Genomic DNA, 251,109 nt, shown 5'->3' on the forward strand with positions numbered 1-251,109 from the left:
TGATTATCAGCTGTTGTCAAATACACGTGGGTGTAAAAAAATGATTCTCTTCCTCAATCGTGTGCAGCGAATTCTACTAGATGACAAGCCAAAACTAGTATGACATCCTGTCATTTAAAGCATACTACATTTCCGAAATGTCACATACTATATAACTTTCTAGTTTTGCATACCCAAAAATCATACTATTTAGTACAGGTATTCGGACACGGTCATTCTTTCCTTCCTAAAAGGGTAGATTCATTAATCAGTAGTATGTACAGTGCCTTCACAAAGTATTCACACCCCTAGACTTTTTCCACATTTTGTTGTGTTACTGTCTGAATTTAAAATTGATTAAATTGAGTATTTTTTTTGTCACTGGCCTACACAGAAATAACCCATAATGTCAAAGTGGAATTATGTTTTTCGACATTTTTACAAATTAATTAAAAATGAAAAGTCTATAAGTAATAAACCCCTTTTTTAAGGCAAGTGTACATAAGTTCAGGAGTAAATATTAAGTCATACACACTCACTCTCTGTGCATTAATAATGTCTAACATGATTTTTGAATGACTACCTCATCTCTGTACCCAACACATACAATTATCTGTAAGGTCCCTCAGTTGAGAAGTGAAAAAGACTAGGGAGGTTTTCCAATGCATCGCTAAGAAGGGCACCTGTTGGTAGATGGGTAAAACTATAAAAGCAGACATTGAATATCCCTTTGAGCATTGTGAAGTTATTAATTACACTGAATGGTGTATCAATACACGCAGTCATAACAAAAATGCAGGCGTCCTTCATTACTCAGTTTCCGAGAGGAAGGAAACCGCTCAGGGATTTCACCATGAGGCCAATGGTGACTAAAAAACAGGTACAGAGTTTGATGGCTGCGATAGAAGAAAATTGAGGATTGATCAACAACATTGTAGTTACTCCACAACACTAACCTAATTGAAAGAGTGAAAAGAAGCAGGCCTGTAGAATTAACTTTTTGTCCTGAATACAAAGTGCTATGCTTGGGGCAAATCCAACAAAACACATTACTAAGTACCACACTTCATATTTTCACGCATAGTTTTGGGGAGTTTTCAGGATAAAAAAGAAACGGAATGGAGCTAAGCACAGGCAAAATCCTAGAGGAAAACCTGGTTCAGTCTGTTTTCCACCAGACACTGGGAGATGAATTCATCTTTCAGAAAGGACAATAACCTTAAACACAAGGCCACATTTACACTGGAGTTGCTTACCAAGAAGACAGTGAATATTTGACTTACATCTACTTGAAAATCAAGCAAGGATCAACAAGCAATTTGACAGAGCTTGAAGAATTTTGAAAAAGATAATGGCAAATGTTGCACAATCAAGTTGTTGAAAGCTTTTAGAGACTTACCCAGATAGACTCACACATGTAATCGCTGCGAAAGGTGCTTCTACAAAGTATTGACTCAGGGGTGTAAATACTTGTGTAACCTAGATATTTCTGCACTTCATTTTTATACATTTGCAAAAATGTATTAAAACATATGTTCACTTGTCATAATGGGGTATTGTGTGTAGATGGGTGAGAATTTTTATTTTTTTAATCAATTTTGAATTCAGGCTGTAACATAACAAAATGTGGAATATGATAAGGGGTATGCATACTTTCTGAATTCACTATACATGCAGTTCATGATACAATACAACTGTCCTGGTTGTGGTACCATAGCACCATAGCACGCTAATCATTAATGGTGATGAGGATGTTTAACCTTCTCAAAGAAAAAGATACGGAATGAGAACCTACTCGCTACTCCTCCTCCTCCTCCTCCTCCTCCTCCTCCTCCTCCTCCTCCTCCTCCTCCTCCTCCACTGTCCCCATGTGTCAGAGGCAGAAATGGGACTCTGTCTTTATCACACAGATAATTACCACAGTTCATTAGGGAGGTTTAAGTAATCACACTCTATGCTGCTACTGTTGTCTCTCTAGGTCTCTTTCTCTCCCTCTCTCTCTCTTCTATTGAATCAACAACATCACCCTCTCTCTTTCCTACTCTTTCTTTATTGTTAGTGTGCGTGTGTGTTTGTGTGTGTATCTTTCCCGTTGCTGTATAAACGACCCAAACAAGTTAAATGAGCGCCAACTGCCCCCAGAGGCCTGGAAGCTACAACTGCTATGAAAATGCCTTTCCTTTCATTTCCCCTGATCCACAACCTCACAACAAACAAACAAACAAACAAACAAAACAAACACACACACACACCATCGTCCCTATTTGTTTCACAGTCTGACCTCTGAACTATGACATCAGAGGTCATTACGTCAGGGGGTGCTTGGAATGGGTACATTGCGAATAAGTACAGTAGGCAGGTTCACTAGGCAACTTTGTGGGTGACCCGACCAAATTCATACAGTAATGTGAGTTGTAGATCTGTCATTCTCATCGGAGGCAAGTCTGATAAGCGGTAGGTCTGGCTATGGGTGCAATTTCTATTCTTTGCAGTCGTTATGTTTCACTTTTTCATATTTTTACTGTTGGTTTTGTACATCAGCTTCAAACAGAGGAAAATACTATATTTTTGGTTATTGAAATTTCAGAGCGGTTTAGATTGTACAGTGATTTAGCAAACAGGAAATGGCAGAGCCATTGTACCTTTAAGTGTTTATCATCATAAGGAACACATCTGCCTCAAGGACCTGCCATATTGGATTTTACTTCATTTTGGAAGATTTAAAAAAATCTTTATAAACCTTATTTTCACCCTGAGTTTGTGAAAAGCTAAGACTTTCATTAAAAGATGATCAAGAAAATGTAATTTTATTTTTTATTTGTTTTAAAGTACAGTTAAACATGGATTTTTGCAGTGACAAGGTGTATTGATACACCATCCAAAGTATAATTAATAACTTCAACATTCTCAAAGGGATATTCAGTGTCTGCTTCTTTTTTTTTGACCCGTCTACCAATAGGTGCCCTTCTTTGTGAGGCATTGGAAAACCTCTCTGGTCTTCATGGTTGAATCTGTATTTGAAAATCACTGCTCGACTGAGGGATCTCCAATTGGGAAGAGGTCAGAGACCTGGCAGTGTGGTGCCAGGATAACAACCTCTCCCTCAACGTGATCAAGACAAAGGAGATGATTGTGGACTACAGGAAAAGATGGACCGAGCACGCCCCCATTCTCATTGACGGGGATGTAGTGGAGCAGGTTGAGAGCTTCAAGTTCCTTGGTGTCCACATCACCAACAAACTATCATGGTCCAAACACACCAAGACAGTTGTGAAAAAGGCACGACAAAGAATATTCCCACTCAGGAGACTGAAAAGATTTGGCATGGGGCCTCAGATCCACAAAAAGTTATACAGCTGCACCATCGAGAGCGTCCTAACTGGTTGCATCACCGCCTGGTATGGCAACTGCTCGGCCTCCGACCGCAAGGCTCTACAGAGGGTAATGCGTACGGCCCAGTACATCACTGGGGCCAAGCTTCCTGCCATCCAGGACCTCTATACCAGGCGGTGTCAGAGGAAGGCCCTAAAAATTCCCAAAGACTACAGCCACCCTAGGTTATAGACTGTTCTCTCTGCCACCACACGGCAAGCGGTATCGGAGAGCCAAGTCTAATGTCAAAAAGGCTTCTTAACAGCTTCTACCCCCAAGCCAGAAGATTCCTGAATAGCTAATCAAATGGCTACCCGGACTATTTGCATTGCCCCACACCCCATTTTTGCGCTGCTGCTACTCTCTGTTTATCATCTATGCATAGTCACTTTACCTCTACCTACATGTACATATTATCTCAACTAACCTGTGCCCGTGCACATTGACTCTGTACCGGTACCCCCTGTATATAGCCATGCTACTGTTATTTTATTGTTGCTCCTTTATTATTTGTTATTTTTCGTCTTTATTTATATATCTTTTTTTATATATAATTTTTTTACTTCAGTTTATTTTAGTAAATACTTTCTTAACACTTATTTTTCTTAAAAATGCATTATTGGTTAAGGTCTTCACCGGTTGTATTCGGCGCATGTGACATATACAATTTGATTTGATTTGAAATATCATGAAGGCCTATTGTTATCCAAATGCTGACGAAGGCTATCGCCAAAACACGTACGTTTGCTTTGACCTCTACTGACATTAATTTTTTTTACTTAAATAATATTTCAGTGAGCGCAGGTTTTTCATTTTCTCTGGAATAATCTGAATAGCCAGATCTAATTTCATGGTTGTACTGGTGTATAGATGTGTGAGCAAGGTGAAAAGTAGCCTCTTTTAACCACATGGGGGCAGAAAGGAGCATAATAGGTAGCAACAGGGAATACAAAACAGAAGTGTGTGTGTGTGTGGTAGCAGATGGGTAGAAGCATCAATCTTATCTTTTATGTTAAGGGCCAGATGCCTACTCCTGGATTACAAGTAGCTTTATACTACCATTTTGTTTGCATCAACTGTTTGTTATCCTCCATCACATGTTAATCAGAATCAATTGATTCTTCTGGGAGGGGAGACAGTACAGAGAGCTCCACATTTCACTTTAAAACCCTGTCAACATTATTTACTGTATTTTAAGGTGTCTTAAATCATCATGTGACCATTGCCAAGAATGTCCACATTTGGTTTCTCTATTCTATTCTATTCTATTCTGTTAACATTGTCTGACGTCAGATAGTGCGACAAACCATCTGCAATTGTCAGTTGAGGGATGAGTGTTGAGTAGGCGTGACGCCACCTGTTGGAAGACATTGTTCTGTTGCTGTACAGTAAGTTAATCTTTACAAAAGGAGTTAATGTAGGAAGAGCTTTCAATGTCATCCTGCACAACATTGGAAAAAGTGAAGTTTGCATGACTGATACACCAGCCACATTTGACAAAGTGCTAACACTTTACATTAAGGTAGCTTTTATAACGTATTGGTCAAAATAGTGTGATAGCTGTTCAGTACTTGCCAAATAGTAAGCCAAATTTTACCTGCAGTTATTAACACTTTATAAAATGAACTTACACATGGTTATAACCTTTATCTGTCATCATGCAACCATAAAAAGGCTGGAAATGTCATTATTTTCAGTGTTCTATTCCTGAATTCCACAAGTCAGCTCTGAGTTGGCTGCCAATTGTGGAGTCATCAGCTAGAACATAAAGGGAGGAAGGAGGGAAAGGTGTAAACTACATGTGATTTCACATTAATTTGCATGAAAAGGAAACAACACTATATAACAGAAATTGGAAAATAAAAACTATTTTGAAAGAGTGATTCCTGAAGGCCGTTAGACATAGTATATAAAGGGTTATGTGTTGTGTAACACCAGTGGGCTAGGCATGGCCTAGAGCCAGCAGTAATACTAGCTCAGCACTTTAGCCTGGCCATTAAACCAGCAGGCCTGTAGTCTACTGGACCAGTCTGACCACAGCCTGAGACTAACCTTGCCACTCTGTTGGAGAGACAGACACAGACACAGGTCACGCTCACGCACGCACGCATGCTCGCTCGCACACACACACACACACACACACACACACACACACACACACACACACACACACACACACACACACACACACACACACACACACACACACACACACACACACACACACACACACACACACACACACACACACACACACACACACACACACACACACACACATACACACACACAGATGCCCGCTAGGCCTGCCTAATGCTTCTTAGGCAGCTTCAGCTGGAAATCTGCGGCTGTTCCAAAACACCACTCAGGAAACGACATTTCCCTACATTTAACAGGGGAAGGAGAGAGAGAGAGAGCGAGAATGAGAAAGAAAGAACTGAGGGGAGTTTCTAAGTGAGAACAGAGCATGTACTGTTTCTTATTACACACACATTTTGGGAACGGAGAAAGAAAATGAGAGAGAAGAGACAAAAAGAGAGAAAAGTAGAGTAGGCTAGATGGTGGCCTGGGCTCTGGAGGATGGTGTAACTACTGGAGAGTTGTTATGTGGCTGTGTCTAGATGTATAGCTACATCTTGTTGTATTGCGTCGTTTATTGTATAGGTGCAGTGTGCGTTTATGGATTGGTTGACTGTGGAAATGAACTTCTCCTATGTAATGTATGTTCTCTTGACTAGAGCTCTCATAGCAGGTAAGGTGCTCTATTTACATACTACTACTGTATTCACATACTGTATTACCTCTGCACTAACATACTACTACTCTGTACTTACTTGCTGTTAATTTATCTCTGTATAAGTAGGGATACATAAATAAATACTTTTGCACATTCTTGAGTTTGAATTGTCAGGATACTCTTAACTCTCAACCATGTGAACTTATACAGTACTTTGTCCGGCCACTGTTTTATATGTTATCCCATACAAACATTCTGACATTAACAAAACAGAACCCTATACAGACGCCTTGGATCGCCTTCACATGTTATTGTGTTACAAAGGGGATAAAAAAATAATAATGTATTAATAGAAATTAAATACCTAAAATATGGCTCCATGCATCAAATATATTTTAGAATCACCTATGGCATTGATTGCAGCTATGAGTCTTCTTGGGTAAGTCTATACTTGCTTTGCACACCTGGATTGTGAAATATTTTCCCATTATTCTTTTCAAAATTCTTCAAGCTCTGTCAAGATGTTGGGGATCAAGTCTTGCCATAGACTTTCAAGCAGATTTAAGTCAATACTGTAACTTGCCCGCTCAGGAACATTCACTGTCTTCTTGGTAAGCAACTCCAGTTTAGATTTCGCCTTGTGTTGGAGGTTATTGTCCTGCTTAAAGGGGAATTATTCTCTCAATTTCTGGTGTAAAGCAGACTAAAGCAGACTGTGCTTAGCGCCATCCCGTTTCTTTTAATCCTAAAAACCGCCCAGTATTTGCCGATGTAAAGCATACCTATACCATGACGCAGCCACCATGTTAGAAAATAAGGAGGCAGTTACTCAGTGATGTGTTGTGTTTGCCCCAAACACAAGGCTTTGCAATTAGGCCAAAAAGTGTATTCCTTTACCATGTTTTTTTTTGCAGTATTACTTTAGTGCCTTGTTGCATTCAAGATGCATGTTTTGGCATATTTTGTATGTCACGATCGTCTTGAGGATAAGGAGTGGACCAAGGCGCAGCATGTGAAAAATACATTCTCTTTTTATTAGAGACGAGTGAAACACGAAACGAACACTTAAAACAAAACTAAACAAAACAACAAACGACCGTAAAGCTACAAACGTAAGTGCAATACCAAACGCTACAAACGTTCTACATAGACAATTACCCACAAAACCCAATGCCTATGGCTGCCTTAAATATGGCTCTCAATCAGAGACAATGAACCACAGCTGCCTCTAATTGAGAACCAATCTAGGCAGCCATAGACATACAAACACCTAGACAAGACACTGATCCATTTAACATACAAACCCCTAGACAATCCAAAAACACATACATTCCCCATGTCACACCCTGACCTAACTATAATAATAAAGAAAACAAAGAATACTAAGGCCAGGGCGTGACAGCACCCCCCCCCCCCCCCCCCCCAAAGGTGCGGACTCCGGCCGCAAAACCTAACACAGAAGGGGAGGGTCCGGGGTGGGCCTTCCTATGGCGGCGGCTCGGGTGCGGGACGTGACCCCCACTCCACCATTATCAATACCAGCTTTGGTGTCTCTGGTAGATCCTGGCTGGCTGGCGGCTCTGGCAGATCCTGGCTGGCGGTAGGCTCTGGCTGCTCATGGCTGGCTGGCGACTCTGGCTGCTCATGGCTGGCTGGCGACTCTGGCTGCTCATGGCTGGCTGGCGACTCTGGCTGCTCATGGCTGGCTGGCGACTCTGGCTGCTCATGGCTGGCTGGCGACTCTGGCTGCTCATGGCTGGCTGGCGACTCTGGCTGCTCATGGCTGGCTGGCGACTCTCGCTGCTCAGACGGCGCTGGGCAGACGAGCAGTGCAGGCGGCGTTGGGCAGACGGCCGACTCTGACCTGCTGAGGCGCATAGTAGGCCTGGTGCGTGGTGCCGGAACTGGTGGTACCGGACTGGAGAAACGCACCTCAAGGCTAGTGCGGGGAGCAGGAACAGGGCACACTGAATTCTCGAGGCGCACTATAGGCCTGGTGCGTGGTACCGGAACTGGTGGTACCGGGCTGAGGGCACGCACCTCAGGGCGAGTGCGGGGAGAAGGAACAGTGCGTACAGGGCTCCGGAGACGCACAGGAGGCTTGGTGCGTGGTACCGGAACTGGAGGTACCGGGCTGGGGACACGCACCTGAAGGCTAGTGCGGGGAGAAGGAACAGGGCATACTGGACCCTGGAGACGCACATTAGGCCTAGTGCGTGGTGCCGGAACTGGTGGTACCGGGCTGGGGACACGCCTCTCAGGGCTAGTGCGGGGAGAAGGAACAGGGCATACTGGACCCTGGAGACGCACATTAGGCCTAGTGCGTGGTGCCGGCACTGGTGGTACCGGGCTGGGGACACGCATCTCAGGGCTAGTGCGGGGAGCAGCAACAGGACGCACAGGACTCTGGAGACGCACAGGAGGCTTGGTGCGTGGTGCCGGAACTGGTGGTACCGGGCTGGAGACACGCACCATAGGGCGAGTGCTTGGAGGAGGAACAGGGCTCTGGAGACACACTGGAAGCCTGGTGCGTGGTGTAGGCACTGGTGGTACTGGGCTGGGGCGGGGAGGTGGCGCCGGAAATACCGGACCGTGCAGGCGTACTGGCTCCCTTGAGCACTGAGCCTGCCCAACCTTACCTGGTTGTATGCTCCCCGTAGCCCGACCAATGCGGGGAGGTGGAATAACCCGCACTGGGCTGTGTAGGCGAACAGGGGACACCATGCGTAAGGCTGGTGCCATGTATGCTGGCCCGAGGAGACGCACTGGAGGCCAGATGCGTTGGACCGGCTTCATGACATCCGGCTCAATACTCAATCTAGCCCTGCCAGTGCGGGGAGGTGGAATAACCCGCACCGGGCTATGCACACGTACAGGAGACACCGTGCGCTCTACCGCATAACACGGTGTCTGCCCGTACTTTCGCGCTCCACGGTAAGCTCGGGGAGTTGGCGCAGGTCTCCTACCTGACTTCGCCACACTCCCTTATAGGCCCCCCCCCCCAATAATTTTTTGGGGCTGACTCACAGGCTTCCTACCGCGTCGTCGTGCTGCCTCCATTCGCCGGTATCCCTCCTCGCACTGTTCCAGAGAATCCCAGGCGGGCTCCGGCATTCGCCCTTGGTCGATCGCCCACCTGTCGATCTCCTCCCACGTAGTATAGTCCAGATCCTGCTCCCATTGCCATAAATCCTGTGTATGTTCCTGCTGCCGCTTGACACGCTGCTTGGTCCCGTTCTGGTGGGTAATTCTGTCACGATCGTCTTGAGGATAAGGAGTGGACCAAGGCGCAGCGTGTGAAAAATACATTATCTTTTTATTAGAGACGAGTGAAACACGAAACGAACACTTAAAACAAAACTAAACAAAACAACAAACGACCGTAAAGCTACAAACGTAAGTGCAATACCAAAAGCTACAAACGTTCTACATAGACAATTACCCACAAAACCCAATGCCTATGGCTGCCTTAAATATGGCTCTCAATCAGTTGACCTTACAGATGTTGGATGTATGGGGGACAGAGGAACGTTTAGTCATTCAAAAATCCTGTCAACCCCTATTATTTCACACAGAGTGACTCCATGTAACTTATTATGTCATTTGTTAAGCCACGTGTTACTCCTGAACTCATTTAGGCTTGCCTAAACAAAGGGTCTGAATACTTATGCAATGACTCTATTTTAGTTATGAACTTTCACTTTGACATTACAGAGTATTTTGTGTAGATTGTTGACGAAGAAAAATCAAAGTTCAATTCATTTTAATCCCACTTTGTTATACTTTTGCAAGGCACTGTATCTACCATCTGTCAGCAACAGCAGATAAGCAGTCACTAACTCCTCATATATCAGTTTTGAAGTTCAGAGTGCAAGCATCTCAAAATCAACCACATATCGAAAGTATATAAGCTAGGTATATATATATATATATAGTATATTCCATTAAGCAGATGCTTTTATCCAAAGTGACTTACAGTCATTTGTGCATACATGTTTTACATATAGGTGGAACCCACTATCCTGGCGTTCCAAGCGCCATGCTCTACCAACTGAGCTACAGAGATGTGCGTGCGTGTGTATTTGTGTGTGTGTGTGCGTGGACTGGTTTTGTAAACAAAGAAACAGCGCAGACATAGCTGTGGTTTGGTTGAATTCAGCCCTTGTTCTGACTTCACTGTGTCACTCTGTCTTTGTCCCAAATTGCACCCTATTCCGAATAGTGCACTACTTTTGACCAGAGCCCATGTATGATGACCTGTGGGCTTTTGTCTCTATGGCGTGGTTATGGACAACATATGAACATGGTTATGACATAAAGATATTCCGTACATACACTGCAAAATAAATCTAGTTGTTTCAACTAATTATTCTTAAGTAACTGGTTCCACAGCCATTTTGTTGTTAATTCAACTTTTCGTTCCAAGTGTTACCTGAACTAAAAAAAAACATTAGTTTGCCAAGACTTAGCTCCAACTTGAGAAAACTTAGACAAAAATGCAGTACATTTTAAATTATATGTTTTCTCAATTTGTCTGTTCATTCAATTATAAATTATTATCTGAGCATCTTAACTAAAAAAGGCTAATGTAGCTAGTTACACACACAGTGCTTTTAACATACAAAGCTTTCAACTTACATGATTACATTGTGCATGTTAATTTATACAGTAATTACTATTCAACATTTCCTCACCTTGGATTTGAACTCACAATCTCTTGGCTCATGGCATTCTGATATTGCTGCTACACCACTACGTCTGTGTTCATTTTCTGTTAATCTTACTATTCTCTCATCATTGACTTATTTCAGGAATTGTATTTTCTTCCTGTATAGTTGTCTAATGTTGGTGGGGCACATTATTCAGTTTTAATGTTACTCCTTAATCACTATGATCAATAAAATCATTTTTCTTGAGTGTACTTTTAACAGAGCTGAGATTTACTTTGAACTGCTAAGTGTAGCAACACAGGTGAAATCAGTCATTGACACAGACATGGTTGTGTAGCAGGAAGATTGGAATGCTGTGAATCGAGAGGTTGTGAGTTCAACTCCCAGGTGAAGACATGTTGAATATTAATTACTGGTTAAATGAGCATGTGCAATATAGTAATGTGCTGTGTGTCAAATATGTAAATTGAAAACATTGTATGTTAAAAGCACTGTGTGTGTAACTAATTCCACAGACATTTTTAGGTATGATGCACAAATAATAATTCATACTTGAATGAATAGACAAGTTAAACAAACATATACTTTTTAATATACTTTTTTTTGCAGATAAGACCAAATTCATATTTACAGTGAAAATACATCATATAGCCTTTAGTGGTTATGACGTAAACATATGTGCATGATGCGCAGCGCTAGTTCATACAGGAAACCAGAGTTTCACTCCTCGTTAATATGGCAGTCTATTTAGTCCACCAGGTTCTGCACACACTTCTCTGATGGCTGCCATGCGCAAACTATGCACTGGTGTTCTCGGTGACATGCTATTGCAGGAACATGCGTTACTCGCATGCATGTCTGTTACTTGCTTTCCCACCACTCAACCCAGCCTCCACCTTTTTGGTTTGGTGTTTCCTTCCTGCAATGGTATAGCATGCTCTATGCCTGTAATTATTATTATCTTAACAATATGCATGCTCTGGCAGTGAGCTACTCTGAATTAGCAGAGCCTACCGCCAAGACTAACATATTGCATGTATTGTAATCTTTCTTATAAATGGTTAATTTAGTACGTGGCATTTCCTGTCTGAAATGTGTAACATATGAACTCTCAGGCCATGGACAGACTGTAGGGTTACTAGGGGTAGGAAATATTAACAAGACTAAAGCTCTATAGTAAACTCTCTCTCTCTCTCTCTCTCTCTCTCTCTCTCTCTCTCTCTCTCTCTCTCTCTCTCTCTCTCTCTCTCTCTCTCTCTCTCTCTCTCTCTCTCTCTCTCTCTACCCCCTACCTCTCTCTCTCTCTCTCTCTCTCTCTCTCTACCCCCTACCTCTCTCTCTCTCTCTCTCTCTACCCCCTACCTCTCTCTCTCTCTCTCTCTCTCTACCCCCTACCTCTCTCTCTCTCTCTCTCTCTCTCTCTCTCTCTCTCTCTCTCTCTCTCTCTCTCTCACACACACACACACAAACACTATTTACGGAACACAGATGGTCCTTGTTATCCTGTTGTATTTCTCTCTCTTCCCCCTTTCTCTCAGTGTACAGTAGATACATGTGTTCCACCTGTAGCTGTTCTGTCTCCTCTGGCAAATTGTCCATATTGTTTCCAGACAGACTGACTCCCCTGAACAAACCTGACCCAGCTGGTAGCACTGGGCATCAACACACAACCCCCCTTTAGAAAGTGTACAGTCTGTAAACAAGTCAAACTCTATGGACCTCTCTTAAACCTCTCCAGACCCTGTCTGGACGTCTATTTATCTATAAATGTACTGATGATCCAGTATGAATGTTACAGTTGTTATTCAAGAGGTGATAATGTATTTAGAATCGCAGATAGAGTAGATTTGAGCAATAGTGTCAGTACAATCTCTGAGTAGGTGTGTGTGTGGGCGTGTATGCGTGCATGTGTGTGTGTGTGTGTGTGTGTGTGTGTGTGTGTGTGTGTGTGTGTGTGTGTGTGTGTGTGTGTGTGTGTGTGTGTGTGTGTGTGTGTGTGTGTGTGTGTATGTGTATGTTTGTCCCCACAGGTGTGTGTGAGGCCCTGAACGTGACCGTGACCCCTGGGCCAGTTGTCATGGTTAGGGAGGGTGAGAACCTGACCCTGTCCTGCCTCGTCTCCCAGAAGAAGAGGAGCAACAGCTTCCTTGTCCTCCGATGGCTCTTCTCTCCTCCTCCTCCCTCTTTTGCTCCTCTCCCTCCATCCCCCTCTCCTCCTCTTCCTGAACAGCTGATTGTGAAGTTGACCATGAAGAAGATACAGATCTATGGGAACTACAGTTTCCGGTTCTCCCAGCCCAAGTTCCATCTGTATGAGGAGAGAGAGGGGAGAGAGGGAAGGACAGAGGAGGGAGAGGTGTATGGACTGCTGGTTCTGAATGTGACTCGAAGGGACCGAGGGTTCTACACCTGCAGGGTCCAGGAGATACGCAGACACAGAAACAGCTGGAAGGCTTCGTCTAATGGCACCTCTGCAGCCCAGCTCACTGGTAAGAGAATGTGAGTTGTGTGTGTGTGTTTTTTCATGTGTACCTATGGGTGTGTTCATGTGCTTGTGTGTGTGTGTTACTGCCCAGGACTGCTCTATGGCTATGTAAAGAAGGATGGTCTCAAGGTCAGTTACACAGCTGTTTCCTTCAGCTCAAAATCAGAGCGAGGTTACCTCTAGTCAGTCACAGCTCTCAGAATAGAGCTTTCCTGGCCCTGGTTGTTATGCCACAGATAACTGACTGCCAGTAAAACGATCTACTTGTGTATACACACACAATCATTTCCACCCTACAAGATTATCCTGCCAACGTACAGTTAACAGGCCTGGAGGCTAACAATATGAAGCATGGGGAGACCTGGGACCAATGTATTGAGATAGATTTATATCAAAATGTTAAAAATATATGAGTAGTGAGTCACAAACAAAAGATGTCTTGTGCAAATTAAGAATGACATTTTAAATAAAAATCTGAGTCTTTAAATATACCCATATAGTTTCACAAACAAATGCCATAATCCAAAAGCAAAATTGGTCAAAAACAAATGCTGATTACCTAAAAAATGCAAGACGGATTTTTTTCTGATTAACACAGCACATTACTACTGTAGTATATTTCTTACCTTGCAAACACAATGTGAATATGAAAACATTTGTGACAGGTTACAGGATCTGAGGCGTTTGACGCCAGTTCCTACTTCACAGTAGGGCTGTTTTGCAGAAAAATGCCTTCTTGAACTTTCATGTCGCTTACTTACAAACTTGAATAGGATACGAAAATATGTATACAAATGTTAAATGATGAGCCTAATTTAGCTCAGTAGAAAGCACTGCGCTATACAGCGAGAAAGAAAGGATCCTTCCTGGCTGAAATAGTGGAGTGGTTGGACATGCCGAGATATGAGTGCTGATTGGTCTGTCATGTCACAGGCTTCCTTAGTCAGTATATACAGTGCCTGCAGAAAGTATTGACTTTCTGTTGACTTTCTCCACATTTTGTTGGTTTACAGACTGAATTTAAAATTGATTAAATTGTCACTGGCCTATAGACAGTAAATACCCCATAATGTCAAAGTTAAATTATGTTTTGGGATTTTTTATTTATTTTTACAAATGAATTAAAAGTGAAATGGTGAAATGTCTTGAGTCAATAAGTATTTAACCCCTTTGTTATGGCAAGCCTAAATAAGTTCAGGAGTAAAGATTTGCTTAACAAGTCACATTATAAGTTTCATGGACTCACTTTGTGTGGAATAATAGTGTTTAGCATGAGTTTTGAATGACTATCTCATCTCTGTACCCCACACATAGAATTATCTGTAAGGTCCCTAAGTCAAGCAGTGCATTTCAAACACAGATTCAACCACAAAGACCAGGGAGGTTTTCCAATGCCTCACAAAGAAGGGCACCCGTTGGTAGATGGGTAAACATTTAAAAAGCAGACATTGAATATCCCTTTGAGCATGGTGAAGTTATTAATTACACTTTGAATGATGTATCAATACATCCATGTCACTACAAAGATACAGGCGTCCTTCCTAACTCAGTTGCCGGTAAAGAAGGAAACCGCTCAGTGGTTTCACCATGAGCCCAATGGTGACTTTAAAACAGTTAAAGAGTATAAAGGCTGTGATAGGAGAAAACTGAGGATGGATCAACAACATTGTAATTACTCCACAATACTAACCTAATTGACAGAATGAAAAGAAGGAAGCCTGTACAGAATTTAAAAATTGCAACAAGGCACTACAATACCAATGTCTGAATACAAATAATTATGTTTGGGTCAAATCCAATACAACACACTGAGTACCACTCCATATTTTCAAGCATGGTGATAGCTGCATCATGTTATGGGTATGCTTGTAATCATTTATGACTGGGTAGTTTTTCAGGATAAAAAATACATGTAATAGAGTTAAGGACTGGGCAGTTTTTCAGGATAAAAAATGAACAGAATGGACTTCCTAGAGGAAAACCTGGTTCAGTCTGCTTTCCATCAAACACTGGGAGATGATTTCACCTTTCAGCAGAAAAATTACCTAAAACACAAGGCCAAATATACACTGAAGACCGTGAATGTTCCTGAGTGTCCGAGTTATATATATATATATATTTTTTTTTTATCTGCTTGAAAAAAAGGCTTGAAATTCTATAGCAAGACCTGAAAATGGTTGACTAGCAATGATCAACCACCAATATGACGGACTTTGACAAATTTTGAAAAGAATAATGGCAAATGTTGCATAATCCAGGTGTGGAAAGCTCTTAGAGACTCAGAAAGACTCAGTGTCCCGATCATCTTCGGGAGAAAGAGAGGAGGACCAAGGCGCAGCATGATAAGAATACATTCTTCTATTTATTTAACAAAACGAAGAACACTTAAACAAACTATGCAAAACAACAAACGAACGTGAAGCTATATATTAAACAAGTGCAGACACAGGCAACTTACATAGACAATAACCCACAAAATCCCTAAAGAATATGGCTGCCTAAATATGGTTCCCAATCAGGGACAATGATAAACAGCTGCCTCTAATTGAGAACCAATCTAGGCAACCATAGACATAAAAACACCTAGACAAGATCACACCTCATAAACATACAAAACCCTTAGACTAGACAAAATACATAAATGTCACACCCTGACCTAACCAAAATAATAAAGAAAACAAAGATAACTAAGGCCAGGGCGTGACACACAGCTTTAATTGCTGCCAGATAACACTTTCTGGAAGACAATGTCATGCTGACTCATGTGTTTACATGTGTGGGTGGGGTGCGGCTAAGTCTTAAGAGGAACGAAAAAACTTTACGCACTTTTAAAGGTCCAATGCAGCCATTTTTACCTCAAAATCATATCATTTCTGGATAACAATTAAGTACCTTACTGTGATTGTTATAAATAAAAATGGTCAAAAAGAAACAAAAAGTTATTCTTAGCAAATAGCAATTTCTCAAGCATGAATTTTGCTAGGAGTATCGGGGAGTGGGAAGGGGGAAAACTGAAAACTAACTGTTATTGGCAGAGAGGTTTGGAAACCTCTTTTTTATTGGTATATTAGTAAGGGATAATCAATGAGGGGCTATGCCTTATATGGAAAATAATGAATGACGTGGAATGTTTTCCATGGCGTGTCAACGGAGTGGAACTCACCTTCCACGGAGTTGCATTATTTTTCCCAGAACGTATAGAGCCCCTCTAGAAATGTGTTAATTTGCTGGTAGAAATGTGTTCAACATCCACTGAAGTAGCTAGCAAGTTGTGTGATAGCTACAGTAGTTGCCTTGGTAAGCTTAACTAACCAAACTATCAGTCCTTGTTGCTATTATGAAAAGAGAATTCAACAATGCCAATAATGTCTTCAATTATGCTTTGAAAAGCAGCTTAAATATACTGTAAGAATGAACTTCATAGCCATTGAACGATACCGTGCATTATAGGGAAATAATGCACACTCTAGAATGGCCTTCAAGCTAATCAGAAATTATACTGTGTACAAGTATGTAAGTTGGCTCACTTATTTGTGAGTTGCGTTTTACAGATCAGTTTGCGCAGATTAATGGTACGGCATCCATACTAGGACATCCTCAGTTCTCAAACCAAACTTCCTCAGTTCCTCCTTCTACACAACTTCTACAGTCCTACAACTAAGACTACTACTATTGCAATGTGACTTTGGGTATTCTATACTACTACTACTGCTACTATTACAGTGACTCAGTGGCAAAGTGGTAGAGTGTCCACCCTAAGATTGGAAGGGTGGGGCTTCGATCTCTGGTTGAGTCATACTAAAGACTAAATAAATGTGACCTGATGCCTCTTTGCTTGGCACTCAGCATTAAGGAGATGGATTGGGGGTAAGGCCATATGACAGACTAGTGTCGTTGGTGTCTCAGTGTAGCCTACCATCAGTTAGCAAATGGGACAAAATTAAACAAAAATAGAACTGTTTGGCCATAATGACCATCGTTATGTTTGGAGGAAAAAGGGTAGGCTTGCAAGCCGAAGAACACCATCCCAAACGTGACGCACGGGGGTGGCAGCATCATGTTGTGGGGGTGCTTGCTGCAGGAGGGTCTGGCGCATTTCACAAAATAGATGGCATCATGAGGTAGGAAAATTATGTGGATATATTGAAGCAACATTTCAAGACATCAGTCAAGAGGTTAAAGCTTGGTCGCAAATGGGTCTTCCAAATGGACAATGACCCCAAGCATACTTCCAAAGTTGTGGCAAAATGGCTTAAGGACAACAAAGTCAAGGTATTGGAGTGGCCATCACCAAGCCATCACCTCAATTCTATAGAAAATTTGTGGGCAGAACTGAAATAGCGTGTACGAGCAAGGAGGCCTACAAACCTGACTCAGTTACACCAGCTCTGTCAGGAGGAATGGGCCAAAATTCACCCAATTTATTGTGGGAAGCTTTTGGAAGGCTACCTGAAACGTTTGACCCAAGTTAAACAATTTAAAGGCAATGCTACCAAATACTAATTGAGTGTATGTAAACTTCTGACCCACTGGGAATGTGATGAAAGAAATCAAAGATGAAATAAATAATTCTCTCTACTATTATTCTGACATTCCACATTCTAAAAATAAAGTGGTAATCCTAACTGACCAAAGACAGGGAAATTTTACTAGGATTAAAAGTCAGCAATTGTGAAAAACTGAGTTTAAATGTATTTGGCTAAGGTGTATGTAAACTTCCGACTTCAACTGTATATTTATGCACTACCGGTCAAAATTTTAAGAACACCTACTCATTCAAGCGTTTTTCTTTATTTTACAATTGTGTACATTGTAGAATAATAGTGAAGACATCAAAACTATGAAATAACACAAATGGATTCATGTAGTAACCAAAAAAGTGTTAAACAAATGTCAAAATATATTTTATATTTGAGATTCTTCAGATAGCCACCCTTTGCCTCGATGACAGCTTTGTACATTAAATATGTATATATATGAGGAATTGGAAATGATGCAGACATTTACATTGATGGAAGCTACAATCTATCTGCAGTATAAAAGTTGATCTACCTCTTTTAAAAAAAAATGTCAATACCTGTTTGTGTACCCACTGTTGCGTTAGTTAGTTTGTATTTACTGGTCAAAATCATAAGTTCCACCGTCTTTCCCACCTACCCCACCGGCTACTGTTGTTTTTCTCTTGAGTTGCTCTATGCAACAACCTGCAACTGCGCACTCTTGCTGCATGACAGATGTTATTCCGCTGAAACTAGGTTATGTGTGCGGCACGCATTTGAATATCAACTCAGCAAAAAAAGAAATGTCCTCTCACTGTCAACTGCGTTTATTTTCAGCAAACTTAACATGTGGAAATATTTGTGTGAACATAACAAGATTCAACAACTGAGACATAAACTGAACAAGTTCCACAGACATATGACTAACAGAAATGGAATAATGTGTCCCTGAACAAAGGGGGATCAAAATCAAAAGTAACAGTCAGTATCTGGTGTGGCCACCAGCTGCATTAAGTACTGCAGTGCATCTCCTCCTCATGGACTCCACCAGATTTGCCAGTTCTTGCTGTGAGATGTTACCCCACTCTTCCACCAAGGCACCTGCAAGTTCCCGTACATTTCTGGGGGAATGGCCCTAGCCCTCACCCTCCGATCCAACAGGTCCTAGACGTGCTCAATGGGATTGAGATCCGGGCTCTTTGCTGGCCATGGCAGAACACTGACATTCCTGTCTTGCAGGAAATCACGCACAGAACGAGCAGTATGGCTGGTGGCATTCTCATGCTGGAGGGTCATGTCAGGATGAGCCTGCAGAAAGGGTAACAAATGAGGGAGGAGGATGTCTTCCCTGTAACGCACAGCGTTGATTGCCTGCAATGACAACAAGCTCAGTCCGATGATGCTGTGACACACCGCACCAGACCATGAAGGACCTTTCACCTCCAAATCGATCCCGCTCCAGATTACAGGCCTCGGTGTAACACTCATTCCTTCAACGATAAACGCGAATCCGACCATCACCCCCGGTGAGACAAAACCGCGACTTGTCAGTGAAGAGCACTTTTTGCCAGTCCTCTCTGGTCCAGCGATGGTGGGTTTGTGCCCATAGACGACGTTGTTGCAGATGATGTCTGGTGAGGACCTGCCTTACAACAGGCCTAGAAGCCCTCAGTCCATCCTCTCTCAGCCTATTGCGGACAGTCTGAGCACTGATGGAGGGATTGTGCGTTCCTGGTGTAACTCGGGCAGTTGTTGCCATTCTGTACCTGTCGCGCAGGTGTGATGTTCGGATATACCGATCCTGTGCAGGTGTTGATACACGTGGTCTGCCACTGCGAGAACAATCAGCTGTCTGTCCTGTTTCCCTGTAGCGTTGTCTTAGGCGTCTCACAGTACGGACATTGCAATTTATTGCCCTGGCCACATCTGCAGTCCTCATGCCTCCTTGCAGCATGCCTAAGGTACATTCACACAGATGAGCAGGGACCCTGGGCATCTTTCTTTTGGTGTTTTTCAGTTAGTAGAAAGGCCTCTTTAGTGTCCTACGTTTTCATAACTTTGACCTTAATTGCCTACCGTCTGTAAGCTGTTAGTGTCTTAACGACCGTTCCACAGGTGCATGTTCATTCATTGTTTATGGTTCATTGAACAAGCAAAGGAAACAGTGTTTCATCCCTTTACAATGAAGATTTGTAAAGTTATTTGGATTTTTACAAATTATCTTTGAAAGACAGGGTCCTGAAAAAGGGTTGTTTCTTTTTTTGCTGAGATTATTTCACATACTTTGCAATTGTTTAGACTACTTTGTGCATGATTTTCTATTGTACTACATAATTGATACGGCATATACCTCCACTACACTACTTTGATACGCATAAGTGGGACCTGCGTATATCGCCCACTACACTACTGCACTCAAGAGGATCTCATAGCGTGTGTGACATTGTAGTGTTTTACTTACCGGGAGTGTCCAAAGATGGGCTGACTGAAAATGACTTCTTCCAGGTGGAGAACTGCAGTACATCAAGTCGTGCCTCTTCTGGTGGTTGCGTCATATTTCTTTCCATACTTTCCGTTGAAGCTTGCATCGCTGCATGCTTCAAAATAAGTACACATTCGAGAAGTGCCCTCCGTGCTCCGTTTTGCATACTTTGATTTGGACTCATACTCTGACCCTCCCATGCTCCACTTTTTGTGCTCGGAGCACGGTAGTATACATTTTGAGAAAGACCCTGTGTGAATAGTTAATAAGTACAAATCATGGACAATGTAAAATGCATCAACACATCTTATACTTATACCTAAAACTAAATATTCCATATGTTCATAAAAAAAAAAAAAATTGCCTTAAAGGAATGATGAGAACTGAGGAAGTCCTAATATGCATGCCATGTTTTTGATATGCACAGCAACTCAGAAATATGTGAGCCAAATCGTAAATATGGGAGGGCAGTCACAAATGTAATGCAAATACATAAAATACATAAATATATACACAAATACATAAAATGCAAATCATAAAAGTAATCTGTTGAGTCACAAATGTTGTCACATTCGCGAAAACATATTTGACAACTGTTGTGTTCGCAAAATAACAAACATAGTATGTTTGTAAAGTGTTCCGTGTTATTCAGAAAAAAATGTCTTGCATTTATTTGCGAATCATCATTTGTTGACTCATTTGCTTTTTGATCATGACATATTTTTTTTAAACTATATGGGAATATTTACAGACTGTGATTTTTATGTAAAAGTTGCATTTTATATTTGCACAACACATCTTTTCTTTCTGACTCACTACGTGTATATTGTTTTCTATATACAGTATATATATAAATCTCCATACCGACGCCACACACACACACACACACACACACACACACACACACACACACACACACACACACACACACACACACACACACACACACACACACACACACACACACACACACACACACACACACACACACACACACACACACACACTGTGTGAACTTATTGTTTTGACATGGAAGCATACTGGGGTTAGCTAGACTCACAGAGAGACACACTAATTTCTTCCATCCATTCAGTGTTTCCTTGTGAATTACAGGGAATTCCTGGGTTTCCATCAAATTCAAAAAGTCTATAATTTAGCTTTCACTTGTCTTTAGCAAATACATTCTACCTGACGTCAGCTAACTAGCTTGTTTTTGTACTTGGGTCCAGGATCCCCAGGCAACCTCATTTAGACTGGGGTTATATTCATTACGGCAAACCTTATTATTATTATTATTGCTAAATACTGCATAATTTAAACACTTGTCCCCTAATCCCCCGTCCCCAAAACATGTGTAAATATTGGACTATAACTTCTGCCTTCCTGTATTATACTTATGCTAAAATGTCTATTCTATTTTACTGAGCCATTTACTTTATGTTCTTATTCCTATATTTTATTATTTCTAATTGCTGTTGCATTGTCGAGTAGGAACCTGCAAGTAAGCATTTAGCTGGACCGTGTATACCATGTGCAGGGATACGACTAATAAAACTATTTTGCAATGGAAAATGATTCTTATTGGAGGAACACTTCAGGTAGTCCCTCCCTGTTTCAATAAGGTTGTTTTTCTCTGCTTAGAGAGTAGTTGTTGTTGTTAGTTGTTTTTCTCTGCTTTTTCTCTGCTTTCTCTGCTTTCATGCCCAATGAATACGACCCCGGATTCTCAACACAGCAGGATGAGTGGGTCGTGGCATGAAAAAATGCCCCGGGCCCAGTTTCCCGATAGTGATGGAACAATAATGATAGAGTAGGATTGAAAGCTTTCTCCATTCAAATCTTTCCTTAACATTATAATTATTTCACAATACTGACAACGGATCAGCTCCTACAGAGATATTACTACCTACGGCTGCAAATATTGAGGCTGCTTATTATAATGCTTACCCTATGAAAATGCACAAAATCACAGATTTGGAACATCGTTGCGCACATGTTAGGTTACACATCATAAAATATATGGAGGCAAATACAGACAGTAGCCTACAAATAGCGAAATATAACTAAATTGATTAAAATAGTCTACTTTTTTAATGCGGTCATTTCTGTTTTCATTTTAAGCATATTTCTGTGTCGCTTGTTTACATCAATTGCAAATACATTGGCAACTTTGTGTAAACCTTTGGCATCTCAGAAATGTACTTACTGCAGAAAAACAGACGCAAAACAGTTTGAAGGAAGATCGAGAGAGAGAGAGAGAGAGAGAGAGAGAGAGAGATGAAGTGTAGTTGACTGTTCAACTCAGTCCCTTTCAGTCAGAAAACAAAGACTACACCCTGCTGAGACAGCCCACTCACTCACCTCGGAACATATATGCTATAACAGATAGCCAACTCTTGCCCACACACTTAACCCTAACCCAGACCAGTCAGAGCGGAGATGCTGTAGCAAGCAGAGAGATGGCCAACTCTCGCCCACACACTCACCCCAGACCACTGTCTGCAGCCAAATGCTGACTTCTGCTCTTTTTAACTACGTTGCGGAGAACAGTCAGTGCTGTTCATATAAATGAACATAATCTTTAATTCAGTATGTTTATATGACATCATTGGTGCTTTTACATACACTCGCTCAACTGCCTTTTGACTAGAGCAAACAGTATAAAAGGTTGAACATCTGGCCTCAGAAATGCTTTTATATTCTCAATGCACATCTGTCTGATGTAGAAGCTATAGGACTAGTAGAAACAGATGAAACCATGGCTGTGTCCAAATATCCGTACTTGTGTTCTAAATAGTACACTGATTGGATATGCTAAAATAGAACGTTTTTATGGTAGCCCATGTGATATTTTGAAAATTTAGTATGATTTAAATGCCAGGATGTCATACTCATTTCGGCGTTTCATCTTGTAGAATTCGCTGCACGCTATTGATGAAGAGAATCATCTTTTCAGATCCATGTGTGTTTGACAACCGCTGATTATCAGCTGATAATCAGATGAGGGTATGCACAGTACCAAAATGTACAAATGGCGGTAAACAATGCATTTGCATATTAGATAATGCATCCTCAGTATAGGTGAGCCTAGTATTTTGATATTTGTTCCTTACTACATACAGCTTTACTAAACAGTACGTTATAAATAGTGTGTAGTATGATAAGTACACAGTAAGCAGTTTTAGTATGTAGTAGGTGAGACAGATTTCGGACACGGCCCATGTCAATCAATCAATAAATGTATTTATAAAGCTCTTTTAACATCAGTAGATGTCACAAAGTGCTTTTACAGAAACCCAGCCTAAAACCCCAAAGAGCAAGCAATGCAGATGTAGAGGCACGGTGGCTAGGAAAAACTCCCTAGAAAGGTAGGAACCTAGGAAGAAACCTAGAGAGGAACCTGGCTCTGAGGGGTGGTCAGTCCTCTTCTGGCTATGCTGGGTGGAAATTATAAGAGTACATGGCCATTAAGGCCAGATCGTTCTTCAAGATGTTCAAACATAAATATTTAGTACTGTGTGTTTGTGTGTCTGTGTGAGCCCCTCACTAACAAGCCTCATCTTTCTTGGAACGCCAGCCCTCCGCATCATTTCAGTTATCAGCAAGGTTAGCCTCTGTTCAGACAAATACAGCTGTATGCGCTCTATCTCTACAGTATATCACTAACTATTACTGAGATACTGTACAAGTCAATATTTAGGTAAAAATGTAAACATGACAGCATTATCTCAATGTACCTGGAGCAGATATGCTATATGGGTGGTAAGAATAGAAAGCCATCTCAGGTTAACTGAAGTGAGTCAGTATTAATGTTGTATCACTCCCTCTTTTAAAGAGGCATATTAAAATCCCATTTACAGGTTCAGAGGCTAAGTATGTAGAACACCTCTCATCTCTCCTCTCCTTTGTCTATCCTCCATCTCTCCTCAATCTCACTCCTCTCCTCTGTTCTCCTAAATGCCCTTGGTTCATACTGAAAGCCTTATCTGGCACACTCATTTCCACACACATTCATACTCAAATCCACAAACGTTCATATTCATGCACACACTCATTCATAATCATGCACACTCATATGTGCACGCCCGCACAAGCTCACTAGACTTGTAGATGGGGGAACCCCCTCACTCTCCAGCCAGCCCTGTCTGTGGGGTTGTGTGGGTTTGGCATGCCCTGCAGTCATCTCTCTCTGCCTCAGTCTGGGTCTGGGTCTGGGTGTATTTCAGTGTATTTCTGTAAACCACTGAGGGAGTCTGTCTGCTGCAATGGGTGAATGCACACAAAGAATGTACCATTTCACTAACATACATATTTCAGTTTTCCTCTGTCTTCAGCAAACACTCTAGTCTACTGTTTTCATTGAGTTTCTTAGACTACATTAGATGAAATGCTAATGTTCAGACCTGGGTCAAATACATACAGTACACAAAATAGTATGACAAATACTTGAGGTGCACTTGATTTAGCACTTGAGGTGCACTTGATGAGGTGCAGTCTAAAAAAGTGCTAACTCTGCCCACCCTGCACACAGGTGAGTAAAATGAAGCACTTGACATTTATATTTGATTTTTCACTTACTGTATCCAATGTTCTCTTTTTATGTCAGTATACATCCCACTGGACAGGAGCGATGAGGGAGTGTGGCGTCTATTTGGAGGTAGAGTTTTCTCATATGTCTTTACTCAGCCCATCATTGTCCTGTACTGACAACATTAGCGCTAGTGTTACACTTCTTTCTAATCAGAAACAAACCCAACCTGGAATCAAAACATGACATTCCTGTGCCTGTCTTACTCTTCCAGATGTGTTATAGATGTGTCCCCACTTTGATAGTAAAACATGTATGTGTGTTCCAGATGTCTACTTGTGTGCAGTGCTCCTCTGCTCCTTGGGACTGCTCTCCATCTTCCTGTTCACGCTGGTCCTCACCTGCCAGTATCTGCACACACGTCATACACTCAAAAAAGGTACACACACACTCAAAGGTTACAATTTATCTTCCCCGTCACTTGTGTTTCGTAGCCTTGTGTGCCTGGCTTACAGAAAGAAACAGTGTTTCACTAATTCTGTACCATCATTGTTTTTTTTTTAACCTTTATTTAACTAGGCAAGTCATTTAAGAACAAACATTTTTTTCAATGACAGCCTAGGAACAGTGGGTTAGGAACAGCGCCTTGTTCAAGGGCAGAACGACATATTTTTACCTTGTCAGCTCGGGGATTCAATCTATCAACCTTTCGGTTACTGGTCCAACGCTCTAACCACTAGGCTACCTGCCGCCCCCTGTTAGCCCCTAACTCTGACTTCTCTTCTCTACAGCCAGTTATTACCTGGTCAAGTGTCCAGAGAGCTGGTAAGTCTTTACCATTAATTCATAATCTCCATGATCAATAGCTAAAGCTCACATTAATACTGTACACAACTTGGAAGATCATAGATTAATACAATTTAGACAACTTCCAAAGTTACGTCTTTCTAAAATAACTTATATCTTATAAGGGTGATTGACGGTCGTTGCTGCTTAAACACCCATTAATGTTAACCCCTGCTGTTCCTGAGTAACCCCAGCTCTGGAGAGATGGTGACCAGTTCAGTGAGCTCCTCCAGACTGTCTCCTGGAAACCACAGGAAGGAGAAGAGACACAAAGCATGCAGGAGAGACACACCCAGAGAACCAGAGGAGACACCACCACACATACCAGAGAAAGGTACAATACATCTATGTACTCAAGAATGACCTCAAAACAGTAGCATTCAAATATAATGACTAGAACGGGGAAACCCCTTTAGATCATGGCACTTTGACAATACATTCATGGCTATGTCCAAATTGGCCGCCGGTCCGCAACCAGCACAGAACGTTGACCAGAATGGGAATGTCCATTCTAGTATATCTATGAGAATAGATAGATAATCCTAGATAAACAATAATTTAGAATACCTATTACAGTTTTGACCTAGTAGAAATCAATCATGTTATTCTGTTCCAGTGCCTGTAGCTGCAGAGAGACAGAGTCCCAGGAAGCCTCTACGCTTAAAGAGCCAGCCCAGGAGGCCGGTTAGGGTAAGAGCTCCTCTTATTGTTCACCCACACCCTCAGCCCATTACAACACATTAATAATGTTATATTATTACATTACAGAATTTATGCCTTCTGAGTCATATCCTTATATTAATAATTTTCTGAGTTTAATCTTTTTGTTACAAATTGTATAAGGTTTACATTTAAAAGCACATTTTCCTATATTTTTCAATTGAGTTATTGGGCATAGAAGCTAAGAAGGGAGCTGGTCTCAGAGGGCTGTTGTGTGTGTTCTCTACTGTTATTATTGCTGTTCTGTTCTCCTGTTATGAGCCTGCTAATTCTAGTCAATTTTATTGCTTCCCCAACACAATTATTTATTCAGTCATAAAAATATTGACCACAACAAAAAAATCTAAGAATCACCAATCATTTTTCAATCTGTCGGTAGCAAAGGGTTGCTCTAATTGGTTGTAATTCACCTAGTCTGAATTTGATTGGCCAGGAAGGACCTGAATGAGTCGCTTGCCACAGATTGCTGATTGGATTAGTGTGACTAGAAAGGGATCTGAGGACATGGGATAGAGGTCCTTTTATACCGAATCATCTATCACTACACACAATTCCCCCTCCCTAGATCCCTGTCCAGTTTTTCCACTACACAATGTTCTCCTGTTATACTAAATGTTATCCTGTTATAAACAAATACCTTCAATGACTGCAAATGATAGGGAGAGAGGTTTTAACTATGTCAACCTTTAACTCTCCTTTTCCACTCCTCTCCTCTCTTCCAGTCGAGCGTCTATGAGGAGGACAGCCTGACGTATGCAGAGTTGGAGCTAGTACGACCCAGGCCTGAAACCCCCTCCTCCACCTCTCCGTCTTCTCTCTCCATCCCCGAGCCTCTAGCCTCCAGCCCTTCCAGCTCTGACACTGTCTACGCCCAGATCCTATTCCGGGAGAAACCGCTGTAGATGTCTTATTTAACCAGGAAAGAATTTTGAGTTTGAAAACATATTTTTGTGTAGGCGACCTGGCAAGATAAAGTACATAGACTCATCGGATCTTTGGCACTGCCTTTTGGCCATTGATGTGCGCCAATAGACTGTGTTAGCCTGCTGAGCCAAAGTTTTGGCACAAGCTACGAACCTTCAAGGTTTCAGACAGAGCATAGTTCACTGAACCACATCCATTAAACAAACACATTATTATTTCAAAGGACTCAACGAGATAAATGAGAAAAACCTGCTTCACACTTTGACTCTATTGATTAAATATCTATGTGGTTTTGTATGTTGTTTGTGTGCATCGCTGGTGGTTTTGTCTAGGTGCCAGATTTTCTGTGTTAGAGATAATAATTGTTTCTGCATTCAACAATGCTAGCTACATGCCAGCTACTGTATATCATTACCTTGCAAACATATTGGCAAAACAACAAGTTGGCTCAGGCAGAAAGCATTGGAACTCTGTTTAATGTTGAAATGTGTAAATAGGCTACTAATGTATCTAACGATTGTGGAGATGTTTCATATATAAATTGCTGTATACATCATTTTAGAACTGAATTTAACCTGAAATACATATGATATGGTCCTTCTTTTCATATTTGTTTCCCGTTTCAATAAACTGTTTGAGTTCGTAAACAACTGTCCATGACCTTTAGACTCTCTTGAGCATATAGACCCACATCTACATCAGGGTAATCAGGAAAATATATGGCAGAAAATCTAAGGCTAAACACTAGAAATAGCTTATAGACACAGAGATCTCACGGGACAGAAAGACAGACATCTTACTTAAGCACAGCAGCACTCCTCATTTTCAGTCTATGTTCTAGATTTTCAACAACACACCCCAGTCATAAACACCACAGACATAAACACGTGACTCATCCCAGAGGTAGGAGGTTCCATGCTCTACTGCCCACCAGGGGTGAAGGAGGAGGCCATTTTGTGAAGGTCAGATTGTGAAGGATGGATGGAGTGATGGGATGGATGGAGAGAATGAGAGAGAGAAAGTGGGGGCAGAGAGCGAGAAGAGAGATATGAAGGAGGAGGAGGTGGAGTCAGTGACTGGGATGAACCCTCTAATGGGAACATTTATTCAAATTAAACGAATTGTAATCACGCTTAATAATTAGCTTTACAGTGCACTATAATTGGGTTAAACTACAAGATGGTTCTGCCTAGGTGCTATAATTTATTTGATTTAATTATTCTGAGGAACCCAACGGTGTGGCATTTAATATCATAAAGCCAGTGGAGGAGAGAGAACGGCCGTGGACTGTTGTCTCTGAGAAGGTCATAGCTGGCTCTATGGGAGAGTTATGGGACTATTTTCCAGTCTATTAAGCCACTCCACTTAGCACAATTAGCATCACGCTCAAAGGTTAAAGACAGAGCCCAGCAAACCAAAATGAGTTCTGTAAAAGTTCCCAGAACATTCGCTAGGTTGAGGCAAATGTTCTCATAACAGTAGTGTTTGTATAAAACATTCACCTGACGTTGTAAGAACTTTCCCATTACACAATTTAGTCTGTTCTTTAAAAGGTTCCCAGAATGTTTCATTAGGTTGTGGGAACATTGTGGTGACATCACAAAATATATTTTCGCCAAAACACCAAAACTGTCCAGTTGTGTGGTTAATTATACAATGTTTCTTTTAGGGTGAAAAAAACATTCACCTGATGTTACAAGAACGCTCCCAGAATATTGTTTTTAATGGTCTTTAATAGTTCCTAACATATTTATTTAGGTTGTGGAAACATTGTGGGGGCATGACAAGAGATATGTTGCCAAAACACAAACACTGCCCAGTTGTGCTGATGATTACAATGTTGTTATTACGTTGAAAAAACATTTGCCTGATGTTGCAAGAACTTTCCCAGAACACATTTTTTATGTTCTTTCAAATTTCCTAAAACATTTATTTAGGTTTTGGGAACATTGTGGGGATATGCCAAGATATTTGTTCCTATAACACTAAAACTGTCCAGTTGTGTTGACATTCAGATATTTGTTTCACGGTGCACAAAACATTCCTTTGATGTTGCAATTATGTTAACAGAACAGCCGTTCTGAGTACTTCAAGGTTTCCCAGAATATTTAATTAGGATGTGGGAACAGTGGGTACATGACATAGGTTCCCAAAATCTGTCCAGTTGTGATGACATTCTTACAATGTTCGTTCAGGGTGCACAAAACATTCCCTCAATGTTTATAGAATGTTCCCAGAATGATACAAATCTAGTTGTCCCCAGTCCATGTGTTCATGTTCATATGTTATCTTACTGTTGAGGAAGTTAGTTGTACAACAATCTATGCACACACACGAATGGCAATTATTTGGAATCACATGACAATTTATCTGAAATGTTATTGTACAAACATAGTTTTACCATATTTTGTTGACCGACCCCAGGAGCATTGGAGTGTTATCCCTGGAATCAATCCACTGAGCCACTGGGACTAACACAAATATAAAGCTGTTTACACCTTTACTCTGACTTCCAGGTTGTGGTCTTTGTCTTTGCAAAAGTGAAGATGACTAAATGTAGAAAAATAAGTATTGTCTATTATTTCCTACTCTACTCATCTTCTTTATATACTGTAAAGTTGGATGTTTTTGATTTTATTTCTCCTACAAACTTGATTTTCCCGAAATCATGTCAAATTATTGCCTGGCAGTTTGTGGTGAGGTTTACATAGATGTGCATATGTACTAAGACATATAGCCATAGTTTGGATTATGATTTAAGGATTTCAGTACAAAGGGAAATCCACTAGAAACATTAGGATCCTGGTGGCGAAGCCGACTAAGTAGCCTGCAGATCGAAGGTTCAAATCTGTCTTTAAAAAAGATATAGCTATGTTTGGACAATACTCTAATAACATATAATGATGTAAGAAGACTGAAATGCCATGTTTAAAAGTTTGGAAACTTCATTTAATAATGTTACATTACACATCAATATTAGCAGAACATTGCTGCAATGTTATACAGTAGGTGTCTCGTATGTCATCTCCATTAATGTTAGCGGGATGTTCCAGTAATGTCAGAACTAATTTAATGGAATCCAGACATGATTTCTGAAGAATGTTGAGGGAACGTTATTGGAACAATCATGTCATGACGTCACACTATAACTTCATGAGAGCATTGTGGGAATATTCCCTGCTTCTTGTTATGGGTGATTTTAATCTCCATCAACATTAGCAGAATGTTCCAGTAATGTTTTCTCAGAACCATTTCTATTGCGTTCACATTTTGTTGCAGCAGTATGTTGTAAAATTATTACTGGTACATTGTGTTATTACATTACAGTACCTGGAAACCTAATGAGAACGTTTGGGGAATGTTCTGTGGTTACAAATGTTGTGCACAACATTTTAGTGAACATTAGGAGAATATCAAGGATTTTTCATTTAAAACATTTTCTGAAGAAAAAAACTATTTGTTATGAAAAACATTCTATTGAATGTTTTTGGGATGTTACTGTATCATCATCATGTTAGATAAAATCCTAACTAGAACTTAATGGGAATGTTAGGTAATGTTCTGGGAATGTTCCCAGTTTGCTGGGAGCCCTCCTCTATGGGCGGCCATGGAGCATAGTGATGGAGGGAGAGATGGGGAGAGGGGAAAAGACGGAGAGAGAGCTGTGTTTGGGATTTTCCCTCTTAACATGCATCTCTCCCCCTCTCTGTCTAGAGAATGCTGGGTTAGAAATCTGGGTCTGAAGCATACCATACTGCTTATAAACAGGCCACTCAACAGGAAATGTTGTCAGTGCATGTTTAGTGGGAAAAAAAATCCAAGCTCAGCTTTTTGGTTCTCTGCATACTTCCACATGTAAACAACAGTCTGAGATCGTACGACCACAGTTTTTTCTAAATGTAATTCTGTTTTGTTTATTGGTTCCACTTTCTATGTAATTGGCTGAAATAAACAATGTCGTATCGACATTGAACTTCCTGTTTTGACGCTCAGTGTGTGTGTGTTTGTGTGTCCAAAGCAACTCCAAATAAAGGATCCAGGACACCACAATAACAGCAAACAGAGTTATTCGGAAAGTATTCAGACCCGTTCACTTTTTCCACATTTTGTTACATTACAGCCTTATTCTAAAATGGATTACATCGTTTTTTCCCCCCTCCTCAATCTACACACAATACCCCATAATGACAAAGCAAACACAGTTTTTTCGATTTTTTTGCAAATGTATTAAACATAAAAAATGGAACTATCACATTTACATAGGTATTCAGACCCTTTACTCAGTACTTTGTCGAAGCACTTCAGCAGCCTGGAGTCTTCTTGGGTATGATGCTACAAGCTTGGCACACCTGTATTTGGGGAGTTTCTCCCCATTCTTCTCTGCAGATCCTCTCAAGCTCTGTCAGGTTGGATGGGGAGCTTTGTTGCACAGCTATTTTCTCTGGTCTCTCCAGAGACGTTCAATCGGGTTCAAGTCCGGGCTCTAGCTGGGCCACTCAAGGACAATCAAAGATGAGTCCCGAAGCCACTCCTGCATTGTCTTTGCTGTCTGCTTAGGGTTGTTGTTCTGTTGGAAGGTGAACCTTCTCCCCAGTATGAGGTCCTGAGTGCTCTGGAGCAGGTTTTCATCAAGGATCTCTGTACTGTGCTCCGTTCATCTTTCCCTCGATCCTGACTAGTCTCTTCTGACCAGTTTCCCAGTCCATACCACTGAAAAACATCCCCACAGCATGATGCTGCCACCACCATGCATCACTGTAGGGATGGTGCCAGGTTTCCTCCAGACATGACGCTTGGCATTCAGGCCAAATATTTCCATCTTAATCTTATCAGACCAGACCATGTTTCTCATGGTCAGAGTCTTTTAGGGGCCTTTTGGCAAACTCCAAGCGGGCTGTCATGTGCCTATTACTGAGGAGTGGCTTCCGTCTGGCCACTCCACCATAAAGGCCTGATCGGTGGAGTGCTACAGAGATGGTTGTCCTTCTGGAAGGTTCTCCCATCTCCCACAGAGGAACTCTGGAGCTCTGTCAGAGTGACCATCGGGTTCTTGGTCACCTCCCTGACCAAGGCCGTTCTCCCCCAATTGCTCTCTGGACGGGAAGCCAGCTCTAGGAAGAATCTTGGTGGTTCCAAACTTCTTCCATTTAAGAATGATGGAGGCCACAGTGTTCTTGGGGACCTTTAATGCTGCAGGCATTTTTTGGTACACTTCCCCAGATCTGTGCCTCGAGACAATCCTGTCTCGGAGCTCTACGGACAATTCCTTTGACCTCATGGCTTGGTTTTTGCTCTGACATGCATGAATTTACCACAGGTGGACCCAATCAAGTTGTAGAAACATCTCAAGGATGATCAATGGTAACAGGACGAACCTGAGCTCAATTTTGAGTGTCATAGCTAAGGGTCTGAATGCTTATGTAAATACATAAATAATACATTTGCACAAATTTCTAAAAACCGGTTTTCGCTTTGTTCTTATGGGGTATTTTGTGCAGATTCATGAGACTTTTGTTATTTAATCCATTTTAGAATAAGTGAAGGGGTCGGTATACTTTCCGAATGCATTGTAAACAGATACATTCCCAATTAAATAATCGGGCTTCATCAACAAAAGACTTAAACGTTAGTACTATAAAGTACATTGAAATGTACGATCTGTATATAGGTTGAAACCACATGATTCATTGATCTGTTCCTTCCATGTCATGTGTTAATCTTGTAATAAGGTCCAGTGTAAATAGTTTGTAAACACTCAAAAAGAAAATCCTGATCCTCCCTCTCTCCATTTTTTCCCTGTGCCTGGAGACTGAGAGAGAGAACATCTCTCTACGATTGGAGTGTGGTGGTCGGTCTGGAGGTGAGGCAGGGGCTGGTGAAAGAGTGCACATGTGCAGTGCAATAAGAGGTTCCTGAAGTGCAGGCTGGGGAATGGTGTATTGTTGGTTGTATGGAACTCACGCACACCACGCATGCACCCACCCATGCACGCACATGCACACACACCACACCCACGCATGCACGCACGCACACACAAACAGACACACTCAACTGCTCCTTCCCCATCACTCACAGGTCCAGGTGAAGACTCTACCCCAGCCATCTCCAACCAGCAGAGTAGCATGGGTCCTGTAAACACAGAGGCATACATTGAATGGTTTATCATAGCTGTGCGTGCATCAAGGCCATGCACAGACCTTTTGGAGGGCATTATGCTCAAACTAAAAAAGGGACACCCCCCCAAAAACAATCCCGCAACCGGGTTCACAGAGTCGTTGAGCAATTATTACAAGAATAGGGGACAGCAGCACAATCTGAGGAGTTAAGTATTTTCCAAAACTATTTTGAGCTGGAATAAATGCTGCATTTATTTACAATGACCAACACAAATCCAGTCAAAAATTAAGATTATAAGAAATGCTGTAGGCTACCATTACTATATTCAATCCAACTCCATTTGTTGCCACTATCCTTTATCCCAGTGGTTTTCAAACCTTTTGACCTGTGACCCCTAAAAAGGAGTGGTACAAAACGCACGCACATGAACGTACAGTGGCTTGCGAAAGTATTCACCCCCCTTGGCATTTTTCCAATTTTATTGCCTTACAACCTGGAATTAGAATTGATTTTTTGGGGGTTTGTATCATTGGATTTACACAACATGCCTACCACTTTGAAGATGCAAAATGTTTTTTATTGCGAAACAAACAAGAAATAAGACAAAAAAAACAGAACTTGAGCGTGCATAACTACTCACCCCCCCCAAAGTCAATACTTTGTAGAGCTACCTTTTGCACCAATTACAGCTGCAAGTCTCTTGGGGTATGTCTCTATAAACTTGGCACATCTAGTCACTGGGATTTTTGCCCATTCTTCAAGGGAAAACTGCTCCATCTCCTTCAAGTTGGACAGGTTCTGCTGGTGTACAGCAATTCTCAATTGGATTGAGGTCTGGGCTTTGACTAGGTCATTCCAAGACATTTAAATGTTTCCCCTTAATGGTGCCCCTTGCTTAATGGTGTTGCAGACTCTGGGGCCTTTCAGAACAGGTATATATACTGAGATCATATGACACTCAGATTGCACACAGGTGGACTTTATTTAACTCATTATGTGACTTCCGAAGGTAATTGGTTGCACCAGATCTTATTTAGGGGCTTCATAGCAAAGGGGGTGAATACTGTACATATGAATGCACCACTTTTCCATTTACATTTTTTTTTTTAAATTCTTTTAAACAAGTTATTATTTTCATTTCACTTCATCAATTTGGACTATTTTGTGTATGTCCATTACATGAAATCCAAATAAAAATCTATTTAAATTACAGGTTGTAATGCAACAAAATAGGAAAAACGCCAAGGGGATGAATACTTTTGCAAGGCACTGTATGCACACCAAACTTACTTGCACAATCGCTGCACAAATATAATCTGTCATTACATCCAGAAACGGTGATGAATTTTCAAAACGCAAGATAGGCTACAAAAATAAACTGTGTTTTACACCTGTATTTGGAGCTGAAAATCGTTAATGTTAGCAGCCAATATCAACTGGGGATATATCATGTCACTTCTCTGGTCCAGAGCAAGAATTTGGACTACTTGTAACAGCGGTAGCAGGATCTGATGGAAAGCATGTTCTTTCTGCACCGCGCCATCAGTTTGGAGGGCAGCCTGCCTGACGAGTGTTCGTTGCCAGCCGGGTAGCCCTGTTCTTCCTCACAAATATAGTAATAAATTCACCAAAATATGTTACATCTTCATCTCATAATATTGAAGGCAGTGCGATGTTACAGCTGCTTATAATTAGACATATAGCCAGCAACCACCCAAACTAGGCCTATCCGAAATAGGAAAATTATCAATCTGGCAAAGATGAGTCAGTAGTATATTGTATTTTATATGGATGATATAAACGTAGGCCTCATCTGTTTTTGCCAGGCAGTTATTTGGTCACTAAACTGGATATGCGCGCCCGCCTTTGCTCTCCAATGCTGATGATTGGTCAATGCTCAACAATCAAGATGCGTTCTGAACCATGAGAATAGACGACTTGCTGGCAGTGGGTTCAGAACAATTTTTTATTATTTTTTTTAAGTATAATTTTTCTGGAAATTATGCCACCACCGAAAAGGGAGACTGAAAGGTGTAAGGGGAATGTGCTTTGCACAGGTAGAGCCCTATCTGTACACGTGCCGGACATGCGTGCGTGTGTGCGTGCGTGTGTGCATGCAGTACCTGGACATGGCTAGAGCAGTGACTGCAGGGTTGTTTTTGTAGCGCCGTCTGGACACTGCTTCACTCCTGTTTAGCGGCCGACACAACACCAGGTGTCTCTCCCAGCTCTGACTCGGAATCGACATTCCTACACAGCAATTAACAATATTACAACAGTATAAAATCAGTCCTGCACTAATAGACCTACAGTACAAGGGATCTCCTGTTATACTGTATAACAACAACACAAGAGGTCTCTCTCAGACCTGACCTGCTAGACCTATAGTACAGGATACAACAAAAATATAACATAACAACACAGACAACAGGGTCTCCACGCTTTCACCCATCTAATCATGTCAGAGTTATTCGAGGAGGGAAGGATATCTTTTTAAAGTAGTCAATCAGGGTCTTTTTCAACCTCTGACCCTGACAAACTTTAAAGAAGATCAAATGTTTCATATGAGGCAACAGTACAGAATGTCACATTGTATTTGAGGGTATATTTAAACATATCTGATTTACCGTTTTAAAATGAAAGCACTTTATGTAAAAGTAACAGAATTATGTAATAACCAAAAATGTATTAAACAAATCAAAATATATGATATATTTGAGATTCTTCAAAGTAGCCACCCTTTGCCTTGATGACACCTTTGCACACTCTTGGTATTCTCTCAACCAGCTTCATGAGGTAGTCACCTGGAATGCATTTCAATTATCAGGTGCGCCTTGTTAAAAATGTATTTGTGGAATTTCTTTCCCTCTTAATGCGTTTGAGCCAATCAGTTGTGTTTTGACAATTTAAGGGTGGGTATACAGAAGATTTGGTAAAAGTGAAAGACTAAGTCCATATTATGGCAAGAACAGCTCAAATAGTGGATATGCATGCCTGCGCATAGTCCAAATTGGTGAAGTGAAATTCAAATAATAACTTGTTTAAAAAATTTCAAAAAAACTAAAAACGGAAAAGTGGTGCATGCATATGTATTCCCCCCTTTACTATGAAGTCCCTAAAAAAGATCTGATGCAACCAATTACCTTCAGAAGTCACATAATTAGTTAAATGAAGTCCACCTGTGTGCAATCTAAGTGTCACATGATCTGTCACATGATCTCAATATATATACACCTATTCTGAAAGGCCGCAAAGTCTGCAACACCACAAACAGGTCAGGGACAAAGTTGTGGAGAAGTATAGATCAAGGTTGGGTTATAAAAAAATATCCGGAACTTTGAACATCCCACGAAGCACCATTAAATCTGTTAAAAAAATGAAAGAATATGGCACCACAACAAACCTGCCAAAAGAGGGCCGCCCACCAAAACTCATGGCCCAGGCAAGGAGGACATTATTCAGAGATGCAATAAAGAGACCAAAGATAACCCTGAAGAAGCTGCAAAGCTCCATAGCGGAGATTAGAGTATCTGTCCATAGGACTACTTAAAGCCGTACGCTCCACAGAGCTGGGCTTTACGGAAGAGTGGCCAGAGAAAAAAGATATTGCTTAAAGAAAAAAATATGCAAACACATTTGGTGTTCGCCAAAGGCATGTGGGAGACTCCCCAAACATATGGAAGAAGGTAATCTGGTCTGATGAAACTAAAAGGAGCTTTTTGGCCATCAAGGAAAACGCTATGTCTGGTGCAAACCCCCGAGAAGACCACAGTGAAGCACGGTGGCGCACGGTGGTGGCAGCATCATGCTGTGGGGATGTTTTTCCATCGGCAGGGACTGGGAAACTGGTCAGAATTGAAGAAATGATGGATGGCGCTAAATACAGGGAAAATCTGGAGGGAAACCTGTTTTAGTCTTCCAGAGATTTGAGACTGGGATGGAGGTTCACCTTCCAGCAGTATAATGACCCTAAGCATACTGCTAAAGCAACACTCGAGTGGTTTAAGGGGAAACATTTAAATGTATTGGAATGGCCTAGTCAAAGCCCAGACCTCAATCCAATTGAGAATCTGTGGTATTCGCCTATCGAATACACAGTGGGATATGGGTCATTTTGCATGTCCTACGGCTTCCACTAGATGTCAACAGTCTTTAGAACCTTGTCTGATGCTTCTACTGTGAAGGGGTGCCGAATGAGAGGGGATTGAGTAAGGTCTACCATGACCTGAACATGCGCTGACCATGCACGTGTGAGAGTGAGCTCTGTTCCATCGCACTTCTGAAGACAAAGGAATTCTCCGGTTGGAACATTATTGAAGATTTATGTTAAAAACATCCTAAAGATTGATTCAATACATCGTTTGAAATGTTTCTACTGACTGTTACGGAACTTTTTGACATTTCGTCTGCTTTTAGTGAATGCGCTTCGTGACTTTGGATGTGTTTACCAAACGCGCTAACAAAAGTAGCTATTTGGACATAAATGATGGACATTACCGAACAAATCAAACATTTATTGTGGAACTGGGATTCCTGGGAGTGCATTCTGATGAAGATCATCAAAGGTAAGTGAATATTTATAATGTTATTTCTGGTTTCTGTTGACTCCAACATGGCGGCTAATTTGACTCTTGTTCTGAGCTCCGTCTCAGATTATTGCATGATTTGCTTTTTCCGTAAAGTTTTTTTGAAATCTGACACAGCGGTTGCATTAAGGAGAGGTATATCTATAATTCCATGTGTATAACTTGTATTATCATCTACATTTATGATGAGTATTTCTGTTGAAACGATGTGGCTATGCACTATCACTGGATGTTTTTGGAACTAGTGAATGTAACGCGCTAATGTAAACTCAGATTTGTTTTATATAAATATGAACTTTATCAAACAAAACATGCATGTATTGTGTAACATGAAGTCCTATGAGTGTCATGTGATGAAGATCATCAAAGGTTAGTGATTAATTTTAGCTATATTTCTGCTTTTTGTGACTGCCATCTTTCGCTGGAAAAATGGCTGTGCTTATTGTGGTTTGGTGTGACCTAACATAATTGTTTGTAGTGCTTTCGCTGAAAAGCATATTTGAAATCGGACACTTTGGTGGGATTAACAACAAGATTACCTTTAAAATGGTATAATAAACATGTATGTCTGAGTAATTTTAATTATGAGATTTCTGTTGTTTTGAATTTGGCGCCCTGCACTTTCACTGGCTGTTGTCATATCATTCCGTTACCAGGATTGCAGCCATAAGAAGTTAAGGAAATCATTTCCACAAATTCACTTTTAACACATCACGCCTGTTAATTGAAAGGCATTCCAGGTGACTACCTCATGAAGCTGGTTGAGAGAATGCCAAGTGTGCAAAGCTGTCATCAAGGCAAAGGGAGGCTACTTTGAAGAATTTAAATATAAAATCTATTTAGATTTTTTTCAACTTTTTTTGGTTACTACATGATTCCATATATGTTATTTCATAGGTTTGATGTCCTCACTATTATTCTACAATGTAGCAAAAGGCAAAAATAAAGAAAAACCTGGAATGACGCAAAGAATACACTGCTTCCTCGGGAACAGGCCCTGATCCCTGTGATCTGAGTGAAGAGGCGGAGAAAGAGGGGACGAAGGTCCGGCTGCCTTCTGAGAATTCGCAGGCAGCCGAATAAACCCACACTTCCCTCCATTCTGCTAGCCAACTTGCAATCTTTGGACAATAAAATCGACGAGTTATGTGGAAGATTAAACTACCAACAGGACATTAAAAACTGTAACACCTTATGCTTCAAGGGGTCATGGCTGAACAACGACAACATCAACATACAGCTAGCTGGCTGGCTAAACAATGTACCGGCAGGATAGAACAGCGGCGTCTGGTAAGACAAGGAGCGGCGATCTATGTATTTTGTAAACAACAGCTGGTGCACGATATCTAAGGAAGTCTCGAGCTATTGCTCGCCTGAGGTAGAGTTTCTCATGATAAGCTGTAGACCACACTACCTCCCGAGAGAGTTTTCATCTGTATTCTTTGTAGCTGTTTACATACCACCACAGTCAGAGGCTGGCACTTAGACAGCACTGAATGAGCTGTATTCCGCCATAAGCAAACAAGAAAACGCACACCCAGAGTAGGAAGCACCAGTGACTAGATCAATAAAAAAGTGGTCAGATGAAGCAGATGCTAAGCTACAGGACGGTTTTGCTAGCACAGACTGGAATATGTTCCGCGATTCCTCCAATGGCATTGAGGAGTACACCACATCAGTCATTGGCTTCATCAATAAGTGCATCAATGACGTCATCCCCACAGTGACCGCACGTACATACCCCAACCAGAAGCCATGGATTATAGGCAGCATCCGCACTGAGCTAAAGGCTAGAGCTACCGCTTTCAAGGAGCGGGACTCTAACCCGAAAGCTTATAAGAAATCCAACAATCCCCTCCAACGAACCATCAAACAGGCAAAGCTTCAATACAGGACTGAGATCGAATGGTACTACACTGGCTCTGACACTCGTCGGATGTGGCAGGGCTTGCAAACCATTACAGACTACAAAGGGAAGCACAGCTGAGAGCTTCCATCAGACACAAGCCTACCAGACAAGCTAAACTACTCTGATGCTCGCATCGAGGCAAATAACACTGAAACATACAGTACATGAGAGCACCAGCTGTTCCGGAAGACTGTGTGATCACGCTCTCCACAGCCGAGTAAGACCTCTAAACAGGTCAACATTCACAAGGCCGCAGGGCCAGACGGATTACCAGGACGTGTACTGCGAGCATGCACTGACCAACTGGCAAGTGTCTTCACTGACATTTTCAACCTCTCCCTTTCCGAGTCTGTAATACCAACATGTTTTAAGCAGACCACCATAGTCCTTGTGCCCAAAAACACTAAGGTAACCTGCCTAAACGACTACCGACCCGTAGCACTCACATCTGTAGCCATGAAGTGCCTTGAAAGGCTGGTCATGGCTCACATTAACACCATCATCCCAGAAACCCTAGACCCACTCCAATTTGCCTACCCCCCCCAACAGATCCACAGATTATGCAATGACCATTACACTCCACACTGCCCTTTCCCACCTGGACGAACAAACACCTATGTGAGAATGCCATTCATTGACTACAGCGTTCAACACCATAGTGTTCTCAAAGCTCATCAATAAGCTAAGGACCCTGGGACTAAACACCTCCCTCTGCAACTGGATTCTGGACTTCTTGACGGGCCGCCCCCGGGTGGTAAGGGTAGGTAAACAACACATCCACCACGCTGATCCTTAACACAGGAGCCCCCCAGGGGTGCATGCTCAGTCCCCTCCTGTACTCCCTGTTACCTCATGACTGCACTGCCAGGCACGACTCCAACCCATCATTAAATTTGCCGATGAAACAACAGTGGCAGGCCTGATCACCGACAACGATGAGACAGCCTATAGGGAGGAGGTCAGAGACCTGGCCGTGTGGTGCCAGGATAACAACCTCTCCCTCAACTTGATCAAGACAAAGTAGATGATTGTGGACTACAGGAAAAAGAGGACTGAGCACGCCCCCATTCTCATCGACGGGGCTGCAGTGGAGCAGGTTGAGAGCTTCAAGTTCCTTGGTGTCCACATCAACAACAAACTAACATGGTACAAGCACACCAAGTCAGTCGTGAAGAGGGCACGACAACACCTATTCCCCCTCAGGAGACTGAAAAGATTTGGCATGGGTCCTCAAATCCTCAAAAGATTCTACAGCTGCACCATTGAGAGCATCCTGACTGGTTGCATCACTGCCTGGTATGGCAACTGCTCTTTCTCCAACCGCAAGGCACTTCAGAGGGTGGTTAGGCCGGCCCAGTACATAATTGTGGCCAAGCTTCCTGCCATCCAGGACCTCTATACCAGGCGGTGTCAAAGACTCTAGCCACCCTAGTCATAGACTGTTCTCTCTGCTATTGCACGGCAAGCGGTCCCGGAGCGCCAAGTCTAGGTCCAAGAGGCTTCTAAACAGCTTCTACCTCCAAGCCACAAGACTCCTGAACATCTAGTCAAATTGCTATCCAGACTATTTGCAGTCCACATTGTTGTAATTGCTTCAATATGGAAATCCATTGTTAAACATAGGCTATAGCGTTCATACTGATATAGGGGCTAGGCCGACTGTACATTGCAGTCTGAACATAGGACGAGGCAAACATAGTCAATAAGCAAGATTAAATTCACTAGGCTATCGATAAGGCCTAAAAAGACATGTATAATTCAAATAAAATTCTGATAAAAATGAAACAACAACTTCTTTGAAATAGGTATGTCTAAAAACAGTTACAGGCACCATAATTGCTCCCTGTGGGCATATAATACAGACAAGGCAATTTAGACTATGGAGGGTTTAATGCACGTCCAAACGTTACACAGGAGCTGGATAAAGATCCAATATAAAGAGAAAATGGGAATGTCCACTCATCGCAAATGTAATGTTTTATAAACATCACGGAACCATCTTACAGATCTTATTTGCACTTCTCCAGAAATACCAGACATTGCATTCAAGCCATGTACGTTCTCACCATAAACCCATGGATGGTGAATCTTTCTAATAAGTTTGGTTTTTAATTAAATTAAACAAAAAACAATCCATCTGTTTTTTTAAACAACAATATTTCTAAATAGGAAGGGGTTCAAGAAGCATGATATTATAAATCACTTCCCTTGTTCCATGGCACTGTGTGCACACGTAGGCCTAAATGCCTTTATGCATAAAATTCAAACGTCTTTACAAAATACTAGGCTCCTGTCAATTGCATCGTTGCTGATGTGCAAGGCAGATTCTCAAAAAAAATGGCATCATAGGAGGACTGAATAGTTTGGAATGGTAATCGGACGAGGGGCGCTCTTTGAAAATGTAGCCTACGTGAACAAGCGAAATACAGGTATGTGAATTGTAAATAATGAAAAAGCATGAGGGCAAAAACCTCTCAGTAGACCATTTAAACAGCACCCTCAGTAGACCATTTTAAACCTCTTTATTCTTAGTCTACTTTTGGTTTATGGCAAGGATAAAATAGACGCACCTATGCAATGCTGCTAAACCAGCCTTGATTAGCCTATGCTTTGTTTTTACTCAAATTAAACAAAATGGGGGAAACCAAGAGATTCACGAGATTCACTGGCACAAAGGGCACATCTCTCCTTCCATGAGCACTGTGGATAGGGTTAGGCTGGATAGGCTGCACTTCCGCTCTCAAAATCCATGCCATTATAAACTGCGATACCGTTAAGACCTGCTTTTTGTGTGTCTTAAAACTTCCCATTAGCGCTACATGAAATTGTCACTTTTGCACTTGTTTTAAAGGACACACTTCAAATAGTGCCACCCCTCCCACCTCAGCGCAAGCGAGCTGTGTTAGACAGGTATATTGCCAAACATAGCGTTAGGGCTGAAAAATGGCAGTGCGCCAGTTTCTACATGACGAAATGCAAACTAACGTGTGTTTGACACTAGTACCACCCAAAAATAGAGCCCTTTAAGTGAGTTGTCCAAATTCTTATGACACCTTCAAATGGGGGTACTAGATACATAAAGTGCTTTAATTTAAAAACGCTAAAACAAATATGTATAAAAATAACCTCAAATAAAATGTGACATTCTGTTCTGTCGCCTCATATGAAACATTTGATCTCAAATCCAAAATTCTGAAGTATAGAGCCAAATTAAAAGTTTTAGCTTCACTGTCCAAATGAATATGTGGGGGAGTATAAAAGCACTTATTTGATTATGAACCAGAAGTGTTAAAAAAAAAAATCTTATTCTTCTCATTTGAGGAATATTTATGTCTTGTTGTTATTAGCATGAAATTAGCATTAGCATTACCGTCTATGGTCATTGCTGGCTGATCCTGTCCTGGGGACGTGGGCTGCTGTGGAGGATCAGGTGATGTTCTAGTGTACTCCGTCCTCCAGATCTGTTACACACAAACAATTCAACATAACTGAACGCATTAAGCACAGACACACATGCACATAGGCACGTACATACACACACACAAACCTCCCACAACACCCTGATGCACATGCACACACACAAATAATCAGGCTGTGTCCGAATACTCGTACTTGTGTTCTAAGTAGTAGGCTGATTAGCTGTGCGATAATATAAGGTTTTATATTATATGAAATCTCAAAATTCGATATGATTTAAATGCCAGGATGTCAAATACATCTCTGCCTTTCATTTAGTAGATTACGCTGCACACTAGTGAGAAAATAAAGTATTTTCAAACCCACGTGTGTTTGACAAAAGCTGATAATTAACTGATAATCATATAAGGGGACGCATTGTACAAAATGAACGAATGGTAGGAAACAATGCAATTTTGCATTATATGACGCATTCTCATTATGGGTTAGCCTAGGATGTTGATATTTGATGCTTACTGCATACATTTCTACTAAACACTAAGTTCTAAATAGTATTTAGTATGATTGGTACACATTAGGTAGTTTTAGTAAGTAGTAGGCAAGACACACATACACAGCTGTCGAATAAGAACTAGCAAACACACACTCTCACTCTCTTACCCTCACTATCCCGTCAGCACAGCCAGTTACTATAACGTTTCGTGGATCCCACTCGTGTCTCTGAGTGAAGCAGACAGACAGGATGTCCCCATCTGAGCTGCAGGAAGTGACATCAGAGCCACAGGATGTGTCGAGCCAGGTGAGTAACTGACCCTTCATACTCCACAGGTACAGGACCGGCCCTGCACACGATGCTATCTCACCCTGAAGGAGAGAGGAGAGGGTTAACATACACACATACACAGGTAAAAGGCGTTGGCCACGCAACAAATCCCCAAGTGCAGAACAGACTATGGGAGGCACACCGTACTACATAGAGCCATGACTACATGGGACTCTATTACACATCAAGTAACTGTTGCAAGCAGTAAAATTAGATATAAAAAACAGATTAAAAAAACACCTTATGGAACAGCGGGACTGTGAAGCAACACAAACATTGGCACAGACACATGCGCACACACACACACACACGGTTTTGGCAGCAGCTAACGGGAATCCATAATAAATACAAATACAAACAATTGAGGGAATGAACGGAAACGTGTCTCTATCAGTGACCACACACATGGTAGGCCTATGAGCACCGAGCATAGTAGAGGATGTGTGTGCAGCCAGAAAAGGGAATCCTCCCTTCCTCATTCTGAGTTCCAGGAATGCTCGTGCAATAGACTAGCTAAACGACGATGGTCCCTATGTACTTGTGTTGTACTTTTTTTTTTACATGTTTATCAGTCAGCAGGCAGGGTCCAACAGGATCCCACTAAAGAGAGAAATAGAAAGTGGAAAGAAAAGCGATAGACGGATACAAAAGGAGGTATAGAAAGAGGTCAACTCTCAGATGTTGTTGATAGTTAGCACATGGATTCTGGCCTTGTGGGGGGAGAAAAAGAGGAAAAAAGAGAGAGAGAGAGGGAGAGATAATGATGTGAAAGAGGTAAAAGAGAGTGTAGACTCACCGTGAGGTCATTGATAGCAAGTGCTGTGATGCTAGCCTTGTGTCCAGGTAGCTGAGTGATGTAGTTGAGTTCCTCAAGGTCCCACAGTATACAGGTGAGGTCACGAGAACCGCTGACTATCACTCCATGAACCTCAGACACCGCCAGACACGTTACTGCATCGGTATGACCATACAGCGCCTGGGAGACCAATATGAGATTCACTTTATCAAACACACACACATTTTACTGTGTATTGGGCTAGATACATACTCACACCACATCACTCTCACACCACATCACACACACCTGTCTGAGTTTCATGTGAGTGAGTTTGTCCTTGCTGATGGAAACATCCCAAACACACACCACTGAGCTGGTCCCAGCAGTGACTATGGTAGTTTGGTTGGGACACGCTGCACACAGCATCTCCCCCCAGTCACACACACTCTCGCATACAGCAAAGGTCTAGGAAAGGGAAATAGAAATACACACACAAATGTTAGCCATTGTCTATGTTGGAAATGGTTTGGCCAACGTTAAAGCTTCATGTCATGTTGCTACCTCATGATGGATGGATGGCAATCTAATTGAACCTTTGTTAGTGTGAGTAAGTGAATAAAAGGCCTCCATAGTGTACATACTTTCTCAGTGGTGTAGTGTCCGAAGGAGCAGGAGTTATCAGGGAAGCCCCAGGAGAAGTAGACATTCCACAGAGGAGGGATCAGTAGTCTGTTCTTCTCTACGACCAAAACCTCTTTGTCCACACAAACCACCTGGCCTACTGGACCACGAAGGAGCTCTGAAGGGGAGGAAGAGGAGAGAGGGAAAGGGTGAGGAGAAGAAGAGATCGAGATATGAATAGAAGGAGGTAAAAGAAGTCCAGATCCTCTTTATCCACACAAACCACCTGGCCTAATGCACCACGAAGGAGTTCTGGGGGGGAGGAAGAGACGAGAGGGAAAGGATGAGGAGAGGAAAAGATGGAGAGAATAGAGGGACATAGGAGAAGTTTGTTGTTCTCTGGGATAAGAACCTCTCTGTCCACAAAAACTATCTGGCCTACTGATTAAAAGGGGGGGTATGATGTTCTGTGTGTACGAGTTACAATGTGTCTCTTGTGCTGTTTGACCAGCACCTTTTCACACCTGGTTCATACCCTTATCTCATAGTTAGGAAATCACCAGAGGCAACCTGAGTGGATACACCTGTAGCCACTAATCGCCACTGCAAGTTAGCTACCAATCCAACAGAACCAGCGACGAAGCAAGCACAGATGAGAAGTAGACTCTGGGAAACTAATAATAACGTCCGCTAGGGAGCCAGCCAGCTAACGTTAGCTAGTTAAACAACAATGAACAAAGTGCCAACAATGCCTAACATTAGGCTCTAACTAGAAAAGCAAACAGAGGCTTCCGGTACGACGCAGAGCTGATCAGTCACATCCTTTTTAGCTCCGCTACAAATTTGAAATAAATCCTGAAATAAGTTTACCCTTAACCCTCCTGCTGTGTTCCGGTCGAATTGGACCGATTTACAAGTTTTCTCTCTGAAAAATGTAGTTAATTTAATCTGATTGTCATAAGGTTCCATGACTTTGTTCACACAGGGCATCTGAACACACAAAATAAATTTTGATGATTTTCAGAAAATGTTGGGTGTTTAATGTAACTTTTGTACACCTGTGACCGGTCATTAGAAATTAATGGGTGAGACTACAATTCGTTTTTTTTTTTATTGTTCAGGTACATGCCCATTCATCAGATGGACACTCTTCCTCTCCTAGACCCCCACATGCATGTGTTTTTGAGCACACACACACACCTCACTCCTGTACACACACCTGCACCTGTACACAGCCCATCTGTAAATAGCCCACCCAACTACCTCATCCCCATATTGTTATTTATTTTTTTGCTCCTTTGCACCCCAGTATCTCTACTTGCACATTCATCTTCTGCACATCTATCACTTCAGTGTTTAATTGCTAAATTGTAATTATTTCGCCACTATGGCCTATTTATGGCCTTACCTCCCTAATCTTACTACATTTGCACACACTGTATATTGATTTTTATATTGTGTTATTGACTGTACGTTTGTTTATCCCATGTGTAACTCTGTGTTCTTTGTGTCGCACTGCTTTACTTTAACTTGTCCAGGTCGCAGTTGTAAATGAGAACTTGTTCTCAACTGGCTTACCTGGTTAAATAAAGGTGAAATACATTTATTTTTTTAAATCCCCTTTTTGGCTTCCATGGCAACCTCCACGGGAACCTTTCCCCAATAGAATCCTTGCCCCATGGGAACCACACCTGTTGGCATTCTCACAAACAATCGCAACATTGTTTCAATAATATATATAACTTTTCTTGCAGCTCTGGTATATAAAGCTTTTTTGAGGCCTTGCTCACAATGACCAAACGATATACTGTATGTGAGGCTCTTGATCATATCTTTGATCATGACACTGGTAAGGAGGAGAAAGACCTTGTTAAACTTTGACACAAAGTAGTCTGTGATAAATAGCACAATAGGTTTCATCTGAGTATTTGTTATAGTCAAAATAATCCATACATTATGCTATTTTTACTCAAAAACGAGTTGTATGAGCTCAGGTCAATGAGGCTTACAGGCCATGAATAGCAAATAGAAATTCAAAACGTGTAATGTTCACAAGAACTTAAGTTGATAAAAAGATCTAACAAAACATTAGGCGATAATATATGTATTATTGTGGATTTATAATCACCTATAACGGGGCGGTCATTTTGGACCGGGAACACAGTGTTCCCGGTCCAAAATGACCGCCCCATTATAGGTGATTATAAATTAACACAACAGGAGGTTTAAGCTTAATGTACCAGGAAAGGCAGTAATAGATTATTAGCTTCCAAAACCCACAATGCCAACAAGGAAAAGTCACACCTAAAAGCCAGACTTTAACGAGTGAAAGTTTAGTGGGTCTGAGGACGAAGACGCCGTGCTAGCTTCATGTGCTAGTGGTGGAAGCAGGACTGAGGCGATGAACACGTGCAGTTAGCTCCGAAATCCTCAAAGCCATCAAAGATATTAATGTATAATTCTATATCAAATTTGAAAATGTACTGTCTGCAGTGGACAACGTTAACATTGAAGTCAAAGAATGTGCTGGGCAAATCTCTCAGGCTAAGGTACGCATCTCTGGAACCGAAAAGAACGTTATAGCCCACACGTGCAGTAAGCTCCGAAATCCTCAAGGCCATCATCTTGTGGAAAAGGTTGAATCGCTTACCTGTAAACTAGTTGATTTGGAGGGCCGCAGCAGGAGATCGAACTTGAGACTAGTACATCTCCCTGAAGGCGCTGAGGGGAGCGATGCTTGCTCATTCCTAGAGCGGTGGCTTCCCGAGGCTCTGGAGATGGAGCCACTCCGCTCTACTTTTATCATTGAGAGAGCTCATCGGAATTCTGGCCCATGATACGACCCCAAGGGCTCTGATAATGAAGTTCTTAAACTATAAAGATACGATGCGCGTGGTGAATGCAGCCAGGGCGAAAGGGAGAGTACTCTACAAGAATCGGCAAGTTATGTTCTTCCCAGATCTCTCCATGGAAGTCATTCCACAAGCAGCTGAAATGCTTCGACAGTGTCAAGCAGTGGCTAATGGGCTAAGGCTATCCGGTATGGAATCATCTTTCCAGCGCGCCTAGGGGTCTCCCACGGCGATCGTTCCTACATTTTTGAAACACCAGCCGAGGCGGAGAAGTTTCTTGAGAAGCTAGGCAGGTTGGTGGAAGCGGAGCAACGCTGAAGAAGTGGTAATAGCAATGTAAAGTTAAACTTTTACCTATTTTTCGGAAATTTTTCAAACTGTTGCTTTCGGTTTTGTCTAAACAGGTATTTAAAGTTTGAGCCAGTCAACCGAATCATCTGCGCAAAAACGGAACTCTTGGAAGGAAGATATTTGTGAGGACATAGTCTTGGACGAATGGAGTAGTATATATGTACTCAGGCTCAGACACAGACTGTGAATACTCGGCTAAAACTATTGCAATACAATTGGTTGAATCGAACATATGTAAGTCCTGCTAAGTTAAATAAGTTAAATAGTACAGTTCCAGATATATGCTACAAGTGCAATCACTCTAAAGCAACTCTGTATCATTGTCTGTGGGACTGTGAGAAAATTCAAGATTTTTGGAAGGAGGTATCACATATTATATCCCAAATAGTATCAGTAAAATTGCCTCTCCAGCCCAAAGTGTTTATCCTGGGGTTGTACCGAATCAATCCTCATCTAAAGAACCAAGTACAAACATTTATAGATATGTGCTTGTTGCAAGCAAAACGCTTGATAGCTCTTGCCTGGAAAAATGTGAACAGGCCTATTATTGCCCAATGGCTAATGTCGTCTTGCCTAACAATGGAAAATATAACATTTACGGTTAAGGGTAAACGAAACACTTTTGAAAAGGTTTGGGGACAATTTTTGGATTTTGTTGAGCAGAGTGATTGGGTGGGTAAAATATTGGCTAATGAAGGGAACTCTGGGTAGTGTACTATGCTTTGTGTGGATATGGGGTGGTGGTGAGATATTCGATTGGCTTGTGGCGCTGTGCTTCAACTGAAATTTGTCCCAAATATGTTCTATCCTATTGGATCAGACCACTTTAAAATGTACTTTTGGTGGTTTTGGTGGTTTTTGCTGTTATTTTTTAAATGTAATATTTCTGCTTATATGGGTCTTGTTAAAGAAGAAAAATCTACAAACATATTGTTAAAAAAAAGAAATAAAACCAAACAGGTAAACAACGTTTAAGTTCACACACGTCATGTAACGTTAGCCAACGAGCCAGCTAACGAGCCAAACAACAATGAATAATGTGCCAACAATGCCACAGTGCTGGGAGCTAACCAACCAGGCCCATTGTTATCTAGCTAACGTTAATTTGTCCTATTTAGCTAGCTTGCTTTTGCTAGCTAATTTGTCCTGGGACATAAACATTGAGTTGTTATTTTACCTGAAATGCACAAGGACCTCTACTCCGACAATTAATACACACATAAAACGGCCAACCGAATCGTTTCTAGTCATCTCTCCTCCTTCCAGGCTTTTTCATCTTTGAACTTATATGGTGATCGCATCTAAACTTTCATAGTATTACCACGACAACCGGCAACAAAGTTTGTCTTTCAATCACCCACGTGGGTATAACCAATGAAGAGATGGCACGTGGGTACCTGCTTCTATAAACCAATGAGGAGATGGGGGAGGCAGGACTTGCAGCGCGATCTGCGTCAGAAATAGAAAGGAGTTCTATTTTAGCCCTTGGCATCGCAGACGCTCGTTGGCGCGTGCGAGCAGTGCGAGCAGTGCAATAGTTGAATAACATGAATTTAAAAATTTATTTTGAGACGCTCGCGCACGCGACGTGGCCGGTCTGGTCAGCATGTAACTAGAAAAACAAACATCTCTGGGAAACAGATAATAACGTCAGCTAGGGAGCCACCCAGCTAACGTTAGTTAGCTAGCTAACACTACACTTTAGCTTGAAATGAAACCACTTTCTGTCAAAATTAGAAATGTGTAATACCTGAAAATGTAGCTAGCTAGCGTTAGACTATCTTACCTGTATATATCAACATGCATCATGGACGCATCTCCGTTTCAGGATTGCAATACCACAGTTAACCTTAGTTTGAAGATGTAATCCGGAGACAAGTGTTTTCTCCATCTCTTTAGCTATCATGTTAATCAGGCCCAGAAGCCAGGATATGTACAGTATATAATTGGTAGCATTGGATAGAAAAAACTTTGAAGTTTCTATAAATGTTAAAATAATATCTGAGACTACAACACAATTGATATGGTAGGCAAAAGTCCAAAGAAAAACCAACTGGATTTTGTTTGTTTGAGCTCCCAGGCTCTTATAATGGAAAGCTATGTGTTCTATGTAATTCCAGCTCCCAGATAGCGGGACGCCTATCCCAAATACGTTTTTAACCAACAAGTCTCATAATTTACGGATGTCATATACGTTTGTTAATAAAGCACATGAAAGTTCACATGTTCGAAAAGGCATCTCTGCCAAAAAAACGCATTTTGATAAATTAAAATGTGTTTATGTTCAAACGGCTCTCCTGTGAAGTCATGACTTGCGACATACGCCTAGTTTCCTGAATCGAGTCACATATATAATTTCGATATCTCATTATGGGGATTCACTCTATCCGATTCTCTAACTAAGGTACCAATCACAGCGTCTGTTGGAGACAGACAGGTCGAATAGCAAATTAGTTGAGCCCCTCTCCTCTTCATAAGACGCGACTCTGGTCATTCTCGCCTCTCTTCCTTGCAAAGAGTTCTCGAATGCTCCTGAAGCTCTCCTCAGAATGATTCCTGTCTCCTACTGAACTGTTCTCTGGCAAACCGCGAGGTTGACACTACCGAATGTGGTCGGTACTGACCAAAAGGAATGTTTTGCTTCGAGTATAATTAATTTTCAGTCTCTGGTGGTGCCGAGAGTCACAGGCTAGCTATCGAGACTTGGTTAGCCCTCACCGAACTAACTTGCCTAGCTAGCTGGAAAGCTAACTAACAACACCAGCATTTCTACCTGCAACACGATACTATTGCTTCCTCCCTTTTCTCATCTAATTTTCACCTACATTTACTTGTTTGTGTTATTTATACCAACTTGTTGCCTAACGGCTCTACGTAATGGGAGTATATCTACACGAAAGAGAACTTCCCCTACAAGGTTCCCTTCGGCTAGCACTGTACTAGCTACAGCACACCTTGGCCACAAGGTAACTGCTAGCTAGCTAACACATTACTAGCCTCGTGGCTTAGCGTTCAGACGGTGCTAACCCTAGCAAGGCTTGTAACTAGCTAGCTCACACCTAATAGGTGTCTTCATATCTGCAAGCCCTGCCCTGTACAATGGTTACTGCTGCCCCATCCCAGGGTGAACGTAGCAAGGCACTTGAAACCCCACATTCTTGAGCTTGCGGTTCTATGATTGCTGGGAAGGATTTTCCCCTTCTATGCATCGATTGCCTGGGACGGGAACATGATCAGGCAGCATTCGACGTCCCGAGTCCTGCAAGCATTGTAAAGTAATGACTAGAGCGGGTTTGAGAAGGAGGCTCAAATGCTACACTTTCTCTAACCCCTTCATCGCTTCTAAGCCTCCGGCTGAGGTGGAGTCTCAGTCTCACACAGCCAAGCCCAGTTGGGGCGAGGTTATGGATAGCCTTGATTCCACCCCCTCACTGTCTGATGACTTGGTGCCAAGGGATGGCGAGCTAGGGGATGACAAGGACAATGATGGGATTAATCTTGTGGGTATCCTCAACTTTGAAACTGAGATGGTGGGTGAAAACACCTCTCTTTCACCACCTCTAATCCCTGCCCCCAGGACAGAGGAGTTTTGCCCTCCTGGAATTTAGTCTCTTTGATGTTTTCAAGTGAGCCACAGCCGGCATCGAGTGGCCGGCTGCCTTGTGGTACCAGAATTGCTTAAGGAATCTGTACAATGGGAAGAGACTTCCATTCGCTTCGGCCCCTGTCATGCAACTGCTTCCCAAGATACCAGCTTGTCTCAGGGAGGCCAAGAGCTCATGGTACAAGGCCCTCTCCAGCAAGATCCAGGTAAGGGTCCGGTGGAGCCATCTCTGCCTGACCACCTCATCCCAACACGGATGAGATCCATATGATTACAGACCTTAACCGCCGTGCCTCTCGTAGCGCCATCCAAGGCTTTGGTCGAACCATGAGCCTGGTGGTAGTGGGAGAGAGGGCACTTCGGTTAACCTCTCTAGGATGAGAGTGGCGCTAGCGGCACTCCCCCCCCACCCCCACTGAAAAACCAGTGCCGCGAAATTCAAAAAAAATATTTTTTTTAAATATTTAACTTTCACACATTAAAGTCCAATACAGCTAATGAAAGACACAGATCTTGTGAATCCAGTCAACATGTCCGATTTTTAAAATGTTTTACAGGGAAGACACAATATGTAAAGATGTACATCTATTACCTAAAAACACATTAGCATAATCCACCATCTTTTATTTGTCCACCAACACCAGTAGCTATCACCAATTCGGCTAAACTAAGATATTTATAGCCCCTAACCAATAAAAAAACTCATCAGATGACAGTCTGATAACATATTTATGGTATGGGATAGGTTTTGTTAGAAAAAAGTGCATATTTCAGGTAGATGGCATAGGTTACAATTGCACCCACCGTCACAAATGGAATAGAAAAACTACTTAGAGCAACGTGTTTACCTACTTACTAATCATCAAACATTTCGTAAAAATACACAGCATACACGAATCGAAAGACACAGATCCTGTGAATACAGACAATATTTCAGATTTTCTAAGTGTCTTACAGCGAAAACACAATAAATCGTTATATAAATCGTTATATTAGCATAGCACATAGCACATAGCAGCCCAGCATTGATTCTAGCCAAAGTGAGCGATAAAAGTAAACATCGCCAAAATATATAAATTTTTTCACTAACCTTCTCAGAATTCTTCAGATGACACTCCTGTAACATCATATTACACAATCCATATAGAGTTTGATCGAAAATGTTTATATTTAGCCACCAAAATCATGGTTAGACAATGTGAAATGTAGCTCAGCTGGTCAGAAAAAGTCTGTGCGCCACTTAGACAGTGATCTACTCTTATACATAAATACTCATAAACGTGACTAAAAAATATAGGGTGGACAGGGATTGATAGACAATTTAATTCTTAATACAATCGCGGAATTACATTTTTTAAATTATCCTTACTTTTCAATACAGCTTGCGCCAAGCGAAGCTACGTCAAAAAACATGGCGTCCGAAGCCACTAACACTTTTCGACAGAAACACGATTTATCATAATAAAAATGTCCTACTTTGAGCTGTTCTTCCATCGGTATCTTGGGCAAAGGATCCTTTCTTGGGTCCAATCGTCTTTTGGTGGAAAGCTGTCCTCTTGCCATGTGGAAATGCCAACTGCGTTCGGGATGAACTGGAAGCGTGCCCAGCAATTCACAGCGTTTCAGAAATAAATGTCCCAAAATCGCACTAAACGGATATAAATTGCTATAAAACGCTTTAAATTAACTACCTTATGATGTTTTTAACTCCCATAACGAGTAGAAACATGACCCGAGTAATATTACTCCCTCCACTAATGCTTGGAACAGGTGCGGGTCGGTGCCCTCTATGCGCATGACGCAGCTCCAAAAGAGTGACTAGCCTCAGGGTTTTTTAATTTATAGTGCCTGTGAACGCGCAATCGACCCGATTCAAATCGTCATCACGTAAAGACATCCAGGGGAAGACGTAAGCAGTGTCCGTATAGTCATAGCAATAACAGTGCCCTTTTAACTGACTCCAGAACAGTGGCCAAAATTTCTGGAATCTGACTCCATGTCAGGGAAATTGCTGTAGAATGGGCTCTGTTCCACTTAGAGACAAAATTTCAACTCCTATAGAAACTATAGACTGTTTTCTATCCAATAATAATAATAATATGCATATTGTACGATCAAGAACTTTGTGGGAAGCCGTTTCAAAAAATTACACGATTAGCATAAATAGCCACAACAGCGCCCTCATCCCCAACAGGTTTTAAGCCTGTATAGCCCCTGGATGCCCCTGTGACACCCAAGGAGTTGTCCGGGCACTCTGTCGTTGCCATGCGGCAGAAGTGTGACATGCGTAAGAAAGAAGGTGAAGTGGGTGTGTTGGAAGATGGGATGGCTGTGTGTTTTGAGTAAGGAAAATGGTTGCAAATGCCAGAACCCATGTGTGTCTGCGAGCAGGAGTTGTGACAGAGCGAGAGTCTTCACTTTTGTGCTGATATGGAACATACATTTTCAAATTAAAATACAACTGTACAGTTTGTTTATTTTTGTCCTATCATATCCTAGACACCCACCTGGGTGACCCAACCACTAAGGAGAAGTCTTTATCTGTTTTATAGGGCTATGCAGCCATGACAGAAAGGTTAATGCAGAGACCCACTAAAGCAACACCGCCCCCTCAAGAGTCTGAGCCTGCCTGGCAGGGTAGGTCCAAAAACCAAAGCCCTCTGATGGCTGAGCATAATATTCAAGGATTTTCTCAAAGCTGCTAATGAGAACCTTGATGACCTTGTACCTAGCCGGTGGGAATTCCAGTGGAGTACCCCCACCCAGGTAGTGGCAGTGCTGGCAACACTGCCTGCAGAAACCCATGGGGAGGGAGTCACACTCGGACAATAAGAGATTGGGCATATTATTGGAGAGTGGAGAGTGATGGAGTGATGCATCAGATGACCTGCCCTCCACAATCACCCAACCTCAACCCAATTGCTTTGGTGAAGGAGTGAAGGAAAAGCAGCCAACAAGTGCTCAGCATATGTGGGAACTCCTTCAAGACTGTTGGAAAAGTGTTCCAGGTAAAGCTACTTTGAAGAATCTCATATAAAATATATTTTGATTTGTTTAACACTTTTTTGGTTACTACATGATTCCATATGTGTTATTTCATAGTTTTGATGTCTTCACTATTATTCTACAATGTAGAAAAACCCTTGAATGAGAAGGCGTGTCCAAACTTTTGACTGGTACTGTATATTGCTGCAAAGAGACAGAATTATTACATCACTTGTTTTGGTACTGCCCATATGTAGCTTGTTTTTGGTCGCAGGTTCGGGAATGGCTGAAAAACAGTTACTTGAAGCTGACTGCAAATAGCATTGCTGGGTGATTTACAATCTGTAGAAACTATGAGAATAGAAAGCTTCAGCACAGCACAGTGGAAAAATATATGGCAGCTAGAAATTAAAACTGGATGTTCTTCAGAAATAAATGGGATGGGTTGAGGGTAGCTGAACGCTTGGACTAAAAACAAACAAAAGATATCTAATGTAAAATATACTGTGTCCGTAAAATGTATATAGTATAAATAAGCTAGAAATAGAAGCTTAAGTATTGTTGTACATTAGTTTACTCCAATTAGGATATGGGTGGTAGGGTTAGGTGAAAATAACAAAGGAAATATATATTTAAAATAATATATATATATATTTCCAAAATAATATATATGGGGGATTGGAAATGATGCAGACAATTACATTGATAGAAGTCACAATCTATCTGCAAAATTATAACTGATCTACCCCCTGCATACCTAAGGACCTATCATGGTCCAAACACACCAACACAGTCATGAAGTGGGCACACCTATGCCTCTTCTCCCTCTCCCTGAAAAAGTGGCATGGGCCCTTTAGATCCTCAAAAAGTTATAGAGCTGCACCATTGAGAGCATCTTGACTGGCTTCATCACCACTTGGTATGGCAGCTGCTCGTCATCCGACCGCAAGGCAAAGGGCAGTGTGCACGGCCCAGTACATCACTGGGGCCGAACTCCCTGCCGTCCAGGACCTCTATACCAGATGGTGTCAGAGGAAGGCCCTAAACATTTTCAAAGACTTCAGCCACCCATGTCCTAGACTGTTCTTTTTGCTACCGTATAGTAAACGGTACCGGAGCGCTAAGTCAGGGACCAAAAGGCTTCTGAACAGATTATATCCCCAAGCCATAAGACTGCTAAATATACTGAACAAAATATAAACAGTACATGTAAAGGGTTGGTCCCATGTTTCATGAGCTGAAATAAAAGATCCCAGAAATGTCCATTATTTCTCTCACATTTTGTGCACAAATTTGTTTATATCCCTGTTAGTGAGTATTTCTCGTTTGCCGAGAAAATCCATCCACCTGACAGGTGTGGCATATTAAGAAGCTAATTAAACAGCATGATCATTACACAGGTGCTCCTGGACATTAAAAGGCCACTCTAAAATGTGCAGTTTTGTCACACAACACAATGCCACATACAGTCGGAAGTTTACATACACTTAGGTAGGAGTCATTAAAACTCGTTTTTCAACCACTCCACAAATTTCTTGTTAACGAACTATAGTTTTGGCAAGTCAGTTAGGACATCTACTTTGTGTATGACACAATACATTTTTCCAACAATTGTTTACAGACAGATTATTTGACTTATAATTCACTGTATCACAATTCCAGTGGGTCAGAAGTTTACATACACTAAGTTGACTGTGCCTTTAAACAGCTTGGAAAATTCCAGAAAATAATGTCATGGCTTTAGAAGCTTCTGATAGGCTAATTGACATAATTTGAGTCAATTGGAGGTGTACCTGTGGATGTATTTCAAGGCCTACCTTCAAACTCAGTGCCTCTTCACTTAACATCATAGGAAACTCAAAAGAAATCAGCCAAGACCTCAGAAAAAAAAATGTAGACCTCCACAAGTCTCGTTTATCCTTGGGAGCAATTTCCAAATGCCTGCAGGTACCACATTCATCTTTACAAATAATAGTACGCAAGTATAAACACCATGGGACCACGCAGCCGCCATACCGCTCAGGAAGGAGACGCGTTCTGTCTCCTAGAGAATAACGTACTTTGGTGTGAAAAGTGCAAATCAATCCCAGAACAACAGCAAAGGACCTTGTGAAGATGCTGGAGGAAACAGGTACAGAAGTATCTATGTCCACAGTAAAACGAGTCCTATATCGACATAACCTGAAAGGCCGCTCAGCAAGGAAGAAGCCACTGCTCCAAAACCTCCATGAAAAAGCCAGACTACGGTTTGCAACTGAACATGGGGACAAAGATCGTACTTTTTGGAGAAATGTCCTCTGGTCTAAAGAAACAAAAATTGAACTGTTTGACCATAATGACCATTGTTATGTTTGGAGGAAAAAGGGGGAGGCTTTCAAGCCGAAGAACACCATTCCAACCGTGAAGCATGGGGTTGGCAGCATCATGTTGTGGGGGTGCTTTGCTGCAGGGGGGACTGGTGCACTTCACAAAATAGATGGCATCATGAGGTACGAAAAGTATGTGGATATATTGAAGCAACATCTCAAGACATCAGTCAGGAAGTTAAAGCTTGATCGCAAATGGGTCTTCCAAATGGACAATGACGCCAAGCATACTTCCAAAGTTGTGGCAAAATGGCTTAAGGACAACAAAGTCAAGGTATTGGCCATCACAAAGCCCTGACCTCAAACCTATAGAAAAATTGTGGGCAGAACTGAAAAAAGCGTGTGCGAGCAAGGAGGCCTACAAACCTGACTCAGTTACACCAGCTCTGTCAGGAGGAATGGGACAAAATTCTCCCAACTTATTGTGGGAAGCTTGTGGAAGTTACCCGAAACGTTTGACCCAAGTTAAACAATTTAAAGGCAAGGTTACCAAATACTAATTGAGTGTATGTAAACTTCTGACCCACTGGGAACGTGATGAATAAAATAAAAGCTGAAGTAAATCATTCTCTCTACTATTATTCTGACATTTCACATTCTTAAAATAAAGCGGTGACCCTAACTGATCTAAGACAGGATTTTTACTAGGATTTAATGTCAGGAATTATGAAAAACTGACTTTAAATGTATTTGGCTAAGGTGTATGTAAACTTCCGACTTCAACTGTATCTCTCAAGTTTTGAGGGAGCGTGCAATTGGCATGTTTACTACAGTGGGATAGTCTGAGACCAGCCACCCGGATAGCTGATGAAACTGAGTCTTTCTCTCTGTCATAAAGCCCTTTTGTGGGGGAAAATTTATTCTGATTGGCTCCCTTGTGTGTGAGACTGGCTGGGAGCCAGACGTTGGAGCCAGACCTTTGGAGGCATCTTATGGTAGAGAAATTAACATTCTCAGGTAACAGCTCTGGGGGTTATTCCAGCAGTCAGCATGCAAATTGCATGCTCCTTCAAAACTTGAGACATCTGTGACGTTACGTTGTGTGACAAAACTGCACATTTTGAGTGGCCTTTTATTGTCCCCAGCAAATAAAATAAACATAAAAACGCATTTGTCACATGCACCGAATGCAGGTGTAGTACTGTGAAAGACTTACTTCGTCCTTAACCAACAATGCAGTTCAAGAAATAGAGTTCAGAAAATATTAACAAAATAAACTAAAGTAAAACATTTTATAAAAAGTAACACAATAAAATAACAATAATGAGGCTATATAAAGTACCAAGTCAATGTGCGGGTGTACAGGTTAGTTCATGTAATTTGTACATGTAGGTAGCGGTAAAGTGACTATGCATAGATAATAAACCCTGAGTAGCAGCAGTGTAAATTCAAGGGGGGGGTAAATAGTCCGAGTGGCCATTTTATAAATTTTTCAGCAATCTTATGGCTTTAGGGTGGAAGCTGTTAAGGAGCCTTTTGGACCTAGACTTGATGCTCTGGTACCACTTGCCGTGCGGTAGCAGAGAGAACAGTCTATGACTTGGGTGACTGGAGTCTTTGACAATTTTTTGGGCATTCCTCTGACAGAGCCTAGTATATAGGTCCTGACTGGCAAGAAGCTTGGAACCAGTGATGTACTGGGCAATACGCACTAAACTCTGTATTGCCATCCATCTGGCCCCACGGCCTTGTGAAATTTGACCTGTTTAAAGATCTTGCTCACATTGGCTACGGAGAGCGTGATCACACACAATCGTCCGGAACAGCTGGTGCTTGTCTATTCCCATTTTATTCTGTAATTGTTTGCAAGCCCTGCAACATCCGATGAGCTTCAGAGCCGGTGTAGTACGATTCAATCTCAGTCCTGTATTGACGCTTTGCCTGTTTGATGGTTAGTCTCAGGGCATAGCAGGATTTCTTATAAGCGTCCAGATTAGTGTCCCACTCCTTGAAAGTAGCAGCTCTAGCCTTTAGCTCAGTACAGATGTTGCCTGTAATCCATGGCTTCTGGTTGGGATATGTACATACAGTCACTGTGGGGACGACGTCGTCCATGCAGTTATTGATGAAGCCGGTGACTGAGGTGACATACTCCTCAATGCCATTGGATGAATCCCGGAACATATTCCAGTCTATGCTAGCAAAACAGTCCTGTGGCGTAGCATCCGCATCATATGACCACTTCCGTATTGAGCGCGTCACTGGTACTTCCTGCTTTAGTTTTTGCTTGTAAGCAGGAATCAGGAGGATATAATTATGGTCAGATTTACCAAATGGAGGGCGAGGGAGAGCTTTGTATGCGTCTCTGTGTGTGGAGTGAAGGTGGTCTAGAGTTTTGTTTCCTCTGGTTGCACATGTGACGTGCTGGTAGAAATGAGCTAAAACAGATTTAAGTTTGCCTACATTAATGTCCCCGGCCACTAGGAGCGCCTCTTCTGGATGAGCTTTTTCTTGTTTGCTTATGGCCTTATACAGCTCGTTGAGTGTGGTCTTAGCGCCAGCATCGGTTTGTGGTGGTAAATATACTGCGATGAAAAATACAGATGAAAACTCTCCTGGTAAATAGTATGGTCATCGCGCACCAGTCTGTGTTGACGAAAACATTTGCACAATAAGCACTTGTTATCTCTCAAATACATCGTTACAGTTGTTGGTTAGCTAGCTAGCGAATTTTAGCCATATTAGCATTGACATGAAATCACTCAGAACAAGACATGATATCAATAACAAGATGAAACAAGCTGAAATGAGCAACTTACGATTCCCCACATGGTAGGTTCTCGTCATTCTTGCTAGCAATCTGGCCATCCAGAATGACAATAACATGCTCACTTCTGTTGCACATCGTTTTTGTGACGTTGCAACTAACCAGCCATCTATACAGATTGACTCCACAGTCTGTTAGAACCGACTACTCTATGAGGGTTGTAAACAAACACCTTCATGGTAGCAGAGTGAGGTAACAGGCTTATCCCTCATCTTCAAGCCCCCTCGGTGATGGAGATGGTTGGTGGATATCACTCTCTTGCTTACAACCATCCCTGGCGGTTGCCATTACGCAAGGATCGTCAGTCCCATGCACACAGAAAAATGTACCACCCTCACCTAGCACTATGACCTTCTGAGTGTGGCCCATGAGAGGTAAAGACTGAATGCGACAAACCTGCCACTTGAGATCATCAAAGCGCCACTCTTTACACTCACTGTGGAAATTAGTAATGCTCTTCTGAGAAGTGACATGACCTGAACAGATCATTTCTGCCAAAGTCCGTTTAAACCACCATCTTGGCCTGTCATGCAGGCTCTGATAGTTACACAGTATGGTTATATCAAATCAAATCAAATTGTATTGGTACAATATATTTGTACCAATACAATATGGTACACATATTTAGCAGATGTTACTGCAGGTGTAGTGAGATGCTTGTGTTCCTAGCTTCAATAGTGCAGTAATATCTAACAATTCACAACAATACACACAAGTCTAAAGGTAAAGAACGGAGTTAAGAAATATATAAATATTAGGACGAGCAATGTCGATGTGGCATTGACTAAAATACAGTAGAATAGAATACAGTATATACATTAGTAAAGCAGTATGTAAACATTATTAAAGTGACTAGTGTTCCATTTATAAAGTGACCAGTGATTCCATGTCAATGTATATAGGGCAGGAGCCTCTAAGGTGCAGGCTAGTGATGGCTATTTAACAGTCTGATGGCCTTGTGATAGAAGCTGTTTTTTAGTCTCTTGGTCCCAGCTTTAATTCATCTGTACTGACCTCGCCTTCTGGATGGTAGGGGGATGAACAGGCCGTGGCTCGGGTGGTTTATGTCCTTGATGATATTTTTGGTTGTCCTGTGACATCGGGTGCTGTAGGTGTCCTGGAGGGCAGGCAGTGTGCCCCCGGTGATGTGTTGGGGAGACCGCACCACCCTCTGGAGAGCCCTGCGGTTGTGGGCAGTGCTGTTGCCGTACCAGGCGGCGATACAACTCGACAGGATGCTCTCAATTGTGCATCTGTAAAAGTTTGTGAGGATCTTAGGGGCCAAGCCGAATTTCTTCAGCCTCCTGAGGTTGAAGAGATGCTGTTGCGCCTTCTTCACCACACTGTCTGTGTGCAGAGGAACTTGAAGCTTTTCACCTTCTCCACTGCGCTCTCTGCTGTTTCCTGAAGTCCACGATCAGCTCTTTCATTTTGTTGACGTTGAGGGAGAGGTTATTTTCCTGGCACCACTCCGCCAGGGTCCTCACCTCCTCCCTATAGTCTTTCCCATCATTGTTGATAATCAGGCCTACAACTGTTGTGTCGTCTGCAAACGTAATGATTGAAATGGAGGCATGCGTGGCCACGCAGTCATGGGTGAGCAAGGAGTACAGGAGGGGGCTGAGCACGCACCCTTGTGGGGTCCCTGTGTTGAGGATCAGCGAAGTGGGGGTGTTGTTTCCTACCTTCACCACCTGGGGCTGGCCCGTCAGGAAGTCCAGGACCCAGTTGCACAGGGCAGGGTTCAGACCCAGGGCCCCAAGCTTAATGATGAGCTTGGAGGGTACTATGGTATTGAAGGCTGAGCTATAGTCAATGACAAGCATTCTTACATAGGTATTCCTCTTGTCCAGATGGGATAGGGCAGTGTGCAGTATGGGGACAATTGCATCGTATGTGGACCTATTAGGGCTGTATGCAAATTAAAGTGGGTCTAGGGTATCAGGTAAGGTAGAGGTGATATGATCCTTAACTAGCCTCTCAAAGCACTTTATGATGACAGAAGTGAGTGCTAAAGGCCGATAGTCATTTAGTTCAGTTACCTTTGCTTTCATGGGTACAGGAACAATGGTGGACATCTTGAATCATGTGGGGACAGAAGACTGGGATAGGGAGAGATTGAACACTCCAGCCAGCTGGTCTGCGCATGTCGTTGATAGAGTATGCGCATCGCTTGCGCCTAGTCTCCAGCCCTTTAGCCCAGACTTGGGACTTTTCTATTGCGCTTGAGGCTTCCTGACAGCCGTTGGAAAGTGCGGAGAGGTAACACCTCTCCTTCTGTGCTGCTTTACCGTCTGCAAGCGAGTGAGCTGCACGACATATCAGTCCACAATTCGTGCCTACAGTTGCCCCGGGTTCTCCTAGGTTACCTTGTTACCCTACCCCACCTTTTATGCACAAGGTTAGCAACAACTATGCTTTTTTTGCCTTAAGAGCTTGTGGTTTCCCACAAGGCGCTCTTCCTGTTTAAAAGGAACAGGAGCGTCTCCTCTGTTTGTGTCTAGTATGTGCTTTTACTTGGATGGAGCGAGAGTATTGGAGAAGAGCTAGAACTACCTCTTTGTTTCTTGGGCACCTACCTGCAAGGGGAGGCCTCTCTCTCACTTTCCTTTTGGGTAAAGGAGGATGTTATGTTGGAAAGAATGACAGCAAGGGTTGCGGCCCGGAAGGGCTCATTCCATCAGAAGTATGACCACTTCTTGGGCACTATTCGAAACCCTAGAGGTTGGTGGCACCTTAATTGGGGAGGACAGGCTCATGGTAATGCCTGCAGCGGAATTAGTGGAATGGTATCAAATACAACAAACACATGCTTTCCATGTGCTGATGCCATTCCATTAATTCTGTTCCATTATTATGAGCCGTCCTCACCTCAGCAGCCTCCGCTGGTCCAAAAGCATCTCCTTCAACAATAGATTTTCACTATGGCTATTTGAACCACACCTGATACATTTATGAGGTTTTTACCTGCTGGATGTCACTGCACTTTTGTTGGTGCATACTTCCTTAGTGTCAGAGCTTCTGAAGGGTGATAGTGTTGGAAATAGTCTGGCTTTGGAGAGCATGTCTCGATACGGGGGTAGTCTATATCCCCATAGTGAGATATCAAAACAATATATTTCAAATAGAATTTAGCTTTACTTGCATAACCATGGTTTTATGATAATATGAGTGAGATATTTCACTGTGTTTCCTTGCTCTGCTAGAGCGCAATGAAGATAGGCATGATAGAGAATGATCAGTCTGTCTGTCTCCAACAGACTGTGATTGGTACTTCAGTTATAGAATCCACTAAAGCAAATCCCCATAGTGAGATATCTCACACATATTATCAGAACCAGGGTTACGCAAATAACAGTACAGTTTAAATTTAGCTATTGATTTGAATTGTTTTTTCTTTAGTATTTGGCACCATTTTGATTTGAGTAGGTTTAGTCCTTGAGCCGATTGAATTGCTGTTATTCCTGACGATATAATATAGACTGATAGACCGAGTTATTCAGTGATTCAGACAATCATACTGTCACCCGTTTTCTTTGTCTTGCAGTTATGTGGATGTTATGGGTGGCCTTTATACGACTCCCCTAAAACTCGTTTCAGGCAGCAGGTAACCTATTGGTTAGAGGTTGGACTAAAAATATGTCGTTCTGCCCCTGAACAAGGCAGTTAACCCACTGTTCCTAGGCAGCCGTCATTGAAAATAAGAATTTGTTCTTAATAAATAAAGCTAATTTTTTTTTAACTCCATAGAATCTCCTCAAGTTATTTCAGTCTCAGCCTCCAGTCTGTGTGAACCAGGTTGCAAGCTCCCACCAGATTGTTTGTATCTGTGCTATATTTTTATGGAAAGATTTCCTTCGTAAACTTAGGTGGCGTAGTATCGGCTACACTTATTCTCTGCCACCTACCACCAAGTACATGGATCAAATTACCTGGGAAAATAATAATAACAGTCCTACTTCAAAACCATCACATTAAAGAGTTCCCCAACTTCTGCTGAATTTCATTAAATTAAATTAATATCCCATATTGCATTGCAGACCATACACTGCCAACCTGCCCTAGGGGATACACATACACTTTCATAAGGATCAGGATGTTTGTGTATCTGGCTTCCTGTAATTGTGCCTTTAATTGATCTGCTCCAACCTGGATGGGAAAAATATTTATTTTCCTATCGCCACCTTTACCTTCCAAATCCCCTGGAAGCAGAAAGAGCCTGGAGAATGTTTCAGCATTACCCTTAATAATATCCTTGAATATCACCTTCTCTCTATTCATCTCTACATGCTACTTGATCAGACAACACTCTGAGATGTAATATGCAGGAAGGTATGCATCGCCTCAACATACACACACATTCATCTCATCTCCTTTAGAATGGCTATTTCAATTATTATGCAAGGCTTCACTGGTGGGTCCATCTCCATACTGTAGGTCCTTAGTAGCAGATCTGTGTGTGTGTGTGTGTGTGTGCTGTTTCTAAGTCCGTCTGGGTAAATTACCCTATGAAGAGTGTCTAGCCAGCCTCTTCCTATTGCTCCCTATGGACCTGGCCCATCTAGTATATAAAATAATTGAGGAACGCTGTTAGATAAAATAATTGAGGTACAAAAACGTTATTTTGAAATAATAAGGTGAATGAAAATGATTAAATACAGGAGTCTTTCTTGCGTACACACACTGCTTACGCTCGCGCTTCTGTATACAAGTCTAGTTCTTTGTAACGCCTTTTAAATATTAACAACAGGAGATTGGTGGCACCTTAATTGGGGAGGACGGGCTCATAGCAATGGCTGGAACTGAATTTTTGGGATGGTGATCGAACTCATCAAGCACATGGTTTCCATGGGTTTGATACCATTCCATTCATTATTATGAGACGTCCTCCTCTCAGCAGCCTTCTGTGATTTCCACATAGTACTGCAAACTATTTTTCCCCACAGGGACAATAAAGTCAGAAAAGTAAAGCACAGCACTTCTGATTCTACTGTTTTGGGGTATTGTTAGGGAAGTGCTTGGATACGGTTTGTGTGGGATTGAATAGTGCTAGACAGTGTTGAGAGTGGTACAGAGGGTTTGAGTAATGTTATGATAGTGTTATAGTTGGAACTTTACCTTTGAATGGTTGAATGGAGGGTTTGAGCTTGTCCAGTCTGAAGAAAAAAGGGGTTGGCTGGGCGGGTGCTGATCCCTCCTTTTTGGAGCCGGCACGAGGAGGGTGGGGCTTGTTGAACAGCTGAGGGTCAAAGGGTAGATGTCATTCATAGAGACAACCCTCACTTTGGCCATCACTGGCTAAATCTGGCACAAACCAAGAGCCAACTGAAATATACCCAATTTCTACAACCAGTAACTCCAAGATATGTGTAATGGTAGATTGTCAAGGCTTCTATCCTTCCTACCTGTTTGGGAACCTGTCCAAAGTTATTGACGTATCCCTGGATGGTGCTCTTGATAAGGGGGTCTCTGAGTGCATCCTGCCCCCCTGTCCTTTTCCCTCTCTGTGCGTAGAAGTAGGGGTGGAATGTGTTGAGGGACTCTACAGCGGCTGCTCCCTGCTGGCAGTGCCCAAAGATCAGGTCGATCCACAGGTGGAGGTGGGAGCTAACATATTCACTCTCCAGAGCCTGGGGGACAGAGCAAAATAGTAAGATACAACACAAACGCACATGCATTTACATTTTACATTTAAGTCATTTAGCAGACGCTCTTATCCAGAGCGACTTACAAATTGCACCCATGCACCCACGTACAGTGGTTCTTCCTGTAAAATTTGTGTCATACTGCAACACACCTTGCGGGCTGCCGCAGAATTCTATGGCACGTTATTTAATTGTCAGCCATTGTTGCCATTAATGCTAGTTAGTGCTAGTTTGACCACGAGAGGGCATCTTTGAGAAGCATGACTTTTTGTAATATTGGCTGTACTAGAGAATTTAAAAACTTTTTTGTAAGAACATAGTATATGGGATTGATTTGAAATTTAACTTAAAAAGTTTGATTAACATTATAGTGTTTCTATTCCAAGAAAAATGAAAAACGAAACCCTGGCACTGTACAACATGACCGTTTCCACACCGTAATTGTAGGCTAACCAATACCCAAACAGCGATTCAGTGAAAATAAAAATCTCATTGATTTATCAAGACAAGTCCCATGCTTGTCTCAGAGCAGCGTGAAACGGTGCTAAAACAGTTACCCGGTAGGCTATTGCTTCAAATCCTATTATAACAATTGGATGATGGCGGGCCAGAACATAATAAGTATATAATATTAGCACAATTATTTGGCCTACCCTACAAATGTAGCATGTTCAACACATATGATTAGTGCATAATAAATTCAGTGACAATAAGTTAATAATTTTGATCCGATTACGCTCATAAAATCACTGTCTCTATTCAATTATTATTATTTCTCTGTGCATTGATTGGTGGGGAAAAACAGGTCTACGTAGACTACTGTAGGCTACACAATTTTTTTAACGTCCACATTTGTTCAGAACAATTTGCTTGATAGCAAGATAAAATGTTGCTCTCAAAAAGTATCAAGAAGAAAGGGGGATAATGAAAATCTAAGTTCCAGAGAAGAATGTACGCATTCATCTCTCCATCTTTTCCCAATGCCAAGCCAGTGTGTCTTATTTCTAATGAAAATATTGCTTTTTGCAAATAATTCAATCAGACGAATTATGAATCTAAGCATAGAACTTTCAGTGGTCTTTCCAACCCATATAGAGGCCCGACGCAGAAACATTGAAATGTTAACCGCAAGCTGCACACACAGCTTTTTTTGCGGATATATTCTGTAACTTAAACGGGTTAAATCTGCAGCTACAAGGAAGAGGGAAACAGTCGTGGACATGGTGGAGAAATTTGAGGCCTTTACTAAGAAGCTTGAGTTGTTCGATTTGGACTCGTCATCTGGAAGGCTACTGCACTTCAGCACACTGAAGAAACGACAGGAAGAGGGACCAGGCCGCAGCATTGTCACAGAGGTGATGGAAGATTTCATCAAGCAGCTGAGGGACAACTTATAGCAATATTTTGTTATGTTTAGGCCTATTTACATAGGCCTAAACATAACTAAATATTTATATTTATATTATTGTACCTAATGTTGGCTGTTAGGCTAAATTAATTTTTTTCTTCTCCAAATGCAGACAATGACCCAAAACACACTGCCGCCCGGGTTTGCATTGCAAATGAGGGCATAAACTAGCTCAAGACGCCAGCAGAGTAAGTAGACCTTTATGTTGTAAAATATAAATAAATAAAAGACCTACAACACCTACGGTAGGCCTACAGTATATCTCAAAATATGTATTTCATCTCTACATGTGTAGGTCTCCTGATTTAAATCAAATCAGCATCAGCTGATTCAGCATCAGCTGAAAACATGAGTCCGTAACTCTGCCAAGCCTACAGTACAAGCAAAGATGAACTGGTTTTATTTTATATTTATTTAACTAGGCAAGTCAGTTAAGAACAAATCCGTATTTACAATGACAGCCTACGAACAGTGGGTTACCTGCCTTGTTCAGGGGCAGAATGACAGATGTTTACCTTGTCAGCTTGGGGATTTGATCTAGCAACTTTTTGGTTACTGGCCCAATGCTCTAACCACTAGGGTACCTGCCACCCCAACTGGTGAAGACCATCAAGATGTTTTGGCTTGAGAAATTGCCGATACAACAATGCAACAAATACATTGATCATCTCAGCAAGGTTTGACCTGTGGTCGTGAAACTGGGGGGAAGTGCAACTAAAATGTAGTTTGAATAAACATCTGCTTTTTGAATGTATTTTTTCTCTTTAGTTTATTAATGAAAGCATAAAGATGTTGATGAAGAACTGTTGGGGGATTTTCGCACCTACAGCAGCTGGGCTATGAAGAGTTGTGTGTCAATTCATAAACCATGTGAGTTGGAATCTCTTCCCATCTATTTTGCAATCTATATGGTTCTCCGATATTTTGCGGTTGCATGAGGTCTTGAGTTAGAAATGTAACACTTTAGAGTACTTAACCATCGAATACATTGCAAATTGGGGGATTTTCACACCTACAGTAGCCGGGCTATGAAGAGTCTATTGTCCTGCTTATAGGAAACATTGCTTGTATGATGGGCTACACTTGCTACAGTACTACAGTACATGTGAAAAACAGGCGTTCGGAAACCTGTTTTCAAAATGCCTCCAGCTGTCCATCACTACTGTAAATAAAAACACAGCATCTTGTTTACATTCTTTATTGTAACCACAATGTCACAAATAATTTGCATCTACCTTTCCAATTACTTTTAGAGTTTGGGGTTTACAAATGTGCACTGTGAGAATATCTAATAATAATAATCGCTTTGTAAATAAGGATGCATTATGAAAAAGGAAAATGACATGCGCAAGAGACGGTGGTAATATTTTTCCTTTTAGAGACTATAATACTGTACATGGCGTCCAGGTCATTTTCGTTTCTCTTAGAATTAAAACCTTAGTGTTACAACAGTTTTAGTAAGTAATATGCTACAATCCAGTAACAGCTTGTTCTGATCAAGTAGGGTGGAAAAACTAGGTGTCTTTTTTTGGGTGTGCGTGCAAGACAGAGGACAAGGAATTCTTACACTATTGTTCAGGGGGAACGGAAAATGTTGTGTCAATTCATAAAACGTGCCATTGAAAATCTCTTCCCAATTATTTTGCAATCTATATGGTTCTCAGCCTTGGGACCCAAAAGCATAATCAGTGCTCTAACTCCCCCTTGCGGTGGTCTGGAGCATTGAAGCAGTGACGCAGGGTATTGTACTAAACCACAAATTACCTCTATGTCCCGCAGCATAATCTCAAAAGTTTTAGTTGAGCAACCACTGTATGAACATACGGATGGATGGACGGACGGACAGACACACAAGCGCACACACACACAGTAATATAAATGCACTCAAGAAACATCCAATTCTTTGTTGACTGGCATTTACAGTATAGTTGGATATATGAAAATGTACGAGGAGGACCTTCTAGCCACATACAAACCAGGAGCAACTCAGATAGGAGAGTTAACCCTGAAACCATCATTCATCTGCAACAGTATGAGACACAAACAAATCTAAGCCTTTTACAACCTCTGAATTATAACTCAGTGTGAAAAAGGAAACAGAAACTCGTTAGAAAGCCCAGTATCTATCAGATTACTCAGGTGTGATTTCCTACATAAATCCATTTAAAAGTGAGGAGCAGGAGAATGTTGTGAGCTAATACTCTCATCACGACCGAATCACAGAATTACAGAATCATTTGCCTTGAATTAGCTTGAATTAGAGACATGTTTTGAACATTAGAAATAGTGGACATTATGACCAGAAGTCTCCGTTAAGGAGACCTTAATAACAACAGATCTCAGTCTCATAACTGCTTTCTATTGTTCATATTGTTCCATATGGAGTTCATTTGCATATCAGGAAGGAAAAAACATGCAGCTAAAACAGCTAATTTGGTGGGAATTGGAGGCAATATGAGATTTTATGAGATTACAGACTGATAAAGACCATACAGGCCTGGAGTGGAGGGGAGGGGGAGGAAATATAGCGAGAGAAAAAGAGAGAGAAAAATAGAGAGAGAGAATGAGAGAGAGAGAGAGAGAGAGAGAGAGAGAGAGAGAGAGAGAGAGAGCAGGCATTCATCCCGAGTGTCAGGCAGTAGTAACAGAGTTATGAGAGAGTGTATTGTGCGTGTTCTTAATGGCTCTGAAAAGCCTGTTATCCTGTAATGCCAGTGGTTTTAAACACAGTAAAACAAGCCTTTAACCTATTTATAATAGGCATTTCTTGATTAGCACAACAAGAGCTGATTATCTATTTCAGTGCAGAAAATAATTCCACTCTTTCTGGTTCAACCCCGGGCCCAACTTAAGGGGACAGCATGAATGTTTACCCCTTTCTTTAACATTGTTAAGAAGTGACTGGGCCTAAAGAATAAGGGATGTCTCCACTAAGATGGATAACAGCTAAAACACTAGCACACTGAGAGCAGTCAGTCCTAAAAATATAGAATTAGAATGACAAGAACCGACATCCCCCATCCCTGTGCTATCTCCAGCCATTGTGCTCTCAAGAAAGGGACTTAACCCCTAAACTTCTCCAGGGGTGATGCACTGTGGGTGTTTGTGGGAATGTTTCTCAGGTGAAAAATACAAAAAATATAAATGTAACAGTAAATGTTTCATCTTACTGTACTTCTTGTATTCATGGCAACTTTACATGGTCGGCAGACTATCAGATATGTTTGGTGTACAACTAACAGCATGCGTGAAAGCCAACTGACCTCTCGGTGAACTCTGATGAACTCCCGGGGGTCTCCCTTAGCCCAGGGAGGGAGGACAACGTCCCCTAGAGTGGTACCATCCTGCATACAGCCTGGAGACACACACACAACCATCTTCAGAATACATATTCACCGTCAAAATACACACACACACACACACTACACACCTAGTTTGAAGTGGTTTGTGTTAACCAGGAAGTCAGGTAGGTAGTAGAACTCTGGGATCAGCTCTCTGACATCACTCATGTTGTCTCTGGAGGCAGAGTCCCAGTCCTTCTTCACGCTATGGAACATCCTCTCTGCTATGTCATACCCTCCCTGAGAGAAAGAGAGACAGGGAGAGAGACAGAGAGAGAGACACAGAGAGAGAGAAAGACATCAACTTTAGCTGTCTACTCAGTCACTCACACAGGCATGTCATTGTTACTTAAGCTACCTGTACCTTTGTGTGGCTGGATTGACATAAGAAGTGGGTAAGAATGTACAGTATGTCCGCGTGCTCTTGCGTGCACACATGCGTGCACATGTGTGCGTAATGGCAGAAGATGCAGCGTTTTTCATTGCAAACCAAACTTTGGAATAGAAACATTTAATAAAGTAACCTAAACCATATTAAACACGTTTCATTTTATTACTTTGGAGAGAGGAAATATCTGCCAGACGCTGACTGAAGATTTTAATTTTTCCATAAAATCCTCTAACCTCCTGATAGAGATGCCATGAGGAGGAATGTAATTTACTGCAAAACAATTACCTTCATTCAATGAGAATAACACCCATACTGGCTAAACTCTGTTAGGGACATAAATCAAGTTATAGATATTACTGCAACTGCACATACTAGTCTGGGGTTGGAAGGAAAAAGTGAGCACTGTGTTTTCAACAAGCTAATATCTTGATTGTTTTATTGTTTGATGATGACTATCAAATATGCAGACCTTCTCATTATCATCAATTGGATTCCTAGACTGGAAATCAGCAGCTTTTACAACCAAATGGGATTCTTCTTTTGTTTTGTAATGCTACCACATTTATTAGCTTAATATACACTGAACAAATATATAAACACAACATATAAAGTGTTGGTCCCATGTTTAATGAGCTGAAAAAAAAGATCCCAGAAAAGTTCCATAGGCACAAAAATATTATTTCTCTCACATTTTGTCCACAAATGTGTTTACATCCCTGTTAGCGAGCATTTCTCCTTTGCCAAGATAATCCATCCACCTGACAGGTGTGGCATATCAAGAAGGTGATTAAACATATCAAGGCATATCAAGAAGCTGATTAAACAGCACCTTGTGCTGGGGACAATAAAAGGCCACTCTGAAATGTGCCGTTTTGTCACACCACACAATGCCACAGATGTCTCAAGTTTTGAGGGCATGCTGACTGCAGGAATGTTAACCAGAGCTTTTTGCAGATAATTTAATGTTAATTTCTCTACCTTAAGCCGACTCCAAAGTCGCTTTAGAGAATTTGGCAGTACGTCCAACCGGCGCCGTGTGTGCGAGCAGTTTGCTGATGTCAACATTGTGAATAGAGTGCCCCATGGTGGAGGTTGGGTTATGGTTGGGCAGGCATAAGCTACGGACAATGAACACAATTGCATTTTATCAATGGCAATTTCCTGTGGCCCGTTGTTGTGCCATTCATCCGCTGTCATCACCTCATGTTTAAGCATGATAATGCACGGCCCCATGTCGCAAGGATCTGTACACAAATCCTGAAAGCTGAAAATGTCCCAGTTCTTCCATGGCCTACATACTCACCAGACATGTCACCCATTGAGCACGTTTGGGATGCTCTGGATTGACATGTACGACAGTGTGTGTCAGTTCTGGCCAATATCCAGCAACTTCGCACAGCCATTGAAAAGGAGTGGGAGAACATTCCACAATCAACAGCCTGATCAACTCTATGAAAAGTGTGGTGGTCACACCAGATACTGACCAACAGATGCATATCTGTATTCCCAGTCATGTGAAATCCATCGGGTTTAATGGGTCTGATTTATTTATTTCAATGGACTGATTTCCTTATACGAACTGTAACTCAGTAAAATCGTTGAAATTGTTGCATATTTTTGCTCAGTATTTATTGAAATCTCAATTTCAATAAAATCTCAGTTTCTAAATTAAAAAGTTGATATGGAATCCAGCGAGTCCAAAATAAGGAGGCAGTCATTAAAGACATGCTCCGCAACTTTGGTAGTTCATACATGCATAATCTATGAGCAGAATTATTGTTTTACCTCAATTAGCCACAAAATCTCTAGTTTAAAAGCGACTGTTTTTCTGGAAGCTGTGCTGCACCATTTTCCCTACATTTTCCCCAACATGGGCCAGCCCCCTTGCAATTCCAGTTCTAGCCAATGAGCTTCAGCGCCTTGCCATTTGAGTGACAGCTAACAAGATGTACATACAGCAGAGCGAAAGAGAGAGAGAGCAATGACGTGGTGCACATATGTGACGTAGTACGCAATTTTCAGGAACCACTTTTTGCTTGTGAGCGCTACTTTCAGAACTACTGGCTAAAAAGTATACAAAAGTACCGGAGAATCTTTTTTAGAAGGATTATTCGTTTTATGACATCTACAGGAAAGCCAGAAATACTATTTCGACATTTTCTGGTAAAATATTTGTTATATTTAATGTACTGTTCTTGCTATTTAGCTCAGCATACACCAATAAAACAGTACTATGGAAAAAAGAGCTACAGTATGTACAGGCCTCTGTTCCAGCCTAGCACGAATACAACTTCAACTGACCAACTGGCTGAATCAGGTGTGTTAGGGTTGGTCTGGAAAAAAAGCCTGCACACCCTGTAGCTCTCCAGGACCTTGGTTGAAAAACACTGGCCAGTGGGGGCACATGCCAAGATGTAATGAGCCAATCAGAGCAGCTGACCCTTGACCTCTCACCTGTAGGGTCAGAAAGGTGTGTGAGAAGGGTTCCATCCGAACGAGGAAGGACGACACGATGATGGCCGAAGAATAGTGGGTACAGTAGTGACACCTCACTGCCAGGTCACCTAGAATAGCCAAAATACTCAGCCATGAATCACCAATACAACACAAAATGCATCCTGTAATGAACTATGAGAAAATCATGTGATTTGACACTGTATTGCTTCAGATTGTAGGCCTCGCATGTTAAATATCAGTGATGTTAGAACTGTGGGCAGTGTAATGTGAAATTAAAGTGTTGAGTTGTTGCAGTAGGGGTATGTATTAGTACAACATCAGCACATGGTATGGTACACTACCGTCACTATTTTCCACTTCATTAAATCTCTGAATAAACATGTCTCTCCTCTTCTCTGTCTGGGCTCCCATTGGTTTCGAGAGGTCACGAAATGTCGCCGGTTTGTTCAGATCCAGGGTCTATCAATAAATAGTACATGACATGTAAATATGCAATCAATAATATAACAATTCACCCTTCGCTAAGCCCTGTCCCCTTGGTTACTGCTGCAACCTCGATCAAAGTTTTCCCAGGAAGCCCAATAGCCGTTTCAAACCACTGGAGAAAACCCCTCACAATGATAGTAAACTATGTTTTTAATACACAATGAAATTAAACAGACTACCCCTTGCTAATCAGGAGCCTCTCGAGCATGTTGTGGTGGACTGTCATTATAATTGCTTCACATGAACCTGGTAAAATAAAGTTTGTAGGGCGGTGAGCCACTGGATGGCTCTGAATGCACGGTCAGCTGACCACTTTTGGAGCCAACTCAAATCGTATCCTCCTGATGTCGACAGCATAACTACCATAAAGAGCCGGGTCATTCCACGAATAGAGAGCCTATCATGTCCTTCAAACATTATTTGTGTAAATACTGATAAAACACTTGGATCACATACATCTATGCTCTAACTAAACCATGTTAGAAATTCCAATAGCAGTGTGTTTTCATTTTAAAAAATCCCATTATTGGCATGTCCCACATCCTGTTTGTCCAACTTCTAGAAAGATTTTAAATCCGTTAACCCCAAGATTTTCCCTACATTTTCCCCATCATTGTAAAGCCCTAGTTATTTACTTATTTAAAGATACACTATATAGAAATCGCTCTGCCATTTCCTGGTTGCTAAAATTTGAATATTTAGCCTAATTTCAGTTTGTGACAAAACAAGCAAGTATAATGCAGAGAATCATTGTACCATCTAAACCGCTGGGAAATATATTTTCCATAACCCAAAATATTATATTTTAAGCTGTTTGAAGCTGGTGTACAAAACTGAAAGTAAAAGTTGCACAAACAAAACTTAAGAATGGGAAGCATAGAAATAGTACAAATAGAACAGTTCTACCACTTCTTAGACTTTCTTTCAATGAGAGTGATAGATTTATAACAAAAATTTCTATGTGAATTTGGTTGGGTCGCCCAAAAAGTTAGATATTGCAGCTTTAATGTGAATAGTGATTAATTTACATTTGTCCCTCAGGTTTAAGGTCATCCCTGTAAAGTGAACTGAACTCTTGTTTCAATTTGGTAAAACTTGAATTTTGTACACTATTTGGCCATTTTCTGGTGTTTTATGTTGGAAAACTGAGTGCGTCGGAGCATAACACTATTACATATAGATAGATAGGCTAGGAATGTTTTAACAAGTTCATATTTTTGGTTAAACTTGCATTCAATTGCCCCTCCCTGATGCACACGCTTCCATATAGTCCTTTTTCTTAATTTAAGTTCTTGAGATTGGAAATCATGCTTGTTATTAAGTTGAACATGTGCTCTTTATGACAAAATTAGGTTAAATAAGTAGTTACACAGCCAGTATTATTACAGATATGAGACATACAGAGACAGAGATGGACACAGAGAGAAAGACAGACAGACAGGCAGTATTACTCCTCACCTCCGACTTGTAGTCAGCTAGGACCCAGGGGAAGACGGGGTACTGCATGAGGTCACTATAGGTTCTACCAGCCAGAGTGTTCAAATGCATCAGGTACTCAAAATTACTAATGTCCCCACGCTGTCAGAGTAAAAGAACACAGACAAACACAATCTGTATTTAGATAATACTGCGCTGTCAGAGAGAACACACACATGCATGATATATCATGTTGATAATACTAGAAGATATTGAGAATATCAAAATATGATGTGTTTGCCACAATGTTCACAATAAATACAAAAGTTCTGTCAGTCATAGAAAAACAACTGAAGTTCTCAGTAGATCACTATCAATGATGTCAAACAGTACAGTACCTGCCATTTCACCTGAGTAGTCTTCTCCATCACTGGAGTCTTCCTGAACAACACAACAACAACAGAACATCAGAATATCAACTGTCAACTGCATTAAGCCACATCCACCAGTTTACATAGGCTACTCGACATGCTCATGTTAGTCATGACCTACAGTACCATTCAAAAGTTTGGACACACCTACTCATTCCAAGGTCTTTCTTTATTTGTACTATTTTCTACATTGTAGAATAATAGTGAAGACATCACAACTATGAAATAACACATATGGTATCATGTAGTAACCGACAAAGTGTTAAACAAATCAACAAATATTTTATATTAGAGATTCTTCAAAGTAGCCACCCTTCCCTTGATGACAGCTTTGCACACTCTTGGCATTCTCTCAACCAGCTTCACCTGGAATGCTTTTCCAACAGTCTTGAAGGAGTTCCCACATATTCTGTGAACTTGTTGACTGATTTTCCTTCATTCTGCGGTCCAACTCATCCCAAACCATCTCAATAGGGTTGAGGTCTTGTGATTGTGGAGGCCAAGTAATCTGGTGCAGCACTCCATCATTCTCATTCTTGGTCAAATAGCCCTTACATAGCCTGGAGGTGTGTTGGGTCATTGTCATGTTGAAAAACAAATGATAGTCCCACTAAGTGCAAAGCAGATGGAATGGAGTATCGCTGCAGAATGCTGTGGTAGCCATGCTGGTTAAATGTGCCTTGAATTCTAAATAAATCACAAACAGTGTCACCAGCAAAGCACCTCCACACCTCCTCCTCCATGCTTCACGGTGGGAACCACACGTGGAAATCATAAGTTCACCTACTCTGCGTCTCACAAATACACGGCAGTTGGAACCAAAAATCTAAAATTTGGACTCATCAGACCAAAGGACAGATTTCCACCGGTCTAATGTCCATTGCTTGTGTTTCTTGGCCCAAGCAAGTCTCTTCTTATTATTGGTGTCCTTTCGTAGTGGTTTCTTTGCAGCAATTCGACCACAAAGGCCGGATTCACGCAGTCTCCTCTGAACAGTTCATGTTGAGACGTATCTGTTACTTTAACTCTCTGAAGAATTTATTTGGGCTGCAATTTCCGAGGATGTTAACTCTAATGAACCTATCCTCTGCAGCAGAGGTAACTCTGGGTCTTCCATTCCTGTGGCGGTCCTCATGAGAGCCAGTTTCATCATACCGCTTGATGGTTTTTGCGACTGCACTTGAAGAAACTTTTAAAGTTCTTGAAATTTTCAGGATTGACTGACCATCATGTCTTAAAGTAATGATGTACTGTCATTGGACTTGGTCTTATACCAAATAGGGCTATCTTCTGTTTACCACCCATACCTTGTCACAACAACTGATTGGCCCAAACACATTTAAAGTAAGAATTTAACTAGGATTAATTTAAAACTATATTTAAACCAGTTTAAGAGTTAATCCATGTTGGTGCAACCCACCCTGAGAGTTAAACTTCAAACTTCAGAGCAGAGCAGTGGTGAGTGGGGAGAGGAGAGTTTGTGTGTGAGAGATAGTGTGTGTAAGAGAGTGTGTGTTACTGTATGTTAAAAAAAAAAAAAAAAAGGAGACCCAGCTGTAAGCATCTTTTAGGGTGTGTTAGGTGAGTTCTCAGAGTAGTGTATGTATCACGTTTCAGGTATGATCCAGATGCAGACCGTGTCGAAGAAACAAAAGTTTATTTCTAATGCGGAGCAGGCAAACGACAGGTCAAAGGCAAGCGGGGGTCAGTAATCCAGAGAGGGTGCAAAGGGTCCAGAACGCCAGGCGGTCTCAGGGTCAGGGCAGCCAGGGGTCAATAATCCAGTGAGGTGGGACAAGGTATAGAACGGCAGGCAAGCTCAGGGTCACGGCAGGCAGAAAGGTCAAAACAGGACCAAGAAACAGACAGGAGCAGGGGAATAAACGCTGGTAGGTTTCACGAAGAAAACAAACTGGCGACAGACAAACAGAGAAGACAGGTATAAATACACAGTGGATAATGGGGAAGATGGGCGACACCCGGAGGCGGGTGGAGACAAGCGCCAAGACATGTGAAACAGATCAGGGTGTGACAGAATGGTGTAGTGTAGTGGAGTAGTGTATTGTGCCATCTATGGGTTTACAGGGAATTTGTTTTTTTTGTACCCCAAGAATACACAAATCTTACATAGAATATGATCAGATCATAGAAGTTTCCTCTCCCACTGTTTTCTAATTCAACTGTAATATCATGATCATTAAGCCAGCGTTTAAAAGAGGGGGGGAGACCTGTCAACTACTGAGCACTACTCACACTAAATATCTCATTTTAACAACGAAAGCCTGAAATATAATCATTGTGATTAAGCTACACTGTGTCTATGGCAATCTGATTTGGGAGAACATTACATTTGAACTGTTGCTGAAATTTCCCTGCTGTAACACACGTGTCTGTCTCTGTCTCTGTCTCTGTCTCTGTCTCTGTCTCTGTCTCTGTCTCTGTCTCTGTCTCTGTCTCTGTCTCTGGGGCAGTAACATGGCTATAAAGTCAGTTGCTTAGTAACATCATTAAACAAGAGAAACCTTTTCCTGCCCTCCTCTGTAGAGGGATGGTGCGACTGGGGCGTTGAGAGAGACAGTGTGCATATTTCAGGACTTGACTCTACTCTAAATCTATTTATCCGCATACAAAAGGTGTTTTCAGGTTTGATACTACTATAAACTATACTCTGATGTAGGACACAAAGCATAACAACAGTAGGCCTACAGTGATTTGCAATTGCAAGATGCAGTGCAAGATGCATTTTCTAGGATTGTTAGGAACAGAAAGGGGAATGTTTTAAAAGGTGGAGATTGAGGCTGTGGCAGTCACAAATTTTAGTCAGCCTGTGATTGTCAAGCAAATAACTGGTAATTGACCATTAATTAACATAAACACATTTAGCATCTCCTGGCTTCCACACATTGCCTACAAGCCACTGATGAATCCATGTAATATAGCCTACACCTTCACAATAAATTCATTACTTATTTTAGACAGGTCTAAAGAAAAATTATATGAAGAAAATGTAGTCTATTTCAGGACTCTGAGTTGTCCTTATGTTAGGTCCTGGCCTGGCTATGCCATAAAGCTGTGGGCAACACTAGTTAATTTAGCAGACAAGATTTGCTTAGAATTCCTTGGCATTATTTTATATTATTTTATAGTATGAAGAATACAACTGAACAAATCTGAAAAAAATAGAAAGTATATTTTCTCCAAACGATTTGAGAGAGTGTGCACATGCGGCTATTCTGTGTTGAGCGGTTAACAAATAATTAGGTACTCCTATATGCTTAATTTAGAGTTATTAATGTAACTTTAGTTGTTCTACAAATGTTGGGCTACATGTTTTGATTTTTAATACATTGTAAGTCGCTGCCTGATGCAGACTCTAATGATGATTTGAAAAAAGTAGCTTGAAAGGCATAAACAGGCTTTACACACTTCATCAGTCTATCATTCACAATTTGACAACCACTTGATAATGCCTCACATTTCCCGGCGGAATCCCCTGCGTGTGCCCGTAATGCACCCTAAAAAAATCCATGCCTCTCCCTGAGTGCTGCGTAATCCAAAGTACCTCTCACTCACATAGCACTCCATCACGTGATCAGGTCTCTCTCATAAGCTATAAGTGAATACAGACACATCCGGGACACAACTACGCGCATCGTATTCCAACTCCGAGGTGCATATTGACAATTTTGGAAGAACTGTCCACATTTCCTTTTCGTCAGCCAACAAGATGAGTAGGCTTAACGAACACTAGCCTATGCCAATCTACTATCCCCCGTATTACAAAAGTTGACCTATTCTATTCTGTGCGAGAAATAAATATTCCAAACATAGTCTGGGACAGTTGTGGGGTGCAATAGATCCCAAGTTAATACAACCACTCGCATCAATGTTCCAAGATGGCGTAGCAGTGCAGACGAGGTTTGTCGTTCTCTCGTGTACTTTTTTGTATTTTTCTTCTTTTTTTGTATATATTTCTATTTATTTTCAATCTCTTTTCCATTTTTAAATTAAATATACCTTCCGGTAACCCGCCTCACCCAACGTGATACGGATCCTCTATTTTTTTTAGACCTTATAGTCAGAACCGCCATCAGAAGCTAACCAGCTAATTAGCTATTTAGTCATTGTCAGCCACTGCTAGCGGCCTTTACCTTCAACACAGACACCAGCCGTTTTTTAGCCTGGATAATACTTGCCAGCCTGCCAGTATCGGACTGTTTTCTCCACTACAACGCCGGATTCCTGCAGTAAGCCCTGGACCATTACTCCTGATCATCACAGCTAGCTAGCTGCCACCGAGTGACCCAGCCCCGAAGCTAGCTCTGAGCCAGGCCCACCTCCCGGCCTACTCAGTGATTACTCAGCTACACAGCTGTTGCCTCCCGGACTCTACCCCAACATGGCTAGAATCCACTACTCCACCAGATCCTTGCCATACGCTCTGGACCTTAACATCGGATCATCGCTGCTAGCTAGCTGCTACCGAGTGGCTATAGTGGCTAATGCCCCTGCCCCGAAGCTAGCACCAGTTAGCCACGAGACAGGCGCATCTCCCGGCTAGCAAACAAAATTACTACAACTACAATACCTCTTTCGCCATCGGACCTGGACCCTTTGTCGACACGGCGCCCTGCCGTACCACCACGACTGGTCTGCCGACGGAACTCCATCCACTGTGCCCTCAACCGGCCTTTGCCGGACGTCGGAGCAGATGCTTCTCCTAGCCCCGGCCTGCTAACTTTAAACGCTGTGTCTCCCGTGTGCTAGTGTAGTAACGACTACTGTTCCATCTATTGCTGTTCACTGGACCCTATGATCACTTGGCTACGTAGCTGATGCCTGCTGGACTGTTCATTAATCACGGTACTCCATGTTGTCTATTTTTTTGTTTATCTGTTGGCCCCAGCCTCGAACTCAGGCCCTGTGTATAGTTAACCGACCCTCTCTGCCCATTCATCACCATTTTACCTGTTGTTGTCTTAGCTGATTTGCTGTTGTTGTCTTACCCGTTGTTGTCTTAGCTAGCTCTCCCAATCAACACCTGTGATTGCTTTATGCCTCGCTTTATGTCTCTCTCAAATGTCAATATGCCTTGTATACTGTTGTTTAGGATAGTTATCATTGTTTTAGTTTACTGCGGTGCCCCTAGTCCCACTCAACATGCCTCAGATACCTCCTTTGCCCCACATCCCACACATGCGGTGTCCTCACCCAGCATAACTAGCGTGTCCAGAGATGCAACCTCTCTTATCATCACTCGGTGCCTGGGTTTACCTCCACTGTACCCGCACCCCACCATAACCCTGTCTGTATATTATGCCCTGAATCTATTCCACCATGTCCAGAAATCTGCTCCTTTTATTCTCTGTCCCCAACGCACTAGACGACCAGTTTTGATAGCCTTTAGCCGTACCCTCAACCTACTCCTCCTCTGTTCCTCGAGTGATGTGGAGGTTAACCCAGGCTCTGCATGTCCCCAGGCACCCTCATTTGTTGACTTCTGTAAAAGCCTTGGTTCCATGCATGTTAACATCAGAAGCCTACTCCCTAAGTTTGTTTTACTCACTGATTTAGCACAATCCGCCAAACCTAATGTCCTTGCCGTGTCTGAATCCTGGCTTAAGAAGGCCACCAAAAATTTGGAGATTTCCATACCCAACTACAACATTTTCCATCAAGAGAGAACTGCCAAAGGGGGAGGAGTTGCAATCTACTGCAGAGATAGCCTGCAAAGTTCTGTCATACTTTCCAGGTCTATGCCCAAACAGTTTGAGCTTCTACTTTTAAAAATGAATCTCTCCAGAAATAAGTCTCTCTTTGTTGCCGCCTGTTATAGACCCCCCTCAGCTCCCAGCTGTGCCCTGGACACCATATGTGAATTGATTGCCCCCCATCTATCTTCACAGTTCGTTCTGTTAGGTGACCTAAACTGGGATATGCTTAACACCCCGACAGTCCTACAATCTAAGCTAGATTACCTCAATTTCACACAAATTATCAAGGAACCCACCATGTACAACCCTAAATCCGTAAACTTGGGCACCCTCATAGATATCATCCTGACCAACTTACCCTCCAAATACACCTCTGCTGTTTTCAATCAGGATCTCAGCGATCACTGCCTCATTGCCTGCATCCGCTTTGGGTCCGCGATCAAACGACCACCCTTCATCACTGTCAAACGCTTCCTAAAACACTTCTGCAAGCAGGCCTTTCTAATCGACCTGGCCCAAGTATCCTGGAAGGATATTGACTTCATCCCGTAAGTCGAGGATGCCTGGTCGTTCTTTAAAAGTAATTTCCTCACCATCTTAAATACGCATGCCCCTTTCAAAAAATGTAGAACTAAGAACAGATATAGTCCTTGGTTCACTCCAGACCTGACTGCCCTCAACCAGCACAAAAACATCCTGTGGTGGACGCACTAGCATCGAATAGTCCCCGCAGGAAAGCAAAGACTAGCTTTTTCAAACAGAAATTTGCATCCTGTAGCACTAACTCCAAAACGTTTTGGGACACTGTAAAGTCCATGGAGAATAAGAGCACCTCCTCCCTGCTGCCCACTGCACTGGGGCTAGGTAACACTGTCACCACCAATAAATCCACTATAATTGAGAATTTCAATAAGCATTTCTCTACGGCTGGCCATGCTTTCCTCCTGGCTACCCCAACCCCGGCCAACAGCTCCGCACCCGCCGCAGCTACTTGCCCAAGCCTCCCCAGCTTCTCCTTCACCCAAATCCAGATAGCAGATGTTCTGAAAGAGCTGCAAAACCTGGACCCGTACAAATCAGCTGGACTAGACAATCTGGACCCTCTCGTTCTAAAATTATCCACTGCCGTTGTTGCAACCCCTATTACCAATCTGTTCAACCTCTCGTATCGTCCGAGATCCCTAAAGATTGGAAAGCTGCCGATGTCATCCCCCTCTTCAAAGGGGGTGACACTCTAGACCCAAACTGTTATAGACCTATATCCATCCTGCCCTGCCTTTCTAAAGTCTTCGAAAGCCAAGTTAATAAACAGATCACTGACCATTTCGAATCTCACTGTACCTTCTCCGCTGTGCAATCCGGTTTCCGAGCTGGTCACGGGTGCACCTCAGCCACGCTCAAAGTACTAAACGATATCATAACCGGCATCGATAAAAGACAGTATTGTGCAGCCGTCTTCATCGACCTGGCCAAGGCTTTCGACTCTGTCAATCACCGTATTCGTATCGGCAGACTCAACAGACTTGGTTTCTCAAATGAATGCCTCACCTGGTTCACCAACTACTTCTCAGACAGAGCAGTGTGTCAAATTGGAGGGCCTGTTGTCCGGACCTCTGGCAGTCTATATGGGGTACCACAGGGTTCAATTCTCGGGCCGACTCTTTTCTCTGTATATATCAACGATGTCGCTCTTGCTGCTGGGGATTCCCTGATCCACCTCTACGCAGAAGACACCATTCTGTATACATCTGGCCCTTGTTTGGACACTGTGTTAACTAACCTCCAAACGACCTTCAATGCCATACAACTCTGCTTCCGTGGCCTCCAACTGCTCTTAAACGCTAGTAAAACCAAATGCATGCTATTCAACCGTTCGCTGCCTACACCCCCCGCACGACTAGCACCACTATTCTGGACGGTTCTGACTTAGAATATGTGGACAACTACAAATACCTAGGTGTCTGGCTAGACTGTAAACTCTCCTTCCAGACTCATATTAAACATCTCCAATCCAAAATGAAATCTAGAATCGGCTTCCTATTTCGCAACAAAGCCTCCTTCACTCACGCCACCAAACATACCCTTGTAAAACTGACCACCCTACCGATCCTCAACTTCGGCGATGTCATTTACAAAATAGCTTCCAATACTCTACTCAGCAAACTGGATGCAGTCTATCACAGTGCCATCCGTTTGTCACCAAAGCCCCTTATACCACCTACCACTGCGACCTGTATGCTCTCGTCGCCAGACCCACTGGCTCCATGTCATCTATAAGTCTATGCTAGGTAAAGCTCTGCCTTATCTCAGCTCACTGGTCACGATAACAACACCCACCCGTAGCACGCGCTCCAGCAGGTATATCTCACTGGTCATCCCCAAAGCCAACACCTTCCTTTGGCCGCCTTTCCTTCCAGTTCTCTGCTGCCAATGACTGGAATGAATTGCAAACATCGCTGAAGCTGGATACTTATATTTCCCTCACTAACTTTAAACATCAGCTATCTGAGCAGCTAACCAGTCGCTGCAGCTGTACATAGCCCACCCAATCTACCTACCTCATCCCCATATTGTTTTTATTTACTTCTCTGCTCTTTTGCACACCAGTATTTCTACTTGCACATCATCATCTGCTCATCTATCACTCCAGTGTTAATTTACTAAATTGTAATTACTCTGCTACTATGGCCTACTTATTGCCTTACCTCCTCATGCCATTTGCACACACTGTATATAGACTTTCTTTTTTTCTATTGTGTTATTGACTGTACACTTGTTTATTCCATATGTAACTCTGTGTTGTTGTTTGTGTCGCACTGCTTTGCTTTATCTTGGCCATGTCGCAGTTGTAAATGAGAACTTGTTCTCAACTAGCCTACCTGGTTAAATAAAGGTGAAATAAAAAAATAAAAAACTATTTTTACGCAATGAGGCTGACACAACAGATCAGAATGTTTAGCTTAACATGTTGATAAAATATTAGACTATGTCTTAACATTATAAGCGCAGCAATGCGCACACAGCAGTAGGCTATAAGCGCGAATGTTCCATTAGCTGGACAACACCATTATCAAAAGTGACCGCAAATGCAATTGTGCATGTAATCTTTAATTATTAAGGTGTATTTTTATGGTGAAAATTATCTTCCCAAAAACTCAGGTGCTGCTTATGTATGCCAGTTAGGCTCTACACCCCTTGTAAAGCAGATTAAGGTGCTTAATTTTAAGAAGTTATTTGGCTACTTTATAGGCTACATGAGGTGTGCGACCAGAATTAGAAAAAGTTGCAAAAAAGGCTTTGTTTCTTGCCTTATGCTGGGCATCATACACAAGTGATAACATTTATTTTACAAGTGATAGGCTAATATTGTCACCCATCAGACTATTCCTGATTTAATATTGTCTTTACATATACAAATAAAATATATGTGTGAAATTTGTTTTGATTTAGAATGGACCATTATCGTGCATGCACCTGTCTCGAAACAGGGGAAGGGGAAAAAATAAATGTTATCTATGCACTTAAATAGCAAATTGAGGACACTTTTCCTATGGTTCATGCCAGCCAGGTAGGCTATACTCCTGTTGTAAAGACAAGCAATGTGCTTAATATTAGGAAAGTTGAGAAGTACTGTAAATATAGTTGGCCTAGCTTATAGAAAGCGGATGAGATCCTACTTTTTTAAATAGAGGCCATCACTCTGTTTTCTCATGCAATTGCACAGCCTATAGAAATGTTGCACAACATGATTAGATTTTCGTTGACATTTGCATTAATGTCAGAGTGATTAGAGGGACAATAGAGAGCTGAGTACCAGGCAGTTAGCACGTTTGGTAGGCTACTAATGACCATCAGCAGTATCAGAGCTTGGAGTAGCCTAAATACCGTGACTAAACGGTTGCTAGATCAAATCCCCAAGCTGACAAGGTAATAATCTGTTGTTCTGCCCCTGAACAAGCAGTTAACCCACTGTTCCTAGGCCGTCATTGTAAATAAGAATTTGTTCTTAACTGACTTGCCTAGTTAAATAAAGGTTACATTTTTTTTTAAATGACTCGTGACCAACGGTCACCACAACAGCCCTAGTGGAGATGAGTGTGTGTAATATGTACCCAGCAAAAAAGAAATTGGTTCTGTGCAAGTTCCCAGAACATTTGTTCGAACACGGCAAATGTTCTCATAGAATGTTTGTATAAAACATTTGCCTGATGTTGCAAGAACGTTCCTAGAACACATTTAATCTGTTCTATAAAGGTTCCAAGAATGTTTCATTAGGTTGTGGGAACAGTCTGGTGAGAACAATGTGGGGACATCAAAGATATGTTCCCAAAATACAAAAACTGTGGATGATCTACAATGTTTCTTTTAGTATGCAAAAAACATTCACCTGATGTTGCAAGAACCTTCCCAGAACATATTTCGGAATCATATCGGGTGCGTTTTTTAAAGTTGAACAGTCCATTTTTACACAATGTTTATTTTATATTTTTCAGTTAGTCTAAATTCTGCATTTGACTGGATTTATACATTTAGACTAAATAAAGATTTACTCTCTTTTAGTAGAGTATACCTGAGCCTCAATTTTCCTTTTTTTATCAAAAGAAACACGTTTAAAGAACATGTGGAATTGAACCTGCAGATCTGCAGCCAGATCATTATTCCTCTATGCCAGTGGTTCCCAAACTTTTTATAGTCCCGTACCCCTTCAAACATTCAACCTCCAGCTACGTATCCCCTTTAGCACCAGGGTCTGCGCACTCTCAAATGTTATTTTTTGATATCATTGTAAGCCTGTCACACACACACACTATACGATACATTTATTAAACATAAGAATGAGTGTAAGTTTTTGTCACAACCCGGCTTGTGGGAAGTGACAAAGAGCTCTTTTAGGACCAGGGCACATATAAAAATAATAATCAATCATTTTGCTCTTTATTTAACCATCTTACATATAAAACCTTATTTGTTCATCGAAAATTGTGAAAAACTCACCAAAGTTTAATGAGAAGGGTGTGCTTGAAAGGATGCACATAACTCTGCAATGTTGGGTTGTATTGGAGAGAGTCTCAGTCTTAAAACATTTTCCAAAAACAGTCTGTGCCTGTATTTAGGTTTCATGCTAGTGAGGGCCGAGAATCGACTCTCACATAGGTACGTGGTTGCAAAGGGCATCAGTGTCTAAACAGCACGATTCGCCAAGTCAGGATACTCTGAGCGCAGCCCAATCCAGAAATCTGGCAGTGGCTTCTGATTAAATACAATTTTCACAGAACCGCTTGTTGCAACTTCGATGAGGCTCTCTTGTTCAGATATTGGTAAGTGGACTGGAGGCAGGGCATGAAAGGATAATGATTCCAGTTGTTTGTGTCATCCATTTCGGGAACCCAACTCACTCAGGTGCTTCGCTATATCACATTTGACATTGTCCGTAAGCTTGAGTTCATTTGCACACAAAAGATCATACAATGATGGAAAGACCTGTGTGTTATCCTTGTTAATGCAGACAGAGTAGGCTCCAACTTTTTAATCATAGCCTCAATTTTGTCCCGCACATTGAATATAGTTGCGGAGAGTCCCTGTAATCCTAGATTCAGATCATTCAGGCAGAAAAAACATCACCCAGCCGGTTTGCTGGGTAGTTAATACTGTGTGTTTGTGTGTGTGAACCAATGGAAGAGCTCTCAGGTGGTATGGAATGGCCAGTTAACTGGAGCTGCTGACAGACTACACTGCTACCTAACTTTGCAGGCCATATCAACTGGTTGAACCTCTTCACTCTACTGTAAATAGAAAACGGTAAGTACTTATCGTCATATATTACTACAGTACATAACTGTTTTGTACATAACAGTACAAACTATGCAGACTTGGTTTCCACGACTATGGTTGATGTGTATGTAAACAGGCGGGCTCAGTGCAGCTTGCTTTGACTCAGCTTGCTTCAGCTCAGTCGTGTGAAAAGCCCCCAAATTACATCTAATAATGGACATGGGCTTAATCCGGACAGGTTGCTTAACTAAGCTCAGAAACAGCAGTAATATTGAGTTATTTCTCACTCATAAGGCCCAGAAATAAAGTCGAAACAGCAGACTTGTAGTAAATGTTCTCGTTCCAATTTACAGAAATATCTCTGGGTTATATGATACTCATACAAAATCATACACTTGATTTCACAAATCAAGAGCCATCTGAAGTATATCCAATTTCTATCCCCAGTAACTCCTTACCACATTATTTTGTAGAAAGCAGCCTAAATCAATCATTGCATTTGTCCCGCTGTACAATATAGTATAATTGCTGGTAGTAATTGCAAGCAATAATTTCCTATAGGAGGTTGTAGTGGAAACAAGCGATGGTGAATCACTTCTCTGTTCTCTGTGATCCTCAATATGATTAATGAGGTGATAGTGGGCCTTAGGGCTTTAATACAGACACACTCTGCTCTCTGAGAGCACAGGCACACGCACACGCACACAAACACACACACACACACTCTGCTCTCTGTGAGAGGAGCAGAGCCCTAACTGTAATTTTTCAAAGTCCTGATTTGACTCAGTCTCTTTTCATACAAGCACACACACTCCCCACCTGGGAGAGGCTTCCCAGTTCAACAAGCTGGATCTTGTGGGCCTCCCGAGTGGCGCAGTGGTCTAAGGCACTGCATCACGGTGCTAGCTGTGCCACTAGAGATCCTGGTTGGAGTCCAGTCTCTGTCACAGCTGGCCGTGACCGGGAGACCCATGGGGTGGCACACAATTGGCCCAGCGTCGTCCGGGGTAGGGGAGGATTTGGCTGGCAGGGATGTTCTTGTCCCATTGCGCACTAGTGACTCCTGTGGCGGGCCAGGCACAATGCATGCTGACACAGTCGCCAGGTGTACGGTGTTTCATCTGACACATTGGTGCGGCTGACTTCTGGGATAAAACTTCTTCATGCTAGGGTCTATTTTTCTCCACTTCCTGTCTGACTGACGTGCCCAAATTAAACTGCCTGTTACTCAGGCCCAGAAGCCAGGATATGCATATAATTGGTACCATTGAAAACACTTTGAATTTTGTAGAAATGTTAAAATAATGTATGAGACTATAACACAATTGATATGGTAGAAGAAAATCAAAAAGAAAACAACAGGAAAATGTTCTTTTTTGAGAGCCTATGCTCTTCCAATGGAACGTATAGGGTCATATCCAAATCCAGCTCCCAGATTACAATTCATATGGCTTCCAGTAGATGTCAACCGTCTTTGTTCAAGGTTTCAGGCTTGTTTCTTCCCAAACAAGGACGAATTTTGAGTCTTTGTACTGGGAGTCAGAGTTGGAAATCAGTCTGTGCGAGCGCGACCAAGAGGACGCGCACTTGCTAATTTTGCTTTTCTATTGAACATACTTCTTTCCGTATGAAATATTATAGTTTAATTACATTTTAGGGTACCTGAGGATTAAATAGAAATGTATTTTGACTTGTTTTTTTTCTCTGCATGTTGAACGAGTGGATTACTCGAATCGATGGCGCCAACTAAACTGACTTTTTGGGATATAAAGAAAGATTTTATCTAACAAAACGATCATGCATGTTGTAGTTGAGATCCTTTGGATTGCAAATCAGAGGAAGATTTTCAAAAAGTAAGTGAATATTTCATCGCTATTTGTGATTTTATGAAGCCTGTGTTGGTTGAAAAATATTTTGATGTGGGGCGTCGTCCTCAAACAATCGCATGGCATGCTTTCGCTGTAAAGCATATTGTAAATTGGACAATGCAGTTATGAACAAGACTTTAAGCATTTAACCGATATAAGACACTTGTATGTACCTAAATGTTTAATATCCATAAATCTTATGAATATTTATTTGAATTGCCCGCCCTCCAATTTCACCGGAAGTTGTCGACAGGTGTCCCGCTGGCTCCCGCCTAGCCCTAAGAAGTTTTTAAGCGGGCGTTGTGTCAAGAAGCAGTGCGGCTTGGCTGGGTTGTGTTTTGGAGGACGCACGGCTCTCGACCTTCACCTCTCCCAAGTCTGTACGGGAGTTGCAGCGATGGGACAGGACTGTAACTACCAATTGGGGAGAAAAAGGGGTAAAAATAAATAAATACCACTCATTTGTTTGCCAGTATTATCTTATGTATAAGTGTCTGTTCTGCCAGCTCTCTTCTGTTTTTCCCTTGCATTAGCCTTAATTAGAGAAGCATGCCCAGGCTGCAATGAGTGAAGAGGCATATATATATACAGTGGGGAGAACAAGTATTTGATACACTGCCGATTTTGCAGGTTTTCCTACTTACAAAGCATGTAGAGGTCTGTCATTTTTATCATAGGTACACTTCAACTGTGAGAGACGGAATCTAAAACAAAAATCCAGAAAATCACATTGTATGATTTTTAAGTAATTAATTTGCATTTTATTGCATGACATAAGTATTTGATCACCTACCAACCAGTAAGAATTCCGGCTCTCACAGACCTGTTAGTTTTTCTTTAAGAAGCCCTCCTGTTCTCCACTCATTACGTGTATTAACTGCACCTGTTTGAACTCGTTACCTGTATAAAAGACACCTGTCCACACACTCAATCAAACAGACTCCAACCTCTCCACAATGGCCAAGACCAGAGAGCTGTGTAAGGACATCAGGGATAAATTGTAGACCTGTACAAGGCTGGGATGGGCTACAGGACAATAGCCAAGCAGCTTGGTGAGAAGGCAACAACTGTTGGCACAATTATTAGAAAATGGAAGAAGTTCAAGATGACGGTCAATCACCCTCGGTCTGGGGCTCCATGCAAGATCTCACCTCGTGGGGCATCAATGATCATGAGGAATGTGAGGGATCAGCCCAGAACTACACGGCAGGACCTGGTCAATGACCTGAAGAGAGCTGGGACCACAGTCTCAAAGAAAACCATTAGTAACACACTACGCCGTCATGGATTAAAATCCTGCAGCGCACGCAAGGTCCCCCTGCTCAAGCCAGCGCATGTCCAGGCCCGTCTGAAGTTTGCCAATGACCATCTGGATGATCCAGAGGAGGAATGGGAGAAGGTCATGTGGTCTGATGAGACAAAAATAGAGATTTTTGCTCTAAACTCCACTCGCCGTGTTTGGAGGAATAGAAGGATGAGTACAACCCCAAGAACACCATCCCAACCGTGAAGCATGGAGGTGGAAACATCATTCTTTGGGGATGCTTTTCTGCAAAGGGGACAGGACGACTGCACCGTATTGAGGGGAGGATGGATGGGGCCATGTATCGCGAGATCTTGACCAACAACCTCCTTCCCTCAGTAAGAGCATTGAAGATGGGTCGTGGCTGGGTCTTCCAGCATGACAACGACCCGAAACACACAGCCAGGGCAACTAAGGAGTGGCTCCGTAAGAAGCATCTCAAGGTCCTGGAGTGGCCTAGCCAGTCTCCAGACCTGAACCCAATAGAAAATCTTTGGAGGGAGCCGAAAGTCCGTATTGCCCAGCGACAGCCCCGAAACCTGAAGGATCTGGAGAAGGTCTGTATGGAGGAGTGGGCCAAAATCCCTGCTGCAGTGTGTGCAAACCTGGTCAAGAACTACAGGAAACGTATGATCTCTGTAATTGCAAACTAAGGTTTCTGTACCAAATATTCAGTTCTGCTTTTCTGATGTATCAAATACTTACAGTGGGGAGAACAAGTATTTGATACACTGCCGATTTTGCAGGTTTTCCTACTTACAAAGCATGTAGAGGTCTGTAATTTTTATCATAGGTACACTTCAACTGTGAGAGACGGAATCTAAAACAAAAATCCAGAAAATCACATTGTATGATTTTTAAGTAATTAATTTGCATTTTATTGCATGACATAAGTATTTGATACATCAGAAAAGCAGAACTTAATATTTGGTACAGAAACCTTTGTTTGCAATTACAGAGATCATACGTTTCCTGTAGTTCTTGACCAGGTTTGCACACACTGCAGCAGGGATTTTGGCCCACTCCTCCATACAGACCTTCTCCAGATCCTTCAGGTTTCGGGGCTGTCGCTGGGCAATACGGACTTTCAGCTCCCTCCAAAGATTTTCTATTGGGTTCAGGTCTGGAGACTGGCTAGGCCACTCCAGGACCTTGAGATGCTTCTTATGGAGCCACTCCTTAGTTGCCCTGGCTGTGTGTTTCGGGTCGTTGTCATGCTGGAAGACCCAGCCACGACCCATCTTCAATGCTCTTACTGAGGGAAGGAGGTTGTTGGCCAAGATCTCGCGATACATGGCCCCATCCATCCTCCCCTCAATACGGTGCAGTCGTCCTGTCCCCTTTACAGAAAAGCATCCCCAAAGAATGATGTTTCCACCTCCATGCTTCACGGTTGGGATGGTGATCTTGGGGTTGTACTCATCCTTCTTCTTCCTCCAAACACGGCGAGTGGAGTTTAGACCAAAAAGCTCAATTTTTGTCTCAACAGACCACATGACCTTCTCCCATTCCTCCTCTGGATCATCCAGATGGTCATTGGCAAACTTCAGACGGGCCTGGACATGCGCTGGCTTGAGCAGGGGGACCTTGCGTGCGCTGCAGGATTTTAATCCATGACGGCGTAGTGTGTTACTAATGGTTTTCTTTGAGACTGTGGTCCCAGCTCTCTTCAGGTCATTGACCAGGTCCTGCCGTGTAGTTCTGGCTGATCCCTCACCTTCCTCATGATCATTGATGCCCCACGAGGTGAGATCTTGCATGGAGCCCCAGACCGAGGGTGATTGACCATCATCTTGAACTTCTTCCATTTTCTAATAATTGCGCCAACAGTTGTTGCCTTCTCACCAAGCTGCTTGCCTATTGTCCTGTAGCCCATCCCAGCCTTGTGCAGGTCTACAATTTAACCCTGATATCCTTACACAGCTCTCTGGTCTTGGCCATTGTGGAGAGGTTGGAGTCTGTTTGATTGAGGTTGTGGACAGGTGTCTTTTATACAGGTAACGAGTTCAAACAGGTGCAGTTAATACAGGTAATGAGTGGAGAACAGGAGGGCTTCTTAATAATTAAAGAAAAACTAACAGGTCTGTGAGAGCCGGAATTCTTACTGGTTGGTAGGTGATCAAATACTTATGTCATGCAATAAAATGCAAATTAATTACTTAAAAATCATACAATGTGATTTTCTGGATTTTTGTTTTAGATTCCTTCTCTCACAGTTGAAGTGTACCTATGATAAAAATTACAGACCTCTACATGCTTTGTAAGTAGGAAAACCTGCAAAATTGTCAGTGTATCAAATACTTGTTCTCCCCACTGTATATACAGTGAGGGAAAAAAGTATTTGATCCCCTGCTGATTTTGTACGTTTGCCCACTGACAAAGAAATGATCAGTCTATCATTTTAATGGTAGGTTTATTTGAACAGTGAGAGACAGAATATCAACAAAAAAATCCAGAAAAACGCATGTCAAAAATGTTATGAATTGATTTGCATTTTAATGAGGGAAATAAGTATTTGACCCCTCTGCAAAACATGACTTAGTACTTGGTGGCAAAACCCTTGTTGGCAATCACAGAGGTCAGACGTTTCTTGTAGTTGGCCACCAGGTTTGCACACATCTCAGGAGGGATTTTTTCCCACTCCTCTTTGCAGATCTTCTTCAAGTCATTAAGGTTTCGAGGCTGACGTTTGGCAACTCGAACCTTCAGCTCCCTCCACAGATTTTCTATGGGATTAAGGTCTGGAGACTGGCTAGGCCACTCCAGGACCTTAATGTGCTTCTTCTTGAGCCACTCCTTTGTTGCCTTGGCCGTGTGTTTTGGGTCATTGTCATGCTGGAATACCCATCCACGACCCATTTTCAATACCCTGGCTGAGGGAAGGAGGTTTTCACCCAAGATTTGACCGTACATGGCCCCGTCCATCGTCCCTTTGATGCGGTGAAGTTGTCCTGTCCCTTTAGCAGAAAAACACCCCCAAAGCATAATGTTTCCACCTCCATGTTTGACGGTGGGGATGGTTTCTTGGGGTCATAGGCAGCATTCCTCCTCCTCCAAACATGGCAAGTTGGGTTGATGCCAAAGAACTCCATTTTGGTCTCATCTGACCACAACACGTTCACCCAGTTGTCCTCTGAATCATTCAGATGTTCATTGGCAAACTTCAGACGGGCATGTATATGTACTTTCTTGAGCAGGGGGACCTTGCGGGCGCTGCAGGATTTCAGTCCTTCACGGCATAGTGTGTTACCAATTGTTTTCTTGATGACTATGGTCCCAGCTGCCTTGAGATCATTGACAAGATCCTCCTGTGTAGTTCTGGGCTGATTCCTCACCGTTCTCATGATCATTGCAACTCCACGAGGTGAGATCTTGCATGGAGCCCCAGGCTGAGGGAGATTGACAGTTCTTTTGTGTTTCTTCCATCTGCGAATAATCACAAAAACTGTTGTCACCTTCTCACCAAGCTGCTTGGCGATGGTCTTGTAGCCCATTCCAGCCTTGTGTAGGTCTACAATCTTGTCCCTGACATCCTTGGAGAGCTCTTTGGTCTTGGCCATGGTGGAGAGTTTGGAATCTGATTGATTGATTGCTTCTGTGGACAGGTATCTTTTATACAGGTAAGAAACTGAGATTAGGAGCACTCCCTTAAAGAGTGTGCTCCTAGTCTCCGTTCGTTACCTGTATGAAAGACACCTGGGAGCCAGAAATCTTTTTGATTGAGAAGGGGTCAAATACTTATTTCCCTCATTAAAATGCAAATCAATTTATAACATTTTTGACATGCATTTTTCTGGATATTTTTGTTGTTATTCTGCCTCTCACTGTTCAAACAAACCTACCATTAAAATTATAGACTGATAATTTCTTTGTCAGTGGGCAAACGCACAAAATCAGCAGGGGATCAAATACTTTTTTCCCTCACTGTATACACACACACACACACGCACACGCACACGCACACACACACACAGGTCTACATTTCTCTCATTCTACAGAGAGCATGGATCCCTCACTCCCCCCCCCAGGCCAGACATGAGCCCCTGGTGTTCCTGTGTAAATAACATCAGCCCTCTCGTTTTACTCTCACTCTTCTCACTCACGCTCACTCACGCACACACGTACGCACACAAACACAAACAGCTCAATATGGTTTGGTACTCAGTTACTTTGTGGGGAGGATTTACACGACACACGCACGCCCCAGCTGGGCACCTTTGGTACTGAAACAAGCTACTCAGTCTTGGATGCCGTTGACCGCTGTATGATCAATGATAAATGTGATTGATTGTTTTTACCGTGTCTCCCTGCAGTACCAATAGTAAAGTCGTAAAAAAGGGAGGAGGTGCTAAGAGGAAGAAAGTGACTCTGAAGATGGCCAAGAACGCTGTGCGTGTGACCGCTGAAGGCTGCCGTAGACTGGACCTCAGTAATATGGGCATCGCCATCTTCCCCAAGTGTCTCCTCAAAACTACCAGTCCTCGAAGAGCTGTACCTCAGCCACAACCAACTCAAGTAGCTACCAGACTTAATCTGCATTTATTTACTTTATTTTGTTCGCTTGACATCAGACTAGCACAATAATATCATAATACACAGTGGAGGGAAAGAATTCAAATAAAGGTGAAATAAAAATAAAAAATTACAAAAATCGGCAAATAATTGGTGCATTCTTGAGGCATCGTTCAACACCATAGTGCCATCAAAGCTCAACACTAAGCTAAGGATCCTGGGACTAAACACCTCCCTCTGCAACTGGATCCTGGACTTCCTGACGGGCCGCCCCCAGGTGGTAAGGGTAGGTAACAACACATCTGCCATGCTGATCCTCAACATGGAGGCTCCTGAGGGGTGCATGCTCAGTCCCCTACTGTACTCCCTGTTCACCCATGACTGCATGGCAAAGCATGACTCCAACACCATCATTAAGTTTGCCGACGACACAACAGACACTACCACTTTGTGTCGTCGGCAAACTTAATGATGGTGTTGGAGTCGTGCTTGGCCTGATCACCGACAATGATGAGACAGCCTATAGGGAGGAGGTCAGAGACCTGGCAGTGTGGTGTCAAGATAACAACCTCTCCCTAAACGTGATCAAGACAAAGGAGAAGATTGTGGACTACAGCAAATGGAGGACAGATCACGCGATCACGCCCCATTCTCATCGACGGGGGTGTAGTGGAGCAGGATGAGAGCTTCAAGTTCCTTGGTGTCCACATCACCAACAAACTATCATGGTCTAAACACACCAAGACAGTCGTGCAGAGGGCATGACAATGCATATTCTTCCTCAGGAGACTGAAAATATTTGGTATGGGTCCTCAGATCCTCAAAAAGTTCTACAGCTGCATCATCGAGAGCAACCTGACTGGTTGCATCACCACCTGGTATGACAACTACTCAGCCTCTGACCACAAGGCACTACAGAGGGTACTGAGTACGGCCCAGTACATCACTGGGGCCAAGTGTCCTGCTATCCAGGACCTCTATACCAGGTGATGTCAAAGGAAGGCCCTAAAAATTGCCAAAGACTCCAGCCACCCTAGTCATAGACTGTTCTCTCTGCTACCGCACGGCAAGCGGTACTGGAGCGCCGAGTCTAGGTCCAAAAAGCTTCTTAACAGCTTCTACTCTCAAGCCATAAGACTCCTGAACGGCTAATCAAATGGATGGCTACCCAGACTATTTGCATTGTTGCCCTCCCCCCTCCTGCATATGTACATATTACCTCAATTACCTCAACAAACCTGTGCCTCCGCACATTGACTCTGTACCGGTACCCCCTGTATATAGCCACGCTACTGTTATTTTATTGTTGCTCCTTAATTATTTGTTATTTTTTTTCTGTATTTTTATTTATAATTTTTTTACCTCAGTTCATTTTAGTAAATACCTTCTTAACACTTATTTTTCTTAACTGCATTGTTGGTTAAGGGCTTGTAAGTAAGCATTTCACTGTAAGGTCTACCTACAGTATTCGGTGCATGTGACAAATAAAACATGTATTTGATTGGAAGGAGCCAATCGTACCAGTCCTGGCAGATTTAGATTCTGTTGTTGTTGATGTCTGTCACCCCGCTGTGTATGATTACCATATTGCTGAGTCTACCTTTTTTTAAAAAGGACCAAGCACATGCCTACATGTAACAATCGAGTATGCCACAATTAAGTAAAATCTATTCCCTTTGTGGTCGTCCGGGTGACCTGGTACCGCTCTGCTGGCGGAATATCCTTAGCAACCAGTGTTGCTCCTAGACGTTTCGACTTCAACAGTACAACACTTATAATAGACCGGGGAAATTCTAGCAGGGCAGAAATTTGACAAACTGACTTGTTGGAAAGATGGCATTTTATGACGGTGCCATGTTGAAAGTTACTGAGCACTTCCGTATGGCCATTCTACTGCCAATGTTTGTCTATGGAGATTGCATGACTGTGTGCTCGATTTTATACACCTGACAGCAGCGGGTGTGGCTGAAATAGCAGAGTCCACTAATTTGAAGGGGTGTCCACCTACTTTTGGCCATGTAGTGTATCTACAGGTGAAGTCGGAAGTTTACATACACTAACACGGAACCCAAACCGGCTGCGCGAGTGCGACATCGTGCATACATTTATTTTGTTCCCCTACACCAAAAGCGATCACGACACGCAGGTTAAAATATCAAAACAAACTCTGAACCAATGATATTAATTTGGGGACAGGTCGAAAAGCATTAAACATGTATGGCAATTTAGCTAGTTAGCTTGCTGTTGCTAGCTAATTTGTCCTGGGATATAAACAGTGAGTTGTTATTTTACCTGAACTGCACAAGGTTCTCTACTCCGACAAATTAATCCACACATAAAACGGCCAACCGAATCGTTTCTAGTCATCTCTCCTCCTTCCAGGCTTTTTCATCTTTGAACTTATATGGTGATCGCATCTAAACTTTCATAGTATTACCACGACAACCGGCAAAACAGTCAGTCTTTCAATCACCCGCGTGGGTATAACCAATGAGGAAATGGCACGTGGGTACCTGCTTCCATAAACCAATGAGGAGATGGGAGAGGCAGGACTTTCAGCGCGATCTGCGTCAGAAATAGGAATGATTTCTATTTTAGCCCTTGGCAACGCAGACACTCGTTGGCGCGCGCGAGCAGTGTGGGTGCAATAATTGAATAACATGGATTTCTACATTTATTTTGCGATGCTCGCGCACGTGACGTGTCCGGTCTGGTCAGCATGTTAGGTTGGAGTCATTAAAACTCGTTTTTCAACCACTCCACAAATTTCTTGTTAACAAACTATAGTTTTGGCAAGTCGTTTAGGACATCTACTTTGTGCATGACACAAGTCATTTTTCCAACAATTGTTTACAGACAGATTATTTCCCTTATAATGCACTGTATCACAATTCCAGTGGGTCAGAAGTTTACATACACTAAGTTGACTGTGCCCTGAAACAGCTTGGAAAATTCCAGAAAATGATGTCATGGCTTTAGAAGCTTCTGATAGGCTAATTGATATAATTTGAGTCAATTGGAGGTGTACCTGTGGATGTATTTCAAGGCCTACCTTCATTCTGGTCTGATGAAACAAAAATATAACTGTTTTGCCATAAAGACCATCGTTATGTTTGGAGGAAAAAGGGGGAGGCTTGCAGGCCAAAGAACAGCATCCCAACCGTGAAGCACGGGGGTGGCAGCATCATGTTGTGGGGGTGCTTTGCTGCAGGAGGGTCTGGTGTACTTCACAAAATAGATGGTGTCATGAGGAAGGAAAAGTATGTGGATATATTGAAAGCAACATCTCAAGACATCAGTCAGGAAGTTAAAGCTTGGTCGCAAATGGGTCTGACCCCAAGCATACTTCCAAAGTTGTGGCAAAATGGCTTAAGGACAACAAAGTCAAGGTATTGGAGTGGCCATCACAAAGCCCTGACCTCCATCCTATAGAACATTTGTGGGCAGAACTGAAGAAGTGTGTGCGAGCAAGGAAGCCTGCTAACCTTACTCAGTTACGCCAGCTCTGCCAGGAGTAATGGGCCAAAATTCACCCAACTTATTGTGGGAAGCTTGTGGAAGGCTACCCAAAACGTTTGACCCAAATTAAACAATTTAAAGGAAATGCTACCAAATACAAATTGAGAGTATGTAAACTTCTGACCCACTATGAATTTGATGAAAGAAATAAAAGCTGAAATAAATCATTCTCTCTACTATTATTCTGACATGTCACATTCTTAAAATAAAGTGGTGATCCTAACTGACCCAAGACGGGGAATTTTTACTTGGATTAAATGTCAGGAATTGTGAAAAACTGAGTTTAAATGTATTTGGCTAAGGTGTATGTAAACTTCCAATTTCAACTGTACCTGTTGTGTACGTGTCCACACTCACCTGGCCTTAGTTATGACCTCAGCAACCCCTCTACCTATCAATGCTGGCACCACTGAACACAGCCTATAGAAAGTAGTAAGAATGGAAAACAGAGAGATCGAGAGAAAGAAAAAGTAAATCAAACCTGTCCCATAAAGCCACACTCTCCATCTCTCTCTCCATGTTTTTCTATCTCTCTCCATCTCTTACCTTTTAAAAGCAAACACATGGTCTTTGTTGAAGAAAACCAGGAAAGTAGAGTATCCGTTCTGCATAAAGATCTCCAGCGCATTTTCCTGAGGTGTCAGAAAACGGGAAACGTTTCTTCAACATTGCAACAACTTTCTAATAGACACATGAAACACACCAACATGCAGACGGAGAAATATATAAGTTTTAACATTTTACTCCAAAAAGTAGACTATATAGGGAATTAGGTGCCGTGTAAGTTCACCTCTAGAAGGAAACGCATAAAGCGGACATCTCTTATGTCCTGGTAGGGCCATCGTTTGCAGCTGGGGCTGGATGAAGATATGTCTTTAGTCAACATACTGGAAACGAACGCGTCACGCACACTGGGGGAAAGAGAGACACGGGGTGTGAACAACAGTTCATCATGATTCATATTCAATAGTATAGTATGTAACCTCCCTATATGTAAGTACACACAGACATTGTCCAACTCATCTCTCTCTCTCACAAACACAGCCACACGTACGGACGCACGCACACACAGTACCCAGTGGGGTGGTGTTTTCTGCAGCAGACGTCTCCTGCGGGGGTTAGGGTGAAGCCCTCACACATGTACAGGCTGTCTGTCCCAAACAACAGAAGCCCCTCTGTTACAGACAGCCCACTGACCACCACCACACACACCTTCGCTTTAACCTTGGGGGAGAGCGGACACAACAGATCATAATTGTAAATGAAAAGTCAAGGTTATATTGTTAAATAAAGGTTATATTCACAATCAGTGTTACATCATGATAGTTCTGAAGTGTCTGTCCTATATCTGAAAGATACAAGAAAGATCAGGAAACTTCTATATATTTTTTTACATGTATTTAACCCTTTATTTTTGGCACTAAACATGTATATACAGTACTTCCATTCATTTTTTCAACTGGTACCAGGGGACCTTCAGACAAGTCTTGTGAGGCCTGTGGGTGTCCTAGAACAAAACAACTGACATGTATGTGTTCATGAGAGTCGTATTAGTGTATAGCCCAAACTGTATGTACGTCCCAAGACGCTTGTGGGGGTCATAGAGCAAAATGGAGAACAACATTGTGTTCGTGAGAGTCTCATCTTTCCATAGAGGGGTAATAGTTTGTCAAAACATTTGGATGCTACAGATGATTTTGTGAGAAGACCGATTTTCGGGATGTCTAATGGTCTGACAAACATTGCTCTAGCTCTGTCACCTTTCACCGCAGATGCGGAAGTGTGACCTAGGAGGATGTGGTTGATTGAGACGCATCCAATGCAAAATAGATATCTCTAGCTTAAACTGACATTTTTATGGGGATTTTTTTTGTTATGCTAATTAGATTTCCATGGGGGCGCAGACATCGACCTTAGGGGGTTAATAGACAAGCACAGCACAAGGACAGAACTACATCAATTTAATACGCTTTCATACATTTATGCCTTAGCATTCCATGCCTCAGGTACTCATTATAACGGCAACACTACAGCCATTAATTTTTCCATTATTGCGATCCTTTGCTCTACTGTTACAATTGCTTTGACCAAGCAGGTCCTGATATCCTAAATCGCATAGCACCAGTCGATCTGTGAACATCAGAGAGAATCTCACAACATCCCAAACCATCCGTGTCCTTGTTTGTTCTATTTGACGTCAATACTATGCATAATTATGTGATTCATAGACGAATGTAGCAACCTTGTTTCTCTAAATTCTCCTGACGTAAATAAAGCAACCCTGTTTTGCTAAATTCCCCTGACGTGAATAAAGCTACCTTGTTTCGCTACATTTCCCCGAGATTAATAAAGCTACATGGTCATCTACAGTTATCGGCCTTAATAGGTAACATGGGGTAAAATATAGACTTTTTACAGTACCACCCGCCATGGATTTCATTAGGTAAGATTCATACCTTGAATCGTGTGGAGTTTACTCCCACTAGAGTTTCAACTTAATCGTTTATTGACTGAGAGGCTAATGTCATACCATTGATTTCTCCCCAGAAACATTACCATCATAATCACACTATCGGCGGTGGAAGTCTAATCATGCTAAACATTGTGTGTGGGGGGGGGGGGTGATGTGCTCCTGGATTAATAAGCGTGTAAATGCCTGTGTATCTGACAACAGCTCAGCAGGACACACACACGCCAACTAGCTAGGAGACAGTTGATACAACCTTCTACTGTTTTTTTTAAATTAATTTAATAACATTATTAAAACACTCTGCTGGTTGACTTTGCTTTAACATGACCTGTTGATATGGTTTCCACCTCAGCAACTTGTCTTACATTTCCATTGTAATTCCCCTATATCACATTCACACCCAGCAGCATCCACCAGTCACAAACATACACACATATCAGTACATATCACAAGAGGTTGGTAGCACCTTAATTGGGGAGAATGGGCTTATGTTAATGACTGGAGTGGAATTAGTGGAATGGTATAAATTATATCCAACACATTGTTTGATGCCATTCCATTTGCTCTGTTTCAGCCATTATTATGAGCCATCATCCCATCAGCAGCCTCCACTGGTACATACACTTAGGTTTACAAGTTATTTAGGTCAGTTAGAGGAGAGGTGTATGCATTAAGTAACCAGAGATGTTCCATTGTAAAGTTTCAAAAAGTAATGTGTAAACCATGAAACCCAGCCCATGTCTACCCTTATGCTCCCATGGGACGTAAAGACATCATCACCACTCCAGGCTGCACATGATTGATCATTTTAATCACACGTCTTCATCGTGATTAAAACGACACAGTCACCACTTCATTATTCAGATTATTAACATTGATTGATGGATAAGAGAGAAACTGTCCCCCTTTTCACCAAGATGGCGGTGCTCCAGCTAGACTCAGAGCCTGAATGGACCCTGATGCTTGTATTATGTGTGACTCTGAAGACAGTCACTGCTACGAGTGTGATTATGTGTGACTAATTCTATTGTCTCCCCTCATTTACCACTGTGCGTGTGTGTGTGCATGCATGTGTGTGTGCACCTGCCCCTCCCTGTCTCTCTCCCTCTCTCGGCCCCAAGGGACCCACCACCCAAAAACCATATGGGGCAACAACGCACCCACAGGCCTCTCAGAATTAATACTAATCAAATCACACACACTGGGAGAGGGGCCTAGTGATTATTAGGGAAATTAATCACTGCCACACACACAATAGGAAACCTGCTAAGTGATCAGAGCCTCTCGTCTGAACACACTGAACAAACGCACGCACACACACCACACACACGCTCACACAGTGTAATTGATGTAGAAAAAAACTTATATTTATTGCCAACAGAAAAACACCCCACAATAATATGCCTACAACCTACAGAGACCCTAACTAAAGTGACAATGAATTATCAAGCTGATGTGATTCAACTAATGGAGGGAGAGGAGGAAAAAGGGAAGAAAAGAGGAGGACATCAGGTGAACTGAGGAAAGGATGAGTGGAAAATAGAAGGGAAGAGAAGGAGAGGTGGATGAGTGGAGGAGAGAGAGAGAGAGCAGTGGAGGAGTGAAGTGGAGGATAGGAGGGTTCTTATTGATTGAGATGCTAATGTCACTCACACCATTGATTTCTCCCAAGAAACATTACCATCATAATCACACTATCGGCAGTGGCAGTCTAATCATGCCAAAGATTGTGTGTGTGTGTGGGAGGGGGGTGGCTCTAAGAATAGTGCTCCTGGATTAATAAGCGTGTAAACGCCTGTGTATCTGACAACAGCTCATCAGGAAACACAGCCACATCAGCCAGCTAGCTGAGAGACAGTTGATACAACCTCCAACCTCCTTTCTGTTAATTCTTCTGTCAGAAACATTAGTAAAACACTCTGCTCGTTGTCTGAGCTTTAAACGGCCCTGGGTTACCACAGGGTTAACACTGACTAACACAAACACACACACTAAACTAACTATAACAGATGAGATTCTGATAGCAGAATAGCAGATAGTCTATGGGATTCCAATACCTCTGCTATCTGGATGACAAAAAATATAGATCTCTCTCAAAGTGTGGGACTTTTCTGGTTGAGAAGACGTCATACTGGATTACAACCAACTGGTCTTTGTTACAACATGTTAAAGACGTCTTTTTTATGACAAGATCAAGACCTCATGGGAACGACGTCACATTTTGGTTGATATCTGGTCAAATCTGATTAAAACATGATAAATATGTATTTTTCTGGTTGCTAAAAATACATTATTTAACCAGTATACAACCTGACACACACAAACACACACACACTCACCTCTTCCTCAGGCTCCAGCTCCTGTAGTACGATGTGTGTGTGGCTGCAGGTGTGTGTATGTGAGCAGGGCTCAGGGGTGGTGGACGCTGGTGCGAAGGGCTCAGTGAGAGGTGCAGTAGTCTCAGTCAGGACAGGGAAAAAGGTTAGGCGGTTACAGTCCTCTCCAACATCCTCCTCTTCCTCTGTCCCTGGCTCAAACAGGATCCTTGACTCTGGAACACACACAGAGACACATGAGTGTGGGCACAGGTGCTAAGTTGGTAGAGCACGGCGCTTGCAATGCCCAGATTGTTGGTTCGATTTCCACTAGGGCCACCCATACGAAAAATGGATGCACGCATGACTAAGTTGCTTTGGATAAAATTGTCTGCTAAATGACATATTATATTATGTCAGGTGTGTGTCTGTGGTCTTACCTGAGTCAGTCTCTGTCCTTCCTTTGCTCTCCTCTGGCAGACCATTTCTCACACACATATCTGCCAACTACACAGCAAAACAGAGAGGACAGATGAAGCAATCACGATGGCGCCGTAGGGGAGGGCTGCCGTCTTATCGGCTCTCAACCAACCATGCTATTTTGTTTATTTTTTCGCGTTGTTCGTAACTTGTTTTGTACATAATGTTGCTGCTACCGTCTCTTATGACCGAAAAAAGCTTCTGGACATCAAACTGCGATTGCTCACCTCAAACTGGATGAAGATATATTATTCAATGAGTCGGAAGGGAGGGATATACTACTACAGACACCTGACCAGGCCCAGATCCCCGTGATTCGCTGGATAAGGAAACTGAGATTTTGTGGGAAAAGATCTGGGTGCCTTGTGAGGATCGGGCGACGAGTGGCTAATCTGCCCTTGCCTTCCGTCCCGCTAGCTAATGTTCAATCGCTGGAAAATAAATGGGGACGAGCTGAAAGCATGTATATTCTACCAACGAGTCGTGGCTGAACGACGACATTAAGAACACACAGCTGGTGGGTTATACACTCCATCGGCAGGACAGAACAGCAGCCTCTGGTAAGACACGGGGTGGGGGCCTATGCATATATGTGAACAACAGCTGGTGCACGATATCTAAGAAAGTTTCAAGGTTTTGCTCACCTGAGGTAGAGTATCTCATGACAAGCTGTAGACCGAACTATCTACCTAGAGAGTTTTCATCTGTATTTTTAGTAGCTGTCTACATACCACCACAGTCCGCTGCTGGCACTAAAACTGTGTTCAATGAGCTATAAACCGCCATTAGCAAATAGGAAAACGCGCTCCTAGTGGCCGGGAACTTTAATGCAGGGAAATTTAAATCACCTTTACCTAATTTCTATCAGCATGTTAAAAGTGCAACCAGAGGAACCAAAAATTCTAGACCACCTTTACTCCACACACAGAGACGCGTACAAAGCTCTCCCTCCATTTGGCATATCTGACCATAATTCTATCCTCCTGATTCCTGCTTACAAGCAAAAATAAAAGCAGGAAGCACCAGTGACTCGGTCTATAAAAAGGTGGTCAGATGAAGCAGATGCTAAACTACAGGACTGCTTTGCTAGCACAGACTGGAATATGTTCCGGGATTCTTCCGATGGCATTAAGGAGTACACCACATCCGTCACTGGCTTTATCAATAAGTGCATCAAGGACGTCATCCCCACAGTGACTGTACGTACATTTAACAAATATATATTTCACCTTTATTTAACCAGGTAGGCCAGTTAATAAGTACAAGTTCTCATTTACAACTGCGACCTGGCCAAGATAAAGCAACGCATTGCGACAAAAACAACAACACAGAGTTACACATAAACAAACGTACAGTCAATAACACAACAGAAAGATCGATGTACATTGTGTGCAAATGTAGAAGAGAATGGAGGTAAGGCAATAAATAGGCCATAGAGGCAAAATAATGACAATTTAACATTAACACTGGAGTGATAGATGTGCAGATGATGTGCAAGTAGAGACTCTGGGGTGCAAATGAGCAACAGGATAAGTAACAATATGGGGATGAGGTAGTTGGATGGGCTATTTACAGATTGGCTGTGTACAGGTACAGTGATCGGTAAGCTGCTCTGACAGCTGATGCTCAAAGTTAGAGAGGGAGATATAAGGCTTCAGTGATGTTTGCAATTCATTCCAGTCATTGGCAGCAGAGAACTGGAAGGAAAGGCGGCCAAAGGAAGAGTTGGCTATGGGGATGACCAGTGAAATATACCTGTTGGCGCGAGTGCTAGGGGTGGGTGTTGCTATGGTGACCAGTGAGCTGAGATAAAGCTGGGCTTTACCTAGCAAAGACTTATAGATGACCTGGAGCCAGTGGGTCTGGCGATGAATATGTAGTGAGGGCCAGCCAACGAGAGCAAACAGGTCACAGTGGTGGGTAGTATATGGGGCTTTGGTGCCAAAACGGATGGCACTGTGATAGACCACATCCAGTTTGGTGAGTAGAGTGTTGGAGGCTATTTTGTAAATGACATCGCCCAAGTCAAGGATTGGCAGGATAGTCAGTTTTACGAGGGTATGTTTGGCAGCATGAGTGAAGGAGGCTTTGTTGCAAAATAGGAAGCCAACTCTTGATTTAATTTTGGATTGGAGATGCTTAACGTGAGTCTGGAAGGAGAGTTTACAGTCTAACCAGACACCTAGGTATTTGTAGTTGTCCACATATTCAGTCAGAACCGTCCACACAAGTCAGAACCGTCCAGAGTAGTGATGCTAGTCGGGCGGGGGGGTGCAGGCAGCAATCAATTGAAGAGCATGCACTTAGTTTTACTAGCATTTAAAAGCAGTTGGAGGCCACGGAAGGAGTGTTGTATGGCGTTGAAGCTCGTTTGGAGGTTTGTTAGCACCGTGTTCAAAGAAGGGCCAGAAGTATACAGAATGGTGTCGTCTGCGAAGAGGTGGATCAGAGAATCACCAGCAGCAAGAGCGACATCATTGAGATATACAGAGAAAAGAGTCGGCCCGATAATTGAACCCTGTGGCACCCCCATAGAGAGACCGCCAGAGGTCCGGACAACAGACACTCCAATTTGACACACTGAACTCTATCTGAGAAGTAGTTAGCCTGAACCAGGCGAGGCAGTCATTTGAGAAGCCAAGGCTATTGAGTCTGCCAATAAGAATGTGGTGATTGACGAAAGCCTTGGCCAGGTTGATGAAGACGGCTGCACAATACTGTCTTTTATTGATGGTGGTTATGATATCGTTTAGGAGCTTGAGCGTGGCTAAGGTGCACCCATGACCAGCTCGGAAACCAGATTGCATAGTGGAGAAGGTACGGTGGGATTCGAAATGGTCGGTGATCTGTTTGTTAACTTGGCTTTCAAAGATTTTAGAAAGGCAGAGCAGGATGGATATAGGTCTATAACAGTTTGGTTCTAGATTGTCTCCCCCTTGAAGAGGGGGACCACGGCAGCTTTCCAATCTTTAGGGATCTCAGACGATACGAAAGAGGTACAATAGGCTACAATTTTGGCGGATAATTTTAGAAAGAGAGGGTCCAGATTGTCTAGCCCAGCTGATTTGTAGAGATCCAGATTTTGCAGCTCTTTCAGAACATCAGCTGTCTGGATTTGGGTGAAGGAGAAGCGGGGTGGGGGAGGGGGCTTGGGCAAGTTGCTGCAGGGGGTGCTGAGCTGTTGGCCGGGGTAGGGGTAGCCAGGTGGAAAGCATGGCCAGCCATGGAAAAATGCTTATTGAAATGATTGATTATCGTAGATTTATCGGTGGTGGCAGAGTTTCCTATCCTTAGTGCAGTGGGCAGCTGGGAGGAGGTGCTCTTATTCTCCATGGACTTTACAGTGTTCCAAAACTTTTTGAATTAGTTCTACAGGATGCAAATTATTGTTTGAAAAATCTAGCCTTAGCTTTCCTAACTGACTGAGTATATTGGTTCCTGACTTCCCTGAAAAGTTTCATATCGCGGGGGCTATTTGATGCAATTGCAGAACGCCACAGGATGTTTTTATGCTAGTCAAGAGCAGTCAAGTCTGGGGTGAACCAAGGGCTATATCTGTTCTAAGTTCTACATTTTTTGAATGGGGCATGCTTATTTAAGATGGTGAGAAAATCACTCTTGAAAAGCAAGCAGGCATCCTCTACTGACGGGATGAGGTCAATATCCTTCCAGGATACCCAGGCCAGGTCGATTAAAAAGGCCTGCACGCTGAAGTGTTTTAAGGAGCGTTTGACCTTGATGAGGAGTGGTCGTTTGACCGCGGACCCATTATGGATGCAGGCAATGAGGCAGTGTTCGCTGAGATCCTGGTTGAAGACAGCAGAGGTGTATTTAGAGGGCAAGTTGGTCAGGATGATATCTAAGAGGATGCCCATGGTTACGGATTTAGGGTTGTACCTGGTAGGTTCCTTGATAATATGTGTGAGATTGAGGGCATCTAGTTTAGATTGTAGGATGGCCGCGATGTTAAGCATTTCCCAGTTTAGGTCACCTAACCGTACGAACTCTGAAGATAGATGGGGGCGATCAATTCACATATGGTGTCCAAGGCACAGCTGGGGGCTGAAGGGGGTCTATAACAATCGACAACGGTGAGACTTGTTTCTGGAAAGGTGGATTTTTAAAAGTAGAAGCTAAAATTGTTTGGGCACAGACCTGGATAGTATGACAGATCTCTGCAGGCTATCTCTGCTGTAGATTGCAGCTCCGCCCCCATTGGCAGTTCTATCTTGTCGGAAAATGTTGTAGTTAGGGATGGACATTTCAGGATTTTTAGTGACCTTCCTAAGCCAGGAATCAGATACGTCTAGGACATCCGGGTTGGCGGAGAGTGTTAAAGCAGTGAATAAAACAAAGTTAGGGAGGAGGCTTCTAATGTTAACATGCATGAATCCAAGGCTATTACGGTTACAGAAGTCAACAAATGAGAGCGCCTGGGGAATGGGAGTGATGCTGGGGGCTGCAGAGCTTGGGTTAACCTCCACATCACCAGAGGAACAGAGGAGGAGTAGGATAAGGGAACGGCTAAAGGCAATAAAAACTGGTCGTCTAGTGTGTTCGGAACAAAGAGTAAAAGGAGCATATTTCTCGGCGCGGAAGAATAGATTCAAGGCATAATGTACAGACAAGGGTATGGTTGGATGTGAGTACAGTGGAGGTAAACCTAGGCATTGAGTGACGATGAGAGGTTTTGTCTCTAGAGGCACCATTTAAACCAGGTGAAGTCATGTGTGGGGGGTGGAAGAAAAGGACAAGCTAAGGCATATTAAGCAGGGCTGGAGGCTCTACAGTGAAATAAGACAATAATCACTAACCAAAACAGCAATAGACAAGGCATATTGCCATTAGGGATAGGCATGTGTAGCCAACCTGGCCGGGTGGTTCTAGGATAACAACCTATCCCTCAACGTAACCAAGACTAAGGAGATGATTGTGGACTACATGAAAAGGATCACCGAGCACGTCCCCATTCTCATCGACGGGGCTGTAGTGGAGCAGGTTGAGAGCTTCAAATTCCTTGTCATCCACATCAACAACAAACAAGAATGGTCCACACACACCAAGACAGTCATGACGAGGGCACGACAAAGCCTATTCCCCCTCATGAAACTAAAAATATTTGGCATGGGTCCTGAGATCCTCAAAAGGTTCTACAGCTGCAACATCGAGAGCATCCTGACCGGTTGCATCACTGCCTGGTACGGCAATTGCTCGGCCTCTGACCGCAAGGCACTTCAGAGGGTAGTGCGTACGGCCCAATACATCACCGGGGCAAAGCTGCCTGCCATCCAGGACCTCTACACCAGACGGTGTCAGAGGAAGGCCCTAAAAATTGTCAAAGACCCCAGCCACCCCAGTCATAGACTGTTCTCTCTACTACCGCATGGCAAGCGGTACCGGAGTGCCAAGTCTAGGACAAAAAGGCTTCTCAACAGTTTTTACCCCCAAGCCATAAGACTTCTGAACAGGTAACCAAAGGTTACCCAGACTATTTACATTGTGTGCCCCCCCCCAACCCCTCTTTTACGCTACTGCTACTCTCTGTTCATCATATATGCATAGACACTTTAACCATACCTACATGTACATACTACCTCAATAAGCCTGACTAATCGTTGTCTGTATATAGCCTGGCTACTCTTATTTTCAAATGTATTTTTACTGTTGTTTTATTTCTTTACTTACCTACACACACACATATACCTTTTTTTCCGCACTATTGGTTAGAGCCTGTAAGTAAGCATTTCACTGTAAGGTTGTATTCGGCGCACGTGACAAATAAACTTTGATTTGATTTGATCATAGGGTCCAGTGAGTAGCTAGGCGAACTGGAGACACGGCGAATTCAGACAGGTAGCAGGCCAGGGCTAGCAGGCTAGCAGATAGACCTCCGGGGGACGTCGCAACAGAAGAGCCTGTTGAAACCCCCTCGGACGGTTACGTCGGCAGACCAGTCGTGATGGATCGGCGGGGCTCTGTGTCGGCAGTAAAGGGTCCAGGCCAATTGGCAAAAGAGGTATTGTAGCCCAGGAATTGGCTGATGGATCTCTTCCGCTAGCCGGAAGATGGGCTAGCTCCAGGCTAGCTCCAGGCTAACTGGTGCTTGCTTCGGGACAGAGACATTAGCCAGGAGTAGCCACTCGGATAGCAGCTAGTTAGCTCTGATGATCCGGTGTAAAGGTTCAGAACTTGCGGTAGGAATCCGGAAATGTGGTAGAGAAAAAGCAGTCCGATATGCTCTGGGTTGATATTGCGCTGTGCAGACTGGCAGGAATTGACCGGGCTGAGATTGGCTGATGTCCGAGTTAACGGTGATGACCGCTAGCAGTGGCTAACTGACTACTAGCTAGTAGCTAGGTAGCTGGCTAGCTTCTGATGGGGGTTCCGGGTTCTAAAGAATAAAACAATAGCAGATCCGTACCACATTGGGTGAGGCGGGTTGCAGGACAGTATGTTCAGTCCGTAGATGGAAATTGAGAATATATATATTTTTTTTATATATGAAATATATGCGAAGAAAACGATATATACAAGGGACGGGACAAGCAAAACAGATGTCCGACAGCTACGCCATCTTGGAACGGGAGTGCATACCCCAACCAGAACCCAAGGATTACATGTAACATTCGCACTGAGCTAAAGGGTAGAGCTTCCGCTTCCAGGAGCGGGACTCTAACCCGGAAGCTTATAAGAAATCCCGCTCTGCCCTCCAATGAACCATCAAACAGGCAATGCGTCAATACAGGACTAAGATCAAATCGTATTACACCGGCTCCGATGCTCATCGGATGTGGCAGGGCTTGCAAACTATTACAGACTACAAAGGAAAGCACAGCCGAGAGCTGCCCAGTGACACAAGCCAACCAGATGAGCTAAATAACTTATATGCTCACTTTGAAGCAAGTAACACTGAAACATGCATGAGAGCATCAGCTGGTCCGGACGACTGTGTGATCACACTCTCCGCAGCCGATGTGATTAAGAATATCAAAAAGGTCAACAATCACAAAGCCGCAGGGCCAGACGGATTACCAGGACGTGTACTCCACAGATGATGCAATCTCTATTGCACTCCACACTGCCCTTTCATACCTGGACAAAAAGAACACCTATGTGAGAATGCTATTGATTGACTACAGCTCAGCGTTCAACACCATAGTGCCCTCAAAGCATGCACTGACCAACTGGCAAGTGTCTTCACTGACATTTTCAACTTTCCGAGTCTGTAATACCAACATGTTTTAAAAACACCACCATAGTCCTGTGCCCAAAACCACTAAGGTAACCTGCCTAAACGACTACCGACCCATAGCACTCACATCTGTAGCCATGAAGTGCCTTGAAAGGCTGGTCATGGCTCACATTAACACCATCATCCCAGAAACCCTAGACCCACTCCAATTTGCATACCTCCCCAACAGATCCACAGATGATGCAATCGCCATTGCAATCCACACTGCCCTTTCCCACCTGGACGAAGGAACACCTATGTGAGAATGCCATTCATTGACTACAGCTCAGCATTCAACACCATAGTGCCCTCAAAGCTCATTCAATAAGCTAAGGACCCTGGGACTAAACACCTCCCTCTGCAACTGGATTCTGGACTTCCTGACGGGCCTCCCCCAGGTGGTAATGGTAGGTAACAACACATCCATGACGCTGATCCTCAACACGGGGGCCCCTCAGGGGTGCGTGCCCAGCCCCCTCCTGTACTCCCTGTTCACTCATGACTGCACAACTCCAGATCCTCAAAAAGTTCTACAGCTGCATCATCAAGAGCATCCTGACGGGTTGCGTCACTGCCTGGTATGGCAACTGCTCGGCCTCCGACCGCAAGGCACTACAGAGGGTACTGAGTACGGCCCAGTAGATCAGGACCTCTATCCCAGGCGGTGTCAGAGGAATGCCCTAAAAATTGTCAAAGACTCCAGCCACCCTAGTCATAGACTGTTGCCTCTGCTACCGCACAGCAAGCGGTACCGGAGCGCCAAGTCAAGGTCCAAGAGGTTCCTAAATAGATTCTCCCCCCCCCGGAACGCTGCTGCTACTCTGTTATTATCTATGCATAGTCACTTTAATAACTCTACCTACATGTACATATTACCTCAATTACCTCGACACCGGTGCCCCCGCATATTGACTCTGTACCGGTACCCCCTGTATATAGCTGTCACGATCGTCAATGGGAGAGAGAGAGGACCAAGGCGCAGCGTGTGGAAAATACATCTTCTCTTTATTAGAAGAAGGACAACGAAACAAAACAACAAACAGACGAACGTGAAGCTATCAAAGACTAAGTACAAACATGCAACATAGACACAGACAATTACCCACAAAACCCCAATGCCTATGACTGCCTTAAATATGGCTCTCAATCAGAGACAATGAACCACAGCTGCCTCTAATTGAGAACCAATCTAGGCAGCCATAGACATAACTACACAACTACACTAGACACTACAAAAACACATACATTCCCCATGTCACACCCTGACCTAACTAAAAAACATAAAGAAAACAAAGAATACTAAGGCCAGGGCGTGACAATAGCCCCGCTATTGTTATTTACTGCTGCTCTTTAATTATCTCTTACTTTTTTTGTATATTTTCTTAAAACTGTATTGTTAGTTATTAAGGGCTTAAGGGCTGGTAAATAAGCATTTCACTGTATGGTCTACACCTGTTGTATTCGGCGCATGTGACAAATACAGTTTTATTTGATTTGTTACACACTACTCAAAGAACAGCCATTACACTTATAAAACAACTGGTTTCAACTGGGCATTAGTTCATTCATGAGCCAATGATTTGTGATGGTGATTTCAAAGGCAAAACTGATCTTAGATCAGCAATTCTACTTTGAGATGTTGCTTTATGAATACGTTCCCCAGTGTCCACATGCCAGGAGGACTTCACATAATCAAATATTGGTACTAATTCAAGTAGAAATGTCTTAGACTAATCATTGTAACTGTGTTCATTAATGACGTAACGATGTAATACCTCATGGAGAGAGACAGAAAGAGAGAGAAAGCTATAGACTCGTAGAGAGAGAGGCTGACAAAGAGGGAATAGAGAGAGATACAGTTGAGTGTGAGACAGCTATGGTATACAGTAATGGCCAGTACCCGTTTGGAGCGTCGCTGGGCTCTCCTGCGGATGCGAGGCCTGGTGCGGTTGGGGCCTTCAGCTGCATCCTGGACCCAGCCTCGTGTCAGCACCACCCCCGGCCCCGGGCCGAACACACCCCTCTCCCTTAGCAGCTCCTCCTCCACACACAGCCACATAGTCCCCAACCGCTCCGACTCATAAACACACAGCTGCAGGAGAGAGAGGGAAAGGAATGTAAAAATGAACGTTGGGGGAGATAAGAAGAGCGTGAAAATGACATATGGGGAACATTAGAGGCATGTCAGAATTATGTTGGGGAACCATAAGAGGAATGTAAAATTATGCTCGGGGAACGTAATAGGAATACTGTAGGAATGTAAAAATGCTCTACAAAAGACTGTTCAGTCACATTCTACATGGGCACAAAAGATCTCGCAGTACCTGTGTGTGGTTCTTCATCAGCTTCTCAAACATCTCCTGACCTCTCTTCAAATGAGCCTCCATACAAGACAGGAACTCCTAGAAAGGAGGAGAGAGACAGAGAGACAAATCAAATCAAATTGTATTGGTCACACACGTTTAGCCGATGTTATTGCGGGTGTAATTATTGTTTCTAGCTCCGACAGTGCAGTAATATCTAACAAGTAATATCTAACAATTTCACAACATATACCCAACACACACATCTAAGTAAAGGAATGGAATTAGGAATATATAAATGAACAATGTCAGAGCTCCGGCCAAACGCTATGCCACTTGTAGTTTCTTCTCCGTAATGAGTCTGGATCTGAGTATCGCCTCGACAATTTCTAGAACGCAAACACATTCTAACTGTTCTGATTGGTCCCAGAAACTGAAGGGTTGGGCCAGAGCCAGAACACACGTGGTTAAAGCGGCGTTTAGAAAATGTGTCATTAGCCTCCCAAGTGGCACAGTGGTTTAAGGCACTGCATCGCAGTGCGAGTTCTGCCACTAAAGATCCTGGTTCGAGTCCAGGCTCTGTCGCAGCCGGCCGTGACCGGGAGACCCATGAGGCGGAACACAATTGGCCCAGCGTTGTCCGGGTTAGGGGAGGGTTTGGCCGGCAGGGATGTTCTTGTCCCATCGCTCACTAGTGAATCCTGAGGTGGGCCGGGCACAATGCAGGCTGACATGGTCGCCTGGTGGACAGGCACATTGGTGCAGCTGGCTTCTGGGTTAGGCGGGCCTTGTGTCAAGAAGCAGTGCAGCTTGGCTGGGTTGTTTAGGATGACGCACGGCTCTCAACCTTCGCCTCCCCCGAGTCCATACGAGAGTTGCAGCGTTGGGACAAGACTGTAACTACCAATTGGATACCAGGAAATAGGGCTAAAAAAATTATAATCAAATAAAGACAATGTGTCATTGGCTTTGATACTCTGGTTAGAGATGATCCAATCGCGGATTACTTTTTTGTACAACAGACCTCATTTTGACGTTACCACAAATGACTTCAACAATGGCAGTCTAAACTGAACTACACCTTTCTGACACCTTTCTGACACCTTTCTACCCTGCTAGAGCTGCCCCGGTCAACTGTAAGTTATGTTATTGTGAAGTGGAAACGTCTAGGAGCAACAACTGCTCAGCCGAGAAGTAGCGCGGGAAAAAAATTGCCTGTCCTTGGTTGCAACACTCACTAACAAGTTCCAAACTGCCTCTGGAAGAACGTCAGCACAAGAACTGTTGGTTTCCATGGCCGAGCAGCCGCACACGAGCCACACGAGCCTAAGATCAACATGCGCAATGCCAAACGTCGGCTGGCGTGGTGTAAACCTCGCCGTCATTAGACTCTGGAGCAGTGGAAAAGCGTTCTCTGGAGTGATGAATCACACTTCACCATCTGGCAGTCCGATGGACAAATCTGGGTTTACCTGTCCCAATGCAGCTCTGGGTTTACCAAGTACCAACTGTAAAGTTTGGTGGAGGAGGAATGGTTGGGCTAGGCCCCTTAGTTCCAGTGAAGGGAAATCTTAACTCTACAGCATACAATGAAATTCTAGACAATTCTGTGCTTCCAACTTTATGACAACAGTTTAGGGAAGGCCATTTCCTGTTTCAGCATCATGCCCCTGTGCAGAAAGCGAGGTCAATACAGAAATGGTTTGTCGAGATCGGTGTTAAAGAACTTGACTGGCCTACAAAGAGCCCTGACTTCAACCCCATCGAACACCTTTGGGATGAATTGAACCGCCGACCACTAGCGAGGCCTAATTGCCCAACATCAGTGCCCAACATCAATAATGCTCTTGTGGCTGAAAGCAAGTCCCAGCTGAAAGCAAGTCCCAGCAGCAATGTTCCTAAATCTAGTGGAAAGAAGAGTGTTAAAGCAGCAAAGAAGAAACCAACTCCATATTAATGCCCATGATTTTGGAATGAGATGTTCGACGAGCAGGTGTCCACATACTTTTGGTCATATAGTGTATGTAGCGAACATAAAGAAGCGAAAGGATTCAGTTTGAGTCGTCAGGCAACACTACTATGACTATCCCTCAAAGTGTGTTACATCATAAAACAAATATCTTACAAATCACTGAACAAACTGAAAATTATAATCAATGTTCAGTGATCATTTAGACCAGTTCTACAGTACTGTGTGTGTAAAAACAACACACCTCAATAATTCTGTATGAAAAACAATGTCCCATCTTTTCCTTATGACCTTTCTGTAGCCTAAAACAGCCACTTCCCATACTGCGTATTCATATTAGTATTGTTTGTTTCATCATGAAATTACCATACACTCATATAATTACAGCTCATATAAATTGCATTCAGTGGGTGAAATAAGCTAGTGGCTACACAGCTTTCCAATAATACTGTCTATGGATCTAAACCCTTGGTGTCTGTGATCTAATTAGCTTAAACATTAATATCTCAGTGGTACGCTGCGGCAGTGGGCAGGGTGCAGGGGTGTGTCTGTGTGCGTCCTTGTGTGTGTCTTTGTGTGTGTGCATGTCCTTCTACTACATTAGCGCTAGCTAGTGACACTTAGGACTCACATTGGCACGGCTCACAGAATCATTAAGACAATCATCACAACATAGAGAGGGTGAAACAACACATCTCCTGCCATAACGTGTGACCAAGAACGCACATTTCTGTCGGTTACAGACAGAACATATGCTGCAGACTTGAGCTTCAGTCATGGTCGTGCATGGCTAACTCGATTTCTTTGTGGTATTGGTAATCATATTTCTATGCTCTACTGCCTCCACCTGGGGAAATAAATGCATAGTTTAATAAATACTTGTTTTTTTGTAAAAAAAAAGAAACAGAATTTAAAATCCTCGTGCATCAATCTAAGTAACATAATCACAAAATCCCCATCAAAATGTGTCAGTTTAAGATAGAGTTACCAGTATACTACGTATACTATGTTGGCCTTACGCATCTGGGGTGAAAGATGGCCGAGCTACAGCAGTGTTTGACTGACCATGAGACATTCTGAAAATCTGTCATCTCACGAAAACGTCTAAAGAGTCCAAACGGGTTGGCCTACAAACTATTTCTCCGGTTTGCTCTACAACCCCCACAACTGTCACGGGACTAGCCTGAAGGAAACCCATACAAACGAGTGGAAGTATGGAGGTAGTTTTGTGCCAACAAAAATAAAAGGATAAATATGTGTAAAAGAAAAACGAAAATATTACCTGAGCTTTCTAGATATAGGACAGACACTTCAAAACATCATTCCTTATGATTCGTTTTTTTACTGTCTTTTTTTGCCATTTATGAATGTGTTATTCAATGCGTTTCTATGGGCTATAGTAGTAAAGGCCGAATTCAATATTTTATCAAATGTATTTTTTTATACATAATTCTTATACCTAAAGGGGTACTAAAATTCAAAATCAAACAGCTGAATGATCCATGCTAAGACCATATTAAAACAATTCCATATGTTAGCTTAGTACACCCCCGCCCCCAACCCCCAAGAGCTTGAACTCTCATCCCTGATACAGATTGAAACCCTAGTAACTTTATATGGCATTCCAAAAGCTGGCAAAAATGTGACAATACAGTATAGAAGACAAAAACAAATGAAGGAAGAATTGGAAGCGAAATTGAAGAAATATTAAAGAGAGAGAAGAAATGGGCCGCATAAAGTTGATCAAATAAAGCCACATTTTAAAAGATAAACACACCGTCGCTGCCATCACCACCATCTATAATTTCATTTCTTCATTTGGACAAACATAATATATAGCATTAATTACCCTAATTAGCAGATAGCAACCTCATTGGCTCTTTAAACACTGCATTAAATAACATAACTAATCTCTTCCCCTATGCAATTAACACCACAACATCACACACTCTCATTTCCATTTTAATGACTTCCCAACAACGCACCAACTCTGATGATTGTGTGTGTGGGGGGTATAATGTGTGTGTGTAATGTCAACTTCTCTGTGTGCTGGCAGTGACTGGTGAGGAACTTAACGTGATTATTAGTCCTATTAATTATCTTTATATTGTGAAGGCACAGATAGAATTATAGAACGCTGCTGAATCCCTGAAAGCATTTGACTGCTCCCAGTCTGTCTGTCAGTCTCTTCATGCAGTATGCTGCTGATATCTGTAACCATTTATCATGGGCACCTTGTCTCAGGCACCAATGATAAGCATTTACAATCCTACACTCACCTGTAGTTATCTTCACACACTAGGACAGAAAGAGGAAGAAAGTGGCCCGAAACAGAGTGGAACCGGGAGGTACTGTACAGTACTATCTAAATTCTTTAGCGTCTAAGACGTTGGGGGGGTGAGGGGGAATATTTTAAGATGGTCATGCTATGGATCATTTAGTTTTTCACAATTCCTGACATTTAATCCTAGATAAAAAAATCCCTGTCTTAGGTCAGTTAGGATCACCACTATATTTTTATTTTAAGAATGTGAAATGTCAGAATAAAAGTAGAGAGAATTATTTATTTCAGCTTTTATTTATTTAATCGCATTCCCAGTGGGTCAAAAGTTTACATACACTCAATTTGCAGTTGGCAGCATTGCCTTTAAATTGTTTAACTTGGGTCAAACGCTTCGGGTAGCCTTCCACAAGCTTCCCACAATAAGTTGGGTGAAATTTGGCCCATTCCTCCTGACAGAGCTGGTGTAACTGAGTCAGGTTTGTAGGCCACCTTGCTCGCACACACTTTTTCAGTTCTGTCCACAAATTTTCTATGGGATTGAGGTCAGGGCTTTGTGATGGCCACTCCAATACCTTGACTTTGTTGTCCTTAAGCCATTTTGCCACAACTTTGGAAGTATGCTTTGGGTCATTGTCCATTTGGAAGACCCATTTGCGACCAAGCTTCAACTTCCTGACTGATGTCTTGAGATGTTGCTTCAATATATCCACATACTTTTCCTTCCTCATGAAGCCATCTATTTTGTAAAGTGCACCAGTCCCTCCTGCAGCAAAGCACCCCAACAACATGATGCTGCCACCTCCGTGCTTCACGGTTGTGATTCTTCTTCGGCTTGCAAGCCTCCCCCTTTTTCCTCCAAACATAACGATGGTCATTATGGCAGAACAGTTCTATTTTTGTTTCATCAGACCAGAGGACATTTATCCAAAAAGTACGATATTTATCCCCATGTGCAGTTGCAAACCGTAGTCCGGCTTTTTTTTGGTGGTTTTGGAGCAGTGGCATCTTCCTTGCTGAGCGGCCTTTCAGGTTACGTCGATATAGGACAAATTTTACTGTGGATATAGATACTTTTGTACCTGTTTCCTCCAGCATCTTCACAAGGTCCTTTGCTGTTGTTCTGGGATTGATTTGCACTTTTCGCATCAAAGTACGTTCATCTCTAGGAGACAGGACGCGTCTCCTTCCTGAGCGGAATGACGGCAGCGTCCTCCCATGGTGTTTATACTTGCATACTATTGTTTGTACAGATGAACGTGGTACCTTCAGGCATTTGGAAATTGCTCCCAAGGATGAACCAGACTTGTGGAGGTCTACACATTTTTCTTCTGAGGTCTTGGCTGATTTTTGGGGGATTTTCCCATGATGTCAAGCAAAGAGGCACCCGAGTTTGAAGGTAGGCCTTGAAATACATCCACAGGTACACCTCCAATTGACTCAAATGATGTCAATTAGCCTATCAGAAGCTTCTAAAGCCATCACATACTTTTCTGGAATTTTCCAAGCTGTTTAAAGGCACAGTCAACTTAGTGTATGTAAACGTGTGACCCACTGAAATTGTGATACAGTGAATTATAAGTGAAATAATCTGTCTCTAAACAATTGTTGGAAAAATTGTGTCATGCACAAAGTAGATGTCCTAACCGACATGCCAAAACTATACTTTGTTAACAAGAAATTTGTGGAGTGGTTGAAAAATGAGTTTTAATGACTCCAACCTAACTGAATGTAAAATTCCGACTTCAACTGTATTTGATTTTGAATTTCAGGACCTTTAGGATATGAAAATATATATATAAAAAAATTGGATAACATATAGATGTTGTCCTTTACTACTAAAGCCCATAGAAACGCATTAAATAACACATTCATAATAAGCTAAAATAAATCATAAGAAAAAAGGTTTTGAAATGTCTGTCCTAAATCTAAGAGATATAAAAAAACTCTGGAAATATATACAGTGCCTTCAGAAAGTAATTGAGGTAATATGTACATGTAGGTAGAGTTAAAGTGGCTATGCATAGATAATAAACAGAGAATACCAGCAGAGTAAAAGAGGAGGGGGGGACAATGCAAATAGTCAGGGTAGACAATTTATTAGCTGTTCATGGGTCTTATGGCTTTGGGGTAGAAGCTATTAAGAAGTATTTTGGTCCAAGACTTGGTGCTCTGGTACCACTTCCCATGCGGTAGCAGACAGAACAGTCTGTGACTAGGGTGGAGTCTTTGACAATTTTTAGGGCCTTCCTCTGACACCGCCTGGTATAGAGGTCCTGGATGGCAGGAAGCTTGGCCCCAGTGATGTACTGGGCTGTACACACTACCCTCTGTAGCACCTTGCGGTCAGAGGCTGAGCAGCTATCATACCAGGCAGTGATGCAACCAGTCAGGATGCTCTCGATGTTGCAGCTGTAGAACCTTTTGAGGATATGAGGACCCATGCCAATTTTTTTCTGTTTCCTGAGGGGGAATAGGCTTTGTCGTGCCCTCTTCACGACTGTCTTAGTGTGTTTGGACCATGACAATTTGTTGGTGATGTGGACACCAAGGAACTTGAAGCTCTCAACCTGCTCCACTACAGTTGTCCTGGCACCACACGGCCAGGTCTCTGACCTCCTCCCTATAGGCTGTCTCATTGTTGTCTGTGATCAGGCCTACCACTGGAGTTGTGCCTGGCCATGCAGTCATGAGTGAACAGGGAGTATAGGAGGGGACTGAGCACGCACCCCTGAGGGGCCCCCCTGTTGAGGATCAGCGTGGCGGATGTGTTGTTACCTACCCTTACCACCTGGGGAAGACCTGTCAGGACGTCCAGGATCCAGTTGCAGAGGGAGGTGTTCAGTCTCATGGTCCTTAGCTTGGTAATGAGCTTTGAGGGCACTATGGTGTTGAACACTGAGCTGTAGTCACTGAATAGCATTCTCACATAGGTGTTCCTTTTGTCCAGGTGGGAAAGGTCAGTGTGGAGTGCAATAGACATTGCATCATCTGTGGATCTGTTGGGGCGGTATGCACATTGGAGTTAGGGTTTCTGGTATAATGGTGTTGACGTGAGCCATGACCAGCCTTTCAAAGCACTTCATAGCTACAGACGTGAGTGCTACGGGTTGGTAGTCATTTAGGCAGGTTACCTTAGTGTTACCTTAGTGTTCTTGGGCACATTCGGAGACTTGTCCGAAACCCACTCCTGCATTGTCTTGGCTGTGTGTTTAGGGTCAGTGAAGGTGAACCTTCACCCCCTGTCTGAGATCCTGAGAGCTCTAGAGCAGGTGCACTTCAGTCGAGTCTCCTGACACATAGTGTTTGTGAGTCTCCCCGTTCCATAAAGTGGTCATAATAGTGTTGTAGGTCAAACCGTTCAGGCGCTACAGACTATTAAGACCGATTTTCTGGATGTCTCATGGTCTGACGAACACCGCTTGTTGCGGGGCCAATGTGATGAAAAATATATTCTGTTAAATCCTATTTCCTGACTGCTCTGCCTTTCAGAAGGTAGAGACCATTCATCAAGCAGTCGATGGTCTGTCAGCAGATGATATGATAAAGAAGAACATAAGATGAATCATGTTTTCATCAGATTTGTACCGCTAAAATTACCAACCCCTGTTTAGGTGGTTCGAGAGACACATACACACATACACACACACAGGAAGGGAGAGACATGCACAGACACACACACACACAAACAAACACAGTTTCAGGCAAGACTGAAAGACAGACAGACGCTGTAATTTCATGCCTGTGCGCATGGGTAATACGTCTCCACGTCCTGATCCAGATGGTGCAACGTCTTCATCTGCAGGAGGAAATAATGATGTGTGCAGCGTGTTTCGGGAGGAAAACAACAAAAAGCGCGTCTTTAACCTTCAACAGCAGCATGAGCGTGTGTGTGTGTGTGTGTCTGTGTATTACTACAGATACAACTAACAGATATCAATTACTGGGCCCACTGAGGGGTGGTCAGATGGGACAATCCAGATCCATTTACAGAAATAATCAAAACAAACCCACAGGGCTGGACAGACCAACGCACACAGCACAGTGACATTGGTGTGTGTGTGGTGCTTTAGTTGCATGTGGACATGTTTGACTATACTTGTGGGGACTAGACGTCCCCAGAAGAATAGTAAACAAACAGTTGACCAACTGGGGACGTTTTGTTTGTCCCCTCAAGGTCAAATACTATTTCTAGTGGATTAAGGTTAAAATTAGCATTAGAATTAGGTTTAGCGTTAGGGTTAGGAGCTAGGAGCTAGGGTTCGTTTTAGGGTTAGGAGTTAGGGTTAGGTTTAGGGTTAGTGTTAAGGTTAGGTTAGGTTTTGGGGTTAAGGTAAAAAAAGATTTTGAATGGGACTGAATTGTGTGTCCCCACAAGGTTAGCTATACAAGACAGTGTGTGTGTGTGTGTGTGTGTGTGTGTGTGTGTGTGTGTGTGTGTGTGTGTGTGTGTGTGTGTGTGTGTGTGTGTGTGTGTGTGTGTGTGTGTGTGTGTGTGTGTGTGTGTGTGTGTGTGTGAGTGTGAGTGTGTGTCTGCATGTGTGATGGTGTTTAGGGGAATGTGTGTGACAAAGAGGTCATGTAGCTAATGAACCCACATTCCCTAAGGACACACACACTCAAGGTCCTCAAAAGTATAGTAATACCAACAAACACATACCCACACTATGCTTACGCTACTTGTCCAGTGTAGTTTGGCTTTCCTTCATACCTCCCATACTATCATACCCATTTTGATAGGTGAAACGTTGACTCCATCTCATGCACCTTCTCCTGTGATGATGATGATTCATGATGAGTGTGTGTGTGTGTGTGTGTGTGTGTGTGTGTGTGTGTGTGTGTGTGTGTGTGTGTGTGTGTGTGTGTGTGTGTGTGTGTGTGTGTGTGTGTGTGTGTGTGTGTGTGTGTGTGTGTGTGTGTGTGTGTGTGTGTGTGTGTGTGTGTGTGTGAGTACGTGAGTACGTGCGTTACCTCCACAGTGCCAGTTTCTCTCCCCAGTCGTTTGTGGACAGAGCGAATAGCAGAGCTGATTACACCATCTTTCCTCTGGATGGTGCTAGTCAGCTTCCTCTTCACATTGCCTGACGGGACAAAAACCATCAATCCTTCAGTCAGACATACAAGTGCAAATACAAGTACAAATACAAGTGGAGGCCTGAGCATATTACAAGATCAGCAGATCATACTGATGTGGTTCACTTTTTCAGGCATAAAGATCTGATATTCTGTGCAGGCCTGCGTCTCACCTGTGTGTATACCTGAGTGATGTGTATGTACGTCAATTAATGTGTGTGGTTTCACCTGTTTGTATACCCGAGTGATGTCTGTCTATGTCCATGCCTGTGAGTGGTCTCACCTGTGTATAACTGCCACACCTTGAGTGCTGTCTCCTCCCACAGCGGGCTGATGTCACTCATGCTGACAGGTCCCATCCTCTGTGTCTGATTAGCTGAGAGCTCAATCTTATAGGTGTCTTCTAGAATGGTGCGTCTCTCAGTCAGGATCTTTGACCACACAAACTCTACTAGGGACATCAGCTCTGTAACACACACACACATTCAGCTCAATCTCATGGGTTATGGATGCAGGCCTTGACCAGGGACATCAGCTCAGCTGTCACTACTGTCACACATGCACACACAGTCCTACCTGTGTCAGAATCAGGTACTTGGCTGAGTGTGGTAGTGTGGCTGGTCTTGAGAGGGAACAGATGAGACAGGATTCTCCGCTGGTGTTTCTTGTGCCTTTCAAACCCAAAGCCTTCTGGGTAGCTGTAGGGCACACAAACAATATCCCATAGCATAAACCTACAATTAATACAAAGCCAGTGGCGACGCGTCATTAAGGGCAGGTGGGGCTGAGCCCCTGAGATAAAATAATAATAATAACAATAATAATACATTTATATATATATATATATATAATACACATAATTTTAGTTAAAATTATTTTAAATTATTTTGGCATGAATACATGTCACAAATCAGTTTGCAATTATTATTTTTTGAAATCCTTGAGTTAATACAAAAATGGTCTCTTTTTTTGCTTTCTTGATTAAGGCAGCTCCAAAATACAGGTGTTTCAGCCTAGCTCAGTGGTTTCTGTGGTGGTGGGGCAGCCAGCAGAAAATAGTGGTTGGTAATTTTCTCTAGTTGCGCTGTGATTGACTCAGTGTTCTGTCACTCATGGGGACACTACGTCACCGCTAAATCTACAGGGAGAGTTTGAAAATTCAAGCCCCTTGAGTGCTGCCATAGATTTACCTTAGAAATACACATCCTAGAAGGCTGAGGGTCAATGGTCACAGATAAAATTACATCAAATCACGTGGCTTTACCGTAGCTTTGATTGGACTGATCATGTCAACATCATACTTTCAAAATCTTAGCTAGCAAGCTAGACAAGTAGTCATCATCATGAATCAAGTTGACAATCTACTGGCAAATCCATTATAGATAAAATAAATTATAGATAAAACGTATCAGTGCTCATCAGGCATTGGACATAAATATTACACAACAAGTAGGAAATCGCATATTCAACAATGAGTGGTTTGGAAGGAATCAGGGGCTAACTGCAAGCTTTGCAAAGCAATCACTAGCCTGCTATTCAGTGGAGATTGTGGTCCAAGTCTGGGTTTAAGGGTCTCTTTTCCAAGCTCAAAAGGATACATTTTCTCATGCAACACCATGGGCCAGAAAAGGTTGAATACATTGGCCATGCTGTCAATCCAGCATGACTTCTGTCGCATTCAAAACAACTGGAAACTCGGAACTGGGAAATCTCAGACTTCAGTGAGTTCAAGACAACTGGTCAACTGCTCCGACGGGGAAGATATGTTTAGAACGGTATTCCAACTCGGAATTCCAAGTCGGGAACTCAGGCCTCTTTCTAAAGGTCCGACCTGAAAATCACTGATGTCATGATTTAAATCATATTTTTTCAGTTCCCAGTTGTCTTGAAAGCACCATAAATCCAGAGAATGCCAAACTTTGATGACTAAATTTGCCCACAAGAAGGACCGCTGTGCCACCTTCATGTTCAAATGAGCACAGCACAACAAGGTGAGTCAAAAAATGCATTGTATGCTGTTGCATAAATTATGTAATATGCCAGGGAGATATATATATACTGTAGCTAAGAAAGTAATGCTAAGTGTATGTTGTGTAGTAAGCTGATAGTTGCCCATGTGCCTCACCCTAATAATTTGGTACCTGCGGGGACAGGGTTTGGGATTTAAAATATATATATATATATTCAACCTCTCTTTCGTGTCGTCTGAGAATCCCAAATTCCCCTCTTCAAAGGGGGGGACACTCTTGACCCAAACTGCTACAGACCTATATCTATCCTACCCTGCCTTTCTAAGGTCTTCGAAAGCCAAGTCAACAAACAGATTACCGACCATTTAGAATCCCACCATACCTTCTCCGCTATGCAATCTGGTTTCAGAGCTGGTCATGGGTGCACCTCAGCCACGCTCAAGGTCCTAAACGATATCTTAACCGCCATCGATAAGAAACAATACTGTGCAGCCGTATTCATTGACCTAGCCAAGGCTTTCGACTCTGTCAATCACCACATCCTCATCGGCAGACTCGACAGCCTTGGTTTCTCAAATGATTGCCTTGCCTGGTTCAGCAACTACTTCTCTGATAGAGTTCAGTGTGTCAAATCGGAGGGTCTGTTGTCCGGGCCTCTGGCAGTTTCTATGGGGGTGCCACAGGGTTAAATTCTTGGACCGACTCTCTTCTCTGTATACATCAATGATGTCGTTCTTGCTGCTGGTGAGTCTCTGATCCACCTCTACGCAGACGACACCATTCTGTATACTTCTGGCCCTTCTTTGGACACTGTGTTAACAACCCTCCAGGCGAACTTCAATGCCATACAACTCTCCTTCCGTGGCCTCCAATTGCTCTTAAATACAAGTAAAACTAAATGCATGCTCTTCAACCGATCGCTGCCTGCACCTGCCCGCCTGTCCAACATAACTGCTCCCTCTTAGAATATGTGGACAATTACAAATACCTAGGTGTCTGGTTAGACTGTAAACTCTCCTTCCAAACTCACATTAAGCATCTCCAATCCAAAGTTAAATCTAGAATTGGCTTCCTATTCCGCAACAAAGCATCCTTCACTCATGCTGCCAAACATACCCTTGTAAAACTGACCATCCTACCAATCCTCGACTTCAGCGATGTCATTTACAAAATAGCCTCCAATACCCTTCTCAATAAATTGGATGCAGTCTATCACAGTGCCATCCGTTTTGTCACCAAAGCCCCATATACTCCCCACCACTGCGACTTGTACGCTCTCGTTGGCTGGCCCTCGCTTCATACTCGTCGCCAAACCCACTGGCTCCAGGTCATCTACAAGACCCTGCTAGGTAAAGTCCCCCCTTATCTCAGCTCGCTGGTGACCATAGCAGCACCCACCTGTAGCACGCGCTCCAGCAGGTATATCTCTCTGGTCACCCCCAAAACCAATTCTTCCTTTGGCCGCCTCTCCTTCCAGTTCTCTGCTGCCAATGACTGGAACGAACTACAAAAATCTCTGAAACTGGAAACACTTATCTCCCTCACTAGCTTTAAGCACCAGCTGTCAGAGCAGCTCACAGATTACTGCACCTGTACATAGCCCATCTATAATTTAGCCCAAACAACTACCTCTTTGCCTACTGTATTTATTTATTTATTTATTTTGCTCCTTTGCACCCCAATATTTCTATCTCTACTTTGCACATTCTTCCACTGCAAATCTACCATTCCAGTGTTTTACTTGCTATATTGTATTTACTTCGCCACCATGGCCTTTTTTTTGCCTTCACCTCCCTTATCTCACCTCACTTGCTCACATTGTATATAGACTTATTTTTCTACTGTATTATTGACTGTATGTTTGTTTTACTCCATGTGTAACTCTGTGTTGTTGTATGTGTCGAACTGCTTTGCTTTATCTTGGCCAGGTCGCAATTGTAAATGAGAACTTGTTCTCAACTTGCCTACCTGGTTAAATAAAGGTGAAATTTAAAAAATATATATATATATAGGACAAAACACACATCACGACAAGAGAGACACCACAACATTACATAAAGAGAAACCTAAGACAACAACATAGCCTGGCAGCAACACATGACAACACAGCATGGTAGCAACACAACATGGTAGAAACACAACATGGTAGCAGCACAAAACATGGTACAAACATTATTAGGCACAGACAAACTCACAAAGATAGAGACATCAATACATCACGCAAAGCAGCCACAACTGTCAGTAAGAGTTATCCGCTCATCGTTCCCTTATGCCAGAGTTTGCCCCACCAAGATTTACATGCTAAAATCGCCACTGTACAAAGAATCCATGATCATAAAGCCAATCATAGGTCTGACTTTTTAACACCCTGTGTACGTTTGTGTGTGTATGAGTGTGCGTACACACGTGTGTGTGTGGACGTATGTGTGTAACCTACCTGCCAGATCGTATCAACAGTAGACAGTGCAGCAGGCAGGCAATGAAGTTCACGTTGGCATTGTAGGTTGCCAGGACTACGTCCCAGCGCGCCATGACCACCCGCAGCGTCCTGATGACAGCTTCCTGTTCGGCCTGTGTGTGTTGTGGGCGGGACAGGAAGTAGAGCAGGGCTCGGTTGGTGCTGGTGTAGAGGGAGGAAACTGTGTTCTCTTTCTGTGATAGGCCCTTCTCCAGCACCTGACAGGAAACAGCAGGTGAAAACATTCAGACGGTTGCAGATAAACAGAAAGCCTGTGTAACATTGTAGTCGCGCTGTGTGGAATTGTGGTTGCAGTTGCAGTTGCATGCCATGTCACCGACTTGGAAGTCGGACATCAGACTGCTAATTTGTTATCCATGCGTTGTGAGATAGGGCAGGCGACTGCAACGTAGTCAGCCTGGAACGCTACCAAAAATGTTATGAATATAGCTGAATATAGCTGACAAATCTTGACTTACTCAATAAATGAAGAACAATCATGTTTGTGTTTCACATTACATTTTTATCTGAACATTCTTTAACATTACTTTCACCCATGGGAGCACATAGCCTTCAGAGTGTTTCTCACCACCACTATCTGGTCAGCTAGGAAGGTGAGCAGGTTCTCTGGCTCAACCAGAAACATGCCGCTGTAGAGTTTCTCCAGAAACTTCTGACTGAAAAGCACCATGTTCTCCATCAGTGTGGCCATCTGCCCCTCAGGTCTCTGGGAGTTTGACTCTGGTGACAGAGAGGGAGAAAGATCTGTTGAGTGACATGATACAATATTTTATTGTCCATTTGCATGGGAAATTATTTTGTGATTGTGTGCGTGTGTGTCTGTGTACGTGCGCGAGTGTGTGCGCATGTGTGAGGTGTGTCTGTGTGCCTGTGTGTGTGTTTATGCCTTGTTGGACATGTGTGAGTGCATGTGTGAGGTGTGTGTGCTCTACCCTGTGTGGTGAGGTGTGTGTTATGTTCATTCTCCTGGCTGGTCATGTGGATGATTTCCATGAAGAACTCAAGCAATTCAGTCTGGAAGACCTGTCTCCGCTCCAACGATGCTCCTTCTGGGGAATACTGCAACACACGCACACACACACACGCACACGCACACACACACACACACACACACACACACACACACACACACACACACACACACACACACACACACACACACACACACACAGAGAGAGGGTTGAACATGTGCTCCTAAGATAGCAGCCATCCCTGTCTTCTCTCCATCTCCCTTGGTGTTTAGCTACAGGGACCACGTTTAGATGCATACCAATATCCCGTTATTATTCGGGATCCACAAGCATTCTGTTTTTGAGTTGACGCAAATACATTACCTTCAGAAAGTATTCACACCGCTTGAATTTTTCAAAAAAAATTGTGTTACAGCCTCAATTTAAAATGGATTACATTTAGATTTTGTTTTGACTGGCCTACACACAATACCCCATATGTCAATTTTTACAAATTAATATAAAAAATGAAAAGCTGAAATATCTTGATTCAATAAGTATTCAACCCCTTTTTTTATGGCAAGCCTAAATAAGTTCAGGAGTAAAAATAAAGCTTAACAAGTCATATAATAAGTTGTATGGACTCAACATATATTTTTTATGACTACCTCATCTCTGTACCCCACACATACAATTATCTGTAAGGTGCCTCAGTCGAGCAGTGAATTTCAAACACAGGTTCAACCACAAAGACCAGGGAAGTTTTCCAATGCCCGCAAAGAAGGGCATCTATTGGAAGACGGTTAATATCCTATTGAGCATGGTGAAATTATTAATAACACTTTGGATGGTGTATCAATACACCGTCACTACAAAGATACAGGCGTCCTTCCTAACTCAGATGCCGGAGAGCTAAGGCCAACGGTAACTATAAAACAGTTACAGAGTTTAATGGCTCTGATAGAAGAACTGTGGATGGGTCAACAACATTGTCGTTACTCCACAATACTAACCTAAATGACAGATCGAAAAGAAGGAAGACTATACTGAATATGCATCCTGTTTACAATAAGGCACTAAAGTAAAACTGCAAAACATGTGGCAAAGATAGAAACATTATGTCCTGAATACAAAGCACTATGTTTGGGGCAAATCCAACACAACACATCACTGAGTACCACTCTTCAAATGTTCAACCATGGTGGTGGCTACATCATGTTATGGGTATGCTTGTCATTGGCAAGAACTAGGGAGTTTTTTAAATGTAATTTCCTAGAGTGAAACCTGATTCAGTCTGCTTTCCAACAGACACTGGGAGACAAATTCACCTTTGAGAAGGCCAATAACCTAAAACACAAGGCCAGAAATACATTGGAATTGCTTACCAAAATGACATTGAATGTTCCTGAAAGGCCTAGTTACAGTTTTAACTTAAAGTGAAAATCTATGGCAGACTTGAACATGTCTATCTAGCAAAGATCAACAACCAACTTGACAGAGCTTGAAGAATTGAAGAAAGAATAATGTGAAAATATTGTACAATCTAGGTTGGGCAAACCCCATTTAATCGACTGGTCGATAGGCTGTTGGTCGACAAATATGTTTTTCGTCGAGCAGTTGCAAATATACAGTACCAGTCAAAAGTTTGGACACACCTACTCATTCAAGAAAGAATAATGTGAAAATATTGTACAATCTAGGTTGGGCTGACCCCATTTAAACGACTGGTCGATAGGCTGTTGGTCGACAAATATGTTTTTAGTCGAGCAGTCGCAAATATACAGTACCAGTCAAAAGTTTGGACACACCTACTCATTCAAGGATCTTTCTTTCTTTGACTATTTTCTACATTGTAGAATAATAGTGAAGACATCAAAACTATGATAAGACATATATGGAATCACATAGCAACCAAAAAAGTGATACAAATATCAAAATACATTTTATATTTTAGATTCTTCAAAGTAGCCACCCTTTGCCTTGATGACAGCTTTGCACACTCTTGGTATTCTCTCAACCAGCTTCACCTGGAATGCTTTTCCAACAATCTTGAAAGAGTTTCCACATATGCTGAGCACTTGTTGGCTGCTTTTCCATCACGCTGAAGTCCAACTCATCCCAAACCATCTCAATTGGGTTGAGGTCGGGTGATTGTGGAGGCCAGGTCATCTGATGCAGCACTCATCACTCTCCTTGGTCAAATAGCCCTTACATAGTCTGGAGGTGTGTTGGGTCATTGTCCTGTTGAAAAACAAATGACAGTCCAACTAAGCGCAAACCAGATGGGATGCCGTATCACTGCAAAATGCTGTGGTAGCCATGCTGGTTAAGTGTGCCTTGAATTCTAAATAAATCAGTGACAGTGTCACCAGCAAAGCATCCCCACACCATAACACCTCCTCCGCAATGCTTCACGGTGGGAACCACACATGCGGAGATCATCCGTTCACCTACTCTGCGTCTCACAAACTAACGGCAGTTGGAACCAAAAATCCAAAATTTCGACTCATCAGACCAAAGGACAGATTTCCACCGCTCTAATGTCCATTGTTTGTATTTCTTGGCCCAAGCAAGTCTCTTCTTATTATTGGTGTCCTTTTGTAGTTTCTCTGCAGCAATTCGACCATGAATGCCTAATTCACACAGTCTCCTCTGAACAGTATATGTTGAGATGTGTCTGTTACTTGAACCCTGTGAAGCATTTATTTCTGAGCCTGGTAACTCTAAGGAACTTATCCTCTGCAGCAGAGGTAACTCTGGGTCTTCCTTTCCTGTGGCGGTCCTCATGAGAGTTTCATCATAGCGCTTGATGGTTTTTGCGACTGCACTTGAAGAAATATTAAAAGTTCTTGACATTTTCCGTATTGACTCACCTTCATGTCTAAAAGTAATGATGGACTGTTGTTTCTGTTTGCTTATTTGAGCTGCTCTTGCCATCATATGGACTCTTTTACCAAATAGAGCTATCTTCTGTATACCAACCCTACCTTGTCACAACACAACTGATTGGCTCAAATGCATTAAGAAGGAAAAAAACTCCACAATAACTTTTAACAAGGCACACCTTTTAATTGAAATACATTCCAGGTGACTACCTCATGAAGCTGGTTGAGAAAATGCCAAGAGTGTGCAAAGCTGTCATCAAGGTAAAGAGTAGCTACTTTGAATAAATATATTTAGATTGTTTTAACACTTTTTTGGGTTACTATATGATTCCATATGTGTTATTTCATAGTTTTGATGTCTTCACCATTATTCTACAATGTAAAAAATAGTACAAATAAAGAAAAACCCTGGAATGAGTAGGTGTGTCCAAACATTTGACTAGTAAAGTATATATATTTTCCTATGGCAGACGAGACACCTGTCTGATTCACGCCTGTCCCAGTGGACTAATCCATTGCGGAGGCTGCGGGGATGGTACACCAGTATCACCAGTAGTACATTTACCGTTAATTCCCATCATTTCTAATCTACAATGTTTGTTTGGTTAAGGTTATTTCTGTTAATGCATTCAATATACACTGCTCAAAAAATAAAGGGAACACTAAAATAACACATCCTAGATCTGAATGAATGAAATATTCTTATTAAATACTTTTTTCTTTACATAGTTGAATGTGCTGACAACAAAATCACACAAAAATTCTCAATGGAAATCAAATGTATCAACCCATGGAGGTCTGGATTTGGAGTCACACTCAAAATTAAAGTGGAAAACCACACTACAGGCTGATCCAACAATGTCCTTAAAACAAGTCAAAATGAGGCTCAGTAGTGCGTGTGGCCTCCACGTGCCTGTATGACCTCCCTACAACGCCTGGGCATGCTCCTGATGAGGTGGCGGATGGTCTCCTGAGGGATCTCCTCCCAGACCTGGACTAAAGCATCCGCCAACTCCTGGACAGTCTGTGGTGCAACGTGGCGTTGGTGGATGGAGCGAGACATGATGTTCCAGATGTGCTCAATTGGATTCAGGTCTGGGGAACGGGCGGGCCAGTCCATAGCATCAATGCCTTCCTCTTGCAGGAACTGCTAACACACTCCAGCCACATGAGGTCTAGCATTGTCTTGCATTAGGAGGAACCCAGGGCCAACCGCAACCAGCATATGGTCTCACAAGGGGTCTGAGGATCTCATCTCGGTACCTAATGGCAGTCAGGCTACCTCTGGCGAGCACATGGAGGGCTGTGCGGCCCCCCAAAGAAATGCCACCCCACACCATGACTGACCCACCGCCAAACCGGTCATGCTGGAGGATGTTGCAGGCAGCAGAACGTTCTCCACGGCGTCTCCAGACTCTGTCACGTCTGTCACATGTGCGTGTGAACCTGCTTTCATCTGTGAAGAGCACAGGGCGCCAGTGGCGAATTTGCCAATCTTGTTGTTCTCTGGCAAATGCCAAACGTCCTGCACGGTGTTGGGCTGTAAGCGCAACCCCCACCTGTGGACGTGGGGCCCTCATACCACCCTCATGGAGTCTGTTTCTGACCGTTTGAGCAGACACATGCACATTTGTGGCCTGCTGGAGGTAATTTTGCAGGGCTCTGGCAGTGCTCCTCCTGCTCCTCCTTGCACAAAGGCGGAGGTAGCGGTCCTGCTGCTGGGTTGTTGCCCTCCTACGGCCTCCTCCACATCTCCTGATGTACTGGCCTGTCTCCTCGTAGCGCCTCCATGCTCTGGACACTACGCTGACAGACACAGCAAACCTTCTTGCCACAGCTCGCATTGACGTGCCATCCTGGATGAGCTGCACTACCTGAGCCACTTGTGTGGGTTGTAGACTCCGTCTCATGCTACCACTAGAGTGAAAGCACCGCCAGCATTCAAAAGTGACCAAAACATCAGCCAGGAAGCATAGGAACTGAGAAGTGGTCTGTGGTCACCACCTGCAGAACCACTCCTTTATTGGGGGTGTCTTGCTAATTGCCTATAATTTCCACATTTTGTCTATTCCATTTGCACAACAGCATGTGAAATGTATTGTCAATCAGTGTTGCTTCCTAAGTGGACAGTTTGATTTCACAGAAGTGTGATTGACTTGGAGTTACATTGTGTTGTTTAAGTGTTCCCTTTATTTTTTTGAGCAGTGTATTATTATTACATTATTTTACCATTGTCATTGTCGGAGTGGGCACGTTGTCTGAGGACTGCACAACCTAGGATACACTGTGAGGAACAAGTTTTGGTATATTTCATTCCATTTACGATTCGTCAATTTATAAATGTTCTTTTGTTTGTAGCGCTCCCGTCAATGTTGAGTAAGGACACGCAATCACATTCTGATCTGTTTCACCTGTGTTTGTGCTTGTCTTCACTCCCTCCAGGTGTCGCCCATCTTCCCCATTATCCCCTGTGTATGTATACCTTTGTTCTCTGTTTGTCTGTTTCCAATTCGTTTTGTTTCGTGAAACCTACCAGCGTTTGTTCCCCTGCTCATGTCTGTTCTTGCTCCTGTTTTCTAGTCCTGCCTCCCCTGATCCTTAGCCTGCCTGCCATTCTTACCTTGCCCCATCTCACTGCATTATTGACACCTGCCTGCCTTGACCCTGAGACTGCCTGCTGTTCTGGGTTCACCTTTATGGATTACTGACCTCTGCCTGCCGTTGACCTGTCATTTGCCTGCCTCTGTACTAGAAATAAAATGTTGTTTCTTCGACATTGTCTGCATCTGGGTCATACCTGAAACCTGATAGTACGAATTGGCCATTACTGACCCAGCAGACTCAGACCAGCTCCGCAACGCCCTCTCCTCCCAAGGAGCCATCATTGGAAGGCACGAGAAGTTGCTTCGTGGTCTCATGGAAGGGTTCCAGACCTTGGCCGAACGCCATGACCGAGCATTTAACACATTGCTGGAGCAATTATGTGGGTTGTCTGTTAGGCAGCCTACCCCAGTGTCCTGAGAAAACCACTTACCTCTTCAAGAGCACTACACTGGGGATTCCAGAACCTGCCAGGCTTTTCTCTCCCAGTGCTCTCTCATTTTCGAGCTGCAGCCTTCTTCATTCACCTTAGACCGCTCGAGGATAGCGTACATCATAACGCTAATGTCCGGGAGGGCACTCGCCTGGGCCACGGCGGTGTGGAAGCAACAATCCGCCATCTGCCTCAGTCTGGAGGAGTTCGTGGAGGAGGTTCGGAAGGTGTTTGATTCCCTGTTGTCCGGGAGAGAGGCTGCTCGCAAGCTGCTCCAGCTACGTCTTGACTCCCGTAGTGTGGCAGACTACGCAGTGTATTTCCACATGTTGGCAGCTGAGAGAGTGCTTGGAACCCGGAAGCGCTGTTCAACATGTTCCTACACGGATTATCGGAGGAAATAAAGGACGAGCTTGCAGCCCGGGAACTACCGACGGATCTCGACTCGCTCATCGCCTTGACCATTCAGATCGATGGGTGACTACGGGAATGAAGGAATGAGAGGAGATTCGATTCCACCTCGCCTCCGAGGTATCCCGAAGTCCCCGGCGGCTCTGCTGCCAAGAGAACCTTTGGCTACCCGAGTTCTACCGAGAGCCTCCGAAGACTGCCGATTCACCTCTTCCCGAGCCCATGCAACGAGGCAGAGCTAGGCTGTCTCCAGCTGAATGGCTATACAGGCTTCACACTAAGAGCTTCCTCTATTGCGGGACTACTGGTCATTTTGTCTCCACCTGTCCACTAAAAGACCAGGCTCACCGGTAGGAGCGAGTACTCTGGTGGGCCATATGGAGAACTTTTCCTCTCCCCTTACTGGCATCCCTTTTCATGCCATGTTGATGGTCCTAAGCTACAGGCAGTTAGATTTGGGTATGTCATTTTAGGTGAAAATTGAAAAAAAGGGGCGGATCCTTCAGAGGTTTTAAAGGGATACTTCTGGATTTTGGCAATGAGATCCTTTATCTACTTCCCCAGAGTCAGATGAACTAGTAGACATTTGTATGCCTCCGTGTAAAGTATGAAAGAAGTTAGAGGTAGTTTCGCAAGCCAATGCTAACTAGCGTTAGCAAAATGACTGGAAGTCAAATAAAATAAAATGTTATTTGTCAAATGCTCCATAAATAAAAGGTGTAGACTAACAGTGAAATGCTTTCTTATGGGCCCTTCCCAACAATGCAGATTTTTTACAAATAATATAAAAATAATAACACAAGGAATAAATACAAAATGAGTAATAATATGTACTATATATGTGGCTATATGTACAGGGTACCCGTACCGAGTTGTTGTGGGGGTACGAGGCAATTGAGGTAGATATGTACATATACATAGGGATAAATTACTATGCAACAGGATAGATAATAAACAGTAACAGCAGCGTATGTGATGAGTCAAAAGAGTGAGTGCAAATAGGGTTAATGCAGATAGCCCGGGTAGCTATTGGTTAACTATTTAGCAGTCTATGGCTTGGGGGTAGAAGCTGTTCAGGGTCTGGTTGCTTCCAGACTTGGTGCATCGGTACCACTAGACGTGCAGTAGCGGAGAGAACAGTCTATGACTTGGGTGGCTGGAGTCTTTGACACTTTTTAGGGCCTTCAATTGACACCGCCTGGTATAGAAGCTCGACCCCAGTACTAGGCCATACGCACTACCCTCTGTAGCGCCTTGAGGTTGGATGCCAAGCAGTTGCCATACCAAATGCTGATGCAGCCAGTCAAGATGTGAGTCTATGAGTATCTACTAGCATGCTATAGACAGTGTCATGACTCACCTGACAGTGGATCAAAATATCCATTAGCTAGGCAAATGTTTGAAGATAGCCAGACCTCCTCTCTCCCACAGAAGAGGGGAAGGTGGGCTGTGCCGATCTTGACACCTTAACATCAGGTCGTAAATTTAGAGAGAACTTTCTCTTTTTTGCCCTGCAGTATTGGGAAAGAAATTCCTTTGTCTACAGAAGACATTTGCTGCCAAAAACTCTAACGGCCAAAGAATGAACATTGGAACAATATTCATAAGATAGGAATATTAAGAATGGTCCGTGGGGATCTAAAGAATAATCCTGTCATATGGTTTGTTATTTTGTGATGCCATTATGGATGGTATAACCAAGTAACTGTCACTCTGAAAGTGTACACATCCTATGTATCAGGTTTACATCAAAAAAAATTTGTATAAAATATATGATTAAATATGAAAATATTTTTGTGAAGATAGCAATGGGATTTTAGCCTTCTAAATGAGATAATTGCTTTTCATATCAACTTGTACCCAGTCAGTAACCATGCCTAAGTGAGAACAGACATTGTGTCGGTGTGATGGAACACCCCTTTTGGCCAGAGTGCTTAAAAAGGACTCGCTAAAGAAATGTACATTATACCAGCCTGACGGACAGCATGAGCTGAACGTTACGAAATGTTTTAAACTCTACAGACTAAGCACACGGACGGTGTAAACCAGATGTCACGAATGGTTAAAACTACAAGACCAAAACATGTCTTTTGGTCTCGTAGTGGTCTCAATGATTGATTATTCAGGGTTCAGCTCCCGACAACTTTACACGCCAGCAGCTGGCATGTAAATCAATCATTGAGACCACTATGAGACCACAATACGTGAGAATGTGGTCCACACTTTGAAATGGTTAGAAACTCTGAAGCTCTCAAACTCTACAAGAGAAGATAGCCTCCCCTAGGAGACCAGAAACATTCACAGTCTGCAGCTGTGCAAGTAAAATTGGTCCTAGAATTTGACCAAAGACACGAGGGGAAAGAACAGATCCCTCTTGGTACATCTGAAGCATCTATTCTAACAACCACTCCACTACCAAAGAAGAAGGACATTGTGACCTCTGGTGGACAACCAGAGCCTTACATTGAGCCACTACCCATAGACGGATCAATTGGTTTCAACAGAGAGATGACAGAGAAAGACAGCTACGCGTAAATATATATTGCATTTCTAATTCAAATGAGCAGTGGTTAGGGTGCTAGATATTCTGGTTACTGTGAGCGTAGTTTCCAAATGTATGTAAGATAAGTTGACTCTCTTTGTCTCTCACTCACTTTATCTTTCCCCACCCCCATTTCATTGTGTAACAAGCCATCATATCGTGTCAGTCCACACGGGACTTTTACCTTATGTAAGTGTGTATGTGGTAGGAGGTAATGACGTAAAGGTAACGTAAGGGTAATGGCGGACTGAAGGGATTTATGTAGAGCACCTCAAGATAAAACATAATATTCAAAATATCTGCTAAATTAGACTAAAATATTAGCACTACATAATCTGGTGAGTGATAACCTTCAATCTGGACAATAACACAAAACAAATCCTAAAACTAGAGACATTTATCGACAAATATTACGAAAACAGGCAACAACCAAACATGACGGAGAGTAAGACAGGGGAACCGATTACAAAACGAAAACGTGACTCTTCTACAGACACTGATGATTTAATATTCTCACCACCGGGAATGGTAAAGGTCGAAACCGATCTGTTAAAATCAATAAATGACAAACTGGGTATTCTTGAACTAGTTAGTAAGGATATAAAAGAGTTGAAGGCAAGCCTAGAGATGAGTGATGAAAAAGCTGCGACATTGGAGAAGGAAACACACAAGCTAAAAGGGACAGTCAATAAGATTGAAACCGAAATGAATGGAATTAAAAAGGAGAACACCGTTCTGAAAGAAGCCTTACTGGACATACAAACTAGATCCATGAGAGAGAATTTGGTACTTACAGGTATCCAAGAAAAAGAAGGAGAAGTTCCTGAATCTGTAGTTAGAGAGTTCCTCCTTACAGCGCTTCAGATTCCGCGCGAGGTTGTCGACAAAATCCAACTTGAACGTGTTCACCGCTTCGGACAGAGAGGGCAGAGGTACGAACGCCCAATTGTTGCCAAATTTGCTTCATTTAAAGATAAAATAATGGTTAAAAGCCTGGGTAAAAGACTTGCTGGGACCAAAATTGGCATGAATGATCAGTTTCCGAAGGAAATTGCAGAACGGCGCAAAGTTCTGTATCCAATTTTCAAAGAAAATAGATTAAAAGCGAAACGAGTAGCTCTCGTCGTTGATAAACTATATATTGAAAACCAGTTGTTCAGAGACACAAAGACTACTCCATGGTTATTTTAAAATTTACAAAGTTCTCATAGACGAGGAAAATAAACACAATTCAAGCCCGGTTACTGATTGTAACAATACAACAAAAATATATAGCTTTTCTATAAATCTTCACATATAACTAATTGAACACACAAGCACTATTTTACATAGTGAAGATAAAAACTAAGTAAACAGAAGGCACAGTATGTGTGGATGGTATGGTTTGTGTTTATTTTTTATTTTATTTGTTATGTTTGGAAAGTTGAGTGAGTGAGTAATGAAATGGTTGCATATCCCAGAGCCAATGTATTGCTGTGAGCCGGGTATGAGAGGGATTTCAAGGTTGTTCAGATGATGGATATACTTTTATAATGAATTATACGTCTTATTTATTTATTGTCCTATCATGGAGAACTACATTTATTTTAAATTTTAAATTAATTATATCTAATTATTTATTATCCTATTTTAATGGTACGGTCCATGGCCCTATACCCTTGACACCCACCTGAATGACCCAGATACTAAGGAGAAGTCCCTAACTGTTTTATGTGCTCGCTGTAAGCGGTCTGTATGCAGCTAAAATGAGGTCAGAGACCAAGAGCAGCACTGCCCCCTCAAGATTCTGAGCCTGCTTGGCAGGGTTGGTCCTGCAAAGCCAAAGCCCCCTAAAGGGAGAGCATAATATACAAGGAAATTCTCAAAGCTGCTAATGAGAACCTTGACGACCTTGTACCTAGCCGGTGGGGATTCCGGTGGGGTGCCCCCACCCAGGCAGTGGCAGTGCTGGCAACACTAGCTGCAGTAACCCATGGGGAGGGGGTCACACTCGGACATTCAGAGAGGGGGTATATTATTGTGGCCCTGGCGGCACAAAATCAAAGTCGGACTGCATGGAGATGCGTGGGGACATGGTCATGACGGGTGGCCGTATTGTGGGTGTTTCAGGAATAAGGTGTACATTTGACCACCATTATCTAGGATGTGACAATGGTAAATAAATCTCTCAATTTTTGCTCATTATTTTGCGCGGTCTTGCAGGCCTTCTCATGCAGCTGCAACTGCAGTAACATTTGTAAATCATGACCCATCTTGAGTTGGGCTCTGGGATGGTGCAATTGTTGAGAAAGTGAGCTTATGGTTGTGTGGGGGTAAGGGCTGAGTGTGTGTGTGTGTGTGTGAGTGTATGTGTGTATCCCACGACTGTTGCGAAGGAAGAAGTAAAAGATGTTAGGGACAATAGAGGATGATCCACAGCTATAAATAATACAAAAAGAGGTGAGGGCAATGGAAATGCATATGGCAACTGATCTACTACAATCCGGTAAATGGCACTGTATGCTCTTTTCAAAGGATGGATCCCAGTCGGTTCAGGGCTATGGGATACAGGGGGTAGAGGGTGCTCTGCCGGGCATTGGGATGACAACCCAACTCGGGTTGAGGAGGGCTTTTAGCGCGTGGAATAGTAGGGACCAATTGGAGGTTTACTTAGTAGAAATGCAAATATCATGGTACAACTATATAGACACTCAATCATTATGTTACTTTTTAATAGTACGTTTACAAAAATATATTCTGATTAAAAGAATGAAAGGTGTGTCTCATTATGGTAAGTGGTGAAATAAGTATAGCCAGTTACAATTGTAATGGCTTAGCAGATAATAAGAAAAGACGATCAGTATTTACCTGGCTAAAAGAGAAGGATTATAATATCTATTGTTTACAGGAAACCCATTCAACAGTTTTAGATGAAGTTTTGTGGAAAAAGAACTGGGGGGGCAAAATATATTTCTCCCATGGGCAAAGAAATTCAAAAGGGGTGATGGTCTTAATTAACAATAATTTTGATCCAAATGTGCAAATTGTCCAAACAGATCCTCAAGGTAGATGGATTATTTTAAATATGTTATTGGACAATAAACAAATATGGCTTGTCAACCTATACGGTCCGAATAATGATGATCCAAGCTTCTTTGAAAATATATATAAGAATTTATCAACTCTACAAGCAACACTAGACTCTATTATTATAGTGGGAGATTTTAATACGGTCTTAAATACCTCTATAGACCGGAAAGGAAATCACACTACAAACTATCACCCTCAGGCACTTAAGGAAATCATGAATGTCATGGATATATTGGAATTAGTGGATATATGGAGACTTAAATACCCTGATTTAGTGAGATATACATGGCGGAGGCTGAATCAAGCTAGTCGTCTTGACTACTTTCTTATACCATTCTCTCTGGCACCAAAAGTTAAAAAAGTGTTGATAGGGGATAGAATGCGGTCGGATCATCACATAATTGGCATATATATTTCTCTTACAGAATTTCCACGTGGGCGAGGATATTGGAAATTTAATCAAAGTCTACTAGATGATAGATTGTTTAGAACTAGGACAGAAGACTTTATAACTGACTTTTTCAGACATAACATAGGTACAGCAGATCCCCTTATTGTATGGGACACTTTTAAGTGTGCCTTTAGAGGCCATGCAATTCAGTACTCATCTTTAAAACAAAAGCAATTTAGATCAAAAGAGTCCATATTAACAAAGGAAATTGAAGGATTAACAGTACAGTTAGATAGCAATAAAAACGGTACCACAGAGGCACAGAATAAGTTAGAGGAAAAACAAAAAGAAATGGAGGAACTTATTCAAGAAAGATCCAGTGTAATATATTATAAAAATAAAGCGAACTGGATGGAATATGGGGAAAAATGCACCAAATTCTTTTTCAATCTTCAATATAGAAATGCTACCAAAAAAAATGTATTAAAACTTGTTACAAATGATGGAGTCACGCATGATTCACCAAAATATATTTTGAAAGAGGAAGTAAAGTACTTTAAGAATATGTTTTCGTTTCAGGCTCCTCCATCTCCACTAACTGAAACTAATTGTATGGATTTTTTTCCTATTAATAATGTAAAATTAACATCTGTACAGAAAGACTCATGTGAAGGCCAAATTACAGAGGAGGAACTGCTTGATGCAATTGGGGCCTTTAAAGATGGGAAAACTCCAGGGCTGGATGGCATACCAGTGGAAGTATACAAAACTTTTTTTGATATACTCAAAGGACCATTATTAGCTTGTTTTAACCACTCCTATATAAATGGTAGATTATCAGACACGCAACAAGAAGGTCTGATATCGTTATTACTGAAACAGGACCCAAGTGGTATATATAAAGATCCAGTCCAATTAAAAAATTGGAGACCTCTTACACTTCAGTGTTGTGATGCAAAAATCCTAGCAAAATGCTTGGCGCATAGAATAAAAAAAGTTTTGTCAGATATTATTCATCCTAATCAGACAGGTTTTTTACATGGACGATACATTGGAGATAATATAAGGCAAGTACTGGAAACAATAGAACACTATGAAATATCGGGGACACCAGGCCTGGTTTTCATAGCTGATTTTGAAAAGGCTTTTGATAAAGTACGACTGGAGTTTATATATAAATGCCTAGAATATTTCAATTTTGGGGAATCTCTTATAAAATGGGTTAAAATTATGTATAGTAACCCTAGGTGTAAAATAGTAAATAATGGCTACATCTCAGAAAGTTTTAAACTATCTAGAGGAGTAAAACAAGGTTGTCCACTATCGGCATATCTATTTATTATTGCCATCGAAATGTTAGCTGTTAAAATTAGATCAAACATTAATATTAAGGGATTAGAAATCCGTGGCTTAAAAACTAAGGTGTCATTGTACGCTGATGATTCATGTTTTCTTTTAAAACCACAACTAGAGTCCCTCCAGGGCCTCATAGAGGATCTAGATACCTTTGCTATCCTCTCTGGATTAAAACCAAATTATGATAAATGTACCATATTACGTATTGGATCACTAAAAAATACACATTTTATATTGCCATGTAGTTTACCAATTAAATGGTCTGACGGAGATGTGGACATACTCGGTATAAAAATCCCAAAAGAAAGAAATGATCTCACTCCAATAAATTTTTATAGAAAGTTAGCAAAAATAGATAAGATCTTGCTACCATGGAAACCATTTAGTCATATCACAGTTTACCTATTTGCTTATGGTTTTGCCTACACCTAGTGACCTGCTTTTTAAATTATATGAACAAAAAATATTCCATTTTATTTGGAACGGCAAGCCAGATAAAATTAAAAGGGCCTATTTATATAACGAATATGAATTCGGAGGGCAGAAATTATTAAATATTAAAGCATTAGACCTCTCACTAAAGGCATCAGTCATACAAAAGTTATACTTAAATCCAAACTGGTTCTCTAGTAAATTGGTACGAATGTCTCATCCTATATTCAAGAAGGGCCTTTTCCCCTTTATTCAGATTACACCTGCTCACTTTCGGTTGTTTGAAAAGGAAATAATCTCCAAAATATCCTTATTTTTTAAACAAGCCTTAGAAAGTTGGTTGCAATTTCAGTTTAATCCACCTGAAAGGACGGAACAAATAGTACAACAAATATTGTGGTTAAATTCAAATATAGTAATTGATAAAAAAACTATATTTATTGAAGAAATGTTTAAAAAAGGTATAATATTTGTGAATGATGTCATAAATAGGACTGGTGGAGTTATGTCACACATGCAGCTAACACAGACATATGGAAATGTCTGCTCTACCCAAAATTACAACCAATTAATTGCAGCATTACCACAAAAATCGAAGAGGCAAGTAGAAGGGGAAAAAAGTAAGGAACTTGTATGTCGGCCCTGTATTAAAGAACATAAATGGTTAAAGAAAAGTGTGATAAATAAAAATATATACAAATTTCATTTAAGGACCAAAAAACTGACAGCTGTGCCATATAAATTGCAAAATAGTTGGGAAGAGATTTTCGATGTACCCATTCCATGGCACATGGTTTATGAATTGATACGCAAAACAACGCCGGATTCAAAACTTCGAATTTTTCAATTTAAATTACTGTACAAAATTCTTGCAACTAATAGAATGTTATATATATGGGGTATACAATCTTCTCAGCTCTGCAGATTCTGTTGTGAGGAGGCAGAGTCATTAGATCATTTATTTTGGTATTGTCCATATGTAGCTCGTTTTTGGTCACAAGTCCAGGAATGGCTGAAGAATTGCAACATTTGCCTAAAACTAACGCTACAGATAGCAATACTGGGGGATTTGAAAAGCCATAGTCAATCAATCAATAATATAATAATTATTTTAGCAAAAATGTTTATTTTTAATTTACAATCTATAGAAGCTATGAGAATAGGAAGGTTCAAGTCTTTTGTGAAGCATCACAGCACAGTTGAAAAATATATGGCAAATAAAAATCCGAAATGGATGATGTTGGAAGATAGATGGGAGGGGTTGAGTGGAACTGAAGGGTGGGACTAATAACAAGATAAACAATGTAGGGCATACGGGATCTGTGAAATGTGTATAGGTGCAGAGCTTTTGTGAAATAGCACAGTTACAAGTGGAAATAAAATTGGATGGACAACAGAAATAGAGGAAGGACTAAGAACAAATAAGAGAGAACTATTGTAAAGTGGACTGTGTCTGTAAGATGGGTATAAGATGTATAAATTGAAGGTAAAAGCAGAAGTGTTTATTAGTTTACTCCAATTGGGGGATCGGTGGTAGGGTGCGGGGAATAATAATAAAGGTATATTCTTTAAAAAAGTATGTATGTCTATATAGGTATGTGTATGTATATATGTGTATATGTATGCATGCGTGTATGGATATATATATTTACCCCAAAAAATATGGGGGATTGGAAATGATGCAGACAATTACATTGGAAGCAACATTCTTTCCGCAAGATTAAGCTGATCCAACCCCCCCCCCAAAAAAAAAAAGATTTAAAAAAAAAGATTTAAAAAAGTAAAAAAAGATAAAAGAAAAGAAAAAATAAAGAAAAAAAAAATAAAAGTGGGTATGTGTATTCTGTGTTATTATTTAGTTAGTTAGTAAATAAATTATTCAATACATTTGTGTAGTACTGAATATTCAGAAGGGCTAGGATTATTGCGACGTTCAGAATGAGACTTGATGAGGTAATAATTAATAATTGACTGTTATTGATGTAAGTGATATCTATATATCTTTAGAGTTTAACTTCTTGTGAATAGGGGGCGCTGTTTTCACTTTGGGAAAAAATCGTGCCCAATTTAAACGGCCTCGTACTCTATTCTAGATCGTACAATATGCATATTATTATTACTATTGGATAGAAAACACTCTCAAGTTTCTAAAACGGTTTGAATTATATCTGTGAGTAAAACAGAACTCATTTGGCAGCAAACTCCCAGACAGGAAGTGAAAAATCTGAAAACGATGCTCTGTTCCAGGGCCTGCCTATTCAATTGCTTAATATTTATGGATTTGCATGCACTGCATACGCCTTCCACTAGATGTCAACAGGCAGTGGAAGGTGGAATGGGGTGTCTAGCTTGATCTGAGGTCGAACAAGAGCTCTTGGAATGACGTGACCAGAATTTCCTTTCTCTACCTAGGCGCGGGAAGGACATCAACATTGGCTTCTGAAAAGCGTTCGGTATACACGGTGGATATCTCCGGCTCTGATTTTATTTGATAGATGTGATAAAAACATCATAAAGTAGTTTTTTTCAACCGAGTTGTATCAGTTTATTCAACGTTTATTGCGACTTTTGGAATTTTCCTTTCTTTGCTTCAGGAGAAGATGGCCATGTCGCGCCACATGGCTAGCTAAGGTTGCTAATTCGACAGGAGAAAAGGACATTCTAAAACCAAACAACGATTTATTCTGGACCTAGGACTCCTTGTACAAGATTCTGATGGAAGCTCAGCAAAAGTAAGAGCAATTTATGATGTTATTTCGTATTTCTGTGGAAAATGTTGAGTCCTATTTTCCGCCCTTTTTGCAGGCGCTGTCTCGCTATAACGTAAGCTGTTTGTTATGGTAAAGTTATTTTTTAAAATCTAACACGGAGGTTGCATTAAGAACTAGTGTATCTTTCATTTGCTGTCCAACATGTATTTTTTAGTAAAGTTTATGATGAGTTCTTTGGTCAGATTAGGTGAGTGTCCAAAATATCTCCGGACAATTTGGTGAATCGATGCTACATATTCACAATGTATAACCACGGTTTGCAGCTCAAAATAAGCACATTTTCGAACAAAACATACGTGTATTGTATAACCTGATGTTATAGGACTGTCATCTGATGAAGTTGGTCAAGGTTAGTGATTAATTTTATATCTTTTGCTGGTTTTTGCGATCGCTACCTTTTGCTGCTGATAAATGCATTTGTGTGTTTGGCTATTGTGGTAAGCTAATATAATGCTATATTGTGTTTTCGCTGTAAAACACTTAAAAAATCTGAAATATTGGCTGGATTCACAAGATGTTTATCTTTCATTTGCTGTACACCATGTATTTTTCATAAATGTTTTATGATGAGTATTTAGGTATTTCACGTTGCTCTCTGTAATTATTCTGGCTGCTTTGGTGATATTTTTGATGGTAGCTGCAATGTAAAACTATGATTTATACCTCAAATATGCAAATTTTTTAACAAAACATAAATGTATTGTATAACATGTTATAAGACTGTCATCTGATGGAGTTGTTTCTTGGTTAGTGACTAATTATATCTCTATTTGGTCGGTTTTGTGATTGAAAAATGGTGAAAATATGCGGTTGAGTCTTTTGCTATTGTGGTTAGCTAATAGAAATACATATTGTGTTTTCGCTGTAAAACATTTTAAAAATCGGAAATGATGGCTGGATTCACAAGATGTTTATCTTTCATTTGCTGTATTGGACTTGTGATTTCATGAAAATTATATTATATGATATCCCTATCGCGTTAGGCTAGGCTATGCTAGTCAGCTTTTTTGATGAGGAGGATCCCGGATCCGGGAGAGAGAGAAGCGGTAGAGGTTAAGTCGGGAGATTGTAACTCGTTAAACAACTTTTCCCGTGGTGCCCCAAATTCCTAACGAGTTAATTGTTACATGATTAATTCAATCGAGTAACATTATTATTTTTTAAGTAATTTACTAGGCTAAGTTAAGAACAAATTCTTATTTACAATGATGCCCTACCGGGGAACAGTGGGTTAACTGCCTTGTTCAGGGGCAGAACGACCAATTTTGACCTTGTCAGCTCAGGGATTCGTACCAGCAACCTTTCGGTTACTGGCACCAACGCTCTAACCACTAGGCTACCTGCCACCCCAATTAAACATAGTTCGTTTATTTCGATAAATAACAGTCATCAGATTAATGATAGTCACATCATGACAATAGTTGTAATAATTATAATAGCTAAAATAGTTAAAATAATTTGTTTAAAACGTTTACATACTCTGCAAGAAGAACGATTTAACAATTTCCCTAATAATCCTGTTTACATGGACACATCTAAAATCAGGCTACCTGATGGGACTTCATTAAATGAAAGCAGAAAACGCATTTCGCCAATCAAAAAAAAAATTCTACCACAGCGGCCATGTTATTTTGCAAAGCCTATTTGATTGAGTTCGGACTTATAAAGTTTGTATGTGAAAACTATTTCTAAGATGTTTTTTCTGAACTCACTTCACTCGTGTATAAGAGGGAGGCTTGAGCTACCGGCGCGGGCACATGCACTGATCAAACACACAGCTGGAATGCCAATTAACCTCTCTTGGCTAGTGGGCAGTATTTTGACATCCGGATGAAAAGCGTGCCCAAAGTAAACTGCCTGTTACTCAGGCCCAGAAGCTAGGAAATGCATAAAATTGGTAGATTGGATAGAAAACACTCTAAAACTGTTAAAATTATGTCTGTGGGTATAACAGAACTGATATGGCAGGCGAAACCCCGAGGACAAACCATCCCCCCCCCCCATAAATCAGCCTACCACTATTTTCAATGGCTCTCAAGGCCAAGTACTCCCAGATTGCAGTTCCTAGGGCTTCCACTAGATGTCAACAGTCTTTAGAAAGAGTTTCAGACTGGTTTTTGGAAAAATTTGCCGGAAATTGTAGTTTTTCTAGGTGGCTCCCATTTTGGCTGTAGTGTTTCCAAGCGCGTGGAAGAGAGCGCGTTCTTTGGTATTTTTCTCCGGTAAAGACAATAACGATTCTCCGTCTTAAATTTTATAGTTTATTTGCGAATTAAGGTACCTAAGGTTTGATTATAAACGTTGTTTGACTTGTTTGGAAAACGTTTGGGATTAATTTTGTATGCATTCTGATGGAGGGAAACTGGGTGGATTATTGACTGAAGCGCACCAGCTAAACTGAGTTTTTATGGATATAAAGAAGGACATTATCGAACAAAAGGACCATTTGTGATGTAACTGGGACTTTTTGGAGTGCCAACAGAAGAAGATCATCAAAGGTAAGGCATTTTTTATATCGCTATTTCTGACTTTCGTGTCGCACCTGCCTGGTTAAAATATGTTTTTCATGTGTTTGTATGCGGGGCACTGTCCTCAGATAATCGCATGGTGTGCTTTTGCCATAAAGCCATTTTGAAATCTGACACAGCGGCTGGATTAACAAGAAGTTAAGCTTTATTTTTGATGTATTACACTTGTGATTTGATGAAAGTTAAATATTTATAATACTGTAGTTTGAATTTCGCGCTCTGCAATTTCACCGGATGTTGGCCAGGTGGGACGCTACCGTCCTGCCCATAAGAAGTTAAGCTGCTTACATGTCCTAATAATTAGAAAGGTTGCTAAGAAAACCAGATGTTTTAATCAGTGTATGCTTACTTTGATTTTGACCTTATGCTGATTAAGATAAGCAGAGTAAAGTGTTTACATGACTGCTGCCATAATCTGTTTAATATTGAATTATTAGTGTGCATGCTAAAGTACTCAATGAATACTCTCCCTCTTTGTCTTATAACTGGGCCAAAAGCGGCACATCCTGGATAACACAGGGGAATACAGTCGTTTATTAACTTCACCAGTGTGTGTGTGTGTGTGTGTGTGTGCGTGTGCGTGTGCGTGTGCGTGTGCGTGTGTGTGTGTGTGTGTGTGTGTGTGTGTGTGTGTATATATATACCTCCAGTAGCAGCAGTAGGGGGTGTGTGTGTTCTTTGGCAGGCACGTTGAGCAGGCTGTCCATTAAGAGGATACGGATGAAGTCACACACCTGCTTCCTGGTTGGCTGACACACCTCCTCTTCACTCTGAGGAGACGAGAGCAAGAATATCACTTTTTATCAAAACCCCCATGTCTGATGCCACTACAAAAGGAAGATGAAGTAGAGGAGGAGAAAGACACACACACCTCAGGGGGAAACACAGTGCTGGCGAGTGTGTGTAGAAACTCTGGAGACGTCCATAGTGGGTCTCGGGGGCGGTGATTGTGTACCAGACAGAGGAACTGCATTACACTGCCGGGAAACTGCAACTCCCAAGATGCATCAGCGGCAGATGACCGCTATACATGGAGAGCGACAACAAACAGGACAGTATTTAGATTGAGGAAGGGTGTATAGTAAGTTCAACCTGATGCCATTTATAGTAACCATTTACAATGTTAAGTGCTTTGAGACTACATTAGCGCAATTGTCTCAGAGTGAGAATGTAAAATCATTTCTGTGTTATGTTTTGAACCCAGTTGTCTCACCTGTGTGATGATGGCCTTGACCAGCTCCAGTAGCATGGCTGCAGACTTGGAACACAGCTGTAGGGGAGCAGAGTTTGTGTACTCTGTGCTGTCAATCACTGCCTGCAGAACTTCATCCAGATCCAGCTACAGAGGAGACCACAGAGGACATACACTTTTAAAGTCCAACACAGGAATCATCTCATGGATGCCAAAATAGATTTAGCTTTGTTTGATTTACTTTACAGTTAATCATGAGAATTGAATTGTGCAAAATAACAGGAGTGGTAGGAGCCCTATTAAAATGCTCCTAATATCTTGCCATGTCACTTCAATGTACTTTAACTACTTTATATCCAGGTTAGTGTCATGTTACCTGTCCGTCAGGTGTTTCTCCTCCTCTCTTCCCCAGCAGTAGAGCGGCCAGCGCTCCGTACACCTGAGGCATGTGAGCCTGGCAGACCAGAAGCCTTTGCAGCACGTCGAAGCCTGCGCAGGTGACACTCGGACACTTATAGGACCACTCATAAGCTCTCAGGTTGTCTAAGAGACACACAAAGACAAATACCATACAATACATTAACGGAAAGAATACACCACCGGTGCCAGACTACAGTGGGTATTTAAGGTGTTTTACAATACTTTCGGTTAGAGGGAAGTACACAAAACAACAAGCCATTGATTAGAGAGTACGTCTACACAGTCGACACGATGAGAGTATAAACTTCTTTGCATATCTACTCATGTAATATAAACAATTAGAAAACGGGTTGTTTGGATCCTGGATGCTGATTGGTTGATAGCAGGGAGTTATAGCACCACAATTTCCGCATTCCACAGGTAATGCCTGTTAACATCCACTCTCCCACAGGCGTGATTGACAGTGTCTCTGAGCAACGCAAATTCAGTTATCAGGGTCATTATAAAGGATATAAACAAAATAAATGGCGATAAAGAAATGAAGGTAAAAAAAACAAAAGTGCACATAGTTTGCTGTCATTTCAGCTGCTTGATGTTATTGTGTGTTAGCTTGCCTAGCTATCCTCCATAACTATATTATTGACTTGACAATCAGCTGGTTGCTGCCTATTTATACATTATTCATCAAATCATTGAGTTCTTGTTGCCTAGTTATATACTGAACAAAAATATAAATGCAACATTCAACCATTTCAACGATTTTACTGAGTAACAGTTCATATAAGAAAACAGTCAATGTTCATATAAGAAAACAGTCAACTTAATTAAATTCATTAGTCCCTAGTCTATGGATTTCACATGACTGGGCAGGAGCGCAGCCATGGGTGGGTCCACCTACTTGGGAGCCAGGCCCACCCCACCCACTGGGGAGCCAGGCCCTGCCAATTAGAATATGTTTTTCCGCACCAAAGGGCTTTATTACAGACAGAAATACACCTCAGTTCATCAAGTGTCTGGGTGGTCTTAGATGATCCTGCAGGTGAAGAAGCCAGATGTGAAGGTCTGGGCTGGCGTGGTTACATGAGGTCTGCGGTTGTGAGGCCGGTTGGACATACTGACAAATACTCTAAAACGAAGTTGGAGGCAGCTTATGGTAGAGCAATGTACATTCAATTCTCTCGCAACATCTCTGGTGGACATTCCTGCAGTCATCATGCCAATTGCACACTCCCTCAAAACTTGTAGGGGGAAAAATGCACATTTTAGAGTGGCCTTTTACTGTCCCCAACACAAGTTGCACCTGTGTAATGATCATGCTGTTTAATCAGCTTCTTGATATGGCACACCTGTCAAGTGGATGGATTATCTTGGCAAAGGGGGAAAAAAATCACTAACAGGGATGTAAACAAATTTGAAAAAACATTTGAGAGAAATAAGCTTTTTGTCCGTATGGAAAAAGTTGGGGATCTTTTATTTCAGCTCATGAACATGGGACCAACACTTTACATGTTGCGTTTATATTTTTGTTTAGTATAAATTATTTATTAAATCATTAGGCCTATTTATTGAAGTTCTTGTCTCTTGTCATTATTGATCCTCTGCTAGCTAGCTAGCTACATGCCAATGATTTCTTTAACATTGCAACGTGGAATGAATAGAATGAAAGACTGGGTCATAATAATTAACAACATGTTTATGTTTATGAAATATAATACAAATCATGTTAATGAACTATAAAACATACAGTATCTAAACAAAAGTATCGTACCTATGGCAACAGAGGGTTCATCCAGGCTCTCTACTAGGGTGCCTGGGAACACGCCCTCTCTGAAGCTGTTCCGCTCGCTCTGATTGGCCAGGAGGAGTGTGAGTAGGCGGAGCCCTAGGCACAGGGTGGAAGAGTGGAGGCGGGGCTGCAGGAACAGCAGGAACCAATCACTGCCCAGTGTCTGGATCAGCTCTTTCTGCTCACTGCAGGTGGACACACACACACAGTAGATCAAACATGTTAAAAATGCAGTAGTTCCATTGAAACCCACGTTAACCCTGTGGTGAGCTGTTTGACCCTGCAGGTACTCACTCTGCAGTGAGAAGACTGTCTGAGCTGATGAGGTCACAGAGAGAAGACAGCAGTTGATTACGGACCCACACTAGTCTGGCTGGACTGAAACTATGAGCTACAGGAGAGAGAGGAGAGAATTACTAACCACTGACAGTGGTTGGAGTAATGGTTGGCCCGGGGATGGGTTTCTACTAAGCTAATATATGGCATTGTTTTAAGATGGCCATACCATGGATCATTTAGCTATTTAATTTTGAATTTTAGGTCCCCTGTAAGTACAAAAAAAGATATACAAAAAAATTGTTGAATTTGGTCTTACTGCTATTAGCCCATAGAAATGCATTGAATAACATATTCATACATGGCAAAACACAGTCAAAACATTTATCAAAAGGAAGTAAGTTTTGTGTCTGTCCTCCACTCAGTGGTTAGTGTATTAGGTTCAACCATCTAGAACCAGGTCGGACCTCCCTTTGCCGCCAGAACAGCCTGAATTCTTCAGGGAATGGAAACGCTGCTCAATCGGTATCAAGGGACCAAACATGTGACAGGAAACATTTCCCACACCATTACATCACCACCACCAGTTGACACCAGGCAGGATGGGGCCAGGCAGGATGGTGCTGCAATAGCCCATCCGTGACAAGGACCGACGGGTTCTGCATTCCGAGATGCTGTTCTGCACACCACTGTTGTACTGCGCTGTTATTTGTCTCTTTGTGGCCCACCTGTTAACTTGCACGATTGAGCTCCTTTGACTGCTCATCAATGAGCTGTTTTCTCCCACAGGGCTGCCACTGACTGGATGTTTTTTGTTTGTCGCACCATTCCCGTTAAACCCTAGACACTGTCATGTGTGAAAAGTCCAAGAGGCCTGCCATTTCTGAGAAATTGCATACGGCGCGCCTGGCACCAACGATCATACCACGGTCAAAGTCACTTAGGTAATTTGTTTTGCCCATTCTAACATTCAATCGAACAGTAACTGAATGCCTCGTTGACTGTCAGCCTGCTTTATATAGCAAGCCACAGCCACATGTCTCCCTGTCTGTAGGATCTAACCATTTTTGTGAATGGGGTGGTGTACCTAATAACCTGGACATTGAGTGGATATCTGAGACATATCGGCGGTACCGACTTCAGACGAGTCCCCTGACTCTTGTGGGGGTCGTAGAGTAAAGCATAGATTTCTGCAGGGGCGTTAAGGATGTGATTAGGGTTAGGCTGGACTTAATCTTGGAAAACCAGAACTAAAATGTGCCGTCAGATGCTCGATTAAGTTCTGGGTGAGACGTGTTAGACAATACTAGAACGAGGAGTGGAAGCAGGGCGGTAGCTCCAACCTCTCTCTTTGCAAGTTACAGACAAGTCTATGGGCCAAATGTCCCCTTTCCTACCGAAATTAGAAAGACGCAAACACCTTCAAAATCTGAATTTATCGGGAAAGAAATATGTGTGCTGGAACCAAGTTCCTTGTTCGTCGTCGCATCCCACGGTCTGTTGACAAACACTATGACACCAGTTATGTTACGTGCATCTGTCCACGCGAGATTAAGCTGGACTGGAATAGAGCTATTGGCTACTTGTGGGGCTGTACCTTTGGTTTCCTCATCAAGAGAGTCAGAGAGTCCAGAGCTTTCACTCACACTTGGGGGAGGCACGGTGTACACCAGGAAGAGGCCAAGTCTGGAACAAACAGAAAACACACACTTGGTGTTCGTTCACTAGTGACATACACACAGCACAATAAGAAGAATGAATGGCTGTCCCATAAAAGACAACGCTAAAATGAAACACAGATGAGTAGCTTCCTATGTGTGTACTGCATATGCCTGTGACACAGAGGTGTGTGTGTGTGTGTGTGTGTGTGTGTGTGTGTGTGTGTGTGTGTGTGTGTGTGTGTGTGTGTGTGTGTGTGTGTGTGTGTGTGTGTGTGTGTGTGTGTGTGTGTGTGTGTGTGTGTGTGTGTGTGTGTGTGTGTGTGTGTGTACCTGCGTATGTCGGTGGAGGTGAAGTGTCCTCTAAGCAGGCGAGTGATGATACAGGTGGCAACCTTTACTTTCCTGGGGGTCACCATGGGGTCAGCCAATAGGAAGAGCAGTTTAGGCACCAGACCTAGGTTATGCATGACCTTTGCATTACCATGATCACCACTAGGGGAAAGGAAGGGGGAGGTGCAGAAGTTCCTTGTTCAATTTACTTGTGGTTGAAGAAAAGTAAGTGTGTAATTGTAATTTTAACAAGGGTAGCATAACATTTCGTTTTGATGGCTCATGAAGATACTCTACCTTGACGATTTCAGGATTTCAGCAAAGTGATTGAGAACTGACAGGTCCAGACTTTCCGCAGTGTTCTTCCACACCTTCAAGGGAAGGAGCAAATGTTAGAACACCTTCCTAATATTGAGTTGCACCCCCAACCCTCCTCAGAACAGCCTCAATTCGTCGGGGCATGGACTACAAGGTGTCAAAAGCATTCCACAGGGATGCTGGCCCATGTTGACTCCAATGCTTCCCACAGTTGTGTTAAAGTGGCAGGATGTCCTTTGGGTGGTGGACCATTCTTGATACACACGGGAAACTGTTGAGCATGAAAAACCGAGCAGCGTTGCAGTTCTTGACACACTCAAATGGGTGCGCCTGGCACCTACTTCCATACCCCGTTCAAAAGCACTTAAATATTTTGCCTTGCCCATTCACCCTTTGTATAACACACATACACAATCCATGCGTCAATTATCACAATGCATAAGAAAAAAATGTTAACCCATCTTTTCCCTTCATATACACTGATTGAAGTGGATTTAACAAGTGACAGCAATAAGGGATCATAGCTTTCACCTGGATTCACCTGGTCAGTCTATGTCATGGAAAGAGCAGGTGTTCCTAATATTTTGTACACCCAGTCTATATCTAAGAGGAGGTGTCTAGGTATCAGCTCTAGGAGTTGATTTGGGAATGTAGGGTTGGTGTGGGGCTGGTGGGAGTACGATACCTCCAGGTCACAGAGCAGGGCATTGAAGGCGGGTCTGTTGTGTAGACAAGAGGCTCCAGATCCCAGGTGGTCCACTGAACCAGACAGAGACAGCACCAGCTGAAAGGTTCTACTACTCAACACACCACTCTTAATCTTCAGCAGGAATGCTAAGAGCTAGAGACAGGGAGGAGGAGATGGGGAACAGAGTCATCATCCCAAGGCAACCACTTTTTAATGTAATTATTGTCATCTACGTTTGGGGGCATCCAGAAGTTATGTATGTCATGAGGAGCCATAATTCTATCCATTCCGTTTCGTAAAGACCTGACTGGGTTGTGTTCATTAGGGGATGCAGTGGAAAACATTTCAAAACATTTTGCAAGAGAAGTCCAGTTAATCACTCCGTTTCAGTCCATTTTATTCCATTTGGTGCCTAATGAACACGACTTTAATGACAGGTGTTTGGGTTGTACCTACCTTGTAGCCGTTGACGCGTGTCATCTCCCGCTCCATGGCAGGGCTTGTCTCCAACACAGACAGCAGAACTTTCACTGCTGCGTACAGCGCTCCGTCGTCTGCCGCCATAGCAACCATGCTTAGGATCACCGCCGGCCCACCAAGGTACAGAAAGCTATCCCCTGCGCTGCTGGGAGCGAACGTCCGCACTCCTGACCGACACCACAACACACGTTAAAACTGTATACTGTGAACAGTTAATGAATAGTACCATACAGATTGACCTCTGATGAAAGCACGCTTACATTTCTTAACTCTTTACACTCGTACCCGTATACGGGTTGGAAATGTCAGATTTGGGTACTAATAAGTGACAAAATTTGAACGTAGTGGCTGAACAATAACATCAGAGCTCTGGCTCTGCGCTTCACAGCACTGTATGTGTTTTAACGGATAACCATTCTAAACTTGACACTGCATCGAGTCATCTTAATTTTCAGCATTTCCCTCACTCAGACGTTGCCCCCGTCCCTCCCGGTAATTGGGCAACTTTTGCTAATGTTTTGTTGTCTGATTGAGGAAAATGCTGTAAATTACGATGACTCAATGTATTTTGAAAGATGAGATGTTGAGGATTATAATAAATACCACTTTGATGTAAAACAAGCAAGCCGAGTTACAATATGACATGCCGTCATACCAGTGGAGGCTCCTCAGAGGAGGAAGGGGAGTACCATCCTCCTCAGTGAATTTCATAAAAATGTAAATTGTAAAACATAAAAAAAGTTATCCTTTTTAGATAAAACTAACCTAAATATAATCACGTCATCAAATAATTGATTAAAACACACTATTTTACAAAGAAGTTCTACAGTAGCCTCAACAGCACTCCGTAGGGTAGCACCATGGTGTTGCCGGAGGAAAGCTAGCTTCTGTCCTCCTCTGGGTACATTGACTTCAATACAAAACCTAGGAGGTTCATGGTTCTCACCCTCTTCCATAGACTTACACACTAATTATGAGAACTTCTGGAGGACATCCTCTAGCCAATCAGAGCTCTTGCAGCATCAACTGACAACTTTTATTTCACCTTTATTTAACCAGGTAGGCTAGTTGAGTCAAGAGTTTGCAAGGCGATATTGAAAGTCACTGTCTGTCACCTCAAATTTGTCTCTCGACCTGTGTGCACCAATGTTGTAAACTTTCATTCATAGGCAAGGTTGTAGCAACTTCATGATGGGTATAGGGAAAATTTGAGCATCATGTAGTAGCCTAAACCTATTGCTGTTACATTGAACTGGGCGAATGGAATATGAATGAGAGTCATTCAATATGCTCTAATACAAATAAGGCCATGCTCATGAAAAAAAAAATGTCCTTCCACATCTTTAACGGCACTGACAGCCACTGTGTAATGCCCTGGGTTGTTCTGAACATAATTGACTTATTTGTTTATTTATTGTGAAGACAATTCACACGCCCCTGAATGCACTCATGACTCCTTTCTATGCGCACCAAAATTACGATGTGTTTCTCTGAATTGCCTTGTGAAAGCCTAACACCATAAGATCATATTTTATAACTTAGCTAGTCATGTTGGCATTAGAACAGGCTTTCAAATCATACCCACCTGACCCATATTGCGATTTAGAATAGACAATTTTGGGATTGTGTAAACAATAACAGTAATTGTGTGATGGAGGGGTAGCAGAGTTGTGTTCCTCACAAAACAACTACAAGTGTGCTTGCTCTAGTTCCTCAACGGCACAGCCAGGAAAGCTCAAAAAAGTACTTTATAGTTAGACTCTTCTTTAAGGCATAAAAAGTGCATTGAAATTGGTTAGGGACTGTGCACACTTTGGAGAGGTGTGTTGCCACTTGGAGACACCAGTTAGTCCTCTCACCCAAACCCTTGTCATTTTGTTGTCCAGGAAATGCTACTGAATGCATCCAGAGTATTTTCTGTAAATGTAAAATGCACATAAAATCAACAGTGCCATGTTTGGATTTAGTCTTGTCTCAGGTGACCTGTTGTGTACTCACCTTATCTCCAAACTGTTCCCTTTCAAATGCTACCATGGTTATGCATTTCATATTTATTCTGTAAGAAACATTTCAATTTAGCCCTATCCATATAGGCCAATTCCCACGAGTGTAAAGGGTTAAACAGGAGTTCACTGTGTATTTTGTTAGTCTTAGAAAATAATATGATCCGAATACTAAAGTTTCCCTTTATATAAATACAATTTCACACGTCTTCCACAACAGTTAAGTCCACCAAATTAATTTGAATGAATGCGCTGTTGGTTGTTTACCAAAGTGTCCAACCAGTGCAGCTCCTATGGTGCGTGCAGTGCCAGTCAGGTGGTGGCTGATGTTTTGAGACAGGAACACAGGGGTGGAGTTATCCCTGGACGTGATTCCCATCTGAAATAGAACACACAGGAGACAACATACAATGTGTTACACTCTCAGTACTGTCAGGACTTCCCCGGTCCTCCTAATCACCACAAACAGATACCCCAAACAGTTACCCCAAACAACCACAAACATATACCCCAAACAACCACAAATAGGTACTCCAAACAACCCCAAACAAACACAAACCATAGAAATAGAATGAATAGAACTGGCGTCCTATTCAATGATGGCATAATGGGTGGACTGGCGGCCATTGCGAGTATACCCATAGGAGCAAAGCAAGAAGTAAAAGCAGGAAGTGTACCCATCAATACGTGATGTGATTTGTTGATTCACAACAGTTAACATAATTTGAATGAACGTTCTACATGACCATGGAAAAGATTGCATCACAATACCAGGCAGCCATTTTGAGTGTATCCATGAGTTTACCAGTCAAATTGCCAGCATTAGAGGTTCCAAGCCCATTCTATTAATTCTATGCATATGCCAACCCCAAACAAGTAACCCAAATAACCCCCAAACAACCCCAAATCAGAAATATGGGGTCCTACTAATCACCCCAAACAACCACAAACCACCATAAACAGGTACCCCAAACAACCACAAACAGGTACCCAAACAATCACAAACAGGTAACACAAACAATCACAAACAACTACAAACAATGCAAAACAACCACAAACAACCCCAAATAGATACCCCAAACAACCATTAACAACAGGGAAGCATCCAGCTGCAGATTATGCACGCTTAGGGCACCTGGTCTGCGAACCTCAAAGCGCAAACCTTAACCCTGGGTGGCAGGTAGCCTAGTGGTTAAAGCGTTGGACTAGTAACCAGAAGGTTGCAAGATCAAATCCCCGAGCTGACAAGGTAAAAATCTGTCGTTCTGCCCCTGAACAAGGCACTGTTACTAGGCCGTCATTGAAAATAAGAATTTGTTCTTAACTGACTTGCCTAGTTAAATAAAGGTAAAACAAAACATGTGTCTCAGTTGGTATGGGTGCCTCTAATGCTCTGGACCAGCGCTATAATCTGTCACTAGCTCTGATCAAGGGGATTTAAAAAAATATATATACAGTACCAGTCAAAAGTTTGGATACACCAACTCATTCCAGGGTTTTTCTTTATGTTTACTATTTTCTACATTATAGAATAATAGTGAACACATCAAAACTATAAAAGAACACATATTGAATCATGTAGTAACCAAAAAAGTGTAAAACAAATCTAAATATATTGTAGATTCTTCGAAGTGGCAAATCTTTGCCTTGATGACAGCTTTGCACACTCTTGGCAACCTCTCAACCAGCTTCATGAGGTAGTCACCTGGAATGCATTTCAACCAACAGGTGTTACTTGAAATGTTAAAAGTTAATTTGTAGAATTTCTTTCCTTCTTAATGCGTTTGAGCCAATCAGTTGGTAGGGGTGGTATACAGAAGATAGCCCTATTTGGTAAAAGACCAAGGTCCTGAGCACTCTGAAGCAGGTTTTCATCAAGGATCTCTCTGTAATTTGCTCCGTTCATCTTTCCCTCGATCCTGAGTAGTCTCTATTCCGACCTTTAGCTATGAGACTCGAAATTGAGCACAGGTGCATCCTGTTTCCATTGATCATCCTTGATATGTTTCTACAACTTGATTGGAGTCCACCTGTGGTAAATTCAATTGATTAGACATCATTTGGAAAGGCACACACCTGTCTATATAAGGTCCCAGAGTTGAAAGTGAGTGTCAGAGCAAAAACCAAGCCATGAGGTTGAAGGAATTGTCCGTAGAACTCCGAGAAAGGATTACGTCGAGGCATAGATCTGGGGAAGGGTACCAAAAAATGTCTGCGGCATTGAAGGTCCCCAAGAACACAGTGGCCTCCATCATTCTTAAATGGAAGATGTTTGGAACCACCAAGACTCCTCCTACAGCTGGCCATCCAGCCAAAAGGAGTAATCGGTGGAGAAGCGCCTTGGTCAGGGAGGTGACCAAGAACCCGATGGTCACTCTGACAAAGCTCCAGAGTTGAGGAAGACATCCTCCTCCCTCATTTGATACCCTTCCTGCAGGCTCATCCTGACATGACCCTCCAGCATGACAATGCCACCAGCCATACTGCTCATTCTGTGCGTGATTTCCTGACCACATGTCTGTGGAACTTGTTTAGTTTATGTCTCAGTTGTTGAATCTTGTTATGTTCATACAAATATTTACACATGTTAAGTTTGCTAAAAATAAACGCAGTTGACAGTGAGAGGGCGTTTTGCAGGCAATTCATGTTTGAGGCTTTACTGAGCCGGACAAACTTCTCTCTTCTACGAGAGCCCCAGTGTTTCCCCAGATCAAGTATGCAGACATTTGCGCATCTCCAGTCAGAACAGAACCTGCACAAACTGCTCCCCCCTGACACATTTAATGGCTGGTGCCCGCATTGCCTTTGTTGTTTTCCTTAATAATAACTTTGGATATCTGTGCGTTCCTCTCAAAGTAAGTGCCTCATTATATTATCATTATAGTTTTTGTATATCGTGTTGTCATTTCTACTGTAGCACACCACACCATAGGTATGTATGGAGCATAATGCGTTTACTGTTTAATTCACGTTTTGAAGTGCTGGTGACAAATCCTGCATTCTGATTCTTCATAGATTGTAATGGACAGATTTGATGTGTGTAAATTACTTTTTGGAATTTAATATTTAATGGTGTGGCACCATGTTTGTTGCCATCATACAATGCATTCTGATTTTCGCGTAAACATCTGTCAAACCAAAGATGTTATAACAAAACGAGGTGAAGGGATGGTTCACTTGACTGACTTTGATTGTAATTATTGTTGCTCAGGGTTGCCAGCTCAGACCCTCGTTTCCAGGGGGTTTATTTTTTATTTAGTATATAGACTCCTCCTGTGTTTGCCCCACCATTTATTGATGAATCCCCCATCATAGTAATATTTCCTGCGTCACCATGGCTGCAGGGGCAGTATTGAGTAGCTTGGATGAAAAGGTGCACATTGTAAACGGCCAGCTCCTCAGTCTCAGTTGCTAATATATGCATATTATTATTAGTATTGGATAGAAAACACTCTAAAGTTTCCAAAACTGTCAAAATATTGTCTGTGATTGCAGGCGAAACCCTGAGGAAAATCCAAACAGGAAGTGGCTTCTATTTTGAAAACTCCATGTTCCATAGCCTCCCTTTGCTGGATTTAAAGGGATATGAACCAGATTCCTTTTCCTATCACTTCCTCAAGGTGTCAACAGTCTTCAAACATAGTTTCAGGCTTTTATTTTGAAAAATGAGCCAGAACGATAACATCTCGTCAAGTGGTCACATGAGTTTTGCTCGCGCAACAGAGTTTTGACAGCCATTGTTTTTCCCTCTCCTACTGTGAAAGACATTTGCAGTTGATATATTATCGATTATATATTTTTTAAACAACCTGAGGATTGATTATAAAAAACGTTTGACATGTTTCTGTGGACATTATGGAAACTATTTGGAATTTGTCTGCGTTGTCGTGACCGCTCTTTCCTGTGGATTTCTGATCATAACGCGCCAAACAAACGGAGGTATTTTGGATATAAAAATTATCTTTATGGAACAAAAGGAACATTTGTTGTCTAACTGGGAGTCTCGTGAGTGAAAACATCCGAAGATCATCAAAGGTAAACGATTAATTTGATTGCTTTTCTGATTTTCGTGACCGAGCTACTTGATGCTAAGTGTACTTAATGTTTTGTCGAGCGATCGATAAACTTACACAAACGCTTGGATTGCTTTCGCTGTAAAGCATAATTTCAAAATCTGACACGACAGGTGGATTAACAAAAGGCTAAGCTGTGTTTTCCTATATTGCACTTGTGATTTCATGAATATAAATATTTTTAGTAATATTTATTGAATGTAGCGCTATGCTATTCAACGGTTGTTGATGACACTTATCCCGTTAACGGGATTGCAGCCATAACAAAATAACCCCACGATACCTTCCCCATTTCTACCCCCTATGGACTTCAAATCTCCCACAAATGAAATGTTCCCCCCTAAAATGGTATCACCCATATCTGGCAACCCTGTTTAACTTTTGCACTACAGTTAGGCTAGGCAGTAGGCTTGTATTTGGGATGATGATATGTGGGGTGATAACATTTTATTTGCTTTGTGATTTGTCCAAAACTGTAAACAATTTGTCAAGTCATATGCTTCGGTTATTGTATACACTGTAACAATTACATTGAAGATTTGTAATAGCTGAAAAGTGGCCAAACTCAGTTCATATTTTTCAGGCAAAGGATGCAGCCATCTTTGACTTTGTTTATTTGCGTATTATAGTGATTGGCAATCTGGGATTAGGGAGTTTTCACTTGTCAAACAAACATGGCTGCCATCATAAAGAATTTAGCTTAGCTGACAAGCCTCTCTTTTCTAAACAATATTACATTTCTCAATTTTGCTAACCAGAGATGTGGTACATTGTAAACAAGTCTAGCTATTAGGTCGCTAACTTATGTTTTGTTTTTTTGTCAGCGCAACCTGTTATTTAGACTGGTTTATGGAATGAGTTTGGCTGTGGATGTGTTCCGTGTGATGCTTGGATGATAAAGTTTGAGTTGATCTTTTACAATTTAAAGGTGAAATTGAGAGATAAAGTTGTAAAGACCTTTATTTCCCATCAGTACAAAACATTGTTTAGATGCTTTTCAGACAACAATGCTGTTTGAACATGTTCGTTGCATCATACGTTCTGTTGCTACTGTTCCAACCACATATTTGCGATGGTACGCTGCAAGGACCATTCAACAATGATCACAAATATGTGATTGTATGCATCAAAAGGGTTAACCAATCATCTGTCATCTGAATCAGTACAATACAAGTTGAGTGCCCTTCTCTATATGCATGGTGACAGTCAGCAGTTTTTAGAACCCATAGCGGCCGTCAACTGACTTTCTATAAATTACTATAGTGCCCGAGAATGACCTTGTTTTTCTTAAAATAATATATGTGTCAATATCGCAAAATGAACTTGCAAACAACCTGTTGTTGTATTCGCGTGGCTGTTGTCATCAACCAGAAACCGGAAACAGGGTATGCTGTCATATGACTTCTTTTGGTGTTGTCGATGCAGTGAAACTTGGGGAATAGATTGGGGAATAGATTGTCATGATAACTAGGTTGGTACAGGCGAGCACATCAGCAGTGGAGCATGGAAATTGTTGAAGTGTTTAGCTGAATATAGTCAGCTAACTAGTTGGTTGTTTATTCTTGTTTCTACCAATGTAAATTATATGGAAATGGCCCACGCTGCTTGCTGTAGCAAGCTAGCTAGCTAATTAGTTAGTCTGTCAGGCAAGAAAAGTTGTGTGTAGCAGTAAATATGGGCTGCACTCACGAAGTGTCAACCTCAGCTGTCACTTTCACTAGCTAGCCAAACAGACAAATAACCACCGAAATGAAGGCTAGAATAATTTGTGTTTATCTGTTGGGCTTAGGTTATGGTTTGTCAATTTTGCTAGGTGTAGATATTAATATGCTATACATTGCCTTGTTTTCCTATTATTTGAAAGCCTTCAGCCACGCCCAAGGTCCTAAACGATATCATAACAGCCATCGATAAAGGACAATACTGTGCAGCCGTCTTCATCAACCTGGCCAAGGCTTTCGACTCTGTCAATCACCACAATCTTATCAGCAGACTCACCAGCCTTGGCTTCTCAAATGACTGCCTCGTCTGGTTCACCAACTACTTCTCAGATAGAGTTCAGTGTGTCAAATCGGATGGCCTGTTGTCCGGACCTCTGGCAGTCTCTATGGGGGTGCCACAGGGTTCAATTCCCGGGCCGACTCTTTTCTCTGTATACATCAATGATGTCGCTCTTACTGCTGGTGATTCTCTAATCCATCTATACGCAGACGACACCATTCTGTATACTTCTGGCCCTTCTTTGGACACTGTGTTAACTTCTCTAGGATAGGGGGCAGCATTCTGCATTTTGGATGAAAAGCATGCCCAAATTAAACTGCCTGCTACTCATGCCCAGAAACTAAGATATGCATAAGAAGTTTCTAAAACTGTTTGAATCATGTCTGTGACTATAACAGAACTAATTTGGCAGGCGAAACCCCGAGGACAAACCATTCAGAATTTTATTTTTTTGAGGTCACTCTCTTTTCAATGGGTTTTCATTGGGAATCCAGATTTCTAAGGGACCTTCTTGCAGTTCCTATCGCTTCCACTGGATGTCAAAAGTTTAGAAATTGGTTGAGGTTTTTCCTTTCAGAAATGAAGAAGTAACACTGTTCAGAATGAGGCTCGAGGGAAGTTTACTCTTTGTTAGAGGAGCGTTACACAGAGGCTCGCTACACGTTGTTTTCCTCCGGTATTGAACACAGATCATCCCGTCTTCAATTTTATCGATTATTTACGTAAAAAAATACCTAAAGTTGTATTACAAAAGTAGTTTGAAATGTTTGGACAAAGCTTACAGGTAACTGTTGAGATATTTTGTAGTCACGTTGCGCAAGTTGGAACCGGTGTTTTTCTGGATCAAACGCGCCAAATAAATGGACATTTTGGATATATATCGATGGAATTAATCGAACAAAAGGACCATTTGTGATGTTTATGGGACATATTGGAGTGCCAACAGAAGAAGCTCGTCAAAGGTAAGGCATGAATTATATCTTTATTTCTGCGTTTTGTGTCGTGCCTGGAGGGTTGAAATATGATGGTCTGTGTTTGTTTGCTTGGATGCTATGCTCAGATAATAGCATCGTTTGCTTTCACCGTAAAGCATTTCTGAAATCTGACATGTTGGCTGGATTCACAACAAGTGTAGCTTTAATTTGGTATATTGAATGTTGGATTTCATCAAAGTTTAATTTTTATAGTAATTTATTTGAATTTGGCGCTCTGCATTTTCACTGGATGTTGGCCAGTTGGGACACTAACGTCCAACATATCCCAGAGAGGTTAACAAACCTCCAGACGTGCTTCAATGCCATACAACACTCCTTCAGTGGCCTCCAACTGCTCTTAAATGCAAGTAAAACTAAATGCATGCTCTTCAACCGATCGCTGCCCGCACCCGCCCACCCGTCTAGCATCACTACTTCGGACGGTTCTAACTTAGAATATGTCGACTGTCGTGGAAAATTGCAAGATTATATTTTAATGTTTCTAAGATTGTTATAATGCTTGTATTACATTATAATAGTTGTTACATTCGACAGAATAGAGTATTGTGTGTGTGTTCCACTGAGGATGGGCCTCTATGAGATAGCACTGACAGAGGAGATTTACGATGTCTTTGGGTAATAAAGCCTAAAGAGCATTCCAGATAACATGAGGTAATGTTATTGTGCTATACCGTACCAGGGTGAGACGGGTTCCAGTTTGGCATAGGAGGGGGCCAGACACTGGTCTTTACAATGAGAACTGTTGACACAGCAGTAACTCTCTGCTATGTTTTATAGATATCTTTCATACAAATCTTAACCTTTGTGAACTGTTCCTAAGATCTGTGATTCGTCATGTAAGTTGAGAGGGGTGTATCTTGGCTATAAAAGATCTTTGTAGTTTTCTGGTAGCACTTTCAATGGTTCATTAGAGATAGTGCATCATTGAAAGTCAAAGGCTATTGCAAAACTTATTAAAGATGTAGTTTAAGTATAACTCTGACTGGTGTGTAGTTTGTAACTCTCCTCATTTGGTAAAGCAGAAATATGCCACCACACGACATCTACAAATACCTAGATGTCTGGTTAGACTGTAAACTCTCCTTCCAGACTCACATTAAGCATCTCTAATCCAAAATGAAATCTAGAATCGGCTTCCTATTTCGCAACAAAGCATCCTTCTCATGCTGCCAAACATACCCTCATAAAACTGACTATCCTATCGATCCTTGACTTTGGCGATGTCATTTACAAAATAGCCTCCAACACTCTACTCAGCAAATTAGATGTAGTCTATCACAGTGCCATCGGTTTTGTCACCAAAGCCCCATATACTACCCACCACTGCGACCTGTACGCTCTCGTTGGCTGGCCCTCGCTTCATATTCGTCGCTAAACCCACTGGCCCCATTCATCTAAGTCTTTGTTAGGTAAAGCCCCGCCTTATCTCAGCTCACTGGTCACCATAGCAGCACCCACCCGTAGCATACGCTCCAGCAGGTATATTTCACTCGTCATCCCCAAAGCCAACTCCTATTTGGCCGCCTTTCCTTCCAGTTCTCTGCTGCCAATGACTGGAACGAATTGCAAAAATCCCTGAAGCTGGAGTCTTATATCTCCCTCACTAAATTTAAGCATCAGAGCAGCTTACCGATCATTGTACCTGTACACACCCCATCTGTAAACAGCCCACCCAACTACCTCATCCCCATATTGTTATTTCTTTTTTTGCTCCTTTGCATCCCAGTATCTCCACATGCACATTCATCTTCTGCACATCTATCACTCCAGTGTTAATGCTAAATTGTAATTATTTCGCCACTATGGCCTATTTATTGCCTTACCTCCCTAATCTTACTACATTTGCATACACTGTATATAGATGTTTCTATTGTGTTATTGACTGTACGTTTGTTTATCCCATGTGTAACTCTGTGTTGTTTGTGTCGCACTGCTTTGCTTTATCTTGGCCAGGTCGCAGTTGTAAATGAGAACTTGTTCTCAACTGGCCTACCTGGTTAAATAAAGGTTAAATAAAATAAATATTTTAGCTGTCTTGTTAGGGTAGTAGATGCCGGCTCAGTGGAGCTCATAGGATGAGTTGGACATTTGTTTACACAGTCAGCTTACAAGTTGCTTGTTTTGTCCTGTTTCAACCGATGCAATTCATTTGGAAACTGTCCCAGCTTTGTAACTAATCAGCTAACATTGGTGAACTCTGTATTTATTATGGATTCCCATTAGCTCCCTCAGGCCCCTACTCCACCACTACCACATATCTACGATACAAAATCCATGTTATCGTGTGTGTGTGTGCATGTGTCTGTGCCAATGTTTGTGTTGTTTAACAGTCCCCGCTGTTCCATAAGGTGTATTTTATCTGTTTTTTAAATCTAATTTTACTGCTTGCATCAGTTACTTGATGTGGAATAGAGTTCCATGTAGTCATGGCTCTATGTAGTGCACCTCACATAGTCTGTTCTGGGGTCTGTGAAGAGACCTCTTGTGGCATGTCCTGGGGGGTTTGCATCGGTGTCCGAACTGTGCACCACCACTTCAAACAGAGCTTGGTGCTTTCAACATGTCAATACCTCTCTTAAATACAAGTAGTGATGAAGTCACGCTCTCCTCCACTTTGAGCCAGGAGAGATTGACATGCATATTATTAATATTCCCTCTCTGTGTGTGACAGACTTCTCCCCATCTTAGCTACTGCTGTATCAATATGTTTTGACCATGACAGTTTACAATCCAGGGTTACTCCAAGCAGTTTAGTCACCTCAACTTGCTCAATTTCCACATTATGTATTACAAGATTTAGTGGAGGTTGAGGGTTTAGTTAATGATTTGTCCCAAATACAATGCTTTTAGATTTAGAAATGTTTAGGACTAACTTATTCCTTGCCACCCACTCTGAAACTAACTGCAGCTCTTTGTTAAGTTTTGCAGTCATTTCAGTAGCTGACATGTATAGTGTTGACTATACATAGACACATTGGCTTTACTCAAAGCCATTGGCATGTCATTAGTAAAGATTCAAACACAATTTTTTTTTAAGTTTATGAAGGGGAACAGGCTGACTGGTTGGCTATTTGAGCATGTAAAGGGTTTTGTACTATTCTTAGGTAGCAGAATGACTTTTGCTTCTCTCCAAGCCTGGGGGCACACACTTTCTAGTAGGCTTACATTGAACATCTGGCAAATAAGAGTGGCAATATCGTCCACTATTATCCTCAGTAATTTTCTATCCAAGTTGTCAGACCTCGCTGGCTTGTCATTGTTGATAGACAACAATAATGTTTTCACCTCTTTTTTTTTTTCTTTTTTTTTAATCTTTATTTTAACAGGGAAAACAGACTGAGACCTGGATCTCTTTTACGGCTGTGCCCTGTGTAAACATGTTGACATGTACAGTTTTAGACATACAGACAAGAACATTTCAAAACATACACAATTCAACAGAAACAATAGAAACAATCTTCCACACTCACTTTACGGAATTCATAATTACAATGCTTGTCTTCATAATTTGGTCAGACATACTTTGATGTGTAGTGTCAGCGTTTGTTACTGGCATGTCATGCCTAAATTTGCTAAGCTTGCCAATGAAAAAATAATTTAAGTTGTTGGCAATATCCTTTTTTCCCAACATTTTATATAAGGTGCTCCAAAGCTTTTACTATCATTCTTTATGTAATTAATCTTTGTTTCATAGTGTAGTTTCTTATTTTTATTCAGTTTAGTCACATGATTTCTCAATTTGCAGTACATATGCAAATCGGTTGTGCAGCCAAACATATTTGTCATTCCTTTTGCCTCAACTTCTCAACCAAACAATTGTTCAATTCCTTTTCAATCCAAGGGGATTTAACAGTTTTTACAGTAATTTTCTTAATGAGTACATGCTTATTAGTAACTGGAATAAGTAAAGTCTGTTTGCTCCTCATTACACACCACGGACCAACAAAAATTATTTTTGTCAATAACATAGGAATCACTACAAAACATATTGTATGACCTCTTATACACTATATTAGGCCCAGCCTAAAAAACTTTGGTTTTCCTAGATATGGCTACTATATTGTGATCACTACATCTGATGGATCTGGATATTTCTTTCAAGCAAATTTCTGCAGCATTAGTAAAGATGTGATCAATACATGTCGATGCTTTCATTCCTGTGCTATTTGTAACTACCCTGGTAGGTTGACGTTTTTTCTTGAGTGGGCAGCTTGAGGAAACCAGTCAATATTTGAATCACCCAGCTAAACATACCTCTCTGTTGACATCACATACATTATCAAGCATTTAACACATGTTATCCAGATACTGACTGTTAGCACACGAATGGGCTTTAGGTGGAGGGATAGAGATGTGGAGGGAGGAGTGGAGTGAGAGGAGAGTGGGGGGAGAGAGAAAGAGGAGAGTGAAGAGGAGGGAGAGTAGAGGGAGAGAGGAAGAGGAGAGTGGAGGGAGAGAGGAAGAGCAGAGTGAAGAGGAGGGAGAGGAGAGTGGAGGGAGAAGAACATGGCGAGGAGGGGGAGGGAGAGGAGGGAGATGACAAAGCAGAGGGAGAGGATGAAACAGAGAGAGTGGAGGAGGAAGAGGGAGGAGAAGAGGTAGAGCACACCTGAGACGGGAGCTTACATTTCCATGGAGTGTGTCTACCCCAAGTCCCACCATTCACCCTTGTACCACACAGCCTGGGCCTAAAGTGACAGTGGCAGGGATTTTGGAGATGTTTTAAAAAGTGGTTGGAAGTTATATCTGTTCCAGAGCTTGTAATGGATTACAACAAGAAAATGGCCAAGGTTGACCATCTTGACCAATTGAGGAGCTATTACAATGTTGGACGCACAGGCTGAAAATAGTGGAAGTATGTGTTTTGTGGGAAGCTCAACATTGTCATCAGAAATGTGTACATTGTGTGGGGGACCCTGCAAAAGCCCCTTCCCAGAAACCGCAGACACTGGTCCCTGAAGGCATTCAAAAATGCTGCTTGTGCATTCACTTTGTGATATGGCTACAGGGGCATGAAGAGGGGAGCCAAGAGTGCGGCACCAGTGCGTGTGGACTGAGTTGTAACTCATTTGAACGCAGGCTCCTTTGGGTGCTCTAAGTGTTCTGTGCCACTTTGCAGGATGGGGCGTGCTTCCAGAAGTTCCATGACATGTTGTAGGCTGAATGCAAACACTAAAGTGACATTGTGAAATATTAATTTGTCCTACAAATCTTTTATTTTCTCTGAGCAGTTGTTGTGTTTTGTATCTTCTCTGTTTATCTGTCGCTATTATAAGAATATTTTGAAGATAAGGACTAAAGGACTAAAAACTAGAGTACCTAGGGAAATGTAAATAGGAGTTGGGTTTCAGTTCAACAGCTGTTTAGAATCTGTGGAATGTCCCTCCTGAACTCAGAGTAACGTGTGCTACGGGTGCTACGTTCTGTACTTTGAGTCTGGGTCATTGGTCCAGTTGTACTGCAAGGACCTCTGATTGGTCAATCCGAGGCTATGATGGGGGGTTATAAATGGCATCCTGTCCCTTTGTTCGGTGGAGAAAAATCTGAGGACAGGGAGACTGAACATCTACCTCGCAGCATAACATCTTTGATTTGTCCCCTTCGAATAAACCTATTTTTCTCCCCCAGATTTGCTTTGGGGTTTGTGTTATTGTAGAATAATATCAATTCCTAACACTTTCTAATACTTGTTGCATTCATTGAATTGTTGTCAAAGTAGGCTACTATTTCTACATTTTGTGTCAGGCCTGGTCTGTACTAAATCTTATTGAGAGATGTTACCTACATTTTCCAATAGTCTCTGAATAGTTGTTTGCATTTTTACATTGTTACAGAAGAAAGAATCGTTGTCAATCAAATTACCTACTTTGCGCAGGTTTTGAAATACTTTTTGAATATTGTCCTCTGGTCACATTTTGGATATTTTATTTATTTACATGTGAATAACATTTATAAGTATATTATACATGGTACATTTTGATACGGGGTGTCTTCACACAATGGAAAACAACATTTGTTTTATTCCTATTGACATGAATGCGGTGTCATTTAAGAGAGGTTGGACTCTTTAAAACTAAGTTAACTTTTTTTTGCTATCTCTGTTTGTTTTAAATGTGTGAGAACATGAGCTTTATCTTGAAAATCCTCAGTAAGCTACAGCAGCATTCTATAATTCTACTGGGGTCTAAAGGGTTAAATTCTTCTCTGAAAAAGAGTATTGTATTTGGTCAAACACAATTCTCTCCATCAGTTTACTAAGAACATGCAGGAAACTGATTGTGCGGCTGTTAGAACCAAGAAAGGGTGTTTTGCTATAGCTTCCTTCCACACATGTGAACACACACACTCCTTTAGGCTTTGGTTAAAGATATAGCAAATAGGGCGATACCATTCTCAATAGTTTCCCATCAAGGTTGTCTATACCTTGTGGCTTATCATTATTGATGGATAACAGTAGTTTTTCTACCTCTCCCACATTAACTTGACCAAATTCAAAACATCAATCGTTCTCATTCATTATTAAAAAATGTATACAAAAACCGGATGGTTCACTGTTCAATGTTGTAATTTAACTTCTGAGTTTGTCCATTTTACTAGTGAAATAGTCATTGAAATGATTGGCAATATTGAAAGGTTTTGTTATAAATTAGCCATCAACTTCAATGAACGATAGAGATTAATTGGGGTTTCTGCCCATGATATCATTTAGGTACTCCAAAGTCTTTTTCCATTGTGTTTTATGTCATTTATCTTTGTTTGGTAATATAATTTCATATTTTTTGTTATGTTTAGTCACAACATTTCTCAATTTAGAGTATTTCAACCAATCAGCCCTGAGCAGCCTGATTTGTTTACCACCTCTTTTGCATAATTTCTTTGAACCATATAATTTTTCAAACAGCACCAATCCAAAGGGCACTAAAACAAAAAACCAAGCTCTCTCTCGTTCGTTGCACACTGTCAGGTTTCCAGGTAAAACCTGACAATATCGCAAATATTTTTGCCTGTTGGCTGTACCTGCACCAAAACTCCAGTATTGTTCCTTCATAGCCTGTTCTCTATCTTCCTATTAATTAGGGAGCCAATAGGGCGTTTTCAGCACTTTTATTTCCATGACTGATCAAAACAAAGATGTTATAACAAAACGAGGTGAAGGGATGGTTCACTTGACTGACTTTGATTGTAATTATTGTTGCTCAGGGTTGCCAGCTCAGACCCTCGTTTCCAGGGGGTTTATTTTTTATTTAGTATATAGACTCCTCCTGTGTTTGCCCCACCATTTATTGATGAATCCCCCATCATAGTAATATTTCCTGCGTCACCATGGCTGCAGGGGCAGTATTGAGTAGCTTGGATGAAAAGGTGCACATTGTAAACGGCCAGCTCCTCAGTCTCAGTTGCTAATATATGCATATTATTATTAGTATTGGATAGAAAACACTCTAAAGTTTCCAAAACTGTCAAAATATTGTCTGTGATTGCAGGCGAAACCCTGAGGAAAATCCAAACAGGAAGTGGCTTCTATTTTGAAAACTCCATGTTCCATAGCCTCCCTTTGCTGGATTTAAAGGGATATGAACCAGATTCCTTTTCCTATCACTTCCTCAAGGTGTCAACAGTCTTCAAACATAGTTTCAGGCTTTTATTTTGAAAAATGAGCCAGAACGATAACATCTCGTCAAGTGGTCACATGAGTTTTGCTCGCGCAACAGAGTTTTGACAGCCATTGTTTTTCCCTCTCCTACTGTGAAAGACATTTGCAGTTGATATATTATCGATTATATATTTTTTAAACAACCTGAGGATTGATTATAAAAAACGTTTGACATGTTTCTGTGGACATTATGGAAACTATTTGGAATTTGTCTGCGTTGTCGTGACCGCTCTTTCCTGTGGATTTCTGATCATAACGCGCCAAACAAACGGAGGTATTTTGGATATAAAAATTATCTTTATGGAACAAAAGGAACATTTGTTGTCTAACTGGGAGTCTCGTGAGTGAAAACATCCGAAGATCATCAAAGGTAAACGATTAATTTGATTGCTTTTCTGATTTTCGTGACCGAGCTACTTGATGCTAAGTGTACTTAATGTTTTGTCGAGCGATCGATAAACTTACACAAACGCTTGGATTGCTTTCGCTGTAAAGCATAATTTCAAAATCTGACACGACAGGTGGATTAACAAAAGGCTAAGCTGTGTTTTCCTATATTGCACTTGTGAATGCATGAATATAAATATTTTTAGTAATATTTATTGAATGTAGCGCTATGCTATTCAACGGTTGTTGATGACACTTATCCCGTTAACGGGATTGCAGCCATAACAAAATAACCCCACGATACCTTCCCCATTTCTACCCCCTATGGACTTCAAATCTCCCACAAATGAAATGTTCCCCCCTAAAATGGTATCACCCATATCTGGCAACCCTGTTTAACTTTTGCACTACAGTTAGGCTAGGCAGTAGGCTTGTATTTGGGATGATGATATGTGGGGTGATAACATTTTATTTGCTTTGTGATTTGTCCAAAACTGTAAACAATTTGTCAAGTCATATGCTTCGGTTATTGTATACACTGTAACAATTACATTGAAGATTTGTAATAGCTGAAAAGTGGCCAAACTCAGTTCATATTTTTCAGGCAAAGGATGCAGCCATCTTTGACTTTGTTTATTTGCGTATTATAGTGATTGGCAATCTGGGATTAGGGAGTTTTCACTTGTCAAACAAACATGGCTGCCATCATAAAGAATTTAGCTTAGCTGACAAGCCTCTCTTTTCTAAACAATATTACATTTCTCAATTTTGCTAACCAGAGATGTGGTACATTGTAAACAAGTCTAGCTATTAGGTCGCTAACTTATGTTTTGTTTTTTTGTCAGCGCAACCTGTTATTTAGACTGGTTTATGGAATGAGTTTGGCTGTGGATGTGTTCCGTGTGATGCTTGGATGATAAAGTTTGAGTTGATCTTTTACAATTTAAAGGTGAAATTGAGAGATAAAGTTGTAAAGACCTTTATTTCCCATCAGTACAAAACATTGTTTAGATGCTTTTCAGACAACAATGCTGTTTGAACATGTTCGTTGCATCATACGTTCTGTTGCTACTGTTCCAACCACATATTTGCGATGGTACGCTGCAAGGACCATTCAACAATGATCACAAATATGTGATTGTATGCATCAAAAGGGTTAACCAATCATCTGTCATCTGAATCAGTACAATACAAGTTGAGTGCCCTTCTCTATATGCATGGTGACAGTCAGCAGTTTTTAGAACCCATAGCGGCCGTCAACTGACTTTCTATAAATTACTATAGTGCCCGAGAATGACCTTGTTTTTCTTAAAATAATATATGTGTCAATATCGCAAAATGAACTTGCAAACAACCTGTTGTTGTATTCGCGTGGCTGTTGTCATCAACCAGAAACCGGAAACAGGGTATGCTGTCATATGACTTCTTTTGGTGTTGTCGATGCAGTGAAACTTGGGGAATAGATTGGGGAATAGATTGTCATGATAACTAGGTTGGTACAGGCGAGCACATCAGCAGTGGAGCATGGAAATTGTTGAAGTGTTTAGCTGAATATAGTCAGCTAACTAGTTGGTTGTTTATTCTTGTTTCTACCAATGTAAATTATATGGAAATGGCCCACGCTGCTTGCTGTAGCAAGCTAGCTAGCTAATTAGTTAGTCTGTCAGGCAAGAAAAGTTGTGTGTAGCAGTAAATATGGGCTGCACTCACGAAGTGTCAACCTCAGCTGTCACTTTCACTAGCTAGCCAAACAGACAAATAACCACCGAAATGAAGGCTAGAATAATTTGTGTTTATCTGTTGGGCTTAGGTTATGGTTTGTCAATTTTGCTAGGTGTAGATATTAATATGCTATACATTGCCTTGTTTTCCTATTATTTGAAAGCCTTCAGCCACGCCCAAGGTCCTAAACGATATCATAACAGCCATCGATAAAGGACAATACTGTGCAGCCGTCTTCATCAACCTGGCCAAGGCTTTCGACTCTGTCAATCACCACAATCTTATCAGCAGACTCACCAGCCTTGGCTTCTCAAATGACTGCCTCGTCTGGTTCACCAACTACTTCTCAGATAGAGTTCAGTGTGTCAAATCGGATGGCCTGTTGTCCGGACCTCTGGCAGTCTCTATGGGGGTGCCACAGGGTTCAATTCCCGGGCCGACTCTTTTCTCTGTATACATCAATGATGTCGCTCTTACTGCTGGTGATTCTCTAATCCATCTATACGCAGACGACACCATTCTGTATACTTCTGGCCCTTCTTTGGACACTGTGTTAACTTCTCTAGGATAGGGGGCAGCATTCTGCATTTTGGATGAAAAGCATGCCCAAATTAAACTGCCTGCTACTCATGCCCAGAAACTAAGATATGCATAAGAAGTTTCTAAAACTGTTTGAATCATGTCTGTGACTATAACAGAACTAATTTGGCAGGCGAAACCCCGAGGACAAACCATTCAGAATTTTATTTTTTTGAGGTCACTCTCTTTTCAATGGGTTTTCATTGGGAATCCAGATTTCTAAGGGACCTTCTTGCAGTTCCTATCGCTTCCACTGGATGTCAAAAGTTTAGAAATTGGTTGAGGTTTTTCCTTTCAGAAATGAAGAAGTAACACTGTTCAGAATGAGGCTCGAGGGAAGTTTACTCTTTGTTAGAGGAGCGTTACACAGAGGCTCGCTACACGTTGTTTTCCTCCGGTATTGAACACAGATCATCCCGTCTTCAATTTTATCGATTATTTACGTAAAAAAATACCTAAAGTTGTATTACAAAAGTAGTTTGAAATGTTTGGACAAAGCTTACAGGTAACTGTTGAGATATTTTGTAGTCACGTTGCGCAAGTTGGAACCGGTGTTTTTCTGGATCAAACGCGCCAAATAAATGGACATTTTGGATATATATCGATGGAATTAATCGAACAAAAGGACCATTTGTGATGTTTATGGGACATATTGGAGTGCCAACAGAAGAAGCTCGTCAAAGGTAAGGCATGAATTATATCTTTATTTCTGCGTTTTGTGTCGTGCCTGGAGGGTTGAAATATGATGGTCTGTGTTTGTTTGCTTGGATGCTATGCTCAGATAATAGCATCGTTTGCTTTCACCGTAAAGCATTTCTGAAATCTGACATGTTGGCTGGATTCACAACAAGTGTAGCTTTAATTTGGTATATTGAATGTTGGATTTCATCAAAGTTTAATTTTTATAGTAATTTATTTGAATTTGGCGCTCTGCATTTTCACTGGATGTTGGCCAGTTGGGACACTAACGTCCAACATATCCCAGAGAGGTTAACAAACCTCCAGACGTGCTTCAATGCCATACAACACTCCTTCAGTGGCCTCCAACTGCTCTTAAATGCAAGTAAAACTAAATGCATGCTCTTCAACCGATCGCTGCCCGCACCCGCCCACCCGTCTAGCATCACTACTTCGGACGGTTCTAACTTAGAATATGTCGACTGTCGTGGAAAATTGCAAGATTATATTTTAATGTTTCTAAGATTGTTATAATGCTTGTATTACATTATAATAGTTGTTACATTCGACAGAATAGAGTATTGTGTGTGTGTTCCACTGAGGATGGGCCTCTATGAGATAGCACTGACAGAGGAGATTTACGATGTCTTTGGGTAATAAAGCCTAAAGAGCATTCCAGATAACATGAGGTAATGTTATTGTGCTATACCGTACCAGGGTGAGACGGGTTCCAGTTTGGCATAGGAGGGGGCCAGACACTGGTCTTTACAATGAGAACTGTTGACACAGCAGTAACTCTCTGCTATGTTTTATAGATATCTTTCATACAAATCTTAACCTTTGTGAACTGTTCCTAAGATCTGTGATTCGTCATGTAAGTTGAGAGGGGTGTATCTTGGCTATAAAAGATCTTTGTAGTTTTCTGGTAGCACTTTCAATGGTTCATTAGAGATAGTGCATCATTGAAAGTCAAAGGCTATTGCAAAACTTATTAAAGATGTAGTTTAAGTATAACTCTGACTGGTGTGTAGTTTGTAACTCTCCTCATTTGGTAAAGCAGAAATATGCCACCACACGACATCTACAAATACCTAGATGTCTGGTTAGACTGTAAACTCTCCTTCCAGACTCACATTAAGCATCTCTAATCCAAAATGAAATCTAGAATCGGCTTCCTATTTCGCAACAAAGCATCCTTCTCATGCTGCCAAACATACCCTCATAAAACTGACTATCCTATCGATCCTTGACTTTGGCGATGTCATTTACAAAATAGCCTCCAACACTCTACTCAGCAAATTAGATGTAGTCTATCACAGTGCCATCGGTTTTGTCACCAAAGCCCCATATACTACCCACCACTGCGACCTGTACGCTCTCGTTGGCTGGCCCTCGCTTCATATTCGTCGCTAAACCCACTGGCCCCATTCATCTAAGTCTTTGTTAGGTAAAGCCCCGCCTTATCTCAGCTCACTGGTCACCATAGCAGCACCCACCCGTAGCATACGCTCCAGCAGGTATATTTCACTCGTCATCCCCAAAGCCAACTCCTATTTGGCCGCCTTTCCTTCCAGTTCTCTGCTGCCAATGACTGGAACGAATTGCAAAAATCCCTGAAGCTGGAGTCTTATATCTCCCTCACTAAATTTAAGCATCAGAGCAGCTTACCGATCATTGTACCTGTACACACCCCATCTGTAAACAGCCCACCCAACTACCTCATCCCCATATTGTTATTTCTTTTTTTGCTCCTTTGCATCCCAGTATCTCCACATGCACATTCATCTTCTGCACATCTATCACTCCAGTGTTAATGCTAAATTGTAATTATTTCGCCACTATGGCCTATTTATTGCCTTACCTCCCTAATCTTACTACATTTGCATACACTGTATATAGATGTTTCTATTGTGTTATTGACTGTACGTTTGTTTATCCCATGTGTAACTCTGTGTTGTTTGTGTCGCACTGCTTTGCTTTATCTTGGCCAGGTCGCAGTTGTAAATGAGAACTTGTTCTCAACTGGCCTACCTGGTTAAATAAAGGTTAAATAAAATAAATATTTTAGCTGTCTTGTTAGGGTAGTAGATGCCGGCTCAGTGGAGCTCATAGGATGAGTTGGACATTTGTTTACACAGTCAGCTTACAAGTTGCTTGTTTTGTCCTGTTTCAACCGATGCAATTCATTTGGAAACTGTCCCAGCTTTGTAACTAATCAGCTAACATTGGTGAACTCTGTATTTATTATGGATTCCCATTAGCTCCCTCAGGCCCCTACTCCACCACTACCACATATCTACGATACAAAATCCATGTTATCGTGTGTGTGTGTGCATGTGTCTGTGCCAATGTTTGTGTTGTTTAACAGTCCCCGCTGTTCCATAAGGTGTATTTTATCTGTTTTTTAAATCTAATTTTACTGCTTGCATCAGTTACTTGATGTGGAATAGAGTTCCATGTAGTCATGGCTCTATGTAGTGCACCTCACATAGTCTGTTCTGGGGTCTGTGAAGAGACCTCTTGTGGCATGTCCTGGGGGGTTTGCATCGGTGTCCGAACTGTGCACCACCACTTCAAACAGAGCTTGGTGCTTTCAACATGTCAATACCTCTCTTAAATACAAGTAGTGATGAAGTCACGCTCTCCTCCACTTTGAGCCAGGAGAGATTGACATGCATATTATTAATATTCCCTCTCTGTGTGTGACAGACTTCTCCCCATCTTAGCTACTGCTGTATCAATATGTTTTGACCATGACAGTTTACAATCCAGGGTTACTCCAAGCAGTTTAGTCACCTCAACTTGCTCAATTTCCACATTATGTATTACAAGATTTAGTGGAGGTTGAGGGTTTAGTTAATGATTTGTCCCAAATACAATGCTTTTAGATTTAGAAATGTTTAGGACTAACTTATTCCTTGCCACCCACTCTGAAACTAACTGCAGCTCTTTGTTAAGTTTTGCAGTCATTTCAGTAGCTGACATGTATAGTGTTGACTATACATAGACACATTGGCTTTACTCAAAGCCATTGGCATGTCATTAGTAAAGATTCAAACACAATTTTTTTTTAAGTTTATGAAGGGGAACAGGCTGACTGGTTGGCTATTTGAGCATGTAAAGGGTTTTGTACTATTCTTAGGTAGCAGAATGACTTTTGCTTCTCTCCAAGCCTGGGGGCACACACTTTCTAGTAGGCTTACATTGAACATCTGGCAAATAAGAGTGGCAATATCGTCCACTATTATCCTCAGTAATTTTCTATCCAAGTTGTCAGACCTCGCTGGCTTGTCATTGTTGATAGACAACAATAATGTTTTCACCTCTTTTTTTTTTTCTTTTTTTTTAATCTTTATTTTAACAGGGAAAACAGACTGAGACCTGGATCTCTTTTACGGCTGTGCCCTGTGTAAACATGTTGACATGTACAGTTTTAGACATACAGACAAGAACATTTCAAAACATACACAATTCAACAGAAACAATAGAAACAATCTTCCACACTCACTTTACGGAATTCATAATTACAATGCTTGTCTTCATAATTTGGTCAGACATACTTTGATGTGTAGTGTCAGCGTTTGTTACTGGCATGTCATGCCTAAATTTGCTAAGCTTGCCAATGAAAAAATAATTTAAGTTGTTGGCAATATCCTTTTTTCCCAACATTTTATATAAGGTGCTCCAAAGCTTTTACTATCATTCTTTATGTAATTAATCTTTGTTTCATAGTGTAGTTTCTTATTTTTATTCAGTTTAGTCACATGATTTCTCAATTTGCAGTACATATGCAAATCGGTTGTGCAGCCAAACATATTTGTCATTCCTTTTGCCTCAACTTCTCAACCAAACAATTGTTCAATTCCTTTTCAATCCAAGGGGATTTAACAGTTTTTACAGTAATTTTCTTAATGAGTACATGCTTATTAGTAACTGGAATAAGTAAAGTCTGTTTGCTCCTCATTACACACCACGGACCAACAAAAATTATTTTTGTCAATAACATAGGAATCACTACAAAACATATTGTATGACCTCTTATACACTATATTAGGCCCAGCCTAAAAAACTTTGGTTTTCCTAGATATGGCTACTATATTGTGATCACTACATCTGATGGATCTGGATATTTCTTTCAAGCAAATTTCTGCAGCATTAGTAAAGATGTGATCAATACATGTCGATGCTTTCATTCCTGTGCTATTTGTAACTACCCTGGTAGGTTGACGTTTTTTCTTGAGTGGGCAGCTTGAGGAAACCAGTCAATATTTGAATCACCCAGCTAAACATACCTCTCTGTTGACATCACATACATTATCAAGCATTTAACACATGTTATCCAGATACTGACTGTTAGCACACGAATGGGCTTTAGGTGGAGGGATAGAGATGTGGAGGGAGGAGTGGAGTGAGAGGAGAGTGGGGGGAGAGAGAAAGAGGAGAGTGAAGAGGAGGGAGAGTAGAGGGAGAGAGGAAGAGGAGAGTGGAGGGAGAGAGGAAGAGCAGAGTGAAGAGGAGGGAGAGGAGAGTGGAGGGAGAAGAACATGGCGAGGAGGGGGAGGGAGAGGAGGGAGATGACAAAGCAGAGGGAGAGGATGAAACAGAGAGAGTGGAGGAGGAAGAGGGAGGAGAAGAGGTAGAGCACACCTGAGACGGGAGCTTACATTTCCATGGAGTGTGTCTACCCCAAGTCCCACCATTCACCCTTGTACCACACAGCCTGGGCCTAAAGTGACAGTGGCAGGGATTTTGGAGATGTTTTAAAAAGTGGTTGGAAGTTATATCTGTTCCAGAGCTTGTAATGGATTACAACAAGAAAATGGCCAAGGTTGACCATCTTGACCAATTGAGGAGCTATTACAATGTTGGACGCACAGGCTGAAAATAGTGGAAGTATGTGTTTTGTGGGAAGCTCAACATTGTCATCAGAAATGTGTACATTGTGTGGGGGACCCTGCAAAAGCCCCTTCCCAGAAACCGCAGACACTGGTCCCTGAAGGCATTCAAAAATGCTGCTTGTGCATTCACTTTGTGATATGGCTACAGGGGCATGAAGAGGGGAGCCAAGAGTGCGGCACCAGTGCGTGTGGACTGAGTTGTAACTCATTTGAACGCAGGCTCCTTTGGGTGCTCTAAGTGTTCTGTGCCACTTTGCAGGATGGGGCGTGCTTCCAGAAGTTCCATGACATGTTGTAGGCTGAATGCAAACACTAAAGTGACATTGTGAAATATTAATTTGTCCTACAAATCTTTTATTTTCTCTGAGCAGTTGTTGTGTTTTGTATCTTCTCTGTTTATCTGTCGCTATTATAAGAATATTTTGAAGATAAGGACTAAAGGACTAAAAACTAGAGTACCTAGGGAAATGTAAATAGGAGTTGGGTTTCAGTTCAACAGCTGTTTAGAATCTGTGGAATGTCCCTCCTGAACTCAGAGTAACGTGTGCTACGGGTGCTACGTTCTGTACTTTGAGTCTGGGTCATTGGTCCAGTTGTACTGCAAGGACCTCTGATTGGTCAATCCGAGGCTATGATGGGGGGTTATAAATGGCATCCTGTCCCTTTGTTCGGTGGAGAAAAATCTGAGGACAGGGAGACTGAACATCTACCTCGCAGCATAACATCTTTGATTTGTCCCCTTCGAATAAACCTATTTTTCTCCCCCAGATTTGCTTTGGGGTTTGTGTTATTGTAGAATAATATCAATTCCTAACACTTTCTAATACTTGTTGCATTCATTGAATTGTTGTCAAAGTAGGCTACTATTTCTACATTTTGTGTCAGGCCTGGTCTGTACTAAATCTTATTGAGAGATGTTACCTACATTTTCCAATAGTCTCTGAATAGTTGTTTGCATTTTTACATTGTTACAGAAGAAAGAATCGTTGTCAATCAAATTACCTACTTTGCGCAGGTTTTGAAATACTTTTTGAATATTGTCCTCTGGTCACATTTTGGATATTTTATTTATTTACATGTGAATAACATTTATAAGTATATTATACATGGTACATTTTGATACGGGGTGTCTTCACACAATGGAAAACAACATTTGTTTTATTCCTATTGACATGAATGCGGTGTCATTTAAGAGAGGTTGGACTCTTTAAAACTAAGTTAACTTTTTTTTGCTATCTCTGTTTGTTTTAAATGTGTGAGAACATGAGCTTTATCTTGAAAATCCTCAGTAAGCTACAGCAGCATTCTATAATTCTACTGGGGTCTAAAGGGTTAAATTCTTCTCTGAAAAAGAGTATTGTATTTGGTCAAACACAATTCTCTCCATCAGTTTACTAAGAACATGCAGGAAACTGATTGTGCGGCTGTTAGAACCAAGAAAGGGTGTTTTGCTATAGCTTCCTTCCACACATGTGAACACACACACTCCTTTAGGCTTTGGTTAAAGATATAGCAAATAGGGCGATACCATTCTCAATAGTTTCCCATCAAGGTTGTCTATACCTTGTGGCTTATCATTATTGATGGATAACAGTAGTTTTTCTACCTCTCCCACATTAACTTGACCAAATTCAAAACATCAATCGTTCTCATTCATTATTAAAAAATGTATACAAAAACCGGATGGTTCACTGTTCAATGTTGTAATTTAACTTCTGAGTTTGTCCATTTTACTAGTGAAATAGTCATTGAAATGATTGGCAATATTGAAAGGTTTTGTTATAAATTAGCCATCAACTTCAATGAACGATAGAGATTAATTGGGGTTTCTGCCCATGATATCATTTAGGTACTCCAAAGTCTTTTTCCATTGTGTTTTATGTCATTTATCTTTGTTTGGTAATATAATTTCATATTTTTTGTTATGTTTAGTCACAACATTTCTCAATTTAGAGTATTTCAACCAATCAGCCCTGAGCAGCCTGATTTGTTTACCACCTCTTTTGCATAATTTCTTTGAACCATATAATTTTTCAAACAGCACCAATCCAAAGGGCACTAAAACAAAAAACCAAGCTCTCTCTCGTTCGTTGCACAGTGTGCAACGAACGAGAGAGAGCTTGGTTTTTTGTTTTAGTGCCCTTTGGATTGGTTTCCAGGTAAAACCTGACAATATCGCAAATATTTTTGCCTGTTGGCTGTACCTGCACCAAAACTCCAGTATTGTTCCTTCATAGCCTGTTCTCTATCTTCCTATTAATTAGGGAGCCAATAGGGCGTTTTCAGCACTTTTATTTCCATGACTGATCAAAACAAATTTTCTCATAGCTCTCTCATGTCCCTCCTCTGCAGCAGACATATGGTGAGAAACACTATATGTTTGGAACATCGAATCGCAATAAAATCACAGTATCGAATCGCAATATATATAGAATCGTGAGAATCGCAATACATAACGTCATGGCACCTAAGTAACGTGATAATATCATGTTGTGAGGTCCCTGTGGGAAGTGGGAGGTCCCATAATAAATCTTCACTTACCTTTGCTGATCTTCGTCGGAATGCACTCCCAGGACTCCCACTTCCACAAGAAATGTTTGTTTTGTTCGGTAATGTCCATAATTTAACTCCAAATAGCTATTTTTGTTAGTGTGTTTGGTAAACAAATCCAAACGCTCGTGCAGGTCCAGCCGAACGTTGGACCAAAACTTCAAAAAGTTATATTACAGGTCGAAGAAACTTTTCAAACTCAGTATAGAATGAATCTTTAGGATGTTGTTATCATAAATATTCAATAATGTTCCAACCGGAGAATTCCTTTGTGTCTATAGAAGTAATGGAACGCAGGTCCCTATCATGTGAAATGCGTGTGACCAGGGCCTGGCTCTCTGCCAGACCACTGACTCAAACAGCTCCCATCCGGCTCCACATCACAGTAGAAGCTTCATTCAAGGTTCTACAGACTGTTGACATCTAGTGGAAGCCGTAGGAAGTGCAAACAGATCCATATCCTACTCTGTTTTCAATAGGCGATGAGTTGAAAATCGACCAACCTCAGATTTCTCACTTCCTGGTTGGATTTCTTCTCAGGTTTTTGCCTGCCATATGAGTTCTGTTATACTCACAGACATAATTCAAACGGTTTTAGAAACTTCAGAGTGTTTTCGATCCAATACTAATAATAATATGCATATATTAGCAACTATGACTGAGGAGCAGGCCGTTTACTCCGGGCACCTCTGTGCAGCTTTCATCCAAGCTACTCAATACTGCCCCTGCAGCCATAAGAAATTAACAAGAAATTTGTGGAGTGGTTGAAAAACTACGTTTTAATGACTCCAACCTAAGTGTATGTAAACTTCCGACTTCAACTGTATGTGCAAGAAACAGGCCGCCTACCTCACGTTGGTCAGAGCATGAAGCTGGGCACAGTGCGTAGTTTGACTAGGCTACTGACATTCCTTAAGGTTGTTCAGGATGCAAAATGACTTGAAGATCAATGACTGTCAGCACAACTACATACTTAGTTTGACACTGAAGGACAGGGCGCATCAGTTGTCACAAAATATTAGGCATTTTTCACTAGGTAGAAAGAAAGTAATATGAGCAAAATCAATGATTCATAATGTTTGAATCTATTTTCTTGGGGTCCAATGCAGTCATATCTTAAACATTTGAATCGGCGACCGATGTGTATCGGTGAATTACATCCGTAGTAAATTTGTGAACATATTCATTGTATGTTGTTACAAATGTTTCTTGTTCTAGACTTGAAATATTGGACAATGTCTTTTGACTCCATATCTAAGGTTTTTTCTGTCATCAACATGAGGACCTTTTTGAATGTTGCGTAACCGCGCCAGTTGTCGGACCAACCAATCTGTGCTTTGCTTAGCCTAATTACTTAAACGAGAAGCAGCCGTTCTGGAACAAAGAAATCCCAGACTCCCTTATCAGGTTAAGAGAAGGAGGTTATGTTCAGGGAATCCTGAATTTATTCAACCATCTTTCTGGAATACCCTGCAGGTGGCCTCAGCGCACATATCTGCAGTTGGATGCTTCTCATTGTTTGTGGTTGTTTAGGGTATGTTTCGGGTTGTTTGGGGTTGTTTTAGGATGTTTGGGGTACCTGTTTGTGGTTGTTTGGGGTTGTTTGCGTTACCTGTTTGTGGTCGTTTGGGGTACCTGTTTGTGGTTGTTTAGGGTACCTGTTTGTGGTTGTTTAGGGTACCTGTTTATGGTTGTTGGTGGTTGTTTGGGGTGATTAGTAGGACCCCATATTTCTGATCGGGCATCATGAAGACAGCGCTGGTCGCTCTTTACCTCTTTGGCGATGAGACGGCAGTCCACCTCGTTGTAGCTTTCTCGTATCTCTGCTACCGTTGTTAAAGTTGCTACAGCCAGGTTGATGCCAAATGAGATCCTCTCCTCAGGGACCAGCCTGAGAGGGAGGGGGTCTGGGCCAGAGCCTGGAGGAACACATAAAATTACAGAATTACATTGTGAGACACAAATCCTGGTCAAACTGACATTGGTAACACAACTGACTCAAATATGTTTCTGTATTTCTGGAAACACAACTGACTCAAAATGGCTGGCATATAGTCAAGGTCATCATGAGATGATTCTAATACATTATAAGGGGTCGTAGATGCTAAAGGAATCATAATGTATTATACAGTATCTGCAAGCTTTAAGTAAATTGACTAAACGGTCTTGAGTCCATGCCAGGTAATGATCAGACAAACACCTGTGTTGCGTAGAGCCAGGTAGTTTCCCAAGTAGGTTGTTCCCTGGTTGTAGATGACTCCTACAGCCCCTGGACTCAGCACTTCCTCAAACAGGTAGGTGGGCCCAACGCGCCACACCAACGAAGCGTGCTGTTTCCATAGAGACGGCGTTCCAATGAAGGCACACACGTCAATCACAGCCGTGGGTTCCATGGAAACGTACTGACCCGGGAACGGTTGGATGTACAGCATCTGACAGCGAATCAGAACACATAGAGAGTTCTCTGTATTTTCACAGCACAGAGTGAGTAAGGGAGTAGACAGTACTTCAACCAATGACATGAGCTACAGCTAAAAATCACAGTAGCAGCGGAAAAATCGCCAATGGCCTCCAACACAACAGAAGTTTTTTCGATCATCTTTTAATGTAAAATGGATGAATTTACTCTCTCCTGCTCCTGTACCTTTGCTGCTCCCAACAGTTTCCCATTGAGGTGGGCCGTGACCTTACAGCTCTTCTTCACGTCCTTCGCCATGACAATGGCCAGATGGTGCCACTGACCTGGGGTCAGCTGACTGGAGCATTTGAACCTCAGAGAACCTGGCAGGGGGCTGGGGGTCCGGACCTCTGGCTCCATCATATCTGGCAATTAATACATCAATCAATTAATACAACAATCAATCAATCACAGAAGGAGTTGCAGTCCAGATCAAACAGTAATCAACTAAAATGACAAAAATCCACCTTTTGCTAAATCTTTCTAAAATTAGGTCATTCAGAGCAATCGTAGCCCCAATCCCAAATTGACCCCTAGACCACTTGTGAATATCTGAGAGAATTTGACAGGTGTAAGCAATAATGGTAATCTCTCTTCCTTGCCCTGTCATAAGATAGTTGGAAGTTATATCATAATGTTTATACCAATCAAATCCTTTCAAATTTCCAAGTGCACAGGATGTAGGGCAGGGGTCTACAACCTTTTCAAGCATGAGAGCTACCAGTCTTCAATTTAATGATGCCAAAGACACGACACAGTGAACACTGAGGCTGTACCCTTACAGTTTTAACAGTAACCAATAAATATTATATTGTGTATATTTGAGCATAATGTAGGCCTACCAACAAAACCAATGCCATTTTCACATGGATATGGACAAAACCAAAACCATTTTCACATGGATATAGCTTTTGATATAGCCTACAGTAACCTATGTGACTCATTTCAGGAAACTAGGCGTATGTCGCACGTCACAACTTCACAGGAGTGGCATTTGAATGTAAACATACATTTTTTTTATAAAAAAGTGTTTTTTTATAGAAATGCCTTCTGGAACATGTGAACTTTCATGTGCCTTAATAACAAACTTGTATTCCATCCATAAATATGAACAAAAATGTTAAATTAGTCTGTGTATAGTCTGTGTAGTAATATTATTTGAATCAGAAAGCCATTTTCATTGCTACTCATAGCCTAATGTTAGCTAGCTAACATTGCACATAGTTTGTTAGCTACCTAAAGATTCATACCACAGCTATGACAATATTTGTATTGATAGTAGTATGAGTTGGGATTATGCCAGTTCATTGTTTAGCTAGCTAGCTACATGTCTAAACAAAAGACTCCACTTCGGCTGGATTATTACATGACCCATCAAATTAGCCAGGTGTGTCTGGGGGTGATTACAGCCATCTATTATATTTCAAGAAGATGTGTACATGTCAAGACAATAGTGACCCTAGATGTGGCTGGGTGGGTTATAGCATTTCCTTCACATGAACCATCAATTTAGACACTTTCTGTTTTTGATATTGCTACTATGGAAGCAACCACTTCACTGTACTATTTACACGTTCTGTATCCTGTGCATGTGACAAATACACTTACATTCTATTTGATATAGCATGTGTTTACCACATGGCCTCATGTGACTCCTAAAATGGAAGGGTGGGGCTAAGGCTTAAGAGTGTGAACGATGCTGAATCGGTGTAGGCAAAGAAGAGCTCTCCAGTAGGTGTACCAAAACATTAATCAACTTTCTAAGAATAATTACTTTCCCATTGTTCCTCAACTGCAGTGTATGATATACCATTGTCTAGCTCTGAGTCTCTACTTTTATCCAATGTAAAAAACACTATTTCAATTTCAAACACTGCCCCTTTAATTAAGACATCAATTTTTACCTGACTAGGTTTTCAAAGACAGCTTGAAATGTAGCCGACACGTTTTGTATTCTTTTAGGAAGCAGTATCCCCATTGCTGATCAATACTTAGATAAAACTGGCCTAGTAACTCGCTAACTAGCAAAGAATATAAACAAATGCGCACAAGCACGGCTCTGATCTGAACTGATCTGAAAAGCGTGATTGAAGACCGCTAGTCGGCTACCCCAGCCAATAGAATTCTACTCCGTTGCGCTTTGGCTCTGCCTACAACAAAATCACAGACTCAATCTTGCAAAATTAGATTTGTTTTGGTTTGTTGCATTGAAAAGCAGTTGATATAATGTTGATCCGATCGCAGAAAAAACATTGATGTACACTACCGGTCAAAAATGTTAGAACACCTACTCTTTCAAGGGTTTTTCTTTATCTTTACTATTTCCTACATTGTAGAATAATAGTGAATACATTACAACTATGAAATAACACATATGGAATCATGTAGTAACCAAAAAAGTGTTAAACAAATCAAAATATATTTTATATTTGAGAATATTCCAATAGCCACCCTTTGCCTTGATGACAGCTTTGCACACTCTTGGCATTCTCTCAACCAGCTTCACCTGGAATGCTTTTCCAACAGTCTTGAAGGAGTACCCACATATGCTGAGCACTTGTTGGCTGCTTTTCCGTCACTCTGCGGTCCGACTCATCCCAAACCATCTCAAATTGGTTGAGGTCGGGGATTGTGGAGGACAGGTCATCTAATACAGCACTCCATCACTCCATCACTCTCCTTCTTGGTCAAATAGCCCTTACACAGCCCGGAGGTGTGTTGGTTCATTGTCCTGTTGAAAAACAAATGATAGTCCCACTAAGTCCAAACCAGATGGGATGGCGTATCGCTGCAGAATGCTGTGGTAGCCATGCTGGTTAAGTGTGCCTTGAATTCTAAATAAATCACAGACAGTGTCACCAGCAAAGCACCCCCACACCATAACACCTCCTCCTCCATGCTTTACGGTGGGAAATACACATGCGGAGACCACACCACGTCTCACAAAGATATAGCGGTTGGAACCAAAAAATCTCAAATTTGGACTCCAGACCAAAGGACAAATTTCCACCGGTCTAATGTCCATTGCTCGTGTTTCTTGGCCCAAGAAAATCTCTTCTTCTTATTGGTGTCCTTTAGTAGTGGTTTCTTTGCAGCAATTCGACCATGAAGGCCTCATTCACACAGTCTCGTCTGAATAGTTGATGTTGAGATGTGTCTGTTACTTGAACTCTGTGAAGCATTTATTTTGGCTGCAATTTCTGAGGCTGGTAACTCTAATTAACTTATCCTCTGCAGCGAGGTAACTCTGGGTCTTCCATTCCTGTGGGGGTCGTCATGAGAGCCAGTTTCATCATAGCGCTTGATGGTTTCTGCGACTGAACTTGAAGAAACTTTAGAAGTTCTTGAAATTTTCCGTATTGACTGACATTCATGTCTGAAAGTAATTTCTCTTTGCTTATTTGAGCTGTTCTTGCCATAATATGGACTTGGTCTTTTACCAAATAGGGCTATCTTCTGTATACCCCCCTTCCTTGTCACAACACAACTGATTGCCTCAAACGCATTAACTTAAGAAGGAAAGAAATTCCACAAATGAACTTCCAGGTGACTACATTCTGTAAGCCTTTCCAAGAAGGTACGCCTGACACACAGGTATCACTGCTGACGTAATTTCCTGTCACAACTTGTGAACTTGTTTACGTGCTGCTGTGCGTTTTGTTGCTAGCGTAACTTTGCTACCTGCCAACTTTACGGTTTTTACTTTTTAATCACCGTTTTATATATTTTTTTTGTTGGTTCTACAGGACCTCCACCAGCCAAAGCTAAGTATGCCTTCTAATTGCAGTCGCTGTACTCATAATACCATCTCACCATCTTAAATAAGCATGCCCCATTCAAAAAATGTAGAACTTGGAACAGATATAGGCCTTGGTTCTCTCCACACCTGACTGCCCTTGACCAGCACAAAAACATCCTGTGACGTTCTGCATTAGCATCGAATAGCCCCCGTGATATGCAACTTTTCAGGGAAGTTAGGAACCAATATACACAGGCAGTTAGGAAAGCTAAGGCTAGCTTTTTCAAGCAGAAATGTGCATCCTGTAGCACAAACTCAAAAAGGTTCTGGGACACTGTAAAGTCCATGGAGAATAAGAGCACCTCCTCCCAGCTGCCCACTGCACTGAGGCTAGGAAACACTGTCACCACTGATAAATCCATTATAATTGAGAATTTCAATTTCAAAGCATTTTTCTACGGCTGGCCATGCTTTCCACCTGGCTACCCCTACCCCGACCAACAGCCCTCCACCCCCCACAGCAACTCGCCCAAGCCTCCCCCATTTCTCCTTCACTCAAATCCAGATAGCTGATGTTCTGAAAGAGCTGAAAAATCTGGACCCCTACTAATCAGCCGGGCTAGACAATCTGGACCCTCTCTTTCTAAAATGATCTGCCGAAATTGTTGCAACCCCTATTACTAGCCTGTTCAACCTCTCTTTTGTATCGTCTGAGATGCCCAAAGATTGGAAGGCTGCCGCGGTCATCCCCCTCTTCAAAGGGGGAGACACTATAGACCCAAACTGCTAAAGACCTATATCTATCCTACCGTACCTTCTCCACTATGCAATCTGGTTTCAGAGCTGGTCATGGGTGCACCTCAGCCAAGCTCAAGGTACTAAACGATATCATAACCGACATCGATAAGAGACATTACTGTGCAGCCGTATTTATCGACCTGGCCAAGGCTTTCGACTCTGCTAATCACCACATTCTTATCGGCAGATTCAACAGCCTTGGTTTCTCAAATGATTGCCTCGCCTGGTTCACCAACTACTTCTCTGATAGAGTTCAGTGTGTCAAATCGGAGGGCCTGTTGTACGGACCTCTGGCAGTCTCTATGGGGTGCCACAGAGTTCAATTCTCGGGCCGACTCTTTTCTCTGTGTACACCAAGGATGTCGCTCTTGCTGCTGGTGATTCTCTGATCCACCTCTACGCAGATGACACCATTCTGTATACCTCTGGCCCTTCTTTGGACACTGTGTTAGCTTCTTATGGCTGGGGGCAGTATTGAGTAGCTTGGATGAATAAGGTGCCCAGAGTAAACTGCCTGCTACTCAGTCCCAGAAGCTAAGATATGCATATTATTACTGGATTTTGATAGAAAACACTCTGAAGTTTCTAAAACTGTTTGAATGATGTCTGTGAGTATAACAGAACTCATATGGCAGTCAAAAACCCGAGAAAAAATCCAACCAGGAAGTGGGAAATCTGAGGTTTGTAGGTTTGCCTATCCAATATAGAGTGTCTATGGGGTCATATTGCACTTCCTAAGGCTTCCACTAGATGTCAACAGTCTGTAGAACCTTGTTTGATCCTTCTACTGTGAAGGATGAGGGAATGAGAGCTGATTGAGTCATGGGTCTGGCAGAGTGCCACGGGCTCACTCAGGCTCTCCCCCGTGAGAGTTAGCTGCGTTCCATCGCATTTCTACAGACAAAGGAATTCTCCGGTTGAAACATTATTGAAGATTTATGTTAAAAACATCCTAAAGATTGATTCTATACATCGTTTGACATGTTTCTACGAACTGTAACGGAACTGTTTGACTTTTCGTCTGGCCTGCGCGTCATCAATTTGAATTTTGGAACTAAACGTGCGAACAAAAAGGAGATATTTGGACATAAATTATGGACATTATCGAACAAAACAAACATTTATTGTGGAACTGCGATTCCTGGGAGTGCATTCTGATGAAGATCATCAAAGGTAAGTGAATATTTATAATACTATTTCTGACTTCAGTTGACACCACAACATGGCGGATATCTGTATGGCTTGTTTGGGCTCTGAGTGCTGTACTCAGATTATAGCATGATGTGCTTTTTCCGTAAAAGTTTTTTGAAATCTGAGACAGGGGTTGCATTAGGAAGAAGTTCATCTAAAGTTCCATGTATAATACTTGTATCTTTTATCAATGTTTATTATGAGTATATCTGTAAATTGATGTGGCTATCTGCTAAATCACCGGATGTTTTGGAGGCGAAACATAACTGAACATAACGCACCAATCTAAACTAAGATTTTTGATATAAATATGAACTTTATCGAACAAAACATACATGTATTGTGTAACATGAAGTCCTATGAGTGTCATCTGATGAAGATCATCAAAGGTTAGTGATTCATTTTATCTCTATTTCTGCTTTTTGTGACTCTTTTTGACTGGAAAAATGGCTGTGTTTTTCTGTGACTAGGTACTGACCTAACATAATCGTTTTGTGTGCTTTCGTCATAAAGCCTTTTTGAAATCAGACACTGTGGTGGGATTAACAACAAGTTTATCTTTAAAATGGTGTGAAATACTTGTATGTTTGAGGAATTTTTATTGAGATGAGATTTCTGTTGTTTGAATTTGGCGCCCTGCACATTCACTGGCTGTTGTCTGGTTAGACTGTAAACTCTCCTTCCAGACTCACATTAAGCATCTCCAATCCAAAAGTAAATCCAGAATCGGCTTCCTATTTCGCAACAAAGCATCCTTCACTCATGCTGCCAAACATACCCTCATAAAACTGACCATCCTACCGATCCTCGACTTCGGCAATGTCATTTACAAAATAGCCTCCAACACTCTACTCAACAAATTGGATGCAGTCTATCACAGTGCCATCCATTTTGTCACCAAAGCCCCATATACTACCCACCACTGTGTCCTGTATGCTCTCGTGGGCTGGCCCTCGCTTCATACTCGTCGCCAAACCCACTGGCTCCAGGTCATCTACAAGTCTCTGCTAGGTAAAGCCCTGCCTTATCTCAGCTCACTGATCACCATAGCAGCACCCACCCGTAGCACGCGCTCCAGCAGGTATATCTCACTGGTCGCCCCCAAAGGCAACACCTGCTTTGTCCGCCTTTCCTTCCAGTTTTCTGCTGCCAATGACTGGAACGAACTGCAAAAATCACTGAAGCTGGAGACTCATATCTCCCTCACTAGCTTTAAGCACCAGCTGTCAGAGCAGCTCACAGATCACAGCACCTGTACATAGACCATCTGTAAATAGCCCATCCTACTACCTCATCCCCATACTGTATTTATTTATTTATGTTGCTCCTTGGCGACTCCATTAACCGCAGTATTAGATTTAAAAATAATCATCCAGCGTTCAGACACTGTTTACCAGGGGGCAGGGCTACCGAAGTTAAGGCTAATCTGAAGATGGTGCTGGTTAACCTCTCTTGGGTATGGGGCAGTATTTTCACGTCCGGATGAAAAGCGTGCCTAAAGTAAACTGCCTGTTTGTCACGCCCTGACCTTAGAGATCCTTTTTATGTCTCTATTTTGGTTGGTCAGGGCGTGAGTTGGGGTGGGCATTCTATGTTGTGTTCTATGTTGTCTAGTTCTATGTGTTTGGCCGGGTGTGGTTCTCAATTAGAGGCAGCTGTCTATCGTTGTCTCTGATTGAGAACCATACTTAGGTAGCCTTTTCCCACCTGTGTTTGTGGGTAGTTGTTTTCTGTTGTGTGTCTGCACCAGCCAGAACTGTTTCGGTCGTTATCTTTGTTATTTTTGTTATTTCAGTGTTCATTAAAGAAATATGGACACGTACTACGCTGCACCTTGGTCCTCTCCTTCCATCAGCCGTTACACTGTTACTCAGGCCCAGAAGCTAGGATATGCATACAATTGGTAGATTTGGATAGAAAACACTCTTAAGTTTCTAGAACTATTACAATTATATCTGTGAGTATAACAGAACTGATATAGCAGGCGAAACCCCGAGGACAAACCACCCCTCCCCCCAAAAAATAAAATCGGCCTACCACTGTTTTCAATGGCTGTCACTTTTATTATAAGGCGAAATCCTCCCAGATTGCAGTTCATAGGGCTTCCACTAGATGTCAACAGTCTTTAGAAAGAGTTTCATGCTGGTTTTTAGAAAAATTAGCCAGAAATTGTAGTTTTTCTAGGTGGCTCCCATTTTGGCAGTAGTGTTTCCAAGCGCGTGAAAGAGAGCGCGTTCTTTGGTATTTTTCTCCGGTAAAGACAATAACGAGTCTTAAATTGTATCGTTTATTTACGTATTAGAGTACCTAAGGTTTGATTATAAACGTTGTGTGACTTGTTTGGAAAAGTTTATTAGTAACGTTTGTGATTCATTTTGTATGCATTTTGATGGAGGAAAACTGGGTGGATTATTGACTGAAGCGCCAGCTAAACTGAGTTTTTATGGATATAAAGAAGGACATTATCAAACAAAAAGCCATTTATGATGTATCTGGGACCTTTTGGAGTGCCAACAGAAGAAGATCATCAAAGGTAAGGCATTTATTATATCGCTATTTCTGACTTTCGTGGCGCACCTGCCTGGTTGAAATATGTTTTTCATGCTTTTGTATGAGGGGCGCTGTCCTCAGATTATCGCATGGTGTGCTTTCGCCGTAAAGCCTTTTTGAAATCTGACACAGCGGCTGGATTAACAAGAAGTTAAGCTTTATTTTGATGTATTACACTTGTGATTTTATGAAAGTTCAATATTTATAATTCTGTAGTTCGAATTTTGCGCTCTGCAATTTCACCGGATGTTGGCCAGGCGGGACGCTACCGCTAGTCGTCTCAAATAAAACTGTAAAGGACCTTGGTGTTACTCTGGACCCTGATCTCTCTTTTGACGAACATATCAAGACTGTTTCAAGGACAGCTTTTTTTAATGTACGTAACATTGCAAAAATCAGAAACTTTCTGTCCAAAAATGATGCAGAAAAGTTCATCCATGCTTTTGTCACTTCTAGATTTGACAACTGCAATGCTCTACTTTCCGGCTACCCGGATAAAGCACTAAATACACTTCATTTAGTGCTAAACACTGCTGCTAGAATCTTGACTAGAACCAAAACATTTGATCATATTTCTCCAGTGCTAGCCTCTCTACACTGGCTTCCTGTTAAGGCTAGGGCTGATTTCAAGGTTTTACTGCTGATCTACAAAGCATTACATGGGCTTGCTCCTATCTATCTTTACCATTTGGTCCTGCCGTACATACCTACACGTACGCTACTGTTACAAGATGCAGGCCTCCTTATTATCCCTAGAATTTGTAAGCAAACAGCTGGAGGCAGGTTTTTCTCCTACAAAGCTCCATTTTTATGGAATGGTCTGCCTATCCATGTGAGAGAAGCAGACTCGGTCTCGACCTTGAAGTCTTTATGGAAGACTCATCTCTTCAGTAGGTCCTATGATTAAGTGTAGTCTGCCCCAGGGGTGTGAAGGTGAACGAAAAGGCACTGGAGCGACGAACCACCCTTGCTGTCTCTGCCCGGCCGGTTCCCCTCTCTCCACTGGGATTCTCTGCCTCTAACCCTATGACGGGGGCTGAGTCACTGACTTACCATGCCGTCCCAAGGAGGGGTGCGTCACTTGAGTGGGTTGAGGCTATGACGTGATCTTCCTGTCTGGGTTGGCGCTCCCCTCGGGGTCGTGCCGTGGGGGAGATCTTTGTGTGCTATATGTTGGTGGTTTAAGATATGGCTCTAGTGGTGTGGGGGCTGTGCTTTGGCAAAGTGTTGGCCCTCTCCGGGGGTATAGTTGGACTGGGCCACAGTGTCTCCCGACCCCTCCTGTCTCAGCCTCCAGTAATTATGCTGCAATAGTTTATGTGTCGGGGGCTAGGGTCAGTCTGTTACTGTATATCTGGAGTATTTATCCTCTTATCTGGTGTCCTGTGTGAATTTAAGTATGCTCCCTCTAATTCTCTCTCTTTCTCTCTTTCTCCTTCTCTCTGAGCCCTAGGACCAGGCCTCAGTACTACCTGGCCTGATGACTCCTAGCTGTCCCCAGTCCACCTGGTCGTGCTGCTGCTCCAGTTTCAACTGTTCTGCCTGCGGCTACAGAACCCTGACCTGTTCACTGGACATGCTACCTTGTCCCGGATATGCTGTTTTCGACACTCTACCGCACCTGCTGTCTCTAACTCGGCTAACTCGGCTATGAAAAGCTAACTGACATTTACTCCTGAGGTGCTGATCTGTTGCACCCTGTACATCCACTGTGATTATTATTATTTGACCCTGCTGGTCATCTTTGAATGTTTGAACATCTTGGCCATGTATTGTTATAATCTCCACCGGCACAGCCAGAAGAGGACTGGCCACCCCTCATAGCCTGGTTCCTCTCTATGTTTCTTCCTAGGTTCCTGCCTTTCTAGGGAGTTTTTCCTAGCCACCGTGCTTCTACATCTGCATTGCTTGCTGTTTGGGGTTTTAGGCTGGGTTTCTGTATGGCACTTTGTGACATCGGCTGATGTAAAAAGGGCTTTATAAATACATTTGATTGATTAATTGATTGATACATCATGAAAAAGGTTGAGAGAATGCCAAGAGTGTGCAAAGCTGTCATCAAGGCAAAATGTGGCTATTTGAAGAATCAAAAATCAAAAATATATAATATAACACTTCTTTGGTTACTACATGTTTCCCATTTGTGTTATTTCATAGTTTTGATGTCTTCACTATTATTCTACAATGTAGAAAATAGTCAAAATAAAGAAACACCCTTGAATGAGTAGGTGTTCTAAAACTTTTGACCGGTAGTGTACATCGTGTAAACTAATGGTGCGAACTCAGTGAAGTTCAATCTCTTGCGTTTCAGTGCGGCACTGCATTTCTTCTGCCTGGCATTCCTGGAGGAAGTGTGTGCACACGCACATCTTAGCAGGAACATTGTTCTAAAGCACATGTCTAATTCATTCCATGGAGGTTCGAGTGTCTGCGGGTTTCCGCTCCTCCCTTGGACTTTATTGATGAATTAATGTCACTGATTAGTAAGAAACTCCCCTCACCTGGTTGTCTGGGTCTTAATTGAAAGGAAACACCAAAAACCAGCACACACTAGGCCCTCCAAAAATGAGTTTGACACCCCTGGTCTAGAGGTTGGTTTGAGATTGGTGTACTTTTGAGTAAATAGCATATTGTGCCAAAGACAACATTACAGCACAGGTTTAGGTCATTCCAATGTCTCTTTAGCATGTCTTTACCCAGGAAGGTGAAGGGCTCCTCCTCAGTGGAGATGACCAAACATCCGTCGCTGGCTGAGATGGAGACAGACAGACAGACGTACTGTTGTTCGGCACGGGACATATGGCGCACCACAGACAGCAGCCAGATCGGGTGGGAATCACAGGCTGAACTGAACCTGCTGATCAGGAACCAGCAGGAATATGACAGGCCTGCTGCCGGAGGGAAACCACGACAGTCTGGTTGAATGGAAGAGGAGGAGGAGGAGGAGGAGGAGAGGGGACAAGCAGAGATAAAGTAAACCAAACATAGGTCATACAGCATTTTAAAATAGGTAAACATATAGTTGTTAAAAGTAAAACGTAGTTGATACAGTACTAGGTGAACTCCCTCCCCTGCTGTCTTACCTCCTCCTATTCCCCCTGTTGGGATGGAGTCAGCATTGACACCTTTCACTGTAGCCAGGGATGGTAGAAACAGACAGCTGAAAACACACACACACACAGACATGCACACACACACAGAGACACACGTCATTGTCAAATCAATGGTGTGCAACAGAACATTTCGTATGACAATGACCATAGAAGTTGGCAAGACAGCACAAATAGGTCTGGGATCAGGCTAGTGAATCATTGGAATCCTATGCAAACCTACCAGAACCCATCCCACTTCCAACCTACCCGGTACAGTGGACTCACCCATAGCCACTCTCAGTCATATCAAACTCCACAAAGGCCGGAGAGGTGGAGACTCGGTGTGGTCGGAAGCTCCTTGGTGACGTCATGGAGACTAGGCTAATGATTTGGTGCAGGGGGAGGGGCTGGCCGACAGGAGAGCCAATAGGAGGAGAGGAGCTCAGCAGGCTAAAAGAGCGTTTCAATGTCTTCATGATGGAGCAAGTGGTGGTCTCACTGTCTGTTAAGCTGTCTGCCTTCTCTGGGCTGTGGCCTGCAAAATTAGATTAATTATACGATTACAACCACGTTTATTTTATTAGTAATTACAGAATTACATAAAGACTACATACAGTAGTTAAAAGTTAAAAGCTACACTTTTTGGAACACAGATGTGCAACATTTCAAATGCTGTCTGCTTCCTCTAGACCAGTGTTTCCCAAACCTCTCCTCGAGTACCCCTAGCCAGTCCACTTCTTTGATGTATTCTAGAATTAGCACAGCTGATTCAAATGGTCATATAATTATGGCCTTATTAGTTGAATCAACAGTGCTAGTGCAGGACTCAAATGAAGTGGTTAAAATCAGATGAAAGTTCTGTATCTTTACCATTGGAGGGAGAAAAGGGGCATTGTGTGTTGGATTCTGGAGCAGAGGTGGCAGCAATTTTGTTAGCTTGGCACATCAGAGGTTCACAAAGACACAGGAAACGCCTGGAGAAGAAGGAAATAAGAGGTAAGATACCATTCGTCAAGCTTTGATTTTGGGGTGAACTATCCATTTTAAGTACAAAAAAGATTCCTCAACGGTGGGTAGTGAGATCAACACAGGGACAATGTTTTAAAACGTCCTGAATCAGAAAACGGAAACTAATGTCCAGATAGTCCTTCTCTGTTTCAGTCCATTTTCTGCCATTTGGTGCCTAATATGCACACCCAAGCTTGGTGCCAAGAAAAGCAGCTGACCTGAGGTCTATGTGGGAGATGGAGTGTGAGGAGATTTTCTCCAGGATGCGTGTGTCAGGCAGGTGTAGTGGGTGGTCCGGCCTGAGCAGGATGCTTCGACAGTGGGTTAGTAGAGTGGACACCAAACCCCCCTTGCAGACGATCTGCCGGTTCTTCTCTGATGTTACCATCACCTGGAGGTGGTGGGCTACTGAGTACTGGACCTCCACTGACAGCTGGGGGAGAGGAGGAGTGATGAAGAATTCAATTTAACCAAATTGATTCAAATTCAAATGACAGCAAAGCAGTCTGAGAAGAGAGGCGCTATGAGTAATCCAATTGAACTGAACTGAGTTGAATTACAATTAATTGATTTCTACATAATATGAAAGAGCAATAAAGCATGAATTAAATCTAACTGAACTGAGTTAATTCCTGAATTGATTCCTGCATATGACAGAGCAGTGTAGTCAGTCTGCTGATAGGTTACCTGTGGATCCTCTGCAGTAAAGACATGAGGCAGGAGAGTCATGATGACCCTGAGGGCTCCAGGATGCAGTATGGTCTGGTCACAGGTAAACCTGGACCCATAAACCCACAGATACATAGTATCACATAGTTATAACGTGATTATAATATGAAGCCTCTGGTAGATTGGATACGAGAGAATTTAACACACCTGGAATATACAGTACATTCGGAACATATTCAGATCCCTTGACTTTTTCCACATTTTGATACGTTACAGCCTTATTTTAAAATGGATTAAATACTTTTCCCCCCACATCAATTTACACACAATACCCCATAATGACAAAGCAAAATCAAAGGTTTTTAGAATTTTTTGCAAACGTGTATATAATAAAAAAAAAAATATATATCACATTTACATAAGTATTGAAACACCTTTGGTAGTGGTTACAGCCTCGAGTCTTCTTTGGTATGATGCTACAAACTTGGCACACCTGTATTTGGGGAGTTTCTCCAATTCTTCTCTGCAGATTCTCTCAAGCTCTTTCAGGTTCGATGGGGAGCGTCGCTACACAGCTATTTTCAGGCCTCCCCATAGATGTTCGATCGGGTTCTGGCTTGGCCACTCAAGGATATTCAGACACTTGTCCCGAAGCCACTCCTGCATTGTCTTGGCTGTGTGCTTAACGTTGTTGTCCTGTTGGGAGGTAAACCTTCGCCCCAGTATGAGGTCCTGAGCACTCTGGAGCAGGTTTTCATCAAAGATCTCTCTGTACTTTGCTCCGTTCATCTTTCCCTCGATCCTGACTAGTCTCCCAGTCCCTGTTGCTGACACACATCCCCATAGCATGATGCTGCCACCATCATGTTTCGCTGTAGGGCTGGTGTCAGGTTTCCTCAAGACATGACGCTTGGCATTCAGCCCAAAGAGTTCAATCTTGGTTTCATCAGACCAGAGGATCTTGTTTCTCATGGTCTGAGAGTCCTTTAGGTGCCTTTTGGAAAACTCCAAGCGGGTTGTTATGTGCCTTTTACTGAGGAGTGGCTTCCGTCTGGCCACTCTACCATAAAGGCCTGATTGGAGGAGTGCTGCAGAGATGTTTGTCCTTCTGGAAGGTTCTCACATCTCAACAGAGGAACTCTGGAGCTCTGTCACCTCCGTGACCAAGGCCTTCTCCTCCGATTTCTCAGTTTAGCTGGGCGGCCAGCTCTAGGAAAAGTCTTTGTTGTTCCAAAATAACAATGATGGAGGCCACTGTGTTATTTTGGACTTTCAATACTGCAGACATTTTTTTGGTACCCTTCCCTAGATCTGAGGTCTGAATACTTTCTGAATGCACTGTAAAAGCTTAGAAGAAAACCACTGAGATATATAGGGAGGTGAAGATGGAAAGGGAGGGGGAGAAGGAGAAGGAAAGGAGAAGGAGGTAGAAAGGGAGATAGCTATAGATGGACATTGAAATAGAGATACTCTGGTACGATAGTGTATCTCTTTAACAAGAAACAACAGTTCCACCTGTAGTTAGTCTCAGAGCAGACAACAGCGACGCTGTGGGCTGCAGGTCTGGATCCCCCCTGTAGTTCATCCTCTGGTGTCTGTGAAGTCTGTCGGGTTGGTGGCACATTCTGCAGCCTCTCTCCTCCACCACCACCCCCCTGGGTCTCCCCATCTCCCCCCTCCTCTCTCTTCTCTCCCACATGTCCTGCTGTCATCTCAAGGGCAGCGTAGGTCCCTGTAGCTAATTGGTCCAGGTAGGAGAGGAGCCTGATACAGGTCTGTAAAGGGGGAGGCAGGGGTGGCTTGGAGGTGGAAGAGAGGGGGGTGAGCACTGGGGTCTCAGACAGCTCCAGAAACTGGTGGAAGCTCCTCCCAAGACAATGATTGTCCTCTGTTCCTTTCTGACCCCATCTCTGGCCCAGGCCCCTACTCATCATACCCCCGGCGTGGCCCTCCATCCTCTCTGTCGCCTCCCGGCCCTCAGTCTGGAAACAACCCAGCCGTAGTAAGGCTTCAGCCAGCCTCTCGTAGAACCCTTCAGCCTGGAACAAATTAATGAATTATTTTCACGTCTGGTCACATTCATACAACCCACCCTTTGGCTTACAAGGTTATTGGACACATCATTTGAATGAATGACATCACAGGACAGTGGTGTTGCATACCTGGAACTGGTGTGAGTTGACAGGGTGTACGTGGACAGCTAGGGCGAGGGTGTGTAGGGTGAGGAAGAGGAGGTCTAGTATCCCCTGCTGCCCCATAGCACCCAACACCCCACCCTGAGTGGGGTCACTCAGAGCCCCCTCCATGTCCACCACCAGGGACAGCAGGCCGGTGAAGCCCCGCGCACGTCGAAACGCCCCCCAACTGTTAGGTCTCTCCAGAACCTTCAAAACTGACTGGAGAACACAGAGAGAATTCAGTTACAGAAAATGTACACACACACGTCTGGCTCCATTTGTGCTTTAGTCCTCTCTGACTATCTAACAAACAAGGTAGACTATGTTATATTATACAGTTCTATGGATGAGGCAGATCGAGAAAGTCCGGTTAACATGGCTATTGAGAAGATTATATGGCAAGATTACAGACATAGATTGAGGTCCTTGAACTTGACCCATACAGAATGAACCCTTTACAGACAGCACAAACAGAATAGCCTGGACCAAACTATTCAGCTCACACACAGTATTCTCTTTGAGATGTTTGAGATGTTTGAGGTTTGGGAAAATGTTGTCACAAAGGCATCAGTGACCAACATCTAGATATGCACAATACCTAGTGAAAGTCTACACCCTTTGCACAGTTTTTTTTCTGCCTTTTTTACTAGTTATCTACACAACCTGCTCCACTTTCAAAGTGAAAGAAACATTGTAGAACATTTTCTAAATTTAAAAAGAAAATCAAACGAAGATGTCTTGATTGCTCATGTCTTTATAAAACCAGTGTCAGTATGCTAACTTAGCATATAGTGCTGCCACTATATGACGTGCCTCTGACTGGGCTTGTACCAGGGTCCTCTACCTTACCAACACACGTAACTGCCCGCTTGACAACATGCAAAACGATTGAACTATACAAAAGGTACCAATTGGATAGTTCCATTGGCAACATTTCAAGCTAGCTGCGAAGTGAGCTTACAGTACGTTCTTAACTCTGTTACATTCACACCCCGCAGTTAGTACTTTGTGGAAGCTCCTTTGGCAGCAACTACAGCTGTGAATAATTTTGAATAAGATTCTACCAACTTTGCACAACTCTTAAGGCAACATATATTCATTGTTTTTGTTAAAATTGCTCAAGCTCAGTAAATTTGGTTGGAATCATTGATGGGCAGTAATTTTCAAACCTTGTCTTTGATTTTCAAGCAGACTCAAGTCAGGACTGAGAGTAGACCACTCAGGAACACTCAACGCCTCATGCAGCAAAATGTGAATCTGTGCAAGGGGTGTGTAGACTTTCACTAGGCACTGTGTAAACATTTGGAGTAATAATGTATAATGCATTCAATTGCCTATCAATCAAGAAGTAAACAAAGCAAAATGCGAGCTTATCTCCTCCGTTCTATTCAGCCAATTAAAACAAGCAGGTCATGAAGGGATGAAAAATAGTCCTGACATAAATAAATAACAAAATCATAAATTATTTGGGGTAACCGTTGTTGAGGACTAAGCTAAATGTGATTAGCTTCATCTAATTTAGTGGTCTAATCCATCTGATAGGTAATGTGTGTGGCAGAACGCAGAGAGAAATGTGATTAACAAGAACTAGACTAATCACAATGGCTCTCAACACACGCCAAACCAGGTCACACTAAATCTGACTGCCACCTGCTTTAATCAAGTTAACACACATAGACACACTCGCACACACACACACACACAAACCCGTATACAAATACACACACTCGCACACACACCAAACACACAAACACCCCACCACCACACACACACACACACACCCATACACACACACATATATCGTCTGCGAGTTAGTACCCCTCTCATTCTGATCTATAAAAATAGACACGTACAGTAAGTCGCTAACTCATTTAGACCTAATCAGGTTTATCAGCCATTCTCTGATGTGATAGAGGTCCTAATCTTCATAGAGTGACAGCACAGGGCTGGAGGGGTAATCAAATAGCGCCCCGGCTAACAGCTAAACCTGTATCAACTAATCAATCTGCATTTGTCTATAATGCAATAAAGCTCCTGGAGGATGGGATAACAAATTCACTGCCTTATTATGTTATAAACATGTTACAATTTGTTAAAATTTGACGTGAAAATTAAATCTGCAGATTAGTCGAGACCCTCACGTGTTTTTGTTGGCTGTCGTTTCTACTCATGCTTTAGCAAAATGTGTTTTTGACAACAATCCATAAAACATTAGAGAGAGATCAATGTGTGTGTGTGTGTACCTGCAGCAGGTCTTGTTTGAGCCCCAGCTCCTGTTGTGTAGAGGAACAGAGAGCTCCTATAGCCGTAGACATAAACTCGTCAGGGTTTATCTCTGACAGCTGCTCCAGGATGCTGAGGGTTGGTCCTCTGTACTGCTCCTCATCTAGAAAGATCTTTATGTAGGGAACCATCCCAAGGTCACGGACTGACACTGAGAGAGAGGGGAAGAGAGAAAGCGAGAGAGCGGGGGAGAGCTGCAGAGTGATCGGGATGTGTGTACCTGATAGATCGTAGCATTTCTTTGGATAGACACAGATATAATAGCGAGGGGAGACAGATGAGAGTGAGAGGATGAGAGGAAAGTGGCTAGTGGTGGACCCAGGGATCGGACCAGTGCCTTTGGGGGCAATGTTGGTTGCACTACCGCTAGACCAGATTCCGACACTTACCTGTGTTTCTGATGGAGCGTAGGGTGAGGGCAGCCACTACTGTGAGCATGCTGGTGGTGAGAGCTCTCTCATTGTCCTCTACAGCTGACTGATCGTGGGGACCTGACAGAGAGAGAAGAGATCACTGTGAGGAAGAGTGAAAGGCTCTATAGGCTCTATATAAGACTACATGTGGTAACATCATTGTTACAATAATATACACGTACCTGCTCCTCTAGCCTTCCTGAGTATCTTGGCCCTCCTGCGTAGTTCTCCAAGCAGAAGTTCCAACAGACCTCCATCACTGAGAACCTCCGCTAGCAGACCACTACGCACTGTCAACCTGAAGAGGAATGGAAGAGATTTTGTATATTTTAAACTAAAGTCAAATCCAATCAAATTTGATTTGTCACATGCTTCGTAAACTAGTGTAGACTAACAGTGAAAAGCTTACTTACAGATGCTTCCCAACAATGCAGAGAGAAAAAAAGAGAAGTAATATAAAAATAATTACACAAGGTATAAATACACAATGAGTAACTGGATATACAGTGCATTTGGAAGGTATTCAGACCCTTTGAATGTTCCACATTTTGTTACGTTTCAGCCTTGCCACGTCTACTCCCGCTCTCCCTCTCCGGTGCTCGACGTCGCAGGTCTACTAACTACCGGTCCTGGAAACCCATCTTTACGCACACCTCTGTCTCATCATCAGTCACACCTGGACTTCATTACTCCCTGACTACTTACCCTTAATATATATATTTTTTGTTATCAGTTATCAGGCAGTATTGGTTATGTTTCCTTGTCAGACGTTTCTCTTGTTTTGTATCATTCTATGTTCGTTCATATTAAACTCACTAACTGCAACTGCTTCTTGACTCCCTGCATCGACGTTACAGAATACAGCCTCAACATATGGAAGCATCAGTTAATCAGGACATCTCCCAGATAGTCAGCGAACAGGAACACTTACTTCGCCAACACTATGAACACCTGGCACAACTGGGGACGGCTATGGATGAGGTCCTCCACGTTCTTCAACATCTCGACATTTATGGAGGGGTGTCACCTCCAACAAGCGGAGGATTTTCTTCCACAAGTCGACCCAGCGTGCCAGCACCCCAGCCCATCCAACAGTTCACCCAGGTCAGCGATGCCCGTTTGTCCCTCCCGGACAAATATTACGGGTCTCCCTCCAAATGCCGTGGTTTCCTACTCCAGTGCTCCCTCTATTTCACTCATCAGTTGGGAGTTCCCACCACGGACAGGTCCAAGGTTGACACGGTTATTTCCCTGGTGACCGGACGGGCGTTGGAGTGGGCTATGGCCGTCTGGGACAGAAAAGGATCTGGGTTCCTATGAGGGGTTCATGGCTCTGTTCAGAGGGGTCTTCCACCATTCACCGGAGGGCAGAGAGGACAGTGGCAGCATCCAGTGGATGGAATAATCCGGCGCTCTGCACACTATTCAGAAGAGGATTGCGCAAAGAAGTACAGACGGAGATGGCTTGCCGAGACGAAAATCTAACCTTGGACACACTCATCGCGATGGCCATCCGTCTGGATAACCTTCTGCGGGAGCGTCGGCACCCCCATCGCCTCTCTCCCTCCTTCGTTGACCATTCTGAGTCGGAGCCTGAACCCATGGCACAAGCCTCCCCGCGGCTGAGAGACGCCATCGGAGGCAGTTAGGGCTCTGTCCCTATTGCGGCCAGGAGGGGCACCAGCTTCAACGGTGTCTGGTACGTCCCAACCCGGAATCCACGAGAGCAGAGGGACTTCCTGGGTTAGGTGTGAGTACTCCATCATCATCACTTTCCGTCAAACCTTTTTCAGTATCGATTTCACTAGGAGGCTGTCCCTCATCTATTGTTTCTACAGCTCTAAAGGGTTCTGGTGACACAGGGAATTGTATTGATGAGACCTTTGCCTCCTCCCTGCACATCACCTCATACCTGCTCTCTTCTCCATTTCCTGTCCAAGCGTTGGATATACAACCATTGGGATCCGGCACTATTACGCACGTCACAGTACCACTCACCCTCACCGTGGGACCCAAGCACCAGGAAAACCTTTCCTTCCTCTTCACCTCCGCACCCATGCACAAAGTCATCCTTGGCCTACTGTGGCTCCAACTCCATAATCCCACCATCTCCTGGTCAGAGAGGAGGATTACCGCCTGGGGACCAGGATGTCGAAGGACCTGCTTTCCCGCTCGCTGTGTTTCCACATCGGTAGAGGGCCCTGTGAGTGTCCGCCAGCTCATCAATCGGTCCTCCCGTATCGTTGGCCCCGTGTTTTGGGACGTAGATATGGACATCCGCCAGGCTCTGGGGAGGGAACCCGCTCCTGCCACTTGCCCTCCGGAGTGTATTTACTTCCCAACAGTGGTCAGAGATTGGTTGCTGACCTGGGCACACACATCCCTCGCCTCTGGACACCCAGGTGTCACCCGCACCACTCAATCCCTTTCTGAGAAATAATGGTGGCCCACTTTGGCACAGGACGTTGCACACTATGTCAACTCATGTCAACTTCAGTATGTACTCAATATAAATCTCACAGCACGCTCCAGCAGGAAAACTCCTTCCCCTTCCTGTGCCACAGCATCCCTGGTCTCATCTGTCTATTTATTTCATCACTGATCTCCCCTTGTCTGATGGTTTCACCACCATTTTGGTGGTTGTGGACAGATTCTCAAAGTCATGTAGTTTCATCTCTCTCTCTGGTCTCCCTAACGCTCTCCAGGTCGCTGAGGTACTGTTCCAGCAGGTCTTCCGGCATTTTCACCTTCCAGAGGAAGGCTTTCATGGAGAAGCTGGGGTCACGGTCAGTCTCACTTCTGGGTACCAGCCTCAATCTAACGGGCAGGTGGAGATGATGAACCAGGAGCTGGGGAGGTTCCTGAGGATTCACTGCCAGGACCAGCACGGGGAGTGGGCCCGATTCCTTCCTTGGGCTGAATACGCCCAGAATTCATTTGGACACTCCTCCACTGGGCTGACTCCCTTCCAGTGTGTTCTGTTCATCAGTCACACCTGGACTTAATTACTCGCTGATGCCCTTTATATAGCACTCTTTTGTTATTAGTTATCAGCCAGTTTTGGTTATGTTTCCTTGTCAGACGTTTGTCTTGTATTGTATCGTTCTATGTTGGTTCATATTACACTCAATAACTGCACATGCTTCCTGACTCCCTGCGTCGACGTTACACTTATTCTAAAATGTATTCAATTATTTTTTTCCTCATCAATCTACACACAATACCCCATAATGACGAAGGGAAAACAGGTTCTCAGTTTTTTGTCAATGTATTAAAAATTCAAAACAGAAATACCTTATTTACATATGTATTCAGAACCTTGCTATGAGACTCGAAATTGAGCTCAGATGCATCCTGTTTCCATTTCTCATCCTTGAGATGTTTCTACAACTTCATTGGAGTCCACCTGTGGTAAATTCTATTGATTGGACATGATTTGGAAAGGCCCACACCAGTCTATATAAGGTCCCACAGTTGACAGTGCATGTCAGAGCAAAAACCAAGCCATGAGATTGAAGGAATTCTTTGTAGAACGACGAGACAGGATTGTGTGTGTCGAGGCACAGGCTACGAAAAAATATCTGTGGCATTGAAGGTCCCCAAGAACTCCATCATTCTTAAATGGAAGAAGTTTGGAATCACTAAGACTCTTCCTAGAGCTGGCCGCCTGGCTAAACTGAGCAATCGGGGGAGAAGGGCATTCTTCAAGGAGGTGACCAAGAACCCGATGGTCACTTTTTTTTTTATATATTTATTTTTTTCCCCAATTTCATGTTATCCAATTGGTAGTTACAGTCTTGTCCCATTGTTGCAACTCCTGTACGGACTTGGGAGAGGCGAAGGTCGAGAGCCGAGCGTCCTCCGAAACACAATCCAACCAAGCCGCACTACTTCTTGACACAATGCCCGCTTAACCCGGAAGCCAGCCGCACCAATGTGTCGAAGGAAACACCATACACCTGGTGACTGTGTCAGCGTGCATTGCGCCCGGCCTGCCACAGGAGTTGCTAGAGCGCGATGGGACAAGAACATCCCTGCCGGCCAAACCCTCCCCTAACCCGGATGACGCTGGGCCAATTGTGCCTGGACTCGAACCATGATCTCTAGTGGCACAGCTAGCACTGCGGGACAATGCCTTAGACCACTGTGCCACTCGGGGCGCCCAATGGTCACTCTGACAGAGCTCCAGAGTTCCTCTGTGGAGATGGGAGAACCTTCCAGAAGGACTCCACCAATCAGGCCTTTATGGTAGAGTGTTCAGAGAACCAACTCCTCAGAAAAAGACACATGACAGCTCGCTTGGAGTTACCAAAAGGCACCTAAAGGACTCTGAACATGAGAAACAAGGTTCTCTAGTCTCATGAATCCAAGGTTGAACTTTTGTCATTATGGGGTATTGTGTGTAGATTGATGAGAAAAACAACAACAATTTAATACATTTAAAATAAGGCTTTAAAGTAACAAAATGTGGAAAAAGTCAAGGGGTCTGAATACTTTCTGAACTGTATACTGTAAAAAGTACTAGAAATATACACTCAGTGGCCAGTTTTTTAGGTACACCACCCCATTCACTAAAATGGTTTACTCATACAGACAGTGAGTCACGTGGCTGTGGTTATATAAAGTAGGCAGACAGGCATCAAGGCATTCAGTTACTGTTTCGATTGAACATTAAAATTAGCAAAACGAGTGACCTAAGCGACTTTGAGCTCAAAGTCAGCTGTATTCCTGTGGGTGAAAACAGATCATTGATGAGAGAGGTCAAAGGAGAATGGCAAGATTCGTGCAAGCTCTCAGGCGGGACATGAACAGGCAAATAACAGCGCAGTACAACAGTGGTGTGCAGAACAGCATCTCGGAACGCACAACTTGTCGGTCCTTGTCACGGATGGGCTATTACAGCAGATTAAGACGCTCCAGTGGGCACGCGATCACCAACACTGGACAATTGAGGCATGGAAAAACATTGCCAGGTCCGACGAATTCCGGTTCCTGCTGCTTCATGCTGATGGCAGAGTCGGGATTTGGCGTAAACAGCATGAGTCCATGGCCCCATCCTGCCTGGTGTCAACAGTACAGGCTGGTGGCGTAATGGTGTGGGGAAGTGTACCTAATAAACTGTCCACCGAGTGCATATTGTATCATCCCAGTCATAGAGTCATTTATAAAATAATCAATGTGTCTTATACTGGGGACGAATCCAATTTAACCTCTGGGGATCAATAACGTTTATTCCTTCATTTAAACCTGTGGAAGCAGCCGAGGGCAGCCACTCCAAACTCTGCACCTCCGGCCACGGCCCCTGCCCAGCCCTGCTTCAGCACTGCCTGCACCGCACGCACAGCCTCGTGGGGGATGTAGTTAAGATGGAATGCCACCTGGACAGACACATTAACAGGATAGTTCAGTCAATAGTGGTGAATCAACAGATAAGTATTTTACCAAATTATCAATTGCTGAATTAATTAAACATAATGGACATATGGAGTCATGGATGGAGAAGTATAAATGTAGAGCTTGTTAAGGGGATAGATTCTGATACGGATTTTGTGTGTATGTACGTAACAAGTGTAGTTACCTTGCGTGCATGCAAGTGTGTGTGCTTGTGCGCGCATGTGTGTGTATGTGCCTGCTTGCCCACACGTGCATGTGTCACTCAACCTACCATCTCTAACATAGAGAAGAACAGTCTGTGTACAGGAGGCGGTTTCTTCGACACACACTGAGCTAGCTGAGCCAGTGATTGAACAGTCCACTCTAACAGGAAGAAGTTGGCCCTGTTCCATGACCACACAGTCCTGATGGTGCTTAGGATCTGGCTGCAGAATACACAGTCCTCTGACCGCTGGAAGGAACCCTGTAGCAAACGGAATGCTGATAGGTTCCTTACTGCAGGACCTGGAAGGACAGGCGTTAAACATTTGTGAAAAAAGGATACATTATTGTGGGAATCTCAAAAGTGCTAAGTGCCTTAATCCTCTCATCATCTCTTTCCTGTAATTTGCTCAGAACTGAGAACACATAATAGGAAAATATTTTTGTGCAGACCCTCTGCACTGCATCTTATGACACAAGGATACAAAGCCTGAAGCAGAAGGTTAACTAGGCTCAGATAGAGACAGATATGTAAAAGTGTAATAAACTAGGAGCAGTGTTTCCCCTAGCTAGAAGAAGAGAGACAGACACCCCAAAAAAAGGTTCAGTCAATGAGGATTTGTTTCACATAGAAAAACACTGGCTGGGCTGGTTAGTTATAGTGTCTATGACCACTATCCCTACCTGGAAAAATATGTTTGTTTTGTGTTTGATGTTGACTGAGATGTGGACCGGAAATACATTCCCATGGCATACTCAAAGGTCAATTTAAGCAAAGTTATGTTTTAGTTTAGGAATCATTTATCATATTTTGCTCAATTCCATAGAGAAATGATGGTTGAACAATTAACTCACAAATAACCTAAACAGGAGAAAATAACCAAGGGAATCGAGTTTGATAGATAACGAATATGTTAAGTTGCATAAAAACATTGGGAAAACATCATTATTCGGACTGATAAAGTTTGGAAGCACAGCATTGTCAGAATATTCCGAGATGGTCTTAGATTTAGGAGTGGGGACATGGATATGTTTGTGGTAAATAAATATATAAATATATAGTTTGTAATAAGATTCATTTTCACCTGTAATGAAAATCACATCACAGACAAATAAGATCATCCTAAAACACCCTTGTCTCAACGCTGGTGAGAGAGGTGCTCCTGTAGGTGATAGATGGGCTCTGTGTGTGTGTGTGTGTGTGTGTGTGTGTGTGTGTGTGTGTGTGTGTGTGTGTGTGTGTGTGTGTGTGCGTGCGTGCGTGCGTGCGTGCGTGCGTGCGTGCGTGCGTGCGTGCGTGCGTGCGTGCGTGCGTGCGTGCGTGCGTGCGTGTGTGATAGATGGGTAGCCTCTGTGCGGTGGTGTTTTATGAATGCAGTGTGTCTGTTAACAGAGTTAGGATTGCAGACTCCACTTCATCATCTTAGACATAATCACCTCATGTTAACCTGAGAGGTGGAGCAAGGGAGGGGAGAAGGAGACTGTTTGGGGAGTACAAGGGAAGAGTGTGGGAAGGGGTAGAGTAGTGTTTGGAGGTGGGAGGCACACAAGGTTTCCCAGTAATCCACCTACATTTGTTCTTGAAAAGTGTGGGGGAAACGGGGGCGGGGGGGGGGGGGGGGGAGGGAATAATAGGAAGTGTTTTCTTACCTGTGGTGAGTGAGGGGTCAAACTTGAAGCCAGGTGGCTGAGGGTTGGTGACACAGAGAGCCACCTTCAGCTCTGACCTCCCAAACAGACACAAAGACGCTAGCAGAGATAACAGGTCCTCTACTGGACCAAACTCCTCCGCAGGCACACCCTCCTCACACCTGCAATTGGGAAAAATTAGGAATTAATGGTACGGAGAGAGTGTGAAAGAGACACAGTAAAGGGTCTAGATGTAAAGTGAAAGATAAAATATTATTTGTTGACATATATCTGTAAGCAGACAAACTGCAGAGACATAAATAGCATTGTGTTGTGGGCAGAATTGGTTTTAACCCAAAAATAAATCAAATTACATTATGTCTGTTGCACACACCTTTATTCCTGGGAGCCATATTTCCAAGAAATCTGGATAAGTTCCACTACTGACGCTTTCAATAAAGACAGATGTTTTCACTCTGTCCCTCTCCCTCCCACCTTCAACCACTCCCTTTCTCTCCCTCACCATCATCCTTCCTCACCCTCTCTTTCTCCCTCAATTCCCTCCCCCCATCTCCTTCTCTCTAACTCACCGGGTCATGATGGCCTGTAAGACAGTGTATCCATCGTTATTTTCAAGCTCGGTGAACAGAGCAGGGTTGAGCTGGTAGGAGTCTCTGATGAAGCTAAACACTGTGACAGCCACCTCAGCTAGGACTGGAGCTGGGGCACGATCACTGATACGCTGCAGGTTCTGAATACAGATACGCACACAGTTCTTAGCTGAGGAGAGAGTGGAGAAATAGAATATACATATATATATATATATATATATATAGAGAGAGAGAGAGAGAGAGAGAGAGAGAGAGAGAGAGAGAGAGAGAGAGAGAGAGAGAGAGAGAGAGAGAGAGAGAGAGAGAGAGAGAGAGAGAGAGAGAGAGAGAGAGAGAGAGAGAGAGAGAGAGAGAGAGAGAGAGAGAGAGAGAAGGGGTTACAGGGTCAATGAATCATACGTTGAGTAATTCAAGTATTTAACCATAAAAATACACACCAGACACATTGCCTGAATGCCTCCACCATCACCAAAACAAATCACCCATCATCACCAAAACAAACTGATAATCATCACCAAAGCAAACTGCTCATCATCAACAAAACCATAGCATTAAATATTATTATTATATTGATTATATTCCAGGCTGTATCACATCCGGCTGTGGTTGGGAGTCCCATAGTGCTGTGCACAATTGGCCCAGGGTCGTCCGGGTTAAGGTTTGGCCGGGGTAGGCCATCATTGTAAATAAGACTTTGATCTTAACTGGCTTGCCTAGTTAAATAAAGGTTAAATAAAAAACAAAATACAGTGGCACTATTAAATACTAATTTCTGATTGGCTTGAAGGGCATTCTAGAGCGTGCATTATTTTCCTCTAACGGCCAGTATATCAGCACGGTAGAATTCAATGGCTATTTCAAGCTTACATGTTCAATGTTTGAGCTATTTTTGAAAGCAAAAGTTGAATTGTAAACATTGTTGAATTCGATTTTCATAATAGCAAGCTAGGACTGATGGTTAGGTTAGCTAAACTAGCAAGCCTGTTTGTTTGGTTACCAAGGCAACTACTGTACTGTAGTATCTAGTAAACTTGCAAGCTACTTCAGTGGATGTTGAACACATTTCTACCTGCAAATGAACACATTTCTTGCGGGAAATGTGTTAAATTATAGCCATGGTGTAAAAAGGATAATCAACTATGGGCTCTGCATTCTCTGGAAAATAAGCAGCTCTGTGGAAGGTAAATTCCGTTTCACTCCACTAGCGCATTGCGGAACACATTTCGCACATTCCTGATTTTCCATAGAATGCATAGCTCCCCCTTATATATGTCCTCCATGACCAAAACAAACTGATAACGATCACCAAAACAAACCAGACAACAGTCATGTTCTGTGCTCTGGGCTGTGTATGGGAACAGCTAAGTAGATAATGAGGTCTGAGTGGATATCATGTGAATGTCTACTTCTGTGTTTGTCATGAGACCTGGGGCTCTGGTGACTGCTGCTTATCTTTACCCACGTTCCTGAGAGAGGAAAATCACCCCATCAATAAGGTAAGTGGTCTTAATGTTCTGGTGATTACTGCATCCCAGCAAACTGGGAACATTCCTATAACATTAGCTAAGATTCCCAGCTAAGATTCCCATTAAGTTCTAGTATTTTTTGTCCAACAACCACCACAGAAAATTCTTCAAAAGTTCTCATTAGGTTTCCTGTTTACGTAATAACACATTGTACCAGTAATGTTTTACCAGAAAACCAAAACTAGTTCTGTGAAAGTTCCTGCACCAAATGTTCTCATAACACAAAAACTGTTCATTTGTGGTGATGATTATAGAATATTTGTATTGTAATGACCTGACTTGATCATAAAGGAACAATAACCCAATTAACCTCTAAAAGTCTAAGTCGTCTAAGCTAAAATATGGAATTGTTTTTAGATGGTTCAATATTTAGATGGTTCAAAATTCAATATTTTATCAAATAATAACAACAACAAAAAAATAGATACCTAAATGGGTCCTAAAATTCAAAATCAAATAGCAAAATGATCCATAGTATTACCATTATGTTTCATTAGATTGTGGTAACATTGCGGGGACGTGACAAGAGGTATATTTCCAAAACACAAAAACTGTCCAGTTGTGCTGACGTTCAGATAATATTTGTATCAGGGTGCACAAAACATTCCTTTGATGTTGCAAGAATGTTGACAGAACAGCCTTTAAAGGTTCCCAGAGCATGTAGTTAGGTTGTATGAACAGTGTAGGTACATTACAAGAGATAGGTTCCCAAAACACAAAATATGCTCAGTTGTGATAACATTTTACTAGGCAAGTCAGATAAGATCGATTTATTATGTACAATGATAAGAACAAATTCTTATTTACAGTGACGGCCTACCGGGGAACAGTGGGTTCAGGGGCAGAACGACAGATTTTTACCTTGTCAGCCAGGGGAATTGATTGAATTGATTGAATTGATTGATCCAGAATTCTTCCAATCCTAATTTAAATGACGTTTGGCAAACTCCAAGCGCTCGCGTCTGTGTCTTGGGGTCATTAAGGGCTTTCTTCTGGCAACCCTTCCAAAGAGCCTGTGGTTGTGGAGGTGGCGTCTGATGGTGCTTTTTTAAACCTGGTGACCCCAAGACACCACCAAGGCCTGCACATCTTTCACAGTGATTCTGGGGTTTTTGTTGCTTCTCTCATGATCCTCCTCCCTATCCTGGGGGGCAAAATGCATTTGCGTCCTCTACCCGTGAGGTTTTCAACTGTTCCATATCTTTTTAATTTTTTAATAATTGCCCTGACAGTGCTCAGTGGTATATTCAATCATTTGTGGATCTTCTTGTAGCCATTACCAGATTTATGAAGGTCTACGACCATCTGTCTCTTTTGAACTGCCAGTTCTTTTGTTTTCTTCATGGTGTTGGATAACAAAAGGATATTGCATGCGTGTTACCTCATTTTTATATCCTAGTGAAAAAGGAAGTGATATAATGGCTCAAGATAGTTCCTTAACACTTAGATAAACTTAAATAAGTGGAACTTAATTCCTGGTTTAATTTTGACAGATGTTATTTACAATAATATTTAAGGGTGCCATTAATTGTGAAACCTTGAGTTGGAAGACATAGATTTTTAATTAAATCAATAAATTATTTTGTTGGGTTCCATTGAAACATTAATAGTATTTTTCACATGTTGGTATTTTGAGTTTGTCTCTATAATTATATTGTTTATATTTGTTTAAGTATTGTTTGTGCATTGCCAGTCAGGGGTGCCAGTAATTTTGGAGCCCACTGTAGGTGCAGCTTGTGCTGAAGACAATAAAAGGCTAAATGTGCAGTTTTGTCACACAACACAATGCAACAGATGTATCAAGTTTTGAGGGAGCGTGCAATTGGCGTGCTAACTGCAGGAATGTCCGCAGAGCATGTGTATGGCGTCGTGTGGGCGAGCAGTTTGCTGATGTCAAGTTGTGAACAGAGTGCTCAATGGTGGTGGTGGAGTTATGGTATTGGCAGGAAAAAGCTACGGACAACAAACACAATTGCATTTTATCGATGGCAATTTGAATACACAGAGATACCATGATGAGATTCTGATCCCAATGTCTTGCCATTCATTCACCAACATCACCTCATGTTTCAGCATGATAATGCATGGCCCCATGTCGCAAGGATCTGTACACAATTCCTGGAAGCTGAAAATGTCCCAGTTCTTCCATGGCCTGCAACTCACCAAACATGTCACCCATTGAGCATGTTTGGAATGCTCTGGATTGTGTACAACAGTGTGTTCCATTTCCCCCCAACATCCAGCAACTTCGCGAAGCTGTTGAAGAGGAGAAGAACAACATTCCACAGGCCATCCTGACTAGTCTCCCAGTCTCTGCCGCTGAAAAACAAAAACCACAGCATGATGCTGCCACCACCATGCTTCACTGTTGGGATTCTGCCAGGTTTCCTCCAGACATAATGCTTGGCATTCAGACCAAAGAGTTCAATCTTGGTTTCATCAGACCAGAGAATCTTGTTTCTCATGGTCTGAGAGTCTTTAGGTGCCTTTTGGCAAACTCCAAGTGGGCTGTCATGTGCCTTTTACTGAGGTCTGGCCACTCTCCCATAAAGGCCTGATTGATGGAGTGCTGCAGAGATGGTTGTTCTTCTGAAAGGTTCACCCATCTCCACAGAGCAACTTTAGAGCTTTGTCAGAGTTACCATCTGGCCTTGGTCACCTCCCTGACCAAGGCCCTTCTCCCCCGATTGCTCTGTTTGTCCTGGCGGCCAGCTCTAGGAAGAGTCTTGGTGGTTCCAAACTTCTTCCATTAAAGAATGATGGAGGCCACTCTGTTATTGGAGACCTTCAATGCTGCATACATTTTTTGGTACCCTTCCCCAGATCGGTGCCTCGACACCAGCTCTACGGAGATTTCCTTCGACTTAATGGCTTGGTTTTTGCTCTGACATGCACTGCAAACTGTGGGATCTTATATAGACAGGTATGTGCCTTTCCAAATCATGTCCAATCGGTTGAATTTACCACAGGTGGACTCTAATCAAGTTGTAGAAACGTCTCAAGGATGATCAACTAAACAGGATGCACCTGAGCTCAATTTCGAGTCTCATAGCAAAGGGTCTGAATACTTATGTAAATACGTTTCTTATTTTTTATTAACACAAATTTCTAAGAACCTGTTTTCACTTTGTCATCATGGGGTATTGTGAGTAGATTGCTGAGGAAATGTTTTTATTTAATCCATTTTAGAATAAGGCTGTAACGTAACAAAATGTGGAAAAAGTCAAGGGGTCTGAATATTTCCCCGAAGGCACTGTATATACAAAATATGTGGACACCCCTTCAAATTAGAGGATTTTACTATTTCAGCCACACCTGTTGCTGACAGGTGTATAAAATTGAGCACACAGTCATGCAATCTCCATAGACAAACATTGGCAGTAGAATGGCCTTACTGAAGAACTTTCAACGTGGCACTGTCATAGGATGCCAGCTTTCCAACAAGTCAGTTTGACCAAATCACTGCCCTGATAGAGCTTCCCTGGTCAACTGTAAATGCTGTTATTGTGAAGTGGAAACGTCTAGGAGCAACAACGGCTCAGTCGCAAAGTGGTAGGCCACACAAGCTCACAGAACGGGACCGCCGAGTGCTGAAGCACGTAGCACGTAAAAATCATCTGTCCTCAGGTTGCAACACTCATTACCTAGTTTCAAACTGCCACTGGAAGCGACGTCAGCATAATAACTGTTCGTTGGGTGCTTCATGAAATGGGCTTCCTTGGCCGAGCTGCCATACAGAAGACTAAGATCACCATGCGCAATGCCAAGCGTCAGCTGAAGTGGTGTAAAGCTCACCACCATTGGACTCTGGAGCAGTGGAAATGCGTTCTCTGGAGTGATGAATCACACATCACCATCTGGCAGTCAGACAGATACATCTGGGATTGTCGGATGCCAGGAGAACGCTACCTGCCCCAATGCATAGTGCCAATTGTAAAGTTTGGTTGAGGAGGAATAATGGTCTGGGGCTGTTTTTCATGGTTCGGGCTAGTTGCAGTGAAGGGAAATCTTAACGCTACAGCATACAATGACATTCTAGACGATTCTGTGCTTCCAACTTTGTGGCAACAGTTTGGGGAAGGCCCTTTCCTGTTTCAGCATGACAATGCCCCCATGCACAATTTGAGGTCCATACAGAAATGGTTTGTCGAGATTGGTGTGGAAGAACTTGACTGCCCTGCACAGAGCCTTGACCTCAACCCACTCAAACACCTTTGGGATGAATTGGAACACCAACTGCGAGCCAGGTCTAATCGCCCAACATCAGTACCCAAACTCACTAATGCTCTTGTGGCTGAATGGAAGCAAGTCCCCGCAGCAATTTCCCAACATCTAGTGGAACGCCTTCCCAGAAGAGTGGAGGCTGTTATAGCAGCAAAGGGGGGACCAACTCCATATTAATGCCCATGATTTTGAAATTAGATATTTGAGGAGCAGCTGTACACATACTTTTGGTCATGTAGTTTATACTAAAAAAGAGGATGTCTTTATTTCGTTCAGATTTGTAAATCCAGTCAGAAATGCAGATTTTAGACTAACTGTAAACAACAACAAAAAATTGTCAAAATGTACTGTTCCACTTAAGAAAATGCACCCAATATAATTCCTACTTTGAGATGCTTGAAATAGTCCCCCATTGCAAAAGTGATCCTAGATCAGCACTCAGTCATGGATACCTTGTGGGCCCAGAAGTGTGCAGCATACAGTGCCTTCAGAAAGTATTCATACCCCTTGACTTATTCCACATTTAGTTGTGTTAGAGCCTGAATTAAAAATGATTAAATAGATTGTTTTCTCACCCATCTACACATAATACCCTGTAATGACAAAGTGAATACTTTGTAGGCACACCTTTAGCAGCAATTACAGCTGTGTCTCTTTTAGGGTAAGTCTCTTAAGAGTTTTGCACATCTGGGTTATACAATATTTGCCCATTATTGTTTTAAAAATTCTTCAAACTCTGTCAATTTGACTGTTGATCATTGCTAGACAGTCATTTCCAAGTCTTGACATAGATTTTCAAGCTGATTTAGGTCAAAATTACAACTAGGCCACTCAGGAACATTCAATGTCATCTTGGTAAGCAACTCCAGTGGAGATTAGGCCTTGTGTTTTAGATTATTGTCCTTCTGAAAGGTGAATTAATCTCCCAGTGTCTGTTGGAAAGCAGACTGAACCAGGTTTTGCTGGTGCATATAGCTGTATTCCATTTATTTTTATCCCCAAAAACTCCTTAGCCCTTGCCAATGACAAGCATACCCTTGATGCTGCCACCATCATGCTTGAAAATTATGTGTTGTGTTGGATTTGGCCCAAACACTTTGTTTTTAGGACAAAAAATGTATTTCTTTGCCACATTATTTGCAGTATTACTTAAGTGCCTTGTTGCAAACAGGATATATGTTTTGGAATATTTTTATTCACTCTGTCATTTAGGTTAGTATTGTGGAGTAGCTACAATTTTGGTGATCCATCCTGAGTTCTCATATCACAACCATTAAACTCTGTAAGTGTTTTAAAATTGGCCTCATGGTGAAATCCCTAAGCAGTTTCCTTCCTCTCCGGCAACTGAGTTAGGAAGGACGCCTGTATCTTTGTACTGATTGGGTGTATTAATACACCATCCAAAGTGTTGTTAATAATTTCACCATGCCCAAAGGGAAAGTCAGCACCTGCTTTTTATATTTTTACAAATCTACCAATCGGTACCCTTCTTTGCGAGGTATTGAAAAACCTCCTTGGTCTTTGTGGTTGAATCTGTGCTTGAAATTCACTACTCGATTGAGGGAACTGACATATAGGGTACAGAGATGGGGTGTCATTCATAAATCATGTTAACCACTACTATTGAACACGGAATGAGTCCATGCAAATCTTGTGATTTGTTAAGCACATCTGAACATATTTAGGCTTGCCATAACAAAGGGGTTGAATACTTATTGACTGAAGACATTTCAGCATTACGTTTTTTATTAATTTCACACATTTCTACAAACAAAATTCCACTTTGACGTTACGGGGTATTGTGTGTAGGCCAGTGACACAAAATCTCAATTTAATACATTTTAAATTCAGGCTGTAACACAACAAAATGTGGAAAAGGTGAGGGGTGTGACATTTTTCTGAAAGCACTGTATAAAGAGGATGGTGAAGTGATGGTGAATAACCCAGTTACTGGTATTTTCCTGGGTTAGTTATGTCTAATAAGGTTAAAAAATAAAGCATGGAATTCCTGATTGACCATACTGCCATGGCTATATACTGAGAAAAAACCCATTAAGGGTTCAAACCTCATATGTGCAGATTGTCAACATATGAAGTGTAAAAAATATGGTTTTGTTTGTATGATTAAATGCTGTTCAAATGTCCTATGAATTAAATAATGTGCAGTTTGTCAACATACAGATGTAGGATCTTAACTTGATCATTCTTGTTGCAGAGAATTTTCTTGCTGCATCAGGAAATTCTATTGAGCCTTGTGATTCCTTGAAAATGAGCAGTTATCTTTCTCTCCATGCAGGGGCAGTCGAGTCATTGGGATCAGGCCTGCTATCAAAATAATATTCTCGCTCGCTCAAACACTAGGCTTAGGTCCTATTACTGCAACATTCAAATGTGCAAAAATTTATCTGGAATCCAGCCATACACATCAACCACCATCGTTATATATATCTTAATATCACAAGATAGATATTGGTTTCCACTAAGCTACGACATACAAGTGTGAAGTGTATCCTAAGGTTATGAATGAACTGTCCAAATTGAGTTTAATTGTGGCCTGGTGTGGTTTAGTGGTTAGGGCCGCTGCCTTCAGTGTGTAAATATAGCCTTACCGTGTTGGCGTGGGTTTGATTCCAACCCATGACCTTCTGGCACAAATAACTCAATCTTACCGATTTACTTGATTTAGTTACACATTTCAAATATGGACAGTAAATTGCTATAGTAGATTAGCTGTGGTAAACGCAGAAATACTTTATTTATTTTCTACGGAATGCTTGTCAAATAGATAAATGGCCCTTAGTCTGTTAAAAAATTACTAAGTTGTTCCAATGACAACACCAACCAGAGGACGAACATATCTTGAAAGACTTTGGTTGCAAGCAGGACTAAGGAAGAGAGGAAGAGGCGAATAAGCCCAATGTGTTTCTATGGGCTTAATATGCAGACCTAAACTTCTCGCCTGCCTTCCTGCCTTTGGGACAACAACTCCCATTGTTAGAGACATGAGCATCTTGTCATTATATACATATCTTTGACTAAGGATTATGGTGGCAAAATTGCAAGATTATGTTATAATACTTGTATTGCATCAAATGGTTGTTTTAGTCAACAGAATAGAGTATTCGTAACTATTGTGTGTCTGTTCTACTGAGGATGGGCCTCTGGGAGATAACACTGACAGGAGATTTACGATGTCTTTTGGGTGATAAAACCAAAAGAGCATTCCAGAGCATGGGTTAATGTTTCTGTTCTATACTGTACCAGAGAGAGATGGTTCCAGTTTGGAGTCGGAGGGCCAGACACTGGTCTATACAATGAAAACTTTTGACACAGCAGATAATGTCTGCTATGTATTATAGGTATCTTTCATACAGATCTTAACCTTGTGACCATTCTATATATCTGTTGTTCGTCATCTTGGTTGAAAGGGGTGTATCTTGGCTATAAAAGACCTTTGTACTTTGCTCTCAACGAATCATCAGAGACGGTGATTCGTCGACCAGCCATCGCTATTGCAAAGCTCTCACTATTAAAGATTTAGTTTAAGTATAACTCTGACTTGTGTGATAAGTTTGTCTCTCCTCATTTAATAGTAATGAAATGAACCACCACAGGTATCACTGACATCAGCTTTTAGGGAGCGGTAAAGAGGTGACCTATAATGGTTGAAATTGAGATCAGCTGTGCGGGTGAATTTAGAGCATATTAATAGTTCATGAAACATCAGCCGGTGATAATCTAGTGCCATCAATGGTTGCAATAGGCCCTTTGTTAATTGATCATATTCCAATAGTCTACATTTTGTAGGCTACCCGTTAACCTATCCATTGTCACATAATGAAAGGTGTGAAAACTGATAGTAGACTACCGTTTGTGTTTCCCTGGCTGAGTTGATGAGCTGATTTGGGCTATCAGATGATTGACAGATGTAGGCCTACTGTGGAACGATAAGCTTTCTTCCAGTGTGGATGCTTGCACACATTTTATATATATCATTTGCAGAGGTGGGTAGAGTACTGAAAATCTGTACTGAAGTAAAAGTAATATTACTTAGATTGAAATGAACTCAAGTAAAAGTAGTCCGCTTAAGAAACTACTCAAGTAAGAGTAAAAAGTATACGGTCAGAAAACTACTTAAGTACTAGTTACACATTTAGTTTGGTTATTGTTTACAACTTCTGGTAAACTGTGATAGCAAACAAAAACAACAACTTTGTGCAATTGATTTGACATTAATTTATTATTTAAGCCTGCCAGCACCATCTTTTAGTGTCCTCCAGCACAGGTAGTCGCCAATGAAGACTAACATTAAACAAAGTCTGTAGACTGTACAGTTTCTTATTCAAAGTTAACTTAATATCTGTCATTGTGCTCAATTTAATAAACAGGTAAATGTTACTCGAGACATTGTAATAATTTTAACATGTTTGAAGACCTGCCCTTCACTTCAAGAGCCTTGGCGGAGATACAAGGGTTTGACGAACAACTTTGAGAGCTGTGATGGAAATTTTGAATTTCCACGACAGAGCCAATTGATTTAAGAGTTTTGATGACAAGCAATTTTTAATACATTTCATTGGTCAAGGGGTCATGAAATGTTCATACAGATGTGACATAAACGTAAAACTTGAAAAGGGGAACCAATAGTATACATTCATGCAAAAAAAAATGTAGCATCAAAAATGGAGTTGTGAGGTTTTCATCCGATAGCGACGATATAATAATATAAATCTATGTAACTGAAGTTATTTGGTAAAATGTAATGTAATAAAAATTAAGTTATTTCCTTTAGAAATTACTTCAGTAAGAGCACTCAGTACAACCCACAGAGCGTAACTAGTACCAGTTCCACAAAATAATTCTAATGGCAGTGAGTTAGATTCGAACCCATGCCGACTCTGGCATATGAGTGTCAGGGTCACCAGCTGTAACCAGTGGACCACACAGGCACTGAAGAAACCAACAGCTTATTCAGCCTATTAGTTGCATTGAACATATAATAAAAAATGTATACAAATAAGAAAAAATCCCCTAATGAAAAATATATGTACCCCCTACAAATATGCAAATGTTTTATAATCCACATGAGACGCGCTGTTGCCTGCACGTAGCCTAAGTAGGCTACTTGAACTAATGCCCAGTGGACCTGCAGTCTAAGTTATTGTAAAGCCTACAAACACCATACACCATTCCCCAGCTGACCCCCCCGGGCAATTCTAAATATTCAATATTCATTAAAATCCTTCTGCTGCTGCATTATTTTCCTTCTGCGACAAAAAAGGTCAAATTAAGATCTGACAACAGTATGAAGTGTAAGAAAATATGGTTGCATTTGTATGATTAAATGCTATTCGAATGTTCTATGAATGAAATTAAAATGCCATGTGTCCCTATATCATTGACAATACATTCCTCAAATGTGAATTACTATTAAATAGTTCTCTCACGTCACCCCGCTCCTCCGCTCTCTCCACTGGCTTCCAGTTGAAGCTCGCATCCGCTACAAGACCATGGTGCTTGCCTACGGAGCTGTGAGGGGAACGGCACCTCCGTACCTTCAGGCTCTGATCAGGCCCTACACCCAAACAAGGGCACTGCGTTCATCCACCTCTGGCCTGCTCGCCTCCCTACCTCTGAGGAAGTACAGTTCCCGCTCAGCCCAGTCAAAACTGTTCGCTGCTCTGGCACCCCAATGGTGGAACAAACTCCCTCACGACGCCAGGTCAGCGGAGTCAATCACCACCTTCCGGAGACACCTGAAACCCCACCTCTTTAAGGAATACCTAGGATAGGAGAAAGTAATCCTTCTAACCCCCCCCCCCCCCTTAAAAGAGTTAGATGCACTATTGTAAAGTGGTTGTTCCACTGGATATCATAAGGTGAATGCACCAATTTGTAAGTCGCTCTGGATAAGAGCGTCTGCTAAATGACTTAAATGTAAATGTAAATGTAAATGTAAATATGGAGAGAAACATAATTGGGGAGGCATTCCAATTTGCTTTCTTATGCTTTATGGAGCTACAAATTCACATGCTGAGAATGTTGTGGTTATACAGATGTTGGATCTTAATTGAGCCAGTTTGCTACAGCAGGAAAATCATCCTGTGGCAACAGGAAATGTCAATTTTTATGTTCATTATAATTAATGGACATTTTTGTAGGGGTTGATAAATGGTTCATTAGGGCAAATAAAGTCAGACATTTCAAACTGGAAATTAAAAACTTAAGAAGCCTTTTTAAAACTCAAATACACTACAAGTTTGCATTTCCTGTAGTGCTGGAAAATTCTCAGCAACAAAAGAATGATCAAATTAAGATCCTACATCTGTATTAGGTAAAACTTAAATATAACATTTTCTAAATGTTCTTGAAATGTTATGAGGACCTCCAAGACCAGGTAAAATGTATATTGCGCAAATGTCAATTGAACATTATGTTAAATCTAAAACAAATATGCTATGAACAGCATAACAATATATTTCATTCTTACAGCATTAAGAGAATATCCTGTGCAACCTAACTTAAACATTGTATGAATGTCATCACAACTGAGCATATTTTCTGTTTTGGAAACCTATTTCTTGTAATGTACCCACACTGTTCCCACAACCTCATTAAATATTCTGGGAACCTTTAAAGAATTCAGAAAGGCTTGCAACATCAAAGGAATGTTTTTTGCACCCTGATACAAATATTATCCGAATGTCAGCACAACTAACCAGTTTTAGTGTTTTGGGAACCTATCTCATATCTTCACAGTATTCCCACAACCTAAATAAATGTTTTAGGAACTTTTAAAGGACAGAAAAAATGTGTTTTGGGAATGTTCTTGCAAAATCAGGCAAATTGTTTTTTGCAACCTAATAGAAATATTTTAATAATGTTTGTGTTTTGGGACCATATCTCTTGTCATGTCCACATGATGTTTCAACAACCTAATGAAACATTCTGTGAATGTTTTTCTGCACCCAAAAATAAACTTTGTAGAATCATCTGCCCAACTGGACAATTTTTATGTTTTGGGAACATATCTAATGTGATGTCCACATATTGTTCTCAGCAGACTGTTCCCACAACCTAATTAAACATTTTGGGAACCTTTAAAGAACAGAATAAATGTTTTCTAGGAGCGTTGTTGCAACATCAGGTAAATGTTTTATACAAATATTCTATAATCATCACCACGACTGGTCAGTTATTTTGTTATGAGAACATTTGCCACGACCTAAGGAATGTTCTGGGAACTTTCACAGAACCAATTTTGGTTTACATCACTGATGGGAAAAATATCCAACCAATAATTGAAGCTAAACTGATACAGACTCTCTACCACTCTCAATTGAGGAATTGTATGTTGCAATCAAACACCAGTGTTGCATTGATTAGGCAAACATTTAAAAAATAATAATAATAGGAAATGGCCATTATCAGATCATGTTGGTTGACTCAACTCCTGTTCAATATCTACCTGTTTTGAGTGGTTGCAACAACAAGCTTGTGGGTTTGATTCTTGCATGGGCCACTAATACTGAATATATTAGTGTAATTGACTATTAAAATTAGAATTTTTGCACTTCAGCTCACCCTGTAGGAAGGGGACGGTATTGGGTGTCTTAGCAGCCGAGACAGCTCTGAGGACACGTGATGCCTGGTGCCTCCAGGGGGCACTAGTCTGGTCGTGTAGTGATGTGAGCGAGATGATCAGACACTGCAACTCCTCAGTCTCCACCATCTCCTCCACACTGGAAGGGTGACTGCACAGCTGTAACAGGACCTAAGGAGGAGAGGAGGTTAGGGGTTAAGTGCCTTGATCAAGGTCACATGACAGTAGGTGGCACACTGTATATTAATAATAATATACATAATTTAGCAGACACTTTTATACAAAGCAACTTAGTCATGTGTGCATAATTTTTGTTTTGTTTTTTTACATATGGTTGGTCCTGGGAACCAAACCCAAAGCCAAAGCGCCATGCTCTACTAACTGAGCTACAATGGACCACCTGAGATTCTATTGCCAGTACTGTTCACTATAGACTGATATTCTCTATCAGCACTGGGATTCGAACAGACAACCATGCTCTTACTGGCCAGCCTCTCTAACCTTGAGGATACCGCTGAAATAGAAGACTCACCTGTACGAGCAGTTCTTGAAAGGTCTCTACTGCTGCTCTCTCCTTCCGGGCAGGTAGACACACTAGCAGGTAGAGACACTTCACCAGGGCCGCCGGCAGACCTGGCTTTACTACAGACATCAATTCCTAAAAATAGTGAAGAACACACAACAATCTGACTTTACTGACCAAATCACCTCCCAGAGAAAGAGAACACAATATAACCTGGCTTTATTGAAGACAGCAATTCCTAAAGAGAGAGAAAACACAAATAAAATAAAAAAGAAGGAACTTTTACTCTTAGCAAAATTAAATCTGATAAGCATTTATGACTTGCCTTTCAAACTTGTAACTGACAACAAAAACACAGACATTGCATTGCTTTCTAAAAATATGCCACCAAGGTGATGTCTGTCTGTGAGGGGCTTGCCAAGACCTATGCACTGGAACAACTCTGATTTATTAATTAATTATCACACACTGAATCATCATTTAACTAAACAACACTGGGAGTTTCCAGATGGTTTCACTTCCAATTACCTGGGACTTCAGACTACAGTACACAGGTTAAACTATAATGTGGTAAACCACAGTCAGTCTGTTAAAGGATCAGGGTAGCCATGCTTTAGATTCAAACATGTTTAACTTCACTCACAGTAGAGTTTGTAGCAGTCAGGAAAGACAGAGTCTTCAACAGAAGCCATCCTGCATTGTCTGTCTGTGTTGTCTGGCTGTGTGACTCTCCCCTGCCTGTCTCCTCTGCACTGTCTGTCTCCCTGCTGTCTATCTCACTGTTGTCTATTTCTTCTGTGTTGTCCGTCTCGTCTCTTCTCTGGAAGAACTGCTGCACCTCGTAGCGAGCCTCCTCTAGGAGAGGAGACACAACAAGGGTTAGAATCACAGATACACCCAAGGCGTAGAAACACATACACATCTGTCCAGGAACAACCCCATAACACCTAACCTTAGACACTGAAGCTTATCAAAGGGCAAGGTGGAGCAGCTACTACCATATTTCTTACACTGTATGTAGCCATTCCTTTCAGATCTACTTGAAGGGCCTAGTGGATAGGAAAGGAAACCCTTATCTTCATACTGAAAGCACACTTACTAGCAGAGTTCTCTAATAATAGCATTTTTACCCTCCACTGAAACTACTCTCACGTTCTAGTCTCAAACACCAAGGTCTGCATGAGGTATATTTCTGTTTCGTTATTCAGTTTGACTGAGTTTCTAAACCACACGGTATTGGTGACTTTCTAAAAAGAGTTGCTCTAGTACAGTTAATGTACTGTGCTGGTATGTAAAACACTAAACTATTAAACCAATAACTTCAAGACACTATGTTATCTGTATAGAGGTTCTGGTACAGCAGAGAAACACACAGCTAACAGAGAAACAGGACATACAGTACAACACGAAAACATAGTTTGGAATTAGGAACAGAAGTATCCACTTCTCTAAAGAAGTCAGGTAGTGCTAACATCCAAGCATGCTCACACACAAACAGTCACGCTCGCACACACTTCCTTCTAACAACCTGCAGTAACCCAGTAAAGTTTATCAGAGAAATATGACTGAAGAGAACTCTAGTGGCGCTGAACACAGAGGGAAGTCATGCCATAACCGTAATAAAGGCATGATGACCATAAAATACCTGCAGGTTTTTCAGCCAGTATGTCATGGATGTTGGAGACCACAGTGTCTGCAGTCAGAGCAGCTAGACTCCTCAGATCCAGCTCCTCTGTCCCACCACCACTTTCACATACCTACAGTAGAAAGATAGGGAAAGAGGGAAGGGAGAGAGAGAGAGGGAGAGATGGTTACCGTAGTTAGGTTTAGCTAGCATTGAGTGCTGCTAGTTTACTTTACAGTGAAAAGTCTTACTGCAGTAAATGTATTGATACAGATAAAAACCTGACCCAAGGCAGACTGGAATAGTGGATGCAACGAATTAGTATTTAGCAGAAGCACAGATGCAGGTTTCGTTTCTCTTTTTATGCACTGCAGAATCAGATACACCAAATAACAACTACACAAATACCAGACATACAATACCAACTACACAAATACACAACACCAGATGTATAGTGTCTGCATTGAAACGTGTAAGAAGATATGGATATGGGTGATGTGTTTGAATGGACCCCTATATACTGGGGAAATCCCATTGCGCAGATCATGGAGCCTGTGTGTGTGTGTGTGTGTGTGTGTGTGTGTGTGTGTGTGTGTGTGTGTGTGTGTGTGTGTGTGTGTGTGTGTGTGTGTGTGTGTGTGTGTTTGTGTGTGTGTGTGTGTGTGTGTGTGTGTGTGCATACACACACCATTCACACGTGAAAACTCCCTCCTTTAGTTCAAGGGAAAGACTCAGAGACTGCCTACGCCTGTGGCTACAGTTATCACCATGGTTCTAACCAGATCAATGGGCACGCGCGCACACACGTGCGCACACACTCGCTCACGCACACACACAGCAGCCTGCTCAATGGGCACACAGATCAGTGCTGGAATTCAGCCAAAGGACAGTACTTTCCATGATGATTGTCATTGTCATTAACTTGCTATTATGGGAGGAAATCGTAGGATAAATCCTATCAGTTTGTCTATAAGCATGGTCAAAGGGTCTCTGATTGGGTTATAATAAAGAAGTGACTTTATCATCAGAGTCAACCAACACGATCTGATAATGGCCATTTCCTGTAGTTAGAGAGAAAGATAGCAAGGGGATACCTAGCCTGCTCCCACATCTGTTTGTGACATATAGCCAACTCCTGTGGCTGTTTGGCATGACAATAACCACAGAAGTTGGCAAGATCGCACAAACACATATGGAACCAGAGATACCACAGTACTGTACCTGTATGTAGAGAGGCAGGACTCGGCGCAAGTGTTCCTCTTTTTGGTCGAAGGGGAGGGGTGTGTCTATCTCGCTCTGGTCCATGGTTTCCTTTTGGGTATGTGTGTGGTCAGGGGAGAGGTGTGTGTGTTTCTGGCCAGAGGTGTTCACACTATCCTTGTATGTGTGTGTCTCCATCTGTTGGAGCATCTCTCGGAGGACCAGTAGGGGATGGGGCTGGGGTCCTCCACCTCTTCCCCCCCCTCCTCCCTCCTTCAGATCCATGGGGGCAGCTAGCTCCCCTGAAGCGCTCAGCTCCCCTGTCTCCTTGTTGATCCTCTCCACGTCAGCCATCTGCTCCTGACAGACAAACAGAGAGGAGAGACAGAGAGTGAAATAGAGAAAGAGAGAGACGGAAAGAAGAAGTGGCGAGGTGGGTGGTTCAGAGTGTTTGGGATAGTCAACCTAAGTTTGCAAAATTCCAGAATTTTCCCTAAATCCCCAGTTTTTCCAGAATTCCCGGTTGGTTGGCTCAGTCTGGGTTACCCCTTAGTGTCTAATGAATAGATTATAATCAGTGTTGGACACATCTGTTTGCAGGCTGGCAGTGACATAGGAACACACTTAAAATCAGACTTCACTTCTCCTATTGTCTTCAGTCCCTCTATAAACAGCTCGCCTATGGAAATAAAGAGAGAAAGCTAGACTACTGATAGACCCCGTCTGTCCACAATTTTTATCAACCTCTAAGCAGTCAACAGCTCCGAGTGAGAAGGGTGAGCATGACAACACCTATAGGTCCCAACTAGTGTTGCAAAATTATAGAAACTTTCCCATGTTTGTCAGAAAAACAGGTTGGAGGATTCCCAGAATCAGGAGCAAATAAGCATGGAGGGAATCATGGAGGGAGATACGTTTCTGGAATTTCACAACCCTAGTTCTTACAATAAACGCAGACCTCTGAGCATTCTCAATTTTCTTTTTCTGAGATAGTCACCATGTGACTCACAATAAAGACGAACTGGAACACGCCAGAGGAACTAAGTGTGCCTAATGAACTCCTTGAGGGTGTGATTTGAAAGTGCACTATAAAGAGATATGAACGGTAAGGGGTTAGAATGAAATGCAACACAAACGTACACCTGGGAGCCAGCCAACTGTTCAAATCATTTGGTTCAATTCATTGAGAGTTTAGCTCACCTTTTGGATCACCGGCACTTTAATTTCTGAAGAATGTTGAGATTTATGACATCACTGACTAATCCTTCTACATCTCGTGCTAGTCTCCCACACAGCGGTGAGGGAACACACGCACACCCTCTCCCTATCAGCTGGATGTAATTGATGTAATTGTTGTCTTGTGATGTAACACTGGGCTTGCTGCAGGGAAGGAAATCTGCTTCTGTTTGCTCATACTGGTTGTCCCGTGTGTTTGTGTGTGTGTGTGTGTGTGGGGGGGGGTGGGGTGGGGGGGGGGGTGGTTGGATGTGTTTAGGAACTACGGTGATCGAGCGAACACACACACACACACACATTCACACAGAGCCTTTTGTGCTGCCCATTATCCCTGCTCTATTGGTACACACGGAAACAGATTTAAACATAACTGAGTAATGAGAATGAGCTTCACATGAAGTTGAAGTTGATCTGTGAAAACCATGTAAGGGGACCAAGCGCTATTCTTTCTCTCTAGCCCTCTCTCTCTCTTTCTCTTTTGCTAAGCTCTTCCTCATACCATGACAGAACTGGTTCGTTCCAGTACAGCAAAGCAGTATTGAGTGGAGGAGCAATGTCTGTTCACGAGAACATAAACCTGTTCTCCCAAACATAAAAAAATAAAAAACTTCACTATAATACAACCTCACTGTAATAAAACCTCATCCTGGCACAAAGACAGCCTGACAAGTCTAGTCTCAGAGCAGGCCCATAGTATATACTGTAACTGTACCTACCTGTGTGAGAGTCATCTATGAGTCCACTGACAGCCAGGGGGATCGGAGTTGTTAAATCCAAACAAGGGTTCTCTCTTTCCCTTTCCCTCTCCCTCTCTCTGTTCCCATGTCAGGGCATGCAGGCTTTGACCATTAGGGACATGACTACTCTAGCCCTTCAGTACAGTGTGTGTATGTGTGAGTCCTCAAACCTCTCACTAATCTGTGTCTCCTCCACTACAGCAGTCCCCTCAGTAATCTGCAGAGAGAGAGCAAGAGTAGTTTGATCTGAACTTTGCTCCGTCTTACATCAGCAGGGCCAGGTCATGTGCTTCATTTCCTACGGGCCGAAAGCAGAAGTGAAGAACCCTGTTGTTCTGGTAACTATGGCGGAACCCTCCCAGCTCTCGCCACTCCGCATTTTGACTGCAATAGAGACCTGTTTGGCTTTTTATAGACCTGTCATGTTACTTGTGGTGATGAGGAGTAATGAAAGCAGGACAAACGTGTTGCCAAACATCAACAAAATATTTCTTTCTATGATTAGCACTTCCCTACCAGTAGCGATGTGTGGGTAAAATCACCAGAAAAGCCAAGCCAGAAAAAAAGCCATATTACAACCTGTGTTGTGATAATTGCGTAACATATCATACTAAAAGGAGTGTCTCGGATTTACATACAGAATAATTCTAAATGCTATGAGATCAGGTTGCAGCTAGCCAGCAGTGTGCAGTCAAAATATAAGAAAATGCTTGCTAACATGGTTAACTTCTTGATGAAATTAGTATGTTTACAACAAATCAATTGTTTTACACTATTATATTCTATCCAAACAAGACAAATAAACATGCAATAACTATTAAGTGAATGAACAAAATAATTTTGGAACTAACGCTTCCAGACATTTAAATGGTCTGTCAAAGTCAAGGTGTTAAAATCTGGATTCATAGTGTAATGGTCAGTGCTTGACTTGGGCCGAAGCTGTCCAGAGCGCCATACTAGCACTTCAAATTTTGGGGGGAATTGCGTACCGGCTCCTCTATAAAACAAAGTAGCCTATCGCCGGACCAGATTCCCACACCGATGCAAAAAAAGGTTGATCAAAGCAGAATGAAGGCGGGATCTGCAATGAATAGCAATGGAGAGTGGGCATTCCTTTCCTGATTCCGCTTTGTTCAAGTTTATTTGCCGCTAGTCTGTGAATCTGTGAGTGACAGTAGGCTGTTTGAGGTCACGCAGATTGAAAATCTGTCAGTGTAACGTAGATGCAGGGAGTCAGAAAGCAAGAGCAATTAGTGAGTTTAATGACGAAGAACATTGAACGATACAAAACAAGAAAGCGTCTAAACATGGAAACATAAACAATATTGCCTGGTGGGTGATAACAACGGAGTGCTATATAAAGGGGAAGTAATCACGAATCTCATTAAGTCCAGGTGTACCTAATGAGGCACAGGTGTGCATAATGGATGGGTTGCGAGGACCAGTGGTTAGTAGACCGGCGACGTAGAGCGCCGGAGAGGGAGTGGACGTGACAGGAGGAGCGGGAGTGGATGAGCGGCTCAAGCCGCGGGACGACGCTGACCAGGAGGACGGCACAGAAGGACGAGGAGCGGGCTGGTCCGGACGGCAAAGGTGGAAGTCTCGTATTATGTTGGGATCTAGATTGTCGTCCACTGGAACCCAACACCGCCCCTCTGGACCATACCCCTCCCAGTCCACCAGGTACTGGAGCCGACCCCCACGATGTCTGGAGTTCAGAAGGGACCTGACAGCATAGGCGGGACTACACTCGATGTCCAGGGGAAGGGGTGGGGTGTCGTGGAGGACGGCATCAGCAAGGGGACCAGACCAGCCACCGGCCTGAGGAGGGAAACGTGAAAAAATTGTGAGATCCAATAGTCTTTGGGAAGCTCTAATCGGTAATTACCTCATTGACCCTCAAGAGGACTTTGAATGGCCCCACAAACTGGGGGCTCAGCTTCTGCAGGGCAGGCCAAGCAGGAGGTTCCTGGTGGAGAGCCAGATGTGATCACCAAAATGGAAAACTGGTGCCTCACTGCGGTGGCGGTCCGCCCGCTCCTTCTTGCACCGGATGGTGCATTGGAGCCTCAAGTGGGCAGCTTCCCAAACCTCTCCTGTGCGCCGGCACCACTCATCCACCGCAGGGGCTTCGGTCTGGCTCTGGGTCCACGGAGCCACACTCCCTCTGACGGTCCTGAGAGTGACTCTTCAGCAACCTCCCCAGCTCCTGGTTCGTCCACTACACCTACCCGTTGGACTTAGGCAGGAGTAGGAGTTGACATTGCAGGAGACGTACTGTGCCAAGGTGGGCAACCACTATTTAATGGAGATGGATTGAGTGGTGCGGGTGATACCTGGGTGTCCAGCGGCAAGGGATGTATGCGCCCAGGTCAAAAGCCGATCCCTTACCTCTGTGGGAATGTAGGTGCACTCCGGAGGAGAGGTAGCCGGTGGCAGTTCCCTCTCCAGAACCAGGCAGATGTCCACATCTATGTCCCAGAGCATGGGGGCAACGATTCGGGAGGGCAGTATGATGGGACCACTCAGGACAAGAACCTCTCCTGAATCGTGAAGTAGGGACATGGCATCGGCTTTGATGTACTTTGAACCTGGGCAGAATGTCAAGGTGAAGTTGAATCTAGTAAAGAAAACCTTGCTTGGCGCGAGTTCAACCGTCTCGCTGTCCGTATGTACTCCAAGATCCAATGGTTGGTGAGGATGAGAAACGGGTCCGTGGCGCCTTCCAGCCAGTGTCTCCAATCCTCTAATGCCAACTTCACCGCCAGGTGCTCCCGATCACCGATGTTTTTGTGGATTACCTTGGCATTGTGATAGGACGGCCCCCACGCCCACTTCTGAGGTGTCCACCTTTCACCACGTAGGGCCGTGTAGGGTCTGGATGTTTCAGCAACGGGCGGAGGTGAAATGCCCCTTCAGCAGGCAGAAGGCCTCATCAGCTGCAGGATTCCATGCCAACTTCCTTTGAGGAGAGAGTTGAGAGGAGAGGTGAAGGAGCTGAAGTTTCTTATGAAGCGGCGGTAAAAGTTGGCAAACCCTTTATAGTGGTTGGGACTGGCCATGACCTGACCACATCTACCTTCCTTTCCTTCATAACTACTCACTGCGGGCTGATCTGATATCCCAAGAAGGAGACAGCGACCTGATGGAACTGGCACTTCTCCGCTTTCATGTACAGATGGTTCTCCAGGATGCGTCCCAGGACTATCCGGACGTGGGTGATGTACTCCTCCAAGGTGGCCAAGTAGATAGTCGATATACACGACCACTTGGCTCCCAAGCATGTCCCGAAACACCTCGTTCACGAATGCAAGGAACAGCGATGAAGCATTGGCGAAACCATAAGACATCACCAAGTACTCATAGTGCCCAGACACTGTGCTGAAGGCCATCTTCCATTCAACCCCCTCCCGGATGCGGATCAAATTGTAGGCACTCCACAGGTCCAGCTTGGTAAAAAACTAGGCCCCGCGGAGCTGTTCAATGGCGGCCGGGAGGGGGTAGCGGTACTTGGTGGTGATGGCATTGGTGGTGATGGCATTGTAGTCTATACACGGACGAAGACCACAAAGAAGAAACCAGCCGTCGCAGGGGAGGTGGATGGGTGAATTAAACCCTGCGGGAGAGCCCTCTGGATGTTCTTCTTCAGAGCCTTGGTTTCAGCCACCGACAGGGTGTAGATGCAGCTGCGCGGAGACACAGAGTTTGTTAGCAGGTCGATGGCACAGTCCCAGGGGCGATGAAGAGGGAGACAGGTGGTGCGGATCTTGGATAAAAACTTCCGGAGATCCTGGTAAACCGTCTGGTCCTACGGCCATAGTTGGAGTAGGAGCTCACCCCTCTCCCTGTCCTGCGGTGGATTATTGAAGACTCCTCTGAACAAAGCCATAAACCTCGCATAGGAATCCAGATCCTCCTCTCCTCTCTCCCAAATGGCCAAAGCCCATTCCAACGCCTGCCCCGTCAACAGGGAAATAACGATGGCAACCTTGGACCTTGGCAAAGTTTGGAACCACCAACACTCTTCCTAGAGCTGCCCGCCCATCCAAACTGAGCAATCGGGGGAGAAGGGCCTTGGTCAGGGAGGTGACCAAGAACCCGATGGTCACTCTGACAGAGCTCTAGAGTTCATCTGTGGAGATGGGAGAACCTAGGTAGCCTAGTGTTTAAAGCGTTGGACTAGTAACTGAGAGGTTGAAAGATCGAATCCCCAAGCTGACAAGGTAGAAAATCTGTCGTTAAGCCCCTGAACAAGGCAGTTAACCCACTGTTCCTAGATCATCATTGAAAATAAGAAATTGTTCTTAAAACTTCTTAGGGCTGCAATCCCGTTAACGGGATCGATATGACAACAGCCAGTGAAAGTGCAGGGCACCAAATTCAAACAACAGAAATCTCATAATTAAAATTCCTCAAGCATACAAGTATTTCACATCATTTTAAAGATATTCCATATGAGTTCTGTTATACTCACAGACATCATTCAAACAGTTTTCGAAACTTCAGAGTGTTTTCTATCCAATATGAATAATAATATGCATATATTAGAACTGGGACTGAGGAGCATGCAGTTTACTCTGGGCACATTTTCATCCAAGCTACTTAATACTGCTCTGCAGCCATAAGAAGTTAACTGATTTAGCTAGTTAAATAAAGGTAAAATAAAAAATCTCTACAGCACTCCACCAATAGGCCTTTATGGTAAAGTGGCCAGATGGAAGCCACTCCTCAGTAAAAGGCACATGACAGCCTGCTTGGAGTTTGCCAAATGGCACCTAAAGGACTCTCAGACCATGAGAGTGGTCTGATGAAATCAAGATTCAAAACTTTGGCCAAAATGCCAAGCACCACGTCTGGAGGAAACCTGGCACCATCCCTACGGTGAAGCATGGTGGTGGCAGCATCATGCTGTGGGGATGTTTTTCAGCGGCAGGGACTTGGAGACTGGTCAGGATCGAGGCAAAGATGAATGGAGCAAAGTACAGAGAGATCCTTGATGAAAACCTGCTCCAGAGCTCTCAGAATCTTAGACTGGGGCGAAGGTTCACCTTCCAACAGGACAACCACCCTAAGCACACAGCCAAGACAACGCAGGAGTGGCTTCAGGACAAGTCTCTGAATGTTCTTGAGTGGCCGAGCAAAAGGCTGGACTTAAACCTCATCGAACATCTCTGGAAAGACCTGAAAATAGCTGTGCAGCAATGCTCCCTATCCAACCTGACAGAGATTGAAAGGATCTGCAGAGAAAAATGGGAGAAACTCTCCAAATACAGGTATGCCATGCTTGTAGCGTCATACCCAAGTAGACTCGAAGCTGTAATCGCTGCCAAAGGTGCTTCAGCAAAGTACTGAGTAAAGGGTCTGAATACCTATACCTGTAAATTAAATACTTCTATTAAAAAATATATCTAAATTAGAAAAAATGTATAAAAAAGGGTTAAAAACATTATGGGGGTATTGTGTGTAGATTGATGAGGAAAACATTTTATTTTATTAATTTTAGAATAAGGCTGTAACCTAACAAAATGTGGAAAAGGTCAAGGGGTCTGAATACTTTCCGAAGGCACTGTATCTATATAATTTGGCTGTATGTATTTTTAGATATAGGCCTATAGTAAATGTGTATTATTGTACAAATATATCTAAGCTACATATTATTTTGACAGAGGTAATAAACTATCCATTGATCAGCACAGCAATTGATAAAACAGGACCATGTTTGAAACACAAGTGGTTCTGAGCTTAATTCAATATTACATATTACAGTTTCTTAAGCTAACAGTAACAGAAATCAGGAATGCAGGCAGGCAGGCATAGTAACTTATCTATCTGAGCTACTGTGTCCAACACACCACCACCTGTGGTTATGTTGGGACCTACTTATCAAAAAAGGATGTTATTCTGACTTTTTTTTTCATTACATGTTCTGCTAAAATAAAGAAATACGGGCATGAAACTCCTTACTACAAGACAAAACAGCTCAATCAAGCATGAAGGTCTAAGTATAAAAGCAAAGCTTGCATTTATTTAATTTTAAAAAGCATGAAAAGGTAGCTTAATGAGATAATGTCTTAATGAGATGATGTGTGAAGAATCCAATACTTTACCTTGTGTGCGGTACAAATCACATTATTGTGGAAACACCTCCTCTAATTAGTATGTTTGAGAAGGTTTGAATCCCGAGCAACTTGCCTACACATAGTTTGAAGTACAATACCAACATAGCTACTGTAGTAAGTCAAAGCTGTGTGCTGGAAAACCTTGGTAGAGCATTGGTGGAATAGGCATTGTAGTACTCATGTGAATTTCCTTTGTTTTTTCGGCTTCAGATCAATGCCTATTCTCACTTAAAACCAGTGGAGGCTGTGTTTGATGTATTTGATACCATTCCACTGATTCTGCTCCAGCCATTACCACGAGCCCGTCCTCCCCAATTAATGTGCCACCAACCTCCTGTGCTTAAAACATTGTTTTTTTTGTTTTTAATAGGCCAAAGGCCGAGCCAATAAGAAGACACAGTTGCAGAATAAATTCAACCACATACTGTATATGTTTCATTACAAAACAGGAGAGCAACAACATCTGTCTGTTGAAGTCCACAAAACATATTGCATGTAACTAACAGTTACATGACCTACAGCATGGTCAAGCAAGGTAATGTTTACCGCAAGTCGCAAAGAAAACAGGAGCTGCCGCCACTATTCCAGCACCATTTTAACATAATCGAATCACTTATGCTTAATCTAATACAGTGATAACTAAAAGATGCCAAAAACGATTTAGTCCAATCAACTTCAGGTAAATATGATGTGGCTGTCCATGGTACTGATTTCTGTGAGTGTGTGTCAAATCAAATCAAATTTTATTTGTCACATACACATGGTTAGCAGATGTTAATGCGAGTGTAGCGAAATGCTTGTGCTTCTAGTTCCGACAATGCAGTAATAACCAACAAGTATCACCACCTCAAGCTGAACCTCGGCAAGACGGAGCTGCTCTTCCTCCCGGGGAAGGACTGCCCGTTCCATGATCTCGCCATCACGGTTGACAACTCCATTGTGTCCTCCTCCCAGAGTGCTAAGAACCTTGGCGTGATCCTGGACAACACCCTGTCGTTCTCAACTAACATCAAGGCGGTGACCCGTTCCTGTAGGTTCATGCTCTACAACATTCGCAGAGTACGACCCTGCCTCACACAGGAAGCGGCGCAGGTCCTAATCCAGGCACTTGTCATCTCCCGTCTGGATTACTGCAACTCGCTGTTGGCTGGGCTCCCTGCCTGTGCCATTAAACCCCTACAACTCATCCAGAACGCCGCAGCCCGTCTGGTGTTCAACCTTCCCAAGTTCTCTCACGTCACCCCGCTCCTCCGCTCTCTCCACTGGCTTCCAGTTGAAGCTCGCATCCGCTACAAGACCATGGTGCTTGCCTACGGAGCTGTGAGGGGAACGGCACCTCCGTACCTTCAGGCTCTGATCAGGCCCTACACCCAAACAAGGGCACTGCGTTCATCCACCTCTGGCCTGCTCGCCTCCCTACCTCTGAGGAAGTACAGCTCCCGCTCAGCCCAGTCAAAACTGTTCGCTGCTCTGGCACCCCAATGGTGGAACAAACTCCCCCACGACGCCAGGTCAGCGGAGTCAACCACCACCTTCCGGAAACACCTGAAACACCATCTCTTTAAGGAATACCTAGGATAGGATAAAGTAATCCTTCTAACCCCCCCCCCCCCCCTTAAAAGAGTTAGATGCACTATTGTAAAGTGGTTGTTCCACTGGATATCATAAGGTGAATGCAACAATTTGTAAGTCGCTCTGGATAAGAGCGTCTGCTAAATGACTTAAATGTAAATGTAAATGTAAGTAATCTAACCTAACAATTCCACAACTACTACCTCATACACACAAGTGTAAAGGGATAAAGAATATGTACATAAAGATATATGAATGAGTGATGGTACAGAACGGCATAGGCAAGATGCAGTAGATGGTATAGAGTACAGTATATACATATGAGATGAGTAATGTAGGGTATGTAAACATAAAGTGGCATAGTTTAAAGTGGCTAGTGATACATGTATTACATAAAGATGGCAAGATGCAGTAGATGATATAGAGTACAGTATATACATATACATATGAGATGAGTAATGTAGGGTATGTAAACATAATATTAAGTGGCATTGTTTAAAGTGGCTAGTGGTACATTTTTACATAATTTCCATCAATTCCCATTATTAAAGTGGCTGGAGTTGAGTCAGTATGTTGGCAGCGGCCGCTAAATGTTAGTGGTGGCTGTTTAACTTCTACTTAGTACTCATCCCGGATCCGGGAGCACCCCCCACAGTAAAAAAGCTGACTAGCATAGCCTAGCATAGCGTCACAAGTAAATACAAGCATCTAAATATCATTAAATCACAAGTCCAAGACACCAGATGAAAGATACAGATCTTGTGAATCCAGCCATCATTTCTGATTTTTAAAATGTTTTACAGGGAAGACACAATATGTAAATCTATTAGCTAACCACGATAGCAAAAGACACCACTTTTTTTACTCCACCAGTTTTTTACTCCATCAGTAGCTATCACTAATTTGACTAAATAAAGATATATATAGCCACTAACCAAGAAACAACTTCATAAGATGACAGTCTGATAACATATTTATGGTATAGGATATGTTTTTTTAGAAGAATGTGCATTTTTCAGGTATAAATCACAGTTGTACATTGCAGCTGCAATCTGAAATAGCGTTGGAAGCAGCCGGAATAATTACAGAGACCGAAGTCAATTACCAAAATACTCATCCTAAAACATTTCTGAAAAATACACAGCCTACAGCAATTGAAAGACAAAGATCTTGTGAATCCAGACAATATTTCAGATTTTCTTAGTGTTTTACAGGGAAGACACAATATGTAAATCTATTAGCTAACCACGATAGCAAAAGACACAACTTTTTTTCTCCACCATTTTTTTCCTGCATCAGTAGCTATCACTAATTCGACTAAATAAAGATATATATAGCCACTAACCAAGAAACAACTTCATAAGATGACAGTCTGATAACATATTTATGGTATAGGATATGTTTTTTTAGAAAAATGTGAATTTTTCAGGTATAAATCACAGTTGTACATTGCAGCTGCAATCTGAAATAGCGTTGGAAGCAGCCGGAATAATTACAGAGACCGACGTCAATTACCAAAATACTCATCCTAAAACATTTCTGAAAAATACACAGCCTACAGCAATCGAAAGACACAGATCTTGTGAATCCAGACAATATTTCAGATTTTCTAAGTGTTTTACAGCGAAAACACAATATATCGTTATATTAGCATACCACATGAGCTAACATCACACCAGCATTAAATCAAGGCAAAGGGGGCGATAACGTTATCGCCACCAAAATATATACATTTTTTCACTAACCTTCTCAGAATTCTTCAGATGACAGTCCTGTAACATCATATTACACAATGCATATAGAGTTTGTTCGAAAATGTGCATATTTAGCATCACAAATCGTGGTTATGCAATGTAATCTGTCAAAACATGGCATGCATTCGGGCCGGCGCCATCTTGGAAAGGCACCTATGTTTACAATTATTTATCGATTAGATTGACTAAAAAAATACAGGTTGGACAGCTAATGAAAGATGCATTGGTTATTAATGCAACCGCTGATTTAGATTTTTTAAATTTACGTTACTAGACATACATTGTGAGTTACAGCCAGACTAGTGCCGCAAAAAATGGCTGACAACTGCGTTTACATTTTCCACATAAATACGGAATAAAATCATAAATAACTCTTACTTTTGGACGAGCTTCCATCAGTATCTTGGGCAATGTGTCCTTTGTCCAAACGAATCGTTGCTTTGTTGTAAAACGACCTCCTCAACTTCAGAACAAGCAGCTAACGATAGCTACACGGCACACACATGCCCAAATCCTCAAACGCAATACTAAGGAAATTCAGAAAAATAGCAATATACTCGCATAAACTGATATAAATCGGTTTCAAATAACTTCGTTATGATGTTTCTAACACCTATATCGAATTAAATCACAGACGGATATATCTTTGATCAATAACGAGAGCTTTTGAGCATGCGATTCTGATGTCCTCCCTTGCGTCCTGGCGAGCGTCAAAAAGAAGGGTCATCTCACTCCATTCCCTTTTATAAACTCTGAGAAACACCTAGAGACACCATTCCACTTCTCATTGGTTACTGACATCCAGGGGAAGGCAGGTGCAGTTCATTTCGATCCATAGGGCATACACAGAGCTTAAAACTGATCCGAGATCAGAGACTATTTTTCAGAGCTTCGCATGTCCTGTCATGATTTTCGCTGTAGAAAGAGTTCTGGTTCACCCACAGACATAATTCAAACGGTTTTAGAAACTAGAGATTGTTTTCTATCCAATAGTTATAATAATATGCATATTGTACGAGCAAGAATTGAGTATGAGGCAGTTTAATTTGGAGACGATATTTTCCAAAGTGGAAACAGCACCCCCTGTATTGAGAAAAGGTTTAACAGTCTGATGGCCTTGAGATAGAAGCTGTTTTTCAGTCTCTCGGTCCCTGCTTTGATGCACCTGTACTGACCTCGCCTTCTGGATGATAGCGGGGTGAACAGGCAGTGGCTTGGGTGGTTGTTGTCCTTGATGATCTTTATGGCCTTCCTGTGACATCGGGTGGTGTAGGTGTCCTGGAGGGCAGGTAGTTTGCCCCCGGTGATGCGTTGTGCAGACCTCACTACCCTCTGGAGAGCCTTACGGTTGTGGGCGGAGCAGTTGCCGTACCAGGCGGTGATACAGCCCGACAGGATGCTCTCGATTGTGCATCTGTAGAAGTTTGTGAGTGCTTTTGGTGACAAGCCAAATTTCTTCAGCCTCCTGAGGTTGAAGAGGCGCTGCTGCGCCTTCTTCACAACGCTGTCTGTGTGGGTGGACCAATTCAGTTTGTCCGTGATGTGTACACCAAGGAACTTAAAACTTTCCACCTTCTCCACTACTGACCCGTCGATGTCGATAGGGGGGTGCTCCCTCTGCTGTTTCCTGAAGTCCACAATCATCTCCTTTGTTTTGTTGACATTGAGTGTGAGGTTATTTTCCTGACACCACACTCCGAGGGCCCTCACCTCCTCCCTGTAGGCCGTCTCGTCGTTGTTGGTAATCAAGCCTACCACTGTAGTGTCATCCCCAAACTTGATGATTGAGTTGGAGGCGTGCATGGCCACGCAGTCGTGGGTGAACAGGGAATACAGGAGAGGGCTCAGAACGCACCCTTGTGGGGCCCCAGTGTTGAGGATCAGCGGGGTGGAGATGTTGTTACCTACCCTCACCACCTGGGGGCGGCCCGTCAGGAAGTCCAGGACCCAGTTGCACAGGGCGGGGTCGAGACCCAGGGTCTCGAGCTTGATGACGAGTTTGGAGGGTACTATGGTGTTAAATGCTGAGCTGTAGTCGATGAACAGCATTCTCACATAGGTATTCCTCTTGTCCAGATGGGTTGGGGCAGTGTGCAGTGTGGTTGCGATTGCGTCGTCTGTGGACCTATTGGGTCGGTAAGCAAATTGGAGTGGGTCTAGGGTGTCCGGTAGGGTGGAGGTGATATGGTCCTTGACTAGTCTCTCAAAGCACTTCATGATGACGGAAGTGAGTGCTACGGGGCGGTAGTCGTTTAGCTCAGTTACCTTAGCTTTCTTGGGAACAGGAACAATGGTGGCCCTCTTGAAGCATGTGGGAACAGCAGACTGGGATAAGGATTGATTGAATATGTCCGTAAACACACCAGCCAGCTGGTCTGCGCATGCTCTGAGGACGCGGCTGGGAATGCCGTCTGGGCCTGCAGCCTTGCGAGGGTTAACACGTTTAAATGTTTTACTCACCTCGGCTGCAGTGAAGGAGAGCCCGCAGGTTTTGGTAGCGGGCCGTGTCAGTGGCACTGTATTGTCCTCAAAGCGAGCAAAAAAGTTATTTAGCCTGTCTGGGAGCAAGACATCCTGGTCCGCGACGGGGCTGGTTTTCTTTTTGTAATCCGTGATTGACTGTAGACCCTGCCACATACCTCGTGTGTCTGAGCTGTTGAATTGCGACTCTATTTTGTCTCTGTACTGGGACTTAGCTTGTTTGATTGCCTTGCGGAGAGAATAGCTACACTGTTTGTATTCGGTCATGTTTCCGGTCACCTTGCCCTGGTTAAAAGCAGTGGTTCGCGCTTTCAGTTTCACGCGAATGCTGCCGTCAATCCACGGTTTCTGGTTTGGGAATGTTTTAATCGTTGCTGTGGGTACGACATCGTCATTGCACTTTCTAATGAACTCGCTCACCGAATCAGCATATTCGTCAATGTTGTTGTTGGACGCAATGCGGAACATATTCCAATCCGCGTGATCGAAGCAGTCTTGAAGCGTGGAATCAGATTGGTCGGACCAGCGTTGAACAGACCTGAGCGAGGGAGCTTGTTGTTTTAGTTTCTGTTTGTAGGCTGGAAGCAACAAAATGGAGTCGTGGTCAGCTTTTCCGAAAGGAGGGCGGGGGAGGGCCTTATATGCGTCGCGGAAGTTAGTATAACAATGATCCAAGGTTTTACCAGCCCTGGTAGCACAATCGATTTGCTGATAAAATTTAGGGAGTTTTGTTTTCAGATTAGCCTTGTTAAAATCCCCAGCTACGATGAATGCAGCCTCAGGGTGTGTGGTTTCCAGTTTACAAAGAGTCAGATAAAGTTCGTTCAGGGCCATCGATGTGTCTACTTGGGGGGGAATATATACGGCTGTGATTATAATCGAAGAGAATTCCCTTGGTAGATAATGCGGTCGACATTTGATTGTGAGGAGTTCTAGATCAGGTGAACAGAATGACTTGAGTTCCTGTATGTTGTTATGATCACACCACGTCTCGTTAATCATAAGGCATACACCCCCGCCCCTCTTCTTACCAGAAAGATGTATGTTTCTGTCGGCGCGATGCGTGAAGAAACCAGCTGGCTGCACCGACTCCGTTAGCGTCTCTTGAGTTAGCCATGTTTCCGTGAAGCAGAGAACGTTACAATCTCTGATGTCTCTCTGGAATGTTACCCGTGCTCGGATTTCATCAACCTTATTGTCAAGAGACTGGACATTGGCGAGTAGTATGCTAGGGAGTGGAGCGTGATGTGCCCGTCTCCGAAGCCTGACCAGGAGCCTGCTACGTTTGCCCCTTTTACGGCGTCGCATAGGGTCGCCGGCTGGGATCAGATCCATTGTGTGGAAGGCAAAACACTGGATCCGTTTCGGGAAAGTCATATTCCTGGTTGGAACGATGGTGAGTTGACGTTGCTCTTATATTCAGTAGTTCCTCCCGACTGTATGTAATGAAACCTAAGATTACCTGGGGTACCAATGTAAGGAATAACACATAAAAAAACTAAATACTGCATATTTTCCAAGGAACGCGAAGCGAGGCGGCCATCTTGGTCGGCGCCGGAAATACTCTGTGTGTGTGTGTGTGTGTGTGTGTACGTGCAAGTAGAAAAAGCATGTTGACTCATCCTGCCTGTAGAGAAACACCAATGTCATCCTCCTCTTTCATGTTGACTATATGGTCTATGACTCTGTCATATAGTACACACCTTTAGTTTTTGTTGTCCTAGGCTACCTGGCTAAAATGCTTGAACGCTAGCCTAACTACCTTTCATGGGTGACGATGCGCCAGGCCAGCTAGTTAACATTAGCATACTACACCTAGATTCATGTTGAACTTCCATCTTCTCAGCCAAAAGGGGCACCATGTATGAATTTATGGTTGGATCAGAATCGCCATTATAATCATTGGCCAGTATGGAGAATTAAGTAAAACCTCAATACCAAATCCCTATCTCCATCCATGTCTAATTTAGGAAAGGGACAATTCTAGCTAGCTCACTAGACACCGGAAGACAACAACACAACAAGATACAACAATTTGGTCGATAATGACGTTTGGCTTGTTATGTGATAGGTCTGAAACCAAATACAAACTGGCTTCCATTGACACTTTTTTTTGGTGGGCCAGGACCATTCACAGCTGAGCTTACTCAGTTTAGCTCAACGCTGATATTTTATAATTTTTTCATCAAGGGAGGCCAAATGCTCGCTGGCTTCCCTTGCATTCAATGCTATTGGCGGCAACAATGTCCTACTCTTTCTGACCAGACAGCATCAGATAAATAAATCTACACCTACTGAGACAGAGGGGCACTGTTTCGTTCGCTCAGATGCTTTCTCTGGTAAGATACATTCAGCCTCTTGCGAATTGAAGGACATTCATGAAACACAGAGAGACGAAAGATACAGTATTTTGTATGTTTTTTTCTTGGTCAATTGTTTTGGGGAAGCCTGGCTTCTCTTAGCATCCATGAATACATGCCACTGTTCTCTACACGTAAGAGAACTCAAGCTGAGGAAATATGTCCATATTAATGATCATTACTTCATAAGTACTGGTCGTTTATTCACACTAAACATGCACTCCAGGAACTATGTAAGAGTTTAGAAGTGACTGTACTCTACATCAAAGGCAATCACTTTGTGTAATGCTGCAGTTTTTCATTCAGTTGTTGTAGCTTTCTCAAAGGGTGAGGAAGTAGTTAAAGGAGAACCGCACTTCCTGATTTGGCCGTTACAGTTACTTGTAACGTAACCTTTAGATTACCCAAACTCAGTAACGTAATCTGTTACTTTCAGATTACTTTCCCCTTAAAGGGGAATTCCGCTACTATTCAACTACATAGTCCTTATCTCCAGCACAATAACAGTGTCTATTTATGTGAAAACTGCGCATTTTTATGATCTGTGGTTAAAAAGATAAGAAAGGTCCTAAAAAATGCTTATCTGTGACATTACAGAGTAGGGTTAAAAGTAAGAAAAACTGTTATTTTAAAAACGAGTTTCTATCCAGAGGGAGGGTATTTTCTTTTTCCCCACATCACTGCAACTCTAATAATGTTTGAAAACAGTTTTTTAGTTTTTTAAAAACTTTTGATTATGTCATCACGTATAACTTTTTAACTTTATATATTTATTCTACAAAACGTAGAAATGCACCATTTTCACATACACTCCTGGCCAGTTCACATACACTCCTGTAGGAGCAGACAGTCTCCTACAGACAGTGAGTCACATGGCCGTGGCTTGCTATATAAAGCAGACAGACAGGCATCGAGGCATTCAGTTACTGTTCAATTGAACGTTAGAATGGGCAAAACGAGTGACCTAAACGACTTTGAGCGCAGTATGATCGTCGGTGCCATGCACGCCGATTCCAGTATCTCAGAAACGGCCGGCCTTCTGAGATTTTCACACACTACAGTGTCTAGGGTTCACCGAGAACAGTCCTACAAACAAAAAACATCCAGTCAGCAGCAGTCCTGTGGGAGAAAAATAGTCCTATGAATTCCGGTTCCTGTTGAGTCAGGATTTGGCGTAAGCAGCATGAGTCCATTGCCCCATCCTGCCCAGTGTTAACGGTACAGGCTGGTGGGGGGGATGTAATGGTGCGGGGAATGTTTTCCTGGCACACGTAAGGTACCTTGATACCAATTGAGAAACATTTCCATTCCCCAATGAATTCAGGCTGTTCTGGAGGTACTAGCCGGGTACTAGATGGGTGTACCTAATAAACTGGCCACTTAGTGTATGTAGACACCGGTATTGTGCTGGATATAATAAAAATTTGGTTGAAAAGTGGTGGAGTTGCACATTAAGAGACATTAGAAGACACATTCATTTTACCAAATGAACAACATCTATTGCAGGGTAAATCAATGTTTACATAGCTGGACATAAATAGATTTTGCATTTTCCTTTTTGGGTTGGTTATGTAGGCTTCTTCTAACCCATTGTCTTCTACTACAGATAATAATACAATTACGCTATATCTTTAAATAAAAACGAAAGTCTGTCAGATTTGCAGTCATTCCAATTAATTCAATACTCCTTAATCTTCCTGAATACTGCTATAGGCTTTTTCAAGAAATTAGGTATAGGCCTATTGTTAACTTTTTGGTTGGTGACACTTTGATATCTTGATAATATGCAGCTGTTAAAGTCTATCAAAAGTTTGCAAGTTTAAGCATGTGTCTGTTAGGCCTATGAGCATGAATTAGATTGAGCAATAAGAGCCCCACTTGTCGTCTTCTTAAATTAAACTTGGTTTTGACAGTATGGACTGGAGCACAATGTACAGTATGAGGCAATTTAGCAATTAGGATTCGCTATCTGTAATGGTTATGAGAAATTAGACATTGTTGCTCACTGTTGTCATATAGATAAATGCGCACATTTTTTATGTATATATTTTTGTTGTTGAGTACTCTAGTACTCGAACAGTCAAAAAAGGTCAAACGCCCACCCCTTGTCTGGAAAGAATCTAAGTATTGTTTTAAAACAAGGTGCCAAATCCACCTCTTCATTGTCGAACCGGAGCCAGAGGGAAGCTGTGGGTGGAGGGGCGATTTGCACATGGAACTTGGCAAAGGAGGGCATGAATTGTTGTTATTATTGTAATCCAAACCCAACCTTCATTTACTCGTTGTGACACACTCAGGTTCCAAACTCAGTTTTAGACGAGACTGACATTAGGACCAATATTATCCTATTTACACGTTGTAGTCAATTTTGACACTATAATACATTTTCTGACTCATACCGATGCCATATTGGCCATTTTCAAAAGGATTAGTTGTTTTTTAGGGTCAGTCGCTCTTTAACTTTCACATAATTGCTATACATTTGTAATACTAGTGCTGTGTGTATGGAGAAGCCTGCCACAAGTCCTTGTATATAGCACCATCATGTGGTGTGTAAAGTATACTGACCAAAAATATTAAATGCAACATGTTAAGCGTTGGTCCCATGTTTCATGAGGGGAAGTAAAAAACCCGGATATTTTCCATACGCACAAAAAGCTAATTTCTCTACATTTCTTTGCACAAATTTGTTTACATCCTTGTTAGTGAGCCTTTCTCATTTGCCAAGATAATCCAGAAGCTGATTAAACAGCATGATCATTACACAGGTGTAACTTGTGCTGGGGACAATAAAAGAACACTCCAAAATGTGCAGTTTTGTCACACAACAAAATGCCATAGATGTCTCAAGTTTTGAGGGAGCGTGCAATTGGCAAGCTGTTTGCAGGAATGTCCAACAGAGTTGTTGCCAGAGAATTGAATGTTCATTTCTCTACCATAAGCTGCCTCCAACGTAATTTAAGAGAATTTGGCAGTACGTCCAACCGGCCCTGAATGGGGATTGGCTGACAGCAATGGTATATCAGACCATATACCACGGGTATGACAAAACATTTATTTTTACTCCTCTAATTACATGGGTAACCAGTTTATATTAGCAATAAGGCACCTCGGGGGTTTGTGGTATATTGGCCATGTACCACACCCTCTCATGCCTTATCACTTAAATATACAATGTATTTAAGATGTATTTAAGATGGCGCCGACAGAAATGGTCGCCTCGCTTCAAGTCCTTAGGAAACTATGTAGTTATTTGTTTTTTTTATGTATTATTTCTTACATTGTTAGCCCAGAAAAACTCAAGTGTTATTACATACAGCCGGGAAGAACTATTGGATATAAAAGCGATGTCAACTTACCAACATTACGACCAGGAATACGTCTTTCGCGAAGCGGATACTTTGTTCAGCTCTCCACCCTGGACATGGGATCTTATCCCAGAGGCCAACCCAAAACAATGCAATCGCCGCAAGAGAGGCAGACGGAGCGGCCTACTGGTCAGACTCAGAAGGCGAGCACACCATCCACTGCTCCCGAGCATATTACTCACCAATGTCCAATCTCTAGATAACAAGGTGGGAGACATCAGAGATTGTAACATACTCTGTTTCACGGAAACATGGCTCACTCGGGATATGTTGTCAGAGTCGGTACAGCCACCCGGTTTCTTCATGCATCGTTTTCTGCCCCTCCCAAGAGATAGAATTTGTAGATAATTGGCCCTCTTTCTGGGACTCACCCACAAACAGGACCAAGCCTGGCCTGTTGAGGAGTGACGGACTCCATCCTAGCTGGAGGGGTGCTCTCATCTTATCTACGAACATAGACAGGGCTCTAACTCCCCTAGCTCCACAATGAGATAGGGTGCAGGCCAGGCAGCAGGCTCTTAGCCAGCCTGCCAGCTTAGTGGAGTCTGCCACTAGCACAGTCAGTGTAGTCAGCTCAGCTATCCCCATTGAGACCGTGTCTGTGCCTCGATCTAGGTTGGGCAAAACTAAACATGGCGGTGTTCGCCTTAGCAATCTCACTAGAATAATAAAGATACCTCACATCTCAAAATAGGGCTACTTAATGTTAGATCCCTCACTTTCAAGGCTGTTATAGTCAATGAACTAATCACTGATGATAATCTTGATGTGATTGGCCTGACTGAAACATGGCTTAAGCCTGATGAATTTACTGTGTTAAATGAGGCCTCACCTTCTGGTTACACTAGTGACCATATCCCCCCGCACATCCCGTAAAGGAGGAGGTGTTGCTAACATTTATGATAGCAAATTTCAATTTACAAAAAAAAAAAAAACGTTTTCGTCTTTTGAGCTTCTAGTCATGAAATCTATGCAGCCTACTCAATCACTTTTTATAGCTACTGTTTACAGGCCTCCTGGGCCATATACAGCGTACCTCACTGAGTTCCCTGAATTCCTATCGGACCTTGTAGTCATGGCAGATAATATTCACATTTTTGGTGACTTTAATATTCACATGGAAAAGTCCACAGACCCACTTCAAAAGGCTTTCGGAGCCATCATCGACTCAGTGGGTTTTGTCCAACATGTCTCCGGACCTACTCACTGCCACAGTCATACTCTGGACCTAGTTTTGTCCCGTGGAATAAATGTTGTGGATCTTAATGTTTTTCCTCATAATCCTGGACTATCGGACCACCATTTTATTACGTTTGCAATCACAACAAATAATCTGCTCAGACCCCAACCAAGGATCATTAAAAGTCGTGCTATAAATTCTCAGACAACACAAAGATTTCTAGATGCCCTTCCAGACTCCCTCTGCCTAGCCAGGGATGTCAGAGTACAAAAATTAGTTAACCACCTAACTGAGGAACTCAATTTAACCTTGTGCAATACCCTAGATGCAGTCGCACCCCTGAAAACAAAAAACATTTGTCATAAGAAACTAGCTCCCTGGTATACAGAAAATACCCGAGCTCTGAAGCAAGCTTCAGAAAATTGGAACGGAAATGGCGCCACACCAAACTGGAAGTCTTCCGACTAGCTTGGAAAGACCGTACCGTGCAGTATCGAAGAGCCCTCACTGCTGCTCGATCATCCCATTTTTCCAACTTATTTGAGGAAATAAGAACAATCCAAAATGTATTTTTGATACTGTCGCAAAGCTAACTAAAAAGCAGCATTCCCCAAGAGAGGATGGCTTTCACTTCAGCAGTGATAAATTCATGAACAACTTTGAGGAAAAGATCATGATCATTAGAAAGCAAATTACAGACTCCTCTTTAAATCTGCCTAGTTCTCCAAAGCTCAGTTGTCCTGAGTCTGCACAACTCTGCCAGGACCTAGGATCAAGGGAGACACTCAAGTGTTTTAGTACTATATCTCTTGACACAATGATGAAAATAATCATGGCCTCCAAACCTTCAAGCTGCATACTGGACCCTATTCCAACTAAACTACTGAAAGAGCTGCTTCCTGTGCTTGGTCCTCCTATGTTGAACATAATAAACGTCTCTCTATCCACCGGATGTGTACCAAACTCACTAAAAGTGGCAGTAATAAAGCCTCTCTTGAAAAAGCCAAACCTTGACCCAGAAAATATAAAAAACTATCGCCCAATATCTATTCACTCATTCCTCTCAACATTTTTGAAAAAGCTGTTGCGTAGCAACTCACTGCCTTCCTGAAGACAAACAATGTATATGAAACGCTTCAGTCTGGTTTTAAACCCCATCATAGCATTGAGACTGCACTTGTGAAGGTGGTAAATTACCTTTTAATGGCGTCAGACCGAGGCTCTGCATCTGTCCTCGTGCTCCTAGACCTTAGTGCTGCTTTTGATACCATCGATCACCACATTCTTTTCAAGAAATTGGAAACCCAAATTTGTCTCACACGGACAAGTTCTGGCCTGGTTTAGATCTTATCTGTCAGAAAGATATTAATTTGTCTCTGTGGATGGTTTGTCCTCTGACAAATTAACTGTACATTTCGGTGTTCCTCAAGGTTCCGTTTTAGGACCACTATTGTTTTCACTATATATTTTACCTCTAGGTGATGTCATTCGGAAACATAATGTTAACTTTCACTGCTATGCGGATGACACACAGCTGTACATTTCAATATAACATGGTGAAACCCCAAAATTGCCCTTGCTGGAAGCCTGTGTTTCAGACATAAGGAAGTGGATGGCTGGAAATGTTCTACTTTTAAACTCGGACAAAACAGAGATGCTTGTTCTAGGTCCCAAGAAACAAAGAGATCTTCTGTTCAATCTGACAATTAATCTTGATGGTTGTACAGTCATCTCAAATAAAACTGTGAAGGACCTCAGCGTTACTCTGGACCCTGATCTCTTTTTTGACAAACATATCAAGACTGTTTCAAGGACAGCTTTTTTCCATCTACGTAACATTGCAAAAATCGCAAACGTTCTGTCCAAAAATTATGCAGAAAAATGAATCCATGCTTTTGTCACTTCTAGGTTAGACTACTGCAATGCTCTACTTTCCGGCTACCCGGATAAAGCACAAAATAAACTTTAGTTAGTGCTAAACACTGCTGCTAGAATCTTGACTAGAACCAAAATGTTTTATCATATTACTCCAGTGCTAGCCTCTGTACACTAGCTTCCTGTTAAGGCAAGGGCTGATTTCAAGGTTTTACTGCTAACCTACCAAGCATTACATGGGCTTGCTCGTACCTATCTTTCCGATTTGGTCCTGCCATTCATACCTACACGTACGCTACGGTCACAAGACGCAGGCCTCCTTACTGTCCCTAGAATTTCTAAGCAAACAGCTGGAGGCAGGGTTTTCTCCTATAGAGCTCAATTTTTATGGAATGGTCTGCCTACCCATGTGAGAGACGCCGACTCGGTCTCAACCTTTAAGTCTTTATTGAAGACTCATCTCTTCAGTAGGTCCTATGATTGAGTGTAGTCTGGTCCAGGAGTGTGAAGGTGAACGGAAAGGCACTGGAGCAACGAACCGCCCTTGCTGTCTCTGCCTGGCCGGTTCCCCTCTCTCCACTGTGATTCTCTGCCTCTAACCCTATTACAGGGGAGGAGTCACTAGCTTACTTGTGCTCTTCCATGCCGTCCCTAGGAGGGGTGCGTCACTTGAGTGGGTTGAGTCACTGACGTGATCTCCCTGTCTGGGTTGGCGCCCCCCCCCTTATGTTGTGCCGTGGCTGAGATCTTTGTGGGCTATACTCAGCCTTGTCGCAGGATGGTAAGTTGGTAGTTGAAGATATCCCTCTAGTGGTGTGGGGGCTGTTCTTTGGCAAAGTGGGTGGGGTTATATCTTGCCTGTTTGGCCCTGTCCGTGGGTATCGTCGGATGGGGCCACAGTTTCTCCCGACCCTTCCTGTCTCAGCCTCCAGTATTTATGCTGCAGTAGTTTATGTGTCGGGGGGCTAGGGTCAGTCTGTTATATCTGGAGTATTTCTCCTGTCTTATCCGGTGTCCTTTGTGAATTTAAGTATGCTCTCTCTATTTCTTTCTTTTTCTCTCGGAGGACCTGAGCCCTAGGACCATGCCTCAGGACTACCTGGCCTGATGACTCCTTGCAGTCCCCAGTCCACCTGGCCGTGCTGCTGCTCCAGTTTCAACTGTTCTGCCTGTGGCTATGGAACCCTGACCTGTTCACCGGA

General features: G+C 42.4%; 2 protein-coding genes across 7 annotated transcripts; one reads left to right on the forward strand and one right to left on the reverse strand.

Moving 5' to 3' along the window:
* The first annotated feature begins 5,807 nt into the window (after positions 1–5,807).
* LOC139570613 (V-set and transmembrane domain-containing protein 4-like) lies at positions 5,808–27,889 on the forward strand. Of its 4 annotated transcripts, none has more exons than XM_071392621.1 (9): positions 5,808–6,103; positions 6,600–6,699; positions 12,789–13,247; positions 24,831–24,881; positions 25,081–25,191; positions 25,544–25,577; positions 25,793–25,932; positions 26,215–26,288; positions 27,041–27,889. In XM_071392621.1, exons 3-9 carry the CDS (start codon positions 12,836–12,838, stop codon positions 27,218–27,220), a joined length of 1,002 nt encoding a protein of 333 aa, XP_071248722.1. In that variant the 5' UTR covers positions 5,808–6,103; positions 6,600–6,699; positions 12,789–12,835; the 3' UTR covers positions 27,221–27,889. The 4 variants fall into 4 exon arrangements, with proteins under 4 accessions (XP_071248722.1, XP_071248720.1, XP_071248719.1 ...); XM_071392620.1 differs by having other exon boundaries at positions 5,969–6,103; positions 25,784–25,932; XM_071392619.1 differs by lacking the exon at positions 6,600–6,699 and having other exon boundaries at positions 5,814–6,103.
* A 2,280-nt stretch (positions 27,890–30,169) lies between these two features.
* Positions 30,170–229,539, reverse strand: wdfy4 (WDFY family member 4). 3 transcript variants are annotated; one of them, XM_071392623.1, is made up of 65 exons: positions 229,178–229,539; positions 227,247–227,579; positions 226,047–226,158; positions 225,045–225,256; positions 224,411–224,536; positions 223,860–224,049; positions 210,505–210,694; positions 209,936–210,096; positions 208,356–208,588; positions 207,938–208,068; positions 202,873–202,988; positions 202,667–202,768; positions 202,238–202,428; positions 199,980–200,213; positions 199,333–199,856; positions 197,836–197,926; positions 197,367–197,581; positions 197,011–197,114; positions 196,426–196,675; positions 196,132–196,208; positions 195,745–195,963; positions 184,957–185,135; positions 184,513–184,744; positions 184,086–184,231; positions 157,043–157,154; positions 154,749–154,939; positions 154,290–154,445; positions 153,584–153,657; positions 153,287–153,448; positions 152,893–152,981; positions 151,314–151,410; positions 151,002–151,204; positions 149,190–149,356; positions 148,835–148,960; positions 148,493–148,645; positions 148,266–148,391; positions 128,185–128,311; positions 127,821–127,972; positions 127,211–127,449; positions 123,380–123,501; positions 123,087–123,269; positions 122,702–122,811; positions 113,502–113,579; positions 113,078–113,269; positions 103,907–103,973; positions 103,491–103,702; positions 99,757–99,905; positions 99,472–99,592; positions 99,228–99,313; positions 99,039–99,101; positions 75,961–76,003; positions 75,605–75,724; positions 74,002–74,119; positions 73,658–73,767; positions 70,902–71,052; positions 70,735–70,826; positions 65,824–66,048; positions 65,537–65,657; positions 45,514–45,671; positions 45,179–45,337; positions 44,891–45,070; positions 43,932–44,135; positions 43,225–43,315; positions 35,483–35,609; positions 30,170–33,371 (listed from the first exon to the last, which is right to left on the reverse strand). In XM_071392623.1, exons 1-65 carry the CDS (start codon positions 229,190–229,192, stop codon positions 33,308–33,310), a joined length of 9,903 nt encoding a protein of 3,300 aa, XP_071248724.1. In that variant the 5' UTR covers positions 229,193–229,539; the 3' UTR covers positions 30,170–33,307. The 3 variants fall into 3 exon arrangements, with proteins under 3 accessions (XP_071248724.1, XP_071248723.1, XP_071248725.1); XM_071392622.1 differs by having other exon boundaries at positions 227,247–227,585; XM_071392624.1 differs by lacking the exon at positions 229,178–229,539 and adding an exon at positions 228,426–228,648 and having other exon boundaries at positions 227,247–227,585.
* Positions 229,540–251,109: the final 21,570 nt, after the last annotated feature.

Source organism: Salvelinus alpinus, chromosome 3, assembly GCF_045679555.1.
Source record: "Salvelinus alpinus chromosome 3, SLU_Salpinus.1, whole genome shotgun sequence".
NCBI lineage: Eukaryota > Metazoa > Chordata > Actinopteri > Salmoniformes > Salmonidae > Salvelinus > Salvelinus alpinus.

Coding starts and splice junctions, on each gene's coding strand:
- LOC139570613 (XM_071392618.1), top strand. CDS start 6,031: ATGGATTGGTTGACTGTGGAAATGAACTTCTCCTATGTAATGTATGTT. Junction 6,104..12,788: donor GACTAGAGCTCTCATAGCAG/GTAAGGTGCTCT, acceptor TTGTCCCCACAG/GTGTGTGTGAGGCCCTGAAC. Junction 25,578..25,783: donor GTCAAGTGTCCAGAGAGCTG/GTAAGTCTTTAC, acceptor GCTGTTCCTGAG/TAACCCCAGCTCTGGAGAGA.
- wdfy4 (XM_071392622.1), bottom strand. Junction 224,050..224,410: donor TTCAAGAACTGCTCGTACAG/GTGAGTCTTCTA, acceptor TCTCCTCCTTAG/GTCCTGTTACAGCTGTGCAG. Junction 43,316..43,931: donor GTGCTGACGGGATAGTGAGG/GTAAGAGAGTGA, acceptor TGTGTGTAACAG/ATCTGGAGGACGGAGTACAC.